This window comes from Phasianus colchicus, chromosome 9 (assembly GCF_987193195.1).
Source record: "Phasianus colchicus chromosome 9, bPhaCol1.hap1.1, whole genome shotgun sequence".
Taxonomy (NCBI): Eukaryota; Metazoa; Chordata; class Aves; order Galliformes; family Phasianidae; genus Phasianus; species Phasianus colchicus.
In genome coordinates this window covers 26,841,782-27,101,329 of record NC_143444.1, presented here as the reverse complement: position 1 = coordinate 27,101,329, position 259,548 = coordinate 26,841,782, and the positions used below count along the sequence as shown (strand labels likewise).

The window sequence follows — 259,548 nt, the reverse complement described above, 5'->3', positions numbered from 1 at the left end:
CCATATCTGTAGCCTCCCAATGCTTTTATATTCAGCATCCACTCTTGTAGCAAACACTATAACCACTAACTATACTAATTTTAGATACTAAATCACATATATCTAGTTTGTTGTTATTGTCTTCTACTCTAATACTAGTTACAATTACCAGTGGTATATTAATTCCAAATATAGTGCTTTATACATCTTCCTTTGTTTTACAGTCTTGTTTGTAGTATGGGGATTGGTTTGGTAATATAGTCTGATTTGTTATTCTTTCTTCCTCTAGATCAGCCAGTAAAAAATTCGTGCAATGTGGATTTGTAAAATTAAGACCACTTTGGAGAGGTGATTTCAGATGGGGATTTATGAACAGCATGATAGTAATGCATACATATGCTCATAATCATGAGTATAGTCGGAGTTCTCATCCTGTTAATGCAAAACTGAAACGTGGTGCTTTAAACATACCCTCGAGAGTTTTTCTTAGCAGCTGAAAGCCATCTGATAGAACAAAAGAAATGAGAACTCCACATTTGTACAGTACTGTCACCCAGAGCATTTTAGTGCACTTTAATCACCACAAACACAGAACTGCTTCTCAGGTCGTGGAGCCATTACATACCAGGCTGCAATAGGAAAGCCGCAGAATAAAACTGTTAATTGTTTGGCCACTGTGTAATTTCCTAACTTAAAGATGAGGCCATTGTGAACTTATGTGAAACATTCCTTATTCTGTAAGCTCTCTTTTGGCACTTAATAGCTTGGTCTGAGCATTTCATTATCTCAGGATAAACACTGGAAAGAAGTGAGCTGATTTCCTGCCAGCTCTCCTGTAACTGGAAGCACTCCATGTTCCTATGGAGTTTCCTGCCCAAGAAACTAGCTTTACAATAACCAGTGCTGCAAACTCCTGAGAAGAAAACCTGTATTTTCACTATTGTATTGAAATGAAAACAAGCATTGAGTGGTTATTGACTTAATTAAGGTTACACAGTATCACAGATGGCCCAAACTGACTATTCTCCAAACAAACAACATTTAGCATGGCAAGGATCTGTTAGTTCTTTACAAGCCAACAAACACTAAAATGGGAAACTTGCCTTTGAATGTCTTTCTGATAATATCTGTGGGATGCTATTCTGTAAAGATGCAATAGCCACCTCAGCATGAGTGTTTGTTATTAATAGCAGCTGAAAAGAAGATAAGAGGCTGTGAGACTGTCAACACTGCAAGCAGCTTTTTGTGGCTGTTATCTTTAGGGAAGTGGTGGGCCTTTCCTCTATGGCATTGTTTGCTCATTTGTTCTGCAACTGGGACAAAGGAAACACGTAGTATCTTACTTTAAAGGTAAGCTGAGATAGAGCAGAGCTAGCTGTCACAGTAATGCAAATGTCCCTTAAACTGGCAATTTCAATTAATATTTTGCCTCAGCATCTCACAGCACTGAGCCCAGAATACTTGCTCTCATCCCACATGTTGATACCTTGCAATACTGCAAGAGCTTGGTGCAAAACTGTAGAAAAGTTTTACATTTTAGAAGGATCTCAGAAACACTATCCTCTGGAGAACCAAAGGTGAAGTCCTCTGTCAGACTGCAATGACAGCATTGCACACAAGCTGGGAAAATGGCATTTAGAGGCAAGCAAAGACACCTGGTGCTCTGGAGCCTACTGCTAATGCTACAGAAGAGCAGTGACCTTCATGCTTCGCTTAGCACTCTTGAAAGGCATTAACATTGCCTGGGGACATAAAGGGACAGAAAAAAATTAGTGACATCTTTTCATGTTCAAGAATGAAAGAACAAAGGTCTTTGATTCAATTCTTATTCATTAGGGTGAATCAGAGATATTGTAAAACTGAGAAACAGATATAACCTTGAAATCTAATGATATTGACCCTTAATACCAACAGCTCTGGAAACATTGCTTTTAGAAAGGTCCTTGTGCAATCTGGGCTATAGAACATTTATTCTCTGCTTTTGCCTTGACACTACAAATTGATCAGATGACTGTGAGGAGAGGAATTGATTAAGCACTTTCTGTGCTTGGTGACTTGAGCTAATAAGTTACAAACAAATGCTGTTTCTTGTTGGAAATTATGCGCAATACTACTCAGACAGTGAAGAATACGGTTAAAACCAAGGGACTCTGTGCACTTTCTCCAGTATGTCAAACATCATCTTCTTCCAGCTAGACCCCATGTTGTTGTTTTAAAGGACTTGCTGAGTGTAACTTGGCCCAAACACTGGAAAAAAAAACAAAAAACAAAAAAAAAAAAAACAACCACTAGTTTAACAGAGAAATAGAATAAGAGAAAGGGTGGCCTGCAGTGAGTTTAAATCCCTGAATGGCAGAGGATTGGGACAGAAATACAGCTCTTCATCATAGTCATCTTCACCTTCTGCCTGCAGCCAAGGCTGAACCAGTGCACAAACACAAGTTTGGTACTGGAGACCAAACCAGCTTTTTTTGTTCTGGACTAGCTGTGCATTATATTTGATGGGATTGCAGTAGCTCTTTGAAGCTCTCCTACACCCATTAAAGGCTGAAGAGTGCCTCAGCACTTTAAGCTGCAGGTGGTCCAAACGCTCAGAATGGAGAAAAGATTAGAGCTATCCATCTATATTAAAATAAACAAAACAAAACACCTAGCCCGACAACAAAACCCAAATGTTCTCATGGTCTGGTGAACCTTTTGTGGTGCAGTCCTCTCTATGTGCTGTTCAGCTGTACTTTTTTTTTTTTTGCTGCAGGAGGGCTGTTCCCTTGGCTACCGGTGCTGGCCTCTAATAGTCGGCATTTGGGCATTCAGAGCTAATAGGATGAAAATATTTTCCTGTTTTTCCTTCATTCCAGTAGGGATGCAGGGACATAACTGGAAATGTTTCTGGAAGGCAGCAGCTCCACGGAAAACCACTGCATCTACTTGGGTGCTTTAGCCCCAGTGCCTGATAGATCTGTGGGGTCTTTACCTGCTGGCCTGTACCTTGAGAGAGAAGTGCTCATGGGAGGTGAGGCTGGGGTCTTGTTTCTCTGCCCTCCTGCACACGAGATCACATATGCTACCTTAGCTGCTCCAATCAGATATATTTCATTTTAGCCACAGGCACCACCAGCAGTACAGCATCAGACATAACAGACACAGCCAGTCTCGTACAAACAGGAGGGGCAGGTGACAGCAGACACAGCTACCATCTAGGAGCTATAATCAATGTCTCTTAGTATTGGCTCTCTGTGTTAAGGATACCGTTGCTTTTGCACTAGAGGAATGGAAATAGTCATCTCCACTGGAGACATTCTGCCTCATTGTTCTGCCTTCACTTGTCATCAAGTGCTCCATGAACTTCCATTTCATTAAAGCCTTTGCAAAGTAACTTTTGCACAATAACCTGCTCTCCATAGACCCTTCATAGACTGAATCTGTTCTAATTTAAATTACTGTTAAGTGAGGGACTCAAATACATCTTTTTCTTTAGTTAAGTGCCTGGAGGAAACTAGTCCTTTCACAGTCAAGCAACACCACAAAGGGACAGTAATTCAAAAGCCAAGGTGAGGCTTGCAGTATCTATGGAAACTGGAGACCAGTCTAAAGAGAAAGCAGAAGAGAAAGCAAGAACACAGGTCTATCAGGTGAACAGAAAATGTCAGTTCCCAGACAGAAGTTGAGAAAATGAGGCAGTAAACAAGGCAAGTCGGCAAAGAGTTTTACACTGGATAGCTGGGAAGCTAGTAAACACTCATGGCACTCTGTAAGTACACAACCAAATTCCATGACATAGCAGAATCAAACAATGACCACTAACCTATACCAGGAGAAAAGGAGAGTTACAAATACACAATGCCTTTACTGCTTTTTACTTTTTTCAGTGTTCTCCTACTTTGGCTATACCAGATGGAAATATGAGTGAAGCTGTTTATTTAGGGATGCACATGATGAATAATTTTGCATGCAGGGCTGCTGGCTCTGAAAGCCTGCAAGAAAAGCTTACAGGAAAGAGAAGGCAGCTCGGGGCAGCCCTCACAAAGGGTTGAGGAGAAACATGGGAAAAGTTCATAGGGAACTGCATTCAGGGTTTACCTATTTTTCAGGAATTTGTGACATTTGTGTGTAGTTCAAGAACAGAGGGAAGGTGATCAGCAGAACTGCTTGCTGAATTTGCATGCCCTGCTTTACACTGATTATTGGGAAGATGTGAGGGCAGACACCTGTCTTTTCAGGGACCAAAGAAGTCAAGTCATAGCATCTTGCCACGCAAAAAGTGTCACAGTTCTCCTTCACTTTGACATCAAGAAACCATAACTAAAGAACTACTGCAAATCAAAAAAGCACGGAAGTGCTGGGGGCCCATGAGCAGATCAATGGAATTAAGCAACCCGCCCAGACTGTTACAGCTCCTACCTCTCTGGTAACCCAACTGAACTCTCCATTTTATTTCCACAAAGCCATTCTCTGTTCTGAGGTTTCCAAAGGATACTATTTCCCCAAAAGTGCTTTATGATCCACCCATGACTCAGGGCTCCGCAATTCCTACTTTGTTGAAGAGGCAGCACTTTAAAGCACATCAGTGTCTTATCTAGTTCAAGGCACAGTAGTGCACATGTATCAGATACTGCTTGTCAGCATCCTGATCACTGCTGACCAATTTGCCATCATGAAAACATCATTGTATTTAGACACAGAAGTCATACTCTTTTCATTCTTGCTGATGACACAAGGTAATTCTGCATGAATGTTCTCTAGGGGAAATAAAATTTTATTGCAGTAGAAGTGATATTAAAACACATCACACTGGGACACTAATATGCATATTAATAAAGCATGTGCTACATAGAAACCTAGAAAAATTGAGCTAGCAGAGACCCGGAGGTTATGTAGTCTATCCCTCTGCTCCAAGCCAGAATTATCTGTATTTATCACACCTGACAGTTATCTGCCCTGTCCAACCTCTTCTACTGGCTTCACAATCCCTGCAACCAGTCTTTTCCTGTGTTCATTGGTCTTCCAAGCAAAGCACAGGGTGAATACAGTAAAAGCACAGGGTGAATACAGTAAAAGCACAACATGCACACAAGAAAGAACAACCCCATACCAACAGCAGCATGGACTCAGGTGTCCTGGCAGTCTAAGGGAAGTCCCACTCAGTTCAAGTGTTTGTTTAAAGTTGATTGCAGTAGAACATTATTTATAACCAGATGAAAAAAGTCTTTTCAGTGTGATGGGAAGCATAGGCAAGATACAATTCATCAGCATCAGAGCAGAGAACTAGCAATGAGTCAGTGTAAAACAGCAGTTCATGGCAAGGCAGGAGAGGCAGAAGAAAGGAGTAGTCACTTGCACTACTGATGAGGATTGTCCCAGATTTATTTTTTGCTGTATCAAAGTAACTGCTCTTTATTTTTGTTGGTGGTGCAGCTGTTACAACAGCATGTTAGAAATTAGCTGCTTTGTTTTATTTACTTCTTGGTAAGAAAAGAGATTTACCTGCCACATGATGTGCTGCTGTTTTCGTATGGATAAAAAGATCACATCTCCAACTCAGGCAGCCTGCAAAAACCTGGGATTAGAGCAAAGGCAAACAGTGGAAACCTACAGCTCCCAGCACCTGTTATAGAAAGGGTGTTTTAATGTGCAGTACATCTTGATTTTATTTCAAATACTTTTAAATAAAAATGAATGCTCTCCAATGGTTGTGGTTCAGTTCCCCAGAAAAGAGAGCCATTGGCACAGAGTCCATTGCTGGCACAGACAGCCCTGCTCTGTCACATCCTAGGAAGCACAGCCAAGAGGCCAAAGCTGTTGATCTGACTAAGAAGCCCAAGTTGTTTTTCCAGCCCTAATGTGGTAAATGTGCCTCTAAGGGTTTATTTCACATTGATGGAAGAGGAAAAATACATTGTCCTCTGCAGAAATGGCTTAATCAATCATTTTTCATTGTAAAAAAATTCCCATTTCAGACAAAGTCCAGTAAGGATCATATAATGACGGAACTGAAGCACTACAGCTAAAATATGGAAACTGGCAAATTCTAAGGAAAACATATTCACAAAACTAAATAATTTTGCAGGCTCTTCAGTATCTGTTCTTCAGGTGCAGGAAAACAGAAACTGCCCCTTCCTATGCAAAGCCTACTCCTCCTGCCTGCAAAAGCTCTGATGTACCTCTCCCATTTGCTTGGTTAGCTGTTATTCCACGTGTTTGTGCCCCAGCCAAGTCCCCCACATATTACCTCATCTCTCAAATCTCAGAGGTTGCAGTTTAAAATCCCAAGCTTGGTAGCTCAGCAGACACAAGGAAGAACTGTCAGACCTTACAACTCTTAAGCTCCTTGCTTCAGGCTTCCTGGGTATAGCAGTGCTCCTAGGGAGCATCTCAGCTGTGGGGGCAGCTGACTGACAGCCCCAGATGCAGTGTGTGGGTAAGGCCCAGTTTTCATTTAGCTCAACACCAGGATTTATTGACACAAACAACAAACATCACCTAATGAAAAGAGACTGCAGAGACACATTATATCCTTGACTCGAAAGAGAAATCCACACATTAGAGAGGGCAATCTCCATTATAAAGCAGAGGGATGGGACAACTACATTCTTCACACTTGTTAGGATCCCTGTTATAGTTTATAACACATTTTAGTCTTTCTCTCCAAGCTGATCTTTCTCTCCAAGCTGATACAGAAGAGGCACAACTACACCAGTGCCTGAACTTTCAGATCAGATGTCCCTTTAAAAACGTGCATACAAACATAGTTTTCAGTATATGCTTTTTCTATACAAACATTGTGTCCAATTGTCTACCTGAAATCAATTTATATTTACACTCTGCAAACTTAACAGAAGTCAAGTTAGGCTGATCTGATTTAAGAGCTGAAACTCCTACCCTAAGATGAGTTCTTCCTGCTCTCCCTTGAAGAGGAAACACATTAGACGTGAAGTTTCATTATCTGTAATCAGAAAACATCTACATCTGTAGTTGAGCAGTGGGAGGCTTTTCAGTTAAAATGGATTTCAAGAATACACGTCTGTTTTAGAAGGACAAATGCATCTTTTGAGGAATTTGAGCTATAAAATTCATTTGTAGATAGTTTTTCTTCAATCATACTAACAGTATCAGAGAATGAGTTATCTTGACTGCAGAAGGGATTCATTTCTGCTCTTTGGAACTAAACATAACAATGTCACTAAAGATGTGCTGGAGAGTTTCTCAGGGGAAGAGTAGTAGAACAGTCAGTATCTTGTACCAGTTGCACAAGAACAGGTCCCTTTTTTTCTTGCTAACATGCCCCAAAAGCATCACTGAATTGGTAGGTTCAAGTAAGCCTGAAGTATGCTGAACAGTCTTCAATTATGCTTTGTTCCTGGTAATGGTGTTTTCTAACACGAGATAGGGAAATCTACCCTGAGGGCAAACTTGGACAGTAAACTAAAGATACACATTCATACCTCAGGCCCACTTATTCATGTCAGCACTAAGCCCATAGAATAACACAGCCCCTCCCAACACATTGCTTCCCCAGGACACCAACAAAATGCTCATGGTGTAGGAGTACATGAAACAAGAATCCACCTGCCTCAGGGCACGCCTGCAGAGAGCCACTAGTGGAAGGGAGCCTGCAGCTCTGAAATGCCTGTTCTGTCCTTTGGTATATTCTGACTCTGGTCAGAATAGAACCCAAAAGACCACTCTGGAAGGGCAGCTCCAGTGAGGATAAACCCATGGTGAATGCTGAGGAAGCTGCACTGTGGCTCAGCTCAGTTCAGATTTAGAACACAACTCCAGGAGCTGTAAGTGTGGGGATGTGCACCTGGCACAAAAGCAGCTCAGGAAACAATGAAACAGGAGAATGCATGGAGGAGAGAACAGTTATTTTCAAGGGAAGCACTGCCTAACTGAAGCAAGTGATCTTTATCCATTCTGTCTTCCAAGTTTTTGCTATCTTTAATGTTTCTTGATGTATCACTGCAAGAAGAAAAGTCCTACATAGTAGTTTAACTTTCTCACCTTCTGGTAAAATTCTAAGGATGTTCCTACCCCTGGTTTGTCAAGTTCACAGTAAAGTCAGGGGAAGGCAAGATTAAATGTAAACTGTAAACCAAATTATAAACAGCATCTACAAGCCTCATTCATATGCTATAAAAAGATTAGAAGAGTGCACTTCTGTGCACTCTTGTCCTGTGCTCTTCTGTGTCCTTTTCATGCTGTCACCTCACTGTTTATACTTTTCTAAAGAGAAAGATAATAGTATTAATCTATTCCTTGGGGCTGCTGTGAGGATTCATCAGTTAATATTTATGCAGCAAACTGGAATAAGAGCTTTTCAAGTGCTAAACATCATTATTGTTCTCTTCCTCTTCATTAGTACATTATGTACATCCCAAGTAGACCAGATAAATACTGACATTAACTGTCTTCCATATAAGGGAAGTGGAAAAAGGTAATGACCAGTTGAGAGCCACTACTTATAAGTAATGTGAGTGACATCTGTGTGTAACAAAATAATCCACTGCATTTTGCAGAATTACATATATATAATTTTTGCACTCACTGAAGCAAGATCTCCCTGAGCAAAGATCTGATAAATGTCTAAATTAAATACATCAAATGTTTCCATGTGCCTTGCAAACTAAACATATAATAAAACATACAGGAAATAAGATTTGCAAAGAATCAGTGAGGAGGTTTCCAGATTTTAGAGTGCAAAACCTACCTGCTGCTTCAGTTTGCTTCCTTCTTTAGAAGTGATCTCTATGGGAAGGGGCAGCCACGGAGAAGCAGAGCCAGTCCAGAGCTGGGAAACACCCCTTGCTGGAAGAGGGGGAAAAAAAAAAAATCAAAACAAATACAAATTCCAGAAAAGACAACTCAGCAGGTGGCATCACTGGTGATGGAGGAGCAGATGTGAGCAACAGCACACCAGTATAGAGCCATAGTGTTCAGGACCCATGCATGCAGTCATGCACCTTCCCTTGCCCCCAACCCCTGCCCAGTGCAGTGGCAGGCAATCTGCTGTCCCATCTTCACCCAAACATCCCATACTATTATTTCTTTTTTCTTATTTCAATGATATAGGAATGATACAGTATGTTTATCAAAGTGCAAATGGATTGGAATTAGATATTTTCCATAAACATTTGTGGGAACTGTGAGAGATGGGCAAAATCTTAAGGCATCTCTTTGCTTTTCAATATTTGCCTGTTGTTAATGATAAAGTACATCGCAGCCTTGCAATCTGAAATTCATCTAACCAACGTATAAATGCACAAAAGGCAGGTTCCTGTTTCAAGACAGCCATGGGGGTCTCTTCCAACAGCAAATGACAGGAACACATGTTGCTAGAGGGTAGAATCTCTCCTGAGCCCAGATGAATTGCTGTGTTACTGTATTTTTCCCTTGGCTGGGGGAAAACTGTGGCTGTATAGCTGAAACCAGGTAATTAATTTTTATGTAGTTAAAATAAGGTGAGACAAATCTAATCTTTGCAGCTCTATTTTGCTTTGCTTTTAAAAGTTCTGCTTGGTTTTACAAAACCTGAGCAAGTTTTCATCGCTTCAGGACAAAGCCACGAAGATTAAAAACATTCAATTAAAAATAATCAAACATGCTCCTCTAGTACCAGGGAGGAACACAGTGGTATATGGTGGAAGGAAAGAAGTACACTGCCTGAGTACCGTCACTAGTGCATGTCTGAGGTAGGAAGGTGCTTAGAGGAGGGTTCTCAGAAGGGACTGTTAGCAGGACTGTAACAAAGTTAACATATGGACATTAAAGACACTGAGATCATGCTAAAGGAACAAGAATAGGAAACTCCCCTCTTAAGCCTCTTGATGAGTTCCTAACTACCCTGGTAGCACTGATGCTCGCATGCATAAAAGAACACTTTTATTTTATAACAATAAATGATTTGTTAGTCAGCCTCTTCTTCTGCTCCCTGATAATTTAAATTAATGACATTTATGTTTTTTCCTTAAAGAAATGGTTATTGCAACCTTCTTGTGGTGCCAAAAAAAAAAAAAAGGCTATCTATTGTTCTTCATTCTATTACTATATATTTTTTTTTAAAGTCTAAGCTGCTTTTTTATTCATCTGAACAAGGAATATGAACAGAAAAAGCAAATGACATTTGCACACTGCATAAAATAAAGGCAAAATAAATTTTTGGGCTTCTTTATATACACAAGCATCTTGAAAATTCCCATATTCCCAAAACACACATATATACATACATTGATGTTCAGAAGCTTGTTCAAAGAATGATTTGCTTCATTATTATTTATACTGTTTGGCCAATGAAATGATATGCTTTCTCCTCCTTCCGAAGGATTCTGGGTAATCTGAAGGGATCACAGTAACACATTAGTTGTGGGTATAATTGACTAATTATTGGCTATTACAAGCTTTCTTTTGCTTTTTCCACAGAAGGGTTTTTTTTCCTATTGTTTTCATTTTGGCATTATGGGTGGATTTACTTGTAGCATAAGTTGCAGCAGCTCAGTCTTTGTCTTTGAAGGGTTGAGGGTCATTCCTATAGGAAGACTGTGCATGATCCTTAACATAATCTGTCAGATGTATTAAAATCTTATGAATTATTGCAAAATTTTTTTAATTAGTTCTAAAGAGAAAGTAGTCTACTGCTTGATCAGCCTTCATAGGTAGATAGGTACAGTATCTTACCCATCATCTGTACTTCACGTTCTTTATTTTGATCTGATTATGGAGTCCACAACAATGACTGGAAATCACAGAAAACCTGGAGGATGTAGGAGCCAAGAGCCAGTGGTGGATTCAGGGAGGCAACTGGAGAGCAGTTGACAGTGACGTGCACAAGGCAACTGCAGCATCCAGACTTGGGTAGGCCTTTTCTTGTGATACCTTGACACATCAAAATGGGATTTTCTCAGCTTTCTCTCAGAGAGATGATCTGAATTGTTAATGGTCTGGGAAAAGGGAAAAAAATTACTGCTACACTTTTGTTGAACAGATTGGTTTCTGTGATCTACATATCTGCACTAATTAATTTACATCCCCAGCTGTCCTTCACACAGTACTTACCTCACACTAGTAATTCGGTATCTTTTAAAATTTGACTGGAATGAAGCAATTTTTTTCTCTCATTAATTCCAGTTGTTTCTAATTTGAGAGTCAGAACTGATTGAGCATGTCACTAATATCCTTCAGCAATCTTCAGCTGTCATCTCACCACTGGGGAATACTTTAGTGGTTGAGTGTCATTTTTTAGTTAGATGGCTTTGTTGGAAAAGCTGCTTTGTGTCAGTATTGCACCCTTTAGAGCCACATAAAACCAGAAAACTGAACTGCTATTTGAAAAAAAATTGGTATTGTAAGATGATGTGTATAATGGGAGTTCACACAGTTTTTTAGCACTTAAAAATCACATGGTGTCCAGACATGCAACATCGAACTGCCCCAAATGCTAAGCGTTAGGGTCATATTCTGGAATTATCCTGAGGGAGTTGCAATACAGTTTCTCTGATCCTTGATATGCATAATCAGATAATATTTCATTTGAAGAAAGCACCTAGCAGGATGAATCCTCCCTCCAATTGCATCAATTCACATTAAGCAAGCTCTTTAATTACATTCAGCTATCTGGAGATGCAATCAAGTGCCTAACTTGCAGGGTTTGAAGGAGAAATAGGCTATGATGTGTCTTATAACTCTTTATTCAATTTTGCTAAAACTGGCTCATCTTTTTTCTTTTCTCCAGTTCTTTTCCCTCATCTTTCTCCCAGTGTTTCAGGCTGGCTACAAGCCATAGCAGCAACAATAGCACAGTTCTGAAGCTGAACAAATGAACAAATCAGAGCAGAGGCAGGGCTTTGCTAACCCATTGTTTGGAGAGGCACTTTCCTAACAAGCAAAGAGCGAGGTCATGTCTGCTCATAAAAACGTGTAGGCAGACCACTAGATATCAAGTTAGCATCAGTTATTCCTGCAGATTGTTTGCATGTGGAATGAAAAAGAGGCTAACAAAATCTGGCCTTAAAATTCTGTTTCTGTGCAGTGCTGTTCAGGACTCTGCAAACGTTCTCAGCCAGCAAACCCACAGAGAATCCCATTATTCTGGTTATCGTGCCCAGGAAAATAAACCATTGTAGTAGAAATAACTAGAAGTGAAAAACATCTGCATTATTTAGCATTGTAGCACTCTTTCTACAGAGAAAATACAGTCGCTAGAAGATTGAAACCCATTTTGTTGGATTTTAGATTCAAACTGTGACAAACAAAACCTGGGCCACCAAATACACACTGAAGACTTTAGAGAAGATAGTTTTCTGTTGAACTGCTGTGCTGACACCAGCCTCCAGCTATGGATGGTACTTCTCTGGAACCCCTGAAGAACACTGCTGAACCTTGGAGCTCAGTGTGAAACATCAGTTCTCTCTACACCTTCAGATGAAAGCATCCTTGCTAGTAGTACCCCTCAGTATTATCCAGTACTGGTCTTGCACTGGAAAGCACAAGAGTGGAAGATATCCATCTTTCCTAATACCAAATAAAATGTTTCCCAGTTTACTTATGTGAAAAGCACAGCGCCTTAGTGATTAGCAGTTTGGGGATTTATCATTCTGCCAGGTCTGATGAACATTAGCAGCTGAGGAATACTGCTGTGAATAGCCAAACACTGCTGTTGTTTATGAAAGGGAATTTTCAATCTAGGTCAGACATAGCGGATTACAAAAACAGTTTATCAAGCAGTATTGGATAAAATAAAAGACTTACTACAGAAAGAAAATGGGAAAGCTGTTATGCATAGTTTTAACTTAAATAACTTGATTTTTAAATGTCATTTAATGTCTTTGTGAGGCATGCTATTTTGGTACTCTTATGCCACAGAATTTCATCAGTCAGTATAATAACAATTACATGTTAAAATGGAAGTTTAGTCTTGTAAATTTTTATCCTAAATCTGTATTCATACAGGTGTCTTCTTTAAAGTCCTTAGGTAGGAGAGTAACAGCAATAGCTGGTTTCACTCGAGTGAAACCAGTCTGGTCCTGTTTTCACATGGATCCAAGCCTTTTCACAGATCCTGGTATTTCTTATTTTTATCTACGCTAAGCTACAATCACAAATAAAAAGCAGTCCTAAAACAGCCATGTCAATGTGATCAGATTGTTTAGAAATATCATAAGATTTTTAAGTAACTGTTTATGAAGGAGGACGACTCCAGCTTGCTGATAAACAATCCCTCCCCACCAAAGACCATAATATCTGTTCTTTTCTTGTTTTCAGAAAAATGTTCATTATAAAGCTGGAATTAAGGCCAGGTGATGTCACAAACAAGTTTAGGAAGGTGAAATAATTTATTGAAAATAATTGCTACCTATTACCATAACAATTAGTGTAATTCCCTAAAAAGCTCTGAGTAATAACTAATTTACCGGAGGAAAACTGCAAATAAATAACTTTGCCTGCTCTAGAAGACACATTAGTACCAAATCTGATTTACTATATAGACAGCAGGAGAGCTTCATTGTCCTTAACACTTCGCTCCTGCTTTTGAATGTTTGGCTTAGTCAAAGTTATGAGTCAATTAGGCTGTTGTCACTTAGCAACCACAACTGGGTTCAGGAGCAAAGCACTTGGGAGCAGACTGCACTTGACTACTAAATATTGCCACTCCAGCACATCAGCACCACTCTCTCTCTTACTCACAAAAAATGGGGAGGGAGCACAGAAAAAAAGTGGCTTCTAGAAGTATTCACATCCCCTTTTTCAAGCTACCATAGGAGCTTTATCCTCCCCTGATTTCCCATCATCCATATAGAATGTTTTTTGATGAAGTGTTTGAGACAGTAAGGACAGAGATAAGCCTCTCTGCTTAATATTATTGGATTTCAATCCCACCAGTCTTTCACCTGTCTTGTACCTTCACTTAATACTATGGAAAATAATAAGCATGCGAGTGTGCCACCTACTGCAACATGGGGCTGCCTTTATACTAATCAAGTTACAGTTGGATCTTTATCACAAAGGTATTTGCTTCTGCTGTGAAAGTTGGCTGGGAGCTTTGTCATTAAGCACAATGATGGAATATTCCTGAGATTAAATCCCATCTTGTTCTGATTATTTCAACAAACCTTTTTTTGTCTGTCAGAATTTGAGTCTAAACATACAGAGAGAATCCTGCAGATACCACAGTTTATCATTGACTGATGCTGGAATACTTTAAAATATGCACATAGGATGTCCCTGAATCAATAGCAAGTTTTGAATAAAAATATTATTACTATAATTTCACATTTCCTGTAAATCATGAGACTTAAGTACTACCAAAGTAGTAGATACTGCATACGTTGGTCACAAGAAAAAAAAAAAATTATTATTCCTTTATATAAAAAGTACTACAAGTAACTCCTTTTTCCCTCACCCCAAAGTATCCTAAGTAGGTTTATAAAACTTAAATGATCCCCTCTGCCTGCTCTTGCAGCAGGCAGGAAGGCTTGGAGAAAGCAGTGGGAACTCATAGCACCCAGAACAAGAATGCAGACATTCTGGTCCAGATCTTGATGCATCCCTACAGTGCAAATAAATAAGTGCTAAGAGTTATTTGTGAAAATAAAATGCAGATGACAGATAACCGATCAATTTAGAAAGATCACAATGCACCAGTTGAGATTCAGGGCTATTTGGAGCCATTTAAACCAGGGACTCTGAAGGAACCAAGACTGGTTCCTTCCATACACTGGTGCATAGAAAGGCAACCTAAGGTGCATTCTATTTACAGCTGTGACCTGACAAAAGCTCTCTGGAATCAAAAATGCACAGCTGAAGGCTCAAGGCCACTATCCAAGATGTGTCAAGTGTTTTCCTAGGAGTTTAAACGTAGGCTTGAAAACTGTTAGACAGATATTAAAGGAACTCCCAACGCAAGCTGAAGCCCAGTGCAGCTGGTCTCAGAGCAGTGACTGGTAAGCATAATTTTGCTCAGATACTCTAGCATCCAGTTAAACCATTCTACAGTTTTCAGATCTAGCTGAAAATACCAGTAGCCAACAATCTGTCATTATATTTTGCCTCTGACAGACACTGGAAAACAAAGGTAATTAATTTGGCTGCTGCATACAATGCTTGCAGAGTAGCCCCTAAGTATTTTGTTCAGCCCCAGTACATCTGAAGGAAAAAAAGTCTCAATGTATTCAGGGAGGATCCAATTTTCTGCTTGTCACACATAGCAGAAAAGCCTCGGTTGGAAGGAGAGTGCTGCTGCCCAGGGAAGAGCAGTTCTCTCTTGCTGCACCACTCACCTCATCTATCACTTGAGTGACTTGCTCACTGATCATTCCCTGGAGGTCCAGCTCTACAAACAGCATCTGCCAGGGATGCAGATATGCAGTAAAATGGAGTCAACAGATATGAAGTAGAACCTGCTGCTACAGGGCTTTGGCAGCTTAAGAGTTGTTGCCTCCCTACACAACTCAGAGCAGCAATCCACAGGAAAAGCCCGTTTACTTTCCTCACAATGGCAGTATGGTCTGTATGTATCTGAATCCCTAAGGGCACCATCTCTAAGCCTTTGCCCAGCCAAGTTCCAGGCTGCATACCAGCTGTATACATGTGTGTGTGTTTTTCTTCTCTGCTACCAATCCACAGCTGTCATACCAAGCTGCCCCATGCTGCTGCAGATCCTTTTCCATAGCCTGTGCATTCCCATTAGTCACGAAGCTTAGCATCTTCCTAGGAGCAAAGAACTTTGAAGACATGGGCACAGGACCAACGTAAACAGCAGAAGAAACATTTAGAGTCCTGTCTGATAGCACTCTTAAGCTTTAGAATATGATGTTCAGAGCTCCTAAAAACAGCATCCCAGCAGTAGCAGTGAGGTAAGAAGTGATCATTTCAATACAAACAAGGAATATTTCATAAAACTGCTAACACAAAGAGCTCCTAGCTACTTAGAACATTCAAGATTTCTATGTCTAAAGTTCTCATGTTTTGAAAATGAAATTAGTGTAAGATCCAACAACATTCTTGGTAATTAGAAGCATATTAAGTATGTTCTACAGAACAATGTGATTACATTTAAATTGCTTCTAATAACATAAATCGCACCATGAAACAACTATATTTCCATATGCTAAAGTAAGGAAACAATGTTTAAAGCAAAAATATTGTTATAATAGGAGATATATATATTTTAGACAGCATAAAATTATTCTCCTAACTAGCACAAAATAATAGACAAGCATTGATCCAATTCTCAAGTTTAATTTATGCTCAACAATACTGCAAATCTCCTCCTTAACTGGCAGAGAAACACGTGCTCCTAAGTGTTTCCCTCTAGTTCCCTTAAGGGCATACAGCACCCCTAGCTCCTAAAAACTAGTTCTGTAAAAGGCTATTATATGTGTTTGATACTATGGGATCCAATTTGTCCTAGTCATTAGACTGGAAAGCCTATGAGCGTTACAATCAGAAAGGTCAACATGCTGGAATGGTGATATAGGTAGTAACAAAGAGACTAGCACAAATGGAACGGTGTTACAAAGGAAAAGCACTCACCTATCTCTGAATATCAAGGCTCACAGAGAAAACTCCACAAGGGAGAGATCTCCAACCAGAGATCCTTCCCCAGTGGTAATCAGCCCTTAAATGGGTCTAAGAGAGGTGCAGCAAGGCTCCACCCCTTCTGGTCACACAATTGAATTGCCTTCACCTGTGCTTCCAAGGCTGAGCCAGTCCTTTCCCCAGGTGCTCAATCAGTGGTTCAGGCTGTGACTCAGCAGTTCCCATACAATGTGTTACCCAAATATTTGTTAAAACTCTCAAATCTCAAACTGGTTTCAAGACTGACCTTAAATAAACTCAGATTCTGAAACTTACCTAGAATTAGTATAATGTAGTATAAACCCACAGTTTTGAGTACTGAACTGAACATGGTGTTCCTGAAAGGGAAAGACAAAATTGAGAAGTGTAAGTGTTAGGGGAGATGAACCAGAAGACAAAATACTAAGCACTTTTCCTGAATCAACTTCCATTGTGGGACTGGAAATTTGCACAACTGCTGTCCTCTCTTGAAGTAGAAACAATGGAGAAAAAAAAATGAAAAATGCAAGATTGGAAATAACTTCACCTAAATTTTCTCACATTTCTGTTGCCAAGTTAGAAACCAGAAAAAGTACAGAAGTGGGTGAATGTTTGGGTGCAAACACTTGTCATGCTGTCATGATCTATTGTTAGACAAAAGTCACAAGAGTGACTCTAGCAAGCTTTACTGACAACGATAGCATGAGCTTTGGCAGTTGCATAGGGATAAGAAAGCAATCTGTACTGCCCCATGATCTCTCAGCGCAGAACCATTTTGTCTCCCATCTGGTCTTTCTTTTCCTCTTTCTTTATGTGCTTTTCAAATATTTCAGAAAAACAGTTGGTGTGCCACTGGCACTGCACCTCACAGCTTTATCCCAGCAACCTGAACCATAGCGATAAAGCTGAACTGAGGTGCCTATTACCCGGTTTCTTGACAGGACATATCAACACAGTTCTACAGAATATATCACCGGTGTAAACAACCAAACAAACCAATGTGTAATGCCTTCAACAGGCCTTCTGTTATCTTGTATCTGCTTTAGAAGCAGTCCTTCTGAACACTGCACTTTTCTAATACATATACTTTTTGCTCCTTTATTTCCATTTTCCTGTACGTTACTATGTGGGATTAGTGGTAGATACAGAACATCATTCAAATGCGACTCAACAGTTTGCCAGGAAATTCTTTCCACAAGTGTTTGAATACCTCAAGCGCAACTTCAAGATTTAATTTAGTCCCACTGTAACACTGAAACAGAGTTCTGCACTTTCATTATTCTAAGTCCTGGAACATTTTATGCTTCCTCATGCTTTCCAGAAGAGATACGTATGCAGATACACAAAATGTAACATTCTATGACGTTTTTTGTTTTAGCTGGCTCATATTTAGCGATTACTTGGTGAGTAAAAGCATAATTCCACACATCCCATGACTAACACTGCAAAGTGACTGCTCAGTGCAACCACTTTTGTAGCTTTGTTTTTAAGATACTGTAATCTTCTGAGTAAATTAGAAAATTACTTTACTGAAATGCTACTACTACCAAGAACCCTTCAGCTCCTCATATCACTTACTGTTGCCAACCTGATAAATATGAAACAGTACCAGTAGATAACCTGCAAGGAATATTATTTTCTTCAAGTGGAGCAAGCTCTACAGCTATGATGTACTGGAGGGATCTTCACAACTGCCACCCAGCAGCAACAAAGTGAAGTCAGATCCAAGACTTCAAACTCCAAAACCCATCAGAACTTGAGAGAAAACACTTGCATGTCACTCACAGGCTGTCTCTTCCAGTAGCCGTATAGAGATTCTGAGTTAGTTGCATCCCTCATAAATAAATGTATTTAACTTACTGGAAATACTTAGCTTTTCATTCAGTATGAAACAATGAGATCTGACCTCATGCAATATTAAAGTTACCGCACCTTATCTCTCAGCATCAGTAAAATAAGGCATTTTTATCTTCTCAAAAAAACACAAAGAAAAATGCTTCACTTGCAATACTGTCTCCACTGTGGATTTTGGGATGATTGATTTTTTTTTTTTTTTTTAAGGATGGCAATGTATAGAACAAAAGGACACTGAAAAAATAACAAGTTCCTCTACCTGTTTTAAAACCCGAATATGTGAGTTCTGACTTTCTCTCCTCCCCCTCACTTCTCAATTAAAATATTTTCTAGTAAGAACAGTAACAGACCAAAGGGAGCAACTGATCTGTAAAGCTCAGGAGGAGTGAAAATTTGAATTCTATAACTTTGCAGACAAGTTGCTCTGAGTCAGTTTACCCACATCCAAATCTATGCTCTTGTCTATTCTCATTTCCCACAGGTAGTTATGGCAGTAGCAATTTGAAGTATTTCGTAAATAACTTACTGGTATGCAGCCTGTTGCTTTATTTCCTCTTGTATAATTGAGTTGTGGTGGTTTGACATTTTGATTCAGTGTTGTAGAAAGAGCAGGCTCAATTTACTGAAATTTCTGTGGTTGATGCATTTAGGGAAAAATAATGATTCCATTTTGCAATGCATTCATTAAGGGAAAGGTACTTACATTTGTTTGCAGAATCAAGTACTCATCAGGAACAAGAAGAACATAGCACTTTCCTCCTTGGGCTGAGCAACAACTTTGGGCAGGATGGTTCTGACCTATGGCCTGACTTCCACAGTGGTTTGAAAACTACTTGCAAAGCCATTTTGGTACTCTTCAGTCTTCACCTGTATACATGAAGGGTATTTGCTACACGCCACATGAAAGCAGAAGCAGAGACACAAAATGGCAAAGGGCCAAGTCATTTTAAGGGGTCATCTCTGGAATTATCATATAAAACATGAGAACTGACAACATAAATCAGCTTCCTCTCCCCTGCCCCTTCCCCTCTGTTCCTGGGGGCAAGCTGACTTCTGAACACCCATTTGGAACAATAGAGATTTTACCTTAATCAGAGCTGAGGAAGCCAATTCCCACCATCAAAACTATTTGCATCAGATTTAGCTAGACTAGGGCCTGCTCAGATTGAGTGGGTTGGAAAAGAGGAATTGAAAGAAGAAACAAACAAGACACTCTCATTGCAGAGGAGTAATAATGGAACTTCCCTTTCACCAAGTCCTTTGAGGTCACTCTTTTTGAAGTACAGCATATACCTGGCCCATCACCGCCTCCATACCTCTGTGCAGAGGTTCATCCATAGCCAACAAATGCCTGAGCTTCCTTTGGCCCATTTTCTCTCAGAGTCCTCAAGTTGATGCTGCTTGGACTGGCTCAGTAACAGCTCAAAGTTGACAGAACATGATAATATTAGAAATAGCCCTGTGACTCTCCCATCGACACCAGATTCTTTTCTAGCAAGGGGGAAAATGAAGCTATTGTTTTCTACAAGTTATGTCTCTTCAGCTAGAGAATCCTAAAACATCAGCTGTAAAAAATGGTATTTTTACACAGCTATTTGCGCTTACATTGTTTCCACTAATAAATTTCAACTTTGTGTTGCTGTTGCTATCAAAATGTACTCTTCTGTATATAAAGCAAGGTTCTTCAACAGTTTTTTTGTAAAAGATGCATATTGGAGAAAAGCACAGGAACACAGGAGAAGGCTATAAAGAAGTGACTATAAGTTAACTAAAATGTAAATTTTAGTATATTGTAGAGAGAGACTTATGGCCTAGGAGATGCATGGATAGGTTCTTTCTCTACAGAGATTTTATACACATGTGCTATATGGACAAGTATAGTCATATGAACTAGTTATCTGTAGACAGCACTCTTGTGGTCACTAAGGACTTTGATCACGTCTGCAACATTCCAAATCTTACTACTTTATAACTTAAAAATCACAAGACCTATAGTTCAAGTTTGTATAAAATTTAAACAATTTCTATCACATTTGTTTTAAAAGAATTTGACTTCCGATTTAAAATTAAGAATATATTTATGTGAATGTCAAGGTTGGAATCCTCAAAGAAAACCAGACAGCAAAACTGGCAAAACTCAATTTTTTTTCCCTTCTGATCTTTGACAGACTTTCTTTTAATTTCATTTTGTTAGGGAATTTCCTCACCACAATAATTTTAAGATTTATGATAACTTTGAGGAAACTAAATTGGGGAAAATGATGAGTTAAGAAAAGCAACACAAGTGAATGCCAGATTTTATTGAGGAACTGCATTCACATGTTTGTGAACCAAACCATCACACTTGATTAAAGATCATACTAATAATGCAAAGACATCACATTTAGATGGCACACAAGGAAAATTTCAAACAAAGCTTGGTCAACAGGATGTACCAAATTACACTCTGCCTGACAACTGTTATATCACTGAAATTGCACAGCATAAGACAACAATTTGCATGAAAGAAATTAGCAGCAGTAGCTGGTGCAAATTAAAATATACTTCCCAGTACAGTAACCATACAGAAATGCATATCCTCAGCTCAGATTGACATCTTGATATCAGCTGCAATTATAGCAGCCAGGAAAAAACTCTGGAAAAGTTGGTGAGGTTCTTGTGGGTGACAGTCTATCCTTGTGGCTGAGGAAATATCTCTTGAAGCCACTTGGTTCTGTCAACAGCTTGTTTTGGTAGCCGCCATGTGAAGGATGCAGTTCCGTACCTGCAAAACAACAAGCACAGGTAAGAATTAGTCTGAACAGGGGAAGATTTTCTTCAGCTGAAAACCAGAGTTAAGGAATTCCTACAAACAAATTCAGAACAAACTACACAGCTTGTACCACTAATACTTACATTCAACCGCATTTCTTTTTTTTTAGCTAGGCATACAATGTGCACACCTCTATTCCTGTAGGATAACAAAGTATTTCAAATTATATTTTTAAAATGTATATGCAAAAAATAACTACTGCACATGAAAACAAGATTGCTTCCAAAGTGAAAGAACAGCTGTTGGCACAGCTAGGTTGAAAATAAGATGCTTGTCTGGATAGGCAAAAATAATGGGTATGTACTGAAGTCTGGACAGAAAATCACAGCCAATTCAGCTACTGACAGAAGTCCTGAAGTCTAAAATCTTGATTTCAAGATAGGTGAATACTAGTAGGTTTAAAAAAAAGTCTGCAACAAATACAGCACTTTGCTTTTATCTACTGCATTGCACCTTTTTGATTTCAGAGCATTTCTCCAAGAGAAATCCACTGAGATAATGCCGGATGGTAGCTTTATCCCCCAAAGTCTTGCAGTCCCTCTATGGTGGTATCATCCATGAACTTTATACAATGCTCTTTGATTCCTTGATAGTATTACAATATATTTCCCTATAAAATTATTTAAGAATGAGCATTAAGAACTTTTGCCTAATTTTCATGAAGATGTGTATTCACAGCCATTTGTTCACACCTCTCTGACAGGCAAAATTGTCTTGACAAAGAAATTAGTCTGGCTTATTACCATTTGTCTTCGTGAAATCTGTGTAGTTATCATAACAGGTTCAAAGGAATGCCTTCAGCTCCCTGGCCCCTCTCCTTTCCCTTACGGTAAGCTACATAAGCAGCAATAGTGTAGGTGTCCTGTCATTAACATCAATATGGAATTTGGCAGAAGTATGCATGTCACATTTAGCTGCCATGTGTGGCTTTCTCACAACAGTTGAAGGTTTGCAGCTATTGATGGATGATCACTGAATAGTGAAGACATGAAATCTGCAGCAAACAGACAACATGAAAACAGGATCAAGAAAAAAGCAATCAGACAAAATTTTCCACCTATCCTTAACTCAGTTGTTCACTAAAATTCAAAAAAGATCTTGCCCTCTTCTCACTTTCACTGAAAGTTCCCAGCTGCTCTATTCTAGTTCTGGAAGCAAAAAGGCTGAGAACATGGTTTTCTTTGTTTTAGCCCAGGAAAGATATCTCAAGCATTTTGAATCTTTATGATGAAATCAGTCTCAATCTGCCAACAAAATAGAATTGTACAAAATCATCCACAATAAAAGCTTCCAAGGTTTTTAGTCTTCATATTATATAGACATTCAAACCATATAATGAAACCCTTTGCAGCCGGCCTTTTAATTTTGTCCCATTCCTCCCCTCCTGTAAGGAACAGTGTGTAAGCAGGCTACATTTCATGACACTCTGTAAACACTGGTCTCCATAACATGGTAGGAAGCTGACAAACTGAGGCACAATGGAATGAGAGACTCATTACAGAAAACAATGCCACTTTCACAGACTTGAACTGTGATCTCATCTCATTATTCAGCACCCATGTCAGATATTTTTGCATGCTCTCTCTACAAATGGTTGCAGGATCATTTTAAGTCTTCCCATGGCTTTTTTTCTTTTTCCTGATTTTGCAAAGGAAGCATGTAGAAGGATTAGAAGTTTCAAAAATCAGTTTTGTTACTCTTAAATATTTGCAGGAGGACAAGCAACTTGTTCTTCTGATAGGAGTGCTAAGAAGGATGCAATGGCACTTACAATGCTCAGGGTAGCTTTTTTTTTTTTTTGAAGGGTATAAGAGAAAAACAGAACAAGGAACTGACACATCTACTTTCCTGCTGATCTAAGAGCAATTGCTGAGCAAACAGGCTTGCTTAGTTTTCTGTGAAAGATAATGCTGATCTATGGCATGTATTCTTACATTCCATGCGTGCTTAGCTGTGAGTTTTCACCCTCCCTGCAGAAAGGGAAATGGACATTTCATGCTATCTGAAGTCATCTGCATTATTCATGAATTTCTCTCAAGTCTGTAGTACAATTTTTCTGTATTGCAGTACATTTCAAATACTATTTTCTATGATCTGTGCCATAGGCAGTTTGACCTTTAAACATGATTTTAGCATAGAAATCAAGTTAGTATATGAGGCTTCATCTTTTTGCATGGTAACCGTATTCGTTTCTATATCAGACTGGACTCAGCAATCATGTTCCTTATGATTGCTGAGTCCAGTCTGATATAGAAATGAAGAAGCAGAACATGACTAAACTACCAAGTATTTCACTGCTCTTCCCTTTGGTCACACAGGAGTCCTTCTACCAGTTAATGCCTGAAGAATTTCTTTTGAATGGTAACTTAAAATGGCTGTTTTCTTATTAAGGCCAGGGGCAGCTCAGACAGCATGATGGAAATGACAGACAGCATCAGGGGAACATGGTCGTCTTTAGCATGCAATCATGAATTGGTGTTTGTGCTTAAGTAAATCAAGAAAAGATTTCTTTGCAAATACTCTTCTAGTCTCTCTGTAGATACTTTCTGTGCAAGAGGAGCATCAAGGCAATGTAATCTTCTCTGGCACATCTCCGCAAATGAGTATGCACATATATAGAATAGAGACAGTTATAAGGTCTGTGAGGATGCAACTCAAGGTCTCCCACTCTTCTGTTAGCACTTTTCCGAAAGCTAAAAGCTCATGTGAGGGATCACAGCATTTGACAAACACTATACTGCACCAACCAATACAGAACAGAGGGTATATATAAATACAATGAAGTAAAAAGGAATGTTCTTACTGTACCTTTTTCCTTACAGCATTAGTAGAATTCATCCAGTACCACTTTTTTTTTTTTTTTAACATATAGAGCCTCCTCTAGTTTCACTATCTGAAAAAACAAAAGCATTTTCAGTAAAATAAAAAGTATTATTCTTCCTTTAGTTACAAGTAGTAATACATATATTACTGCACTAGAAAAAAAAACAATTCCTGGAATATTCCTTCACAACCATTAGAGGATGAGATGAACCACAGTATTCCACTTTCTATTCCTGAGCCTCTGAGAGGCTGCAGTTACTAGCATACTTGTGTTAGAAAAATAAGCATGAAGATGATGAGGAGTTACTTAAGGTAGCTCTGCTGAGGTGTAAGTAGGACTCATATCAAGTAGTCAGACTCCTAAACGAAACTGTAAGAAAAACTTCCAATTCATGAAAGTAGATCAGAACTCAGACCCTCCCTCACTCCTTTCCAAAAATGATCAGTCACTTTTACCTTCACAGTACCTTCCATCTAGTCATGCCAAAGCATTGTGCGGTACAAAGCTCACAATACTTCTCTGCAGCAAAGAAATACCACCCTTGCTTTTCAGAAAGATTCCTACTTCCTGTTTAACTTACTGGCCCCACTTCTCTCCCAAAACTATTAAATCTTTACTCAGTTCTTCTCATCTTCCCTGAATGTTTCAGCCTTAAAACACTTGCAATATGGGGGATGTAGGGATAGTTTACACAAAGAAAAGCTTATGGTAAAAAGGAAAGCAAAACCACCTAAAGGCAAGATCACTCTAGTTCAGAAAAAGCAAGACTGAGTTCACAAGTAAAACTCTCATTCCAAGGCTCATTCTGAAGTTTCTAAAATTTGTTTTTATTGCCTACAGAAGATTACGCTAAAAATCAAAGAACTGAAAGAGCAGGAGAGCTTTTACTCTTCCTTACACCTGAAAGCAGCTAACCAGCCATTCTGGAAGGGACTCAGATTTTGCATGACTTCCGTGCCAAAGAAACCCAAGTGATGAAGATAAGCATTCAGGCTTGTCAGCGAAATCCTTCAAGTTTTTCACAGACCTCTCATCCCTGGCAAAGCAGTAGGCTTTCGATTTCAGCAGCCCACCTCATCAACAGCTAAAACCATCAGGACTTGGATGTGAAATAATCAGCATTCAGAACAGTGACAAAAGAATAATAGGTGAAAGCAGGACAAGCACTGCAATCTGAATAAAGCTCAAAAAAACACCAGAGGTACTTAGGCAAAAGCAGAGATTTCAACATTCTGAGTCCTAACAGCTGAAACTAAGACAGAATGTGAACACTGGATCATCACTGAGGAAAAAAGGAAGGATCTGTAATGCCACAGCAGGATGTGGTTTTACAACAGAGGTCAAGTCTGTAAAAGAAAAATGGCAGCAGCAATGTAATAGCACTTGTCTCCTTCCCAGCCTACCATATGTGAAATATGTCTGTCACAAAAATATAGACCTGGAGAAAAACAGCACTGCTGTCCTGACAGTGGCTTAGAAGTTGATGCTGCAAAAGGAAAACTTGAGAGAAAATGTTGAATAGTAAGGCATTCAAAAGTATAAAGTCAGTTTATAATTAGAATACAGTCATCTTATAAGAGTTGACTAGACAATTTGTTCATCCCACCTAGGAGTTTATTTAAGCTTCTCTATGTAGCAGAACCTACTTCTGCTGCCTTTCTCCAGAATAAGTGTTAAGTTTCCAATTCTCAGATTAGTAGCAGTTTGCTGAATGTGTGACTCTCATTTTGGATGTCTGCTCAGCTTATGTAGCTTCAAGAGACTCTACATATCCTGAGAGCCCTATGAAGGGCTCTTAGACCAAAACCCTCATTCTCTGGAAAACAAAATAAGGTAAAGGAAGTTTATTATAAAGTGAACTGAGTTAGACACTCATCTGTGTGCTTACTATCGTATAATAGCTTATAATTACAATAACTCATTGATCATGTATTGCCATTCAGGTATGGAAGCACATTAAAAGCTAGCAAAAGCTTTGAATTAGAAGTGATGTTTGTTGATGGTAGATCTGTATTGTACTGGCTAATCTGCATACGTATTAGTTCTTTTACAAAAAAAAAAAAGTGTTAATTCAACTGACCACCAAGAAGGTCCTCTTTGGGAAGAGTGGAAAAAACAAACCTTTTAGTCACCTTTCAAGTCTAAGCCACAAATACAGGCTGAAACATTCAGAAGCAGTCACTGGCCTCTCCTATGTCAGTAAGTTACAATGCACTGTTTCTGCAGGTGCCTGCTCACACACAGTTACAGAGCAAAGTTATGGAACAAAAAAGAATGATCCCTCCCTGTCAAGAAAATGCATTTAAAATTTCTTTTGAGCTTCTTATCAAGAAAATGAAAATGTTATTATATATGCATGCATTTAAACAAGAAATTAAAGTTCAGCCTCTTGCTGGTAATGGGATTTATTTGTTGTATCCTTAATAGATATTGTCAAGTTTTACACACTTCCTACTAATAAAGAGGAAGCTTATGCTAAATATTTCCATTTGAGTTCACTATAGATTTCATTCAGTATATAAAACAGCAAGATAATTGTATAATCAATGAATATTAAGATGTTATAATTATGAAATAAACAAGAGAGTTAGGTAAAGCAGGTTATAATAACACAAAGAGAATAGATAGAGAATAGATACTTACCTGTATCCTGGGCTCGCTTATGAAACTCCAGCAGAGGGGGGATCTCCAGAAGTGATCCATCCCCACTGGTAGTCAGCTCTTAAATGGGTCTAGGAGAGGTGCAGCCAGGCTCCACCGCTTCTGGCAGCATAGGTGAATTGCTTTCACCTGTGCTCCTGTGGCTGACTCATTGCTCACCTCAGGTGATCAGTCAGAGGTTCAGACCATGACTCAGCAGTTCCCATACAATAATGCAACATCATTTTAAGATATGTCAGAGAGAAAATGTGTAGCTGCATTCTTCCACACGTGATGGCAAAATAAAGCTTTTACTATGGAGGAGATAATGTATGTCAGTAACTGGCCTTACCTGCCATTTGTAGGCTTAAACCAGTATCCAATTTACTGCGTGGCTTTGTGCTGATAAACAAATAACAGAGAACACACACAGTGATGATAAAAGCAAACAGGACCACCGCTGCTATTGACAGGCCCACAAGCGCTCCAATGCTAAGAGAGAAAACAAACAAATTAAGTGTACAAACATGCTGGAATACCCATTAAAATAGACATCACAATTACGCCTGGAGGCTACATGTACTAAGTTTTAGAAATGCCTGTTTTTACTATACACAAGTTTAAAGCTCAGTACTTAGTGTATGTATAGACATGTATATTTATATAGAGGCATTATTTCAACATCCCCAAAAGGGCCAATGTCATTACACAGTGGTTCAGCACCAGGCCCTTTGACATTTCATGTTGTTTAAGTGTAGTACTCCTTACTGTGATTTAAATGTTTATGAAAATCAGCAATAACTTCATACAGCAACTTGTATCAGTGAAATCGAACTCTTCCAATGCAGTGCACACTCCCAGATAAACCACTGGAAAATTCAAGAATGTGTGCTTTGTGTTTCCTAATTAAAAGTATAGCTTAAAGCATGCACAGCCTTTGTGCAGTGGTCTCATCTATGCAGAAACTGAAAAAATTAGCAATAGTCTTCACAAATATAAAGTAAAAGAAGTCAAGGCATTTCAACAAGAAAATTAACGCCAATTTTTTTCTTCCTTTTTTACATTAACTTCTCCCAGTTTTTGCAATTCTTGAACAGGATTTTGACCAATGTAGAAGCTCCTAATATCACACACACATACACACAGGGATTCCAGAGCTCCAGGCAACTAGCATAAGTTCTTCTTTCTCAACCATGACTATTAAAGTAGTATTTTCAGTCTGAACTGCCACTTCCATCGCAAGAAAGGCTAACTAGAGAACGTCAAGTGAAGCACACCTTTGTAACAGACTTCTCCAAGGCTGACATGTTCATAAAAAAAAAAACAGGGTAACAAATGAAAGCCACATTCAGTTCTGCCAGCAGCAGCTATGCAGAACAGGGAGAAGTACTGCAATCATTGTTGCTCTTCTTTGTAACATTTATCAACAGATTTTATCAGAATACTACATCTGCAGGATAAAAGCTCCTTTATACTACTTCCATGGTCACTCAGCAAGAAAGTATGTGTACATATATTTTTTAGCAGCTTTCTTATTTCTAATCCTTCTGTTCAAGTCTTTTCCTAATAAAAAAAGTCTTCCATGCCAAAATAAAGGGTCGATTGCAATACAGCATACAATTTGTTTTTCTGAGCACTAGTCTAAGGTTCCTTTCAAAAACAGCAGCACAGTTGTGCATCACACAGCACAACACACTAGCATTATCATTACAGAACTTGTGCAAGTTACTTTTTATAGCACACAAAACATTGGAAAGAAAAGCAGTTCTTGGAGAACTCTCCCATATTACCTACTACAAGTCAAAGACTTGTAGGTTGCATAACAGGTTACATACCGGTGAAAATATTTGACATGCAGCAACAATGTGAGAAGATCTTACCCAAAACATGGAAACTGTCACCACAAAATTCTAGATTTCACTTCCTAAACCAACCCAAATTAAGACACAGTTTGTATGTACTGCTTTTAAACATACTTTTAAAATACCAGATTGTTCTCAGTGTACGGAAGCTAAGAGCCCTCTTAGAATGCATTATTCATTTCTTAAATGTTAGTTCTGGGTTAAAGTTCCAGAGTAGGGGTTGCTTTTTCAAAGACTGAATTAACTCAGGATTTTATAATGCCTTCCACAGCTCTGAGCACTGAAACATCTTAAGACAGTGGTACTTTATTAAGGTAGCTCTCAAAATATCAAAAAAAAGCCATCATCTTAATGATTACCTTTCCCAGAAAATACAGCCCCTCAGTAAGTCCCCTAGCTTATACAGGAATTACTATGGTGCTGCACAGCCATCTAGAAATGCTTTGTTAAAAGCATTTCACCATCCCCACATCTTTAAGCCATGGGTGTCTAAAGTTCACCCAGCAGTCCACAGGTGGTCAGGTTGCATCTTCAAGATCAGTCTTCTGGTAGCACAGACATTTAGCTGGAAACTAAGAAGCTGCTCTTGTCCAAAGCTGTGGACTCAGTAGCACTAATAACCTACCCACCCACCCTCAAAACAATAATCTAGCATAAGAACAGCTACAAAGTCCTGGGGGGAATCCTGATGGCACTTACACAACTTAGAATGTGAGCAATGGTAAGCTTGACAGAAGAAAACTCCTAAGACTACATACAACAGTGCAGGCATGCCACAAATGTCACTGACTGCTCTGACTGCTGTTACACAGTGGCAGGTGCACACATGCAGCACTGCCACACACCTTACACAACCAGAGGCTGTATGAGCTGAAGCTGCACTGCCTGCAGGCTCCCAGGGCTCCCTCTTCTGCTGTCCTGGTTGCTGCTGTGTAGGTCATCAACACTTCTTTCCGTGGGGGCTCAGACACCTATTGCTATTTTTAGTCCTTAAAACTAATCCATCCACTCCAACAGCAGCCAGAAACAATTTAAATACTGGCTAAGCAGATGCAGTACGTCCACTGAAAGATTAAAAGGAAGCTCATGAGTCATCTGGATCTGAGTGAAACAAATGTTCGCAGCTCCTGTTCTCACAGGCTGATCACCAAGCCTGAAGGTTTGTTCCTCCTTCGCTCGCGGTGGTGAATGAGCCATAAGCAAGGTCTGCAAACCTTGCTTTCAGTTGCTGAGCTCCGATAGCTTCCATTCCAGCGCCTTTTGTTGTGCAAATTGTGATAGGACAAGGGGGAATGGTCTTAAACTGAGACAGGGGAGGTTTAGGTTAGATACTAGGAGAAAGTTTTTCACACAGGGGGTGGTTACTCCCTGGAACAGGTTGCCCAAGGAGGTTGTGGATGCCCCATCCGTGGAGGCATCCAAGGCCAGGCTGGATGTGGCTCTGGGCAGCCTAGTCTAGTAGTTGGCAACCCTGCACAGAGCAGGAGGGTTGAAACAAGATGATCATTGCGGTCCTTTTCAACCAGGCCATTCTATGTTTCTATGATAATACCATTGCTGCAGTGATGTGCTGTATGTTATACTTGCAAAGCCAACACATTAACAACAGACCAGCAAACAGAAACAAAAGACTTGCTTTTTTTGGAAAGTAAAAACAAACTCCCAAATATCTACTCAACTAAGCAAAGCCTGCCAAGAGCAAAGGGGCACTGTGGTTCTACAAGTGATAATTAAGCATCTTGAACAGCAGCTCCACTCAGCCTGTTAGTAAAATAAATAATACTATATAAAACTTACAAGATATAAGGACTTGGAATGGATATTGTAATGCTGTTTGATCATGAAAGAAGCCATACCATTTGCAAAAACAACTTAACTGAGCAGTAACACAATAATTCTAAGACTTTAAAACAAAACGTACTGATTGAAGCCATCAGCATCACAGATCAGTACAAGTTTTATCTGCCCAGCTCTTCTCCCTTTCCACCCAGTTTCAGAGGTAAAGCAGATGTCACAATGACTGCAGGTAAAACACAGAGGAAGGGTAAGCTGTTCAGTGCTTTGCTCACTGGTGTTCTGTAGCATTGTTGGATGTGGGGTTTTTTTGTGGTTTCAGAAGCTATATAACCTTCTGATGAATTCTACACACCCATCTTTTTGCTGATGTTCCCTTTCCTGCTCCATGCATGTTTGGCTTGATTCAAAAAGAATCCTTCGCTTTTCTTCACCAAGATCAGCCTATCCAGAAAGGTGGAAAGGGAACCTAGGTCACTAGCCAAAAAAAAAGTTATTTGATCTAAGTGCCAGCAAACGAAAGGGTAGCCAAGAAATGACTAACATTGTAGATAAAAACGTTTAAAAGTATGAGATGTCAGTGTTGCTTGAAGATCAATTTCTGATTGTGCTGCAGCTCCTAGTACAAGTGTTAGGAAACAATTTTCAAGGATCAGTTTTTGCAGGAGTGGCCAGGGAAAAGACGACTCATTTTCACAAAGTGCAGTATATAGTTCTAGACATCATCCAGACAGTATTGATTTGGAGAAAACAACAAAAAAACCCTAAAGGCCCGTAAGAGACAATTGCTTCAGTTTGCCCAGGCTGAAGGTTTCTTCGGGAACTGCTTCCATCAGGGCCAGCTGCCAAGTGGTCTGGCAATGTCTCCCACAACAGGAAAAACACAAGTACACAATAGCTGCCAGAAACAGAAACTCGTGTGTCAAACAGAAGTAATCCTGAGATAGCACCAACCACTTGGTGATGCCTTCAGCCGTTGCTTTCAAATTAATGGGCAAAGTCAAACAGGGGAAGAGATGCAGAATGAGAAATTGCAAGCTCTGGAGTAAAAAAAAAAAAACTTGCAACAGTTACTCCAGAGGATCTTGCAGCTTCCTTCCCATTCTCAGTAGTTTCAGCCTAAAGGCTTATCTTAGCTGGCTTTGGCTTATTCCTGAAGTTTTAAGTCTGTGCCCTCATAAGCTGTAAGAATCATTTGAGGATTTATTTAGAACTATTTTAAAGAGTTAATTATGTAGTTGTTACATTCTGATGTAGGCAACAGTCTGAAGTGAAGACAAGCAAGGTAGTGATCACCAAAACACTGAAAAAAACATTACTTATATTTTCTTTAAGCACCTAATGGAACCACTATGTGCAAATACTTAGTTTTCAAGGTCCTGATAGACTGTACAGCTCCAGTGTAGCATCTAAGTAAAAACCGTCATTTGATTTGTTACTGGGAAAGCATTTATGACATCAGCTTTCAGCACTAACCACTCAGTGGCTTTGCTTAGAGAGGTAAATTGCATTTATTCACTTCAATTCACACAAGACAGTTACGGCAGGATTTAGCTACAGTAACTTAAGACCACCATACTGAAAAAAAAGGAATGAATACTGAAGTATCAAAACCATAGTCCAAAGTTCTGACCCAGATAAAGGCTTAGCAGTCTCTTCTCAGAACCTAAAAGATCTCTATGAGATCTTCAAAGAGGTACATCATTAAAGCCTTTCCTAGGATTTTGTTCTTTGAGGTATTTTCTGAAAATCATGATTTATCTGCCTTCAATGCACTATCCAATCCTAGTGCAGGAGCATAATTTTTTAAATTTCATTTTTCTGTTGTTCTCTACTCTTAAAAAGGGTCCCTGTGGCCAAAATGTTCAGACTATCCAAAAATTATACCATCTGAAGTTAAAACAACATGGCTATTTGATGAGAAAAGTGTAAAAAGCACATTTAGGGATGTCAGTCACACAGCAGGGAAGCTGAACAATTCTGTATCATTCTTCACAGATGAGGATACTTGGGAGACTCGAATTCAGTGTCAGACAAAACAAAGCACTGGATAGCAAAGCACTGAAGGAATTCTTATATGAATTTGCAGGACTGCAGGCCAGGGCATGCACCATGAGGCCACTGCCAGAGGACTGGTGGACTGAGAATGCAACTTCAGCCTAATGTAGGGCTCAAGAGGGGAACCCAAGAATGACAGACTAGTACACCTGACTTCCACATGGGCAGCACAAAGATCTATGAAAAGACTAGTTAAGACCATTAAGCCAAGAGATAAACACAGCATCAAGGCCTTGGGTGCTCAAGCTCAGGGCCAAGCTTGCACAGCTGGATCTCTTTTGGAGAGCTCTAAGGGCTGCTCCTTCTTCCCTAATGAGCTACTTTAAAGTGAGGCTCTTATCCTGCACCTGGCCACAGATCCGTTCATCCAGACACCCGCTCACAAATTTACCTCCTAATTTGACCATGGACAGGTTCAGTGGGTTGTGTCTGTCTGGTCACCATCTCCAAACCTGCCCTTGAACTGCTCACTTGACTTTCCAGCTTGCCCTCAGGCATGCACCATAGCTGTGGTCTTGTCCAGCAGTTGCAGGGTTGTGTCTGACCTTGGCTACTGTTCCTAGCCCACCACAGCCAGACCTGCCCTGCTCATTCCATCTGGAATCAAGGGCCAGATCCCTTGCTGGTGAGGCTGCCATCCCCAGCAACCTTCTTACATTTTCTGCCCTCAAGAAGCTGCTTTGAGTCACAAACTCATGTAAAGCAGCCAGCATCGCTGTAAGGCGATAGTACCACCTCACCAACCTGATGGAGTCCAGGCATGTCAACAGGCAGATGTGAGTGATCCTGAGCTGTTTTCCAAGCAATTAAACACTATGAGGACAAGGAGTGTCAGGCTACTCTCAGAAAACCAAGCGAGTGGTCTAAAGCAATGCGGATGAGCTTCAACATACACAGCGTAGCTAAAAATAAACAACGCCAAGCCTACATCAACTCAGAACTGCCAGTTCTAAACTGGAGAGAAAAGTTTGAGTGACAGTTCAATAAAATCAGTGTCAACCTGCAGCAAGAACCGCAGATATCTGCAGACATCTGATGCTGGCCGTCAAACTGAAGGATTTTGAGCCCAAGACTGAAGGCATCGTTTTGCCACTGTGTAAAATATCGCCCTGCACTGCACCTTGAGCACCCAGCTCTAGGCTGCACACCTCCAGAGCAGCACAGTGGAGATGAGCTGACTAAAAGGATTGCAGCAGCTCCAGGACAGCCCAACCCCACCATCCCACCGACCACATCCCTCCATGCAGACCACGGTCCTTGAACACCTCCAGGGACGGTGACCCCAGCGCCTCCCTGGGCGAAAGCAAGCTAGGAAGAAGAAAACTCCCAGGAAGTAGCATGAAACAAATAGAACGATCTGCCCTCAAAAACCCACCGCGGTGTAAGGAGAACTCTCTCGGCGGCAGCTCTACCAGTGCCTTCGAGGGCACGAAGTCTCAAAGTGCCTCAGACACAACCCACAGACAAGTCCCGGCCAACGTCGCTCTCCCGCCCCCGCAGCAGCCCTCCCTACCTGAGCCACCACATGTAGCTGTGCTCGTAGGGGAAGAAGCTGTGGGGGTCATCGCAGCAGTACTTGACGTCCTGGAAGCCGCAGCAGTACAGGGCGCGGGCATCGCCTCCCACCCGCGGGCAGCTGAAGCCGCTCACCAGCACCCTGTCGGCGTTGAGGTAGCTGCTGCACTCGGAGCTCATCGCGCTGTGGCGGGGCTGCCCGCCGCCTCGGCTCCGGCGGCACACGGGAGGGAGGGAGGTGGGGAGGCGGCGGGCGGAGCTCGGGCGGAGCAGGCGGCGGCCGGCGGCCCCTCAGCGCTCCTCAGGTACCGCCGCAAGGCGGGAAACGCGTCCTGAAGCGAAGAGCCCGGCGCCGTCCGTTCCTCCGAGGCAGAGACGGCCTGACGGGCAGCGCCTCTCACAAGGGCTCGGTTCTCCTCAGCGCTCGGTCCCAAATCGAGGAGGGAGTTCAGGGAGCTCCATACGCCTGTAAGCTCAGAGCCCCTTGGTTTGATGAGGGTAACATTATGCTTTGTCTCTCTCAGAGGCCAGCCTCACAGAGGTTTTCATTTCAGTGGTTTTATACCACTTTTTTTGTTGTCTGTTTTTTAAGAAGCAGTGCCCAGGCAGCCAGCCTTCCCTGTTAAGAAAGAGCCATCAGTGAGAGAGAGGTGGGGAGATCTCCGTTGGAGATGCACCTGTGTGTCCTTCAGGTGTGCCTCAGGGTGCACTTTGGTCCACAGAAAGAATAAGTCTTCTAGAGAGCAGCAGGTATACACAGCCCCTCCAAAGAGCCAGTCCTCAGCACTGCTGAGGTTGGTCTTTTCAAGCTGGAAAAAAAGGCTAGAGCAAGTAGATGATGGGTGCCCCATCCCAGAAGCCATTTAAGGTCAAGCTAGACCTGATAGAGCTGTAGGAGTCCATATTCACTGCAGGGGAGCTAGACTACATATTCTTCAGCTAGTTGGTTGTTTCTTTTTTTTTTTTTCTTTTTTAGTATGTGATCTCAAGAAAGAAAATGGTCAGATTACTATGAAATTATAGTTGTAATCTAGTCACCTGTGTTGTTCAGATGAACTGAGAATCAGATCAGTTGTTTTATGATTAAATTGAGGATTGATTTATTCAGAACTCATACAGCAAAATGATCTACTGAAGACCAGAAGGTAACCTTTTCAGTTATGTTGATAGTGTTACTACATGTAGTGATTGAATCATGGCTCTTATGGTACTTCATTCACAACTTTTGTGGGATTTGTTTCTGCTAACTGAACTTCTAAAAAAAACAGAAAATCAATTGTGGATTACTATAAGAGGTGTTGCTGGCTAGATCAACTTCAACCCTCACTCTCAGATCTACGTAGAAAGTTATTCCTTAACCATTACCAGTAGGCAGACAGCTGTATAAATTACTTCCAGAAATAATCTTGTGGCAATTTTTGTAATTAAACAAAATTGGTGTGTCATGATAGAGTAACTGGTCCTGATTAGGAGATAGGTATGAAGCTTGGATCTGAATGCAAGTTTCTTCCTTGTCCTCATTCCTTTTCTCTCAGTGAATACATTTAAATCCAGGGGGTGAAATACATGTTTCATTTAGTTCTCTTTCACAAATGTAATGACAAGCAGTAACACTTAATTAATAGACGTAACAAAATTCTGTATGCTAGTTTGAAATATGCCAGATGACTCATACAATTGACAATATGAAATTTCACTATTTTTTCTATTTGTTTTCAAATGTAAGAAATTACACTTAAAAAAAATTACATTCAAATAGAATTTAGAAATGCCAGACTTACAATTGATAACATGATCACACACTATTTCTTAAGAGCTTGACATTGAGGTTCTAAATATTTTATTTTCTCACTCTTTTCTAATGTATGATGAAAAGTTGATCTGCTGAGTGTTTACCACACGTACTGTGAACGCAGTTATTTCAGCTGTGTTTTTGTTCTAATAGTTTTGGGTGCTTCACGGGTATTAATTCATTTTTCTGTGTTCTGTGAGATGAAGGGTTGGGCTATTTATCTATTTTGCAAATACCAAAATATGTCATTACCTACTTGTCTCTCATACCTGAGTCTGGAAGCAGAGATGTCTATTGGAAGTCTCAATTATTTTTCTTCTGATAGGAAAGCTGAGGATACTTACTTGTTATTCATAAAATGTGTGAGACCTTTGAACAGAGAATTACAAAAAGTTCAAAGTATTGCTTCCAATTACTATGATAGCATTTCATGAAAATGCAAAAATACTGATAATAACCCTGGAGGGGGAACTTTTCTGTCTGTACTTGGCTGACATCTGAAATGTATGTCTCCCCTGCATTTAAAAATGGATTTAAAATGGATTTGGATTTTAAAAAATATACTGCAATATTCCATAAGCAATTAGAATAATAGCGTAAGTGTTGGTTCTCATTGTGGATGACAGTGCTTTAAGTTTGTTGGAGAAGTCGTCACGTGGTGTATTCCTTCTTGGTACATGTATTGTATATAACTACAGGAAGATGGGAACGTGGACTTTTCACTCCTGATACTGTTAGTCACAAGCAATGATATGCTTTCTTCTTTTCTTGACAGTTCCATTTTATTTCCTAGCTGCTAAAGCTCTTTTTTTCCCCTTTCTTCTGGTGCTGAAAGATAGTTTGTTTTCCACATTGGGAATGCTACTTAATTTTGCAATGATGTAAAGAGAATCAATTTCCATAGCCCTTGTACCTTTGGCTGACACTAGAAAGCTGTATTCAGTTTCAAATTCCTTTTCACTTCAGCAATGAAGATAAGGAGCATAAGCTGTCAGTTTGAAGGAATGATAAAAAAGAAGTATGTTCTTTTTGGTTTTGTATGTTTTCAAGACACTTTATGGGTCTTTCAAACCAGTTACATTTGTGCAGCCATTATTAACCACAGAATGGATGAGGTGAGAGGAGACCTCTAGAGGTCATCTGGTCCAACCCCCCCCCCCCCGCTCTAGTAGGGCTACCTGGAGCTGGTTGACCACAACGAGGTACAGACAACTTAAGATCTCCAGATGGGAGACTGCACAACCTCTCTGGACAATGTATGTACCTGTTCAGTAAAAAAAGGAAGTATTTCCTGGTGGGCATAAACTAGGACACATGAGGTTCTGTCTGAATATATTGTCTTGTCTTGTCACTGGGTACCACTGAATATAATAATAATATTCAATTAAGTCATGTGATTGTTATCTCTTAATTTTTGTGTCCCTCCTTATCAAAGCACGTGATTACTATGAAGCTGCAATGGGTGGAATTGCTCTGAGTGACAGACTAGACATTTTGAAATACTAGATGTTGTTTTAAATCAGAATTCTTCAGGGGGATTTTCAATAGATAATAGAGTGCTTAGAAATGATGTTTTGAAGTATATAAAAGAAACATAGGGAAAAAATTTACCATAAAATAAAGTCATTTTTACTTGTTGATACTGTCATCTGTAGCAGTTATGGAGCTCAGATATCTGGTATGGAACTTAAGGAAGAACGTGTCTTAGGACAGATTCATGAGAAATTGTTTTGCTTTGATGTTGGTCAACTGAATTTTGGCTACATCAGTGGAATGTTTTTTTTCTAACAGAAGTGGAGGGTGGCACAAAAGTATGGTGAGAGCATTTTTGAGAGCTAAATCAGAATGATTCCACCGAGTGATAGTAGTCTGCTGTGCTAAAATGCAATTACCACTACATTGTTTTCCATCCTGTATGAAGACATAAATTCTTGTTCAAAACATTGCCAACAGAAGCATCATAAACACCTTTTTTATAGTCTTTTGCCCTACTTTTATTAGAGAAAGGAAAAAAATGAATACTGATATGAACAAAAGCACAAAAAAGACAAAATAGGAATGTCTTCAAATTATTACACTTTCCATTGGACCCCTTTTTCTCCTTTGATCTGTTGTGTTTCACCTATGAAATGGCATTTGAAGAATAGACTTTAATAGGCATAATACTTTCATACTTCGTTAATTGAGGCATTGAACTTAAATTAGGTCAGAAAGAGGCATCAGGGGAAGAATTAAAAGAAATGGTCAGAGGTAAAAGACTGGAAAAGCATTGAACTTTTATCTTCACAGGTAGAATTGACAGAGAACCCAACCAGAGCAGATTAAGTAATCAAAAGGAGAGGTATTTCCAGGCTGATGTGGGAATTCACAAGCTTATTTCTAACAAATGGATGATTATACATCCACTTTTATACTTGCAGTAATTACTGCTTTTTTGTTATTATTATTTTTAATATAAATTAATTACTTGCTCTTTAGTAGTGACTGATAACAAAAGAATGTCTCTGCTCTCTCATCTTCCTTAAGTACTGAAATAATTTTCTCAGAACTTTCTATCTGCAGACGCAATTATACCTTTTTGTTGCAAACAGTTTCACATCTGAAACTGTGGAAAGATTCATCCATATCAGCTGGCCATCCATAAATAAAAAAAAAATCTATATTATAAGAATTATAGTGTTACATGTTTATGGCATGGATTATTCATATTACAATAATTTTTAAGTGAGTTCTCTGAAATATTTTTGTTTTCTAGAACTATATGAACTTTTGGTCCCGGGTTTCTTAATCTCATTTTTGACAAACTACATCTCCCATGCGTGCAGTTAACAACTACAATTGGTGTCTTGCAATTTCCAGTATTCAATAAGATTAAATGATTCATACAATTCAGTGGTTTGATCTTGCAATTTTACTCAATGATTTATTCCTGCTCACTTCAGCACAGCTATTTGCTGAATAGATTGGCCATCTCTAAGGTTAGCAGGAGTTTTTTTTTAAAGAAAATTTTGTTATGAGAAATGAGCAGTTCTTTTATAACCAAGCTGTTCCCCAGTCTGAAATATGTGGGGAAAAATATCTGTTCTGACAAAATTCACCATATCTACTTTTAAGTTTTAAAGTCATCAAAGCTCTCTTTATTGGCATCTAGATTCTATTTCTTGAAATAATTTTTTCTCTTACATTATCTGTATATTTTTAAACACTTGAATATTTGAACATCAACTTTGAAACATTTCTCATTGATTTTATCCAAGCAAAAATTTTCACCTTTACCAAATTGATTGTTTGGGGGTTACTTCTGCTTCAGAACTCAAGATATGCATATTCTGTTCTCATCTGAAAGAGGAGACTTCAAATTTAAAATGCTTATATGACAGGAAAACATTTTACTGTGTATCTCTACTGCCTAGTGGTGCGCCTTTGAGAGAACAGTATACTAGCACTAATAAAATAACTAATGTTTTCAGTATAGAAAAAGTAAAATAAATAAATAAATCTGAGTGGTTTTACTCTACTAAAAGGTTAGAAAAACTGATTTGTAATATAGGCACTTTAATTATGAGAATAATTTGACTCTTCTGCCCTTTTTTAGAAGATGGAGAAACAATTTGTGGATTATGGACATTTTCCTCTACAGCTTTTCTTCATTTATCACTGTTGGATTTATGTGTTTACTCGATAAAAATACAGTGATACAATTCAGATGAACACAATTATGATGAAACAGCTGTACTTTTAGAGAAAGGGGAAAAAAGACATAGGACTATTTTATCTAATCTAGTAATAGCTTTCTCACTGTCTTTAATTTAAGAAAACTAAAACTGCAGCTCCATTAAGGTAATATTTCTCTAATTTCTGTCTGTTGTATTCCATTTATATAGCAGATCTTACAGAAGTTAATTCTCTTTAAAATTGTACTTTCCTATCACTATAGAACATTTTTTACTATTCTATTTCCATCAATTTGTGCTTAGGAAAGAATCTGACCCTGGTTCTGTTGATGCTGCTATTTCTGAACAGGGAGAAAAGAATCTGTGTAGGCAGCTTCATCTCAGAACTCTCATGCTATCCCTACCTTTCAGAATACAAGTCTGCTTACTTAAAATACAATAATCCTGAACTGCTTTCATTTTCTGGCATTAGTTTAGAAGTTCTTCTTGTCAAACACGGTATCTTGCAGTGCTCTGAGATAAAACAGCATGCCTTTCCTCCTAGGTCTGTAGATTGACAGTTTTGGTCAGGTTTTCTAGGCTAAGAAAAGAAAGTTACTTGGTGCTAGCTTCAGCTCGTGGGTAGCCATTATCACCAGGCAGGTCCCCACTGTTGCCTCTACCTTTCTGCTGCAAAGCTGGCATAAATGATGTAAAAGATGAAAAGTGGAGTTGAATTTTGTCATTTCTGATCCTACGCTATAGGCAGTACCATGTTTGTGAGCTGGCTAGATGGATGAGTCAGCTATGTGGTATTAGTTCACATTGACTCCACTGAATGGTAAACTTTAAGATGCAGTTCAAGGATTTCCTTCTACTCCGCATGTGTCTCTGCTGTTTAGCTTTAATGTGGTTCAGAATTAGTTTTTAGATGTCTGTGTTTTTAGTGCCCCTTCCATCAGTGTGTTTGCAAACTCTTTCCTGTTTTGCAATGATGTTTTTACTCCAGAGTCAATTAATACTGTGTCACAGAGAACACCTGATTTGTCTGCTAACTCAACTCCTTCTATGAATGAGTTGGAGATAAGCTTGTTAAGTTTCATTTGGCTCTATGAATAGCTGCAGTATACATTTACATGCATATTTGGTTGTGTATGGGAATTGTTGAGTCACAGCCTGAACCCCTGATTGAACACCTGGGGAATGGACCCGGTCAGGCTTGGAAGTACAGGTGAAGACAATTCAGCAGTGAGACCAGAAGGGCTGGAGCCTGGCTGCACCTCTCTTAGACCTCATTTAAGGGCTGAATGCCACTGTGGAAGGATCTCTGGTGGAGAGTTTTTCTTCCAAACCTGCAATCTTGTGATACAGGTGAGCAATCTTCTTCCCTTCCCTTATAGCACCTTTCTATTGTGCTAGTCCTTCTGACAATTCCCCTCTGGTGAAACACTTTTTTCCTATTGTACCGATTTGTCCAATTGCCATAGGTTGATTCAAGAATTAAAGATAAAATAAAATTTGGTTTTGCTTAATCATATGGCTTTCTAGTCTTTGAAAAGTACTATGTTCAGCTAGTTATTGAACTGGATGTTAATTTGTTTATAACAATGAACTTGGTACCATTCAAGAGAGATAAATTGTTTGGTTTGCTAATGGTATTTCAGACAAGAATAACTTGAGTGAAACATCACTAGTGTATAACAAAAATACCAGAGGTAGATACAAGGGTAAGTAGACTGTTTAGCGTTGATCTCATAATAATGCTCTGTTCCATTGTTTTATTTCAGTGTAATATATTCCATTTCAGAACTGTTTGAAATATATGTAGGCCTGATTTTTCCATGCTTTGTGAGACAAAATTCTGGGACTTTGAAATGGTCTTGTCTGATTTTAATATCATACTTAAGCCTTTAAGTGACTTCTTTCTTCTCTGGCATGCCCTAGGGGATACATGACTGAGCACACTCATGTGTCTAGGTGGTTAGTTTAACATTTAAACTGGCTTGCAAAGTTTACACCTTCAGATTTGCAAGCTGGAGGAGATCAAGTCTTAAGTGATCAACATAATCACACTCTATGCATAAATGCTCATCTGTTAAGGTAAACTCCTATTTTCCCTGTAAAGCAGATAGGCTGCAAAGCAGCTAGTCTCATGCTATAAATTCAGTGCTGTTTTACAGTTTTCAGGACCTGCTGGGGGGAAAAAGTAATTTCAGATCTCTGCATGATGAAAAGTAGTTTCAACACGCCAGCACAATTTTGTTTGCAATTTTTTTTTGGAACAGGTAGTCATGAAGAACTAGATGTAAACTAATCTGCAGCCAAGAATATTTACTTTTCCTCTGTAACTTTCATTAAAAGACCAAAACACTTGTTCTGCAGGCTAGAATTCCGATGTGACAAAAGGTGGAATATAAACCACATGCTCAATCATAAAAATGTTTCTGTAAACTTCAGAGAGAGTATTCATGTGCTTAAAGCCATGTACCTGTTCACATTTCAAAGCCTGCATTTGTAATACTAAATTCTCTTTAAATTGGCAATTTGTTAAGAACAGCACCAACCCCATATTATTCATAACACTCAGGTGTCTGCTCAGACTTCACACTGCAGAACTTCTTAGCTCCTACCAAAATAATAACATTAACAATTACAGCCTCACTGTTTTTTGACAGCAATCCTTTGAAAATCTTGTCAGCAAAAATTATTTTTACCTCAGTAAAAACACAATGTACAGGTCCCCTGCTCTTAACCGTAGGATGCTTTAATAAGAATCTAGTCCTGTCCAATTGCAGTATTATTGATGAGTGAAAGCTTTTTTTTTTTCCTTGCTTTGTAATGACTTTAAAGCAGCCCAGAGATTATTTGTCCATGTAGAATGAACTCTTTTCAACTGGACATTGACATGACATCTTTTTAGACTTTCAGTATTTATCTAATAGGGAATGCAAGACCACATTTATGTAAATCCAGATTTCTGTTTGAAGTTAGACATCCTAAATTGAAGTAAAGAGAGCTTAAAATGTCTTGCAAAACATGACCTGGGCTCATCAGATCTTCAGCTAATAGAAACATCTTTTCTATGGAAAATACCCTTGGCTCTCTCTTTCTGCTAACAGCAAGTTAGATTACTATATTGGCATCAGTGGACAGAAAGGATAAATAACTATAGTCATAAAAGAGCTCCTTTCCTAGTAGTTGGGTTCTTTGTTCCAGCACATGCTGGCCTAGTCTGATTCTGCTTTCTTTGTCACTTTACTTTGTAACAGCTGTCCTGAGTGATTGATGTAAGCATAGACCAAAGGACTGAATGGATGGTAGCATCCACTTTTCTCTCCATCAGAGGAAAATATAGACATGTTCACTGCCACTTGCACCAATTTCTTGTACTCTGAAGCTATGCTCCAAGAGAGAATTAGCTGATATAGCTTGGAGTATGCTCATTAGTTTCAATATAACAGAACATTTCCATCCTCTGTTTATTCCAAAGAGTCTTTGATTGCAAACTGTCTCTTCATTTCCTTCCCATTTCTTCCTTTTTACCTGATCTCCTTTTTTTTTTTTTTTTTTTTTTGCTTTTATACTTCTCTTACTACTTCCTTTTATTTTCTACCACCCCCAACTAAAAATTAAAAAAAACCCTCCAACACCTAGCCCTTGCTTTCTTTCAGGGAAATTCAGCTTGCTTTATACAGAACAATCTCTGCCCCTCAGAGCCATTCTTCAAGCCCCAGAACATCTCCAGCTCTTTACTTCCTTAAGCCAGACTATGTAATGTGTCCAAGACCTCAGAAGTGAGCAGCTGTTAAAGCATGGGATCTGTAATGGACTCTAAGATCAATTCCTTTATTTCCAATAGTTATTCAGTACTACTCTTTCCCTTTTTTTTCTGCAAGCCAGTGCATCCATAATGCTTGCCTTTGATTTCAGCTGAAGACTGTTTAGATGCTGAAGAGCTATTCCAGCTCATCACTGCCATTATAAGTTCATACTGTGGCCAGAGCAATTAAGGCTTATTTATGTGCTCAAACCCTGACAACTGCATGGACAAATACTGTTTTTGCTATTTTAAAAAGCATTACAATGCACCAAAAAAGCTTTCACTTGTCCAATGGCAGTGTTATTGACAAGACTGGCTTCTTCCTGGGTTTAAAAGCAAAGGACCTGTACATCGTGTTTTTATTGATAAAAAGAGTTCTTGCAGACAAATCTTCAGTGGATTTCTGTCAAAGAACAATGGGGCTGTTATTGTTATTATTTTAGTATACACTAATAACCTCTGCAGTGTGAAGTTTGAATAGGTGCCTGAGTGGTACCTTTGAAACAAGGGTACAACTAAACAATTGCAACATTAAATAATGTAGCATTATGCAACAGTCAAATGTTTGAAAAAATGTGCTCCATAGGAAAACATTAATTCTCTAATGTTTTGCTGCATGTACAATCAGATGGTGTTATAAATTGAAAAATAAACTTAGAATCAATTCTAGGAGGTGAGAGTAAGTCTTCTAAGCCCCACTGCTGCTAAAAGAAAGCAACAGCCATTCCAGATAGCCATCAGAACATCTGAAGGATGAGAGCCTATTTGTTATTTGATAATCCTTATTGGATGAAAAAATGGAGAGAGATTATAGCTTTCAGAGTTCTTACAGAGACTTTGTATTCTGTTTATTTAAGTTTTATGGATATGTTTTTCCTCAGGCCCTTAACAACTGACTTTCCAGGTAGATGAAATTAAATGTTTGACCTTCATAACTAGAAAAACATACAATGAAGTTGGTTTTGACTGGACATATGTTTTTGCCCTCTTCCTAGTACATGCCTTAAATCAATCACAGTTTTTATTCTTTACTTTTTCATTTAGATTGTAATCAAAATATGACAACAGAATTTTACATGTCAGAAATATCCCAACTGGGAAATTCTTGTTACTCTGAGCCTCTTTGCTAGAGGTACATTAACTGGCTTTCTGTAGTGCTACAAACCAACAGTAATTTGAATTGGGAATTGAAAAGTTGCTGATGCAACCTTCTTTCTTGGAAGGGCCAAATAGAATATATTTCGGGATAGCAAAAATTAAATTAAAAAGTAATTAAAACTTAAATTTATCTGTTTTCTGCATTCTGAAGGTGGTGAATATCAATTCCACTGGTCATGTTTTCCCTTCTGCATATTCTCTCTTTTGGAATGTGAGAAGACAGAGCCCATTCCTAATTCTCAATAAAGATGTAATCGACCTGCTACGATTTCTGAAAGTCATAATTCATCTTTTTTCTTCAGGATGATTTTCCTCACAAGTTCTGTAACATGAGGTCTTATTTCTTCAACAGAGACAGTAGAGTCCCAGGCCTTTACTACTTTTCCATTGGGGTCTACCAAGTATTTCCAGAAGTTCCAGGTTGGTTCTTCTCCTGTAGAATCTACAGGGAGGGGGAGAAAAAAGGAAAAATGAAGGAAAGTCATGTTAACCAGTTCTTCAGTTCTTATTTGTACCAATCTGATGATTATCAAAAAAAGAAGGAATGTCAAATCTAGAGGGTGTTCAGAGTGGATGTTAAGATGAGCTGTCTGACAAGGTGATTTAACTAGACATTAGTCCCCTGGAGAATGATGGAAGCACAGTCAAGCTTGAGACAGACAGAAGAAAGGACTGTAGTCATAAGAGACGTGTATGTACTCTACAGATGATTTGAAGCAGTTGAACACTGATAAGGAAATGGAATTTGGGATATAAAAAAACCTAACTGCACTGGGAATGACAATTTGTTTACTTATCCAGAATTTTTCCTCCATGAACACCTGGTATCATACACTTCAGAAGAATGTTTCAAGAAATGCTATGTGAAGAAGTAACAAGGTAAGTTATTCTACGAGGTTTCCTCCTAATTCTCATATACTACTCTCTCTCTCCAGGACTACGTATTCATTTCACTACAGTGGTATTTTTAGCCTTTACTATCTTTTACATAGCTAACAAAATGTTCAGGATTTTGAGTAAGACGAGGAGTCTCATTACACTAATGGCACAAGTACAGACCCTACAGACAAATTAGCATCTTTTTTCACTGATTATACAATAGACAAAATCTCATGGGATCCAAATATATTTCAGAGTATTCTCAGAATACAGACAGACCTACATAGTTGATTGGTTGTTAAGCTGCAGTAAATATACTGTCTCCAGCAGCTTCCCTTTGTGGGCAAACAAGGAAGGAAGAGGTATGCAAGTTTCATGTGCCATGTCCGTGGTGACAACCTCAAAAGGGAAAAACAGAAATGGAAGAGCATGAAGAGAATTAAAGGGGATTTTGATTAGCAGAAAGATCCACCTGGGGGGAGGATTGCTTTAGGTAGCCAAAAATAATAGTGGAACTCCTTTAAGTAATGTGTGGGTGAACATTATGGTGTTGGAGAGAATAAGAAGTGGCATGGTTCTTGCAGAGTGCAGCTTGTGATACCATGTCATCTTGGTCTTTATTATAGATAATTCCTGGCAGATATTTCTTTTGCATTAGATAAAGGCTGTCATTTAAGTCTGGCATTTAAATGGTATTTTAGAGTGTTCATTCAGTGAATGAAAAAGCGTCTTGATAGGGAATATTCTGCTTTACCATGTATTTTTGTTAGCTGTCTGCTGAGAATGAACAAAACCTCTTCAAGTAGCATTTAGCTATAATGCAGATCAAAACTGGAAAAACAGTACAGTATGGCTATTGCAATGTTTGGTAAGGAATGAGGAAGGAAGTATTCAAGATTAACTCTTAGTGTCCGGTTTCACTTTTGGTGAAGAAGTAAATCGTGTAGGCACTTTGTTTCCTCTTATTCTAAAGATCATTAGATGAATCTTTAAATCCAACCTGCAGCAGTCGTATCGCAGGAGAACCACCTACAAGATTACAAAGTGGAAAAAAATGAAGATCAGGTGTTGTATGCGTGTAGGAGAATATTTCAAGGCAGAAGTGACTAGCTCTTACTGGACATTTGTTCTTGTAGAGTTCTTCATCCCTTGGAATATTTTTTTAAAGGCTAGACAAGCCTGTTGTAGCGACATAGAAGTCCTGCCTTGTGCAGGAGAATGGGTCAATGACTTAACTTCTGAAAATTCTGTGCTGTGGTCCTGTGTGCACAGTCATAGGCACTCTTTTTAATCAGACAGTATCCTGTGTCAGGAATTCTACCCTGGAGAAAAAACCCATTACTGTTCCAGATTACTCACCAATTAAGTACTTGAAGGCAGGAATTGCACCAGCTCCACTGACTGCAACTTTGCTGAACATAGGAAAGGAGGCACCGTAAGTCTTTCGTGCAAAACTCTCTATTTCTTTGTTGGTGTCTGGTTCTTGCTGCCCAAACTGATTGCATGGGAATGCCAGCACATTGAAATGATATGGGCCAAGGTCTTTCTGTAACTGTTGCAAGGCCTTGTAGTGACTATCTGTAAACCCACATTCGCTTGCAACGTTGACAACTAATGACACCTGAAGAAGAGGATGAGAGAGATTAAAAAATGCTGCACATGTCAGTTTTCCAACAGTAGGCTGGGATGCAGCTCAGTTTCAAAAAATGACATTTTCTGCAGAACTGAGACTGCTCATGTTTGAAATTGCATTAAGTTTTGTTCACTACAGAAAGATTAAAAATATGTATTTCTTCTATGAATTACCATTGGGAAACTGTGAAGACAATCAAACTAGTAAATTATCTTAATTCCCAGTTATGGAGAGCCTACCCTATGGAGAGCTTCTCTGTTTTGCATTTTGGATAGTTTCTAAGCGTTCTTAAGAAGTGACCATTCAGCTGAGCAATACTCAGTTGCCTGAAAGAAATCTGCACATTAATGGTTGTTTTTGATTGTCCATTTATGTTGTACAGCATCTGTTGTGCAACATCTTTTCTTGTAAAGAATTTAGTACTCAGAACTGGCTGATCCATTTATCACTGCCAGTGTAGATGTGCTGGCAATGATAAATGGATGCACACAATTTCTAGATTGTCTACTCATAACAGAATGGCAACATACAAAATATGAAGGTTTACTGCCCCAATTACAGATCTAAAGTAGTGAAGAATGTGCCCGTTTTAAAGTCTTCTTGAGAGTAGAATAAAGCTGAATATTGCAGACCTTTTAGATACAGCATGATTTTATTAATAAAAGTAGTATTATGCAGCTTATGGTGAGGTTTCTTTGCATATAACTACATTATATTCTTTTTTCAAACCATTCTTTAAGAGTAACAAGCCAGTGCATCTAGTGTACACTGAATCCAGTGGGTTTCTACAGATTATACATCAGTCCAGAAGTTGGTGCTTCATTTTAAATTGCAAAGAAAAAACTCAAATTCAGTCATTATCACCAGTATATTCCCCAGTATATATTCCCAGAATAGCTACAATGACAGCAGCTATTCATATCGATCTTTCTGCAATAGCTAGGAATAGTTGGCTTCATTATTGTCAGTGTGAGACAACGATGCTGAAAGGCCCAGTGCAGCAAGAGGGAAACCTGACGCCTGGACATATTAATTGGCCTGATCAAAGTTACACAGCAAATACACAGCAAAAAAGTAAAAAAAAAATCCTAACACCCTCCATACTGATGTCTGTGACTGCTGCCTTTGCTCAGTGCAAACTCTGGATTCTAATGTTACCATATGATTCTATGCAAAATAAGATTATGTAGGAAATATGAATAGAGTACATAATATATATGAAAAATACAGGACTAAGAATAACATTAAGTCTCAAATCCAAACTCTCAGATAAAAGCTCATAATCTGGGTAAGGTATGGAGTAATAGGGTGAAGTTCCTGTAGGTGCAGGAAGCAGTAAAGAGAAAGCTCAGGTGAAGTTGGTGTTTATAATTTATGTTAAATATTAACACATTGTGCATTTTGTGCCTTGTATAGGTATGTGACTATATTTTAAGTGTTTTCTGAGCAGCCCTATTTGTTTTCCCTGGCAAGCAGAAAGGTAACTTCTAAAGCAGAAGCTGATGTAATCTTTGTATTGTGCCAAATACAGTCTAAGCAATCCCTATAAACTTGCATATGAAATATTATCTGGAGCCATCTAGCTAACTTCCAAAGCACCAGTCATTCAAACTACATTTAGGATCTCTACTTGAAATTTTAAATACGTGCTGTATAATTAGGGTTTAGGATTCTCTCCTCTGTTTTCCATTCCCTCTCCTCCCCTATCCTTTTTTGTTTTTATGAGAAGACAAAATGATTCTATGATGCATCCTTGTCACAAACTGTTAGCATCACAAATTAAACTTGTATTCTGAATAGAATGATTATTTAAAAGCCTTTATCAAGCTATCTCATAAGCATCTGTCTGGTACTGCAAGTGATAAAATGTGGTAATTCGTATTTTATTTACTTTTAATAAATAATAGCTTTTCTTCTTGTCCTCATAAGAGATTGTACTTCGACAACTATTAATGATTGAAATTAAGCTCAGTACTCCCTTTGACTTTTCTCCCACCTTAGGCTCTGAGAGTGCAAGTCAACCACACCACCTAGTGTGCAATGCCAACAATTCAACCTGAACTTTTCAAAACCAATTTAATCTGAATTCTATATAAACTGTTGTCTTTTAATACCTTAGAAAACCTATGCGTTCTAGTACTGAACTCATCTACTCAACACTGCAAATTCAGTTCTTGTTTTACTTGATGTTTACACAGTGTATGTGTATCCTAGAGATTTAAGAATCTGTCACCTTTAAAGTAAGTCTTCATCGATCTTTTATCAGAAATGATAGATGCTCATGTTCTTAACTGTCCCCATCTGGCTGATGAAAAGATCAGCTACAAATGCCAGATTAAACTGACTCAATTGTTACCTTCATGGATTAAAATAGTAGTTATTATAGCAATTATTTGTACAGTAATTAAGTATCAATATCCTGTATTTATACACATTCAATAATACTACATTCTCAGACTGCAGAGAGCGATGATACAAGGTGCCTAGCATTGCTTTCCACAATAAAATAATGCTGTACATCGTAGCAGTGCCTAGTGCTTTAGAAGATTATAGTTCCTTTGCTTCAGAATTCCCAAAAAACTGTCCTAGCAGTGCTATATTACACCCCAGCACACTGTACATATTGTGTGGTAGGCAGGAAGGCAGACAGGTTGATAGTTTATCTAGATGAGTATAAACACAGCAGGGTTGTGAGATTCCTGACTCCCAGACAGATATATTTTGGGAAAGAATAGTGCTTTATACTTAGAGCATATCTGATAGAGATAAGATAAGATATAAACTTGGATTTAGACAGGTGTTCTGGTAAAACAAATCTTATCTGCATCCTATTGATTCTTTTCAACCAATCATCGCTACTCATGTTTAAAGTAGATGGATCAACATCAGTATGGTAGCCTGGATAAAGCAGGTCACCTCATGAAATGAAGTAAAACAGCCAGCTTTTTGATCTACTGCACTTGTGGTATTTTTTTTCAGTTTTAGTATTCTTCTCCTTCTCTGCTTTCAGGTAGATTTAGTACCAGATTACATTTGTAGCACACGTATAAACTTCTAGCATTCTGGAAATGGTATTTCTTATACCCCCACAAGAAGAAAGATCTTCCTTATTTCTTTTTAATATTTTTATTAAAGTGGAGGACAGGTTATATCTGTGCATACTTACATCAGGAAAAAAGGGTATTTCAGAATTGTAAGTAGTGCTTTTCTTATTTACTATATGAAAAATGGTAATTCTGATTTGTATCAAGATGCACTTGAATGGAACGGAAGTTGAATTAATATCTATTAGTCTTGCTTTTTTCTTAGTAAGAACAATTATCCCTATGATCTGAATACATAATAATTTAAATTAATAATGAGTTATTGAAGAACCTGTGAGTCATGAATTGCACTGTTTATTTCTACTCAGCATGGCTCTTGTGCTTTTAGGATTTACAGGCTTCTTTTGTCTCCTCTGGAAACCTGATTTTTTTCAATTCTTGATGAGTGTATGATCAAAGAATATTAAGATGCTATAATTATGAAATAAACAAGAGAGTTAGGTAAAGCAGGTTATAATAACACAAGGAGAATAGATAGGATGCTTACCTGTATCCTGGGCTCACTTATGAAACTCCAGCAGAGTGGATCTCCAGAAGAGATCCTTCCCTACTGGTAGTTAGTCTTATATAGGTCTAGGAGAGGTGGAGCCAGACTCCACCCCTTCTGGCAGCACAGGTGAATTGCCTTCACCTGTGCTCCTGTGGCACATTAATTAATTAATTAGCTGAATGACTGAGCTGAAGAAATGTTTCCTCTACATCTGCCAGAAAGCTTAATGCTGTTAAAAGCTGGTTCAGCAATTAGCAGACTTGTTCCAAGGGCTAACTAGTGCCACATTCACTTTAAATCACCAGCAGCACATACATAGCACTGATACGTTACTTGTGTTCTTTTAATTGCTTCAAAATATTATGATAAACCTGCATCTTGACATTACTTATCTAGATTTAAGAAGGTTTATTATAAGAAATGAATGTTTAATTAACCTCTGTTTCCTTGATACTGAACTCTGATGACAATGGCAGAAAGTGCAATGGCTTATTATAAAGTAGTTTAAAATTCTGCATATGCATTCACAAAGAGCAGCTGGAGTGAATGTTGATTGCATCTCTGAATGCAAATCCTTTTGCTCCGTATAGAAGCTGATCATCACCTGTTTTAGAATACATTCTTCCATATGGCTTAGCAGAGATCAAGGAGGAACATCCACTGATGGCGTTAACCTTTTCCAAGGTATGGCTCTAGATCTCTCCCTTAGGAAACTAGTTACTCCTTGAGGATGGTGTGCTGTCATAGCACCAGTGGAGATAGAGATGCATGCTCCTAATCCTAATGCAGTCATGAGATACTAGAGCAGGCTCAGCAACTTGTTAGGTTGGGGGCAAACAGCCACAGAACTCTGCAGGGTGGCTGAAAAGAGTGCCTCCAATTTCACCCCTGTACTCCTTTCTATGTGGTTTCTGGCTCTGAAGTAAAGCTACAGGTGGTATTTGCTTATTCAGATAGATTTGTAGATGATGTGTAGAAAAACATGCCCTTGTGACAGGTTTTATTGACAGAGACTTTGGAAGGAACTCTTTAAAAATAAAGCAAATATTGCATAGATTGCATGTTGGTTTTTTTTTTCAAGATAGATATTTGAGTCTGTATTTGACCAGTTCTGGTCTGTCTTCTAACCAAATTGTGAATGGAGGAGGACTTTGACCAGACAAAGTTTAATGCCTCTTATTTGGTTTAAATCCACCAGAATTTCTCTTTACTCAGCTGTTCAGGAAAATATATCCCTCCTTCTACGGGCCCTCTCTTCCTGCAAATGTTTTAGTGACTCACCACTGTGGACCAGTGGGCTCAATAACCTGAGTGAAGTAACTGAGGAGGGTGAAAAGGATGGTGGAAACACAAAGCTGAAGCTAAGAGTGAAAGTGAAACCAGTGCCTGCCTTTTTTGGTAGCATCACATAAGATGCACCTCTTGAGTGCTAAGGGTGGAGGTTGTGGGCTTTACGTTGTTTTATTTTCTCTAATGTCTAAATCTATCTGCAAGAACTTTATGCCCCTTTTCTTATTCTAACCTCTCTTCACTACTTACAGGGACTAAGTATCTTAGATTGTCAAATTGCTGAAAAACAATCAGATTACATTCAGGGCAATTGTTTTTAAACTGGTAAGCTCTGTCTAGAACTCCTTAAAGTAACATTTAAATGACATTTAAAGACATAAAAAATGTTTTCTTGCTCATCTTGTTATACTAAAATCAACAAGTAGAATGTAGCGTGATGCACTACACTTTCACAATGCACTTACACAAATAACTGTCAATAAACCATTCATCTTTTACCTCTGTATTACTAATTATGGTGAAATTTGTTAACTCCATTAACCACTGATTATTATATATATATTTTTTTGATGCAGAACTTTAAAAGGAATGAAATCCAGGAAAAAAAAAAAAAAATTAAAACTCATGCAGTTAAAAGGCAGAAATAAGTTCCAAATGTAATATGTACAAAGGTAACGTGCTTTAAGTTTAATAGCTGCCATCCAGTGCAATTCATCCTGCTGCACAAAGGACAGGCGCACAGGCAGTCCCTGCCTGCCACGTATACAGGGAGCAGCCTGCAGAAGGAACGCTGTGACACACGGAGGTGAAACCTGCAAACGCTTTATTTAAAGAGTGCAAAGACCTACGGAGCAATATCAAAGCAAGCACAGGCAACGCTCCAGATCAGTTCAAGAGTCGCAAATGCAAATCTATCTGCATGCATCCAATCTCTCCACCCCCCTTGGTTTCCAGAGACATGCGAGGAGCGTGCACTTACCGAGCCCCTGTATTTCTCCAGAGATACTAGTTTGCCCCTGATATTTACAACTTTAAAAGTGTAAAAATCAGTCTCTTTCTGCTGAGTGGCGGAAAATGCTAAGAGCAGGAGTGCTGTAATTGCAAGGAGCATGGCTAGAGGAATGAGAAAAACTTTAGGGAAGGAAGAGGAAGGCTTGTGCTCCACACTGCCCTCAGGATCTAGCATGCTGCACAACCGAGCTGCAGACACTTGCCACAAAAGCAAAGCCCTGCCGGAAAGAAGAGACTGCTGCAAACGAAACTTTTGCAACAGTCTGGATCTTGCATAGAGCACAGAATCATAAAATCCTTAAGGTTGGAAAGCACCACTAGGATCATCTAATTCAACCATAATTTAGCAGAGTCTGTGTCTATGCAAGACCTCATTGGCAGGTATTCATGGAGCAGCCAAATATGAAAACAGTGTTTCCTTGCAGTAGTGATGTGTCAAGCGAGGCCCTTTATGAGTACAGCCTGAATTGAAGTGCTAGTTCTTTGGCCCAAGAATAGCAAGATGGTATGCCAGATGTACAGATTCGCTTTAACTATGTCCTAGGAAAATAAGGGAGTTCTGTGATTTTTGGTGGATTTGCAAGTGCATTTATTTTTTTTTTTTTAGTATACTAACTATAAGCATCTAGTAACTGTGGTGTAATGTCAGAGGATATCGGTGGCTTGGTTGCTAGTGGTTACTGATACAAGTGCTCAGAGTAAGAGTCATGGCATACAGTCAGCAAAACCTGAGAATTACAAATATGCCATGCATAATACCATGTGAAATGGAGCACTGCTCATGAGACCTTCAGGAACTTCTCTGTGAGGACTTGGTTTGCAGAAAATGACAGGGAGATGTAGGAGATAGAACCAAGGAGCTTTCAGGTTTTTAGAGCCACGCCAGTGCCTAAGGATTAATGTACAGATGCCATTCTTGGGTTGTCTACAAGAAAAAATACCAATTTCTAACATTTTCTGTGATGTCTGCTGAGGGAAAAGAATTTGTATATGTAAAGTAACAACCATAGAAAGCATTTGATGGTCATTGATTTCTTCTTGGACCAAGAAACTGTTCCTCCGTGCCTGACTCTGGTATTTCTTGGCAAAGAAAAGCAAAATGTAATTTACAGAAAACAATTTAGTACATCCAACGCATATTGGAAATATATCTTTTGAAGAGCAAATCACATTTTGTAATCTGTGTTGATTTTGTTGTTGTTTTTTTTTCAACTGAGTATTTTTGTAGATCTTTGACAGCTTGATTAAATTTGGTGAGGTGGTCCAAGCATAAGTGGCATTAGTGTAAGGGAAAAAAATCTTGGTTAGATGAAAGATTTAATGGTAGTTTTTAAGCATTTCAAATTTTGTATGCTTTTCTGTATTTCAGCTTAAGCAGACATCCAACATCAAGAAATCATGTAATGTCCTACGTGGATGAAAAGTCTTTCATCATGCTAGAGGGAAAATACATTGTGCTGAGAATCTGAAGTTCTCATCTCATCTTCACAGGTAAGTTCTGTATTTCTGTGCACTTCCCTACCTGTAGCACTAACCATGAACCAAGTGCAATTTCCTCACTTTAGAAACAAATCACCTCAGAAGCTTTAGAGAATCTCTGAGAGAGCTGAAGGTGCAGATTAGGGCTTTAAAATGCTTTATGCTTTTAAATAAAGAAATTAAAACTAATTAATTCTAAAAACAGTTTAAAAATCATTCCAACAATGAAAATAATTTAAGCTTTTTTTTTGCTGGAAAAACAAAAATAAACTTTCAGTACACTTTTCCATTATTTTTATGTTTAACTATATAGTAGCTTAGGTATGGGACAACAAATAAGGCATCATGGTACAAGCAAGGTTTTGCTCTAGAAAGGGACTCCTATAAAAATCTGCTTCCTACAGCCTCATCTTTATTGTCTCTGTTTTCTATGCAAGATTCACTTGTTTTCAAAATTACATTTTCTCCTACAATCTCAGCCCAGAATCTGAAGGGTTTTGATCAGTGGCACTGAATTGCAATTTCTTTAAATGATGGCCAGCTGGCAGTGAAATTCAACTTCCTCTTTTACTGCCACGTATCTTTACTATTCTCTGCAATAAAATGTTCAACGTAGCAGAGAATGCAGAATTGTTTCCGAATACACACAGTGACTTGGTTTTGTAATGATCAAGTCTTCATGCCACAAATTTGCACTAACATTTTCTATTCAAGTCTATCCAGCTATTTGAACTAAATTGTTGAAAGGATCTGATATATTCTAATAAAGTTTAGCTTGTAGGAAAAATGCCAGGCAGTTTTGCAAACTGGTGCCTGTTTGCTCAGTAGCATGTCTAAATATTGATTTAGGAGCACTGTATCCAGAAGCAAGTTAAATTTAGTTATTTCTACAATTTACTTTTTGACTTACCAAACCTAATCAATATCTTTGTCTAATAGGGCTAATCTGAAGCCACCACCCAGCTGACCTCAGCTGCCCATCGGACAGCACTGCAGCACTGCAATTTTTGTCACTGCTGACTGGATTAGGCCCATGTTCCTAAAGGTCTGTTCTGCGCAACTTCCCAGAAGCAAAATATTGAGGTACCCATTCTTCATTTTGCAAAGTTTGAGCTTGAAGTGAACTAGGAGAAAGCAGATTAGCTCTAAGGATTGCAATGAATTAACAATACATTTCAAAGGTACATCTTGCAAGTATTCACAGCATCCAGAATTACACATTTTGCAACTTTAATTTGCCTACAGACTTAGATAAGCTAGTGTTTTCAACACTATTATTTATTTTTAATAATTTCCTTTTAACCTCTTCCATAGTTCAACAACACTCTCATACCCCTTGTTTTTCTGGACAGGCTTCCTTACCCAGGGCTAGGCAGCGCCAACAAGGCATTTCACTGCCAAGAGAGGTAGCACTGCACTGGTTCCTTGAAATATTTGCCTTATTCAAACACTTGCCAATTCCTTTAGGTCACCCTGCAGCACTGCCAAGAGCCCAGCAGGCCAGCCCTTCTCTCTTGAGACCTGCCCAAGTGCCAGCAGACATGCTGGCCAAGGTACTGTCCCTTGCTGTGGCCCTTGCTGTGACAGCTTTGTAGCCAAGCCAGGGAGCCAGGGTCCCCTTTTCCTCAGCATCCCAGGGATGGGAAAGGCCTGCAGAGGTTGAGCTTTATGTGGAACACTCTTGCATTCCTCCACCAAATATCAGCGAGCAGAGCAGGGGAAGGGGGAAGGACAGCTTTGAGGCCCAGGCTGTGGAGAGGAGCAGATCCTCAAAGGGCCACGATGCATCATAGAATCAGCAAGGTTGGAAAAGACCTCTGAGATCACCTAGTCACCTACAAGACCGCCTACCACCGCTATCTCCCCACTAAAACACGTCCCTCAGCACCACATCTAAACGTTTCTCGAACACCTCTACCAGCTGTTAAACCCCACCGGTCTGCCCGGCTGCACGGGGAGGGGGCGGGCATTCCCTCCTGGCACGGGGAAAAAAAGAGAAAATGGAAAAAAAAAATGGGGGTAGGTTAGCGGAAAAAATGGAGCGCTTGCTTCCCTCACTCCCGTCTGCTGCTGTAGCGTAGGGGAGCAGCCCGGGAGGTGGGAAGCGAGGCTCTAACCCCGCACGAGCGATCCCGAGCAGGGCTGGCACGCACCGGCCCGTGCCCACCGCCCGCCCGCGCCCCACAATGCACCGCGCGGCTGACATGGCGGCCGGGCCGGACTGAGCCGCTGGCATCGGGGCCTCCAGCAGCCGGAGCCGGGCATGGCGGGGGCGCAGCCCCGACACCCCTAGGGCCGCAGCCAGGTACCGGGCTCTGGGGGCAGCCGCCGGCTCTGGGGACGTCCCTCCGAGGGGGAGCTGGGCGCGCTCTGCCCGTTCCCCCCGTGCGCGGCGGGGGGAGGCGGGCCTGGGGGGGCTCGGTGGGGCCTCGGCACCCGGCTCGGCCCGCAGCGCCCAGCTCCGGGCGGCCCGCCGGGCGCTGATGGCGGGGTCGGGGTCGCCGGGCACGGCGTCGGGGTTGTCGCGGGGAGCGGCTCCGAGGGCAGCGGGGAGCTGGGGCCGCATCCCGCCTGGAGCCGGGTGCGTGCAGGTTGTTGTTCTTCTCGGCTGGGATTAAAGAAATGCTGGGGGGGGGGGAGGCAGGCCGTGCTCGCCAGCTGTGCCCCTGCCTGCAGTTACTCGCCTAAACCAGAGGTTCTGCTTTCTGTGCGCGGTGGTGTGCCTGTAACGACGCACAGCGATCCCTCCACCTCTGTTAGGGCTCTTTTGTTGGCTTAGCTCGTGTACAAATACATAAGCGACTCTCGGGCTTTTGCAGAAGGTTGCAGTTTGCCAGTTGACTGAATGTGTCACGTTACCTGAGGCCTTCTGGCTTTTAAGGTTGTTTCTGGGTCTGGCAAAGGAGGACGAGCTGGTTACACACAGAGAAACAATATAATCAGATCCAGGCTTCGGTTCTAGGGAGAGACTGGGGCGCTAAGGCAATAGCAGCATCATAAGAATCTATTAATTGTTTTTGTTTTTCATGCTATCTGCATGTTACTTTGTTTCCTGAACGATGGCCTGGGTTTAAGAGTTGTTGCGTTTGTTTGAAAATAGGGGATACGTGTTCTGTTTTTGTTTGATTCGTGCTCCCAGTTTGAGTAGGTGCTTATGCATCGTCTGACCCCTGATGGTTATGACATAATTATTTCCGTGACAAGAAAAGTAACTCGGCCATGGAAATGTGACTTAATTACAGCATCTGGCAGAAGAAGCTATATTAGGAGTGAGAGGTCTGCTTTTCAAACGTTGGTAGTGTAGTGAGCTTCTTTATCTTTTTCTATTTCACTTCTGTGATAATTGCTTCCTAATTTTTTTATTTATTTTTTAGGATGAAATTAAAGTTTCCCATCAGATCTGTGTGGGAATATATTCCCCGAAGATATGTAGGGAGAGATAGGAAAGTTCATTCTGTTCTCTCTTCTTGCATAAAAGACAGCTGGGGCTTTTGTCTTATACTTGGTGAGCACAGGAAGAAAAACAGCCGGATGCCACAGGGCACCTGCACAATGGAGGGCATTTACCTGGCACTTGCTCTGGAGGAAAGTGCTGCTATGGGGAGAATGGGGAAAAGGATTTCCCTGTGTTCTGTCTGAAAGCAAGGAGTCCCAAGAGAGCTCTTCTTATGTTTCTGGTGGATCTGCTTGTCACAGTAACAGTTTTAGTTGTGTGTTCACACCGATGCCATAAGGCTGTGCAAAATTTTTCCCACCTGAGAGTATATCTAGTCGTAATGCTTGCTCCTAAATTTCACAAAGTGTTTCTTCTTAATTAGCTTTATTTCATTATTGTCTCCACCTTAATAATGTATTATTGATACTGACTTGTTCCAAAAGCTCGTAGAAAGGAAGGTCCTGCATTTTGCTTATCAGGTTGATTACAGAATGGAAGCCATCCAGGGGAATCAATGCTTCTGGTGCTTTTGGAACATTATCAAACAACATACGATATAATCATAAGTTGTTTAATTGTGTGTAAGTGATAGATCAATAATTCTTTTAGCTTTGAAGTACTAAAAACCTATTAACTGAATTTAATAACAAAGCTTATGGAATTCATTTTTACTTTTGAGTAGTGATGCATACATAAATGTATACGTAGCTGCATGGATTGGATCTTGGTTCTGATATTTTAGTAAATCTTTGGAAAAAACAATGTGTCAGATGTTACTAGATTACTTATATAGTTTTTATTTCTGTTGTATAATGGCAATGCTGCTGGCAAGATGTAACTCTCAGGTTTCAGTTTTTGGTGTCTGCAAAACTTGATGGGATTCTGGAATTGATTTTGTGTTAGAAACAGTTACTACTCAGTCTGTGTGCCCGCTATATGAATGTATACCTGGCAGCTTTTCTCAAGTCATGGTTTTCAGCATATTTCTTTTAGGAGTGAAAGCACAGGTTACCAGGAAAGCAGTCAAAGGGATACGGGTAGCAGATCCATTTGCATTAGTTAATTAGTTTGTGAACCAGTTTGCAACTGGTGTGAAGCAGTTCAAGGGATGTCCTAAAGGATTAGAAGTTGGGTGAAAGGATCAGTGTCATTAAATACAAGAACCAGATAAACTTCTATGCTGAAAATACATAAGGTTGTATTTTTATTTAGCACAAATGGCAGGGACAAATGTAGTTTTAAGAATAAGATGGATAGACTGGATTTAAACATGTAGCTACAGTCTAAGCCAGCTTCGTTCAGGCCTCTACAACCTATTTGAGCCTCTGAAAGGCTTTACACGTATGTAGTGCTGTACTGTTTTGTTTTTTTTCCAGCCTCCTACCCAGTGTTGGTACAAATGTGTTTGTTTTTAAAAGTGAGAGCTGAATTGGTTCAGTTTCCTGATCTGGTTACAGAATGTACCTTACAGCACAGAGCAATGTTTGAAGCAGGTGGCACCCCTCTTTTGGCTTCGGTTCTTCAGTTGATTGTGGAGCTCTGGTGTTTTTCAAAAGTTAAAACGATCATTACAGTAAAATTGAAGTCAGAATCAAAGCATATTGAGGCATTCAAAGTCCTTATGTGAAATATAAAAGGAAGGAGAGAGAGAGAGTCCAGCTCAACTGCACGGCTAGTGGGACCAAGAGGAGGGCTTTCCTGAGCTTGGGATGGGAGTTGCTGGCAGTGATAGGTTCAGAAAGAAGTATTTGGCATCTGCTGTTGTTGGCATGCCTCTTTCTTACCTTTGCAGTGAGCCACCTCTTGCTGTAGGAAAGACAGTGGGTGTCAATGTGAATAGGAGCTGGCCGGTAACAGGCACATCATATATGGATTTCCTGTCATGCATATTCTGCTTGTTTAATGATTTAGTTGTGGGGTATTTATACCTACATACATCAGCACTGTTTTGTATAAAGCAAAGCATTTCCCGTTAGTTCAGTTATTCATTGATACTTGTCTAATTCAGACACAAGCTCACTACAATTCTATATGTAAACTTGCTTATCTAAGGAGTCCTTCTTAGAAGTTTCTAATCCTTCATGGCTGTATTTAACATCAGAGTTTCGTGCTCATCTTCCCTAGGCCTAGTGCTAAAGTATTGCTGTGTCTGTGTTGTGTTTAATATTATGTGTACTGCCCTGCCTTCCTTCTGGATAGATTTTGGAAGTACTATGCTTACCAGCTTGAATCCTGCAGCTTCTAGAGACAGGAGGATCTGAGACTGTGCGTAGATAGCACTTACATGTTTGTTACTAAGAATACCTGTGGGTTTATTGCTGGTGGAGCCTGAGACGCTTTAGTGGCCAGTAATCTTCTGATAGTTTTAGTTCTAAGTAGTTTGGAAAAACACCAGGGATTGATAACAGTTATGTCTACTTTATCGCAAAACAAATATAAACATGTGATTTTTCTTCTTAACTATTGGCAAAGAACAAGGGAATGATATGTGCGAGTTTTCAGGTGCAAAAAGGGGCCTGAAACTGTAACCAGTGTAGAAAAGAGTCATTCCCCACTTCCCTTCTCACTAGGGCATTGGCACTGTCTGCAGGAGGAGACATCACCTGTGCTGCAATATGAGCAGAGCGCATGAGACAGCCTGTCCTTTTGTTTCTGTCCATGGCTGCAGCCTTTGTTTGTTGAATTTCACTTTATTTGTGTTGGAGGTTCAGCTGGACTGTGTTGGGAGGCTGAGGTTAATTGGCTGGGAAGATTTCAGCTCATGGACAATCATAATGGGGCAGATAAAGGCAGCTTTCAGATAAAAATGTCAGGGCTTTCTATCTCAAGGAGAGAATACTTTACAGAATGAAGGTGATAACAGTTATGTTTGTAGTACTTTCTCTACATATGTTTAATCTAGTTGTCCCTGAGGAAAAAAAAACAAAACCACAAGAGACTGTTCATTTTCCCTTTAGATGCTCTTCTACACTCCTGTAGACATTCTGGACATTTGAGCCAGTTGGGAGCAAATTTTAGAACACATTTAACATAATGTCAAAAGGTTGCTGAATTTCTGCATGTTATCTTAGAAAAATGATGTCTCAGTAGAGGAGCAGTCTCAACTGAGGGGAAGGCAAGAGAAAGTTTTGTTTCCTCATAGGGGATAGCTAGGAACCATCAGCGTGTGTGTTCCTTGAGCTGCAGCACCTCCACCTGCTAACCAGGCTGCAGCTTAGACTGTGACAGTGAAGCACAGAATGAATGCGTAAGGAACTGAGAGTCTTTAGTTTGACTGCTAACAAAATGGTTCAAACAGAAATGCTTTGCAAAAAGAGCATTCTGTCTCAACTCAGAGTAGAAAAACTCACAATTCCACTTGGCCTTTGTATAAGCCATGGTGAAATCTGACCCAAGATGGGTGATTTTAAAAGTAGTTGACTACAGCTGAAAAGCTTAAGAAGAAACAAAAGGGCAGATGGGTAGAAACATCTTCTTGAAACTTGTATTTTTTTTCCTTTTTTTTTTTCCTTTCCTGTTTGGAAGTGTTACCCTGAATTTTTGCAATTCAAATGCAGAATTTTCTATTGCTAATCTGAGAGAACAAGGAAACAGAAGAAATGAAAGTGAAACAATCTTGTTCCTTCATTTTCTCTGCCTAGAATGAATTCTACACTAGAAAAATCTAAGCTGATTTTCAACATTTTAAAATTTTGTTGTGTTAGGTGTGTGTAGACTTAACCACTTTCTAGAATTTGAGGTCAGGCAATACATTCCCTTACCTCAAGCTATTGTATTTCAGCCAGATTATTTTTCAATGAGTGCCAAGCATTGAGGTGGGTTTAGAGGAGTAAAATGGGCACTGTCCATTTGGGGGGATGGGAGGGGGACAGGGAAGGGATACTGAGTCCCTAACACCAAAATATTAAATAAATTGAATATGCTGAAATGTTTTCAACAGGTGAATCTACCTCACTTTGCAGATGCAGGTGAAAAACTGTTTTTGTTGCCAGCCTGCCTGGGAGAAAATTCTGTTTTCATTCCAGGTCGGGCAATTGGTATGAGCCTGAGCTTGTGAATAAGAGATGCCTTCCAGGTTTCTGCAGAGATGCCACCTCAGCACTGATTCACTCTGTTCCAGTGTTTTGTTTCCAAACGTGTTATTCTTTTTGGAGGCACTCCTTTCCCTCCCCCCATTTCCCTCTCTGCTGTATGCCCAGTGGCTGGCAGAGGACAAAGGATTTTTTTAGGCTGTCATGTTTGAGTTGGGCTCTTTTTCCTTTTAAACGATAAAGTTTTGTGAGTTGGTTTACTTGGCAGTTTGTTGAGATGGATAATGTGGTTGATACTGAATACATGACGGCAGTTCAGGTTAATATTAATTTGCTACATCATTTCATTGTTAAAGAACAAAATTTATCCCTAAACACAACACAACATTATTGCTCTGGCTCTTAAGAGTTGAAATTTTATGTGAAACTCTTAACATTTCTTTTTACAAAATATTCAAGCCTCAGGAAATTGCATGAGTTATCTTTATTCTTATTTCTTTGGGATAAAATCTCTCTCTGCTTTTTAACCTTACCTACTTTCATTTGCTTACACTTCCTCTTAATCTGTAGTGGTATTACAGTTTTCAGTTTCCTAACTGGGTTACAGATATAGTTTTAAATGAGACAGGAAAAACACCTAAGGAAGCTGCTAATAAAAGATATGTAATGTTTGTGCATTTGTGTAAAGCACAACACTTTGAGTTCTCTTTGAATGTGTAACTGTGTTTTTTATTGAACAGCTGAGATCTAGTTTGAACTTGCAGTAGAATGTTTGTGGATTTGTATTAAACTTTCTTGTAAAATGTGACTGTAACAATTTGACACTTAGAAAAGCAGAGCAGAAACCAAGCCTTCCTTTTGCTCCAATGCCGCATTTTCACAGTAACCTCAGGCTGGCCTTGGTGCCAAGGGATGTTATTCCACCACACTTCTGGCTGTTTGCTGGCAGCCCTCCTGCTGCTCCTGCCTCCTGCCAGCTGCTTTGGCTATCCAGTTTTAGTCCCTGCAGAAGTGCACAAGGGTGGGAGCAGCCCGTGTGGCAGGGACTGGAGGAAGGCGTTTGTGCTGTCAGGGCTGGTGCTGGCTTCCATTTCTTCACAATGAACACAGGAGCGTGCCCTGGGCTTGTCAGAGTCCAGCTTCCATCAGTGGCATGGTGTGGTTGTCCCAAGTGTCCGAGAAATGAAAGTGGAAGTGAGGACTTATCTTGTTTATGTGTGACCCCACCCAGGGCAAACAAATAAAGTGTATAGAAGGGTTTAGAATTTTGAGTCTTTCCTTACAATTTGTTTCCTTTAAAAATATATATACATATATACATACCTCTGTAGGAGAACACAGTGTTGTTTAGAGATAACAGGGTGCTGTATGGAACTTAATACCAGTAGTGTTACAGGCAGTTCTTTGGGCAGAGTGTCACACACCAGAGCCAGTTTTTGCAGCCCAGGCCCTTCTCACTGCAGTCTGGCTGGAGCAGCCCTGATGCATGTGAGTGGTCATTCCTGCTGTGGGGCTGGTAAGAATTGCTGTGGGAAAGATGGACTGCAAGCCAAAGGCAAATGCTGCTTGTTCTTCTGGGATTTTGGTCTTTGACTTCTGATCTAGAAGTGTGAGTCAGATGTAATGGCGTTTGATAGGAATACATGACTTTTGGAGGTAAGATGCATGGCTATTTGAATATGTTTAGTAGCATCGTTATTTTTTTCTGAGTTTGTTATTTTTTAAGGACTCTGACATTAACTTCATAAAAGCTCTTGGTTTTGCTTTGTTTTTTAAACAATTTTGTTTTTTAAGGTAATATACATTTCAGTGGTGTTAACAGAGGTTTAAGCTATCCATTTTTAGTATGTGGTTTGTATCCTGAAGTGTATCCTGGAGTATGTGTCTCCTCAAAGTGACAGATAGTAGGTAGTTATGTAACCTGAAAATATACTATCCTTTATACTGATGATATTCAAAAAGATGTATTTTTTATCTGGCATTTTAATATGATCCCTCTGTTCTTTCTCTTTTGCAGTACAGAAGTGCTTTATGCTACCCTAGTAGTTGTAATTCATTATTTATTTTTATTATTATTATTAATTTTTCTTTTCAATGCTATTCCTTCGCTAAAGATAAGATACTTATTTTAATGGGTTCTCTAAAACCCAGAAATTTCCATATATGATGCTTCTAACTACCAAGTATGTAGGTGGACTGGAAGGAGAGAAACTCTGTTCCAGAATTCCAAATCTTGCTATAGCTGTATACAATTGATTTTCTTCTGTGTCTAACACTTTATTCTCATAATTTCTTACTGCCAACTCAAGGTTGTTTTAAAAGAAAAAACCCTGGTTCTTGTTACAGATTCTTCTTTTTCATTGTCTACATTGCAAAGATTAATTCCTTAATAACAGGTTCCATTCTTTATGCTTAGCTTCCCATTGGTGCTGTGGTCTTTGAGAAGTCTCAGTAAAGTTCAGATGATACACTACTTAAAGGACGGAGGTTTAGATAAGTAAGGATAATCTCCAGCTAAATAAAACATTTACTACTTCTGTTTTTTACTGATGAAAATCTGAATTAATCAATGGTAATTACTATATGAGAATTGTATGTGTGAAATGTTGTGCTTATGTGTCTATGGATGTAGTCGATAGGTCAGCTTTGTTCTTACTGGTTTGAGTTATATCCCAATTTTTTTTTTTTTCAGTAGCTAACTCAATCAGTATGTTTTATTGCTGATATTTTTTAGATTTCTTCAGTTTTCTTTTTCAGTGTAGTTACAGACATCCTGGCTTGTAGATTTTTTTTTCCATAAAGCCAAAAATAGGGAGGACAGAAAAAAGCAAGCTGTTGGCAGATTTATTATTGAGTATTTTTTTACCACGTTCTGCCATTTTTTGTCGCTTCATATCCCTTCCTTTTTAAAACAGAAGTTAAGATTAACAACGTTTTCATGATTTTTATTTGTCATATAGAATACGTTATGAAAATTCACTTGTGCCTCTGGGGAGTGGGAAACATGCTTTCATTACTCATTAGTAATTTGACTTTTCTTTATAGAGCTTTATTTTAGTATATTGCCTCTGCAGAGCACTGATATTTTCCTCTCGGTTTACAAATATCTATCATTATCTTTTTCAGCAGACAATCAGCCACGATCCTTGCACGGGGATTTAAAATCAACTTCAAATTATTGGAGAATTGCACTTCAAGAGGACTCGAGATAGGAGAAGCAGGTCTTCACTATAATGGAAGAGGCCAAGAGCTCAAAGAATGGAAATCATGACCCAAGGAAGGCTGTCCGTCTCGTCAGTGAGGAAGGCAAAGCAGTTAAAGTTACAAATAATCAAAATTATAAGCATAATAGAAATGACAAATCTGTGAAAGATATTGGGAGAAGTTCTCCAAGTGGAAATAGCAGCAAAAAAAGTAAACAAAATGATGTTTTTTCTGAAAAACAAGGAGAAAATAAATCATGCAAAGTAAATAGTTGTATTCCTGGGACTAAAGACACTGGGTCAAATGTTCAGGAGCGAAATCATGGAAAAGTAAAAAAAAATTCTAATTTATCATCAGCAGCGGAAAACCTGAAGCAGACAAAAGCTCAACAAATAGGAGAAAACTTTCTGGGCTCTCATGTTTCAGGGAATGGGGTCAATATGGAAACTTTAACAGCTACTCAGAAAGGGAAACTGGTATTAGAAAATCCACTTGGAGTTCATGCATCGAAGACTAATGTTGATCAGACTGGTGATCCTGGTAGGACTGCTTCAGATCAGAGAAAACTGGAACATAAGCCTGATGACTTCAGTGAGTATTACTCAACGTTGCACCCTTCATTTTATTTTTCTGATGAAATGGTTAACAGTGGGCTTTGAAATGTTTCTGTTGTGTATTTTTTCACATGTAATAAGTTGCTGCTTGCATTTACAAGGTAATATGTTAATATATTACTCAGAGAATAAGAGATTATGATAATGACTTTTTTTTTAATGCCTTAAATCTAAACATCTTTGCAAGAGACTTGAAGTGCGTGGGTTTTAGGCAATTTTGTGAATATAATGTCTTGGGCTGGAGGAGAACCCTTCATAATATCATTGCCATTTATGGAAATGCCAGGTGTTACTGCTTTTCAGAAAGATCAGGAGAAAAAAAAATCTGTAAGAAAACATTTTTTATAGATATGAAGGAAGTATTTACCTTTTTTTTTTTTTTTTTTTTTTGTATTATGCTCTGTTTCTTACTAAAAATGTTTAAAAGATGATTTGGCAGATGGCTTTTCAGTTTAGGGAGCTGTGGAATACTTTCCATCCATCAGTAGTAGTTACCTTTAGGAGTGTTTAATTTTTGTCTTTTTCAGTTTCAGAATTGAACATATGGGTCAGGATTTATCTCATTTCAGAATAGCTCTTATCATAGACTTTGTCTTGCCTTTTCAGAACACAGTATTCTCTAATAAAATGTTTTTTGAAGGCTGTAATATCAGAGTGCAGAGCTTCCATTTGAAATATTTCCTACCACTGCAGCAGAAATGTGAAAATAAAAGGGAAATTATGAAAAATAAATATTTTTAGGTATCTTTATAAAATTTATCAGGAAAAAAAAAAGTTGAAATGGTAGCATCCCCTTACTGGCTAGCTCTTTGTAGACCACCATCAGTACTGTTCTGAGGGGACCATCTGTCACTGGCAAAATAGGACTTGAAAATTTGCTCACATTTTGTTTCCAGGTTTGTCTCAGGGAAAAAGATCACGTTTAGTGATGTAAAAACTACTGGAGTAATTTAAGATGTAGGTGTTTGTAGAGGTTAATGAACTATGAACAATTCATAGGCATCTGGAGGAACTGGACTGGAACTGAGCTGTGTGTTTGAGTAGCAGCATTCCAGAGCTCTGTGGTTGCTAGCCCTGGTATCATGGCAATGTGTCATAGTCTGTTCAACTACAACTCCCAGCTGTCATCTAACATGGGTGGTTGAAATGTCTGGCAGCTGACTTTTTGAGGTCGTTTGTTTGGGTTAATGTATTTAAAGTTGTTTTAGATTGTTTCCATAGCAAAATATGTTATTTAAAAGAATAATGATTAAGCCTAGTACTTTTATTTCTGTTAAGCAGAGCATCAGGACCTCATGTACTCTGTTCTTTTTTGAAGAAGGCCTTACTGGAGTTAGCAATATGAACCTTACTTGTTCTGGTGTTTAGCCTGCAATATAACTCAGTTTGTGCCTTGCCTCTTAGTGAGGTGCTCTTATTTGCAGTGACCTCTGTACTCTTACTTTTCCTGAGTTATTCTGAAGAAAATAACTGTTTCTTTCTCTAGGTAAAATAAAGAATTCTGAATCAACTAAAGAACATACCTTGGAAGCTGATTATTTAGAAAACACCGTTGTTATTGATGAGTCTAATCTGACAGCTGAACAGCAGCTGGGATTGAAACAAGCTGAAGAGCGTCTGGAAAGAGATTATATCTCCCGACTTGAAAAAGTAGGTTGAGTTATTTTTCAGATAAAGAAGAAGATGAATATCTTCCTTTGGTGTCATCACCATATTTTGGGTTGAATAATATCTCTACTCTAGCCTGTTGTCTCTATTCCTTCTTTATAGTGAATCAGTTCAGTCATTTAAGATACTAACCATTAATAGATAAAAATAGATTAAAAGATACTGTCATTAATTGTGACAAGGTAGGAATTGAAAACTTAGTCTTCCTTTTGTGGGACGTGTAGCATTCATAGAACAGTATTTATTTTTTTTTTTAATTCTGCACATGTAAAGGTTTACATTTCCATTACTGATGTCAAGTTTTCTAGAAAGTCCTATACCTGAAAATTCAGGGTATAAGGTCAGAACGGAACCTCAGTGTACCTTCAGTATGTTAACCTTCTACCAGACCAAGTCACCTGTATTAAAGATGACTCCTTAAAAATGTTTGTTTAAGCTGTTGTAGTACTCTCCAATGAAATATGTTTTGCAATCATTATAGGTATCTCAGAAGTTAATACCTAATGTAAGTGTCTCTTGGAGCATTTTAATCTCTCATGTGTTAGCCTAGGAAAATAAACATAATGGCTTATAACCTTCATCAGCAACTCTCCACGCATTTGAAGATCATTACCATTTCTCCCTGCAGACTTGTCTTCTCCAGATACACTCTTTGTTCTTTAGTCAGAAGGATTTTTTTCAATTAATGGTTCATTCTTGTTGCTTTTCTCTGGGATTCCACCACCTGGCCCATTTAACTGTGGTATCCTAAAGTGAATGCTGCCTTTTAGCTGAAGCCTTACATGTAAAGAAGAAAGCTGGCTTATCTATCCGAAGTAAAGCATTTGTGTTTAGGATTTTTTTTTCTTTCCTCTGCGGTGGGTTTTATTGTTGGTTGTTGTTATTTGCTTGTTTGTTTTTTATCAGCAGTAAGATATTAGCTTGTAGCTTGGTCCACGTATCCTGTTCTTAAGAAATGTCCAACTGGGTGTCCTCAGCCCTGTATTTCTTTTAGTTGACAATATCTAAAGAGGAGTGATACGGTACTTTGATAGGATTTGGTTGCAAGTTTCTTGTTCCATTTCTCTGATTTCCTGTGATCAGTGAACTGTCATCTTAACACAAAGTGCATAATCACTTCCAGCATCTTTCTCATCTGTAGTCAGCACACTCTCTTTTGCACTTTATAAATCTCTAACAAAAATATGAATGATTCTCAGCCCAGAAGGACCCCAGTTGAAACCTACTTGGCACGTGCTTTTAGACCTGTGATGAGCCAGTGTAGGTATGTGTGCTCTGAGGACAATTTTTTGAGCAGCTTTACTCTAACCTTACTGTTCTTTATTTAGGTAGCATTCACTGTCTTCTTTTTAAAAGATACTATGACAAGTGACAAAAACTTTGTAGAATTCAATATGCAACATCTGCTGCTGCATCAAGCTTTATGATTTTCTTTTAAAAAAACAACTCTAAGATTGGTTTAGTACAGTTTGGATTATAGCAAATCACGTTGTCACCTATGGCCTAGTTCTTTTCTGAGTGGTTATTAATAACTTACTTATTACAGGATTTTTCTGGACGCTAATTCTAACTGGTCTCTAACTGACTCATGCTCTCTAGCCTTTTAAAGATATTCTTGAGTTTTTCTTTCCTAATGATCTGGAATTTTTCCATTGTGTGAGTTCTTTAAAATACAGCTACCTCTGAGATGTGTTTGCCAAACACAGATTTCACTAGTTTTGGCTTCTCCTGAAGTTACTAATTTACTCTGATAATAGTATGAAGCTATTTATTTATTTATTTATAAAACTATTTCCTCTTTCATTGGTGCTAAGCATATCTACGTGATGGAAATAGGCTTTACAATAGAGGCAAAATAAAAGGCATTATGTGATTCAACCTTTCTGGGAACTATTGGCATAATACTGCAGATCAGTATTGTAAAGGAGTATCCAATTATTGTTAATGCTGATAGCCATTTAATTTTAGAAGAGTGTTAGAGTATTACTTCTGATCTGCTTCAGTCATCTGGGATCGAATATGTGAATCTTCTGAACTAGCCAGTGTAGCTGTAAATTGTGTTTCAAATGGGTGTTTAATTTCATTTTATTAGCTAACAATCTCAAAGAAAATAAGGAGGAAGAGAATTAGTAAGAAAAGTGTAATTACCATTGTGCTTTACGTTTATATTTAATCTACAGTTGGAGACTATTAGACCTTTCTTCCTCAGTTGTTTTTCTTTTTTTCTGAAAAGCAGAGGATTAAATAAAAAAACTTACCCAAATGAATTATAGCTTAGGTCTTCAATATGACAAGTGAAATCTTAAGAAGCTGTAATATCTTAAAATGGTGTTCTCTGTTCATTCACTGTTATGTCATTGGTAGAACAGCTGGTGTTTTCAGAATGCTTTTTGGCTTTAGCAAATATAGATATATTAGAATTAGGATGACATTTTTAAGTAGTTCTTTCTCAGTTGTAACTAATAGCTGTTAGAAGTTTTCCAGTAAGTCTGCAGGCAAACTGAGGCATTTCTTTGAGGCCCTTTCAAGAGGGACTTGAGGAACAGCTCTCCCATTTGAAATGAATGTGTCAAAGTGCCTCCTACATTGACAGCACTGTTTAATTAGAGCAAGAAGAACAACTGCAAGATGAGATAGGTTAAAGTGGAATACTTTAGAACAGCACCCCATCTTTACAGAGAGGATCATTTCTGACTTTCTTCCTCCTGTGATTTCCAGAGGCTTGGCAGCTCAGATGCTTCTTACAGACTCTCGCCTGTCCATCTAAAATGCTAAGCACTTCAAAATTATTCATCAAAATAGACTCTTATTCTTTGTTAGACAGTCCCACCTTATTCAGAATTTAGTCATCAGGAAGTCAGTAACTGGCTATTGTCCTCCTTGTTGGCCAGCTACACCCTTCTAAATAGAACAAAAAAATGCAGTACTTGCAGAGTCTGCTGTGAATATGGCAGCCAAACAACACCACCATTTATCATTACGTATACAATAGATAATGTGTTGAAGACTTCCCATTTTCTCGTCAGAGGTGGGTAGATAAATGCAGAGATTTAATAAATCTGTAGTTATTAAAAGCTTGAGCTGACAAGGGAATGGCTTACTGGCCTTTAGTTCAGTTTTAAGAGGGAGAAACTCTTTGGTCTTAATCTTGCTTCACAAAAGTGTAATGAGAAGTGTAATATTCGACTCATCTCACTTCCTTTCTTTACATTCCCCTCTAGTCATATAGGTAAAAATCCACTTGCACCATGTTTTTTGAAGATTGCACAATGTTTACAAAGCACCCTTATATTGCAAATGTTAAATAATTGGTAAATAGAATTTGTTATTGAAACAGTTGAGTTTTTCAGACAGTATTGGCAGCAACATTTTCTTTTAATCTGTGGCCCTTTTTCCCCAGCGCTCCCCAGAATATACCAACTGTCAGTATCTATGCAAGCTCTGCTTAGTTCACATTGAAAATATCCAGGGAGCTCACAAGCATATTAAAGAAAAACGTCATAAGAAAAATATAATGGTAAGTTAACCACATTTTCAAACGCCTTTTTTTTGTCTTCCTGTTTTTTCTTTTTTAAGAGCGTTGGTTTGTTGGTTTGTTTGTTTTTGGTTATGTTTTCTTTAATCACTTTCATTTACATGAAAGTTTACATCTGCTGAGCAGAGGTCCACAAATGTCTTTTGTTCCTGTCCTGTTTGGGAGGACTGCTTGATATCTGTCCTGCCAGAGAGGGAAGAAAATTTTTTGGTCATTGTTTCTGAATTATCATCTCTGAGTAGCAGGCAGTTCATCACTCTTGTAGTAACAGAAGGCAGGGTAACTTGGATGAGAAACATAGTTAGTCTTCAGTTTCTTTCAAAATTAGTGTCATTGGTAGCAAGGCCTCCAGGCATGGAAATGGGATCGGTACTCTTTTGTTGTGGTTTTGTTGTTGTCATTTTTTTTTTTCTTTCTTTATATCCCTGCTAGGATGGGGAAAGAGAGGAGGTAGGATGTCTAGACTTAAAATAAATAAATAAATAAATAAAAATAGTGTTAAAGTAGGGAGGGATTCTGTTCCTGAGATGTCATTCATCATCTCCCTGCAGTTGTGTGTGTTTAATATGAAAAACAGGTGTACATTTCTAAGATTTTCAGTAAAAAAGCCAAGTGGTTTCCTTATTAGATACACTAGTGTTTGTGTTGTTTTGAGAAACATTACATACATGAAAGCAGTAAAGGCCACATGCATTTTCTTGCAAAGCTATTTTTGTAAATGTTATAAAGAGCTACAAATTCACAAATATGTGGAGTTCTGTTGTTTCAGATGGTTGTTGGAGGAATAATTTAAACTATTTCCCAAAATTCAATCTGTTTTTCCTGTTTCTGTGTGTTTCATACCAAACTTATGTTTGTAATGAGTGCTCTAATTCTCATAAATATGCAAGTCATCACCTGGGAAACTGAACACCACAAATCCATAACATTTCATAAAGTAACATTTTGGTTTATGTTCACGTATTTGTTGTAAGAGATTCTAGTTCACTTTGATCGAATTTGCATGATGGGGGAGGGGGAAAAAAGAATAAAATAGCAACAAACCAGTCTCACTTTTAATATGGAAACTCCTGTATCATGCTTTGCATGTGGGCATGGAGATAAGAATTCAGAAATGTGGTTCCTTTACCACTGAATGGAAACAATAGAAGACAGGACGTGGTTTCAGTTTTTAATAGTTGTCCTCAGAGAGTTTTATGTAGGACACCACATGACAGTGGTGTGTAACTGTCCAAACGTTACTTCATAGAGTACCTGTTTGCAGCTCTAGTTAATGATGTATGGCTTCGAATGAGCTTTGCAGCAGCTGTGGGCCCTCACTCAAAAAAAAATCCTTTAAAAAAAAATACACGCAAAAAGCAGCCCTTCAAAATGTGTTGTATTTGCTCAAGTGAGAAAAGAGCAGTTAATAGATGAAGACTAGTACTAATGAAACATTATTTTCATACCATACTGATGTGCTTAGTGTGTAACTATTTTCAGGTTATTATTTATTTCTGTTGTCAGTCACATTTCATTTAGTAGATGAATTTGTGAAACTAATTATTGTTTCATTTAGCCCCAAATGGCTTGATGCATCTGACATAGTTAATACTGTTGGATAAGCTGATTATAGTATGGTGCATTAAAAGTTCTTTCTTGTGCTAGCTGTTTAAGCAGCAGCAAGAGGAGACTGTACTTTTTAAAACTTCCTGGGAGCCAGGAATATCTCTTCTGCTACTGATGTCCTTCGTTCCAGTACAGCCTACTCTGAAAAATCTGTGTGATTCTTGTGTGAAAAAGTAGCTTTTTCCACTCACATACATCTATTATGTAGGAACAGATAGAGCTTTTGATTTCTTTGGATGATTTCTGTTTCAGAGCTGTCAGAAAATGTGGTTCAAGAATACAACGCACCAGATTTCTTCCCCAGTTGCCAGCTGTGAAATAACATGTTCTCTTTTAAACACAGCATCTACTATCATTTCTGTAGGGTGGAGTTACCACCTTTGGAAATGTTTGATCAGGACACTTGTAACTTGAGCATAATTAGCTGAGCATAATTAGCAAACAGTACATTTTTTACATATTATGCAATACTGTGAGATACATCCATTGATACATATCATGCAATACTAGAAGATATCCTTTTCTCTTAAAATACAAGTTTTTACTTTTATCATCCAACAATTATTCAGGAAAAACAAGAAGAAAATGAGCTGCGTGCCCTCCCACCCCCTTCTTCTGCACAGTTGGCTGCCCTGAGTTTTACACTCATTGAGGCAGCAAATGAACAAGGCATATCTGATGATGACTTCAGAATTCGTCAAGAAATTGTAAACGAGATGGAGAAAATTATTCAACAGCCCTTACCAGGTATCCATAGCATCCTCCATTTTCTCTACTTGAAAATTGTTCTTTTTATTAACGGAGAATTAATACATTTCAGGTTAAAGTATCTTTGTATTATACAATGTTAATGTATACAGGCATTTTAATACTGGCAGTTGATTTAAAAGCAGCTAACAAATCTACAAAAAGAGAGGAAATATGATTGTCCTTACCTTTATTTCTTTTTGTATGTGTTTATTGAAGTTCTTGGTCCTCTTTAAAGTGGTAATTTCTAATAAAGACTGGAAGTAACCAGAGCATCAAATATTTCCTACCTAGTTATGATTAAAGCTGCAACCTCTGAGTATCTCCTTCAGGCTCCAATCCTACAAACCCTTCCACCTGTACATTACCTCACAGTACTGAGTGTCTGTGTCTTTTACAGTAGAGAGATTTATTTTTCAAGTGTACTTAGCTATGCTTGTGTAATTGTCACAGGGGTTGGGGTAGAAAGGAGAATATGAGAAGGTACTTGAAGTAGAAGAAAAAAAAAAATCCTACCGGTCCTTCAGGTGTTTTTGATGTCTTTAGGGGCAAGTAAAAGTCACATGACTCAATTTTCTTTAAAGCAAAGATTAGGAAAAAGAGTGTTAGACCCCAGTGGTTTCTGTAGCCATATGAGACATTTTTAGTACTTAATTGTGAGCTGAAATATCTATGGATGTTAATCAGCAAATATTTGTTAAAACAAGAAGTGTTACTGTTTAGCAAGTATTTCTTCTCATGTGTATTTATAACTAGTGGGTATTAAATGAAGGAGTTACCTTAAGTAGGTAAAAATATTGCATTCACCTAACGATGCATAAATATTATACCTTACCTTTGTGAGTGCTTTATGTTGATAAAAATGTGAAACATAGTCAGGGCAGGTATAATGCTTGGTCACATGTATTGCTTTGATGGATCATCGAAGTTCAGTGGATTTCTAAAGTTTTTAGAAATGGTCTAGGTAAGTTCATAAAATCATAGAATCACCAAGTTTGGAAAAGGCCTCTAAGATCACCTAGTCCAACCATCCACATAGCACCAATATTTCCCCACTAAACCATGTCCCTCAGTACAACATCTGAACGCTTCTTGATCACATCCAGGAATGGAGGCTCAACCACCTCCCTGCCCATTCCAGCACCTGACCACTCTTTCAAAGAAATGTTTTCTAATATTCAACCTGAACTTCCCCTGAAGTGACTGGAAGCCATTCCCGCTTGTTCTATTGCTAGTTACTCAGAAGAGGCTGACCAACATCTCATTTCTAGTTGTAGAGAGCTAGAGAGTCTCCCCTGGGCCTTCTTTTCTCTGGACAATCCCAGTTGGTTTTTTTCTTTCTCAGATGTGCAGCATGTTACTTTACTAGAACATGCAAAACAGTCAAGTCTAACAAAATATTAAAGTCATTAGCAGAAAAAAGTTTTTAAATGCCTTATTTCATCCATGTTAAAAATGGGTTGATCTTCTGGCTGTTTTAGAAATACCTTTTTTTTCCCCCCTTTGCTCTACAAAAATGCTGTATTGAGAAGGATATTTCTTTGTTTCTTTGTTTGCTGTAGGATGATCAGTCTTATTTTTAGGAGCTGCATTTAATATGTGCTTAAATGTAAGATGCTGTGTAGAAGTTAGGCTTGCAGTGTGCAACTGTGCTAATATGTTTACTTTGTGATATTGCCACGTGTGGCTCCCAGTGCAGTCTGACACACTGTTGAGTTTTCCACTGATAGTATTTTGACAAAAGAGAAAGTGAAGGAAGTGGTCAGTGTTCTTGTAAATATTCATTAAAGTTACTGTACTGGTGTCATTCAGCTGCCTGAAATGGTTAGTGTGGTGAGCTGATGTGGAGCTGTTTGTCTGTAGCAGTAAGTGGCAATGTGTTATTCTCCATTTCAAAGCCTATTATGTTTTAGTGAGTCTATTTTCAAAAGTTGTAAATTAGGAGGAAATTCACTTTATGCATAGTGTAGTAAACACTGAACGTCCTGGCATGGTTTGAAATTGTGCATGAGTAAGATTGATTTTCTCATAAAAATTACTTTGTGATAGTTCTGTTTGAAAGTATTTGATCAGGATGCAAAAAGAACACAAAAAACACAGTAAAAATCCTCTTCACAGTGAGACTGTTTAAACACTGGAACAGGTTGTAAAGTCTCAGTTCCTGGAGATATTCAGGACCCAACTGGATGCAGTCCTGGGTGTTCTGTGCCAAGTGACCCTATGTGAAGAGAGTTGAACTAAAGAGTCTCCAGAGTTTCCTTCCAACCTCAGCCATTCTGCAGCTCTATAACGAAGATCCCTCCTTACTGCCCCAAATGATCAATAATTTGGAAAGAGTTGAGGATAGTCTCAATTTGCACCTGACATGCATACACCAGAGCCTTAATATATGTTGCAGGAAAGGTTTAGCTTACATAAATTTCTTCATGGTGTGATAGAAATTACTGCTCATGGAGTGGAATGGCATTTCACATGATATCATTACTAAATGGTTACTTTCTAATTAACTTAGACTAGATGTGTTGTACGTCCTTGCAGGTAAGGAACTGTGTTAACTGCAAAAGCCCATTAAATAGGTACTATACTTTGTGGCTTTAGTTCTATTGAACTTGTTTTATATGCATAGTTATTAATGAATTGTGCATAAGAACTTGCAGATGTCACCTACTGAGATTGTAGTACGTATTAAAAAAAAATTGATAGAATTGTGTGTGACAGTTAAATAATGCATAGTTGGGTAACTGCTTCTGTAAGATGAAGTTATTAACAGCAAAACCTGTTAATTAAAATCCTGCAGTGGGATGGCAATGCTTATTATTACTTAATAGTTTTATTAAAAACAAACAAAACTAAACTTGCTCCCTGCATTGTAAATATTCCAAAGTAGCTTGAAAAACTTTGGATTCTTAGTACAGTTTGAATTACTAGTTTTGCTGTGATGATGTGTTGTAGAAATGATTAAATGTCACAGGTGTGAAAAAGTGGTTCAATATTTATTAATCTGGGAGTACCACTTGGGAGCTAGAGTATCTAGAGCAAAGTAAGGCACTTTTCACCATTAAAGAATATTTTCTTCTTAGCTGATAATTATAAATAATTATGTTTATCTCTCTTCCAGACTGTTCGCTGAGGATGTATGGCTCCTGCTTAACTCGATTTGCTTTTAAAACCAGTGATATTAACATTGATATAAAATTCCCACCTAAGGTGAGTAGATATTGTCTTGATTTATCTTAGAGTGTATGTGTGAAGTATATAATCTTTGATCTGGTGTCACATGTGCTATGAAATATATGGATAAAATTTTTATTATTTAGTAGATAACTTAAATTCTGTTTTTTGCACAATCTTATGCTACCTTTTTCAAATTTATTGAGAGAGCACTGAGGGAATATGAAAATAGCTGGCTCCAGGTGAGTGGGCTTTTATGTGCTCAGGATTCTGACAGCAGAATCTCACAGATCTTCATCTCCCAGCCCTTTCTGGTTTTGTTTTTGTTTTTAAAAAAGTTTACTTTAAATAATGACAACTTTCCTTTCACATTTTAGTCAATTACAAGTAGATCTCATATTCCAAATTACAATATACAAAATTCCTGTAGAGTGGTATAACTTGCCTTTAAATGTTGAAATTGTTGGTTCATGTTTAGTACGTGATTTTAGCAACATGTCCTTGCTAGAGACACAGCTGCTGATCTTGCTTTCTTGGCCTGTGCTACTGTGGAATTCAAGATACCTGTTTTGGGTACATGTTTACATGTAATATTTTTAAGTGATACTGCAGTTAAGTGGAAAAATGAGGTATTTTTCTAACAAGTGCACTTGGAATGTATCATGTCATTTCTCAGAAGCTCGAAAATGGTGCTAATGTTTAGGGTTTTTTTTAATAATTTGCAGCCACTTGAGTAATTACAGCTGATTTCTGGGAGGAAACGTTTTAAAAAGTTAATCTTTAAAAACCCTTGGGAAAGAAAGTTTTTGTTGTGCATTTCTGTTGGCATCTTTTGACATTGGAATTGCTGAATATACAGTGTATAAAAAAACATCGTCACTGATTGCACACCTTAACTAATTTGAAATGAGACGTGAAGTAAAATCATCTGAATAATGTAAACTGTTCGAATGTTGTCATTTTAGATGAGTCAACCAGATGTTCTGATACAGGTGCTTGAAATCTTGAAGAACAGTGGTGAGTCTTAGTTGCTTCTCATTTCTATTTAATTAAAAATCAAATTACTGTTCACTTGTTTTTATATGGAATTCTTCAGTAAACTTAAATAATAATTTTCAACCAAGTTATGAGTTGTTTTTTTGAGTACCGGTGATTGTACAGAGGTAGAATGGCCACTCAGGTGGACCAGCCTTTTCAGACTGTCAGAATTAATGGTAATTTTTTTTGACCTGATAGCTCAGACTATTTCACTTAGTAGGAAAAATTCCAAGCAGTAAACTTAGCAAACACTTTCCACTTCCATATGAACGTCAGTGGGAACTATTACAAAACTGCTGAAACTTGTAACCTCCTTGTTCTCTCGGGAACTCATCTAACCCCATAAAATACACGTGTTGAACCAGATGACAGGAGTAGCATTGTATTCTTGATCCTTCGGACGGTTTTTGATCGATCAGCTCCACAAGCAGTTTGCAAACCAGCCCACGTTGTTCAAAATTCTACCTTGTGTCATTCAAATCTTATAAAGATGAAAAATGTTCTAAAAGAAATGCCAACTGAGTTTCCCAGTGGGAACTTTTCTTCTTTTTTTCCTACTGACTGTGTTATACTTGTTGTGAGAAGCGAAAGTAACCAGAATACGCAACTTAGTGATTAGAAATGCAGCACTTAGTGTTTTTCTGTAAATGCCTGGTATAGAAGACACAGCTGGGAAAATTGTGAAAGACTTTTACATGTGACATTTTTTCTCCTTGCATAGCTGTCTACTCCGACGTAGAGTCAGATTTCCATGCCAAAGTTCCTGTTGTCTTTTGCAAAGATATTAAAAGGTACGTGCTATTGAAAAAGATTTTTAAGGAGATTCTCATTTCTATTATGCATGTTTATGGCAGCTTCTAGCATGCGTTCCTGACAAGAAGTATTAGCTAATGTTCATGTCAAAGGGGAAATCCTCATACTGAAAATGAAATATAGAAAGAAATGTTAGTTTTGTTCTTGTGCTTGGACTAGAGGAGATGCACATAGCTTATCAGCTGCAGGACTCTGAAAATAGCAGTTTTGCTTGCAGTTATGTAAAGGAAATACAGAGTGGTTCTTAGTCTATACTTAAAATTTCTGCCAGCAGTTTAATCTGAGTGATTTGTGAGTTTAAGAACATTTTGTAAGATTCACATTGCCAGTAAGGAAACATCAACTGGCAGTTTCAGTAAATTCCTAATACATAGCAACTTCCAAAATGAAATGTCTTTGCTGTATGATGTCCATGTGGTTTTGACTGACTAAGAAGTATGTAACTGAAACTCTGAGGAAGCAAATATAGAAAGATGGACATATGTTTTTCTCATGCCTTGTTAAGTACTAGGAGAATAGAAGTAACTATTTTGAGAAGCAAAAAAACCAAAAAGTGTTCAGACAAGCTGTTTTGTGGGCTTACCAACTCTTATGTGAAGTAGACCTGTTCTTATTTATTTAGTATGTGAAAGATATACATGGTGCTTGTGAGTTATGTAAGACTGCACAATCGGGAAAAGGGAGAACTTAGAGCAAATTCTTTTGCATTTTTAGCTGTGCTGTAATGACAGTTTGTATATTTAGCTGTAGTGAATTTCAGTGAGTCACAGATTCAAGTGATGAATTAATAGTAAAGAATACTGTGTTATATTCTGTTGCTTTTGTTAAAAAGTTTCTTTCATAGGGAGGATGCATATTTTTAGTGTTGTGGAAATGATTTCACTGTCTCACACCTCCAATCATTGTTTGTGTACTTGAGGAGAAGATAATTTCTTTTCTTGTCTTACATTTTTAATTACAGTGGTTTGACATGTAAAGTTAGTGCTAGAAATGATGTGGCTTGCCTTACAACTGATCTGCTGGCTGCACTTGGTAAACTGGAGCCTGTCCTCATTCCTTTGGTTTTGGCTTTCCGCTACTGGGCTAAAGTAAGTGTATAAATACAGAGGATATTGAAGTATGTTTATTTCTTCTTCTTAAGTACTGTGTACAGTGTAATATGTGTTATGCCATGAGAAAAAAAACTTGATGCTATTATTTCACCTAGAATGGGACTGAAGATTTTGGTGTGGAAACTATATATGTTTTTGAAACTTCCCTTGTTCTGTTGGCAAGCTATTATACTAGTTTCTTAAGTTAATTGTTCCTTGAAAACCAGCTCAACAGAGCAAACAGGTCTTACAAACTCCCTGCTATTGAGATAGCATTGGAAAAATTTGCATTTGCTCTAAACAGAGTCCATTGCCCTATCCTGCTGTTCTTCTTGTAGGTATCAGTGGCGATCACAGGAATCAAGTTAAAATGTTCACAGCCAGCATTTAACTGTCATGTAATTGAACACTGAAATTGCTGTCAGACCATGTTTAGGATGTCTTGGCCTCATCAGAAAGTTAGGTTTTGATGCTGTTTTTCTATAATTTAGCAGTGCTTTTATAAAAATACCTGTTCTGCAACATAGAGAGAAACAGGAATAGAAACTACAGAGAACTGTTTGAAGTCTGACATGTTACATCTCTCATTAGTTCTCATGAGAGAGATCAGTATCGATTACAACCAGATGTATGGAATCTCCATACGTGAGACGTTGCACAAAACAAATACCTGACATATTTAGAACATAAATATGTCCCACGATCACAAAATGTGAAGCTAGTGAAAAGAATAAGAGAAAATAAAATAGTATAACTGAGACACTGTGTGAATTATTATAACTTGCATTTTCCCTGTGCATGGCATGACTGATGTGTGCTTATAAATGTGCCTAATGCTACAAGAAAATAAGTGTGTTGTGTAACGATCTGAGTTACAAATGAGCAGTAGATGACTGAGAATTGCTTATATTACTTTGCCATTTCCTGTCTGCACTTATAAAGCAAAATGCATTACATTGTTTACTGCAGTTTTTGAGATAAACAGTTTTGTGTTTGATTTTGTCACATTACTTCTTAAATATTTATCCCTTTATGATATATTTTAAATTAAAATGCTGGTGTTGTATCAGAAAATTAATGATATGTTCTGTTATAGCTCTGCCACATTGACTGTCAGGCTGAAGGTGGAATTCCCTCGTATTCCTTTGCCTTAATGGTGATATTTTTTCTTCAGCAAAGAAAACCACCTATTTTACCATCCTATTTGGGCAATTGGGTAAGTGTTTTGATAATACAGTACTCCTACTATTAAGTTATTATAAGGTTATTTCAGTATACTAAAAGGTCATAATATGCACAGAATTTGTTTGCCTTATAAATTTGTAAATAGAACATGTGGGTATCTAATCCTCGTGCAGCTGACAGCTGCTGTAGCCTGTGCAACTGTACCATGCTGTATTTTGGAGGAAGGAGAAATCCTTCTTCTTTAATTTAGTTATCTGTCATCAGTTATTCTTGAGAGGGATAAATATGATAGTTGTCCTTGTTACTTTTGGTGAAGTCTTTGTCTGTACGTATTATATGCAGTCTTTGTTCAGAGCTACTCTAATTGTTATTAGATTGAAGGCTTTGATTCAAAGAAGCCAGACGACCACCAGCTGAAAGGTATAGAAGAAGATGAGTTTGTACGGTGGGAGTACAAACCGTCAACAAATGGTTCAGCAAAAAACTCAGTTGGAGCAGAAGGTAAAAGTAAAGTTGAACAGCAAAAAGGTGGTGGTAAGAAGGTAACAAGCTCAGAAGTGGACAACCAAAGTAATGCGAAGGAGAAGCACGGCAATGTAAGTCAGCGGTTTTATTTCACTGAAATTCACATTCCATATCTTAGCTCTGTTGTGGATCTTTAAACATTAATGTTGGATGCAACCAAGAAAAAAACTGGAATTTGCGTATCTTATAGCATCTGAGCACTCTTGTCTATTTCAGTCTCTCTTAGCATTCAAAACCCCTCACCAAGTTTCACTGGGGCAACTGTGGTTAGAACTGTTGAAGTTTTACACACTGGAATTTGCTTTGGAGGAGTATGTCATCAGCATACGGGTACAAGAACTCTTAACCAGAGAGAACAAGAACTGGCCTAAAAGGCGAATAGCCATTGAAGGTAGGATGATACCTTTTTCTCATTCTGTAGTCTGTGCATTATCATCTTTTATTTACCCAATACAAGTCTGTTACAACATGTCTAGACAACAAACTAAATAATATTAGTAGGAATAGTAATTCAATGGGAAAGTAGATTGTTTTTGTGGTGTATTTTGTCTGCTGTTTAAACTGTTTGAAGACCAGTTTTCTGTATAGCACAACGATTTCTGGTCCTTTACAAACAAAGTGCAGATTTCACTGTTTCTTACCATTCTGTTGTTGCCTTCATTTCTTTCATTCATTTCTATAAACATTATTATTGTAAACCATCATTTTTTTCCTTTTTGATAATACAGATATTTATGAATTCTCAGCACGTCTGTCTGCATTTCCAAAGCCACATGTTGAGTGTTAACAGCTATTAACTTATTTCCTCTGATATAATGCAGGCTGAGTAGAGAGGTTAACTCTTATCTTGGTGAACTGGAGCAGCTGGTGCTTGATCCTTGGGGTCTCTTCCAACCCAAGCCATTCTATGAGTAAACCCACTAAAGTAACCCCTCCACCCCTTTCCCTGTTGACAGTATTTCCATACTGTGAAACTGAATAACATGTCATAGACTGTGCTTCATGGCCTAAATAATGTGTCTAAGGGGAGTGCTTTTATGGGGAGGATTGAGTGATATATAACCTTAGTTATGTATGGTGGGGGGAAAAATGCAAAGAAAGGAAATTGTTTTGTCTATTGCTTCTTTATAGCTGGAAGGCATGTTTATTTCTGTTCCTCAGAAAAATGTGTAAATGATACTTTACAGGGAAAGTAACAGCACTGCATAGCATTCTGAATTGGTCTTAAGAATAAGAGAACTGGGAGGTGAGGAATGCTAAGAAACCACTTTAAGTTCTATTTTTATAAAAGAATAAGTAATGAATTTTGGAGATCTATTGATAAATTCTGTTTTTTGAAACATACATCAGGTGATAGAGGGAATAAGGAGAATTACGTCATGGTGGCAAGGAATCGGTTGCTAAAGGAACATTAATGGACCAGTCAGTGAGGTACAAGGAGGAAAAAAAGTAGTGAATTGCTGAGGCAGATGGGTCTCAAGATCACTCCTGTGACTTCAATTTCTTCTTTAATCAGGTTCAATGAGAAAGTTTTAAAACTTTATATACATTTATCATTTGTATACAGTTATCATCTGAGAAACTAAAACCTGCAGGATGAAAGAACAAATTCTTGAGAAAGAAATAGCAAGCTCTTTTCAAAAAGATACTGCATTCTGTTGTTGATGCCTGCTACTTTTCAGTGGTTTTGTTGTTCATTGTTGTTGTTGTCATCTTGTTTTGCTTTGTTTCTGATGTTAAACTTGTAACTGAAATTGTGAAGTGACTGACAGAATCTCAGTTTGATAGAATCTTCAGAGGCAAACTTACAACAGCTATGCAAGTGCTCATTTATTTGGAGAAAAGTATTTGCTCTAGAAATTGCTAGTAAGGACTAAGAGTGAAACTGGCGAGACTGGTTCATGTAGTGCTTATAACCTTAATGTTAGGACAATTCTTTTAGAGAAATTAATTCAGTGAAATTGAAATCCTTCTCTAATGAGGAAAAAAGTGCAGGCAGGACTACAAAGGTGCAAAATAAATGTAGGTTTATTTTCATTTCTAGATTAGAAATTGACCATAATACAATGGTCTATAATACTTGTGTTGTTGTTGATTTTTGTTTTTTATAAAATAACACTATTTAGGATAGCTCGTGATTGCTCGCCATTCATGTCCACGTGTTGATTTATATGGAGGAAATCCAAGAGTTGTGGGCCGTACATTGTCTCCAAATCTTCTGGATTTTGTTATAAGAATCTCTCATTTTTAACTGTTGTATCATAACTTAGGTATTTCAACTACTTTAGTCTGGAATAGCTATTTGAAATTGAGCAATTAAATATTAATAAAGAAATTGCAATTTTTCTTCCTAGATCCCTTTGCACTAAAGAGGAATGTTGCACGAAGTCTAAATAGCCAGATGGTCTTTGAGTACATCCTGGAGCGATTTAGGACAGCATATAAATATTTTGCATGTCCACAAAGTAAAGATGGGATTAAATCCAAGCCAGATACCAGAAAGAAAGAGAAAGGGAAAATTAATAACAAGAAATCCATGAGATCTGAAGAGTCTGTAACCAACTGTTGCCTTCCACAAGGGGATAAAATTGTAGATAAACAAAACATAGGAAGTGCATGTACCATACCAGAGAATGAACTTGAATGTAATGAAATGGAAGAAGCCAAAAGATACACTTTGAAGAACAGAGACTCTTTGCTACTTTCGACATTGGACTCTAGTTATGAGGAAGACAAAGAAGAAGTGTTATCCCTTATTTCTAATGAGTGCTGTGAATTAAAGCAAAAATCACTTAAAGAGAGAGATGATCTAGATATTTCAGAAGTTTGTCTGACTGAAGGTGAGCTGAGCCACCATTGTAACTGCAGTGAACATCAGTCCTATGACACAAATTCTAGTAATGAATTCTCTGATGCTGAAAGTAGACAGAGTTTGGTAACGGAGTCTTCTCAGAACAAGTGCACTGGCACACCAGCTACCTCGCACAACTGCAAAGCAATGGTGGAAGCTCACGATCTCAAAGATGAAGGCAGACTCTCTACAGAAGAAATGCATTATGTGTTTGATAAGTTTATTTTGACTTCAGGAAAGGTAAGTGGTGTATTTAAGCAGTCGTGTATTTAAGCTGGTCACGTATGAGTGGGCTGTTACTTTCAGATAACTAAAATTTAGAATGGGTGGGCAACAAGGTTGTCCACTTGTTGTTCCAGTCTCTGTTACGAATGGTAGCTCTGGTATTTTCAGAGTACCTCTTACTCAGGACTGAAAAATTCTGAAAACATGTGCTGCTTGGACTAGACAGTGTGGTGTACCACTCTTAAGCAAAGCTTTCTGATTTTTCACTTCTTCTACCTTATTGTAGAATTCCTAGGTGCTTATGTTCTTTGTAAAGACTGTGTAACTGTCGAGATATTAAATATTTTTGCCTGCGTAAGATAAATTAAATTGTTGGATCTACTGAATAATCTTAATAGTATAATTATTATATTTCTTTTGTTGCTTTTTTTTTTTTAAAAGCCTCCAACTATAGTATGCAGCATCTGCAAACGGGATGGACATTCCAAAAATGACTGCCCTGAGGATTTTAAGAAAATTGATCTTAAACCACTACCACCAATGACAGACCGATTTCGGGAAATACTTGATATAGTGTGTAAGAGATGTTTTGGTAAGTTGGAAAAGCATTTGCACTCCACTGTGAACTGTAATGTGTAATCTGGAGGGGAGAAAAAAAAAAGGACAGAAGGGTTAAATGACTAAATCCAGTAGATTCATCGAGAATTTGTTCTTCTAGGTACCTTAGGCTACAAACTGGCCAGTATTTTTATTCTCTCATACGTGATGGTTGTGTTATCAGTTTCTCATTTTGAGGAACTAATACTGTACAAGAATTTTATTGGGTTGGTAAGAAGTTGGTGGTGTCCTCAGAAATTAGGCTCTGGGCAAAACTGGTTTTTGTGTTTATTAATTTCTGTCACTTTCAAGGAAAAGCTGCTTCTGGGTGCCTATATGTGAGTAACTCCAGAAAAATTAGACATCGGAAATAAAATCCTAGCAACTCTAATAACAACATAAAAAGAAATAAAAACATTTTAATTGATAATCAAAGAAAATGTTTTGTTGATGAAAGTTAAGAAAAAGTAAAATATATCCAATCTGATGCTTGTAATTAGCTGAAAAAGGATTTTTAAGGTAGCAGAATGTCATGTCTGATTGTGTTTTAACTTGTTTTTACTTAGATGAATTATCTCCTCCTTTATCTGAGCAACAAAACAGAGAACAAATTCTGGCAAGTTTGGAAAGATTTATTCGTAAAGAGTATAATGGTATGTATATAGCAGTAGGTAGTGATTCTTGATAATATTTCTTCACTGAAGTTCTCCAGAACATGATAAATTAATCTATATCATTAATGCTAATTTTCCTTGTTGAAGGAGTGGCATCTCTTTTCCTCTGCATGTGAACCTGTCTTGTAGGCTTCTAAACTTAACAAATGCCCTGTGGTATTCCATGGGAAAGTCCTGTTATTGTCAGAAAAGCATCAAGAGAGAGAATGCAGATACAGTCCTTTCACAGTCAAGTCAAGAAAAAAAAAAAAAGGGCCTGGGCCAGTTGGGTTTAGGATTATCTGGATTGCTATCCAAGTACTTTTGTTGCCTAGTCACCAATGTTTGAGTGTTTTGGAAATCTTACTCAGCTTGTATCTTAACATCCCTTTTATAAAGTAGGAAGAAGTATCTTACTACAGAAATGGCATTCAAGGCACAGAGATGAGAAGTGACTTTTTGGAGAAGTTATAAAGCAGTGCTAGAGCACTGTTTTTCTTTCTGATTTAGTTCCTGTAGTTACTGAAAATTATTATGCTTTGTCCTTCATCAACAATGAAATGTTAGAAATGATGTTGTAGGTTCCCTCTAAAGCTCATTTTTATGTACACTTGTGCATCTCAGTTGAGAGATATTCCATAGTAAAGATTTATTGTTAAACTGTAGCAGAGTTTTATTTTTATTTTTGTTCTACATTTTTGATTAGATAAAGCTAGACTTTGCTTGTTTGGCTCTTCAAAGAATGGATTTGGGTTTCGGGACAGTGATCTAGATATCTGCATGACATTAGAAGGCCATGAAAATGCAGAGGTAAGAGTTCTGAACTTGATAAAGTTTACTATTTGAAATTCAAGACTTCCTGATGTGTTTAATGCAGTTAGGGCTTCTGTAAGCAGAGCAGGTGGGATTCTGCTTGTAGCATATAAACTTGTACTCTACACCATTAAAGCAAAATATAATTTATTTTAGTTCTGACACCCTATAACACTTAGTGCATTGTAAAAGTACACACTTCTGTGTATGAGACTCCATTTTACATAAATACACGTGTTATTTTATAGATTGTTTCTTTCTGTACATATCAGATGTATGTATGAGATGTACTTTGTACTTATGAGATGTGTGATTGATGGTAAGTAAATATGCTTATTGAGATAGAACCCATGTTTAAACATCTTAAGCTGTGGCATTTATTTTTCCTAGAAACTGAACTGTAAAGAAATAATAGAAGGTTTGGCAAAAGTTCTTAAGAAGCATCCAGGTAAGTGTTTAAAAGTATTGTTTGTTTTATATTTACTTTTAACATATGTGTAGTTAATAGAAATGTTTTATGTACTAAAGTGTTGCCTCTCCAGGTCTGAGAAACATCTTGCCTATAACAACAGCCAAAGTGCCTATAGTAAAATTTGAACACAGACGAAGTGGCTTAGAAGGAGATATCAGTTTATACAATACACTGGTAAGTATCTGTTTGTTTGTCTGACTTCAAAAAAAGCTTTTTAGTTTGTTATAATTCATTCGAGTAATCATATGAAGGAAGAATTTTGAGACCAAAATTAAAATTTTTGTTCCTTTTTTTTTTTTTTCTCCATCATTGTCTTTACCTCAAGCCCAGCTGTATAACAGGATGGCACAGCAGCAGCATGGAGTGCAGAACATCTTTGCAAATGCTTCTGAATTCATCTCTCCCGATTTCATATTTCAGATTTGTGACAGAAAAGTTGTGTGAATGTTAGGGAATAGCTGTGTGGGTTTTTAGTCCTCCAACTGTGTTATGCATTTCCTGTACTTGAACTGCGGACTGTGCTATAATAGACCATAAATTACATTGAAACACTTGTTTAATTTTTTTCAGGCCCAACATAATACAAGAATGCTGGCTACATATGCAGCTATTGATCCTAGAGTGCAATATCTGGGTTATACAATGAAAGTTTTTGCAAAGGTAATATGCAAAGAAAATACTTATTTGTACAGCGTGATGTCCATGCCACTGAGTTTACCTTTTGCTTAACGCCAACAAGAAAGGAGATGGCAGAATGCTATTAATATGAAGAAACACTCTTTCTTAAGCTGACTGTGGTCCATCTGATTGTGTCTGTCTGAATCAAGTTCTAATGGGATTTTTCAGCTTTGGAACGTTATAAACAAACAAACAAGATTGCTTATTGACAAGTTTTCTGGTTTTATGTTAGGCAAAAATGGATGCTGAGTTTTCCAGATGGTACTTGATTTTGAAGGTGTTTATTTTTCATACTTTGTAAACCTGTTTTTATTTAAAAGATGACTGTGTTTTCTGTTAGTGGTGGGGTTATGTTTGCTAACTGGCATAGTTAGTAGTCTTGAAATTGAATGTAAATTCAGTATTTTGTTTAAAATGTATTTTTTTCAGCGCTGCGACATTGGTGATGCCTCCCGTGGTAGTCTGTCTTCATATGCCTATATTCTTATGGTTTTGTACTTTCTACAACAGAGAAATCCACCAGTTATTCCAGTTCTTCAGGAGGTATGTTTATGTAAAAAAAAAAAAAAAAAAAGAGGCTGCATAAATTCACGTATGAGAAATCTGTGCTTTAACGTAGCAGCTGAGACTCTGGCTTTCTTGCTAATATTTTAGTAGTGATTGAGAGTTGTTATTTTATTGCTATTCCTGAGAGTATATTAAAATAAAATTGGAATTTCCCCTTTGACTTTGCTTAAGTCTCCTTAGAGATTTTGTGGGCAAGAGGGATGTTGGAATTTCAATGACGTAATTCAGTCATGTTCCTTACAAATAAGAAAACAAGTCAAAATAAAATATCCAAGTACTTTGCAAGAGGCATAGCAATAATACAGAATGACTTTCAAGCATTTTACCAATGGGAAATTCTGCCTGTGTATAAAATAATAGCTAAAATTGAAAAATTTCTACTTTGGTGTTGTTCTTAACAACTGCAGATATATTTATGGTGACTTTTAAATTTTAGTGGTAACTGTGTCGCTCTCTGTTTTGGCAGATATTTGATGGAAAACAGATTCCACAGAGAATGGTAGATGGGTGGAATGCCTTTTTCTTCGATGACATGGAAGAACTGGTAATATTCTGATTTCAAAAGAGTCACTAAACCTTAGGGCTCGTTTTTATGAGAAAATGATTGATTTATAACAGTGTCATACACAAAGGAGAACTTCCATATCTATATGATTACAACTTTGCACTTTAAACCTGTTTTGCTGAAATGAGTGTCTACTTCCTTATGTAAATGTATAAAATATATACATAGAGATAATTAGTAAAGGTAGCCCTGAGTTGCCCTAATGTCTTCAATTGCATGTAGAAGAAGCGTCTGCCTTCTCTTGGAAAGAACACTGAGTCACTTGGAGAACTCTGGCTGGGGTTGCTGCGATTTTACACTGAAGAATTTGACTTCAAGGAATATGTGATCAGCATCCGACAGAAGAAGCTGTTAACTACATTTGAGAAACAGTGGACATCGAAATGTATTGCTATTGAAGGTACTCACATGCTCACGTGCGATGAATGCTGTTGCTTCAGGATCTGTTCTCATAGTTGCACAGGATCTTTATGTAAGCAAAATACCATGTTTAAAAAACCTATTGTTTGCAAGTCCTACACCTTACAAAGTGAGATTAGACTCGTAACTTGTAGTCTACCTCTGTAAAGTTCTGTTACTTTATTATAGTTAGTCCTGTTTTTGCAGTTGTGAGCATCGCTTTGCTGTGTACTTCTCTGTGCTCTATGAGTGCGTTTGAAATGGAATTCTCTGTATTAGAATTCACGTTGCCGCATGTTTTTTCCAACTTTGCTTTGTTTTTTCCCCTGTCTTTACACAGATCCTTTTGACTTGAATCATAATCTTGGTGCTGGAGTCTCTAGGAAAAGTAAGCTGTCAATGTCTCCTAATGATTAATGTTCACTGTTTTCTAAAGTGTTGTGCATTTTCTGTTCTTTCCTAATAATTTTGTCTTTCTTCATTAGTGACCAATTTCATAATGAAGGCATTTATCAATGGGAGGAAATTATTTGGTACCCCATTCTACCCAACTGTTGGAAGGGAAGCTGTAAGTTTTCAAAATTTTAGTTTGGTTTTTAAAAACTTTTCATAATATTGCTGAAGACTACAAAATCAATTTAAAGCCCAGGAACATCTTCAGGAGCTTTTGCTCCTGAGGTATTTGTGTAGCAAAGAAAACAGAGTTGCAAGACATTACAAGTGTGTGATTTTACTTATTTTTTCTAGTGGGTGGAAAAGAAAGAGCTGTCCCTTAAGGAGGGTGATCAACTTTTTGTTAGCAGCTGACCTTCAGAATTTGTATTCTGAGTCTCTGTTGGGAGTTCATATGACATGTTATGAAGAATGTACTCCTCTCTGGTACAGGCTCCAATCATTTATGTGTAATAGAGAACTATTTTTGTGTATAAGTAAATCATCTGGAATGAACATTACTAATATCTGCTTGTTAAGGTGCTTTCTAACACAATTTAGGACTGTTATCACAAATAGCTGTGAATAGGGTTTGTGTTCTCAAGTAACTTTTAAAATCTTACACATTTAAAAAAAAAAAAAAACAAAAAAACCCCAGGTTTTTCCTGGAAAACCTGTTAGAATGTGAGCTGGCAACTTAGATAGGCAGGAAGACCGATCTATTGTTATTTCCCTCCATCCCTACCTGGATGGTAAGGATCTCCCTCCATCCCTACCTGGATGGTAAGGATCTCCCTCCATCCCTACCTGGATGGTAAGGATCTCCCTCCATCCCTACCTGGATGGTAAGGATCTCCCTCCATCCCTACCTGGATGGTAAGGATCTCCCTCCATCCCTACCTGGATGGTAAGGATCTCCCTCCATCCCTACCTGGATGGTAAGGATCTCCCTCCATCCCTACCTGGATGGTAAGGATCTCCCTCCATCCCTACCTGGATGGTAAGGATCTCCCTCCATCCCTACCTGGATGGTAAGGATCGTTTATTTTATTTTTTTGCTTTCTCTATCTGCAGTTTTTGTGAATTTGTATTATTGGTGCAGTTACTGTGTTCTGTTTTGTGCTGTGCCTAATAAAATATGATGTTTTTATTGGAGCATTTGAGTACTGTTGTGATACAAATAATAAGAATGCTTCATCAATTTCCCACCTGAACTTTGTTCAGTCTAGGGGGATTTAGTCACAATATTTGGGACAGAACATAGACTGCTTTAGAAAGCATACAAGCAGTGACTCAGATACCAAAATGTATTGCATGCAAAAAATTACATTTATGCTGTAAGGAACCTTGGGGAAGGTGTAAGGTAGGCAGAAAGCGTGAGCCTGGATAGGCTGTTCTGGAAATTTGGCCTTCAGCCTTAGAACAAACTCTTTTCTACTGCTCCACTTCTCTGAAAAAGCTGCAGTTATCCAGGGAAAGGTATTGTCTAAGGGGCAATAAAATTTAGTGAACTAAAGATAAGGCAAGTCTATTTTTTTTTTTTTTTCATTTTTTAGTCTTTTAAAATGAGTGGTTTATACATTGTATCTGTCTGATGTTTTTTGATAGGAATACTTTTTTGACTCAAAAGTGCTGACAGATGGAGAATTGGCACCCAATGACAGATGTTGTCGTGTCTGTGGAAAAATTGGTCACTACATGAAAGATTGTCCAAAGAGGAGGAGGTAAGTAATACACAAAGCTAACTTCTTAAAAGTTACAGTCTTTGAGATTAAACCATGAGAGAGTTGGAGATTTGCAGTTTAAATAGAAATGAAGAAAATGCTCTGAATTGCATAGAAAATCAGAGCTTCATATTTTTGTTTTTCTTAAGCTATTTATCATCATCCGTTCAAGTCTTTCAAGTGTTCACTCAAGCACACGTATGGTAAAATCAGTCCATATGTTAACATTTTTGCTATGTTTACCTTAAAATTTAAATCACTCAGTTACCCTTTATAGCGTAAACTTTCAATTGTGGACCATGTATTGTTACCTGATTGTACAATTTGTGATATATTAAAATGGATTTCCTGTACTGGTGATGTTTGGAAGGCAATTCAAATTGTTCTATATAGTAACATACCTTTGTAGGCCAGCTAAAGTCTTATTTATTAAAATCTAGATGCGGATTATATCATACTAGTGTAGTCACTTAAAGATCATACATCAATTGCAATTACGTCATTTGTTCCAAAACTCTTGGAGAAAAGAATTCCTATTGCATGGTAGGCTTATGTCTCCAAAGAAAGTCCATCAAGGATTGACAGATAATTCACACTTTGTGTATTTTTTACATCTTTACATTTTCTGTGAGCCATCCAGTGTAGGTTGTGTGACTCCTCTAACAACCTGCGAAAGCCCTTAGAATCAGTGTTTTATTGTTACAGACTGAAGTCTGGGCTTTTTCATTTAGTCCTTGTGTTCAATTGTGTACTCTATAATTCTTCCAAAGATTCTGTTTCTTTTCTTGCTACTAAGTCCTTTACTAATTACAGCCATTTATTTAGTCTTCAGACTTCAAGATACATGAAACTGGACTGGGTCCCCAAAGTCGCAGGTTGACCATTTCTTTCAGCGACTCTCAGTAATACATTCCTCACAAACACTAGCACATTGAATTGCATCACCTCTTTCCTTCTATCTACCTCAGGAGGAGTTGTGATCTGTTCTTTCCAGAAACTGCTGCTGCAGTGCAGCCACCTGGAATCTCTCATGAATAGTACATACAGCTCACAAAATAATACTCAATGCTACAGACATCATGTGGAAGAAGACTTGTTTCTTGTCTTGGTTCCTGATCACTGATAGTTCTCCAGTGTTTTTGCATTAGTTCTGAGTGTTTGAAAGAGCTTCAGTGCTCTCTTTCACATCCTGTCTAGGTTCAGGGTGCTAAAATACACTCTTATAAATAAATACTCTGTGTCCAGTCAGGAGCCTTTACCTACAAAATATAGTTAACTTGTTTTTCTAGTATTCTGACTCCGTTGGATTGTTGCATAAAATTAACTCCCAAACTAATTGGCAAGCTAAGCCTGCTTAAGTGTGGGTATAGTTTTGAACCAGCAGTCAGGTAGCTTCTGGATGATACTGGGAAGTTTCTGAATTTGTTAAGTTTGTACAAACAGGTTATTAACCAGATTAGATTCTGAAAGTTCCTTTTCTGGTATTCCTAAATTATTTATATGCTGGTACAGGTGTTGGTTATGTAACCATTTCCTTTGCATATGCCATTGTAATAACAGAGTTTTTTTCTCTGTGGTTTTTGTATTTGTGCTCATAAAAACTTGCCATTTAGGTTAAAGAAAAAAGAGAATGAGAAAGATGATGAAAAAGAAGTGAAAGAAGATGATAGAGAAACAAGAGAGAAGAGGTGTTTCATCTGTGGAGATGTGGGTCATGTTAGAAGAGATTGTCCTGAATTCAAACAGGCCCGTCAGAGAAATAATAGTGTGCCAAGTAAGTAAAGCTTCTGTGTTCTTAATATCATTTTGAAGTCCTGAGATCCATTCTTTCTAGCTTTCTATACAGACTTAGTAATTATCTTCAAAATTTTTGCAGCTGATGATGGTTTCAGTGATTGCAAAAAGAACCCTTTTAGTCTAAGTGTTGTTTTTTCTGCAAGGGCAGTAGAATCTATTGAAATTCAGGCTTTGCATGGGTGGTTAAAAAAAAAAAAAAGGTACTTAGCACTAAGTATAGTGTACTTCAGTGCCTTGCATTTATTTGTCTTCCACTCACACTGGGTACGTTTAGTGTGGTAATCAAATTAATAATTGAATGCATTTCTTCTTCCAAGTGTTTGTTAAATGTTAGCTAACCCTCCATCATGTGTGAGAGGTAGGTAAGTGTATTTTCACAAAAAATCAGTGGTTTTAAGTAACACTCTAAAATACATTAGGAAGCTGTTGAATCGCTGTTATATAATCTAATTGCAAACCCATTTAAATTAGGCTCTTACAGGTCTACAGTACTTGAGCAAGTAAGGAAAGAGATGATAAATGAACTTCAGAGAGAACCTTGCTGCTTTCTGTATTCCATTATCCCTTTTTTACCCATTTGTCCAGAAAGTTTTTGCTGTTACTAATGCGATTTGAAATCCCACAACTCACAGCAATTGTGTGGAAATCTCTGAAAGTAGCCTTTCTTACCTGTTCATACTAGAACTTGTATTGCACAGAATTAAAAGTTGTCTTTAGCTGCTGTAAATATTACTATCAGCTGTTACCAATAGATGGAAGGCTTTCCACTTAAAGGCAGAAGTTAAATTGATTTACCTATGCTGTGTCACACAGTGCTTACAGTGTCACTGATTCCTGGTTCCATGTTCATTATTCTGTAACCCATAACCTTGTGCTTTTTATTTAATCTTTTGTTCTTTGATTAGGCAACCAGTTGGTCCGAAGCATGGTAAATTCACAGCTAGTGGCTGTAAGCCAGCAGCAAGTGGAAGGACCCTTGCGCACTAGACAGTCCTCAGAATGTGTAAGTTCCATTTGGCTACAGTATCAAAGTAAGTAGCTTTAGCAAACCAGGAATCTTGGGCTGTTCTAGAATAGGTTTGACCAAACTTGTTTAGCAGATTCTGGATTTCAGAATGACAACATTGCACTCTACCTAGCCAGGTAATACATCTGTGATTTCTAATGCAGTGTCTGTTTGAGATTGTTCATGATGTTTCAATATGGAAACTGTATAGTCATATTTCATATGAGAACTCACAGTTCTGAAAGGTCAACTTCAGTATCTGTCAAATTCAGGTTAGGGTGTCTTGTGAAATTGTGCGCTTAGTTATTTCTGGCAATATTCTGGAGTAACTAAAGGAGGTAAAACTGAGCTTATTGTTAACGTACTGTACACATGGGTTTGTGACTACTGTGATTTTCTTTGGTATAAGAGGGGACTGCAAGAAACAGATAGGAAGCATGGTAAATCATACTTTAGTTCAGATGTGATAACAGGAGAGTCTGCCAGCATGAACTACAAGAACAAGCAAAACAGTGGGGTTCCCTAGAGCACATTACCCAGGATTGTGGCCAGATGGCTTTTGAATATCTCTAGGGGGAGATTTCAGTCTCACTGGGCAACCAGTGCTCAGTCACTGTCACAGTAAAGAAATTTTTCCTCTTGTTCAGAGAGAAATAAAAAATAAAATAAGTTTTTATAGCAAATGCTGCAATACTGTCTGTTTCTGTGCCTTCAGCAATGACCTGATATCAGTATGTGGAGGATCTGGAAAGTTCAATTTCTTGTTTAATAGATTAAATAACAATTAAATAAATAATAAGAGCTTATTTTGGAATCACTAAAGTATCTGTGGCAATAAGAACTACTCAATTTAGAAATAAGCTAAGTCTTTAATGAGATTCTGGGCTATAAATAAGCAGGATGGGAAAGACTGATTAAAAATGAGAAACAGATGTGTAAAAAGTCTAATGAAGAGCTTGTGGTTAATATTTGCTCAGAATCATGTTCTTGGTGGGATGGGCCATGTTAGCAGGCTGATGGGGGAAAACAAATGTCAGTTGAACTGCGCTGGTTTAAACCAGCAGGAACTTGGGCTTAGTAGTTGGGATATTGCTGGGGAGTGCTCTGCATTTTTTTTAATGAATAGACTAATGAATGCATTGTGTACTTATTAGAGAAAACACTATTAAATTGCTAGTGGACTAATCAGAAACACATACTTTTTTTTCCCTCCAGTCTGATTCGCATCAGTCATCTTATTCTCCACAACCTCAACAATTTACACAGAATTCCTCTCAGCCAGCCTCCATTAACCAGACCCAGCCACAACCAATATCCCAGTCTAAGCACGTTCCACAACCACAGCAGGGTGCACAGCCACCCCATCAGGTCCAGCTGTCTTTGTTTAACTTTCCCCAATCTCCCCCAGGTCAGTATTCTACCTTGCATAACCTGGGACTGCTTCAGATGCACCATCACCACCAAATTCAGCTTCCCAACACTTCGTGGCCTATTCATGGGCCTGTTATTCACTCTGCACCGGGTAACCCTCCTCATTCTACAAATGTTCCATTTTCTATGAGATCTGGCAGCAGCAGCACCACAAATAACCAGAGCAGTGTAAGCTTGAATGATCCCAGTATCATCTTTGCACAGCCTGCTGCCAGGCCCATGGGAATCCCCAGCACTTCTCATGAGGGACACTGGCACAATCCTGTGACTCCAAACTCACTGGTGAACAATGGCACTGTGGGGAATTCAGGTAATTCTTCTCTGTTGTATCAAACCTCTCACACTTTGTGTACAAATGTTAAATGTTACAGAAACAGCTAACTCATCCAATTTGTTTCGTATTAAAAATACAGTGCTTAAGAAACCAAGTTATTACTTTCATTGTCTTAATGTTTTTCTAGGAAAAAATTATGCAGCTTGGATCTTTGTTAACTTTTAATCGTTGATCCTATTTGCCGTTAATGGCTGTGCAACACATGAGAAAACATGCATTCAACTGAGAAATGTTCTAATAATTGTTTGAGTCTAAAGTATATTTCTGTGAACACGCTTACAAAAGCAGTTTCTGTATATGATGCTGTATAAATTATTAGATGAATGCTGAGACTGCACCTATGAATTTGAGAGACTGGCAAAATTACAGTTGTGCAGACACATTGTCCTCTTGTATGTAGTGCAATATAGGCATAATGACATGGTTTTTATACAGTCTTTTCTCCCATAGTTTATTCTGCTTCATTTAACTCCTTTAGTATTGACCTTATTTTCTGAGAATACATCATAAATGTTTTACCTGCAACAACTGGGCAACAGCCTTTTGCCTCATACCAAAGCCAAGTACATCTGTACGTTTGAGGCTGAGAAAAATAGTATGTAGGAGTCAGAGCCCATATAGTTTTTTAAGCAACATAAAAAATGGCAGCCCCTGAACTTGCATGTAATGGTCTTTTAAGTGTGTAACTCTTCCAGTATTTAAATATATATATCTTCATAATGCAACATGATGAGGCAGTTGTTCATCACAAGGGGTGGAAGTTGGGAATCTCTTGCACAGCTTTTCTCTGCACTAACAGAATAATTGACAATAACAGTAGGTTTTCATCTGAGTCAACAGTGTTGGCTGAGGTGTACTCCACCAGTGAGTTTTTAATGCATTTGTTGAAGTGCAGGGGTTGCATGTTTTTGTATTTAAAGCTTAATGGAGAAAATATTCTTGAGGATACAGGAGCTGTTACAAACGTGCTGAATTTTCAGTGTGCTTTGTCCCTGAGTCTCCATCATTTCTGATCTTAATTGTTTGTCCAGGCTCATCTGCCCTCTCCTCCATGCCCAGCCGGCCCTGACTTATCCTCAAGCACCTTCTTCCAATCTGACTCTTCTCACCTGAGTAGCTGTCTTCTTGCAGGCTAACTGCTGAATCCTAGTTTCTCCTTCATTCTCCTTCCTCAAGTAGTCCCATTTTTCGTCATGTAGTCCAGTCAGTCTCTGTCTTCGGTCTGTTTCCTTCTGCTCTGTTTCATTATGTTGGTGGCCCTTCCTGCAGCAGGGGGGTTGGGGCTTGGTGATCTTGAGGTCCCTTCTGAGCCAAGCCATTCTATGATTCTGCAATTATATTTGCTTCTACTACCATCTTGCCTTCACAGTAGTCCCAGGTTTCTTGTGCAGTCTCAGTATTTTTTCCCCCTCAAACTATTTTCAAACTTACTGCACACCTTTTCCTAGTTTTCAGCCTTGGAGTTTTTCCTTTTTTTATTTTAATCAGCTTTGTTTTCCTTATGGCTTAGATGGTATTTTAGGTGACGTCACTGGATAGGTCCATCATAGAAATGGACAAAAAAGCTGTCTGCTTTGTTGGGAGCCTACTTTATACTTGCATGGGACAACTTGGGAAGACTAAGTTCATGGAAAACTTTGTCTTGACTTGCATGAACTTAGGAACAGATGTGCTTTCTTTTCAGTAGACAATCTGATCAGAAGTAGGATCGTTAGAATTTTCAGACATAACTTTTTTTATGCCTACTCCAGAGCCGTGCTTCATTACTATTTTTAAACCTATAGCTTACTTCAGTTTAATGAAAGTCTGCCTAAAAGTTTTGACTAAACTGAAGGGGAGCTGACATACTGAGAAAGCACTAGTCACTTAAATGTATTTATTTATTTTTAAATGTACATTGTCTACATTTTTAAATTAGCGGGCATTATTGTGTCTTAAAAAACTGGAAGCTACAAGCAAAAAGAACAGAAGTAATACAGCATTTTGCATAAGCTGTTGTGTGCCATGCCTCCTTGGATGCTTGATTTCTCATGCTTAATTCACCAGTAATACTAGATTTGTGAATGGAATAGCTCATAATTTGCGTACTTATTTTGAAAGTTTTTAATCTTTCTCTCTAGAAATCAATTTTAAATTGGTCTCTTGACCAACTATGTATTGAGTTTCTTAAGCATAGAAGTATTAGTGGATTTTCAGTGTATAGTTTTTGAGAGTTCTTTCTTGCAAGACAATACTTTTCATGTCTCACGTTAGCAATAGTGAAGATCTGTTTGGGCTCAGATGTTAGTGAAGTTGTTCAGAACTTGTATTTCTTGTCATGAGAATGACATAAAGTCTAATCTTTATTAATTTGTGTGTGGAATTTGTGAAATTGTAGGTCTTGATTCTAAGTACTGATTCATAGTCTGTCTTCCCCACCAATCAATTCTATTATAGTGAATAATGAAGTAATTTAGGTGGTAATTTTTATTGATGTACTCTCAAAAAATAAAATGGTAGCACATCAGACTAGACACATTAAGTGCCCTGCAAACTGTTATTTGAGATGTAAATTGTATTTGTGACTTACTGTTTAATTATTTCAACTTGCAATGTGCTTTTCCCTTTCAATTGAAAAATAGATCAGGGTTTCCAAGGACAGTTTGGTAAAATGAACCCTCCTTCTGTCCCTTGGGACCATGGGACCCCTACCCATTTTCCTCTCTTCCGAGGAGCGTGGCCTTACAATATGCCTCAGAACTACATGCAGCAGGGAAATGCCAGCTATCCACCGAACAAACCTTTCTACCCTCAAGGTACTAGAACCAGTATGTGAATCAACAGCTCATGCAACATGTCTCTTTACTGTCTTAAAGGCTTTACAAGCCAAGGAATCATGTTTCACTTGCCTAGTCTCCCTCGAACCATAATGAATTCAAGAGTCAAATCCACACTTATTGGCTTCCTGTATGGATTAAAATCTTTGGGGGAGGGAAGGGGTTAAATCAAATTCTGAACTCTGCATCAGCTTGCACTCTTGCACTTCCAGCCTTTTTCCTCTACTGCTGGTCTCGCTGTAGAGCCACCTCTGCTTTGCTAGGGTTAAGATGATTTGCCCATGAGTTTGTTAAGAATTTGAAGAAAATCTTGTGCTGATTCATTTTATTTGTCTTTTGTACATTGCTTGTGGAATGCCTTACGTACATGAAAGCTTACAGGACTGTAGAATAATTCAAGTTGGAAGGAGCCACTGGAGGTTATGTAGTCCAGCTGCAATCAAAGCAGTGCTGTCATCAAAGTTGTATCAGCTTCAGGACTGACTTTATCTCAACTCTTCCTAATGCTAGTGAGGTAAAGATGTTCAGCATCTTCCAGGATTGAGAAGGACAGTAAGAAAAATACCCTTGGCTCCAGTAAGAGAAAAACTATGCCCGAATTTTACTTGGAAGCTGCGATTCCTGTGTTGCTGTATAAAATGAGAGATATGGCACCAAATCTTCTTCTCTGTTGGCTGTAGTGAGGTTTCCAAGTGAGACTCTCATTTTAATATTGTGACATTATTCTTGTTGAAGAGCTAAGATTGAAGTAATAAATTCATGTATTAAACTTTCTGAGGGAATTTTGGACATAGCATTAAAGTAATACTGCGTTGTCCCACTAAGTGGGATAGTCGTACAGATAGCATTTGTGTCAATCTAGAAAATTACTTTATTTCTAAGTAAGATTAATAAATTTAATATAGCCAAGCACCATTAGAAATGTTTAACTTGCTGAAGTAATTGTAATCCATTTTCTTTTAGCTGGTCCACTGATGCAGAGTAACCAGCGGTTCTCGCTTCTGTCTCAAGGACACCCACACTTGAATCTGAATTACATTCAACAGAAAAAGTGAAGTTTAATGGGATTGTGGGTGGGTGGAGGGAGGGGAGGAAAAAATTCAGGTTCTGATTTAAAATCGTAATGCAACATGTTTAGATACAAGATTATTTAAGACTGTTTTTAAACTGTATCATTTGTACATAGATACGAACTATAGTTTTTACTAGTATCACAAAATGAAGTGATACAAATTTCATCTATTTTATTACCCTATTTTTAAGGGGAATTGTGTTTTGTTTTATCTTGATAAACTGTAAAGAGAGAGAATTTTTAAAATTAAGTTCTTTATTTTCTATTAGCTGTATTCATACTTCGGTTGCTTCAGACTTTATATATATTGTTCTAAAAAATAAAATTAGAAAGGGATTTCATGTGTTTAAAAATTTGTCACTTCTATTCTTTACAGAACTATGTAGTGCCAAAAAACTTTTTAAAAGAAAAATAAAACTGCAAAAAAAAGGATATAAGACTTTTTCCTCTTTCCTGTTTGTATATTTAATTAGTAAAGTACAGTAACAAAAGCAGTTTTGAGATATTTTAAAGGAGAAAGTTGACTTGCTTGAATGAGCCATGTTGTTCACAGGCAATACCTTGTACAATACTTGATCTAAGCATACACTTTATTTTCTGTTTAACACCTTTCTAATGAGTATGAAAATCTAGAAAAAACAGGCTGTACTCTAAAGTTAGTTTGGCATATTTACCTTCTGTGGTATCAGCACCCATTGGTCAGTATGAAGATATTTTGGCAGAATCTAAATTTCATGTATGCAGTGTTCAAGAGACAAAACTGTCAGTCTAAGGTAGAGTAGAAAATGAGTTAAATACAACTACATTCCTGTGATATTAATTTAATTATATTAAATGTACTAAGGTAAGAATTGTGATTTGAGTAAAAACTTTGAATATTCTTAATTTGAAAAACAGGGTCTTGCCGAATGCTAACTCCGTTAAGAGATGCTAGAGATGAGCTAATGTTTCATTTTCTTCCCAGTCACAGGTAGGCCATAAGTGATCTATCTTCAAAGTAGTGGTTTACTGTTCCTAAATTTACTAAATAACAATGTGTTTCAGGCAAAAAGGGGTATTTTACTCTACTTGAATCTTTTGACCCTAGCTAGTACTAGACTTAAGGATGATCCCTTAAAAAAGAACAAGTGCTGGCTATATATTGGAGATTACTTAATGAAATTGGAAACTAACTTAAACCCATGCTAGATTTTTGTGGTGTTGCTTCCTTTCCTGTACTGGAGGCTTATTGACAAAGTTTAGGCTTGTAGTTCTTCACTGTTTTTGACTTAAGCATATTCACATTTTAGCAATAGAATGCAGCATGTTAGTCAAAACAAAGCTTTGAGAATAAAGCCAGTTTTAATTAGAAGTCCCAGTGAAAAATTACAAAAGAAACAGGAAAGAGACTTTGAAGACAAAACCCTATTTTATTGCTCTTCACTGTTTTTTACAGGCCTCAAAAAAAACAATTTATAAACTACCTTCAGATTTTATCATAAGGATTAGAAAGTAAAAGCAACTTCAGCTTTCTTTTAACTAAAAAAAAAAACCACAAAAACAACACTTGTACAAGAGGAAAAGTATTAAAAATGACTGCTAAAGCAGCCAGTGCATATTCAGCTGTCCCATAAAGCAAATAGGACAGTATTTAGACTGAACTGCGTGCTGAAATTAGTTCATTACTCATTCCCTCGACGACTCTTCTTGTGACTTTTCTTAGATCTGAAAAAGAAAACAGTTATGTGTCACAGTTCTAGTAACTGTTTTAAACAAACAACATGAATTATAGCAATAAGTGGTGTTTTACACAGCCACATAACTAGAAAACACTGAATGAGGAACCATATCAAATACTTCATTTACTACATAGTAAGAAGACCTTCAATCCCCAAGATGCAATGACAAGCACAAGCTCCTACAACCAAACAGACATCCTTAAGAAATGTGCCGTGAAATATTACCTTTCAGGTGATTTGGAATGACTTCTGTGTCTGTGACTACGATGATGCCCTATAAGACAAAAAAAAAACAACCCAAAATTACGTCCATAGACCCTGGAGGTCTTTTTTGTTTTGCTTTTGCAATCTGCTTCTGGTGACTAACTGTCCTAGCTAATGGGAGAATTCCAAGCCTAATTAGGCACTCAAATTAACCTCCTGCCAAGTATCTGAAGAGTGTAGGTGGGCAGTTTTCTATGTATTGGAGCAGTTCTCAACACTCATACAATTAACCACTTCATAAACCAGATTAAACATGTAAACTACCTTTTGATACTATGACACTGATTTTTTTCTTTCAGTAGATGTCGTCTGGTTAAAAAAAAAAAAAAGCCAGATTAATTTAAAAACTACAGAAATACCTGGAGATTTAGATCTTGATCTGTGGCGCCTCTCTCTGGATCTGCTCCGGTGTCGTCTTGGGCTTTTGCTGCGATGCCTCTCCCGGCGTGGTGATGGACTGAGAGGAAAGAAGCTTTTACAACAGCCATGCTACAAACATACATTTTAACATAAAGTAATAGAATAAAAGATTACCTTCTTCTCTTTGGAGAGCGGCTTCGCCTGTAATTGGGGGAGAAAAGAAGCATTAAAAATAATAACAGAACCACCAGTTTCATTCCCTATACACTCTAGCAATTGCACCTGACACTCTCCTGTAGCCTGCAGTAGCAGCTGCTGGGCTTGATGCACAAGAAGCAGTACATGCTTTGGTCTGGCCCACGCATTGAGCAGAAGGGTTAAGTGATGATTCTTTTCTGGCTTGCTACCAGTAAGAACAGTAATTGGATTTTCTCTCAAAATTTTGGCTTACATGAAAACAAGCACTTTGTTCCACTTAGTATGTTCATTCTATTATCATATTTAGCTAACGCTGGCCAGCAAGTTCAACAGTTACTGAAGATCATGGGAAATGGACAGTCAGATGTCAACTGCGACTGCACTGCTCCTCACTTTAGGAAGAGTGGCTAAAGAACGTGGAATGTGTAAGAGATTCTGGGGCTAAATTGTCATCATCTCCTTCATGCTTCACTGCAGCCCTCTGCAGCACAACAGGTAAAAATATTGCTGAAAAGGAGCCACGTCTCACCTTCGTGGAGACCTGCTTCGGCTCCGCCTGTATCGTATAGCTGGAGATCTGCGAGGTTTGTCAAGGTCCCTGTAGCCTCTTCTGCGGTGATCAGGAGAGGGTACTCGCTCCAGCTGGGAACAATGGGGGAAAAAGATTCTTTCATCAAGGTTTTATTTATAATAAGGATTTCTGAATGATAAATCTAAGTGAAAAAAGAAGAAATATGTCATCCAATCATGCCTTTTCTTCCTCAAATATTTAATATTCATGTATGAGTGATAATGCCCAAATAATTTGCTAAATGGAAATTAAAATGGCCGCTGTCATGCTGTTGATTCTTAAATAGCACAGCAGAATTGACTACAATTGTCATCATAACCTTCACCATCTTTACTTTTTTAGCTATGTAAAATAATAGATAAAATATCTAAAACATGTTTAAGTAGCACAAAAGAGATTCAGAGCTGTGATTTTCAGCAGGCAGGAAAGCTTGACAAACAACACTTCAGAGTTGCTTCAGGATCTAAAGTGTTCTCACAGGCAGCTTACATAAAAATCCATTAAGGGAGGAGCTGATCACTGTAAGCAGCTGAGATCTCTCAAATATTTCTCACAAACCCATACAGTTTGTGGCAGTTCCAGCACTAGCTTTATCTATTCCTCTGTAAAACATGTCACTAACCTTTTCATCTTCCTCTTCTTCCTCCTCACTAGATTCTACATCATCCATATCTTCTTCCAGAGCACTAACACGAGGTTCAAGTTGCTCAGCTTCTTCCAGAACATATCGTTTCTAGGAGAAATTACAACTTTATTCTTGGGCTATATATAAGATAAGCACCAAAGAGGCATCTGACACGCCCAAAGAGTCTTAATAGTTTCATGCAACATGCCAGTAGCCTACAACTACTGAATATGATGCAGTTAAGACCATTCACTTCTCCAAACCTGCAATCGAGGCAGAATTATATCGCACACACGTTCCTCATGGAGCAGTTCATCGATAAACTCATCCACATGCATCAGTTCAAATTCTAGAGGGAAAAAAATAGCATCTTAAATACATGGTTAACACTATATAAATAAGATGAGACACTCTGGACTTCGCTGAAGGAGCTGCACAAACAATAGCTTTAAAATTGTTCTTAATGATGAAGGAAATCCTTAGGCACGTCTTGTAGAAAGGAGTAATTACAGCACAGCTAAGAATAGCAGATGCCCAGTGCTTGAACTCACTCCAGTAGCATGCTTCTTTGATATGTATGGAACTGAGTTTCAGTGTCAAAAGAAAACGCAAGCACTTGGGGAAAGCAAAATAAGTAAGGCAGTTCTCATTTGTACAAGAGTCACAAAATGATATCACAAGGATAAGTTAGTAAAATTGGTGTTTCAAAAAGATAGTTGTGTCTCATTTTTTAACTTACACATTATTAAAAAAGAACATTTTTCTAAAAGAAACATCTGTTAATTAATGGCCATTAATGCATTGAGAAACCATAACTATGTAAGGTTGCTTACCCCCATTTCTGTTCTGACTTTTTATTTTTCGATAGTCGTTGTACAGTGGTTCAAGATACTTGTAGCAGTCAATAGCTGTGCCTGTCAATCTCATGTACAATGCACCAAGCATTCGGACATACCTGGAAAGTAAACCATTGCACATATCTAAGCTTTCTGCATAGATAGCAGTTTAGGTAAAGAAAAATCGTCCCCAAGATTTTATGAGAAAAACAGTACCCTACAATAAAGAGTGTGGATTTTTTCCTTCAAATACTCAAGCACGTGCATCATCCCAGTACAAGTTGTTTATACATGCAGAGCTGCATTATCATTCCCAGAGATTAAAAAAACACTGAAGAGAAAATAGTGATTATAGCTCCATTAATGCACCTCATTCCCAGTACTTCAGGCTATGTTACTGCAGAGAACATAAGCCATAAAGGTGAGTATTTTCAGCAGCTCAGCAATAAGAGGAACAAGCCTTCGGAAAGCAAGAGTAAGGCCAGGCTTTAGCAAGAAGAGCACGTTTACAAAGGTTTTGTGTACAAGAAGCTGAGTCCTGCCCTGGAGCTTCCCTAGCAGCTGGGGACATCCACATTTCGACAAACAAAAGAGCTAAAAGCAAGGAAACGTGCTACAGGCTTACTTGAAGTCCTCATTTTTTATGAACTCCACGATGATGTCCTTCTCGGGCTGGATCTGCAGCATCTTCAGCGTCAAGCACAAGAAAGGCGTGGGCTTGATGTTCCCGCCGTAGACGCCCCCCACGTACTTCAGCTCCATGGCCTTGTCCACCACCAGCTCAGCTGCGAGACGGACAGCCGTCAGTGCCGGCCTCCCCTGGAGCTCCCCGCCCGACCCAGCCCGCCATACCCGTGAGGCCGAAGCATTCCTCTTTCCAATACTTGGACTCGTAAATGCGGGTGCGGATGATCTTCTCCACGAGGTACTGCGGGTTGGTGCCGTGGATACTGTGCGCGTCCTTTACCGTCCGGTTCGCCATGGCGGTGGCCCCCGGCTCCCCTCAGCACGGCGGCAAACACACCCCACTTCCGCGAGGAACAGCAACAACTTCCGCTTCCTGTCCCCTCCCCCCCCATCCCGCCACGTTCTTTTTGGGCAGCGTATCGCTTCCGGTATCCCTTCCAGATTCAAATATGGCGGCACTGCCCAGCTACCTTCTCCCGCCTTCTCCGCCCTGTGCGCACGCGCGGCGGAGAGGGCGGGACTGCGGGTGGGCTTTGGCGCGAAATTCTATCGCGGGGGTTGCAGGAGCTCGCGGCGCTACCGTTGGTGCTGCTGCGCGCGGGGATCGCTGAGGCGTTGTGGTGAGCGGGGCCGCGGACGCTGAAGGGAGCGGGCGGGCTGGCGGGCAGGCGGCTGGGTTGCAGCAGTTCTGTGAGGGCGCTTCGAGGTCTCTGCAGATTCGACCCCGTCCGCCGCCATGGCCACGCGGGCTGTCCGGGGGTAGGAAGACACCATGGGGACGGCGGCTCTGAGGCCAAAAAAGGAAGAGGGGGGGGAGATGAAGCGTGTGAGACTATTTCACTCTCCGCATCTGTGGGAGATAGGCGAAAACCAGTGAGGAGATGCGCTCAAACGGCCCTCGGCGTGCGCGGGCATTGTGCAGGGAAAAGGGGGCCCTCAGGGCGGGTTCAACCCCGAGGGTTTAGCGCGAGCAGCGGGCGGGGGCTGAGGTTGGGAACTGGGGCTGTGTCTTAACCTGCACCGCTTGGGGGAATCGGGAACTGACGGCCATTCCCGCGGTCTGGAGATCTTGAGTGTTGTCCCCACTTATTTTTAAGCTGTAAACAACAATTGCTCGTTCATGTGCTTTCTCTTTTCCTCAGGAATCATGGACACCTGTCAGCAGAGCAAAATCATTTACTCCTGGTATGGAAAGCCCATGAGCTCAGACAGAAAGCTGAGGACTCTGCAGTACAAGTAAAAAAACGTTTATTTCTGTTTTTCTCAGGGGGATGTAGGCAGTGACGCTTGCTTTGCCTTTTTGACATCACCTAGGTTAATTTGTCTGTGAGAATATAACTAAATAGCAGTAGTTCTTGTCATATGTGTCATGGCATTATATATGTACCACAAAAAGTGTTGTCATAAAGCTCTTGAAATGTAAATTGTATGTTTGAGCAAAAGCATTTAATTATATCTGTGAATAGGTTAACTGCCTATTCAAAATGCAAGTGAAGGTTTTTAATCGGAAAGCCTGACTTCAGGCTTTGTTGGATGGGGCGTAAGTGGCTTTAAGTTGGCCAGAAGGTCAGATTTGATGTCATGTGAGTTATAAAGGATGCTGACCTGTCTGTGTCATTTTCTAGAGGAATCCTTATCAAATCAGAGAGAAGCAAAACAGAAAGATGTATACAGCTTGGTGACTTTGTTCTAATAGAAGGAGAAAACGCAGATCAACCTTTTGTGGCACAACTCCTGGATTTGTATGAAGATGGTAAGAAATAAAAACTCATCTCCTATGTGAGGAATCTTAAAATGCTTTAAAGATAATTATATCATGGGGGTGTGGTTAGCATTAACACTGTATTGCTGCTCTAACTTATTACAGAAACTGGACTGCGCTGATGACTGCTTCTGTATGCACGTTCTCCCAAAATATTTGGTGCTGGTTTCATCTAAATTAGATAGCTAAGTGCAATTGAAAGGCTTTAAAAGGCACAATGTTTTGCTTAGTTGTTTACTTCTAAAAGAAATAGTCCTTAAGGAAGGCAACGTGAGCTCTTGCTTCATTTAGATATTGGAGAATCCCACTGGAACAAGAGTACTGCAGCCCTGAGACTTGCATGTTATTAGACACCAAGGATTTCAGTGTAAGATACACTGCTGAATAATTGAGCTTGTCACTTCTGTCCCTTGTAGAACTACTTATTTGTAGGTAGAGGTAGATATGAAAGATAAATCGTGGCAGGACAGTGGCACAAAGGCTATGGTAGAGTCTGAATGAGAAACTATTCATTAGCTAAGTCTCATTTCTTTCAACAGCTGTTGTTTCTTTTGATCTGCATTGACAGTATTTTGTGGATTTTTCTCATTCAAAACAAAAATACATAGAGTGATGCATATTTGTAATGCACATTTATTGTAACATAACTGAATATTCTTTTCATGCTGGACTGAAATTTGTGAATTTTTCTTGAAAAGGTTTTCCATATCTTTGACAAAGTTGTTAAAGATGTTTGGTTTTGTTTTCATTTGAAGATGAACACCTTAAAATATGAATGGAGCATAAAAACTGTATTATGTTCTAAATGTCTTTTAACTCTATCCACAAGGAGCCTTCTCATGCTGTTTATTCAGACTTTCGTCTCTGGTATTTCACAGCAGGATTCTCTGGTTCATTAGTCAGTGAGCAAACACTTCTGGTTTATCTTTAAAATAACACCAAAATTAGCAGTAATGCTGTGAAATTTCTCAGTTCTTCTTTTATGTCGCTTCTTTCAGTTAGTAGAGTTCAGTTAGATCGCATGGATGCCAGTATGGAACTTCTTCATTTGTGACAGTGAAATGTTAGGTTATAGAATGGCCTGGGTTGAAAAGGACTGCAATGATCATCTCATTTCAATCCCCCTGCTATGTGCAGGGTTGCCAACCACCAGACCAGGCTGCCCAGAGCCACATCCAGCCTGGTCTTGGCATCCACAACCTCCCTGGGAAACCTGTTCCAGTGTATCACCATCCTTTGTGTGAAAAAGATTAGCTGATCTGAATGAATTCTGTTATTTGAGACTTGGCATAAGTATCACCTTAAGCTGTGACGGTCTCAATTCAGATATCAACTTGTCAATAACATCAATTAATCATCAACTCAGACTTACAATCTCATATCAGCTACTTCCTCACCTATGTCTGTGCAGAATTTATATCCTTGGTGGCTCATTTCTGTGCATTTTTGTTTTGAATTTCCCAGCGTGTGAGAAGGGAACAGATATGGGAGTTTTCTGGAACTCCTGGACAAAGAGCCTGCTTGCATGAGTTCTAAGAAAACAGACTGGCATTTTCTTAACATTTACATAGCTACATACATTTGTAAATTTACTTGTGTGCACACATGACTGACTCCCAGAGTAAAGTACTTAAGTACTTGTTATGTGACATATCAAAATAAAAGGCTCTTTAGAAACAGCTCTCTTTAGATCAGGCTTTAGTTGTTTGACTGAACTATACAGACTACTTGAGTAGTAGTTATTTTTTAAAGGATGCAAATTTAAATTCTCAGTGAAATTCCCCAGGATCAGGTGTAGCTAAAGAAGCACCAGGATGTTTAATTTTTCTCTAAATTAATCCAAGTCAGTCCCAGCGAGTGCTGCAGTGCCCAAAGTTTTCCCTGACTCCCACGTCTGTCTAGTGAGCACTGAACAATGTGGCTGTGGTATCCTCGTGGTTCACCAGAAGTGTGCAATTCTATCAAGTAACCAGTGGCACTGCTTCAGCTGCGGTGCCCTTAATGTGGTACTGCAGTAGGGATGAAATGGAGTGCTGAGCTTTGATATAGTTTAACGTCACTCTTCTAATGTAATTACATTGCAGTTGGTACAAAACTGTCTGTATACATACTTGTCAGAGCTATGAGAGCTAGAACTTCTGCATCATTTGTCAGTTTCTAGTTTTGGCCTTAGCTTTGTTTGCTTGAGTTACTTTATCTCCCTCCTTCATCTGGAAAATTTTTCATCCTCTTTTTCTAAATTTATAATTTTTTTCTAAATAAAAAGTTAAGGAAGAACACTGTCTTTCAGTACATATATGCAAAGTGTCTTGTGCAGTATGTTAGTTGAAGTCACCAAGATCTGCTAAGAACTATTTGTGATCTGAGAGAATTCTTAGTGTTCATTTTCTTTTCATTTGTAGGCGCTCAGCAGAAGCATGCAGTTGTGCAGTGGTTCACTCATATTACAGAGATACCTAAGAATAAGCAGAAACTGCTTAAAAGAAGAATTTCTTCCCAGGAAGTGTTTTTTGATCTAGTTTCTGGCTATGACACTGACATAGCTGTGGAGACTATCATTGAAAGTGTGCTGGTACGTACTGCAGCCCATCTACACGCAGAAGGAAAAAAACTGAATCAATTTGAAAAACAGAACAGTGCAGCTACTTTACTTCCTTCTGAACTGAACATGCAATGTGTATTTGATTGCTAATGAAGTTGTGCAGGATGGCTGAAAACTCGATACTCTTCCTTTCTTCCATCCCCAAGTGACTTTGGTTATGGGCAGCCAGCCCATTTAGAGGATTGCGTGGAAGGAAATAATGTGATGGAGGCCTGTCATGGTTCAAGAGGGCCTGTAGAAGGGTAACATTGTGCTAACTGTTTTGTAGACTGGATACATTGCCACCTGTAATGAAGTTCCATGAGTTCCAACCGTAAGATATGTGAATAGAAAACAGTTGAATGCTAAATTAGCAGTATGCATGTGTTGGTATTTTTTCTCCTTTTTCAGGTAATACCACTACGTCTAAAGGATGAACTGCCTACTAGATTAAAAAAGGAGAAAATTTTCTGCGTAAAACAGTCTTGGGATGGGAAATGCTTTAAGGTTTTGTCCCCACACACGTTCTCTATGCTGAATGAAGCTAACAAGAAAGGGGATGGCATCCCAAACTCTTCCAGCTCTTTTGTTCCTTCGGATATCATTTCCTCTGTGAAGAAAGAGACCAAGAAGGTTGCTTGGAGTGCCCCAAAAACAAAAAATGTTGAGATGGAAATAGAATCAAAACATTCTGCTTCCAAGTCTTCCCTTTATAAGAAGAGACATTCACTAAGAATGGATAATGGCACCAAAAATCCAACTGCAAGAAAGAAGTTAGATTTGAACAGTATGTATATGTCAGTATGTGTATTCTGTCCATTTGGCTGTTTTGAATGTAGTATTGTGACTCCATCTTGACCTCAGAATGTCTGCCTTTTTTTTCCTTATTTTTCTGGGTAATGGTATGCAAGTAGGTTTACATTGGATTGACTGAATGAACACATTTGGACCATATATTCAAACTGAAAGCTGAGTAAACTTAGAAGTGATAGTTACAGCCTGATTTTTTTCACTTTTCTACTATGTTGTCATATTCATAGAGGGAATGCATGCTTTCCATTAATTCAGTTTTCTGTCCACAAAGCGTAATGCCATCACGTTTCATTTAAATTACAACTCTGAGTCATACCATGTCTTCTGAAACTACTGACTTCTCTGAAACTTCTAACTCAAACCATCCATGTTAAAGCCTGACAAAAGCTTATTTTGCTTTTAATTCCTAGGTCCCACAAGATCTTCGAAAGGCAAGCTCCTGGAACAGGATGTTTTGGAACTTTCAGATGATGTCTACGATTCTCAACTCTTAAAACCAACAGCTATTAAAAGAAAAGTGAAATTCACTGAAGTTCTAAGCTCACCACCAAAAATAACTTGTGCCAATGATAAGCTGAAGTCAGTGTTTGGTACAGCAGAGCACCAGGAGATGTTTAGTGATACACTAAGATTGTCCCCTTATAGGAGGGTTGAAGACTCTAATGAAAAAGTCAAGAATCTTAATATGGAAGATGATGCTATAGTGTAAGTAATAGTATTTTCATAACTACTTTTGTATTTGCATTGAGTTTACAGGCTTAACAATTGAGTCTGAAGTTTAAAGGGCTTCCTCTCCATCTTTACAAGTGTGGTTCAAATAAAAGTAGCTCTGTGTTCTTTACAGCTTAACTGGACATAAGGAGCTGGGTAGTCAGAGCCCTGCTGTGACCCCTCGTTCTCGCAGAACGTGTTCACAGGAGACAAGCACTCGCATTGCAGAACAAATCAGGTGAACTTTTGCTTTCATGCCATCTTGTTGAAGTTTTTTTTGACAACTTGAAGCCTCAAGAGTTTGTATAGCTTAATAATAAGGTGCAAATATTGCAAAGTGAGTAAAAACTGTCTTATATTAAGAAAAATTAAGCTGACTTCCTTTAATACTCTGTCTGTTAAATAGCTATGGAAAATTAACAGCTGAAGTGGAGAATAAGTTGACTTGCTGATTATAGGCACCTTACAGGAAAAATTGAAAATGTATCAAATGACACTCTGTAATGAGCAGTCATATGTATTTTTTTAAAAGACTTCTGTCGCTTCTTTCTTATTAGCTTATTAAATATGCTAGAATCAAAGGAGGAAGAGGATTTCCTGTCTAGCTCAGATGGTTCTTACTCCTCAAGTAGTGAGGAAGAAGATAGTGATGTGGGCTGTACCCCAGAGAAGAAAACTAAATCAAGCAGAATGTTCAGCACCCCAAAATCTTCAAGGAAGCCTTCAGTTCACACTCCTGCCAAGACCCCAAGGAAAACAGTAAGGTTTCTTATTGCTCCTGACACTCTAAAAAGTTTTTATTGTTTCTAAACCTTTTTTTTTTTTTAAATGATCAATGCCTGTATGCCCAAGTTAAGTATCTGAGACCCCATGCTTTAGATGAAACATTTGCATAATCTTCAGTATGACTAAGTTATGAAAATGCAGTACTTGCTTATCCTCAATGTTACAACAGTGTTGATCAGAAAACTCTCTAGCCTAAACAGAGGAAATGTTGGATTAGGCTGGAGCTAGTGAATGCTGACTGTGCTGGGTTTGTTTGTTTGTTGTGTGGCTGTAATGTCTTTGCTTACTTTGAGGAAGAACAGGGGAAAGAATTAGGAAGGGAGGAAGAGCATTAGCACGTCCTGAATCAGTAGTTCTTAAGCTGTGGATTCAGGACATCTACTAGTGATACATAAGTGAAAGTCTTGTGTGAATCACTGGGCAGCTTAACAACAGAAGAGTCCCTAGGGGATAATTAGTTTGGTTTTTTTTTTTGAGATGATTTGAGGAAATGGTTTGAAACACCTGAATGGTGCTGCATTTCTCAACCACTATTCTCAAGACAAAAAATAAGCTCCATGCTGGTTTGGAGGAAGGCAAGAGGTAATGAAATAATAGATTTGTTTCTGCATGGGAAACTATTGAAAGAAGTACATGAATTGTGACTCTTAAAATGAGGCAATGTGACTTCACACACCTACCCTATCTCCTCCCACAAGTGGTAGAAGAGTGGAGCAGAAACTGTTTTTCTCTCCCAGTATAATCTACAGGCTCTCAAATAAACCTGGTAGGAATTATGATTAAACTGAAAGCAATTAGTCGATTATTTAATGAGTAGTTAGACTTGTGCAGTTCTTGGGCAAGCAATATTTTTACTGTACAAATATTATGTGGGTTCAGTGAACGACTGACTTAAATACCCAAGAATGATCTATTGAGAGTTACTAAAGAAAGAGGACACAGCAAGTTAACTTAACTCCTCTGAAGTGAAAATACTTAAGGCTGTTCTTGCCTTGTTCTTACTGTACTCTAAGCATCCATTTATGGCCAGCATTTTTTCTTTTATTGTGCACTGCACACTGAGACACTTTAGTTCTGCTGTTTCTGAATAATCTTAGGTCAATGGTCAATGCAATCTTCAAATATTGCAGAAAGCTGTAAGTTCAGCACTGTGCTGATGGCTACCAGCACAAAAGGAATCCTGGCCATGCTAAAGACAGTATGGCCAGCAGTTTCTCATAGTGTCACAGCCACTGGGCTTGGGATGGGGATCCTTGGAAGAGGCTAATTTTAATGTAAAGTGTAACACAGAAGTCCTAGCACAACTAGAGCTTGTAAGCACAATGAGGAAGAATATATAAGATACTGTGTGGCTTTTTTGTTTAGACAATGAAATGCAGATCAATAGTTCCTAGTTGTTTGCTGTTTCTTGAGAACCAGACCACTTTGGAACACAGAGTTACAGAACGTAAAGAACTTTAAAATATTTCAGCAAATCAATAGGTAAAGTTGTCTGTCACTATTTTGCCTGCTGGTTTCTTTGTCTGTTCAAGGAAGAAAAGATCATGAGACTTAATTTGGCAGTTCCTTCCTTTAAGGACCATGCCTCCTTTCTTCTTGTACTTTGATATCTCCAGGAAGTTATGTGTAATTAATGTTTTGGAGGCTTATATGACTGATTTGTTTCTGGTAGAAATTCCTGTATGTAGCAGATCTGTTTGAGATCCTAATTTTTTCTTCTCAGCCCTTACTAGGAACACCCAGGACACCCCGCAATGCAACTCCTGAAATTCCCAGGCGCAGCCATGCAGCACAGAAACCAACCAGTGTACTGGAAGAAGCCAGATTAAGGTAACGTTTACTGAAAGCAGGAAATACTAAAATAGGATAATGTCACCTTTACCAGATTGAATAAATTGAGTGAAAATTGATAATATTTTGATTCCAGAGGAACACTAATGAATTGACAATGAATACTGTAATTACAGGTGGCTATAGTACTACTTCTACAATTGCAAGTTATTGTAACTACTTAGTGCTAAATTCTTCAGAGTTAGGTATCTGTCTTTATTCTAACACTCAAAAAAAAAAAAAAAGCAAAGATCCTCTCTTGTAGATTATAATAGTACAGTGAGTACCATCCTACAAGCTATCACCTCTTCTTATCCCTACTATACCTCATTTAATACTATTTGATGATGATTGTTCAGCTGTCTTAAAGCTTAAAACCTCTAGAGAGACTAGACTGTTTCATTTGGATACTTTACACTGGTGTTCAAACCTAAAGTATCTAAGACAGATTTAAAAAACTACACAGAGCTGTGAAGGGAAGAGGTGGGAGGGGCTTGCTATTTGTTTTGCCCCTTAAGGCCTGTCAGGTAGATCTGTGAAAATGCAACTCTTTGGCCTCCAGTTTGTTTGACTCCTTTGTTTGTTTTAATCAAAAGGCTGCATGTTTCTGCTGTCCCAGAGTCTTTGCCCTGTCGTGAGGAAGAATTCCAGGATATCTATAACTTTGTGGAAAGCAAACTTATTGATGGTACAGGAGGGTGAGTTCATTGGTGAGGCTGTGTAACTGAGATCACGTATACCTATGGTGCAATGTCAGTCAATCAAGGCTGCTTTTATTTAAAAGGCTATCCTAGTTTGACTGAAGTAAAGATCCTAATTGAATTTTCCAGCATGCTTTTTTTTTCCTTGAGAGCTGTTGTGCATGTAAATACTGTGAATTCCTTTATTGTACAAATTCAAATTTAAGACAGAAATGCCTAGTCAATTTTAGATGTCTGACAAAATATTTTTTTAACAAAGCAAAATTAGAATTTCTAAAGTGTTTTAAATTGTTAGTTACTTTAATAATTAAAAAAACATAAACCTTATATTTTCATGTGTGACATGTCCTAATTTGCAATAAAGTAACTGAATGTGGGGAGTTACCTGAAGTGACAGAGAGTGAAGGGTATTCAAGGCAGTGTCAGAGCCCAGGAACTCCAATTTCTTGATACTAAGAGTGTTACTCTTTTGCTGAGACTACTAAAAAGGTATTTTATTTTGTAGGTGCATGTATATTTCCGGAGTGCCTGGAACAGGTAAAACTGCAACTGTTCATGAAGTGATTCGCTGTCTTCAGCGAGCTACAGAAGATGATGACCTACCATCATTCCAGTTCATAGAGATAAATGGCATGAAGCTTACTGATCCTCACCAAGCTTATGTGCAGATTCTAGAGGTGAGAAATGCCTCTTCAGCTGCTCTCCTTTAAAAGAAGAGGAAATTCAGATCCTCAATGTTTTATGGGGTTCAAGACTACTAACAATCAATAATTCTGAAAGTTTAACCCTGTGTAAGTTTTAACTACCTATTACTAGAGTCTTGGTGTGATTAACCTGCAGTATAATTTAATTTTTGTCCAGTTACTAACAGGTCAGAAAGTGACAGCAACTCATGCTGCAGTGCTGTTGGCAAAACTGTTCTGCACACCTGGACCAAAGAGGAAGACAACAGTGCTGGTAGTGGATGAGGTGAGACAAGGAATCCTTCATTCTCTATCCTAAATCTTTCCTAAAGTATAATTTAAAAAAAGTTTTTAGAGACTGGAAAAACAGTTTGTGTTTAGAGTATGTCATATATGATCTAAAGGAGAAGACTTTGGAATGAGGGCACTCAAATAGTTCCTCTTAGTCTCCTTAGGAAACTGAATGTAAATAGATGAGTCTCCTGTTGCCAAAATTCTTTGTCTTCGTTTTCATGTTGGCTTTATGTTGTACAGCATAATTAATGATGTCAGCTCCTAAATAGTATAGAAATGAACTGTAGAGTATGTATTGATACTGATACATGGAATTTTATCTGGAAGCTGCATCTTTTTGTGGAGAGAAAATTCACAGTGAAAAATCTAGTTTTGAAACTTTGGATATACTGTGTTCAGTAATGATTTTTTTTTTGCTATAAGATAATTCAGATCTTTGCATGGTTAGGCAGTTTAATTTTGTTGCTTGTAATATATCACATTAGTGTTTGAAATTGCAGCTTAAGTTTGTGATGAATACTTTTCAGAGAGAGATTAGAGAACTCTAATTCAAAAAATGCAGAACTATTAATAGATTAGCAAAGGAAATGCAGCAGAGACACCTTGTTCAGTATTATGTAAGAAGTGTTTTGTGGCAGAACTAACTCTCAAACCTCATTGTAAGTTGTATTGTTACAAGACATTCTTTTTCAGTCAGGTTCTTATCTTTTTCTTTAGCTTGATCTTCTATGGACCCGAAAGCAGAATGTGATGTACAACTTATTTGACTGGCCAACTCAAAAACACTCCAAGTTAATCATCCTGGCCATTGCTAACACCATGGACTTGCCAGAGAGAATAATGATGAACAGAGTATCTAGCAGGCTGGTATGTCCTCTAACAATTAGCTTGCTAAGCTTAAACCAAAAAAAAAAACCGAGTGCTGCATGCAATCAAAAGTAATCTGGGAGGGAAAGGTACGGTGGGGGCTGGGTTACATCAGAAGCTAAATAATTATAAGCAATTATAATTCCCTCTTGTCTCCATAGGGCAGATGATCATATAAATCTTAGCAAAATAAGTATAGGAGCCAGCTCACTAGTCAGATGTTATGCTACATAAGAACACTCTGATCTTATAAAAATGAATTAAGAAAAAGAATGCAGATGTCTTTTTAAACATATTAAGTTTTGTATAATTGAATTCTGTGCATCATGGTGAAGCTGCTTACTCAGTTCAGAGAAGTTTCCTTCTGTTTTCCCTTGCTATTTCCCCTTTCATTTCTGGCACATAATTATTTGTCTCTGTTTGCTCTAATCAGATGGTGGATTTTATTTGTTGAATACCTTTGGTCAGGAAATTGGATGTACTCTATACATGTGTATAATACATTGTCCTAGGTCATTGTTTCAATGCTTCCATAAGAAGTGATTTGCAAAAACAGTGCTCTGCCTTCTTCCTTCTGTGACTCAAAAATAGTTGCACAGTAACTGTGAATTGCTTTCTCCTACCCGCTGAACCTGCAGATTAGCTGAAGCTCTGAGAACCCATGTAGTTAAGGGAGAGGAATTGAGAGGAATTCATAAAGGATGTAAAGCTTTGACTCCTGTAGGATATGAAAGGCAGTATGTCATATATAGATCATAGGTTGGTCTTTTCATCTGAAATCAGTTGTTGTTAGCTTGAGCCAGAGGTGGATTTGTAGTTCTTTGCTGGTTGCTGACTTGCAGGCCTAATGTCAAGTCAGCAGTATGACTGTATACATGCACAGAGATATCTAGAGATGGATAGTTTTGGTAGGTTCTGTTGTTACTGTAGTTAAAAATTAAACAGTTGTAAATAAACTAGAGCCACTCAATAGAAATCTTTTGATTACAAGTTTTGTAAGAGAACTTGGATTCTAATAGCAGGCACCACTAGCTCTACCCTTCTGGGGTAGTGATCTGCACTCAATCTGTTTCATTTCTGGATGTGCATGCTTTTTTTTTTTCACAAATGCAAAGCAGAAAAAAAAAAGATTAAAGCTTATCAAAGCTTGGAGGGGAAGAATGTGAAACAGATGAAACAGATTGATCCAACCAGAGAAGTTATAACTGCTAACTATGCAGGTTATGCTCGAATAGTTTAAGTACTGCAAGCACTTCTCACTGTATTTTATTGTTTGCTACAGGGTCTCACCAGAATGTCCTTTCAGCCCTACACCTACAAACAGCTACAGCAAATTATTTCATCTAGACTAAACAGCGTGGAGGCATTTGAAGAGGATGCAATTCAGCTAGTTTCCAGAAAGGTAAATATAGTACAAATATTATCCTCTGTGTTGAGCTGGGTAAAAATTACGGGGGACATGGGAGAATTCTGTAACAATCTTAGTTCTGTGGGTACACATTCTGCACTGGGGACAAAATGAGGCACTAGCAGTGGATCATGCACTTTCTTTGAAGTATACATGGCATTTTTGCAGGAAACATGCTAAAGCAGTGTCCCTGTTTTTTTTTCCACCTGTTTTGAGAAGGTAGCTTAATGATAGTATCAGCTTTCTACAGTGTTTGGCGTAATGAATCATTGGGTGGATCTCTGGGGGGGAGAGCAAGGGGGAAGTCTAGTATGCCAGTAGCAGTGGAAATATCACTTTCTCTTTCTCCAGATGTTTAAGGTCTCAATGTAATCTATTTCCAGTCTGTATGCTCTGTAGTATAAAAAAAAAAAAAACAAAAAAACAAATAATGCCTTAGGGATTCGTAGCTTCTCAAATTAAGATGTATGCATGGCCTAATGAAAACGTCATTAAAACTGCAAGCTGCAAGTGGGGTTCTAAGAGGTATTTAGTTCTAGAAATTTTGTAAACCTGAAGTTCTTCAGACACTTGCAAGTGTAAATTCATTATCTCAAGTAGTTGTGTACTCCTAAAATAATATTACTTGGTGTATGAGAAAGAGAATTTTTGCTTTTTTTCCTGTGTGAATATGGACTGTGGTAAGGTACTCAAAATGTTTCTGAGAAGTTTTGAATTAAACTGTTCATGCTGAATTTCCTAGGTTTTTTTTAACCGTCTGTGGTTTTAAAGAAAAGTTCAGTGTCAAATTAGTGATTGCTAGATGAAGGTGGGTGTAAGGGAGTTGCTTTTGATCAATAAGATCAAAATTTTGACCAGTATTTCAACTCTGAATTTGCATAACATAGTCCACCTGTTGTTTGTTTTCTGGCCTATTGATTCTACAAGCTGATAAGTGTTTAGCAAAGAAATATTTCTACAAACCTGTCACATTTACTTTCAGGTAGCAGCGCTGTCTGGTGATGCAAGGCGTTGCCTTGATATCTGCAGGAGGGCCGCTGAGATTTGTGAGTTTTCTAGCCAAAAGAGTACTCAGGAGATAGTCAGGATGACCCACATAACACAAGCCATAGATGAAATGTTCTCATCACCATATATAAAGGCAATCAGGTAAAAACATTTTTTGGGCATTTATTTGCTTTTGTGTCACTTTCACTGTGCTATTTTTCAAAAACCTTCAGTCTATCCTTACATTCCTTTTAGAGTGCATGTGATGCATTATGTTTTGTTGAAATATGATTTTAAAAAACAATCTCACAGCACAGCCAGAAGAGAGATACAAAATAGAAATGAAAGATGGGAAAACAAGGTGCAGAAATTTCTTGTTTAAAGTTGTTTCCATACTAGCTTTCCCTTCAGGGATATTGAGATGTTCTGGTTGTCCCTGTTTACTGTATTTTGTCTGAAAAATGTTAATTTGTTAATTGTTAATTACTGACTGTAACACATTGCAAAGCATGTATGGAGTTTGATATGGATTCTGCCATTTTCAGCTTGGGTTGAGAATTATTAAAGGAGGTACAGACTTGTTCTGCCAGCACAGTACACTCACAGTATTATGGCATTACACGATTTTGCAATTCATAGATATTTACCATGTTAATTTTTGATCTCATGTCATTCCTCACATGAATGCTTGTAAGAAACAAGGATCTGTACAATTAGGAAACTGTGTGGCACTTTAACTGATCCATTAAGCTTTATATTCTGCATCAAATGTCTTGTTCAGATAGATAGTGAAAGGAATGGGATGCAGTGCTCTGTACTGTCAGGGTTGCAGGTTGTAATATGGGCTGTTTGACAAGATGTCTTGCAAATTTCCACTGTAGGTAGGAAAATACTCTGCATTTAAGTGTTGCTAGCAGGTGATTTTCCTCCCAGATTTCAGAACTTGTGAGTCCTTTGGAAGAAATTTGGAGACTAATTCTTGCCCATTTTGTTTTGATATTCAGGAATGCCTCATTGCATGAACAAATATTTTTTAAAGCAATTTTAGCAGAGTTTCGTAGGGCGGGAGTTGAGGAGGCAACAATTCAACAGGTATGTAAGTTTTGTGGTACTTTCATTTAAATGCACTGTAAAAAAAAAAAAAACAAAAAAAAAACTCTTAGGCAAAACTATAAATGTTTAAACTTTTGGGATTTGTATTCCTAGAACCTGGTGGAAAACAATATGATAATAAATTGGGTCCCAATGGTAGACTGGGACATGGCTGTCTAGCCCAGGTGTGAAGCATAATTGATGATACCACTTGGAAACACCTGCACTTATATTAACATTCCAACTGGTTTGGCTCACACAAGGTATTTTTTTCTCTGCATCTGATAATAACGTGCCTTCACCCAACATGTTTAATGACAAGAAATAAAACAACCTGGAAATACTGGGTAACACAGTTCAAAGATAAAAACTGAAAGCTAATTCCAATTTCTGTATCATCCTCTTTCATATTAGAGACAGATATCACCAATAGTAGCTTCAGGATTTTTTAGTGGACTCATAAAATACACCAGCAGAGCCACGTAGAGAGTCCATTTTGTGCTTGGAAGCTAAATGCAAATACTTAAAAATATTTAAAACTATATATTTTTATATAAAATGACATGCTAACTAAATCTGGTTCTACAGGTAAGAATTTTCTGTTACAGTTTCCTGACTATCTGTCAGTTGACTGCATAGGTACAGTGGGCAATCTCTTCTTGAACATCAAAGAATATCTTGTTTGGCTGATCTCATACTTTTTCCCCTAGTTTTTCCTCTAAGAACAAAAGCGTTTCTTTTGCTTTTCCTAAAATAGAAAATCAGAAAATCCCAACCAATGTCATCTTAGTCTGCATGATTTGTGATAGTTGTGTTCTCCTGTGCCTAAAGGTGTACTGTGCCTTTCTATGCTGTTTGTTGATGTTTGCAGTCAGCAACACTGCTTACTGGTCACTTGCCCTGCATGTCACTTCTGAGTGGACAGATGGGTGATGAGCTGTACATCAGCTCTTGGACTGCTGGATCATCTTCATTCCACACAGTCCAAGGAAGGTGTGGTAACAAATGATCGACTGAAATTGTGGACAGACTAGGTTGCTGATGACTTTGCTTTGGGGCTATATAAAAATAAAGGATAGCGGATTATGACAGAAGCTCCAAGTGTTTGGTGCTACAACAGCAAGATGTGTGCATTTCATCTGAATAGGCTGGAAGTAGTTCTTCCTTCTGAGAAGAAATGGAAATACTTTTCTGAAAGAGTGCTCAGGCACTGGAATGGGCTGCCTAGGGAGGTGGTGGAGTCACCGACCCTGGAGGTGTTCATGGAATGGCTGGATGTTGTGTTGAGGGATATGGTTTAGTGAGTACTATTGATTGTAGGTGGATGGTTGGACTGGATGATCTTGAAGGTCTTTTCCAATATGGTGATTCTGTGATTCAGAGATGAGGAGAGAAGGAAACTTCCCTTTTTTCACCTTGGCCTATGGATTGCAGCAGGAGGTCAACTTGAGCTACTTTTTTTACATCTTTTTCCTTCTTTAACAGGTCTATCATCAACACATATCACTGTGCAGAATGGAGGGCATGCAGAGCCCAACAGTGTCAGACATCTTGGCCATTTGTGCCAGGCTTGGTGCCTGCAGGCTGCTGCTGCTGGAGTCCAGCAATAAATACCTTCACATGCGTGTGCGCCTCAACATCAGCCAGGATGATGTCATGTATGCACTCAAGGATGACTAAGGCAATAGAGATTTTATTTTTATATATGTATAAATATTTTAAAGATGGTCTATTTTATTTTTTTTTAAGTACTGATAAAATAGTAGATTGTATTTTTAAATATTTTTGCGTGGTCTATCAAAGCACTTTGTACAATAAAGAACTTGCTTTGGAGCATTTTAAATACTTGAAATGAAACGATCTGTTTCAAAAGCACTGTTGGTAAGCAGTCCCCTTCCAGCTGAGGTGTGTGAGCTGGAATTGATTACTGGCATCAGTGCTGCTCAGCTTATCCCTGTGGAGCTGCTTTTGTTGTGGCATTGCAGTTTTCCTTTTTTTGTTGAGTAAAAAAGATGTGTTTGAGGAATGTGTAAACCTTTGTGCCTTGAAAGTGAACTTTACATCTGCTGAATTGGTTGCATGAAGGATTCTTTGCTACTACGGAGCTATGTGTGTGGCTGTTGTTACTTTTAATCAACTTTGGGTACATTTGAGAATTGCTTTAAGGAAATAACCTCAGCCATCTGCCTAAAACCTGCCTTTGAAATGAAATTGCTCCCAGCCCCGTACCCAAGGTTTGCAGATGGGGCCGTTTGAGAACCGTGTTCGTGTTGTGCGAATAAAACGTGCCCGTGGCTTAAGCTGCAGCTAGCACATCCCTCTGCCCGTCCTACACCTTGGTTGTTGGAAGTGAACGCGCCCAGCCCACGCGCAGCGGTACAGGTCAGGCCCGGCGCTGCCCCCCCCGCTCCCGGCGCTGCTCCCGGCCCCGCCCCCCGCGCAGGCGCACCGCCGTCCCGGAGCTGCGGCCCAGGCCTCCCCGGGCCGGGCGGGCCGCGTGCTGGGGGGCGGCGGAGCGAGGAGGAGGTGGGCCGGGCGCCGGGCCGGAAGGCGGCGGTCACTTATTAAGCGGCGCTCAGCCTATCGCCTCCGCCGGCTCCTCCCTGCGCCGAGGGGAGCGGGGCAGGGCCGCCGCCTCGCCCGCCTCGCGGCCGGGCTGAGCTAGAACGGGACGGGCGGGGCTCCCGCGGGGCGGGGCGGGGGACCGGCGGCCGTTGCTCGGGGTCGCGGCCTGCTCCGGCCCGCTGGCGCTGCCTCGAGGCGGCCGGGCGCGCTGACGCCGCGCTCCTCGTTTGCGCTCGGCCCTTACAGACGCGGCGCTGAGGTCCGCCGGCGGCATGCTGGGCAGGAGGCACAAGAAAAGCTCTCAGGCCAAGGGCCAGGGAGCCGCGGTGGCGAAGCAGGTGAGGGAGGCGAAGGGCCGGGGCGCCGCGGGTAGGGCGGCCCGCTCAGACTTGGCTGCTGTCCTGCGGGAGGCTCGGAACTACTTCGAGTTGCCTATCGGTTGTTTTGTGCTTCCTCCTTTAGTGCCTTCTTAAAGTAACGTGACGGGCAATATGGATGGAGTTAGGCCTTGCAAGGAAGCCACCGTGCTGTCACGCTGTAATCTTTGTAGCAGACCTTATGACTCACACTTAGGGTAGTTTCCTAATCACTCGTTTGGAGATTTAATCGTAAACTCAGTCGCTGTATTGAATTTCTTCTCATAGCTGTAAAAGCAGAGAAGTAAGGCTAGAATATTAAGTAACAAATTCGGAGGCAGAGATGGGAAAACAATAAAGCAACAGTTTATTTCCTTCTGTGAGGTTATTCTTCCTTTAACAGATGGACTGATTAGCTGCTGTCACTGCTCAGTAGCTATTGCTTAATCATTGAGAGCTTAGGTGTGCCTGCAAGTTGGTTCTGTTCGTACTCGTTTCATTTGGATGTAGTTTCTTGATGAGAGAGGCATGAATCTGGTAATGATAAGCAGGCTTGGGAAGTCCAGAAAAGCATAAAGAAAGAGATTTGACCAAGGCAAAATTGTGGATATGGAAATGGAAGTGGTGAAAGAGAGATAGAGAGTGCTCATTAAAGTTCCAAAATAAGTTAGATCCAGAATGGAAGCTGATTAAGCTTTAGAGGAATAGCTGATGCAAAAATAGGGAAATAAGAGATTGAAATGGGATCTTAGGTAAGTTATTCTGTTCTAGTGGAACCAGTGTCCTTATACCAGAGGCAGAATGGTTCTGTTAGAGATCTCTGAAGTCATTTTTGCTCTAATACAATCATTTTTATTTCTCAGTTAGAGGAGTAGTGTTTGATTACGTTTTTTTGAGGAAGGGAAAATGTAAGTGATGGAAGTGTTTTTCCTTCTCCTTAAAAAAGGGAAAAAATAAAAGATCTGACTAATGTATTTTACCAGTTTTTATTTCTGTCTAGTTACAGCTTACAGCTTGGATTATTTCTTGAATACACTAAGGGCTTGTTCACTTGCAAATGAATGTGACCTTAACTATTTCTAAACCATATGAGGGTATTAAAGAAATGCTTGAAAAAGTTGGAGAAAGCCAAAACCATGCACTTGATACAGTAACTTCATTGAAAAATACGTGCCTTTGCTGGTCAGATTGAGGACTCAGAGCTAGAACTGCTGGGTTCTGTTTTTGACTTCTTTGCTATGTTTGTGGCGCTGTAATCATCAGTTTTTCATAGTGATAACAGATATGTCTACTCTGTTGAATTTGAGTCTTTAGATCACTGTTATAGATATTTCCTGATTAAATCTTGTCCGGACCTTCTTTCTGGTCTATTCAAGGCTACAAATATGTTAGTTTTGTTTTACAGAAGATGGAAGGAGGCAGGGAATGGTTCATCTATCAGTTCAGTGCCTTACTAATTGTCAAGGGCAGGACCATGGCTAGCAAACATACAGCTGCTGCTTTATTCCTGATCCTTGCACTCTGTGTTTCTCAACTGTGTCTTACCTTCTTTGGGGTTATAAAAGAGCCACCAGTACCTTTGCTCCTACAGGGTTAAAAAATAGAAGTTGTTATTACTGAATAGCACTAGTTAAAAAACTGACAGCCAGTTTCAACCCTTGGCAACACTTCAGATCCTCCAAGCCAGGGGAAGATTGTTAATCCTTGTAATAATGGTAACTTTTTTTTTACTCTGATGCTAGAAAGGAGTTGAGCTGCTACCTGCTTGGCTTTGTGAAGATCAATACACCAAAAGGGCCTTGTGCTTTGAAAAAATCTCAGAAAAGCTGCTCTGTGTACCTCACATGATGAATGGAATTTGGCTAATTCGTATTTATTGGAAATAAATAATTAACATTCTTTGCATCAAGAATACTTTTATTCCTGGGTCAGTTAGATACTTCAGCAGTAAAACAGTTGTGTCAAAATGACATTTTAGAATAGCATCTTTCAGATTAAGATTTCAGAGATATCTCTGATATTTATGTTCTTTGGCATGTTTTGCAAAATTTAGAGACATTCTGTCATATTCTGAGTACTGTTAATAGTCTTCCCTGAGGTGCTGTCACTTAACTATAGTGATAATCTATTTTGAACACTTGATTGTTTTTCCCAGTGTAACTTAGACATTGGTGACGTTTCTGTGTGTGTGTTTCCTTTTTTTGATTGTTTATGTGCTGACTTAATGAGATAGAAGATAGTTCTGTATGTGTAAATGTAGCTTGTTCCAGAAGATAAGGGCTACCCTGAACTTCTAGATGATATCTGCTTAATGGGGTTCAGTGTAACAGGCATCATTTTGTCTGGTTGTGGCAAGCTATTAGATTTTATTTTTAGAAATCATTGATAATGTAGAGTTTCTAGAGGGAGTATTCATTGCTTATTAAGATTTGTATGCTGCATTTCAGTCACAAATGCCTTGTGTGCGTTATTTTGGTAATAGAAGTGATGTTACAGTTGGCTTAAAAAAAAAAAAAAAAAAAAGTTTAAATAATCTATGCAGAGTGATGTTTTTGAGTGTCATTTCTTTCTCACAGCACAACTTGTTTTCTTTCCCTTGGCTCCAGCTGGGGCTGTTTGTAGATTTCAATCCTGAAGAGATGCTGCTGGGTGCAGAGGAGGGTGGGGATGATGGTGACCTAGAAGCAGAACTTGCTGCTATCACAGGAGAAAAGGTGAAAGAAGGGAAAACCAAACCAAAAGGAAAAAGTAAGTCCAAATCTCAGGATTTTACCTACTGACAACCTGGATAATTTTTTTAAAGATATTTATTTACAAGTCATTGATTTATCTGAAAAGTTTTTGCACCACTTGTAAAAGCTGTATTCACTTTAAAAGGTTACAGTTGTTGGTACAAAAAAGTGTGAGAAATTTGTCTGTGTTTTTGTTAACATAGGGAAAACATATATGATGGCTAGCTAATTTTAATAATGACTAAATTAAGGCATGCTTGTTAATTTAGTGCATGGAGTCATAACATGTGATGGTAGGTGCTAGATGAGTTTAAAATAGAAATCATGTTTCTTGTGCAGGCTGGATTGATTGGTTGTTCTTTTGGTTTTGTTTAGAGTGAATTTACTGAATAAGCATTATATGTTTAGTTACTTGGATACTGTAACTAAAACAAAATATTCTTCTATGAGAGAGATTCTGGAAGCGTTGGTGTTACTGGGAGGATCTGGTAACTTGTATTATTCAGGAGGTTTAGTGTTTCTTGGAAAATATTATTGTTAATATTTTACAAATCTGCTGCTAATCTGTCAAATGGTGTTTACTTACAGCTATGCAATGTTTTATAGGTTTCCTGTAAGCTACTGTCAAGATTGTTGCAGAGTGGGGCAGTTCACAAGTGGACAAGCTCTACTGCCAACTTAGTATGTTTTTTGGAGGTGCAGGGTGAGCAGCTTCAGGAAACACAACTATAAAAACAAACTTCTCTTGTTTTGCTAGGTTTTCAGCTGAAACACTTCCTTGGTCTGGTCACCTGCCTGCATGAACACTGCTGTGTTTACAAGGGAGAGGATAGCTGAGCACGTGGTGCAGTAACTGACTCCCAGATTTATATTCTAGAGCTGTGATAGGTAGGGCAGAAGTGATCTGTCTGTACTTTGAGGACGCAGGCAGCAAAAGCTGTACTGTCGCAACATCTCAAGTACAGAAATCTCTGCTATCTGCAACCATAAATGTCAGTTGGTCAGCTACTGAGATGCTTGAAATTGTAGCTTCAACTTGCTGTACTGGGTTAGAGTTGAACCAGCTATCCAGGGAAGTTTGGTTGATATTTTCTCCGTAGAGAGGCTTCAGGTAAGGGATAATCTGACCCTTGAAGTGCAGCCACTTGCCTGCTGTCCTGATTGCAGAGTTTTGCTATATGTCACATATACTGTCAGTGTGTTTGATAGAGGAACTACAGCACTGGTAGAGTAACTTAAATCATTGAAGCAGAATGAACTTTGGGTTAATTTTCATCTGATTCAGCAAATTCAGGGGAGGGATGTGATCTCTTTTAGTTCCATTTACAAGGCCAGATTGGATGGGGCCCTGGGCGGCCTGGTCTAGTATTAAATGGGGAGGCTGGTGGCCCTGCATGTGGCAGGGGGTTGGAGATTCATGGTCCTTGAGGGTCCCTTCCAACCTTGGCCATTCTGTGATTCTGTGATGAAGTAAGAGACATGTCTGCATAGGGAGGTATCAGAGTCATTCGTGTGGACAGTTGGTATTTGTGTGCAATTATCTTCACTTTCGAGAATGTGTGGAGGAAGTGGATAGTTAAAGGAGATTTCAGTTAAGCGTGGTATGAAGTAAAGGTGAGAACTTGGCAAGGAAGAGTTCAGAAGAATTCTCAGGGCGAAGACCAGGAGCCCGAAGAAGAATGACAGCACAGGGTAACAGTATGGAAAGAGGGAAATCTCAGGGAATGAGATAACAATGCATAAAATGCAAAAGTGTAGTTAGGAAGGTGGAAGAAAGTATTTTTCCTGATTCGTATAGCAGATCTCTGCACCAGTGGCCTGCTTTTGCTTTTAGGCTGAAGAAGGGAATCAAGTTTCAACAACTTTATTGCCTTGATTCTGTGTCAGAAGAGGACCAGGCTTTAGAAAAAGTTTCTGCACCAGAGGACAGTGGGCATGGAATGGGCTCCCTGGGGCAGTGGGCATGGCTCTGAGCTGCTGGAGCTCAGGGAGTGTTTGAACAGTGCTCTCAAAGACTTTGTGTTTTGGGATGTTCTGAGTGGAGCCAGGGGTTGGATTCAGTAATTCTGGTGGGTCCCTTCTAACTCGGAATATTCTATGAAAATGTGAACAAAAAGTTTCAAGGCAAGAGTGCTGAGATTCAATGTCTGCATCTCATCCATCTAACTGTTCAAGCTGCCTCTGCTTTGTGAGCTAGCTTGATCAAATCCATGTGTGCAGGTCCTTGGAGCTGGAGTACTTTTACCTCAACTGAGTTCAATATCAGTGAGAGTAGAAATGGGAAAGAAGTGGGAAAAATAAATAGTTTGTTGGTACTTTGGATCAGCTATGGAATGTTTCTGTTCCATAGAGAATCAGAATTTAATCTTTCAACCAAAGGTTATACCAGGAATAAATTACATCTTGTTAAGGGTAAACTGACGTGAGGCAAAGGATGCAGAACAGAAAGATCTGACAAGGCTGCCAAGACGAGACTTTGTTAATATGCACAATCATGTCATAAAAACCTTTTATAAGTATCTATCATGAGCTTAAAACTAGTTCAGATGTTTATTCCTACTGGGAACAAAGGCTGCTTCAGTAATTTCCTTTCATGGATAGAAGCGTGTAATTGGATTTATTCATGGATGGTTTATATTAATTTGTTCTTGTGACACCATTGTATTTTATCTTAACCTGAGAAATACAGTTTTGACAAAACATCCAAGAATAGCCAGTATGATTTTCTGATTTTTCTGTGGAAAATTGAAATCTTAAATGATGACACAGTAATTATTGCTAGTTATTTCTGTAAATAATATCACAGAGATAAAATTTATCTTAAATCAACCTAGGAACTTCTAGTAATTTTTCCCTGAGCCACTTGTTTCATCTCGACCTACCTGTTTGTTTTTCTCAGTCTTAAATGTCATTACTGTGCAAACCTGGTATAGCATCTTTCTCTTCTGCAGCTGTGTTTTCTGAGCACTGTTGTGTTCCACCATATATACTTGTATATTGTGGTGCTCATCATTTTGCAGTTCTGACTCCTTGTTTTACTAAAGAGCTAGGTTATTGGATGCAGTCACTGTGTTATTGCCTACCTTGGCTGTCACTTTCAGAAACACTGTTATAGCTTTTCTTTTCCTGAGATGTTCATTTCCCCAGTGTTTGTCCTTTATCCATGAGTATACCCTCATTTACCTGCAACTCTTATCAAAGACACAGAGGAAGCAAAGTCACTGCTGTCTTTCAGCCAGTAGATATACCTTCAGAATTTGTATTCAATGACTGCATAGCTGTTGTCCAGGGCTTATATCTCTTTGTGGTTTCTTTTGCAGCTCCTCTGCCCATGGATCATATTGAAAAGATGGCTGCAGAGTGCATGAAGGACCTGAATGAAGATGAGGAGGAAGCAGAGGATGAAGACTTAGAGAAAGATACAGATCTGTTGGTATGTGTAACTTTGTTAGCAAGAAGTTTTAGTGTGCAAAATATTCCTTACAAGGATACAAGGTTTTGGGGGGTCTCATGCACTGCACAACACAGTGACAGAGTTTCCTAGCTAATGTTATGTCACTTCTTCTGCTCTTCTGTTTGAAGAGTTAATCACGTGACACCCCTCCCTCCCCTCAGGAGAAGGAAGAGGAAGAAAACCCGATTGAGATAGGAGAAAGTAATTTATTAAAAGGAATGTGAGATAATACAGAGAGTCAAAGCAAGTCTTTATTGGCAAACCTCACCAACTGGCTTCCCAGAAAAGATGACAGATTAACTCTTCAAACCATGACACATTCAAATTTGTGATAGTCTAAGAGGAGTTGGAAAACAGTGAGAATCCCTTTCTGTGTCAGATAGTGAAATAAAGGATCAAACGTTCTCCTTAGAGAATGCTGTATATGACTATTTTGCTATTGCTTGAAGTAGTGCTTGGCCTGAGAGGAAGATCCCAAATAATTCCTTTTTGACTAGCTTTTAGGGAAGGAGTGTTAGGCAGCATTTTTAGCATCCACTGTTAAAGGATGATTTTCTGAAGTTTCATAGGTTTTAATGATACTTTGGAAGTACTTCTTTAGCTTCAGAACTTTAACCACAGTCTTGCATGGTGATCCTTGAGCTGCAGTCTGGCTTTTTAGTATCTGGCTTTCCATTGTGGATACAAGTGGAATTAATGGAAGCAATATCTTTTAAATAAAGACAGAAGTGTCTAAGATATGAGATGTTAAGATTCTGTGTTTAAGGTCCATCCAAAGGAACTGGAGAGTTCATTTGTTTTGTATTTTGAGGCAGTAGAAAATTTTGAAGAACTGTTGACTTTTGCTTCAGGCAGAATTGCAAGAAGTTCTGGGAGTGGAAGATGAGACAGGAAGCTGTGAGGATGAAACAATAACAATGGAGCAGTCTGTAGCTGAAGCAGAAAATGAGCAACCTGAAATGCAACCACAGGTAGGAGAGAGCTTTATGTTTCTGACAGTTTTGCTGAATCATTTTCATGATAAACATTCATACAAGGGTAACAAATGAGAGAAGAGACCCTTTTGTCCTGGAGGGAAGGAAAAACTACACTGTTGCAGTCTTCTCTGCCAGAACCAGTGCTGTATTTATAGAGTTGAATGATTGTTTTTTGTTTTGTTCCAAGGATGCCTTTCAGTGTAAGCATAGAATCAAGGAGGTAAACAGAATCCAGCATGCCTTACACCTCATTTTGCATATGAGCATGTAAACAGCTGTTCACTTCTAAAGTTTGTGACTTCATCCTCTGACCATTAAGCTGTGAGCTGAGACTGTGAGACCTGTCAAAGATAACTCAGTATCTTTGACATCTTAGTGGATTTTATTTCTCAGTAGCCTCCTCAGTTTAACTTGTCAATCCTCATGCACTTAAATCCATTATTCAGTTACTGCCCTGTTTCTGTCGTGTGCTGCAGATTCCAGTGCCCTCGTGCATTGTGCCCATTAATGAGTCTGTCAGAGTTGCTGTAGAGATAATAGCAGTAATTACACATCAGTAGCCATCTGCAATGTCTCTGTAGCTGTGGAGTGTTTGTAAGTAGCTACTCAGAACTTTGCTTAGGCTGCTTTTGTCACTGACCTAATCTCAGGTTGTAGGAGGAAGAGTTCTTATAGTAAAACCAAGTAGAAGAGCCCCTGAGGGAAGTAAACCACCATGTTTAGAAAAGGAGAAAAGATTTGTGCCAAAATATTTATTCACACCCTTTGCTGTGTGGTGTTTGAAAGGCTTTACTGTTCTCGCTCACCTACTCTCTGACCACATGGCTCCCGTTACCCTGTTGATTGAATTTTCTAAATGTCTCCACCCATTCTTCTCTATTGCGCCTTTGAGAGAAAGCCCAGAGATGGATCCAAGAACTGTTAGTGTAGTACAAGTACTGCTCTGTTTTAGAGACTGCTCCATCCTTGTGTTTTTGCTAATGTGAGTGTGTTTGAAGAAGAGTGCTTGCTTTCCAGTGCTGTGCAGAAGCTCCTATAGTTTGGTGAAGTAAGTTTTCTTGATTTGTCTTGTTATTTCTTCTGAGACCACCTCACTTCCTGCTGTTACCAGTGAGCTGCAGCAGACAATAGAGAAGAGAATTGTTAACTATAGGACAGCAATTTCTAACGCAAAGGACTTGGGTGAGAGTGCCAAACTACGGCGGTATGAAAGAGGCCTTAAGGTAAGTTAGATTCATAAGTTATGTGAACAAGGAGGTGACAAAATCAGTTCTCAGAGGTGTAGTTCAGTCTTTTCAGATGTGTGAAATTGCTGAAATGGGAGAGAAATTCGAATACACTGCCTTGAATTAATTTAAAAACATTTACTAGTGTTCTGCATAGTAAATACACAGGTAAAGTGTACTTTTGTATGTCTGTGCATCAGCTACAGCTAGCATCATTTGGAGGCAGGGAATGTGGTAAATGGCAGGTGTTGAACCTGCCCATCTAGATCTGAATTTTACCTGTAATGATTGTTAATTGTTACCTGAACTCACAGTTTAGGAGCTTTCCTAATGCATACACCTGCCACGATCCCCCCTCCCACTTGGTTCTGTGAGACGAAGTCAGGATACCTTTCCATGAGTGTGCTTGAAAGTGAATCAAATGGGATTTTTTCATTAGGACCATTACAGATTGCAGCAAGAAGCAGTTTCTTTAGCTCTGCATGTTTTCAGCCAGGTGGCGTGCTTGCAGTTAGTTTGGTAGTGCTTGGTGATCGCTGCTGTGCAGTGTTTATTTCCCTGTTCTCTGATCTCCTGCACTGTCTCAGACAGCAGCAGACTGTCTTGTTAAGCAAAGCTTTATCTTTTAGTGAGGGAAGAGTGTAATGTCTGTTTGGCTATGAAGTGTGCAGAAGGAGTGACTGAAGCCAAACCCAGAAAAGGAAATGCACAAGAAGGGATATTTCTGTGTGTGTCCTCTGCCACTCTACTCTGAATTGAATGTACATGTAACCACCTGATGTTTAGGAGAGCAAGAGGGATAGCAAAACTGGCTTGCTCACCAAATAAGGAAACCTAGTGCTCTGTCTCTTCCTTTGCTTTGTTTTTCAAGGTGGGGAGTGCTTAAGTGGTGTAGCTAAGGTTAGTAGACTGGATCTTACTTCACTGCTCACAGTTCCTTAATTAGCTAGATGACACTAGCAAATGGTGTACAGTTATCTCATGTGCTTGATTCCTGGAACTGAACTTTAATCCCAGAGAGTCTAATTCCATTTTTCAAGTAACACGTGAGGAGGAGAGAGCTGCGTGTGGGTTGCTGGGCTGCTCTGAACCCCAGTCTCACATGCTCTTAGTCAAAGTATATATCCTACTGTTACTTAGTAGGTCCAACAGTGCTTCAGTTAACTGAGAGTAGCAGTGATTCTGGTGCTGATGAGATGTTTTCGTCTTTCTGTGCTTCAATTTCAGTTTCTGTGGAACACGAATGAAGTAAAAACTTCTGGTTGGCTTTAAGACCGTGATGCTTTTTTGTCTGAACTTTAAATTAAAAAAAAATAAAAAAAAAATAGTTTCTTTAAACCCTTTCTCTGCCACAAGCAGTAGCTGTGTGAGCAGCAGTTAACCCATGTTAATGATGGTGAGACCTTCTTGCCATAAGTCACCAGCTGTGCCATTTCATTTGCTAGTGTTTAATGGTTTTTCTCATCCCCACAAAACAAGTATGTGGATTCCTTCTTTCCCTAAATCCAATTTTGAAGTGACATTTCAGCAATAGCTTCCTTGGTGATTGTCTGTTAGAAAGCTGACTGTACCACATCAAGTGTCTGATACTTGTAGTGCTCTGCTACTTTCAATTACCTAGTTTGTGTAGCAGGTCTTTTGCACTGTGTTAATCTGATAATTGGGCACCTTTCACTAGTGCTGATGTTGCCCTTGCAGTAAAAGAGGGAATGCTAAAGGACATCCATCTCTAGTGATGGGATGTAATAGATCTCAGCATGACTAGCGAAATTAATTCATGTTTTAATGATTTTATGCTAGCATTGTATTTATTGAAAACACCTACCGACTTTGGTGTTCCATCTCTCCCAGACACTGGAAACCATGCTGGCTGCAGTGAAGAGAGGCAAAAAAATCAATGAGGAAGAAATGCCACCTCCTGTTGCAACAGGAAAAAGCTCTTCTCACATATCTCAAACCACAGGAGCAGAGCAGGAAAATTCAAGAGATTCAGTCAGTGTCCCATCAGAGAACAGAGCTGAGTCTTGTGCAGGTGGTGAGCAGAAGACGTCACATGAAGCAAAGCAGCACCTGGAATTGGAATCTCTACAGAGTCATGCTACTTCTAGTCCTACCCTGGAAACAGGTACCATAATCTGAGAGGATAAGCTATTGCAGTATGATACTAATGCTATATCTTTCTCCATTTTTCAGCTATGTTGAAAAGCATGTCTGTGTCTACACTTGCCTGATGAATGTTTCAGATAAAGTTGGCAGTGGGATAGTGCATCTCTGGCAGTGAAATCACATGTTATTATAGAGCTATGGTCTGCATTGTATCAATATGTTTAATCTTTACTGTGTCTCAGCTTCTCCAGTGTTGTAACATGTGGAATTAGATGCTTTAAAGATTTTTGGAGACTCTCTTCTTTTTTCTTTTTTTTCTTTTTTAACTGGGAAAAGTGGGATTGTCAAGCCTGGTAGGACTGGAAACTGAGAGGAAAAGCTGGATGTGTGATTCAAAGGTAGATGTGCAGGTAGATGAACGTAACAAGAAGTGCATCTATTCCATGCTCTGTGTAAGTCTTAGTATTATTTTATTTTCACAGATCTCCATAGTAGTGGTACACGAGAAATACTACTTAAGAGGCAGAAGGAGTATAAATTAGCAGCTCTGAAAGCCAAGCAGCAAGGGGACCTGGAAAAGGCAAAGGAATACATGAAAATAGGCAAGGTATGCACACAGAAAATCTTGAATGCCTAACATGCCCTGTGCTGTACCCATGTACCATGCTTCTGCATTCATTGATGTCACGTGTTCATTGTGACTGAAGCTAGCAAGTCTTGGCCATACTAGAATAAACTTTCTGTTTTGTTTCTGTGCATTAGAAATTTAATATGGTCTTGGAAGCTCTGGACAGTGGGCAGCCAATAGACCTCCAGAACATGCCTCCATCTCCTCAGGGTAAGGTGTACCTTACAGAAGCTTTTAGAAGTCTGCCTGTGCTGTAATGTGAAATGGTTCTGAATTTGATTGTGAAGCTTTAAGAATTAAAGATCACGTAGGTCTGAGACTTAGTGCACGTTCAAATTCTAATCAAAAGCATCCAAGAAAAATGAGGTATCATTATTTATATTAATCTCTGTGAATTACAAAGTTGGTGTACGTGTTGATGTCTAATTTTCCTACTGTTGTAACTTCAGATAACAGGAGACAATATTTCAGTGGCAGAGAGAGGGGATGAGGGCACATTCTCAAAGTTTACTGAAATACTTAATGTTGTTCTGTGTTTCAACTGAAGTTCATAAGGTTTCATATTAAAAGATCAGCAGATATGCTAACAGGGATACAAATGATGGTTAATTTCAGTGCATTGAAGTCTAAATCTTAGAAGGTAAAATATTAAAGATACTTGAATCGTTGTAAGAGACTTACTAAAATGGATCTAGCATCGTAACCAAAACTTAATCTCTGCAAGTCAGTGTTTTAGACAATTTACTGCAAGTATGGATTATTATATTAAAAGAAAATAGATGACAGATTATTCTATTTCAGTAAATCATGACTCTTACAACTCCTTAAGTTGTAAACTGATCACCAAATGGTGTTGGAGAGAATCCTCACCCATGACGTATTCCACTGTTAAACATGGATGTAGTGGCTATTTTTTTTTTAAGATTGTTAGATTGTTTTGAGTCTCCAGAATGAAACTAGAAACTAGATTGTTTTCTAGTTTTCTAAAAATAACCACTATTATTTGAAACTTGGATTTCTGAATAGATGGTGTTACTTCCTTCCCTTTTCAGCACATCTTTTGTTATTAGGATATTTTAGTCAAGTTAGTGATTTTTTTCATGCTTCCCATCTGCCAAGGTGGCAAGTTATGTTCTGTCAGAGAAGTGTTGGAATACCTGAAATGCTTTTGCTGCTTCTTCTTAGAAAGCAGCACAAACCTAAAGTAAATCAGTATTTCACGTTTTTCTCCTGTAAAGCACTTTCTCTGAATATTGGGAAATCTATACTTATTTAGTCACCCAAATATTCTTTTGAAGCCTAAAAGCTTTCTGACAGGAGATCTGATCAGTCCATGGTTTTCTTACTCATTGGCGTTTACTTGCTGCTTATGAAACGTGCTGTGAATCTTCCTGCTTTCCTTGCTTTGCAGATCTTGAAAGCTTAGGAAATGTACAAGATACATTCAAGCAAAAGGTACCAGCTTCAGTGGGAAGTTCTCAGGATCTTGCGACACTTGATTCCCAAACCCAAAAAGCTTCAGGTAGGACTTCTGGATTTCTGTAGGAAACCATAAAGATAGCAGGGCTGGAAGGCATTTTGAGGTCTGTATTCTCCAGTGAAGTACAGCAGGATTGAGTATAATCAGCTACATTCCTAAATTTTGTTTGCTGCTGATCCCATCTTGATTTTTGTTATAGACCAGTAATGAAAGTAAAAAATTCATAAACTTCCTTTAGAAGAGTTGTATATAAGAGTTTTCAACTTCAGCTTTATCTCTGCAGGAGGTAAGGAAGAGTAGGAAAAAGGCAGCTTATATGTTTTGAAGTCAGAATGACATGGCTTTTCATTGTCTTTCTTATTTCAAGCTTCCCTGCAAGAGCCAAAAACAGTGCTGGAAGCATTGCAGCAAAGGCTTGAAAAGTACAAGTCGGCAGCAGCACAAGCTAAAGCAAGTGGGGATGATCGGAAAGGCAGAATGCATGAGAGGATAGCCAAGGTAAAATGCAAATGTAGCAAGCTGTTGGAGGTAATTCTCTTGTTGAAGAATTTTTCAGGATGAAATCATTTGTGTATTGTCCTCTTTATTTGAAAAGAATTTCAGTGTAAAAGCTCTAAAACCTTCAGCGTAAGGAAAAACAAAATACAAGTGTTCAGCTCTACTGAAATAAAAACAATTCAGAGGCAGGGCACATACTGTAAATAAAAAGTAGGAAGAAGGTAAAGCTCCTCAGTCTTTCATGCCAGAAGAATTTAAAGAATGTGATGTCTGTTTCTGAGCTGCAGAAATTGTAGTGCTGAATTCCTATTCCAAGATTGCTGCTTATTAATGTGTCAATGAGGTAACTTAGAGATTTAAAATTTTAGAAAAGCTTGAGTTTCAGAGCAGTATTTTTACTTCCTTCTGACATTTTTTACTAACCAGAAAGAGGTGTAAATAATCATAGAAGCAACATTGTCTTCAGAATTAGAGGGTGGTGGTATGCATATACAACTTAATACCAAAATACTGTGTATTTTGCAATAGTTGGGGTAGTTAAATATAAATGATTGGTAATTTACAATTAACATAAAACTTCATTTTATGTCTAATTGAATGCCTTTGATTACAGCAATACCAGGATGCCATAAGAGCCCATAAAGCAGGGAGAAAAGTTAACTTTTCTGAGCTACCTGTTCCTCCTGGTAAGTGTGACCCTGTGTCCTAATTGCAACTTCTGTATGTGCTCTGGGCTCTGCAGGAGTTGTGCAGGTATTTCCTACTCATCCTGTGAAGTGTCTCCTCCTTTTTTCAGTTCAGTTGACTGGCCTTTCTTTTTGGTTAGCACTGAAGATTGCATTTTAAAACTGCTTATCAAAATGCTCCCAAGCTTTCACACTGGTAAATATTTTTTGACAGTGCCAGAACTTGAAAGCAACCCTGTTTGGGAGAGTTAAGCAACGTAATCATGAGCAGGTGATAGTGAATATAATTCTCAGCCAGTCGTGGAGGGAAGGGTAAACTTGGGATGTATGGTCTCTCTGGGGTAGGAAAAGAAGATTTTTTGAAACTGGAAAAATTTTACCTGATGTTTTCCATTCTGTTTTTTCCCAGTAACAGCCTCAGATCTCTGTGTTTAATTAAATATCTACTTGCAATGCTTGACAAGTCAGATGAATGCTGCCATTCTCAAGCCTAGTGAGTGTACAGAGATGAAACAAATCATGCCTGTGTCACACTGAGACAGTGACAGAGATGGAAACTGAAACTCCATGAGACATTGTCTCTTCTTTTATCTTCTTTAGAACTTATAGTGCTTTGTCTATAAAGGTTTGGGCAAGGTCATCTATGAATACTTCATCTCTGGCTTGCGTGATACTGTTTCTCTTCTTGGGAGCATCATTTCTTTTGCCTTGTGTGTAATGCGTTCTTGTGATAAGATGCACTGTGCAGCAAAATAGTGCTTAGAGTTTCTAGTTCGGGGGAAAAAAATCCTCACAAGGACACGAATCTGGTGGCTTTTTGTCACTGTCAAATGTGGCAATGGCAAAGTCTTCAGCAGGAGTGAAGTACATAGTAGTAAGGTAGGCAGTGCCAAGTCTGTCAGGTTGTGTTGTGCTTTGAACAGCTCCTGTTTTGAATCTGCCCCTGAAAAGCAGCAGTTCAGCAACTCGTACTCTAGAACACAGTGTAATTCGTGATGAACATCATTTGTGGTAAGAGTGAGGTACTCCAGGTTTAGCCTTCTGAAAATATGCATAACTCCTCAATTTCTTTACACAGCTGCATGTTTTCCAGTCAGGAGTTAGAAACTATGTGATTTACGTTGAAGACAGTTGTCAGGTAGTCACTGAAACCAGCTGTGAGATTATACAGGGCTGACAGTGCATTTCATTGCATCTGGGTGATAAGTAGCAGTCCTGACCTTTGTGGGGACAAAAATGATGCTTACTAATGAACCTTGTGTCACACAGGGGCATTGGCATAAGGTCCTGTGTTCTGCCTGCCTGTGTACATCAGATTAGTTATGTACCCACAGCAGCCATCTCCAAGCTCAAAAGCAGTTTAGTTATTATTTCTTAGCCCTTCTAATGAGACTGCCAACAAGAATGCTTCCTACATGTTAATGAGACAGATCTTACTAATTTAGAAAAATAGGAGCATCTCTGCTGTTTGAAGCTGACACTGAACTGATGGCATGGAAATCAAGATTTATCTTCCATCATCCAGCCTTCCTTCCATCCTTAAAAGGATAATAAAATGATCAAAAGAATTGTTCTCCTTATACTTCACATTTAACTACTGTATTTTTGCTTTACTTTGCAACCTCTCCATTGCAATAGAACTTTCAGCATATCCTTTGACACCTAGTGTTATAGTCCATTTTCTGGACTTCAACTATGTCTTTTTTTATAGGTGTATGGGGTAGCACTGCTTTTCTGATAGACTGTGTGCCAAATAAAGTGAGGCTGTAGTAAAAGAGGGAAAAAAAAAGCCAGAAACTGTTTGTACAATCTGCTGCACTTCTGTTTGTAAAGGAGAGAGGCTAAATTATTTACTGTTTCTGAGCATCTCCTACCAATTTTTTGAAGTTGTAAGGTTCCTTGGCTGGCTGCCAGTTGTTGAACTTAGAAAACCATGCTCTGCTACTACATCATTTTAGCATCATCCCTTAAGCTTGGTAATTGGTGAGAGGTCTATTATTAAGCCCACCTAGCAAAGATTTTTGGACTTGGCCTCAGTCTAGATATACTGACTTAAGAAATATGAGATAATTAATACTTGTATAGAAATAACTTCACAGCAAAAAGAAAAGAAACATGGAAGACAAAACATACATATTGCACAACTCATTGCTTCTTTCCTTCTTAGGATTTCCCCCCCTTCCTGGTGTTGCAGCATCAATTGGTGACAGAACTATAGCTGCTGTTCTGGAAAATGCCAGCAAGCTGGCAAGCATGGAGGATAACGATGAAGAAGATGAGGTTAGTGTTTCTTTATATGTTTAGTAGTCTAAATTTTGTTTCTTCTGGTATACTGAGATGACTTTTAGTTTCAAAGCAAACACCTTAGGTCCTGGCCATACCTTTACATTGTTCAGAAGTGCTTAAATCTATGCTGTATTCCTGCATCCCAATAGTTTCTATGTTTATGCTTCCCCAGGATGTTTAGTACTCACTGTGTCTTGTCACGCAGCATTTGCATTTAGTCTGGTTTAATTTCTTTCCTTAGCTAAATTTGGTTGCTGATTTTGCTTGTGCTTTCAACCGGCATAGCTTTTAATGGAGAGAATTCCTGGATGATGTTTTTGATGCATGCACTTGTTCTTTTTGAAACGACTGTGTTGTTGAACACTGCTTTTGTCCCTTTTATAGCAGAGGTTTGGAGCTTGCAATGGGTCAGCTGCCTCCTGACACAGCTCTCCTTATGAACTCCAGGAATTAGAATTCACAGTCTGGAATGTTATACTCCTCTCAAAAGTGGTATTAGGGGGCTGTTATAGTGATAACCAGGTTTACTGATGCTTGAGATACCATCCTCTGGGTTAGATTCTGTGCACTGAATATGAAATTACTTCTGTTATGGTAGAATGAACTTCTGACACAGGCCCCAGTTGCCAAGAAGCCTGCTCAGCTGCCTGGAAAGCCGACTCAGGTTGTTAAGCCCATTACAGTGCCATCTGCTGTAGCTGAGGAAGAAAGCTCTCCTGAGTGTGTGAAACAAGTTGCGTCGCCCTCCAGCCCGGACAAGGCAGAATCAATGGATCATCTTCCTCCAGCTGGTAAGGTGGTGGGATCAGCATTCCCTGTGGTCCATGTGCAAGTCATTTGCACTAATACTTTGATGAAGACTTCTTTTCGTTATGATTTAGATCTAAGCCTGTAAATGGATGATATAGATTTCTTCTGTCAGGAGCCTCAGTATATTTGCCTGCTGGAGGACAGATCCAGACCATCCGTACAGCCTTTATTTCACAGAGGCAGCATGTGTAATTATAAGGTTGATTGAGTTTTTAATTAATTTTGATGTAACAAATATATTGATTCATAATATTTAACTCTGCTCACAGTTGAACTCAACTCTCATTAGAGTGGATGGCTCGCCAGTTTGAATTATTCATTGACGTAATGCAGCCTCCTGTATGAAACAGTGGTTTCTGCTTCGTATTTCACCCAAGGATATCAAACCAGTGCATGGGCAGTAATTCATCAATCTCTATTCCTCCTATCCCTAAGGTCACTGAACAATTGTCTGTACAAGATTAATTGTACAGCCACCACCTCACTGAGTGATTTGGGCACGCACCAGCAGTGCCTGAGCTCTTACTGATACTGCTATCATGCCATGACCATAATCCCACCCTGCCCTGCGTAGTTCCTCAGAACAAAGCAAACTGCCTACTTACCTGATGAGAGTTCTTTTGCAGAATGCAAAGGTATTCAGTGTGCCTGATAATTCATCTCTTTAGAAAGTTCTATGGCTTGTTATTTAAAGAACACTGAAACACAGGAGTTGGACTCTTTGGCTTTGAAAATGCATAAATCCTCATGAAATTAGGTTTCTGCTATTTCAGCTGGCATATTAATCTCTTAAATGAATTGCTCTAGGCTTCTACTATGAAGAAAGTGGTATTATGTCATCTCTGGCGTTACCTGGTCAGTAATCTCTCCTGGGCATTTCAAATATCTTAAAATGAGACCAATAGGTGCAATAAGAACTGACACAGATTCATACAGACTTCATCTTCACAACAAAATGCCAGTACCTTGGTATCATAGAGCTATATTTCACTAGTTAAACTACTTTCTGTGAATCAAATCTAACCTCTTTCTCTCTCCCAGAATTATGAAGTACAGTTTAGTTGATAATCAGCTTTTTTTTTTTTTTTGGTCAGAGTATGTAAAGCATAAAGAGTTATGGGAATGCAGTGGAACACTTCAGTTCTACACCAGGAAAGGAGCCAAGATCAGTATGAATAATGGTTCTATTAAGTCCATCTTACACAGATTTTCTTTGAAAATACCTGTGTTCTGCATCTCAGCCTCACAGAGAACTCTGTGTCCTGGTTATGTTGTCTCAATGAAAACTAGGCTAGCTACCTTGTCTAATCACTTTGATTTTGGCTCATGGGACAAGTTGCTCACAGCAGTAGAGTAGCAACCTCTCTTGTGAGGATGGGATATTCATTTGACAGCAGTGAACATGGCATGAGAATCACTTGTGTATTTATTTGCAGAGACAGGCACCTCTTGCAAGTGTTGTTTAGCTTGTGTCATTACAAGTAGAATGCAGTGGTGAATACACTATAAGTATCTTTGGAAATGGCTGTACTTAGCTGATCCTTTCCTAAGTGAGGTAGACTAAGGGGCAAAATACACCAACCTGTTACATTGTAAAGCAATCTTTTCTAACTTGTGTGATTGTCCTTATTGCTCTGAGAAGGAAAGAGAAGACCCAAGACATGAGAAGACACTTAAGATGGCAAGGAATTACGAATAAGCAGAGATGGATGTGCCTGAGTGTGCCTGCATACACTGTCTTATCTGTTTTCTCTGACAGAGAGAGTGGGAGAAGGGAAATGAGTAAACAAAAGTGCTTTCAAGGTTCATGTGCTCATAATATTCGCTGTCTTTGAGAAGTTTAAATGTCTAGCTGAAAGTTTGAATTTGGCTTTTGCTATTTACCTGTCAGCTGTTGTGATTTGTTGTGCCACTTCAAAGTATCTTTGTGAAGTGCTGTGAGTTGGTTGGTTTGGTTTTTTTTTTGTTACGAAGGATGTCATGATATGAGGAAGTGTTTCTCATCCTGATAAATGAGATTGAAACTAGCCAAGAAACAACGAAGTGCAGTAAGGAAATGTCGTCAGTTGATGTCTGTACTTCTACTGATTTTCCTCTTGACTATAAACTGAACATAATAAATCTGTTTCAGGGCCATGTCAGTGTCAGATAAGTGAGGGTTTTTATACAACTGTTTTTCAGCTAGGGAACAGCTGGAACTTCTGGAGAACAGAAAGAAGCAATACATGAAGGCAGCCATCAAAGCAAAGAAGGAAAATAATCTTGAACAGGCTAAGATGTATCTCAGAACAGCTAAGACCTTTGACCTAAAGATTGAGGAAGCAAAATGTGGCAAACTTGTTGATATTTCCAAGGTTAGTAGGACTGCTAGTATTTTGCTTTGCATCGTATTCTCAGACATTTAATTGCATACTTAAAATGCTGAATGATTTAATAATATCTCTCAACACAAAACTAGCTAAAACCACACAAGTAGCAGATGTGGGTATTGAACCCTGAAATTGTGCCGGATTCTGAGAAAATCCAGTCTCTGTAAAGGGTTTGCTCCTGATGTACAAAGGCACACTTAAACCATGCAGCTTGAAAACGTTCCCTGGGTCTGTGATATGAGTACACCTCCTGGTTATGTCTTAACTCCATTTTGGGCTGAGGATCAGGTGAATGTGATCCAGTGATGTCCTGGCTCCTGCTGGTGTGTGGGTAGATGGGGAAATCACACTGTGCTGCAGTATCTCTCTCGACCTGCATAATCAGGGAGCTAGACCTGTAAGGCATTTTGCAGGGTCTTACAACTTGTTCTGCAGTGGTATAAGTAGTGGTTGGGTTGGAATTGCTTAAACAGCCTGTCCCGCTTTGCTGACCTTTCCATACATTCTCACTGCTTTTTGTCTACTTCATTGTTTCTTACAAGGGCTCTGAAATGTCTTGTTTTGCAGCTGCCATCACCCCCTACAGATGAAGAGGGTGGTTTTATCTTCATACACCATGAAGATGTCAGACTATCCCAGAAAGCAGATGAGGTATACACACAGCTCATAAAACTGCTGAAGGATCAACATGAGGTAACTATTTTATCCTTGCAAAAAATGTTTTTGTTTTATCTTTCTTACATTTCCAGGATTTTATTAATATTCCTGTAAATTATATTGTATTCTGTATGTCCTAGAGTGAAACATTTTCAGAGCTCAGTTCTCCACTAGTTGAAGTTAGAGGGTGTGCTTGGAGGCTTGAAACTATCAAATTATCACTTTTAGATTTGAGCACACACATTTGAAAATAGTACTCAACTGAGTAGCCTTTGGCTGAACCTCTAGAAATTAAGTCGTTTAAAAAGCAGTAGGATAGAGCAGCTTGAACAGATGAGTGCTCAACTTTGGGCTTAGAGGACTGGGGGATGGATCTTTTTGGGTGACTTGGGAAAAATCTGGATTCTTGGCTTAAATTAGGCTTTTATGAACCTCAGATCTTGCTGCCAAATTTGTGTGTAAAGATCATTAAAGTGCGTCTGTATTTGTTTGTTGCTGTTGACAGAAATGTTTGCAGTATTCCAAGCAGTTTATGCATCTGGGAAATGTAGCTGAAACGACTCGGTAAGACCTGCTGCTTGCCATTATTAATCATCCCAAAACTGATCATTTCAGACTTGAGTCTGCCTGACCTCCTTAAATGCGATTGGGTTGGTAAGATTCTTCTCATTATGTGAGACAGTAATGGTGAGGCCTGCAAGAGCCTCATTATGTTACAGGGGTAGTAATGGTGAGGCCTGCTTCACCAAGTTGCTCTCAGCTGTCTGATTTGAGGATTACTCTGTGGCCTGTGTCTGGCAGAACGCTTTGATGTTCCACACTGTGTGACTTTTCTGTTGTTTTTTCACAGGTTTGAGAAGCTGGCACAAGGGTGTAAAAAGGACTTGGATATCCTACAGCTTGCACGAGCACAAGGAATGGATCCCCCAAGCCATCACTTTGAGGAGAGAACATTTAAGATGATACGGTGTGTAAAAACGAAGGGATTTCTTAGACAGACTGGAATGAGTTTCTGATTTCTAGCTCTTAGGGTATTGTTGGCTTCAGTAAACTCAGATGGCACATAAGGTTTTAGCATTCATGAAAGGACACTCATAACCACTTAAAATACGAAGAAGGTGTTCTTCTGTGTCCTTTTGTTTTCAGACTATCTCCAGCTTTATCTGCTGTTTCCATCTTCATCTCTCATGTTTGGCTACATCAGTGACTCTTCCTTCCTCTGTCTGTCTCACTCACTGCTGGTGTCTTTGAGCTTTGTTCTTGGCATTTTTCACTGTGCCTCAGAGATGGTTTTGTTTTGGTTCACATTTTTCCTTACTCTTTTGTTATTTCTGAAGATCATCTTTGCAGGAGTATGCTGTTGAAAAAGTTCACGGCATCCTGGTCTGGCAGTGGATCAGTGGTGTTAGGATACTGAGGTGAACACTTTTTGTCTTTATTTTTTCACAGGATATTTTCTGAGCTCAACAGCACAGAAATGCACCTTCTTATTGTCAGGGGGATAAACCTACCAGCTCCACCAGGTATGAACTTAGAAGGATGTGTGTTCTTTGAGTAAGTAGGGGAAGGTAGTGAGCAATGATATTTTTCTATCCTAAAGACCACTTGAAGATCAGAACTTTGTAACCAGTGCTCTACAAAATAACTAGGTTTCAGACTCAGAGACCCACACAGAAAAAACTTAACAGCATAAGAATAAAGAGAATCTGGGTTCAGTCTGGATAGAGGAAATAACTTCAAATTGTCGTGGGTTCACTTACATAGATTGAATTTCATGTGTGTCTTGTATTTTGTTATGAGTGCCCTCTGTAGCTCTGCACCATCTGTACTGACCCTTCAGCAGACAGGAATTATCCCTGCCAACATCACTGCTTTTAGTACCTCATTTCTGGGGCTTGTAAACAATCTGTGCTGCATTGTCTCAGAACTAGCAAAAGCATTAAGAAAGTAGATGTTTACTTTTGGATGTCAGCTTTCTATGGATGTCAGAATAATGGATGGATTCTTCAGTTATTATTAAGAAACAGGTGACGAGTCTTTCTGAAAATCAGGTGCTTTTGAAAATCCTGCTTAACAACACAGATGCAGTAAAAATCCTTGTATTAGCTATTGGAGTTGGCTGACTCTTCTCTCCTTCAGGTGTGGCACCTAAAGATTTGGATGCATTTGTGAAGTTTGAATTTCATTACCCGAGCACGGTGAGTGTGTGTGTCCTCAGTCTTCTGTATCTCAGTTTGTTACCTTTGTCATTAGATTCACTTGTAGGGACTGCAGGGAGGGAGTGCAGGCTTTCTTCTAAGAAGGGAAACACTTCTAGTGTTTTTAGTCATATTGCTTCAGTGTATTTAAGGAAAACAGACAAACAAAAAAGCAGAACCCTTTTTTTCCCGAGAAACAGGACTTTTGAATCTTTTTTTCTGTAGCTTTGGGTTTTGCAATGTGTTTCTGTTGGTATTTATTTTACAAATTGATGCTTTTTGTGTGTACGTGTATAGATAGTAGCTCTCATTAGAACCAATATATACATTGCTACTCTGATTATCAGCAGAAGTGCTGCAACTTCTGCTACTCTCTCAATAGAGCAAAAACAATTTCTGCTCTTACAGTGCTAGTTCTTAGCTCAGCAAGAGTCCAGAGCCTACATTTTTCCCTTCTGATACATTTTTGCAGTAACTCTGATAAGATAAATTCAATTACTTGTGGGAAATTGGTGTGGACAGATTATGTTTGAGTTACACCAGACTTTAATGGAAGGGCACACCCCATTGGGGTGGCTGAAAACAGATTTGGTGTGTACAAGTCATGTTCTGGAGAGTGAGTAAGAATCAGCAAAGATGCTTTTAGTCTATTTTTCTTTGTTATTAAAAGAGAAAAGAAAAAAGCAGATCTCTATTGCTTAGCCAATGAGCAAATATACCACCTTTCTCCTTCATAGCTGAAATCGGTTTAGCAAAGTAGCTGCAATAATTAGGTCACATTGTCCTTGTTCAGCCTCCAGAGATTTGGTTTGTACTCTGCTTTAGGTTAAAAGTTAATTCATTTTGGTGACAGATTGATTGTCAGGCAAAATAATAGTAGGGCAATTCCCTGAGTGACTTGTGATGGATTCCTTGTGTAGCTTATTATTCCAGCTAATGCCAAAGGAGTAGAATTACCGTGCCATGGAACGAGCATAGTTTATCATGTGATTTAACAGCTTCTGTCAGTAACTTCATGATGACAGGACTGAATTGAGTGTGGCCACGTAGCTTATCTGTAGCACCCGTATTTAATTCAGTGTTTTGGCTTATTCTTTATCCAGGATTATATTTGCAACAACAATGATATCCAGATATTTTTGTATTGAATGTACCATGACTGACTTTATCATTCATTCAGATAATGCCTGCCCAAACCTCATGTTTCTTTTAGGGTACTAAAAAACTGGTAATAAAAATGCTTACTGTTCTGTATTTTGGAACAGTACCTGATATTTTTATGCACTGTCTCTCTCTTTTAAATAGGAGCAACCTCAAAAGAGTAAAACACCTGTAATTAACAATAACAACTGTCCAGGTTAGTACTGCTGTGTGTGTTGGGAAAAGGCGTAATAGAAGGTGAAGTCCAGATGAGACATTCCTTCACCTTCATCCCAGTATCAATGGTAGCAGTTGTGTCATGAAATAGCGAGCTGATCAAGTGACCTGTCGTGTTCCAGCTGTTGCTGCCAGCCCTCCTGGGAGGTGGGCCAGATAAGTGTTTTCTTTATTGAGTAAGTTAAATTATTAATTTCAGAATGTCCATGGATCAGATGTTTTTCAATTCCCTGTGAGATTGCCAATTCTATCATGATTTCTGCTAGTGTTTCTAAATCTTACAAAGTGTTGTTGTAGAAATAGGGTTTTTTAATTTATATTTAAGACTGCATCTTCAAACTAAAATACTGTTTTGTACCTTTGGAAGAAAATCCCTTTGTACCTAGCGAACACCAGTATTAGACTTGATTATGTGTAATCACCTTACACTCTGAGTTTGGTTTATTGCTGTATTATTCTTTCTAATTGTTTCAGTAAGCAGCCATCTAGTATCAAAATGACTTCAAATTAAATATCCAAATTGTTAGCTGTTAATTTAACTGTACATTCTCTTGAGAGTGGAAGTCTTAAAGCCCTCATACTGGGAGTTCTGCTCTGTGTCTTTCAATAACTGGGTCTGCACTTACTGAGAAGGAGGTTCATACAGAAGTGAGGTGTCTTTTTAAATGGGGCAGAGATTAACAGAGGTATGAGTACATGCACATAGTAGGGTGCTGAACTTCACTGGACTTTGACAGCTTTCTTTCATTTTTCTTGTCTGTAGAATACAACCAGCTGTTCAAGTTGAATATCAACCGAAATCACAGAGGTTTCCGACGAGCAATTCGGTCCAAAGGAATTAAATTTGAAGTATATCATAAAGGGTAAGTTTAGTGTGCTGTCTCATTGCTTCTGTTGTAAGAGTTGAAAAGAGTGCTGTAGCTGAAATTTATGAAGCACAAGTGTATGATTTATCTTTCAGTTAGCAATAAAAGCTGCCTAGTTCTTGTGTCTGAGAACTCCTTTCAAAGTATGTCTGAGCTCTGTATCTTCCCGAGGGGAAAAAAAAGCAGAAGTTAGGAGAAGTTGAATCCTAAGTGGGAGATCCACTGAGAATTAGTATGTTAAGATGACGGAGAAGGTAATGATTCAGCATTAAATTGTTTGATTCTTGTCCAGTTTGTTTTTAGTCATCTGGATTAGAAGGTTTAAATGTTGTATCAGATAATATTGTAATGAAATACGAGTGATAGCAAAACATGAACAGTAGTACCGCAGATGACAGACAATGGCAGAACTGGTGTTAAAGTTTTGTACTTACCTTCTGAGGATCATAAAATATTTACTGAGCAGTGCTGGCAAACTGTTCTGAGAGAGCCCAACTACCCTCATCTTGGAGACCAGCAGGATGAGATGGATGTTAGCAATTGGTAATGCTTACGGAAATCATCCTTCATCTGAGCTTATCACTGATTTTTTTCAAAATCCAAATGGCCTCTACTCACTCATCTCACTGTTAGCTGTGACCCATGACTTGGGTGAGATGTCAGATAACCTGGTTCTATTTCAATGGCTCCTCGTGCTGTTCTTTGTTTCTATTTTTGAAGCATGCAGAAAGGATCCAGTGTTTCTTTAAAATGCTTTTGATGTAGATTGTGTAATTTATGAGGTAAACTCCCATTGTTTTTCTTCCAGATCTTCCATTTAAAATCTCCACTGAAGCAGTAGCTGACTTCCTTTCCTCTTTCTCTGTCAATCCTGTCTGCTGTTTTTCAGGATTTCACTGCTGGAGATTCTGCCTGTTTGGCATAGATCTGTCAGATTTTAAAATGTAAACACATTTTTCCCTATTTTTTGCATACCATTGCACATATGGGGCATATTCTTTGCTCTTCACATCTGGAACCACACGTTCTTAGATTCTGAACTCAAGCTTAAGTTCACCCATTGGGAAACACTCTCCAGTGACTCATGAAATTGTGTGCCAACTCCAGATTGTCCTTTGAAGCCTTTCTGAAGGTCAGCAAATAAATCTGGGTGAATTTTCTCTTTTCTGGCATAGAGGGGGTTTTTTGTCCTTAGAACAGGAATCTAACAAGTTAAATACATACTTGTTTCTTTGTGGGGGTTGGGGCTGGCAGTACCCCATGGCAAACAGTGACAGGGAAAGGAATAAATAGGAAATGCCCACTGATTGTCTGCTCCCTAGCCATCTTCTTGGGGCACAACGGGGCAGCCAGGCCTCCTATAGGCTACATTTAGGCTAAGCAGAATTGCAGAATGTGCTTCCTGCCATGACATGAGATACCTAAGCTAACAAACAGACCCAGCTCCCTCCCCCTCACAGTGGACTTCCTACAGTCTTTGTTTTCTGCCTTGTGCAGTTCTTGATTTGCTGGCTTACCTGCAGCCAGTGGAGGAAGGAAAGGATTAAGTGTTCCAGACTCTTCTTTAAAGATTGTCTTGTTGTCTTTCTGGATAATACTTCCAGAAAAGCTTATAGATCTAACAGATTCAGGGTCTCTTAGTGAACAAAGGAAACTTGTTTCAGGTCATATGTTAAACTTTATTTTAGAAAACACTTTGAAGTGAAAACCCAGAAATGCATTTTTCCAAAGAAAAAGTCTTAACTTAAAACTCTTGTAAAATCTTCTGAAGATAAAAGGAAATTTCCCCAGAGCTTTCTGAAGCCATTGCCTACAGCAAGCTCATTCTTCCCTTCAGGCTCCCTGGAACTGATCAAGGGGAGCCAGTCTTTATTTCCTGGATTAGAATATGGAGAAACTTTTTTTTTTTTTTAAAAAAAAAAGCAGCTGTGAGGATTGCTACTTCTCTTTTAAAGTTTATGAACAAAGTGTCCAACCGACTGCAGTACAGTTATGTAATCCTTCATTTTAAGGTGCACATGGAGTAAAGGAAGTACTGCAGCATGTGAGGTAACCAGTTCTAACTTACCTGAATGACTTGGGCCTACCTTTAGTCGTATCAGTGGAGAATGGAAGGCTTTGTATCAACACAGTTCAGACTGACATACTCTGGAGTGTGGTCTGGGTCTGTTGCTGTCAGAATTTTTCATAGAGATTTCATAGAAATACTCCAAACTGTAATAGTAATTGACTTTTCACACTTGGTCTCAGAGGGGTTGTTCATTCATTGTGCTGCAAGTGGAGAGACATGGGCAGAAAGCAGTTTTGGTGTGATCTCCCTTGGTAATCCTCAGATGTCTTTTTAATGTAGTTGTTGCTTCGTCTCATGAAAAGCTCCTTGCTACAGAACTCGTGTCTGGTATCAGCCTGGAGCTGAAGAAGGGCACTGGTGATCATGGTGACGTTTTCAGGAGGGTGATGAATGTTCTTTCAACAGTTTAAAAGAAAAAATCAGTAACATCCATCCTCAAGGCTCTGATGCATAAAGTGCATCAAGATGAGGATGGTTAATGTCAAGAATGCTGTAAGGTTTGTAAATATTGCTGAGTCATCAGGTACAAAACAAGCAATTTAGAAGGATTCTTTCATACCAGTTACTTTGACTACAACTGACATGACTTCAAAGCTCTGTAAAATCAGCTTTAGAGATTTCAGTGAACGTCATGGTACCTTAATGTCTCTTAATGATAGCAGGAAGAAGGATGAATTATTTTGTTTTTCCTAACGTGAATGACTTAGAAGAGGAAACCAGAATTTCTGCCATTCCAAGTGCTAGTTGAGGATTCATCTGCTTTCACTATGCTTCTCTCTAACTTAGTTCTAAGAGAGTAATTGGAAAATTAGTACTTCAGTATCCTGTGGCCTAATTCATTACAGGTTTGTCTCTTTCACCCTGGTTTTATGGTTCTAGCAGCACACCTTGAGAACCTCCTGGTTGCACTGATGGTCCCAACAGCGATGATCTTACTTCTCTTTCTCCGTAATGTTCTGAGAAACCTCCTCCTTTCCATTAAGACAGGTTTCTTTGTAACAGGTCCTTTTTCAGAAGTGACAAGCATGTGGGAACAGCACACCTGAAACTGGACAAGCTAGAGTCAGAATGTGAAGTTAGAGAGATCATCGAGGTATGTTTTCTGGGTGAGGTGTACTCTACTAATAATATTTGAACATGCAGGGAAATGGAATGTTCACATCGCATAAATGATTCACATGCAGAGATTTGTATTGCATGAGTTTGCTAAACAATAGACTGTTGTTTGTCCTGAAGCTTGTCTTAGCTGTGACAGTTCTGGTACTTGGGAACTTCTTGAGCGCTCTGTTCTGCACATTTTCTACATCAAGACAGTTTTCTTGGTTAGGACCAGAAATTCAGATGATCCCACGTTAGTAGGCAACAGATCAAAGGCTAAGGAAAGACTGCCAGAGCAGATAGAGAGCTGCTGCACAATCCAGTATGAGTTCAGTAAGTGGAGCCTGAAGAACTCCCTCAGGCTGCATCACAGACTGCATCAGGATGCTGCTGCTCATCCTGTCTTTGGAGCTGCCTACTGGCACTTCAGGGCAGAATGCCTGCTGCTAGCAGACGGAACTAACACAGCCCATGGTAAAGCTGCCTAAGTGGCTCATGTGGAAGAAGAGCTCTGCTGAACCATGGGTTGTTGCATCTGGGGAAGCGTGTGGCTGTGACACCTCCCAGTGCTGCAGTCATCTGCAGTGGCTGCCTGAGGCACTGTAGTGTGACTGTGTGTGTTTGTGTGTGTGTTTGTGTGCTAACTGCCCTTCTTCCTGTGGTTCTTTCAGATATTTGATGGCAGAAAACCCACTGGAGGGAAACTGGAAGTAAAAGTGAGACTCAGGGAGCCCCTCAGCGGTCAGGATCTTCAAACAATTACAGAAAATTGGCTGGTCCTTGAACACTAGTTCCTATATGAGGTATGAATACAGCATCTGGTGATGGTCTGGCCATCAGATAAATTCAGAGCTACGTTCTGTGTGGAACAATGTCTTATGATGGCATTGACCTAATTACATGGCTTTGATAGCATTCATTTTTGTATTTTTGGGGTGAGTTGATGTAACTTCAGAAATGAGGTCATAGAATCTGTATCTGATGTCTGTATATCAAATATGCTATTGTAGTGTTACAGTGTGTACAGTCCTTTTGGACCATGACTGTGCTATGCAAGCATGCAACAAAACTCATGGACAATAGATGATGTATAAATAGAAACTTTCTAACGAGAAATCCCTTATCTTTCTCTTGGCTTCCTAAAGTCTTTGGGATCCCTGTTCCTTAGCATACCATTTAGCTCTGATTTCATAAATTAAACTAATACTCATGAGATTCACCTGTTTGCCACATCACTGCTTCCTAATTGTCAAAGATTTTACGAGGTCCTGTTTCAAAACAGCAGATTGAATCGGAAGCCCCAGACGAGCTGTTTTGGCAGGTGATTTTTTCCTTCCAGTGAAGGAGCTGCTCCCGAGCTTCAGGTTGGCTGAGGGATGTATTGGTGGTGGTACTTGAGGCAGTGCCTTGGCCTTGTGCACTGACTGGACACACAAGCATTTTCTGTCATTAGAGCTCAGCGATTTCACTCCGTTGACTTTCCTACTTGACCAGCCAGGAACTTCATGTCAGTGTTTTAAGTATATGACCTTGATTGTGAACATCTGTTGGTGCAGGGTCAAGTAATTTCATTTACTCTTCTTTCCCCAGCTCCACAAGAAGGCTGAGATGTGGGATGAACGTGTATGAAGAGAGATGCTGCTAGCTGCAAGCACCAAAGACGTTACACGAATGCACTACTGAACCTAATGTCTCTTTTGGTAACAGCCATAGTGCTTATTAATAATTTTAAGGCAAATGTAAGGCTTGGAAAATCTGCTGCTGCAGGGTGTTGTTATTTTGTCTACACAAAATAGACAGAATTGCCTTAATGTGGGACTACTAACGTAGCACCAGGATGAATGTTACATTAACTATGCAGAGTGGTGTGCGGAAGGTTTAGCCCTTTAAAACAAAATTCCCTGAGGCAGCACAGAAACTTTTCAGTCAAGGTACAAGTAAGGCCTTTCATAGACAGATATATTTTTTGTTAAGTGTACAACACTCAACGCGGTACAGGGAGCAATCTGCTACAGCTTTTTCTGCTCATCATCGACTCTTTGTTCCTCCCACCCTCTGCCCAGTGGCAGTTTCCGAAAATAGAGGGGAGAAAACTCAGGCAGAATTCTGGCAGCAGCATCCCCCCTCCTCTACGCATGCCCCTGCAGCAGGAAGTTCAGCTTCTTGGGATGCTGCCTTCCAGAAGAGAAGGCTGCATGCTTCTTAGCAGCAGGTGCTTACAGATCTGCATTTTTGTTCTGGCTATGCTGTCTGCCGTGCTTACTGCACTGCTTACTGCAGGGCAGCCGGGGTACTGTGCCTTTTTTTGTCTGTTTGTTTATTTAAAAAAGAAAAAAGAGATATGCTAGACTGCTGCTTCACAAATGGTCATTGTCTTTTTTTTACAGAAATAGGCTTTCACAGTTCTTCCAGGTGATGGGAAAATAGCCACTCTGTGTAGAAAACTGGATTAGGACTATTTTCAGGAATGCTTTGAATTAGCAGCATACAAAAAATGGTACCAAATACATTGGTGTGCTTAAATCTCTGTGAGCCAACAGCAATGAGTGACCTCAAAGGAGAGGATGTGCCCTCAGCAGGGCGGTGCAGTGCGGCTGTTGGGGGGCTGTGGGGAAGGCATGGCTGTAGGCAGGAAAGAGTCCAGAGCAGTTGGGCAGTGCTGCCTCTGTCTTCCTGAGCAGATGAAGACAATACAGTATTTAGTTTTTAATTTCAATAAATTTAATATACAAAACTACATGTTGAAAATAAAAATATAATATGCAGTTTTTTGCAGTGTTAACTAACTGAATTTTAAAAGTACAATTTTTTTTTCTAAAACAAGTACTCATTTCTTAACAACATGGTAATTAAGGTCATTTAAAAGGCTATGGTTGAAGCAAACATGTCAGTCACCAGTTGATAGTGTTTTGCACAAACGTAACCCAAACTTAAATGACTTCTGGGGCAAAGGAAGAGAAGATCAAGATTTTTCACCTCTTACTGCATTATTAAGCAGGACAATGCAACTGAGGTAACTGGGAAGCTGCTGCTGTGGCAAAGCTGGAGTGCAGGCTGTAGAAGGAAGATTTTTTTTTTTTTACTTTGTTTACGGAACTCTCTTCCAGATACCAAATCTTGCCTACACCACGTAGTGCTGTGCGCACATGGACAGAAGGGAGGCTGAAAGTAACCTTAGTCCTGCTCCACTGCACAAATACATAGGGAGGCTTTTCATTGCTTAAGGTTTGTTTGGCCACTGTGAAACATGAAGCCATCTTTTCCCTACTGCCAGAAGTAAGGCTGTACTTACTGGACACTTAGCAGGGTAAGTGTTGCTAATGCACTACCTCTTGCTGGCCAGCTGTTATTCCTGCATTGGGACCCCAGCAGTGTGGCCTTTCTTCTTGAAACACTGGGTGCTAACAGCTGTAATTTGCTATAAATCTGTAGAACTTTTTTTTCAAAAGCAGTAGCCATTTATTCACAAATGCACTCTGTACATATACGGTGCTGGCTTTACATAAAATACATCACTGTGTACAGTTACCTTTTCCTTTGCCCAGCTGATGCTGTATATTTGTTTTAAAAACATAGCATTGGTCTCACAGTAGCCTTGGACTTCTCTTTCTGGTTGAAAGGATGCCTGTATCGCTCATACACAGCAGAAACAAAATGATCCCCACTGCATCCAGCAGAACTGATTGCAAGTAGGGACAATGCAAGGTCTGAGATACTGTCTTGTATGTAGGTAAGTAGTCTCCCTTTCTCCACTAATTTTCCATACAGACAGCAGGGGGAAATGTTCACCCCCTTCTTGGGAGGGGTTCAGAGTTGCTTTGCCTGGCTCAACAAACAGCCCCCTGCTCGTTAGCAGTTTTCCACTAGAACAATTTAATTTGGGAAGACTGTGAAATCACATTTCTTCTAGCTGTGTCAATTCCAGCTCCACAATGCTGTGCCAGCTGTGAGCAGTTGCTTCCCTAGCACTCTCCCAGGTGAGACCAAGAGCACTGGGCCATGTGCAAGTTTCCAGAGCTGACCAGAAAGCCTTTTTCAGCAGAACATGCAGAAACAGACACTCTATACTTTTATCACAGGTAAGCTTTTACATGGTGCTGCTAATAAGTGCAAGCTGTCTTGTATTACATGACACTAGCATTACACTACAGCGTACAGCAGGGAGGAGACTTAAAGCTGCCCTGGGCGATACTCTTTTTTAAAAAGCAGGACCTACTGGGGGAAAGGGGTAATAACTGCACTTTAGGACTATTCCTCTGCTTGGGACAGGTATCTGAAATTCATACAGACTTGTAAACAAAGTAGAGAAGAACAGAGGTGTTCTAGAAGGTTACAGAAATCAGCTGAGGTGACAAGTTTGTTGGAGTTTTTTTGTTGGTTTTTTTGTTGTTTGTTTTTTACAGTAAATAGAGTGGGGGATAAAAGTAAACTAGCCTATTTCACACACAAAACTGCAGCGTACATAATACCGCTTTCTGAGAGATGCTTACCCTTCTCATTCAGACTCATATACAAACGTAGTTATGGCTAGGTAATCGTTCCACATCTCTCAAGGGCTACTCCAAACACATTTCAACCAATAACCTGGTCAAAATAATGTAAACGTTACTTTTTAATGTCTACAGAATTACCACAAACGGCATTATGATGAGGTCAGAATGGAGGTCTTGATTGTTGTTTCTTACTTGTCCATCTACAAACAGTACAAGATAGGAGTTTCACTTTTTATTTACGCCCCAGTGATCTTTGTACTCGTTTGAGCATTTACAGTCGTGTACTCTGTCTTTAAACATGAGCATTTTTCTAAACAGTAACAGAAGTTATTAGCTGCAAGGATAGCATAGCCATGTTGTAGTATAGAAGCTGCCCTGATCCTCTGTTTGTTGACAATGCATAGAAGATTTAGAATTATGGAACAACTGTCCCTCCCGCCACCCCCCACCCCCCACCTTCCCTTAATAGTGTTACCAAAAGCTTAATTTTTCCAGTTTTAAAGTGCAAATGATTCAGATACAACTGCTGCTGGAACAGGTCTGAACAGAAAATGAAGTCCTCTTATGAGATGTTTTCCAGAATATAAAAGATGAGCTCCATTATGACTGGCCCCTCACTCAACTGACATGCCCCTCCATGAATCACTGGAACTAAGGCACTGTCCAGGTCATTCATGTATTGAGAAGGCAGTGGCTGTCCATTACTCCCAGCTTGGTAACCAACCTAAAAAAATACAAAGTAACAGTGGGTTTTACAGAGAAGGAGATAGCAGGCTCAGGGTAGTGGGGGAGAGGTGCAGAAGGATGAGCTGTGTGCGACGCCCTGTCTCAGCTGGGGGAAGTCAGGCCCGTGAACAGCATGCAGCCAGCATGAGATCAGCCTACCCACTTGTGTTTAGTGTTCTCTGTGTTCCCAGTGACTGCCTGGACAAAAGCAGCTTTTTCTTTTCCCCACTGTTCTACCAAAGCAGAGTTTCCAGACCAGCAGGAACCATACCCTGCACTATCAGATTAAGGCATGCAGTATCTAAGACCTGGATGATGCTAAGCACACTTCACTCAAGGCAAGGCCAGCTGGCGTGCCAAAAGCCCCTTCTCTCTGCTTGTAATGTTTGCTGTAGAGCACACTAAGGGAAGCTTCTATCTGTTTCTCTGCCTCATATGCAATGTGATCTTTTATGAATAGGCATACTTCTTGTGTGAGCATAAAAGTGTTTAGAACACATTTATTCTACTCCCTTCTTCAGCTCCTGGTGGAAAGGCCAGCTTAGAGCATCTCTCAGCAGGTGGCTCCAGCCTGCAACTCCAAGGGCTGTTCCACGTCTGACTACAGAGCAGGTGCTGCTGCGGGCTCGCTGTTTATGCACACTGGCTCTCCCATGGTAACATTGCCCCAGACACCATGTAATAGCAGTACTTGATAAGCATCTTGATACTGGTCGTACTTGAGCCAACAGAATGGTTTGAAGCAGTGGGTGTTTTTTTTTGGGGGGGGGAAAGCAACCAACCACCCAGTCATTAAACTGGAACTATTCAAGACTTACCTGATCTGAGTCTAGAGTAACGCGCAGACCAAGCTTAGTCATGCCATCTTCTTTTAACAACTTAAGATGAGGACAAAGAGCTAAACAGAAGGCTTTTGCCACGTTCTCAGTCAGTCTGCTGTGATCAGCTGGGTCACTCAGACCATTGTGTTGCTCATCGTTTTCCAGGAAAAACACCTGAAGGTAAGAATTAAGATACAGAACACGAAGTTAATTAAATGCCATTCAAAACTTTTTATGGAAGAAGACTTCAAGAAAAGCTTCCTGAGGAACATTAGTTGAAGACCCTAAAGTATCCCTCAAACAACAGATATTTATACAAATGTTTTCCAAAACCTTTCAATTCCATCAAAAGCTTCATTACAGAAGGTCACTATATGTTGTACACTATTTGCTTTTAAATGGGTGTTCATTTCAGAAAATCCACGCTTTCAGAAAAAGTCAGAAGAAATGCGTGGTGTTGTCAGTAAACTTAACCTCCAGATAAATCTGGAAAAAGAAGGGTAAGGTAGCAAGCTGTAGAAAGATTTTACTTGGTTCCTCCTGGGCAGGTAAGTGAAACAATTCCAGAAATCCTTAACGTTAGCATTTGTTTGCTGGCAGAGTCAAAGCTAACAATACTTGTGCAAACAGTTTCTTAATGGAGTAAATGCTATAAGCAATTTGACTGAAATTTTACAAAAGAGGGCTCAGAATAGCATTTTCTTTTAAGTAAGTAAGAGGTATCCACCTTTTAAAAGGTAGCTTTTAATATAAAATATAGGTGAAACCAGCTGTTACCTTGGGTAACAGTGAGCAAGCATTTTTCTAGTTCTTCCTACTTTCAACAAAACAGCATGAGAAGAGACGGTTAGCAGAAAGCAGGCTGTAGGAAATGGCCACACAGCTGTGGCAGGACACTGTACTCTGGACTGTGCCTTGCAGAATCTTTCCGCACACTTAGAAAATCTGCTCCAGGTTTGTTCTGAAGAATTCACTGCTATAATTTTGGTAATGTAGGAAGAGCAGGATGAAGACAGACTGCTGCAGCTGCAGTCTTAAAATGCTCCATTTGCCTCACTTACCTCTGTCCATCGAATGACCTTTCCATTTGCCTTGTACTCTGAGCCATGAAATATCTTCACACTTGTTATAGACTCCATTGATTTGCCATCAATAGGGCTTACAACACTGCAGAAGTGGAGGGAAAAGGGTAAATTCCTACTTAGCAGGAGATATTAATAGAGGATATTGCAACGGAAAAGTATCTCATAGATCAAAGGACAGTGCCTCTGGTACACCTAAATCCTTTAACAGAATTGCTGTAGGTTGTTTTCATAACTGAGTGCTCAGCAATTTGAACCTCTACAACAAAGCAAATTAACCACATTAACTAAATGGGGCACAGACCAAAGGAGAAGGGAGCTCCTTGAACAAAGGGTGCCAAAATAAGTGACACTGCATACGACTGCTAATTGCGATACTGATGCTAAGCCTGGATGTTGCTGTCCACTGCAACCCCAGCCCTCTGATATGTGGAGTTCAGGATGGAACTTCCTGCATGTTTCCAGCTAAGCTCTGCACCAGGACTGAACTCTAATCAGGTGTTAGAAGAGCAACAGGAAACAATTTGCTTTTTATTCATTTATAATGTTGGTGGAGGCCTGCGATACCTTTAAACACTACTCACACACTATTACTATCTGAGTACAACATATACTGCTGGTGTTCAGCAATTTCTCTTCCAGCACTACTTAATGCACACAAAGCAACAAGAGTACGAAGTGACCATAATATGCAGAGTTCAGCATGGAGTGTTGGAGAGAGATTCCAGTAACTGGTTATTAGCAGTGGCAAAATAATCCATAGCACTGACAAGTTTAATTGATGCCCCAAAGCTCTGGTGTCTCAGCTCCACTTTCATTACATTTAATTGTATCTTATCACTCAAAATAGAGTGTAAGCTTATAATTCATACTGACTCGATGGTCCACCCACCTTATAAAATCCATTAAAATTTTTAACAAATTCAGTCAAATATGTCTTGCTTACCCTTTACTGAAGTTTTTATCATCTTCTACCCACTGAATGTGAACGTGTTCCTGAGGATCTTCAGCATCCACTTTGCCACAAGTGATGGTAAAGTCTTTCATCTCTCTCAAGGCCTGCCTCAGAGAGTCCATGTTCTCAGCAGTTATCTGGACCATTACTCCATCTAGGGAACCAAGAAAGAGAAAGCCAAGATAAGTCACCATGAGCAGACCCTATAAAAAAAGAAAAACATCTTTCTTCCTGTGAGCAACAGAAATACTGAAAATCCATTTTGACACTACAGAAGCCCATTCCTGAACTCTGATCCCTAAAAGATGGAACACTGACTAGAAAACACAATGATAACACATTCCCCTCATTAAAGGAAGCGAGGGGTTTTTTTGCTAAAAAGTAAGATGAAGCTGAATCTGCAGCTTCATTCAAACGCTCAGGACTTAGCTGGGCAGTGCTAAGGGGGAAGCAGTGCATTTTAAGCAAGCACTTCAGTTCTTACCTTCTACTATACTGGATTTGGCAAGGTAGCCTGAAGAGGATTTTAAAGCTCCACTGAACACAAAGAAGCTGGCACCAGTCACTGCAACAACAACAACAAGAGTGATTTATTGGGGCTTTCATCAAAACAATGCCTCACACAATAATCAGGTAGAACAGCTCTATCATCCAAAGAAGTGATTAATCTAAATCAGAACAAGTGTTGCTCAGAATTATAGTGACTTCAATGCATCTTACATGTTTGGACACAGAATGGCAAATCATCCAGTTATCTTCTGAGCTGGAGAGCAGTTTTGTCAGCCTAAATGCTTGTAATTCATCACTCCCTCCACTAACACCTTTAAGTTTCAGGATTGTTAATTTAGGGTAACCAATTACATAATTCTGAAAGTTCTCATACAGCCAGCAAAGGACTGTGTGTGAACTGCTAATGGCCCACACTGTAACACCAACACAGTGGAAAGTCAGCCAGCTGATTTAGAATAAAGTTCTCTTAAATGACCACCAAGCATCACCAAATACTTGCTGGAAGTCCCTCTATTCATCCTGTGTGTAAAACCAACCACACTCAGATAAGAACAGCAGTCCTGAAGTGACATCCCACATCACTACACTCACTGCATATAGGGATACTTGCCAAACAAAAGTTGGCCTGTATCTTGCTTTTCATTTGGAGATAGCGTAAATATATTTGCCAGGTAAAGCCTGGAAATAAGATGCTCTGACTGAGGTGAACACACTTTTGAAGTTACATTATTTAAACGCTGCTGCTGTTGCTTATTTCTGTTCACATCTCCCACCTCCTACTAAACCTATTCGTCCTCCTTTGACACAGACTACAGGACAAGCACAGGCAACCACTCTCCCACCTCTAGTCTCCAATAATGCCAAAGACTGCTGCCATTATTCATGTACAGAAGTTGTGTAAGGCAGTCAGAGCTTCTGTGACTTCTGGAAATGTGTATGTCCCAAGCTGTACTGTGCAAACAGTATTATCACATTTACAAGGCAGCAAGCTGTAATATGCTTAATTTTGTGTCTGCTTGGTCTACGAAGCTGCCAGAATGCCTCTCACACAAATTCAGAACAGCACTACTGACCTAGGAAGTGTGATGAGCCCTGTACACAGGACACAAACAGCAATGTGCCTCTGGATGTCTGAGATTTTGCATTCTGCAAGGGGAATAAAACACTGAGAGGGTAAAGGCAGACAGAGCAGCACAACACGCTGTTCTGTGCGTTCAAACCTAACTCACAAAGCTGCCCATTCAGGAAGTCCAACAGTCAGAATGATTTTCTCTGAACTAGAAGAAACAGTGAAATACAGACAAGTCCAATCTTGACAGATTCACCACACAGTGCACCATATCACTGTAAGAACAGCAAAACAAAGGTCATGCAGAGCACCAGGAGCCAACGGCCTCCAAGCGAGCCCCGTTCTCACCCTTCCTCGGCTGATTATGGATGCTGATGGCCTGTGTCTGGTAATTCCCATCATCGTTCTGAACACACACCAGATGCGAGTCTGCTTTCTCATTGAAGCAAGCTCCCCCTGCTAGAACGTGCTCGTTGGATTTGTTCATGGCTTTCATCATCTGCAAACAAAAAGGTTTATACCATTCTTACCCTGTTTGTCAAGCAGTACCATGTAAAGGTGGTTCTTGGAACAGTTCATTCGGACAGCGAAAATTAAGAGTGCTTGCAGTCTTGTGTCAGACAGACTTCAGTACTCAGAACCATCACCTGCACTTGAAAAGATGGTTCAGGCCTTATTTCACCTAGATGCTTTAGTGTCACCTTTCAAGTAATTAAGATAACTGGTAAGAAGGATAGATGATCTACAAAATAGCATGCAAAAGCTGCTTTCTCTAGCTGTTTTATAAAACATCCAAGGGAACAAATATTAGAAACCAGAAATATCTGGTTAGTTTACATTGCTAGAGCTAATGATGACATAAACCATAAATTGCAATCAGTGCAAGACTGGCACTCTGACTCGTGGCATTTAATCCTGGTTCTGCCATGAGCAGACACCAAAGCTTTGGTGCCTCTGTGCTTCACCAGCATGAATTGGTGAAATTGGGATTGGTTTTTCTCCTTCAAAGATTTTTCGAAGAGATTTGAATCACTAACATCCAGAAATCATTTTAATTCTCAGCAAAATACTATTATAAATCGTACTCCTTCTTTCGTTTTCTCCTCTGCATGTTGTCTTAGATGAGATGAGATTTTTTATCTAAAATAAACACTGAGGAGTCATCTATCTGGAATTTTTCGAAACTGAAAATGATGTATTTGATTTCAAGAAAAAAAGGGGGGAAAAGAGGTTCGAGAGTGATTCAATTACATTTCCCCCACCAAAACCCTTGGAGAGAAGGAAAATGCTGACATCTCCTAAGATTGCTCACACTCCAATCCTCTACCTCCTCTACCTGATAAGCAAGCACACCCTGCACATCGTATTTATCTTCCTCAATCTAACACAATACCTTAATTAGAGTGTCAGGAACATTAGCTGGTGCTCGCTGTTGACAAATGTGCACAGGTGTAATGTTTAGGGAGGAAACTTAATTAAGATTTTGCATCAGACAACAGTGTATTTCATTACCTATTTATCATGTCATGCTCCAGAAACAAGAATTTAGCTCAACAACAGGCACCTCTATGGAGCCCCCTGTAGCAGAAACAACAGGAATGGCCGCTGTATCTTGTAACAACTTAGTAACAGTGATACCTTCCTTGAGGAACTGAATAGTCTTACATTTGTAACTGAGTATCACTACAACAGTAGAAAAGTAAAATCATCTTGAAGAAAAGCTATAAATTTAATAGAGAAATATATATGAATATTTAATTTGTTAATTAGAGCCTGAATTTTCCACATTTAATCCATGCATGAGATTTAGGATGAGTTCTTCATTTTCAAGACAGTTTGAGTGACACTTTTTTCTAATGAAATACTGCTCTGCACAGGGAAAAAGTGAAGGCCTTGTCGCTGAATTCATCTTAAATCAAAGTACACTTGGATGAAAAATCTCTACTAATTCAACCTTTCAGCTGACTTGCAGGCAATAACGTTAAATAAATAACACTTTCTCCTTTTAAAAAGCCAAGTCCTTGCTTTACACTGCAAAGAGAACCTGAGCACAATGCAGAGCTTTTGCCATGCTGTTCAACATAGGAATCTTTCTCTGAGTCCAGCTTAGTGCAACATGCAATACAGAACTGTCCAGCACACCTGCAAACATCAGGCACAGCTGTTACAGAACTACTTCCAGTGTGCTCATCTGCATTTCATATATGCAAACTTTACAGACCTTTTCCACTTTCTCACAACAGCACCAAGATCCAGTTTATCTTTTAAACACATCCTTTATCTTCTTGCTTTATCAGTTTCTTCTTCTCAAACTTCACATAAAAACTGCTTTTCCTTTTCTTTTTTTTTTATTTCCTCAATCCTGCTATTATTTCACTTAAATGCTTCCAGTAGAACAGTGCCCTCACAAGATAAAGCTGTATTCTGCTCTGACTCTACAAGACCTTTTAAAAACACTGCTTTGCTCAGGAGGTTTGCTCTTCTGCCAGCTACTGACTGGTTTCAAAATACCAAGTTTACCCACTGCTGTCCATACAGACCATAAAATATATCACCTCCTTCACTGCTGTTCAAATATCCTGTGCCTCAGCTTTCGCAGCACTGCTACATGTTGAAGACACTGATTTTCTCACACCAGACATCAAGTATAAAATTGAGATGCAGAGGTTTCACATACTTAGCAATCCAACAATACTAAGACATGCTGCAAGTAAACATGTACAACATAGGTGTGGAAAGCTAATGCACTTTTACCACCTCGTTCACCTCAAGTATGAAGTTTGTCAACTTACCTGCTCAAGTCAAAATGGCATTTGCAATCCTCTAATACTTTCTATTATTTATAGTACTTAAAACTGAAATTAAAAAACTGAAGAAAAAGAAATAGTCTTTCCAGTTTTATTAACACTAAACTGAACTGCATTCTTCCTGTGGAGCCACCATCACTCGCTCTTAAAATATGCACTCATCATGAATTTATTGACTGATTTTGAGGCAGTTTTCCTTAATGACAGTGATAAGAATAAAAATCGTTTAGACCCCAGGTCTTCCAACCATAAAGAAACTGCAAACAAATCTGTTTCTTTTAAACATTACCTCATTATATCTGTTGCTGGGAATTTTGATGCTGGTTTTTCTGACTTCCATATCAACCACTAAGCCTTGGACCACCGGCAGCGTGTACTGATAATTTCTGAAATCCTGGTAATTAAAACAAATTTTTGTAAGTTATGTGTGGTAATCATCATTAACATAGCAGGTTTTTTAACTCTCCTAGTGACCAATCAGCAACCTCATTAAAATAATTGTAATCAGCAACTTGAAAAGCAGGGAAGGAGGGAAGCATCACAGCTTGTAACCTACATAATGACAATACACAAATGAAAAAACTTCATCGTGCCTGTTAGTCACTGTTATTCCACTCATTTTCTTACATCAAAATTAATATTCTCAAGTCTTGAATGACATCACTGTATATAAGAAAATTTGTTCTCTGTGTTCTGTTACATTACTGGATAATCAGCTTTTCTAGCAATGACATGAAGTCACACATTAAAGAATTTTTGATATTGAAAATATTAACAATGTTGGAAAAATCAGCAAGTTCATTTCACTTCAAGCTCGGTATGACCAGAGCACTGCAGATAAACACTGTGACAAGCCAGCACTGCTGAGGAAGTGATCCAAGCAACTGTTGCACTTACTGCCAGATCCAAACATCCTCCATTGGCCAAGATGGAGGTGCTGTTATGGGAACCTCTACAATCCACATGCTGTCACAAGTTAACACCCAATACCAGTAGTGGCAGGCAATTCACCCAAATGCCCACTATTCCCTTCTGTCATCCAGGCATGCCAACTACTAGGTGCAACAGGAACCCAGTTCTCCTCACACTGATTCATGCTTATCAATGGAACATGGAAACAGCCTCAGCACTTACTGCAAGGAGGTTCATAATGGTGTGTCCAGTCTCTCCAAACAGAGGTTTACGAAATCTGACACTGAAAAGTGGGCATGGATAAACTAGGATAAGATAAAACAGAAAAAGTCAAATTCAATTTACATACTGAGATTCTGAAAAAACAGACTTAAATACAATAGCCTCAGTTGAATGTGGTAACCAGCACCAAAAGAAAAGACTGGAAAGAAGACCAGAGTTTAAAAAGCAAAGAGAAGAAGGGTATAATCCGTTAACACACCTGACATCTCATGGCTCTTTGCCCACCACACACTAAGCAGGAAGAACAATCTCATGGACCACTACTAAGTGCCTCACTGCAACCCTGAACTTGATCTCAACACTGATTGCAAAGACAGCCTAAATGTTTTTCTCAACATACTTACTAGAAATGGCTTCTCCCTTTTTTTATGATCATCCTGTCTTCACTACAGCACCCTAAACCTTTAGCTTGTTGCTAACATATGTGACACTCAACAGACAACACTGAGATTATTTTATTTTCTGTTTTCATAATCCCATTGAAATGTGGCAAATTCTCTACGGAATCATGTCAGAAAGAATGAAAAGGAAATTTACAGTATGACAACAATGTGAAATATCTGCATTCCTTAGCTGACTCAGCCATGCTTGTACAACATCTATGATGCAATTCAATGTGCAGTGTATGGATCTGGCTCCATTACATTACGTTGCAGCAGAAGTGTGATAACTGAGCTTGAAACATGACTCATGCAGTCATATGTAACGTCAGTGTTTGCTAAACACAAATGTGAAGGAAGCTTCCTAAACTATCCTCAAGCAACCACTCACCCTGATTTTCCAAAGTGACACATCTTCATAGCTTCCACTGCAGTCACAAGGAGCTGCAAAATGCTCTACAGGTTTGAATAAAATCATCACGATTTCCTTATAAACTACAGTTTTTGTACACTGGTACATCTATAAAGTACCACAACTCCTGCACAAGCACTGCACAACTGACCTACTCAAGCACAGTGTCCTGACGCAACAAGAAGTGGAGTTGTGCCAATTAAAGCAGCAGACAACCAAGACCACAGACTTCTGGCCTGCCATGGTGGACAGACTTCCAGCAGTCTCCAGCAATCATCAATGTCTTTTGAAGATTTTATTCCATTCTAGATGCTAAGACTTTATTTAGCTGAAAACGTTCTCTCCAGCTTTTTATTAGTTGCAACAGAATTTTCCTAACAAGCTGCCACATCAGTTGCCCCTGTGCATATATGCTCTGGATAACAAGTACAGTTTGTTTGTTTTTGCGAAACTAAATGCAAACACTCTTCTTTTTCAGCTTGAAAAGAACTTAACAGGACAAATGAGAGCCTTTGACATAACTACACCAACTAACTTCGACTTGTTCTGCACACTGCTCCCTTTCAGGTCACCAAGTGAACGACAGATAATTGCTCAAAATTAGATTTGTTTCCATAAAAGCTCAACTATTATAGTTTTAAAAAGGCTGTAGGTAATAAGAAGACCCCAGGGCTGCTGTGCTGTTACCTGGATGCAATGTGGGTATGGAACATCAGAGACAATAATTTTTACCTGCCTGCTGAAGCTCACGCTGCTTTGGCAGGTAGCAATTCAGGACTGGGTGTGTGTGCTCTAAATCAGAATACATTATCCTGCAGGAATAATTGCAGCTAAAAGAACACACATTACTTACGTCTGTATTCAGCTCCAAGTCTGAGCATCAGCCGAATGGGGAACACTTTAGCCCAGGGTGTCTCCCATTTCTGAATGAGGATGCCAAACAAGTAGGGTGGGGTTGGGAGCACCAGGTCCTGCAGGGACTGATACGTAGCTGCAACGTACAAGAACCCTCCGTGTTCTTTGCTTCCCAGAAAGCTCTGGCTGAAAAAGGAGTGTCCCAGGTTGCCAACAACATTACCTATGAATAAAAATGCTCATTACATCACTAGATCGAGAGCTGTATCAAGAATTCAAAGAGTTCTTCAGGATGGAGGAAAAAAACCCCATATCTTTGCTTCCTAAAGCATTAATGCCCATTAATCACACAGGAAACAATGATTTGCTGCACACAGGGGCTCAGGTTCCCTTTGGGCAAAACTGTGAAATCTGTTACAGAATAATGCATAGACTAAAGAAACCCAAGCCATGGTATCTCTGCTTGATCCACCTCTGGTGGTGATGGAGATGCTCACTATCACTGATAGAAAGCCTGATTTGTAGGAAAATGTGCACAAATACCTTCATTTCTGCTCTGGACTGGCTGAGCCATGCTTGAAATGTTAACAGGACAGGACACACAGCATGTGTGTACCTCTCTCTCACCTCTCTCTCCTTTTTTCTCTTCCAAGGAGGAGAAATACACATGAAGAATTACATTGCAAAATATATACAATGCCTACCAGTTTTCCAAGGAAAACAGCAATATCTTGACACACATTTTATTTTAGAAAGGAGCATACATTCTATTTTGTAACCAACTGAGGTTGGTATGATTCAGCAACGTCTTCATGGCTCTTAAAAATGACTCAGTGGATTAAAATCAGCTTAAAAATAAAAAAATAAAAAATGGGTGGAAGGTGGGGGAAAGAATGGCAAACTGCCTTGACCATTTCAGTCATCTGCCTGTTTCAACTAGCCAAAGAGGTGAAACAGAGGGGATGATATATGCCAAGGACAGTTGAGGAGAAGAAGGGTAGTTAAGGACAGTATTGCTGCCTGCACCTTTCTGCTGGCACTACAAAAGTGCTCAGTGAAAGCCTGTGTTTGGTGCCTCCGAGGCACTCAAGAGATTTCCACTGCAGAAGCTGCTGATGACTGAACCAAATTTTCAGAGCCAGCTGAGATGAGAGGAAGTGCACACCTAGTGAGATGCTGAATGCCCACAGGGCTGTCCTTTCATTTAGGCAAACCACCAGAGTCTCTCTCTGTCATATTGAAGATCTGGGTCATTTTAAGAACTGCACATAAGAGTATTTATTTAATTAGTGTATTTTATGTAAAATGCAACCGAGACAAGCACAGGGGAGAAGAACCACTTATTTTCACTCCAATTTTTCTTCTTTGTTGCTCTTAAATTCCAAAAATGTTTATGCTGGAATAAAGTTTATTAGGTTATTATAGCATCCAATGCAATATTTAACATCATGGCATAGAACCACAGAGTAATTCCAACAACAGCATGCAAACAACCAGAAGAGCTGATTGCAATTCTCCATAGGAAGATGTGAACATTAATGGCGCTGATTTGCTCTCAAAGAAAAACAAAAGTAAGCTGAGGGAGTGTGGTGTGGTTGATCATTTGATCACACTATTCCTATGGAACCATGGGGATCTGTTGGCCTCTGCAGAAACCCTAGGCTTCCCATGCATGTAGGGCAGAGGGAGTGCTGGGTAGGAGGTTCTGCTCCTTCCTCCCTTACTTCATAATGGAGCATCTGTATTTGAATTTAAGGCAAAGGAAGAAGTGCTGTCCTGCTTTTTCAACACGCACATCAGCTGTGCAATTTCTCCCTCCAAAAACACAGGTCACAGAAATGCAACTATGACATCTTCAGAAGACAAAAATGATGATTAAGTTAAGCCTACTCAAATTCCATAACTCAGAACAGCTGAAAAATAACACACTGACATGTATAAATGCAATGAAATAAACACAGTAGGCAAAGGAAAGCTTAAGCAATGAGTCTTTCTAAGCCTGACCCTTACACTGATCCACCACTAAAGTCCCAACGCACAGCTCTGGCATGAGAATAGGACAGCTAATTCCTGCTTTCACTCCAGAGATGTGGGCCATGCTACTGTGCAGCCCTCCAGAACATAATCACCACTGGGTTTTCTTTCCTTCACATGACTCATGCTGCAGGGATCTCCTGCATTAACTACAGCTACTGGTAGATCACTAAACAAATGGCTTATTTTACACTCCAGTGAGCAAATGCACTCACAGGTGTCCCTGCTATTCAAAAATTGGGTAACCTTACTGGATTTTTATTTTGGTTGGTTTTTGTGGTAGTTTTTTTTTTTTGCTGTGTCCATAAGGTGCTGCACAAACTAAGCTCTCAAGTTCTCCGTTAAAGGCCATCAGGGTTCAGCAGCACAGGCACCTCTATGCCAGGGTCAGGCTCACTCATAGCTTGCTGCTACCCTGAGTAGCTGATTTTTAATTTTACAGATACACGCAAACCAGAGCTGACACCATCAACGTGGATTCCAAATTCCAAAACTCTGACAGTGGTTACAACTTCTGTAACACTCAGCTGAGCACATCTGATGTAAAGCAGTCATTCATTAATCTGAAAAATTAACATGATTAATAAAGTTACATCAAATGTTGTCAGCTCCTGAGAAGCACTGCCCCTGCTCATCTGCAAGTGCATTTCTGTCAGCCTGTGCTGTGACACTGCAGCCTGCACAGTGACCACACTGCTAATACTAGCAAGATGCTGCAGTTGGTACAAGTGAACCTAATGTATCAACTCATGTTCAGGAAAGATTTTCTCTGATCTAAAATAGCTTCTGGCACCTTTTTATCTCAACTCAATTCATTTGCTTTTGCAGTTCCCACCTACCCTCAGTAACTTCCTCTTCGTTTATATTTCCTTTTTTTATTTCCCATATGTTCTTATCAAAACAGAAGCTATAGACCTGATAGTAAAATTAGTTGCTGAGGTTCTTGGTTCCAAACAACATAACCAGAATAATCAGTACTTAAAAGGAACTTATGAACAGGACAGAGACAGCCCTTCAAAATGGACTGATAGCAATAACAGAACAAGAGGGAATGGGTTTAAACCAAAAAAGGGGAGATTCAGGTTAGATGCTAGGAGGGAATTCTTTATTCAAAGTGCAGGAAGGCACTGGCACAGACTGCCCAGAGAAACTGTGGGTGCTCCATCCCTGGAGGTGTACAAGGCCAGGTTGGATGGGGCTGTGGGCAGCCTGCTCTGCTGTGGTGCAGTCCTGCTCATGGCAGGAGGTTGGAACTGGCTGAGCTTTAAGGTCCCAACCCAAAGCACTTTGTGATTCCAGGAAAATAGCATATACTTCATGATGTGAGATATTGCCCACTGGGATGACAAAGCAATCAGAACTTCTAGTTGTGACTGATGCCAAGTGCTGCAGCAGAAGAGGACAACTACTTATTTTTCTGTTTCAGGAGATGGCGTTTCAATACATCCTTGAGCTGCCTTAACAACAAGTTTTTCAGCTAACAGCAATATGAAAAAACCCTCAGGGTGAAATCTGACTCTCTGCTGTTCAGCACTTTGCTACCACAAACAGCACTACCCGTTATTCCTCCTGATACAAGTGTCTCACAGTGTAAGCTCCAAGATGTTACAGCTATTAAGAGGACAAACTATTGCGATTAGGCAGTTGTGCTGCAAGTCATCATTTATGAGAACATGCAACAGCTTCCTTTGAGTAGAGCACAGGAAGAATCAAGAAAGTGCCCTTTCCACCCAGCAAATCCAAATGAAAAAGCCACTCTGGGCTTCTACAAATATTTCTACCCTGTCTGGGGGCCGTCTGCCTTTCCTGTCACGTCTCTGAAGGCAGCTCCAAGTCAAGGCCCCACTGATAAGTTAATATATACTTACATTTCTCAGTAAATTTCCATTCACTTTTTATTTATGTGGATACAAAGCACTTAAACCTGTCATACTGCTACCTTAAATAAAGGGGAGCTATTACCAGTGTGACAAGGTCAAACCAGCCCATTGCACCGATACACATTAGGAGCATAGAACTGTATTTCAGAAGCTTGTACAGAAAATGTAGCTGTCAGAAGAATCCTGAGAAAAAGCTACCCTTCTCAAAAACATACCTAATTTACAAAACATCACAACTTCCTGTCTAAAGAAGTAACTGTGAACAGAAAGTGAAAAGAAAGGTGCCTTTTCTTATATTAAGTTCCAGCACATTACATCAAACAATTAATATCATTTAGGAAGTGCCATAAATCTGCACAATGCACCTAAGGCAGCTCTGCAGGAGGTATTTATTCCTCTCCCAGCTATACTGGGTTACCCTGTATATATCCTTAATCCTAAGCAGCTCTACGAATTCCTTTAAAACAAACAAGCTTGTTTGATGTGGCTTTACCTTCAGTAACAATCCATACTGTGTTCTGAATTCTTTGCTTAAGTGCCTTCCTCTGATGAACTCTGCATATCAGCTTGACAATCCCTTCTGGGTTCAAATAAAATGGTTTATACCAGAAAAGGTAAAGAAGAAAGTATTCCTGTATTTCTTTATTGCACTCAGTGTATGATGAAGTCACCTCAGTGCTTTTACCAAAAACAGTTGAGGTTAAACTCCTGACATATATTCCCTATTGTTCAGTACTAACATCTAATCTCAGGGAAAGCACACTTGGAAGAGAGAAAGCTGCATCCATCTGACCTCATTCCACCATCACCAGTAACAGCCAAGTATCTAACACCAAGCCAACATCCTGAAAATTCAAACATCCTATTCCAGCAACAAAAAAATGCAAAGCAAGACTCACTTGGGATCAATTTTGCCAGACAGATTTTCTTCAAGAGCAAATGAGCACATAAACCAACACAAACTCAGTCACTGTTAACACAAAGGTCCACAAAGAGACAGGACTGTGGATTTAACTTAATCACACAACACAACTGTAACAGATGCCATTATTGAAAAGAAAATTCCAAGTTCTGATCATACTGAGTACCTTTGCATTGAAAAATATCAGCATGTAATTTGGAAAGAACTTATTCATATTGGCAACAGGTGTGAAGTCTCACTTACTATCATTGTGAGCAGTGGTTATCAGCATTCCAACCTTCCTCAGATCAAGATACAGCAGTCTTCCAATCACTCTCACCCCATGCTCAATTTTGTATCCAGTTTTCATACTACACTTGCAGAGCACAACAGTTAAGCTGTTCTCTGCTCAATGTACCCGTGGACTTCTCTGTGGATCTCATGTTTTAGCTACCAGCTTACTTAAATAAAACCAGGCTAAGTAAAAAAATACATAAAACTGTGCTTGGGATAGAACATCCAGAACTCCTTTCCAAGCAGTTACCACAGTTGCCTTCTCATTACAAAAGTAACAGTAGCATTCATCGTTTCCCACCAAAGAGTTCACAGACTAAGGGTGGATCTGGCAGCTCTGTATAAATTGCTTCAAAGTACTCATTCAGAGGAACCAGAAGTTCTCATTTTTCCATTCACCAGACCTCCTCGCAGGCTTATAGCCAACAGACAAAGATAATCATGGGATTACTACTGCAATAGTACTTCTCCTACAACAACAACAGAAATCATTAGATTTCAATTTCAAAACAAGAAAGGCAACGCAGCAGGGAGCTTGAAGGGGAGCAGGAAGCTTTGGAAGGGCCAAAGGGAAAGTAAAACAAGGGAAACAACAGCAGTTAATACTTGTCTTAATTAACAAATTTAGAATTTATACCTCACATACACACAACCCAAAGGGAAAAATACCATCTTAACTTCAACGTATCTCAACTGTTTTACAATTATGAAGTCCTAACACTAAAGCTCGTGGCTGAGCATTTCCTCCAGTTAAGGTTCAGAGCATCAGACTGACATCTTCTCCACACTGAGAGTTGAAGCAGAAGGACAAATCATGAAGCATTAAGCACACACACCAAATGCTCCTGCCAGCAGGTGGGAGGGCTGGGCTCTGCTGCAGCTATTGCACATGCAAAAACCACGTTCTGCATTTGACTGAGCATACAGAGCACGGGGCTTGAAGAAACAAACCAACCTCTGAGGACAGCAAAAACATCTCGGAGAGGACTTGGGACATGTTTGAGCTTCTGTGTTTGAATCCAGAACTCAAAATTGAGCAGGAAAAAAAAAAACTGAGCTAGTAAATAAATGTGACTCATGGAAAAAAAAAAAATCACTACAGAGATGTGCTTTAATTAAATAATCAAGGTGAGAAATGCTGTATGTTTTGGTTCAAAACAAAACCAGCAGCAAAACCCAACCATTTCCAAAACAAAATCATTATCACTGTATGCAATTCTTGTTTCTGTTCCATTAAAAATTACTCACTGTGCCTTTTTACTTTATGACTGTTTTTAAACATTTACTAGAGAAGAGGAATAAAAAACACCAGAGTTGATTTCAGTTTCCTCACAGCAAAATACATTTAAACCAATTTATTATATCATGAAAAATGAAACTGTAAGGTGGGGTTTCAAACAGTTCCTGATTTCTACTGGAGATTCTCATTTGCTCTAAACATCTGTCATTTAAACTCTAGGAGAGGTGCAATAGCTCTGAAATGAACAAAGCTGGAAGAATGGATGCATGTATAACAGCACACAAACTGCTAACCACTTCCAGGGGATTGCAATCACCCAAATGAAATCCCTTCAGCCTCTCTGATTAATGTTGAAAATGACCAGAGCTGCAAATATATACTTCTCCCTCTCCTGCACACATGACTTGAAAAGAAAAAAGGATGCAGATTGAAAGGGTGCATTACAGGAATTTACTGAGGGTGCTGCAGGAATTTACTGAGGTGCTATGATCTATGAAAGTTTTAGTGCTAGTTGGTACTACACCATATGGCAACTCTAGGTGTGTACCTATTTCTACTATGTCTGAAATACAACACAGAGGAAACACGATCAAAAGAACATAAGAGTGGAATTCTTAACCAGGGAAGTTTGGTTTCTAATGAAAAAACTGTACAATAGTAAGCAGCTCTTTACACAACTACAGTTGTAAGATATTAAATTATTGCCATGAGTGCACTAGAAAGAATTTCAAATAAGTTATGTAGGAACTATGAATTATCTATTTCAGTAAGGTAATTATACAAACATCATTGCAATACACACATCTAGTAGCACATGTACACACCAGTGTGTTTGCATACACACACACAGCATTTTCTAACCATCTCCCTCTGAGTAACATCATCATTAGAGGATAAAGCACTGTCAGTGAAGTGATGTTTGGAAAGTTATTTGTTTCCAGTGTATGTTAAATCCATTATGGCCTGCAATAACAGCACATTCTGAACCTGGTAACCTCTCTGGACAAGATGACCTTTGTTGAGTAAAGACATGTCAGGAGACAAAGATCTTTTTCATTATTTTGTTAAAGTGCTGGGCTCTGTCACTGCACAGGCATTTCAGTTAACACACAGAACCCTTCATAAATGTTCTGTCAGCATATGACCTAAATATGATGCAATTTCACCTCTGGAAAACTAGCTTTATTTTCTCATCAGAGAAACCAAATAAGAGTTTTTTCTCACCATGCAAAAGTTTTTGAATTATAAGGTTCAATCAACAGTTAAGAGCATAAGCCTATTTACTCAGCAAATATAAAATGTGTAAGGGTTTATATCATACAACCTTGTGACTGAGATACTAAAATGCAAAATTCAGGGGAAATTTCTGCAAGGTACAAATGTATATATAAAAATAGAAGAACCAAACTTTTAGATTATTTGATTTAAGATATTTAATACTCTACAACAATTCTCAAAATCTGACTAAGCTGAAATGAAAATTGTTAGAAGCTATGTTATCAGTGTAGCCATATCAGGAGCCCTGCTGGGTATCCTACTACACCTACCACTAAACAAAGCTGAGCAATAATTTAAGGAATGTTTTATTTTTCTTCAAGTTCTTAACCCAAGATTAGACAAAAATGCCAGAGCAGACAATAAGCAATGACTGCTAAACACAGCACTGAGACAGGGAGAGTCTTCCTGCTCCATTCCTGTAATAGCCTATGTAAAGCCTTTAGAGGCCAAACTTCCCACATGCTGGCTCCCAGAGGACAGCTGGATGATCTTCAGTGCAGTTCCCATGTCACCAGCACCCCACTCACACTTTTGTTTGATAAGATGAATGTAACAGTGGATGCTGTGGATTGACTAACCAATCATAAATCAGCACCCTATCAGCTTTGATCCTTATTTGTTTTTTATATTATCTCATACAAAAATAGACATTTTTCTAAGTGACAGAAATGTGAATTTCTGGTCTATTTAAATCGTTTTTAAGAGATAGATAGAATTCCTACCTGCTAAGGCATCCCGATAAAGTTGCACAAAATGGTTAAAGATATCCTTGGGCAAACACTTCTCATCAGGCAAACACTGCAAGAGAATGACTATCTCAGACTGTCCCACTGCATGCATTCCTTTTGTAGTGAAACACCAGCACTTCCTGTTCACATCTGCAGAAAGGAAAAATATATCAGAAAAGAAAATCAAAATTTTACAAAATGTGCCTAAATTGAAAGACTGTTCAATTGTCAGTTTTACAGCATATTTGGTTGTGATGTCTGTCACAGGAACAAATTAGCAAACACATCCATACCAAAACCAGCTCAATAACACGCAGTTTGAAATCTAAGGAACAGCCAGAGTACTAAGGAACCAGCCAGATGTTTGGGATTAGCACCCCAGAGCAGACTTTTAGCAGCTTCTGTGTCCAAATTTAAGGACAGGATACAAATGGGAATAAAGTAAGCTGAGAAAAGGCCAGGCTGTTTGCTGTGCATATTGTGATCCTGACAGCTAAACAAGTTTCGGAGAGCGATCTCTCTTTCGAGATGGATCACTGATTCACTGTGTTCTCCTGCTTTATATGAACATTAATCATGACACAAATAGCAAAAATTAGTTACTAGAATAACATTTTTCCATCTAAATATAAGCACATAAGTGTAATGTTAACTAGATGCTTAAAGATTTATAGACAACTCAGGAAGACTGAGTAATATAATATTTTGTCCTATCAAGTCAGAAAGGAGATACCTCAGCACAAAACTGAGAATGGTGGTTCTTATCAATCTAATTTATATTTTCAGGGGGGAAAAAAGAAATCTTCATCAATATTTAAAGCAATGGACAGAACCCTTATATAATTTTAATTAACGTGGTTAAGTACAAAGTTTTCTGTGCACACTGAGACTATCTCACCAAATAAAAATGCTGCTGTTGCTACAATAATACATGCAAAATATTCCCCCATATACTAGGCCTTATTTAATAGCAATTAAAAAAAAAAATCACAGAAAGCATAGACTTACAATTTACAATTTTTACCATGGACAACAAATTAGCATTTAAAACAAATACAAGAGGGTCAGGGCCACCATCCTCCAGCTGCTGCATGACAGAGATCTGAGAGGGTCTCTCTTCTACAGCATAATCTGTAAAAGAACAAGTGAACACAGTGAAATCCTTCACTTACTCATAAAGTGTATTACAATCACTTAACTCTGATCCTGATGCTTTTTTTCTTTTTTTTCTTTCTAACACTTACTTATTCTAATCTGACTGATTGTCTTCTAGGCTGCTATTTTCAAATTCAGTAACGTTTATATGCATCACCCCTGTGCACCCTTAAGAAAAGTACAGTTTGTTTCATAAATCAGGTTTTTTAGGGCTTTTTTTTTTTTTTTAATCAACCAGAGGAGAAAAGCGAAATCAAATGTGTCATGGTGCCAACTGATATCCCAAAGAAGATAGCAATTGTTATTTATGTCACAGCAAAGCACAGGAGCATCTGTCCTGGACTACAGACACAACACACAGTCTATCCCTATGTCACAGAACTTATATTTTCAGTGCATTAGCTAATGGGAAGACAACAATATATAACCATATAAAACAATGTTCTTCACAGACTGTAGATGGTCTAACTTCACTGTAAAACACATTCCAACATGCCATTTCAAAGATGCCTGTAGTTTCTCTCTCTGATGAGACTGTTAAGACTAGTAAATTAAAATTTCTCATCTGTGTGATTATAATCTTCTCTGTTCTTAAGCCAACAAAAAGCAGTTACAGAGAACTGTATTACCTTTCTTTCTAGATAATTCTAACAGGAAAGGTAATATTTATTTTATAATGAAAAAAAGATTTTTGCATGTTTTTGAATAAAAATAGAATACAGAAAGTAATATACTGCAAAAAAAAAAAAATCCTGTACATGACAGCATCTGAAACAAAATCAACTTAGCATACAAAATACAATTTACATGAGGTTATCCTTATAGAAATTGAAAGCCATTCTGTCGTTTCACTCTTCTTTGTGGAAGCAACTGAATAATCAAGTACCCACTTGAACAGCCAACACAGGATGGGACAGATTTGTTTTGAAATGAAACTCTCAGATTCTGGTTTTGACAATATCCTACAGTCATGGGTCACTTCTGGCTTAATATTAGAAATGACTATAGCAGCAAAACATTTAATAGGAATGTAAAAAAAAAGGAAATCAAAGATTAAAAAATAAATTAATATCAGAAACATATTTTAAAGGATATCATGAACTAGCAGAAAGCAACAGTCAGATAAACAAACATACATTTTTTTTAAACTTTTAGAAAATGGGTTTTTCTGAATCCTCCTGAGTTTGGCTGCTTCAGAATGGAATACCACACTTACTACAACTGTCACTGCAGGCCAAGATGGGCAATGGTGACATTGTATTCAGTGCTCTGTGATGCCTCAGACAAGCAGATGTCACAAGAGAATTACAGAGAAGGGAAGCATGAATATTCAGAAGGCTAATTAAAATGCATCTCTGTGCAAAATATTCCCAACAGCCCGATTAGTGAAGAAATGAACTCCAGAACAGAAATATGGGCTAATTTTCTTTTTGCTTTGTGTTTTACTTCTTACCATAATTTCATTGCAAGATGAGGTTCTTCTGGTTGGTAGTAGGGATCAATGGTGCAAATGAGTGTCAAGACATTTAGACAGAAATACTTGCTGTGCATTTCTTCAAATGCTCACCATATTGATAGCATCTTATTTTTAAAAGAAGTGTAGTAACAATTGAGTTAATTGAAACTGTTAAACATAAATGCTAACTGCCACCTTATCCCCTCACCTCCTTTTACTCCAGTGGAGATGAGAATCGGAGGAAGCCCATCTTCAGGAATTAGATTCATTGCACTGCCAACAGGACTGCCAACCTGAGTTATACTTCCCGAGAATACAGAAGCATTATCAGTCTATAAGAAGCAAACAATAAGAAAAGACAATATTACAGAAGAGAATTAAGAGCTACCTAATTAGATTACCTATATCTAGGTGAAGGACTTTATATCTGCAGCAGAAACAGAAGCATCAAGTAATCTGTCTCTTTAAAAACAGATTATGATGACAACTCTTATGTGTGAACTTTTATTAAAAAGCCTACTCAGAGACTGCATTTCCCTACTCCAGCACCACACATACCAATTTTCTTTGTAAAAATACATGCAAATGTACCCATGCCCATTTGAACTCGGTGAAAAGTCCCAATGCCGTTCACATGGAGCATGGTGCATTTAATATTGTTAGATCCCATCTGCATTTTCATGCATAAATCATTTTATGAGAAGTCTCACACAAAACATTTTTCCGTTTTGTGCTGTGACAATCTGATTGATACAAACCCTTACTGACAGTGACTCAGCTTTTTTAAAACATGCATTACATAAATGTGTTCCATACACAGCCTGCACAGCTCAAGCCTTGAAGGCCACTTAGCACATAAAATTTAAACAATGCTTTCAATACTCTATCTTACAAGAGTTCAATTTTAGGCCAAAATATACTTTTGCTTCAGCACTCTGCAAACAGCAAAGTGAGGACACTTGCTATAGAACACACTAAGACAAGCCTCAACAGATTTCCCACATTAGCCCTCCTGAAATCACAGAAACTAGTAACATATATGACCAAAGTAAGTCTGGTGTTTTGAATGGTTACTAATGTTTCCTTACTTCTGCTGATAAAGCATTGTTGGTTACGGGCTTTGTTGGATCGTGTGATACTGCTAAGGCTCCTGTAGAAGTTGTTCCAGCTACTGTCAGTTTTGCTGCATCAGCAACTTCTCCATTGGGTAATATCCCATCAGCAAACCAAACACGTCTCTGTTCTCTAGGTTGAGCCACTGGAGAGAAAAAAAAAGTGGTATTTAACATCTCACAGCAACTTTGACTCTCTATGGCAGCATCACACATAAACTAAACACTCATCTGCTGAGAGTGGTTTACATGTCCTTAAAAACCTCATGTCTCTAGAGAGGGCAGGAATGCCACATTGGCATTAGCTACAAAACTCAGAGCAGATGAAGCGCAGATACCGTCAACAACTTCTTAGTATAGCACAACTAAAAGGGAAAAAGAACAGAAGTACTCTTACCTTCTGCTCCAGGATGCTTTAGAACTCCCACAGGTACCATGACAGTGGGAGGTGGAGAGCTCAGGGCGCCCGATGCCTGAGCCTGCTGCAAAGGAGGGATAGTAGAACAGTATTCAGCAGGATTGTTAGGGTTAGGACTCTGGCTTGAGGCACTCATCATGTTCTCCCAGGCTTGAGCTAAAGCAAACAAAGAACAAGAAACATGAGCAGGGGAAAGTACCTAAGACTCCAAAAACACTGTGTCAAGATCTCAGCTAAGTAGCTCTGGACCCTTGACACCTTAGAAAGACAATCTCTCTTCAATTAAAAGCTGAAGAGACTGTAATTTAACAATGAAACACACAGCATTAGGAGAAAGATCACTGATCCTATGCAATGACAGTATCAGTCTGTACAGAAGTATCTTCTGAAAGCAGAAACAGTACACTTGATCTGACTGATGCTTAGTTCTTCATGCCTCGTTCTGCATTTCTGAATATATATTTATATATATATTTATATACCACATATATATATGACATATATATCTTCATCACACAGTATTTCATTAGACTTCAGTGGACATTCCTCATTCCTATTACAAACGTTTAATAAATCTACTGAGATGTCCTGTAGGTTATCTTCTGTATATGACAAAAAATCACCTTACATTTCTTTATTTCAAGGTCGATTATTTACAGATCAACTTATATTCTTCACTATAAAAAAAAAGCAAAACAAAACAAAAACCATATGCTAACAATTCTGAAGGAATTACCTGAACCTTAGTTTAACTGCCCAAACTATAATGCACCAAACTCCTGTTGAAAACATCAATCACAAGGAAATCTCTCCTCTGTCCAAAGAAGCAGACTAAGTAGATTATACCTCCAAATTACAACAATTTCTTCATCTGTAAGGGAGTCTTGTAGCTATGGAAGTTAGCAGAAAATTCAAATGTGTGTTTATAGCCTGTCCACGTTAGTTACAAATAAATGCAACTCTCCAGCCAGGCATAAATATCACACTACCTGAATTCTCAAAGCAGCTTATAAGTCTGAATAAATCACATACATCTTTGGGTTCCTTTGGCTATAAGCTGTCATAAAGCCAATGTGAAGGTAACGAGACTGAAAAGAGAAAAAAAACACAGAACACAAACCCTTCTACTTCTTCCCATTAATCTGCAAGACCAGTAGACTGAAATATTATCAATGGGAACATTTGTGATGGAAGTTTAATTATTTTTAAAAGCAATTCTGTATGCATTTAGCAAGTGTCCTGAAAGACATGTTAAAAATGCACCAAAAAGTTACTTCTCCAAGATCCCATAATTAGAAAATTCATACCAGAGTGAAAGAGCATTTTTAAAGCTTTCTCTTGATCTACCAAAGTGCCAACACTGCATATCTATCAACTGAAAAGTACAGCAACAGTGGCACTGGAAGCTTCTTAAGTATGTAGTCTGTCCATAAGAAAGTGTCAGAAAAAAGCCCACTATCCTCCATCAACATCTTACTAAAATACAAAGCAGGTACTGAGCAACCAAATGAATTTATGACTTTTAAAGTGCAATTCCTATTGCAAAAATCCAAAACTTTGCTAAGATGCTTAATCTGCTGCACTGAGAGGAAAAAAGACCCTTACTGGAAAACGAACTGCAAGAAATCTGGAGAGATCAGACACCATCACACAATGAGAAAATAATCAGTAACCAAAAGCATCACCACAAAGCACTGCAGCAGGGATAGCAACACAGAGGTAACTGAAAGGCAGCACACCTAAGTAGCTCTCTCTCTAAAATAAACCAAGCAGTGGTGTCATTCTTTGCTGCCATTAATGTGTTTCCATCCTGGCAACAGGACAGAAAGGCTTTTAAAAGGAAATCATTATAATATGATCAATTTTATTATGCCTTTTTACAAGAACACTTCTGGTTTCAACTGAAATATTTTCATATTCCTTCCTTCCCCCAGCTGAAAACAAATCCTACTCACCACTAAAAGGAGCTGGCTGTCTTATGCCAGGTGTTATGTTCTTGTTCTTGTACTCTTTGAAATGTGCTATTTTCTCCATTTCAAAATGTAAAATTGTCTTTGCTGGGGCTTGCTCTTAACTTCTTGATAGTACGGCCTACATTTCCTGTCACTTTAAATATCTGGCCTGCAAGTTAGTAAGGTTCCTTGGGAATCTGCTTTTGAAGAAACTGGGCACACATCAGTGCTGCTCACTTTTTAAGAGTCCTCTCTTAAGAGCACAGGAACAGATGATTCCAATGCAATAGAAGTCAAGCGAGCAGGCAAAAGGCCATATTGGCCGAGCACAGATTTTTTTCTAGTGCTTACATGGGAAAAGAAAGCATAAAGACAATCAACAGCAAGTTGAATACGAGACAGCAGCATGCCCTGGCAGCCAAAAGGGCCAAGAGTAGTCTGGGGTGCAGCAGGTCAGGCAGTGCCAGCTGGGCGAGGGAAGGGGTTGTCCTGCTCTGACCTGCACTGTGCAGTCCCACCTCCAGCACTGTGTGCAGGTTTGGGCACCATCACATCAGGACACAAAGCTATCTGAGAGCACCCAAAAGAGGGCTACAAAGATGCTCAAGGGCCTGGAAGGCAGGACTTATGAGGAACGGCTGACCCCAGACCCCTAAATCACTGCTTGTGGAATCCTGGTACAGCATCCACAAACAAGTTTTTGAACTCATGGCAACCTTTCTAGTTTTTGCCTTTTATTAACCATGTTTAACTGAGAAATTCCCACTTTCCTCAGAGATTACAAACTGATTTCTTAAGAGCCTTGACTTACTATAGTTACTATACTTACCCATACAAATAAATGTGGTTTTTTTTGTTTGTTTGTTTTGGTTTTTGTTGTTTTTTTGTGTTTTTTTTTTAATCATCACTGCAGCTCAGCACAAAACCAAAAAAGCTCTGCATTTTAGACTCTCTCCCCACTTACCATTCATTAGTACTGAGTGGCAGATTACACACACTCTGGCTTCCTTTCGATCCATGTACAGCAGCTTGCACTTCAGGCTACAGCATGCTGCACAAAAAACCTGGAACCCAAAAGGAAAAAACTTAAGTGCTGTTCAAAAACATACAATGAATTCATGTAATCAGAGAATACTGGTAAAGCTCTAGACATGCAAAATAAGGAGGCAAATTATCAGTATTTTCCCATTAAAGCCACAGGGACTACCATCTGCCCAAGACTCCCTTTCTACCAATCCCAATGAAGTAGCAGTATCTGCAGCACATAAATGCATGTTGTGCTGATACTTCATGGTGCTATTTTTTAAAACATGTTTTGCATAGATGACAACGGCTTATTAAATTCCTACCACATTACAATCCCTCACTGATTTAACAATTTGATAATGAACATCAGTTTTAAAGCATGATTACTTTCTAGAATCAACTCTTTATAAATACACCAGTTTTCTCTACGTAAGAGATTGCTGAGGCAGAGATTAATTCAAACAAGTCATTATTATTTGCAGCAGGATGGTTCATCTATATTAGTACCTCTATTTAATCTCTTCAGATGTATTCTTCAGTCAAGTGAGTACTGATGTATGAAAATGCTTTAAGCTTTCAATGGATAAAATAACATATTTTAAAAATTTGAATGACAGTGGTACTGCAGGAAAACATTGTTTCATTTATTAAGGACAAAAAAAAAAAAAAAGAAGAAGAGGAAAAAGCTCATATTTACTTAATTGCAGACACTACACCATCACATCACTGCATTTTACACACGCTGGCTGCTAAGAGGGACACAGTGCAAAGTGCCTGGAGGCACAACTGTCTGCAGAGCTGCAGTCCATTGCCAGCACATCTCACCTGAGCTGTACCTAACAGTTCCCAAGTCCTGGGCAGAAAACTGTGTTGAGGCTTCCTCCAAACAACTAAATCCATTTTGGAAACAAAATGGAAGCGTGCTTATACAAGCATTTTCATGCAGGAATAAAATGTCACCTTTCCACACATGATTAAAAGAAAAAAAGTACTTTTAAAAACTTTTTCCCTTTGTTAAGGGTTTTGATGATTTTTACACCAAAGTTGAAAATGCAGTTTTGAATGCCAGTAAAAAAATGAGATACAAATTTTATGCTTTTGCTATCATGGACGATTGCTTAATCTGACAATGGAAAATACATAAATATATAAGGCAAAATTTATGAACTTGTTCACCTACATTCTTCAGACTCTTAATTCAAAATTTACTCTAAGCATATTACTTCTTATCATTCCCCTGGGATTGGTATCTTCCATTAATCTTGCACTTATTATCCTGAAATTAAAAACAGAGGCAGACTCCCAGGTGCCACTCAACTATTTTTAAATGCCACTTTCATTTCCAAATCAAATGAACACATTCACCTCTATATTTTGTCTTTTTCCTTTGTCGTGCTAAAGCTTCAGTTCAAAAATCTTTATTCCCATGACCAGTCCCTTAGAAACAAGAGATTGTCAAACACGAAGATGTTATCTCCCCAACTCTTTAATGGAGATTTAAGCACTTCATAGAAGCAGTGTGTTGCCATGATGCAGCAGTTTCCCACACCACAGGCACACTGTCAACATGGCTTGCATTGGGCTGGCTGTACTAAGCAGCAGGCAGAGCTGACAGCTGAGCATGTCTCAAGCCACTCCAACTAGATTCATTAGAGCTTGCCTTTCAAAGCCTTTGGTCTTTCTCCTCCCAAAAACATTACAGGACTTGAATGTTGTGAAGCAATTAAGTGCTAGGTAGTATTTGACTTACAGCAATGTGAAGCATTTATAAATGTGTGTTTTCTTCAGAGAAAAAAAATAAAAGTGAAAAGGCATAAAAAGAAGCTTCACAGAATTATCTGCAGCGTTTTTTTGACTGCACATGTGCAAATTTGGCCCAGCAATATCAGCTATCACAAGCTTCTAGAAACAAGTCCTTCTGAGGATTATTCTAAGAACACTCTGAGAATATTAAATACCAATACATGTATTTTTCATAACTGAGAAATAGTTTTGTCTACAGAGCAGAGGGGCCCTTTACTTCACCTATTTCTTATGTATCATCCAAAACAAGGCTGGTTGTTCTTCTCAAGGTTTGTTGTGCTTCTTAAGTAGTTTAAAGGAAAAAAAAAAGAAAAAGGACACCACGTATTTTGGCCTTAAACTATTTATGTTCTGCCAATTTCACAGAAGGTTATTTTCAGTTTCTGTTTCCTCATTTGTGCAATTCAGAGCTTAATCATTACAGAGAAGTCATTAAATATCAACAATAAACTTATTTAAAACAAGCAAACAAAAAAAACTGGAAAATATTGCTGTAAATAAAAATTGTAATCATACCAAATTAAAAATGGGACCTAAATAACTGGCAGTGTAAGTTAGCACATCAAAGCTATGCAATTCCTTTAACTGATGATGCTCCCTAACTGCCACAAGAATGAGCCCTTTGATACTAACTGCAAGGTGCACAAAACGTAGGTGTGTACCTCTGATGATGCCTACTGATCTCCTGTGGTTACTAGCTTCCCCTCAGGACTTGCATTGCAAACAACCTGAAACAGGATGGCAGAAGCAAATGACTGGAAGTCTTTAACAAGTGTGTAATTAATGTCTGTGTAGCAGCCAAAAGTGTCCTGTTAACAACTTCTCAGCAGGTCCTAAAATCAGATTTGTTTAATATCTACTTACGTGATGATGCAGTGAAGAAACTGAGTGCTATGGCATTTGGTTTCTAAATAGAGAAATAGTACATATACATAGTCTAACATGGAGAAGTAAGCCTGCTTTCTGACAGGTTACTTCCAGAAACAAGTGACTGAAGGGTTTGAGCTTTCCAGATACATTTGCCTTCTTTGAAGTTCTTTGTTCAAGTTGTTCTGCCTCCCTGCACTCTTCTGGTAGCTAAAGATCATGCCCATAGCATCCTGGGGTCTTCTGGTCAACTTCAGGAACAGTAGAATAGAAGCCTAAGTAAACCAGTACTACTTTACTCTAATTTTTTGTCAATTTAAATACTTCTTTTTATGCATGAATAATTTTAAAATATCTACATGATCAGAGTGTTAAGTTATCTCTTTTGCATAATAATATTTTCCCCCAAGTTCCTATTTCCCTTGTGCCACTGATTCGTGTTTCAGTAACAAGATACTGAGAATCCTTCATAAACTCACCACATAAGAATTCGCATTGGCCTAGATGGCACTTTTCACATTGAAAAAAAAAAAAAGCCAGCAATGAAATACAGAAATTAAATTCTGGTTGTCTTCATTACAAAATTTCTTACCATCTATCCATCCATCAAATCATAGATAATTTGACTATTTTTTTTTTTCTGGAACAAAGATACATTCTTTATCAGAGAAGATGTAATATGAAAAATAAAAGGTAGTACAGAAAGCTTAGAAGGACAGAATTGAACAGACATCTGAAACACCAAGAATGCCAGCAACACTGCACTTCCAATCTCCATCAGTGTTTCTATACCTTTGATGGGATTATTGATGCAATAATTTCTGCAAACTACTTTCCTGCACTTCCCCATTTCATATCAGTTCTACATGAATTCAATGCTTGTTGATGATTGCAATCAACTAACACGCTGCTCGCACAGGATTATTCTCACACCTACAAATACAAATAGTTATTCCTCATTAGAACCATAAAGAGATTAGAATTTAGAAACTTCTGCTTTTCCATCACAAATCAAACACAGCTTTTCAGGAAGATGTCACAGTTAAGTACAAGCAGCTGTTCAAGAAGTTCCTTTTTTGATTTTATGCTGTATAAGCACTGAAAGCATGCTCTGAGCTTACTCAAAGATTCTGAACTCACCTTCCCACAAGCTCTGCAATGATGCCTTCTTTTCGTGAATGTAAATCTCGCCTCACATTTCATGCAGTTTGGTGCTTGAGAATCTGGAACCCAAACTGGTGCCACCTCACCCAAAGTAGTAAAAGGCTTTCTGGCTGGAGCTCCAAACTGACCAGCTCTGAGATCATTATCTGGACTATCTGGGGCTACTGCAAGGCACGGACTACTAGAGATTCCAGATTCATACTCTTCTAAGTGCTCTCCATTAGTGTCGGTAACAGGGGCATTTAACGATGCTTCACCAGGAAACACATCTGCTGTCAAGTTATCCCCTAATTGTGTCTTAACAAAAACGTTTTTGTTTTTACTATTACCTCCACAGTTTGGGGGAACAAGATCATTTTGTAAGTGGTCCGATAATGGCTTTGGGATCTGCAATTTAAGATTTGTAGGTTGTTTTGGTCTTGCACCACCAAAAGGAACGCTAACAGACTGCAGATTAGTCACTGGTTTTGGTGAAGTTTGCCCTTGCAGGGATGGCACCTGACTACAGAGATTATGTATATAGTTCTTCTTTACAGGATCACCAGCACTGTTTAAAATAAGACCACTCCCTTCTATGGTCTCATTTCCTCTCTGTTCATAAACATTCGCATAACATTCTGACTTGCTCTCCTCTATCTCCTTTTCCTCAGTTACCGAGTCTTCCTTGGAGGGTAAAGTCTTTGGAACATGAGGAACAACTGGGTTCTGCATTCCATAGGAATCACAACCATTAGACAGAGAGCTTGCTATCGATGTACCCGTCGCATCAGAGAGACTGGACCCTTCAGGCTCGTCTGCACCAGTCCCTTTTAAGTCTATGCCTGCCTCCATCTTCCCATCTCCACCTTCTTTGCTTCTACTACATGCCTCATCAGGCTGTTTTGTCTGCAAAAGTCTTTCATTCTCTTCCACAGTTTGCTTATTATTAATCTCATTCAATCTAGTCAATTCCCAATTAGTCATCTCCTGAGATTCAGGGTAACACTCTTCCATACTGAGCACGCCAGATGTGCCAAGATTTTTACCACATTCAATGACTTCACTTTCAATGGCACTACCATCCTCAGAGGTAAAATGTTCTGCAACACATTCCTTGTGGTTGCCACTTCCAGCCACATTAGATTGACAAGTTTCTTCAAGCCCAGATAGCCTAGAACATATCTGTTGGGTTGTTTCTTCTCCTAAGCTTCCATTACTTGAACCAGAAGAAAAGTTTTTAACTTCTAGATCTGTTCTCTGAGGAATGGCATTACTACTAAAATTTTCAACTGATACACAATTTTCTTGCATTTTAATGATACCATCAACAGGTCTCTTACAGAGAGTCACTGTATTAATCCCTGCAGCTGTAGATTCTGAAAGCCATGAATCTTTACTCATATTAAAATCATCCTTTAAGCAAGAGGAGGGGCATGCAACGGTCAAGGTTTCAGATGAAGCGTTAAACAAATTACTTCTAGAGTCATCTTCGGTACAGAGCCAATTTACTTGCTTTTCCGTATCTGTATCTTTTTCCATGGATCCATTTACAGTAACACTAAACTCATCACTCTGTTGGTTTTCATTATCCAGTGTAAAGCTAATAGTGTCCATTAAGGACTGACTGTTGTAATTTTTACAATCCAGCAAGTCACCACTTTGCAGTGTTCTTCCGTCACAGTTATGCATAACTGCCACCACTAGTACATTTTTCTCCTCTGGCAAGCAAGCTATACTTCCACATTTCTTTTCTCCAGATTCCAGAGCGTTACACTGATCATCCTGATTACTATTTCTTTTAATTAACTGATCGTCTGCTGCTGCCTGATCATCAATCCACATGACTGGAGTCTCTGGGCTTAAGCTAAAATCCTTTCCATTAGCACAGTGATCCTCTCCTCCTGTTGGTGTAGTCACTGAATGAGACAAGGAGAAAGACTTTAATCTCTGCTGACATTCATTAGGAGTTGCAGCTTCATTCACATCGGCCACAGTCGGGTTATATGACAGATGACGTGAAGGAGGATCTAGAATCTGATTCCACTTTGCACCCAACAGTGTAGGTGAAACAGCAGCATCTGAAAAAATTGTTTACATAATTAGTAAGAAAAATTACTGTCCTAGTAGATTCTATTAACTCTGTGGCATTAGAACATCCCAAACATAAGTGAAAAGATGTTCAAACATTGGTAGAATTGTAAAATTAATATCCTCGATCAACCATTAACATTTTTGATCAACCATTAATTGTCTTGTTGCAAGATGTTTCTGCAACTTAAGAATTTTAGATCTATGTGATTAGTATCGGGTTGAATCCAAGCACAGATACAGGGTGGAGAACTGCTTGCGAGCAGCCCTGAGGAGAAGAATTCAGTTGATGAAAGACTCAACGTGAGCTGGCAACGTGCACTTGCAGCCCAGAAGGGCAAGTGCATCCTGAGTTGCATCACGAGAAATGTGACCAGCAGGTCAAGGAAGGTGATTCTGCCCCTCTACTCTGCTCTCATTAGACCCCATCTGAAGTAATGCACCCAGTACTTGGGCCCCAGCACAAGAGGGACATCAAGCTGTTGGAGTGAGGCCAGAGGAGGGCCACAAAAATGATCAGAGGGCTGGAGGATCTCCCCTGCAGGGACAGTCTGAGTGAGTTGGGGCTCTTCAGCCTGGAGAAGGCTCTGGGGGGAGCAGCCCCCAGTACTAGCCACTGGCAGCCTTCCAGTACCTGAAGGGAGCCTACAGGAAAGCCACAGAGGGAATTCTTACATAAGGGCACGTAGCAACAGGATGAGGGGGATTAGTTTTAAACTGGAAGAGGGTAGATTTAGACTGAATATTAGGAGGAAATTTTTTACTTTGAGGGTGGTGAGACACTGGCACAGGTTGCACAGTGAGGCAGTGGGTGCCCCCTCCCTGGAGGCTTTCAAGGCCAGGCTGGATGAGGCTTTGAGCAGCTTGGTCTAATGGGAGGTGTCCCTGCCTATAACAGTGGGTTGGAACTAGATGATCTTCAAGGTCCCTTCCAATCCAAACCACTTTATGATTCTACTGTGAATTTGGACAAACAATTTTAAAAGTATCAATTAATATATTTTACATAGCTTGAAATGCCTAGAAAGACTCCCATTACGTTCAGCCTCTTTGACAGTACAGAAGTAGCAATTAGACAAAGCAAAACTTTAATACTTCAAATATGATAACTCTCATTATAAAATTTATGTGACATAATAAAACATTTCTATGCTTGAGTCTCACAAAACTACAAAAGCTGCTTAGAATAAAGACATTTGGTCTCATTTGTTTAAAATGAATCACAAAAAACATAGCTACTGAGACGAAGCTCCACAAAGCCTTTCTTTAAAATGTTTATTGAAGGCTTCCTGGCAAAAGAGAGAGGAACAAATTTTAAATGAATAAACAAGACGAATGGAAGCTGAAGAAAATGCTGTAAACAAGTTTTGAACACGCTCTATATCAAATCAACAGATATATTTTCCAAATTTTGAGATACATCTGTAACTCGAAAAACCAAAATTCTATCACAGACCACCCCCTTTCCATTGGTTTTCCCTGTGGAACACCATGCATCTATGATCTTGTTCAAAATTACTCACCTTCGTTTTGCTCAAATTCATCTAAAACCTTATCGAGGTTATATGCCTCTGCTTGGAAATAGTTCTCCATTTGTCAGGGAATGGCCACCAGATTCTTGTCTGAACCTGACAAACACAACAAAGTACAATCAAGTATCTACACTTCAGTTCCTCTGTTTTAAGAGGCAAAGAAGACATCTGCAAATCACGTTTTAAATACATTACACTCATAAAGCAAAAGTATGTAAATTATTTATGTGCTTAAATTTGCTTAATTCAGATTAACAACCTCCCCAAACTTGCTTTAAGATTTTAATATTATCTCCAAGTTTATAGAAGTATTTTTTTTAAAGTTAGCATGTAAGCAAAATCTTGATTTTTTTTTATAGCATTTACGAACATGTGCAGAAGAATATGTTTTTTAAAATCTTGCCACACACAAAGTAGAAGTGTTGATGTAAACCAGGTGTCTGCAGAAACAACATTTGAAGAATGCAGGTTCATTTTTACACGCTGGCTGTTAGAGGAACAGAAAATATCCTCATCAGATGAATAAAAAATAGTAACCAAACTGGGTTTGCAAATTTGTGTCAGTTCAAAGCAGAATGGATTCCACACCACAGAACTGCTCTGTGTGTGTGTGTGTCCCTACGTTACATTCTGTACATTTTCCAGTAAATGACAGGTCTTTCTCAGAGACCAAAATAAAGGGATTTTCTTTTTAGGACTTGGGAGGACAATATACACAGGAAGCACATCAAATTGATTTCTGCAATTTAGAAAATCTATGTTTAGAAAATTCTTTTTAGGATAGGATAGTAAAAGTGAAAATCATCCAGTTCTTTTGCAGCATTAACTGGGGATCAGCAAAATGCAACCTATGTACAAAAAACCATCATTTTTCTCATGTTTCAAGCTTTTCATTACATATCACTGCAATTTTCATCATTATTTAGACCACTGAGATTTTTTTTTCCACCACAATACACAAGGAAGGAGAGAAGGAATTTTGAAAGAACTGCTACCATAACTGCTGAGGCAAAAATACAATCAACAATACTGCCCTGAAAACATCAAAGCCAGTCACATGCTTTTACCCTCCCAGCTCACCATCAATGCTTACCTCAGCATCTGATAGCATTGTCTCAACTTTTTACATTCAAAGAAAACATTGACCTCGACCTGAGCATTTAAACAGAACAGCCAGAGCCAGCAATACTCTCTAAGCCATTTCAAAAGCCAAATGATGATGTCAGTGAAGCCTTCCTTGTATTGCCACATTAATGTCTAGCTGTAGAGATTACCATAATGATGAGAGCAAAGCTGCTCCAACATCAGTCAGAAAATAACACTGCCCAGAAAACCAGAAAGCCAACTATGCACCAATCTGAAGATCCAGCTTCATGCTACCACTGATTAGTTCACACAGCTTTGAACAAGTAGCCTGAACTCTGTTTCTGTTTTTGTAATGTCTCCTAGGCTAGCAGTATTCTGATTCACTCATTTCTCAGAGATGCTTTGAAGGTTCCTACTTGAAAAGTTTTGAGGGAATAAACGGGTGTTTACTACTCTTATGCTACTCTTAAAGTGCCTGCTTTAACAATCCTTGTTTCTGTGATAAGCAAGCACCAGAAATCTAGCAAAGGCCACAGAAGTAAGCAGTTCCATCAAGAGATAATACACTGAGGTTAAAAAGGAAGATGACAAGGGAAGAAAAAAAAAAAAAAAACCCTAAGTCATTAAATAACCTTCTACAACTTCATATAATAAATAACATTTTCACCTTTTCACCTTAACAGTGGGAAGATGGTCTATGTGCTACTGATGACTTAGAGCAACAAGACACTGTGATTCATTTCCTGAAAACACTACCAGTGAAGGCATTTTCACTGAGAAATGTATGTCATAACCTATATACCATAAAGAGAGACCTTGATTTGATCTGTTCCCTGAACACCATCCAAAATGTTCTCTTCAGAGCTGGCTTTCAAATGCTGTGAAATATAGAAATGGAGGAAGAAGGGGTGAGAACCTTGTTTTACAGTAAGAAACAGTGTTAGACCTGACAGCTAGACTCCAGCTCAACTAAAAACCAGCTCCTTTACACTAGAGATACAGACAAGAAACAAGTCAGAGGAATTTCCCCATTTAACACCAGACATTGTTTTAATGTTATCTGTGTATTTCTAAAATTTGAGGAAAGCATCAACAAGGTTTATTTCAATTACTACAACATTAATTTTTACATTATTTAACATATTTGCTTTCCTGAAGAAGGTAAAGCCAAGTTCTGACCTCTAGCTGTGGCAGTGTACTCTTTGATCCCTTAGGCATCTATTTTAAGGTCCTCCTGAGCTATCCTGCCTGCCCAGTCAAGGCACTATAAATCTTCCACAGTACTTTAACTAAAACAATTACATTTACTATACAATCAAACCAAAGCAAATACTTCTCCTTAGACATACAAACACTAAATTCATTTGAACAACAACCAGACTGCAAGAGTTTGTAGGTTCTCTTGTGCCTTTCCCTTCTTACTCCTTTCAATATCTTGATGAGAAGCATCTAGACCAGTTCTGTAAATATCAATACTGAAATTAATTAGAATCTGTTCCAATAAATGCTTTGCTTCATTTTTTTTTCCCACTCAGAGTTCTGATCATCTGCCTCATTTAATGCACTACAGTAAAATCCTTTTATACAAAATGCCATATAAATTTCACATCCATGTGTAACAGATTTAACTTATATTACAATGATAACATTCCAGTCTAGCAAAACCCCACCACTAGGGTCAATAATACAAATAATATTTGTCAGTGGAAGCACAGGAGGACTGAAAAGTAACACCCAGAATTCTTGTTTAACAGAGTTAAACTGACACTCTCTGAAACCACCACAATCAGATTTCAGAGCACTGCCATTGCCAAAAAGGACATCCAGTGAAGGCATTCGCTTGGACATAAACCACAGTATGGGTGGCCCCAAAATAGGCTACAAGATCTTTCTGTTTTGTTTATTTTAGGGAAGATAATGATTAATGACAAGCAAGTTGATGGGGAAGGAATGTGAGGCTGATTACACAGTTGCTGAAAACATGCTTTAAAGTAACTCTTTAAACCACTGCATTTTGACTTTGTGTATCTTTCAGACATTAAGAAGAAATCACAGCAGCTGACCGTTCACACAGCTTTGAAGTGTGACTGAAACACTGATAAAATTTAGAACTAACTCAAATCTATATGCACTACAGCAATAAGGCATTTTTGGCCCTAACATTTCCTAAATTCAGTATTTTTTGCAATCAAGATTGCTGAAACAGAACCACAGAATGGTTTGGGTTGGAAGGGCCTTAAAGACCACCCAGTCTTAACAGATCAGGCTGCCCAGGGCCCCACCCAGACTGGCCTCGAACACTTCTAGGGATGGGGCATCCACAGCTTCTCTGGGCAGCCTGTGAGAGTGCCTCACAACCCTCTGAATAAATAGTTTTCTCCTCCCCTCTAACTAAATGTCCTTTTAGTTTAAAACTGTTCCCCCTTGTCCTAATCAGACCATGTAAAAAGTTGCTCTTTGTCCTGTTTGTAAGCTCCTTTTAAGTACTGAAGGTCTCCCTGGAGCCTTCTCTTCCCCAAGCTGAACAAGCCTAGCTCCCTCAGCCTTTTGCTGTAGGAGAGGTGCTCCAGCTACTTAATCAAATTGCACCCAAGCAAAGAGAGCAATGTTAGATTCTCACAATAAATGTTACCATTTTTATCTACCTTAGTCAAAGTTTGGCTTTTAAATCTTATATCATGGTTCTATAACATCAAAAAATACAAGTATTCAGGCTTCAGAAACCACATGTCTAACAATAACAAGGGCATATAAACAAGACTTGGAATTTTGTCCCCATTCCCTTACAATCCCAATGGGTCAATACTTCATAACAATTCTATGAAATGATAATTTTATTAGAAGCAGTACTAACATTTAAACATCAAATATCTGTGAGTTGTAATTTTGGTCCAATGTGTAGAGAGATTTTTTTCTATATTTCTAAAACGTAAACAACTACATGTAACCACTGGAATTCTGAAGCTCAAATGCAAGTGCACAAGCATGCACTGAGACAAAATCCAGACTGATGGATGCTCATAATGCAAACTGAAGAGGGAAAACATTTTTTTAATAAACATTACTGTTATTTCACATATGACATACCAGCATATGCAGAGAACCTTTTATTTTTAAACTCACAGTCACTAAACTCTCAGCCACCCCAAATGAGATCTTATTGTCTATGCAAGTAGGTATTTCTCTGAAAAGGTCAGTTGTGAATCCTCAGGTCTAACATTTAAAATTATAATTCTTATATAAAAGAACACTTCAACCTCAACACTTTTCCTGGGGTTCTGCACAAGGAAAAAAAACAACTGTGAAATCCACAAAAGTTCTTACTGCTCTCTTCCTGACAGAAAAGAAGCGTAAGTACTTGTGTTCCTGACAATACAACCATAATGCCTCTTGATCAATACACTGTCAGCATCTCATATATCTACCAGTTTAAGATCTAATACTTCAACTGCACAGCCAATAACCCAAGATCAAAAGAGACAACAGAAAACGCTCTAAAACAGCACACTACAATAATCTGGTAGCTGTTGTCTCCACGGGTCAAAATTTATTTTAAATATTTATTTTGATGGTCCAACATAAATAAAACCATATATATTCCTTTATAAGCCTTTGGAAACTTTGATTGTAACTCACAAGTACCCCTAAGAAAGTTTGGGACAGCTTGGGGACTATTCTAGACCCAAACCTTCTCTTAATTTGAAAGAAGAAATGACATTTTTTAAGAGATCATTCATAGCTGGAAAACTCTTCAAGCCATGGGATGGAGAGATGCTGAGAAGTAAACACATAAATCAAACTCTGGAAAAGTAAGGATGAAGACATGAACAGATTAGGAAGAAATTTCAATGGTGATTTTAGCTATACACTGCCAAAAATGGGACACGTTTTAAACTAGTGCATATTGGAATGAACAATATGAGGATATCATGCTAGTGCAAGCAGAAGACATAAGCCTCCAATCCTGTGAAGAACATTAAAACAAAACAAAAAACCACAAAAGGAACATGCAATCTGACAATCAGATTATCTTCAGGCTCCTGTTGGATCACAGATCAGGTAAAGTTCATAAACTCTGCATTTTACTCATCAATTTCTTCACAAAACAGCATCTTTACCTCTAAAACCTAAAAACTTATGTTTTAGCAAGATTATATGCTTTACCCTCCCTTAGCATCTAAACATAAAGCTTCATATACCAGAATGTTTGTGTCAGATATAGAAGCAGAATTACCATCCTAGTCATGACAGCATCTAGACCTAAAACAAACTTCAGTAGGTTACTGGAAAGGGAGGGAACCAAGGAAAAGGACAGAAAGATCTTAATAGTTTTTGGTATTCTGAACAGGCTTAACCTTGGAGGCTGCCTCTCAAGATAGCTCAGTTGTCCTACATGTCTGCTTTTTCTTGGAAAAGGATGTGTACAAATAGATAGGCTTTGTGTTGTACCTGCAAAGCGGCAAGGCTTGTTTCGGTCTCTGCAATGAAGAATTACTAACCTATGATCTTCTTTCCAAGCTGGATGTCTTACCCTCAAGAATCCTTCACCACTGGAACTGACAGCATTTCAGTTTCTCCACTCTAACAGTAGATGACTAGCACATGATCATCCTAACACTATATAATAAAAAAAATGACCAAAATGAAATAATACCAGCATACAACTGTTAACGTCACAGAAAAGGCTTCCACATCAGGCAGTATGTAAACAGGCAGAATAAGATCTCAGGACTTTCTATCACACTGCCTTTTGTGCAGACTTCTCTATTTCAAAACAAAACTGTAAAAAAAACATTTCAGTAAACACGTACTAAACAAAATACTCAAGTAGTTTACTGTAGCCATCAATAAAAACACATATGAAAGGCTCCTAAGATGAAAGTCACAAGGGGCACAACCAGACTGAAAACAAGCATTGCTCATTCATCCTGAGTCTGAGTCCAGAAAATGTCATCTTCTCACTGCATGAGAACACAGAACTGACTAGCAACTGGACAAACTGATTTGTTAATTCTAATGCTCCATTGCATTAGACCATCTTCATCTCAGGAAAAAATGTCCACGTATTTTTGCAGCTCCCTTTAGTGACTTTTATATTATTTGCCTCGGGAATACAAAGTCAAGTATCTCTACTTTAATGAACAGCTTGTTTAGAGATTTCAGCATTAGTTGTACTTTTAAGTGATAAGGTCTGCCCACAGCACAGACTGAGGAAGAAAGACTTTGCCTGCTCCCAACCCCCAAAGAAAACATGACATCTCTGCTCTATAAAGACAATCACTCTCAATAAAGATCAAAATCACAAAATGCTAAAAATACTCCATTATCTTGGGTACAAGATAACATACATATGTATGGGTGCACATATAAATGTAAATCCATACACATACATAAGAACTCAAGCATTTCACATACATCCCTAAACCATTATATTCTAAAGAGAAGTTGCCTCTTACCTTTTTTCTTATACATTTGTTAAGAAACGAATGACCCTGTGCCTACTCATGATGACTGCAGCACAATCAGCCAGTTCTGCTGAATCAGTGTGTTCTTTTTGATCCTAAAAAGAAAATATAAATATGCATTTTGTAACTGGTAGTTCTGCCACAAAGGAGGTTTTTTCAACGCTGCTAACACAGATACATATGGCAAATGCTGCAAGCCTCTAAATGATTTAGATTACATATGCAGCTTTTAATTCAGGGGTCTATGCACTGTGTCACTATTGTACTCCAGTATTCTCGTGAAAAAGGCTTCTAATAAAAAGCACATTGCTACCTACTGACAATTATTCTTCATTTAATCATAAACTCGCAGAGTGAGACAGCAACTCTAATTGTTTTTGTATCCCTCGTGACCTTGACTGCAATGCTATATTTATAAAACTAGTCTCTACAGTTCATTATACTACATAACAGTAGGCCTTCCAAAAATAAAAAGCTAGTAGCTTTGATACTAGACAAAAATTCACGACCCTCTGAATTCTGTAAACTGCAGTTATCAGCTTCCCACTGATTTTGTTGTAGCTAAACTGTTTTTGTCTACAAATTATTCCTCCTACAACCCTAGGCTCCCTTCACTTCCAATCAGCTTATTCTCTCAAATACCACCATGGCATCAACACTTAATAGCAGAGAAGACCCAGGCAGAAAAGTCTTCAGAAGTACCTTGTTCTCCTAATTACAGCATTTTTCAAGGTCAGGTGATCATTTCCATGGTCTACATCCTGGCATACAACAGAGCTCAAGAACCCAATACAGCCACGAGAAAAGAAGAAAGGCTAGTAGTTTTAACAACCAAACAAGAACAAGGACTGAAATAAGTTAAGGTACTGGTATTCGACCTGTTAGGCAGCTGAAATATTTATTAGCACTCTGATGAAGCAGCTGCATGTATGTTAGGGAAAAAGATAATAATCTTAAAACTCCAACAAACAAACAGAGGAAAAACAAATAAACAGCAGCAGCAGCAACAACAAACAGTTTTCCACACATTAAAACAATATTCGGTGTTACACTACAAATTGCCCGAGGTTGTTTATTATTCTTTTTAGAAATAAGTAATAATTCCAGGAAACTAATGAACTGAACTGCAGCACTCTTAGTAGTACCGTTTCCAAATTCAGAATAAAATCACACAGCTTTGCCTGCCAACAGAACTGCTCCTATAGGCAAAACAAAAATTTCCATGCCATGTGTATGTCAACCTCTATAAGTTGAGTTGTAGATATCTGGGAAATATTAACAATTATTATATTACAAGGTTTTTCAGATGGGCTTCTTAAGGCACGCAAAAATGAAGATGTGCAAAAATTCAATTCTACTGAAAGTCTTCAGAATGATGAGATGTGAAGTAAAACAGCAGCTGAGCAAGATATCATCACCATGCTCCTTCCTGGTCTGTAGACAGAAGAAAATTATTTGGTTTCCATGACCCGTTTGCAAGACAATTATCTTTGCAATTTATGACTAGGCCTATCAAGTGCATCAGAAACATCAAACACATTTCACACTAAGCAGTCAGTCATACATTAACCACAAACTTCAATCTCTACCAATCAGAAATGGATCAGACCTAGCAACGTGCAGCTAAAATGCTGTGCTGTTACCAGTGCTCCAAGCCAGCAAGCCTACCACAAAGGCAATATTCAAAGCAATACTACAGTTTTACTATTCACTGCTTTTATTCTGATTCATTTTCCTTGTTCCATTCTTAACATGTAATACTTTTTTGCCCTTAACCCAGAGGAACACAGATTCAGACAATCATAACCAGCCTCTGAAGAAAGCTTTGAAGAGCTGTTACCTGGAGGTCCTACAGCTTTTTGTTTACAATTCAACAATTCATCACCACTTTCTCCTCTCAAAGATCAAAGCATACTTACAGATAAGGATGTATTTATTAACAAAGCAAGTTAGAAAGGAAAAAAAGTAAATTGTACCACTTGGATTTCATAAGAGAAATGAAACGCAAGTTGACAAAGTCAAGTTCTTTTTCCAAGAGTATATTAAAACAGAATCAAGATGAATAACTACAAAGGAAAGCAAAGAGTATTTACGGTGCAAAAACTTGTGATTATTAAGCTTTTCTTACTGCTAAAAAATGGTTCCATCACACCTAACCTAACATATATTTCCACCTAAAACCTCGGTATCTACTCAAACATAAGACCAAAAAGAAAGGAGGCCCTGTGTCTCTGCTGTTCCAGATTGCTTACTTGGTACATTTCACAGTTTCTTATCTCTTCTGCTGATGGTTGGCTGAACTTTTTGCCTCCTGCCCTCCAGTGATATCACTCAGGTGCTTCTTTGTTAAAATACTACATATATGATTTCCCTCAGGAGCTCCAAGAGGGTGTCTGCCAATTACTGCAAAAGCAAAACAGAAATTGAAGAGAAATTTGACAAGCAGAGACGTGCCCAGAATAAAGAAAGGATGAAGAACAGAAAGAGAGAGCTCTAAAAATACAAGGTTAAAAATATTTTCAACAAAAAGGAATGTAAAAAATGTTTACAAAACCAAATGGAAATAATCCGAACAGGAATTGGAATAGCTTACAATAAAAGAAGAGACTGAAAGAGCAGCAATTTTGACACTAAGTTAAAAAAATAAATAAATAAAAAAATGCAGAAAACTCAAAGCATGAAGAGATGCTAAAAAAGGCTTCCATCTACTGGCAAGGATCCAACTCATCACTACACTACAGATCCTCTGTAATGTGCTATCGGTGAGAAGATGTCTTTGAGTAGGCAGAAATACATCTGCAGCCATCTTAACGCACTTTGTTATTGCAAGATTAATTGAATAAGGTATTATCATAAATGCAAATCCAAATTTCAGTGCTGGTATCTTAAATTCCTACTTGTCTATTCACTGGAACCATCAGATGGGAGACTCAGAGAGATGACATGCAGTGAATGTACTCAGGTCTCAAACACTGCAAGAATAAAAACTGCAAAAAGAAAAATCCTTTAAGCAGGAGTGGAAACAGGTAACAAGCTTCAGGTCACACATCAATTAGACAAAACAAATTTTACAATTAATCTGAATATTAAGTCTTCACAAACGGAAAAGGTGGGGTTTTTCCTTCACTCAAGTGATGAAATGCTTTGAATAATGGTAAATTATCTTTTGCAGTTTATCACTGCAACAGTTCCTTACCGGCCTCTCACAGATGAAGCATCAAGTTTCACACATATGTGTTTGATTATTTTTTAAGAATTAATGTAAATAGAAAGACAGACTACTGCCTGGGACTGTTCCTCCCACAAACCAGTCCTCCACACCAGTCTCAGGATATGCTTTCACAACAGCACCCATATGGACAGCATACATCCCGACCAAGGAATGAATGGAAGCTTCATTCTGCAGTGCTGTTGTCTTTCCTGAACTTCATCAATTCTCAAACAGCTATTCATGTTATACAAAGACACTACTGGGCTGTTTTCATCTGGTGTATGCCAAACAGAAGGAAGGGAGGGCATGAGAGAACGTCTGTGGTGTAGCAGTAGCTGTATCTGAGTCACATGCATGAAAATGGCTGCAGTGGCAAGGGCTTCAGATAAGACCACAATTAAACATGAATTGTTCTCTTAGTAAGTTAAGCAAGTAGCATGCAATGTGACCCAAAAAAATTGTTTTCAAAATTCAGAGGTGTTTTTTTTTTTTCAAAAACACCATTAAAATGTGCCTTAAATCCACTCAATGAGAAATATTAAAAACAGAAGGAAGAGATGAAATTATAACAAATACAAACAAGAAAGTCCCTGCTAATCCTTTTCCTGCACCAAAAACTCAAGATGCCCAATTATCCTTCATTTTAATGACCATAATTCTCTGGCGCTCCTCCTAGTCAACATAAATTAATCAAGGAGTAGATTGGGGCATGGCAGGCTAATTCTGTGTAATACAACCCCAGCTCTCAATCCATGACTGCTGACAAAAGATAAACTATTTCAGTGTTGTGGTGGTTTGTCCTTTTTTACCCCGGATAATTCCACAAACAGAGACAGATGAAACCTGAAGCAGTGTACAGTTTCTCTAATTATTTCACTAATGTTTGCATTTTTTCCTTTTACTTTTCCCCATGCTATTTTGAAGCTATTATTCCCACTTCTGACTCCAGCCAAGTTTCCGAGAGCAGACATTCACGTGTTGCAGAGCAGCAGCAAGGCAGTCAAAAGAGCAAAAACTTCAAAGAAGTCATATAGAAAATATCACCATCAAAAGTAGCAGGGAGACAAGAAAAATTACAGCAACACTACCAACCTTTACCCTCCATTAAACGGGAGAAAGCGGCCCAACTGAGAAGGACACCTGCTTTATAACAGCTTAGAGTAGGATATAATCCCAAATTCCTACCTTTTTTGACTAATTTGATGAGAATTGATTTGCTCTCTTAGTGCAAACACCATCTTGCCAAAAGGCCCACCCTTTCCCAGCACACTGACAAGGCAGGCCTGTCAGCACCTGGAGACAAGAACCACATGTCCTTCTTATATAACTACTTTTGACTGGCTCCAGAAGTATCCTTCTGAAAGAACAGAGAGCCAGGTTTGCACTGCAGTGCTGCCTTCAATGCTGGTTTTCCCAGAAGAGCTCAGGAAAGAGAAAATCCTTTCCTGAACTTACTCACATGTTCATAAAGCTCACTTCAAAATTTAGTGTTTTATAAACCTATGTTGTATAAAATGAAGCATTAAAAACTCCAAGTTTAAAATGCTGTAAACTATAAGGAATCCAAGTACAGTGTATTAAACATTAATGTGAAGTCATGTTTCTTACTCTGTCCGTGGATTCTGTGTAGTGTTATCAATCTAACAGTGCACATTTTAAAAACATCTGAGGATTGTCATCTATCTTTTATTCATCTGAAAATTAAGTTAAAATGCAGAATAAGTGTTAAGCATCTCAGAGTAGACTAATCTTGCCTTTATAGAATCAAAGAATCATTAAGGTTGGAAGAGACCTCTAAGACCATCTAGTCCAACCCCAACCTGCTCCCAACACACCGTGCTCACTGACCACGTCCTCATGCCACAGCTCTGTGATTCTTCAGCACTTCTGGGGACAGTGACTCCACCACCTTGCTGGGCAGCCGGTGCCAGTGTGACCACTCCTCCTGAGAAGAATGTTTCCTTGATATCCAACCTGAACCTCCTTGGTGTAACTTTGGCCATCACCTCTCGTACATTCACTGTTACCTGGAAGAAAAGGCCAACCCCCCTCCTCATTACAGCCTCCTTTCAGGGGGTAGTAGGGAGTGATAAGCTCTCCTTTGCACAGACCATTGTTTCAGATATTTCTTAGATTTGGGCAATATAGGAAGAACTGACTAAGGTCCCCCAGAATCACTAATTAAATACCAAGGAACTGCCCTTTTTATAAAACCAGGGGGGCTGATACTTGCAGGTGCTGATAGCAAGATCCACATATGATAATAAAAGCCAGAACAGCCACACGATCAGAATGGGACAGATTAAAAGGACAACAGGCAAAGAGGGAAACCACTCTGCTACCATTTACCAGCCCATCAATTCTGAGTTGTACCCACTGGGGAGAGAAGCTGCTAGAACAGACACAATTTATGCACTCAGCTGCTCTTTAGAGAAAGGCCAATCCGTACAGAAAAGAAGTCTGCAGTCACCTCTTACAGAACATCAGCTAATTGTTTACTAAAGCCACCTCTATCAACACAGTTGGACACATCCTCTTTCAATGCTGCTCTGGTCACACGTTTATTCTTTCGATAGCTATGTAATGACAGGTATCTAAAATCTTTCCCACATACACTTTTAATAGGAAATATCATTTTAACAGACAGCAAACAGTTGTTATTTCTCCACTCCTTTGCAGAGCTAGATTCCCATCAGTCTGAAAACAAACTCAAAGATCACGAATGCTTCTTTCACACTCCCTTCAATGTGAAATCATCTCAAGGCAGTAACTTTTAATTTCTACTAACAATTTTATTTCTCCTATTGTATTGACCTATTTATACCACACCGAGATACACACACGAAATACTGACACATTATGAACTATTTTTGTCTTAAGAAATGCAGGAAAGTTCACTCCCTTGTTTGTGATCACAATTTAACTGATGCAGCTGATGCTCACTGTGGGTTAGGTCTCAAGGCATCTGTAACTGGTAACTCACTCCATACAACTCGATACAGCCATGGTAACACTGCTGCACTGCTGCTTCTGAGCATGATTCTCATTTACACCCAGCGCCATTAACATCCTTTTAACAGAGCTGAAGGGACTGAATGCTACCCAACAGAACCATTTCTGACACACACACACACACCATGTCCAGCTCCCAAGGTGTGCACAGACCCCTGCTTCCCTCAAGCATCCATGTGTTCAAAATCCCTAAGTTCAGACAAGCTTTGTTAACTACCAAAGTGCCACTTTCTGCATATTTTCTCAAGGAAAAAAGTACAATTGCACCTACAGGCCATCTGTGTAGAAATGACACATAATGGCATAAAATAAACAAGGACAAAACACAACCACAAAGGACATTACAGGAAAAGAATGAGGGAACAAAGACACTAAATATACACATATATATTACCTGCCAATCTCAACAAGGAAGTTCTAATTCCCATCATACTAAAATCCACTTCTGCAGAATAGAAATCCACTTCTGCAGTACAAAAAAAATGTATGTGCAAATCTATTATAGATTTACATGCATTTTACGTGTGACACATTAACTAAAAGTAAAGCAAATAAAATATAAAGGACATTATACCAGTGCACTAACACGATTTCTTGAAAACACAGAAGTATGTAGGTAGACAGATGCTTACAGTAATGATCTTTTAAAGTTACACTAACAAAAGAATCAAGAAAGAACAACACATGAAGTATACTGGGATATTATTCAGCTTTCATCATTTATATAAGGCCAGTGTGAATCAATGCAATTTGTTGTTTCAGTGAAGTGGCTATTCCAACACACAAGCTATTAAAAGGAATTTGTTAATAGCCCAGTAAGTGTGTTTTATGCATATACTTATTGTGAACTAACCAATATTCCACATGTGATGCAACTCAGAAATGCAGTAACTACTGATGTGCTCTGTTGAAGAACAGGGCAGCAAACAGTGATTGCCTATATGCCTGAGTACAGACCATAGAAAGGGCACAGATGGGACAGCTGCACCTTCTTCAACAAAACATAAGTCTGAGATGCAGGTAACAGCATGCATTCCAGCTGTAATACAGAAAAACAAGCGGTTTCAAAAAGACTGTCAGACAAATTTAAAAAACCCTAATAGGTAAGGAGGAAACTTGCCTGTCGTGCAATCTCAGTTCATATTAAAAGTTCATTTATCTGCATTACAGAGCAGATAAGGTATAAAAAATTATACTGACATGACTGGTTCACTAGGCATAGTTGTATACTTTAAACATGTAATTTCTGTGTCTTCTCCATTCTGCTAGGAAAACTCATCATTCACAATTTCAGTAACACACATTTGAAGAAAACTCACATGCTGAGTTCAGTACTATCACTTATCAAGTGTTGTAGTTTTCTATTTGATTTCCTATGGAAATGAAGATTATGAAATCACATTGTTCACTTACTATTTCTGTACTGGTTAAAAACAAAACAAAACAAAAACCTACATTCATGAAAATGAGTATCTGCACAGTAAAATCCAAATGACACTTCTCCAAAGAAAAGGCAAGCAGGATTCAGCTGCTTCATGTATTTTTGGGAGCAACCTGCTGGGCAATCAGTGCTCAGAATTAAGGTGTCATGTGAGAATGCTGCGGTTACTGCAGAGGGGGAAAGAAGGGAAGAGATGGTAAGAGGTAAAAACTATTTAAATCTACAGGATTTCAACCTAATTATGGTAGAACAACATGCTTACAAAGCACATCAAAGAACTTGGGTACATACAACATCATATTCAGTTTATACTGCAAAACTCACATCTCCTAATTTAAAATCAAACATAGTTCTCTTCATTACCAGGCCATTTAAGAATTTCCCTGCTACTTACAAAATCTCTCAAAAATTCTGAATACTTACGGGCAGAAAAAAAATTGGTCATCAGAAATGAACCTGGATTTAGATATTCTCTGCTTCAACTACAGTGATGTCCGTTCCTGTATCAGTCTGCAAGACTTGACCAACACACTGCACTGACTCAACCATTAAGCTTTTTTAAGCATCAGCTTAGCCAAGCCCAGTTCCCTGCCCACACTCTTGCATGACATCAAGCAGCTCTCTCCCCGAATCTGTGATGTCCTAAGAAGACAGGTAAGCATGACCCCTAATCAACAGCTGGTGGAGCTAACACACATGGAGCTCTAAGACACAAGTTCCTCTGTTTCATACCATGGTTATTTAAGAAATCACCAGCACCAGATATCCATGCCATTTTTGCAATAGAGAACAGAAGCCCACTTGCCTTTCTTGTTCCACCACACAAGCAGAAAAAGTGAACATCTGCCTCTTGCACTGAACTTCCCAATCCGTGTGGAAACAAACTCAAACGCAAAGGCCAGAACTGAACCACTTGAAGAGGGACTGTAAATTTCTTTCTGTCCTTTATCTTCAGCAGATGACTGGGGAAGGGATTACCCAAATCACCCCCACGCACATCACCAGAGTCACCTCCCAGAGGTGGCTGCTTGTGAGGCACAGCAGCTCAGCATGAGGTCTGAGCACAGCACGAAGGAATACACAACACTGCAACCACAGACCCACAGAGTGGGAGAAGCGATGGAAGAACAAAAACCAGAAGCAAAGCTGCTGAAGAAGAAAAAAAAACAAAACAGGGGAACAGTTTCACAGAGCAGGTTGAAAAGAAAAAAAAAAAATTAAGTACATCAGATGATAACTGAACTCCAGATCTGTAATTGTTTTGTTTCTATCTGCAATTTTTGTCCTGTAACCTCCCCCAGACTTCCAATAATCTGGCTAACATATCAAGTAATACGTTTTACACATTTTCATCTGATTTGCCAATTATTTTTGAATTTCTCATAGCTACATATTTCCTATACATTCAGACTCACACATGGCTTGTGCTTATCTCAGCAATCCCAAACCAACCATCTAGATCACATGCAGAGTGCAAACAGGCAAGTCAACATGTGCACTGAGTTCAAAGAAGAGTTTTGACACTACAAAACTGAATCTGGAAACAGAAAAGCTCCTCTAATAGTCAATGTCATTCACAAATGCAGAAGCCATTATGGGATTTGGAAGGCTCTTTGATGTGCTTCTTACACTGAACATCACCAACTCTTTTTAAGTTCATTGTACTACTTTTTAGAGAAATGTATCAGCATGTGTTTCTTCACTGGTAATCTATGAATTTTGTAATGTATTCCACTCTATTATTTCCACAGACAAAATATAAATGTTTACACTGAACTCACGTGTAACGACTGAGTTATAAATAAAAAAGTTTTAATATATCATAGAGATAAACTAAAATTTTCATATGACAGTAATGTAAAACATTACAAGAATCTAGAAGTAAGGCAAATGATTACTAGGGTAACTATGGCACTTCTGTAATTGAAAGAGCACACGTGAATCTCTGACATAAGCCTGCCTTAATTGCCAATCATCACCTGGTAGGAAATGACCTCTGATCTGAGTGCTGGGAAGACGGAAGGACAGGTTCCTTCCAGCTGCCACTTCAACAACAACAACAACAAAGGGAACACGAGACCAATACTGACCATTCTACATTTTTAGGCAGCCCCATCAATGTACTCTGGCAAAACTGAAGTCACAAGTCAGTAAGCAAGACTCACAATGAAACGTTACCAGTAAACACAGAAAATACAGTCCACCAAATTATGACTCTTAACAGGGCAAGAGATTTGTGCAATACATACAAAGGCTCAAAACATTTCCAGTATCTCCAATCATACCCAATTCCTCTGTCACTAATCACCAATTGCTGGGAAATGGTCCTAAAATAGTTACCAAAGTGAAATCTACAGTGAAGTATTTTCATATACAAATAACAGCAGAAAAAAAAATAGTTACAGCTTTGTCTACATTAGGCTTTAGCTCATTTTTTCTAACTACTGCAAATTGCATTCAGCTCCAGTCAGGCTAACAAACAGGAGAACATAGCATTGCATTATTTTATATAAAAAGCCATACCCTAAACAAGGCTCAGCATCACTGTGTAGAATATCAGTGGATGCCTCAAGCCTTCATTAGCAAACTTTCCACCTTTGTTAGTACATTGGAACTGAACCAGTAACAGAAATCCAAAACAATTTTAAGAAAAATTATTGCCTGGTAATACAACTTTCGATTATAAAGTCCTACTGCATTTCACTATGCAATTAATTCCTTAAAAATATTTTTTTAAATGCTTCTTGTTGATATTAAAAGGGAGAAAAGTACAGAAAACAGAAGGAAAAATATAAACTAGTAGCATGCAGTACAGTTCTTCATAGAAAAACAAAGATGATGCTGCATACCAGAATGCTTCTGTATCTTCAACACATTCCCTTAAACAAGTGATGTTAAAGTGACCCCACTGACTCACAAGGCAGATTCATCACTTTAGCTGCCACCAAAGTAGTAAGAATATAAGCAATGTTTACAGCAAACAAGACATTTATATATTCTACATGCAACACAGAGGTGGCATGCAGAGGGCGCGGAGTGCTATCTGAAAATGATTCCATACAAAGATTGGTAATTGCTACTCAAGGACATCTAGCAAAATGAAAAATTAAGGCAAGTGGAAGTCCAACCTGAAGTCCACGTACATTTGCCCAGTGCACATTGGACAGAATACTCAAAAACTCTGCATTTGGACACTGTCAGTTTAAGACACGAACAGTCAGACTGTCATACAATGACATCTCCACATTTTACACAGAAACAAAACAACATTAAAGTTTTGGCTTTTTTTAAACTCTTCTCACCAACCTTCATAACTTAATTAAACCAACACAAAACTACTGTCCCAGCTTGTACTTACACTGAAAGGATCAGGAAAGCTGTTCACAGGGCACTTTGGTTCCACACTTGCTCTAACACAGAAACATCTAGAGACTGTGACTCTTTTTTTCACATAGTTTACCACTTTTTTGTTTGCCTTTTTTATTCTACTCTAACAGAACTATGTGTAAAATTTGGTTGTCTGGACTTGCTTCTTTAATTTAACTCTCACTTGAGCTAGAGAAAGAACTGTGAAGGAACAGCCTATGCAGCAGTGTCACCCATAAGTTCCTGGCCACATACTATGGTGCCTTCAACAACTATATTTAAAAAAATGACTCTAGTAAAGCCCTTTATAATAGTTTAAGTGACCATTGTCAGATTTTCTTTGCCTTTCATCTTCAGTCAACTTCATGCTGACATGCTGTTATTCCTGAAGAATGAGCATCCATGTTGCACGCTTCTACTTATCTCTCATAGCATGATATATCACACTTATCCTTTGATAACAAAATAGCATGTTTTGCTCTCGTTGCTAGTCAAACTCATTGGAATGGGAAGATACTCTGAATTCTACTTCATTAGAAACTACTGTGGAAGTGAAGGATTCTCTGTATATCTTTTCAAACTTCCCATCCATGGATGTAATTTTTCCAAACATCCAAGATGTAATCAAAACAAAGTCAAGAGAAGTGAAAGCTGTTTCTGTCTCCTAAAACTCTTACCTGTTTCACCCATTTACATGTACTTATATATTTATTACCAATAAAAAAGCTTTGTGAACTTACACAGTTATTGTACTGAAATGTTTCTCAAGGTTCATACAAACAACAGGAGGGAAAACCCTGCGTGTCAGCTCACATTTCTGTTCATTTCAAAGTTCAAGTTTCATAAGACATCACGAGCAGAGCCCTAAAACAGGATTCTTGTAATCTCTTTCAGCAATCTAATCTCAATCACTTAAAAAACAGCAGCATTTGCATAAAGGTTTCAAAGTAGTCTATTAATATATTGGTATCTTCCAGCAATGTTCTGGATACAATTCCTGATTCATCAGCACGCACGCTAACCATGAAATTATCATCCTTCTTTTTTTTGTCAAGAAACTCAAAATTATTTGAAGATTCTTATCTTAGTGCATCAGGGAAATCGTTCTGATCAACAAAATATTAATACACAATTTATTCCAAAAGCCACTTATTTTTGGCCAACTTCTATTCTACAGCAAAACTTCATTCCAATCCTCTTGCAAAACAATCACATAAAGAGCCCATAAAAACACAAAACTAACAAGCTTTTTTCCACTGTGCTTTGCAGAGCTGGTGGACTGACAGCAACATACATTAAAAGCTTATCATTCCTTGACCACAAGTTTTAATACTGCCTCTTTGTTCAGTCCCTACCTTTGTTCCCTGAAACAGCCATAGTCAGACTTCCCTAACTGAAATAAACTGTATTTCATCTCAGCCTTAGCCCCAGGCCTCAGATCCTGAAACGTGCATTTCAAAGTATTTAATCTCCTGCCTAATAACTGACTCAAAGCTAGCACAGAATTAACACCTAAAATCAGGGCTCAGAATTGCAGCTTTGTGGTGTTTCTTCTTCTCTCTTCACAAACGAAAGAAGAAAATGGACACTTACAGAACCCACCTGAATGTCTATGTCTGAAGATGATAACTCATTAGGTTTGTATCAGAGCCTGAATTAGATGGAGGCATGGCTGAGATTTTAGGTCCTTTTTCAGCTTCCATTTCAGATTCCCCAAGCCTCTGTGGAGAGATTTCTAATTTTGTCTCTCTTGGGTCAAGGAGACAGTTCTTGTAGCTTTGTATGCCATAACTTAAAGAAGAAAGAAAGTGCATCACTGGCTACGTACAACAATGGATTTTGTTGTTTTGGTCACTGGAGGTATATCTAAAATCAGGATTCATTCCATGCAATCAAAAATGATTTGCTAATAAAAGCTAATTAAGCTTTAAAACATCATATGGTCAGTAAAATGCTGCCCAAAGAAAATCAAAGCTTTTATTCAAGCAGAATATCTTTATTTGCTTATTGAGACCCTTCCAGTTCTGTGTTCAGCCTGGACCAACATACTGAAGGCAGCATCGTTCCGGAATTCTAATCCAATCCAACCACACTTAATGTGAAGGTCGCCAGATTTTGAGATTCCCTATTCAGTCAACTTCTAATATCTGAATTGAATGAAAGCATGTGTAAGAATTAAACCCTCTGACAGATTTAAAAAAAAAAAAAAAGAAAAAAGAAAAAGAAACAACACAAGCTTTGTCACAAAACAATCAGTAATATCTCTATAAATAAACAAAATAACACCAAAACAGAAAGTCTATCAATTCCCATCTGCCACTCGATTCTCAGTGTGGTTAGGAGATAAAAGCAGTTCTCCAGCTGCCCTCCATCACACGCACCTCTTTAACCCTAACATTTAGGAGCAGGTCACTAACCCACCTCTGCACAAAGTCTGACATGCCCCAAGTGCCGGTTATTCCTGGACTGAGACACGACCACAGTTTCGCTTAATTAGAGATGTTATAAAACGCATCCCGCCCGCTGGCCCCATCCCCCCCCCCCACCACCACCATTGCAGGAGGGACTTGTTACACATCGCGATGAGCAAGTCACATTCGGCGCCCGGGGACAGAGCGCGGATCCGGCCATAAAAAGGGCACGATTCGCAAACGGGGATCCTCCCCCGCCTTCTGGGGCGCTGGGCCAGGCCCCGGGTCGCGGGGCAGAGCCTCGCAGCGGCACACGGAGGGGTCCCGGGGAGGCTGCGGAGCCCGCCGCGCGGTCCTCCTCCAGGGGCCGTGCCGGGGGAGCGGTAGGCCGGCGAGCAGCACCCAGGCACGGCGGAGATCGGCGGTTTGGGGCTGGCAGGGCTGAGAGCGGCTCGCCGCTTTCCCCTCGGCCGGGCGCCCGTCCCCGGGGCTGCACGCGGGGGACAAGGGCGGCGGGGCGAGGGGCACACGGGGCCTCCGCGTTATCCCCTCCACCCCTCCCCACGGTGCTCCCGCCTCGGCTCAGGCGTCGGAGCCCTTCGTGGCCGCCCGCGGGGCCTCGCTCCGGGTAGAGGGGCCCGGGGAGCGGGGTACCCCGGCCTCCCGGGCCTGGGGACGGAGGAGGGCTGGGCTCACTCACCTCGGCGGGCGGCAGGCGCCGCCGGGTCTGCATGGCGAGGGGGATCCCCCGGGGCCGCGCTCCTCCGGCCGCCGCCGCTCGCTCCCGGGCGGGCCCCGCAGGCCCCGCGAGCGCTGGAGAGACCGGCGCCCGCCCTCCCCGCCCGCCGGCCGGGCTCCGCTCGCTGGCTCCGCGGCCGAGGCAGGCGCAGCTCCCGGCAGGCAGCGCCCCCTGGCCGGGCCCGGCGGCAGCGCACGGCACTGCGGCACCGCCGGGGAGGCAGTGCGGAGCCTGACGCACCCCCGCCCCGCCACCTCCGGATCGCACGCCCATACGCGCGGCCGACGGGGAGTGAGGCGGCTCCTGGGAGCCGCCCGCAAATGGCAGCGCGTGGGAGCCGCGCGCGTCGCAACGGGCGCTCCGTGCTTCACGCCTCCGAACGGCGGCCGGGGACGCCGTACGCTGTGCGGACGCGGCGGTACCGGCACCCCCGCGGGGCACGCGGAGCGCAGACACGGGGCCGTGCGCCCAAAGGCAGCTCCAGAGAGAAAAAAACCGCACTGGTTCCTCACAAAAGCGGACTCTCGGACTCCGGCAGCAAAACCGTCTGTCCAACGCCTCGCCCGCGTGTGCGCGCCTTGCGCCCCGGGGTGAGGAGGGGGCGGACGACCCCGGGCTCCCGCGCCCGGCTCCGGCTTGAACTGCCGGCCGGAGCCTCGGGGCCCGCCTACGGGCCTCGCTCACCGCCTCAGCCGCGTGCCGCCGCGCCCCGCCCGCGCTCACGGCCAACGCCTCGGCAGCGCTGAGGGAACCGCCGGCGGGTTGCGCTTCCCCGCCTGCTTCCTACGCGGCCGCGAGCCCCAGTGAGCGAATCGGGGACTGCTCGCCCATCCCGCTGGAAATCAAAAGGAAGCGCTTAGTGTTTATTCATTGTTTCGGGTAGAACGATGCACTTTTCAGGGAGAAAACACGAGATACTCCCCATTAACTGAATCACCAATCTGTGGGCAAAGAGCTGAGGAGATAAAAAACGCTAATCGTGTCTGGTAGCAGCACGTTAAATGGAAGTGGAATTTGTCTTTGTCCTGTAAAGCATTCCTGGTTAACCCCAACGTGCCCTGTCTGGCAATTAGTGGTGTCACCCTTGTAAAGCACTGACGAGTTCTGATCCAGCACAGTGCACAGTCACTGCCCTCAGAACAGCCCTCACACAACAGCTCCCACAGCTGAACACACGGCCTGTCTGACAGCATCAGCAATCTGACACTTCATGCCCTCCAGCCAAGTGCACGCCTGTGGTTTCCCAACTACCTATGTCTCAAACTGCTACCAGAATTTAGTTGTTTTATACAGCTGTGCTGCCAGACACCTGGAATGAAGGCGTCCTTCTTGTCTCTACAGTGTGCACCCTCTGCTAGGAAGAATTTGCGTATGAGTAATGATAAACACTGTGTGCAAACAATAATTTCGGTCCCAAGTCCCAGCAATGCCATAAGGCATGGACCATTTACTTGGCACATTCAGTACAACCATCAAAAAAAAAAAACTTCGGCTCTTTATAGTGCATCAGCCTCATGTCAGTGAGCATCTAGTGCACTGTGACAAGAAAAATATGCCTAATAATACCCCAGGTGATAGCATGGACATTTGGCATTGAGTTAACCACCTCTCTCCCTAAGTCTTTCACCGTCTTTGCCCAGCTGTTTGTGAGGAGGTACCAAGGAAGAGGACAGCCTGGGGATGTGGAGAGTCTGGCTAACACAAAGGTGGGGAATCCCAGAATCACAGAATGGCCCGGGTTGGAAAGGACCTCAAGGATCATGAATCTCCAACCCCCCTGCCACAGAACTGCAAAGAGGATGAGGAGACCATGGTTAGAAAGGTGAGGGGAAGCCATGGGGTGCCATAGTTGAGGGGGGCAGCTGAGAGTTGCAGGGTCAGTACAAAGATAGGGATGTGTAGCAACGTACATACATTGAGAGCTGGGAGTTATGGGCAACTGATACAGCGATAGTTATAGAGAATTAAGGAGAATGTTTAAACGACCTGGCAAAACTTGCAGAAACTTGGGGGAAAAGGAAGCTTAGCAATGGTCTGAGTCTGTTACTGGATGGAAACAGGAGAAATGTGAACAATAATACATTGTGGATGGTGGAAGAGCTCAGTATTTCTGGTCTGCATTTGGGGAAGAGCCAGGTGATACACAAGTACAGTATGATGATGATGAGATACATTCCATTGCAACAGGCTCTGAGGGGGATGTTAAACAGAAGCTAATAGCTGGGCATCAGCAGGTCTAGGTAACTTGCATCCAAAAGTTTTATAAGCTCTGGCACAGAGTGTCTTTAGACAATTAATGTCGATTTTCAATAAATCTTGGAATGCTGTTCCAGAAGACTGGATGAAATATTGCACCAATATTTCAAGAGGGTAAACAAGGTGACCAGGGTAATTATGGCTTGCCAGACCGACAAGAATTCTGGGTAACATAATGGGACATGGGCTGCATTACATGATCAGAAAAGAATTAAAGGATGGAAACAAAATAAATACAAATTAATGTGGAAAACAAATCTTGCCAAAATAATTTGATTTTTTAATGGCATTACAAGTTTGGTTGATCAAGGTAAGTAGGTCTGTGAAATACTTGTTTGGTTAGCGTGAAACACTTTAATTAAGAAACCAGAATGATACAGACTCATTACAGCACATATTAAACTGTTTAAATTCTGTCTAACTGGCAGTTACAAATTAGGGAAATAAGAAGGCATCATCAAAGAATGTGTTTTTGTGTCACATAGTGATTGGTTCTATGCTATTATATCTCTAGTAATGGCTTCAAGGAGAACATAAAACCATCACCAAGTCTGTGAGTGATGTAAACAATAAGGATCAACAAAAAACAAGTCAGAATGTAGAGTATCTCGGACAGCTTGACAGCAAGTAATATGCATTTCTATACAGCCAGATGTAAAAACGTGCAACAAAGAATAGAGGTCATGATTACAGGATGAGAGAATTTATGCTATAACAAGTTAATGCTCAAAAACCTCAAGAGTCATCACAAATAATCAGGAGCAGATGAGCAGGTGGTGTGGTGCTGTGGCCAGCAGGATAATATAATCCTTGGTTATATAAACAGAAGAATATAGAATTATGTCTTTATTTTTATCTGGCACAAGTCCAACTGCTCCTGAAATCTGATATTCAGATTCCCTCGTAGAAGCTGGGAAAGAAGTGGTCCAGAGAAGAACAGCAAGAATGATTCAGACAGAAAGTCAAAACATCAAATGTGCTTCCATGTCTATAAGAAAGTGAAGGGATGACTCAATCAATCACACGTTTTAAATACTTCCAGAATTCAGTGACTATACTAAAGGCAGTCTCGTTCACCTTGCCAGTGAGGTCTTTTACCAAGTGAATTATTTATTGAGACACTTCAGGGAGGAACAAGTTAGATGAGGTGCTTGTCAGAGACAACTACAAGATCCTAGCTGTGTATTCTTGTTGCTTGTCTATGCAGAAGTTGATTTCCTTGGGCACTAAGAAGAAGCAACCTGTCATCCCCTTCAGCATCATCTGACACAGATCATGTGTCTCTGAGCACATGATGGGAGCAGCCATCTGGATGCTAATGTTTACATGAGCTGAAGGAATGAGTGTAGTTGTTCACAGAAGGCAAATTCTTTGAAGTGTATTACATACAAAGATAACACTTCTCACTCGAGAAGTCTGACACACATTGCTGGAAGCTGGGAACTCCTTACAAATTACACTATATTATTATCCTGCTACTAATTTCTTATTTGGCACCTGCTTCTGTTTGTTCTCACAGGCTACTAATCTATCTCATGGCAAGCAGAGAAAGATCAATTTGGGTTTAAACCAAGCCTGGCCCAGCCTTGATCCATGAAAAGTAGAGTGGGAGTTTTGATGGGAGCATGGAATAGATATTTAGTGGTAAAGTGGCATAGGTGCAGAACAGAGCCAGTGGAGAGAAGAGGAACATATAATACTGGAAAGCCAAAGACAGAATTGAGTAGGGGATTGAGATGAAGCTCTGAACATCTCCAGAATCTCACACTGATCAAAATAATCATAAGTTTCCTGACTGATCTTGTATCATCAAACAATTAGGAAACTCACAGCAGAATGCTCATCACTTTCCTAGTGTGGTTCCTGATCCACACATGCAGCCTCCTATTGATACTTGTGATCTCAAGTGGGAAGGGCCAGTGCTGTGAACCTAAGAGTCAAAATGCCTGGGATGACCATCACTTTTGTTCACAGTTCCGTGGAATAAAATGTAGGCTTTTTCCATATAGTTGATAGTAACTGTTTGCATACCAGAATCCTACAAAAAAAAACCGATACTTTAACTATTCATTACTACCACCTCTGCCGATGGAGTGCTTAATGATCTCTTATTACAGTTTCTACTGTAAAAACCAACTCTGATTACACCCTTCCAAAAACACTGAGACCTGCAGTGAAGATTACAATGTAATGATTTTGCCCTCTAGTGGCTGAATGACTTAGTCCAGCTCCTGTGGTGACTGTCTTCACACATCTTTACTACACCACCAGCCTTGAATATTTGATTTTTTTTTTTTAATTTATTTTATGCAGGCTCCATCTATTACACTCAAGTACAACCTGCAACAGAACAACCTGCATAAATAGAAATGCTTATCCAGACAACTTCAGGAAGGTATATTAAGGTTAACTCAGTATTTAATGAGTCATACAATAAAGCCACTAATACCTGGGCACTTAATTAACATATATGTATTTTCTGCCAGATATGATTTAATCTCTAGCAAAGAAAAAGACCTGCTAGGTCACCAATTCCATGCATGGGTCAGTTTAGAGTCATTCTATATAATACATATCCTCGTTTTGTCCAATTTAAATTTTAAACATCATATATTCTTAGGAATAATAAAGACGGTATTTTAAACCTTTCCAGCAGTGCACTCTCAAGGGTTATGCATTTAAAATCTGGTTTACTAGCTATACTGGCTACATTTTGAAATATCCATCAATTTTCTCTCCAGACACTAGCCCAGATGCTGTAAGAGATATGTGTCTGTATCTGTTTTAAATTTCTGTTGAGCGAGGCCTTTGGACCTTGTTTTTTTTCATTTTCTCTCCCTCTGTTGCCCATTTTAGTTTGGTAGTCCAAGCTTCTTATGAAAACAATACTTATTCAAATCGTTTGTCTAGAGTTCAAAAGATTAACTTCACCTTCCTAAAATGCTGCAAAATGTGCATTTTTCATTTGAATATCTAAAAGCACATTACAAATAGTTGAAACTCTTAAACAACTTGCTCCACATCACTCAAAAATACATTTAAGGTTTTGGACTAGAATCACAGAATTCTTGATTCTACTTCATATCCCGTATATCTCAACTATGGTATAATTTAATTTCCTCAATTGTAGGAAGCTTCCATCTTTCAAAGATGATGGAGTTCCAGGAATAATGCTGGAGCTGTGCCAGAGGATGGTGGTAAGTAGGAGAACTGTGACTCTCATTGTTTGGATAGAGGTTATAATTCATGCCAAGCTGGTCTAAAAATTCTGCATTAGGTGTGATATATTGATGGAGGAGGAGGGACTGGTTTATCTCACAGCTTCAGGAAGGAATTTTCTGAGTTGTTGTGATAGCCTGTTCTAAAAAGCCATGTACACTTTTCCATACATGCAACCAACATATCCGTGCTTCCTGGCCAATGGGAATAACAGTGGCAAACAGCAGGTGATTTTTTATCTTAGTCTCCAAAACAGGACCAGATGTGAGTCTGCAAGGGAGCTTACAAGATGTTAAAGTAGATCTACATAAACAACATTCCCAGGCATTTGTGTGGGCTTCAGTGAATGTGCTCCGGACTTGATGCGTTCACTCGTGGAGGCAAGGCTTACTCAATGTGCTGGCTGAGGACAAAATACATCAGACACTTCAGAAAGGAATTCCACCAGCAAAGCAGCAACACAGAGGGTGTTTTGTGGAGGATTTTCGAATGACTGTTTCTGTGAACAGAGACTCACTCCCTCAAATGTCAATGTTTTAGATGCAAGGAAAATTCTAAGGACAACTCAATTTTAAAGAAAATACTTCAATTTTAGTTGTAAGTACAAAATAAAAATATTTCAAAGTGAAAAATCATACCAACATAGGTATGATTAAATAATCCACTATTAAGAATGTTGAAGTGACACCTTTTGGCATATGTGTTTTCCTGTTTTTTCCAATGTAACTACCAACAAAAAAGTTGTCAGATATTTTTTACAAGTTTTGTGTACGAAACAAATCAATTAATCACTGTGCTGATCTAATACAAATGGACACATACATTCTATGCAGAAAAAAAGATCTAATCCTTTTAAAATCCTATTATAATCTGTGTAATATCTTGTAGCAACGAGTACCATGCACCAATTATACTCTGAAAGTACTTTCTTAAATCAACTGTACATGTTCTACCAGGCAGTTTAACTTACAGCACTTTGTTCTCCCACAGGAGCAATCAATTTTACTTTCTCCATATAATCCTCTATTCTGTTTACTACCAGTGTGTTCCTTCTGTCACATTTTTGTTTCTGCAAAAATGTTGACAATTTCAATTTTTCTTCAAATCACAGGTTTCTCTGCATCTTTATATAGTGTTATTTTCAGCATCTAGATGCTTAGTTTTATCCTAATTGGAAAGCTGAGGGCTATGGCCAGAGCTGAGCAGGCTGTGTCACCTACTTGGAGAAGCACTTTGACAGCCTCAGTGTTATTGCTTTCTATTTTGGGGAGAATAACAGTTATACAACAAAAAGCAGAGCTCTCTGCCTGCACACCAGCTCAACTGAAAAGTCTGGTTTTCTTCTTGGACAGACAAACCTGAAAGGTAATGCATGCTACTGTGGTCAGTTATGATCTTGCTTTTGTCAAAAGCACTCAACATTCAGTAAATTTACTTTGAACATAAAATAAAATATTTTTACTGCAGCTCTGTGAAAAAGAGGGAAGAGAGAGACTGCTACAGGACTTGGTAGGAGAAGGGAAGACATAGAAGGAATAAATCCAGTGGTCCTGGGGCATGAGAAGGCATAGGATTGAGGGACAGCAGTAGTGAGGACACACATCTTGCATGAAGTTTATAGCCTCTAATTGAAGTAGGAAATATATTTTAGAAATTGCCTTCAATCCAAGTGTAGAGTTCTCAATGTGTCTACATACATGTAGTTACTTATTTCCAGCATTATCAGTTTTGCTGTTTGACCTTTTGCTTGAAGGATGGAAGTTAAATAAAAACCTTAATCTATAAAATGAATATATTTTTTCTGTCAGTGTCTGCGTGCAGGGTTTAAACAGATACATACATATGAATTTATTCTTTAAATCTTTCTGGATTCAAATGAAAAGATGGGTTTTCTTCAGAAAGAAAAAGAACTGAAACTTACTTGAAAGGAAGTGGTAGATGTAGTTGGCTCATTGTTATCTGAAGCATTTCTCTTCCTTGTTGTGCTGGGGATAAATGAATGGCTGCTATATGCACAAACGTACATGACACTCAAGCTCTGCTTCATGATTTCTTATTATTAAATCTTTGAAGGCATGGTAAAGTCAAATTCCAACAGAAGGGATTTTATCCATGAAGGAATCTGGCAGACACTATTTTTGCAACTCTCTCTTAGATTATTTGTTGCTGGCATGCTTATCTTTTACACGCTACTCCACCTTATTGTCAGATTAATGAAAGAAGATGCAGCAGGCATTAATAGCCACCATCTTTGATGCTTTTTTTCCTAAGCTGAGTCTTCTAAGGAAGTCTGCTTACACAACTGTGCCGCAGGTGCATCAAACAACTTAGACATATGTTGCTCAGTTTCAGCTGCACTTGAAAGAGGCAACTGGTGACTGCTGTAGGAGAAAGTCAGAAACGACTGCCCCTGCTGAGTGCACAGCAGATACCTTACATTCCTTCAGCAGCAGGTGGCTTGTCAGTCAGCAGCATGCAGGTCCAGACTCCTTTGGATGGATATTCTCCTCCATCAGAACTGCCACAGCGAATAATGGTGCCCATATCTCAGAGGAATGGCATGATGGAGGGCAGGTAGTGAAGGAGATAGTTAAAAACATGGGCTCCTCCTGCTTTCATTAGTTCTTTGAGGAACGAGACTGTTCACATGCACAAAAATTTGTATAAGTACACCCCCAAGTATTCGAGGCATTAACAAAAATCCCAAGCATCTTGTTCATTCCAATTGCTTCTCCACCCACATTCTTCATTCAATTAAAGGATATCCTACATGTGCTTTTGTTTCACTTATTCCCTAAAGATCATTTCATCACACACACCAAGCAAAGATCTTCAGCATATTCATAGTAACATCTCAGTCAGAGCATTCAGCATTATGATGTTCCTGGCACAAGGGATGTTATTAAAGGATTTTAGAGATGAATAGACTGCAGATTTCCCCAGGGCAAGACATCAGAAAACGGACATCAAAAGAACGTGGCTCAAAATGCAGTGGGCATTACCAGCTTCTGGCAAATCCCACTAATTTCTGAACAGTAATGCTGTCAGGCTGCATTAGAGACACGTCCCTCCTGGAATATCTCTGTAAAGCTATGTTTGCTTATCCATAAAAGCACTTCAATTTCAATATCCAACCCTCTAGTTCATGTCAGCATAATCTTGACTAGTAGAAAATATATCAGGCCAAGTCCAGATACAATCTTACTCAAATCTTCCAGAGCAAACATGACACAGACTCTATAGCCACCAAAACTACATTTGTTTTCTCCAGCCATCATTCACAAACACAAAAAGACCACTGCAAGCCATGCAGATCTACAAACATGTGAATATTTCTTACAGGAAATGTAGTTTGTCACATATTACACATCATCGTCACAGATCCCAACAGGATGATGCTCAGTAACAGGAATTTTTCTTTTAAATCTGTTTCCTTTTTTCACCAAAAACTCATTGGAATTTATTGTCTTACAGCTATTTTGAACCACCAGTAACAACTCTTAAGTAGGCAGGGAGGAAGGAGAGGCACATATACTGACATGATGTCACTGCCTGACTTATGCTAGGACGTAAAAATAGTTTAAAAAGTAACATGACCAAAATTACAGTATCATTTAATTACAACCTACTTTCCTGACAGGCTGTCAGTTAATTAACAGTGTCAAAATGCTGAATCGCCTCCAGCTTCTACGTGCTTTGCAAATGACATGGAAGTCATCTTTTTAAATAGCAACAGCTTAACTGAATCTGTAAAACTCATACTGAAATGCTCTGAAAAATGAAGCAGCAGCTGAACTGATATGAAATTCCCCACACCAAAAATTCAGTAGGGAAGACAGTTAAAATCCATTTAATTTGTTCTCTGAAGATCATATTCACACAATGACATTCTTGTACTAAAAACTATTTTCTTTTTAAAAAGTTATTAAAAAGGAGCCTTAAGAGACAATGGTCTGTGCAGCTACACACATGGCCTGGGTCCAGCAATGGCACCTTCCCTCCAGCCTGCTACAATGCAGGCAAGCATTAAGCTGTTGCATGTAGGCCTACCTCCATTTCATACTGCTTTCTACTCCTGGGTGTCTGCTTTCCTCCTCCTCTAAACAGCAAACTCATTCCTAGCGCTAAATTCCTTGTTATCTTTATTGGACAGACTTTTAAATTATTTTATATAAGTTTTGCATAAATTGTAGCAAAGCTGAAGAATGCAGTGGTAAATGGACTGGATAGACAACTCACTCTGAACTAGGCAGCAAAAGATAAGAACATTGTCCAAACACAGAATTAGGCTGTCCTTTGAAGAGTAAGAAAAGGAAAAGTATCTTGAAACCAAAACAAAAACAGTGCAGCCTTTTTCGTACATTCTCATGTTTATAACAAGATGGTCCCTGTGATAGAAAGCCAGAAGAAAAAGTTTTTCTTTGTTTTCCAAAGGAAAATGAGTGTTTATCATCAAGAAAACTGCTGAGCAAACATCTCCCCCTGTAGTATGCGAAAAAGCTGAGCATCTTCATAATAAAGGAAATCTTGTCCTTTGGACAAATAAAGGAACCAAGCTAAAACAGAGCCAATGTCATAGAGCTTTATGTCATATAACAACAAGGGCATATATACATGAAGTAGAGTGATTGAATAATAAAGGATAAGGTTACAAGAAAGCAATCTGGTAATACAGGAGAAACCATGCTGGGTGGGTTCATAGCTTCATGAATGTGGCAGTGTCTAGGTGATTAACAAATTAGAGGTTGGAGAAGAAGATAGGAGAGTGGATTTCAAGATAATTTGGGCGTAGGACTGAGAGGAGCTCCTTAGCCCTTTAATTCATGCAATTGGTAAAAGACTTCAAATACTAAACAGAAAAGAGTGAGCTTCCTAAGCTGAGTTCAAAGTGTTCTTTGTAACTGAAGTCTTTGATCAAAAAACTATTTCTTTAGTAAAAATACCATTTAGTATAACAAGGTAAGAAAATGAAAGCTGACCAGTAAACAAGAATGATTCACTTTGCCAGGATGAAAAATACCTCAAAACAATTTTGGAAAAATTGTGATCATTCAACTATTTCACCTTTATTTCAAAGGTGTTGTGCTGTATAGATCCTGCTCTGTTTTCTTGTGCTAGGACACTATTGCTTCTGCTGCAGAGAGGAAGGCCAGAGCCCCACAGTGACATTTAGAGCTGCTGAGAACTTATTATTAATTTGAGCATGCATTAAATGATAAGCTCTTCAGGGAAATGGACCATTTTAATTCTGTGTTTTTACAGAAAACATCGTAAGGAGTTAGCATTGAATTTAGCCTATTATGCAATGTGATGATGCAGCGTTAATTGCATATTGTGTTCTCCCTGACCACTTCCTTCAATATTTAAAAGACTACCCTGGAGATAAACATTAGCTCAACAGTGGCTAGAATGTCACTGACTACACCAGTTTCCACCAATGGTGAAAAATACCCCATGAACTGCAGCTGACCCAGCCAAACCTACTCATCTAAGCATACCTAAAATTCCCACTTGCAAGGTGTGATATTGAACTTTACAAGGAGTCAGGAATCCAGCAAACATTGCCATTTGGACACTAAATAACAGAATAAATTAGTGAAAAGTAATAACGTCACTGGTGTCACTGCAAAGATCTCCAAGCTGAAAAGAAGCTACTAATTACTCCTGGAAAGTTGTGACCTTTTCCCCATTGGTTCACTTCTTTTCCTAGTAAACATGGAAACAAAAGCCAGACACATGCTAGTGTGTAGTATGTCATTTATTCGGTCAGCAGTGATGGCAAACAGGGAATCAGTCAGTCTTACCACCACAGACTAGCTCCACCACTACATCACATACATGTACACACAGAGAGAACAGTCATGACTGCACACACTCCTGCTATTCCAATGAACTTCATGGCTCTGCTTGAACCATCCTGTTCTCATAGCAATATTTTGACTTCACAACTATGTGGCAACCTCTTGCTCTAGCTAAAGGATATTTCTACATTAAGTGTAATTAAGCCTATAAAAAACAGGCTTATTTATGCCTTGCCAAATCGCATGATTAAGATTTTGTGGAGTGCTGTGAGTCAGAGCACTTTGGAAGCCCTGCCCAATTACTTCTTCAACATCTCAATGAGAAGACTCTAAAAGTTGTTCAAAGCTGTAACTCCAAATCAGTCAGCTGAATATTCTGAGTTTGCTTAAAAAAAAAAAAAAAAATCAAAAACAAGTGACTCTGGGGTTTTTGTTGTTTCTTGTCATGTAGGAGTTTGTTAGTAACCTATACATAGACACTGATGTATTTGGTCCTTGGATGGAAATTTAAAGGTCTAATGGGATCTACTGAATAAGAGTTATTGGGATAAGCAACTGTAGTACATTCTTATTTTTACCATGTGACTGTAAACTAGTTAGGAACGTTTGACAAAATTGGTATGTCCAAGGATATAAGATTAAACACTAACTTTGCCAATAAGTACAGCAAGAAGCTTCTGGGGAAGAGGAGCTGGAGGAAAAAAAAAGCAAAACTCTCAGTAAAATAAAGGGAAAACACCAAAACCAGAGAGATGTTCTGTTCTGATAAAGATCACATACTTTTGCTTTAACAGGATTACTGAACTATGATGGCAACAACTGTTAAGGCTTGTTTTTGTTGAGAAGTTAGACAATGCATCTCCTACAGCTATTTTCCACAGGAGGGGTAAGACTAATTACAGATAAGTATTTCATTATCTCCCTTATCTTGGCTTACCTAAGTTAAAATTGAAGGGCAAAAATTGAATCAAGGCACATCTCATACAGATCTTAACACAGATTAATGGCTCAGCAGAAAAACTAACATGCACAAAAAGTAGTTCTCATGTTTATTCAAGGAAAGTGAAGTCTTGTTTTGAATGGCTACTTTTCATTTACTCTTTCCTGACAAATTCTGGCTGTCCTGAGTCATTAAGAACAAAAGAACTCAAGCAGTTTTCAAGTGTTTACAAATCTTATGATGTGAGACAGCATAAACTCATGATTATAGTTCAAGGAAGAAAACAACGTGAGTGGTTACAAAGAAAGATGCACTTATTATATGTTCTTGATGAGGGTACTGTAAGCCACTGTGAAAGTGTTGGTGTAAGACATCTAAACCTTTTATTACAGCTTACTGCAAACTCAGAATATTGTGCAGATTAAAGCTAGAAAAAAGTACACATGGAAAAATGTCTATCAGTTAAGACACCAGTGACATTCCACTGCATGTTCCCACAGAACAAGCAATGCTGCTCAAAGTCACCAAGTTCTCAATGACAAGGACTGCACTATAAAAACTCTCTCTAACTTAAAATCATCAGGAAACAGCACGTATCACTAGGAGCAATAGATTACCCCATCAAATCTGACTTGTAGCCTTTAAAATAAAAGAATGGGTGGGATATTTTTTTATGGATACCCCATTTCAAGGTTTACAGAACTGAGTTGGAAAATCACCATGTAATGGGAAAAACTATTACAATTTCAGAGTTGGAAGTGGCTGACACAGTTTCTCAGTACAAACTGCCAATGAAAGCAATTCTGCAACTCAAAGGGCAACAGAACAAATAAGGGTTATAATATTGCTGTGTTCAAAAGTTAATAATTTACAACACAGAAACTATGAGGCTGAGAGAAAAGATGTAGCAAATACTAGAAAATGTAATGCGTTCCTTGCTTTTCAGAAAATTGACATTTCTTTCGAGTCAAAACAGAACCCTCAGCAAACTACTCAAATATCCAGTAGCAGGTTCTGAGAAATGCTGGTATCTGTCAATCAAGATGTGGAAAGCAGGCTGTGGGAAACCCTTGTTCAAAGTAAAAATTACTTTAAGCCCTGCTTTGTTTTAGAAACATAAAAAAAATGCAAACCATCAATCACTGCAACTGTCACTCACATAGAAATAGAGCTAATGCTTCAAAATGAGCAGGGAGAAACTTTGGTTCTATCATTACTCTCTGGAGACTGTAAAAACGCTGTAAGCAAGTTACAGCTATTTTCAATTAAACACAACATGTTAGAAAACCATTTGAAATAAGACTCCGTCATAGAAATGGCAATTTATTAAAGCTCAGATTGTAAGCTATTTACTGACTGAAGTTTTCAGTGAAAAGAAAAAAAATTCTCTCTCTGTCCCCCTCCCCCCCCATCACTTTTCACTTTCTAAAAAGAGGCATGCAAAACAAGCACTGGAGGAAGGCTGTGTTTGGGTGCTATGTAACTACAGAGCAGAGGATAGCTGGAGCAAAGGGTGGGTGCAATAAGAGCATGCTGAACTCATTCTGCATTCAGCTTTTTCAGCCCATGTTGTGGGCCCCAGCTTGCCAGTTATGATCCCCCTATTTCACAATTAAAAGACAGTTCAAAAATAAGCTTTGAGTTACAGAATCTGACCAGATTGGTCACCCAAGGCATCAATATGGCAAATCCTTCCTTTCTTCCAAACTCAGTATGTCTCTGGCAGTCGCACCGCAACCTCCCCTATACCACCTTGCCAAGAGAAGCCTCAGAGGCAGAAGCAGCAGAAATGGTAAAAAAAAAAAAAAAAAAAAAGAAAAAAAAAGCTGGTTCAGTATGTAGGGCCCATTGATGTGATGGTCACCTCTGCCAAGCTTGCCTAAAAGGACTGCAGTGCAAATGCTTCCCTCTAAAGGAAGGTTACCATTTATTTAGCAGAAAGTTAAAGCTAGTTTTCTGTCAGGTGGCAAGGCAAAGACAACCAGACGGGCCCTGAACATACAGCTTCCTCTGCAGGAATCTGAGACCTGCAAGTTCAAACACTGCTGCCAAGGCACAGGATGCAGTTTCACAAGCTGAGTGAACCAATGAAAGCAAGCTGTCAAGATAAGCAATGGTCAAGCTTTCAGCACGTGCAAGTACAACCACAACCAACCATGTGGTACAGCTTTCACAGTAGTGAAAAATAACAAAAAAATCAGGTGATTTACAACCAGCTGAGCAAGCTGATCCAGTTGGCCTCACAGGTTAGCTGCTAATTCTGGTGCTCAAGAAAGCAAAAAAAAAAGCAAGGCCTATTTATCTCTCTGAGGAAGCATTAGAGTGGCGCAGGCCTATCATCAAGCTTCACTCCTGGTGTGCAAAGGTGCTGAAAATTATGTTGAGATTTTAAGTTTTCACTTACCTATGTTTGGCAATAATTTGCATCATTTGGAAATTTCCAGCTTCACATCTGGACTCAGAGTCAGATCTGATGTTCTCAAAATGCAGTTTGCACAACACTTCTCAGTGTCTGGAGAAAGCTGGTCACATAGCACTGGCTCCTCTTTGTATGCTAAGTTGCATCAGACAATCTAAAAATACATTAAATACTTTCTAATATTACTTTTTGACATTAGCAGTTACTATAGCTGCCACGAGGATGTTGCAAGAAAGGGTGAGGGGTCACATAACTTACTCAGTTGGAATATATACACTGACAACTCAAAATACCAGGGAATATAATTCCTTTTTATTGTTTAAACCTTTGCCTTACTATTGATACTTTATCTGCTCACTGGAGTTTTAAATAATCTCTTTTTACTGTAAGGATGTGACAGATTCATGAAGTCCATTCACAGAGAATTCAATGAAATGCTGTATAGTATCTGAGAATCTGACAGATACCAGATTGCCAAAACGGTGTCTGAGCAAACCGTGGATCTGTTGTTTAATCTGTTGTATTTAATAGGACTATTGGCCCAACGAACAGGATGTGCTTACCACGTGGAAGTAGCCTTTCATAACATTTGCAGATGCAGCTCTTTTCTCTCAAGAGCCATCCAGACCGTTCATTCATTTACATATCACATACTTGTGTGAGGAAGGGCAGTGCTCCCAAAATGAAGGCAAGCTAAGGCACTCTAAGATGTATAGATTTGTTTCTTCTTGCCAAATATAGTGCCAGAGTCCAAATAAAAGCCCAGTTCCCAATTACTACACTCTATGCATAAACCCAAGCTTCTACCCAAACATACCAGCAAGACCGATATTAGAGTTAAGTCTCTTCACTTGCTCTGCTTGGCTACCTGAATTCTTGACTGGCACTGCAGCCCCCATGTTTCTGAATAAATCCATGAAGTTCTTCAGTGTCTGCAAAGTGGTCTTTGAAAAAGGGGAAAAATAAAAAATAAAAATTACTTTATGGAAAAATAAATAGCTGAATGTGAATAACCATTCCCCTTACTTCTGAAATCGCTTCCATAAAGTTGCTAAGACTGTTGTGATGTGCTTATTTGTGCATCATTTCATTTGTTCAATTACAAAACATGGATCATTTAACTAATTAGTATAATCTTGATCTGCAGAATAATCTGGTCACTTTGCTGAACAAAATACTACTGTCTTCAAATAACAAAAAGAAGCCGATCCTAAGGGCCAGTGGAGGAATTCACTCACCCACCTTCCACCTGCAGGACAGTTTGTTAAAACCTCAATAGGTCCCCACTGTCTGGAGCAGCAGTCCGATTCCAGGGAAGCCCCAGGAGAATCCTCACTAGGGGGCCCCTCAGGAGAGACATTACTTCAACTCTCACACAAAACAGCTTTATCTCACTGTGTTGTAGCTGCCTCAGTTCCTTCCCGTAAGAAGCAATACACTCATCATTCAATACAACACTCAGTAAAGAAACCATTAAGACCTCCAGACCTCATTTTGAATCCAGAACATTATTTGTTAAGATCCAGGCAGAAGGGATTTCATAGCAACTCCCAATTCCCACAGAATGTTGACAAACAGTGCATTCTCAAGATATTTAAGTAGTAGTTCTGATTTCACCCTTATCCTTCCTCAGGCATTCAAGTATTCCTAGACCAGTTAAAAAAAAAAAAAAAATCACCCAAGCCCTATTTTTTCACAGCTGTCAAATGTTCTTTTTACATCAACTCCTTCCACCCTACTAACATTCACGTGCAAACTCACTTATTAGCCAGTGCTGCTTAAGAAAACCCCTTACAATCACTTAGTTCCAAGTTTCCAGCACTGCTGACTGCAGGTAACTACTGCCACCCATCTTGCATGAGCCCTGCTCTCCTGTCTGAGGCCAGCCACCAAGTCACACATTTCCTGTTTGTAGCTTCCTAGGGAAATACACAAAGCTACTGGCAGCCTACTAAAGGAGACCAGTGTCTGCAGTCTCAAAAGTTTGCCAAGTTCTTGATTCTTTCTTCTTCTGTGATTCAGCTTTGATTCTTGTATACAGCCCAAGAAAAGTTTCAACCTACATTCCGCTCTTTCCAATACTATTTTAAGTCACTGCCAAGATTTTTAGTATGTCAGTAACTTTTATCAGTACCTTTTGTATGTCAACGCTCAGGTAGTGAGCAAACTACTACAGAACTGCAGTGGTTATGAAGCTTCAAGCCAAGCAAAGAATATTTTGATGCACCACCTGCCCACCTCATTGTGGAGTTTTCACCGTAACACCACAAACTGTTGTTAACTCTGCATTCCACCAGAATTTACAAACACTGTTTGAGTAATACCATGAATAAACATGAAGAAAAATAGCTTCTCCCACAAGAGCCTTGATGGTTACTTTTAATTAAAATCAGTTTAATGATTGATAAGCTCTAGTATTTCCAGCAGCAAATCATAAGTGGTTGACTGTTTTCAGGTACAGTGAGAAAACTGATAACGACATAAGCTAGCATATTTAGTTAGTTTACTGGTTGTCAAACACAGGAAAGAACGGTGGTTTAACGTGTAAGTTGTCATGACCAAGAACAAAAATTAAATGAGCATTCTGTAAGAATTAGGAAGTTAAACTATACAAGTTCACTGAATCCATCACTTACTCTTAATCTCTCACAAAATTACTTTCCGTAAACTTGCTACATCAGAAACTGTGGAGCAAAAAATTTCAGTATCTGATTAGTATTTGGAGCAAGAGGGATGTCTCATACATAAACTCAGTACAACTGCTGCTTTGAAATGTTCTCCACTCACACCCCTTAAGCAAATGGCAGAACACTATGTGTTTCCTAGTATCCTTCATTTGCTTTGAGCTTTCAAAAGCAGCAAAAGGCAACCCAGTGTGTCTGCGCATACATTATTGAAGAAATCTCTTCCTTATAAACAGAAGAATCTGCAGCTGATCAAGATTAGCCATACGACAAACCAAAGTTTCATTCAACACCACAGGAAAAACAGGAGTGTGGGTATATGAAGGTGTGAAATCCCAAAGCTCTAACACAATCTTCCCTAATCCTGCATGTATCTTCCTCAGTAGCTGTCACCAAGGGTGTATCACTGTGAAACAGTGGCTGCATCCACTCACTGCTCCCCAGCTACTGCTAGTGGGAATAGACAATGCACAAGAGGGAACTTCTCCTCTGCTGTACTGCTATTTTATTTTGTAGCAAGATCCATGTAGTATATAAAATATAACAAAAAAGAATGAACAAGATCTATAAAATGAGTTCAGATGACAAGCCACTTCAGCTCTGCTTTCATGGTTTTATCATGATGCCACCAGACTCATGTACTGTTTACTTTGTACTGTTACAGTTCTACAGCATATGAACCTACATAAAAAAGCTGATATGTTCCAATTAAGCTATAGTTAAATGACAAAAGTAGAGGAGAAAAAAAATGGCTTTCTTAAGCCACAGCTGCCCCTGACACAGGTTACAATGATGTCTAACTATACTGCAATGCACATAACATCAAGAACCTTGAAAGAGCTTCTGAGAAATCAGGTTCACATTAAGCATTTTAAAGGAAGGTCATAAATACTGCACTGTACCAGCGGTACCTCCCAATGTCCTCTTTATGCCTGAGGAGCATTTATGGGTTTTAGTAAGCTACTAAAATAGATGACACCAAACCTAGAGGTAGGTTATAGGCAAGGGTAAAATACAGGCAATAAAAAAAAAAAGTCCCTTTAGAGCTAGTCATTGCACAAACTACCCAGCAGGAGGCAAGGCAAAATGTCAACAACTTTTTCTCCCCACCTTAAACATCGCTCAGATGGTGCATTTAATTTCTAGTGCCATAAGAGTGACACGGGATCATCAGCTGCTAGTAAATGCAGTCATGCCAAGAGAACAGCCTGAAGGAATTCAAGCAAAAATTTACTGTGCAAAACTGGTGCACTGGACTATTACCAACTAGACCTCTAAGTTTTCCAAGTGACCTGACAGTAGAAAACCAAAGGGTTTGTTTTCATTTTGACCTAACATACCCTACATGTTCATAGGGAGAACATACTGCTAAGTCTATGTGAAAGGAGTCAAACATCAGCTTGTCTCAAAAAACTAAGGAAATGAGAAAGTAAGCTGAGAAAGAAAAAAAAAAAAGATCACTTTGCTGGGACCAAGATTCCTCTTTTAGAAAGTTACTGTACCAAACAAGCTGATAAAATATCTTGTCAAAGGTAACATGTGGGCATCAACACAAGGTTAATAACAAGTACTGTATACATTTCAACATGGATGAGAAATATCTTCAAGTACAAGAGTTAACGCAAACTAAACCCAAATTTCAAATGGTGTAATGCCTTCAGGTCACAAAACGTGGACAAAACTTTTAACTCTACTCTTTCTGTGTACTATTTGGTGATAATCAAAAGTAACAATGCTGAAGATTCATTTTATTTCTTCTTTTGAAAGAAAAGGGAAGTTGGTTAAATAGAAGTGTTCTCCAATTTGTTCTCCACTATATGTACACCCACACACATACACACACACACATGCACACACCCCTCAAACTGCACTGACATTTTTGTTTTGACCAAAAAGAGTAGATCCTGGGAGTAAGTGCAAAATGCAAAATCAACTGACAGAAAATGCTGAACAAACAGTATCATAAAAATACAAAATATTTATATTACTGAACTATTAACAGATGATGTTCTCTGTTTCTTTAAAACTTTGGAACCACATAGCTGATTTCTTAAATCTAGTCCATGCCAGCTTCCAGAACTATTAATGATTTAGTTAGCTTCATTCTTTGATGCTTCATCAAAGTTTTCTACGAGATCTGAAAGAGATGAAGATATTTAATACAGCGATGCCCAGAAACAACAACTTCAGTTTAATGAAACTGCATTTATTATATGAAATGTTCAGTAGTTTTAAACTAGATAGTCACATACATAGTTTTCATTTTATTTTTTTAAGTGGGATTTGAAATAGCTTTAAAAAAAATAGGATTTGTTTGAATATATGCAAAGCAGCAGATATACAGGAACACTCAGAGTGGAGGTTCTAACATGAAGACACTGATTTTCAGAGGTGCTCTCCTAGATGCAGTTGAGCCTTGAGCCACCAGCTTAACTACCTCTTGAGTGCAACAATAAGTGGTTGCTTAACTAGAAGCAGGTACCTTGGAAGAGGCCTGTGTATTTTTACGCAAACTCAAACCCACTGCCAGACCTGAAAATCTGGATCATCAATTCGTGGATTTTTTTGGCTAATACACTACACTGATGCCTATAAAATAATGTGATAATTTATACAGTTAACAACTAACAACTTGGAATGAAAGTTTCTCAACAAACTAAGACATTGACAAGTTTAATTTCATCTACTGCAGAAATAAAAATCCCACCCCAAAATGATTTTAAAACAACCCTCTGAACACTACGCCAAGTACATCTTTTTACAGATGTTTTATTTTCCAACCCTAAAATCTTAATCAGATATTTCACTCACACATTCAGCCTCCCTGTATTTTAAACTAACAATTAAGCAATTTCAGCAAGGCAAACTACTTTCAAAAGCTAGAATCCAGAATCATCACTATTTCAATGCTGCCCAGCATATTAAGCCTCTCTTAGCAATTGAGAGGAATAATTACATCAAGAGCCAGGTATTTAAATGCATGAATTAAGTATCTATACATTAAGTGAAAATATAATTGGATGTGCTTACCTGGGACATCATCATCTTCTTCATCAATATCTTCAGATTTTGGTGCTTTACTGTCCAACACTATAAAAAGAAATCTGGTGCTGAGTTCTCATCATACAAGATTAGAGACAACCACACAGCAAAATAAGACAGTATTCTGATGAAAACAGGAGGCATTCCCCTCCATACTGCTCACCCCATTAGAAACAGACATACAAGTGATTGGGATCAAGAGCATCAAGAGTAATCAGTATGACCAAAAGATCCATTTGTGAATATTAACACAGTCATTTTCAAATGCTTAGCCATATTAATGCAGAGCTAACAAAAGATCAAATGACAAAAATCAGCAGTGACTGTACCTTCCAACTGAAGCCACATATTTTAATGCAAAGATCATGTTATACCCATCTGGAACCAGCATACAGAATCAAAGAACCCTCAGAGCTTAAAGGGACTTTTAAAGGTCATCTACTCCAACTCCCCTGCAATGAACAGGGACACCACAGCTAGATCAGGCCTGACACAGCCTTGCCCTCAGTCTCCAGAGACAGGGCATCAACCAAATCACTGGGTAGCCCGTTCCAGTGCCTCACCATCCTTACTGCAGAAGACATTTTTATTATATCCAACCTAAATCTACCCTCTATAAGCTTGAAGCCATCTCCCCTTATTCTATCATCACAGACCCTGCTAAATAGTCTGTCCCCTTCTTTCCTGTAGCTCCCCTTTAGATACTGACAGGCCATTATCAGGTCACCCTGCAGCCTTCTCTTCTTCAGGCTGAATAGCCCCAGCTCTCTCAGCCTGCCCTCATAGGAGAGGTGCTCCATTTTGTGGATCATTTTTGTGGCCCTCCTCTGGATGTACTCTAACAGGTCTGTCTCTCTCCTGAACTGAGGACTCCACATCTGGATGCAGTACACCAAGTAAGGCCACACTAGTGCAGAGTAGAGGAGCAGGATCACTTGTTGCTTTCTGGGCTGCAAGGGCACACTGCTGGCTTGTATCCACCTTCCCATCCCTTGGTAGTCCCAGGTCTTTTTCAGCAGGGCCGCACTCAATCCTTTCATCCCCCAGCTTGTATCAGTAGCAAGGGTTGCCTCAGCCCAGGTGCAAGATCTGCTTTTAGATTTGTTGAACCCCATAAGGTTCACCTGGACCCACTGCTCAAGCCTGTCTGGGTCCCTCTGGATGGCATCCCCTCCCTCTGGCATGCTGACCACACCCCACAGCTTGGTGTGATCAGCAAACTTGCTGAAGGCACACTAAACCCAACTGTCAGTGCACTGATGAAGATAGAAAAAGAATCAGTTCCAGCACTAAGCTCTGAGGGACAACACTCATCACCCATCTTCATCCAGACATGGAGCTACTGACCACCACCCTATGGACTCAGTACTGCAGCCAGTTCTTCATCCACTGAACAGTATGCCCATCAAATCTGTATTTTTCCCATTTGGAGAGAAGGATGGTGTGGGGTACCATATCAAAAGCCTTCCTGAAGTCCAGATCGGTGACATCAGTGGCTCTTCCCTTGTCCATTGATGCAGTGACACCATCATAGAAATCATATCATATAATTCAATTACCAAGAGGCCACAAGTGTGGAATAAGCATCTCTGCATCAAGGGTCCTACATGGAACCTACTCTTCTGTAAGTCATGGACCTCAGACCATGCTAGAAGTCATCTGAAATGCAAGAAGTTTTTCTTCTCACTGGTCCACCTAATTTAAAGCTGCCTTTCTGTCATAGTAAAGAACTACCGGTACTGAGGTCATAATAAAATATGATCACGATGATCCATCTTTCTCAATTATCAAAGGCATTTTCTTTAACCTAATAATACCATCCAATACAGTATGCAACAAAAACATTTCATAAAAGAAAACAGAATCAGTACCTTAACAAAACCTGTTGAGATTTTCTAGGTAAAACCTTCTACTTGTTTTTCTCAACTATTCTGTCATACACAGCTGTGCACCTGGAGTTACTCCACACCTGACTTAGCAGATTTCTAAGTTTTATTTTTAAACCAAGGTCAGCCTATGTAGAATCTTGGGGGAAAAAAATAAATAGATGTTTCCTTCCATTATATTTCCACAACAGAGGCTAATACAAGTAAACATGTTTTTAAGTGACATGTGCTATTAAATTTGGGTCAACATTTTAAGACCGCATTTTCTTTTTTGATCATCAGTGAAAGACTCCACTAAGACCTACCTTGTCTTGGGAACTGTTCAGCTAACTTCCTGAGACTTGTTAAGCTGTCAGCACCAAGCTGGCTTAAGATGCCTGGAAGCATTTCTGTGATCGGTTTAGCCTCTGCATGACCAGTAATTGCAAAAGTGTTAGCAGAGAGGGATGCCTGAACCTTGGGGTTGTTGAAGTGAATAACTGTTCCATCATCTTTTATCATGTTCACCTGTTCAAATACATAAAGAGCAACATTTACCAAAGTGCTGTTGAAGAAAAGTGTGATAAATTATTATTTCAAAACTAGATTTAGATATTAAAACTAAAGAAACTACAAAAGCATAGGTAATAATATAACCATGAGTACTGTGCCAAGAATTAGCATCACCTGAATCAGAAGGAAAAAAAGCTAGAAGGGAGGGCAGAGGTGGCTCAGATATACAGTGTATGAAAAGGCTGAATTAACAGCTATGGCTGCCTTAGAGAAATACAGATATCTATATAATAGAGTGATAATATACAAAGTTTGTGTGTTATCATACAACCTAGGTATGTTTTTGATGAAAGTAAAATAAAGAGGCTATTAGCCTTTAAGGCATAAACTAGTTAAGAACAGTAATGTCTCAGAAGGAAAACCAGCTCTGTGGTAACTCTTTACAAACTAAAAGCAGTAACAGAAAAGCCTTGACACAGCAGTTTAAGACACTGCCATTCCCAGCTATTTATGTCACCTCTCAGGAAACCATTACTGTTTCTGCAGCAGAATTGGCAAAAGCCTAAGACTCACGATCTGGCCTACTTGCTGAAAATGCCCAATGCTAAGATTTTTCCCCTCACTTCTCTCTTACAGCACTGCAGATTTATAAATTAGCTGCACTCAAAGTGGCTTCTGTGCTCTCCTAGTAATTCCATGATGACCCTTTTGAGCCTAAGCACAATGTACAATGACTCTGCTCCCCTGCCCCGGCATTCTGAATCACCAGGGATTAAGTTTACAGCCAGCACAGCTGCCCACTTAGCCCCTACTATTGAAGCTCATACTGACACCTTTTAGCAGGTTTTATTTTTATTTTATATATATATATTTTTAAAGTTAACAGAGACAGAAGGCAAAGTTCCTTTTTTTTTTCCTGGGCATGACTGAGCTATGGTTATGGAGAAAATAATTTTATCTGCAAAAAAGAATAGAGTTTACTTATACAAGCAGATGTAATCTGTTAACAATACTTCTGAGTTTTGTGAGTTTATTAGAGTTACAGAGAAGAAATAAATTTGTCAACTGAAGAATATCTCTAAAACATGTAAGTTACCAATTTTCAAGGTTCAAAATATGTTTTGATCAGAATTTTTTTTTTTTTTTTTACACGGAAAAATATGCATCCCTTTCCTACATAACTAAGGGGAAGTGATGAATGCTTTAAGCCCAGTCATACTCAAAAGTCTCTTCAAAACAAATCACAAAAAATTCTCTGCCTATGTTTGACTCAACATTACAATCCTCCTCAGCTTCTATGTATTTATGTCAATTTGGGTCTACCTGAGTAATACAGCAATATACTGTAATTATGTACCCAGTTGTCAAGGTTAAAGAATTTTGAACAGTCTTCCTCCATGTCAACACATTTTAAGTCTTAACTGTGTCTGAATGAAGATTTTATGCTCTGTGGGGGGGCAAAAAGAACAAAGACTGTTTGTCTGGCACATCTTCTAACACACCATACTCCAGTAACAGACAAATTTAAAAGTTTTTGTATCAGTGGTATGAAGGCTTCCAGGCAAACCAGGCTTCTACTGAATCTGCATTTGCCTTTGGAGTGCACAGAGAGGCCTCTGGGTCATCTTGTAACCCTGCTTTAATTAATCACAGATTAAATATTATGCTTTTTCAACCAAGCAGTGCTGTAATATGGAGCTCGTGATGAAGGAACACCACCTCCTCCCACATATAAGCATCACAGTCTCTAAAGCATTTTGGAAAGAGTTTCTATTCCAGTTCATATTTTATCCTGAAAAATGAATACACACAAAAATGGTACATAATACCTGAAGCCTTCTATTCCAATACAGAAGATGTTTCTGTAGAGTTTTGCTAGTACTGTAAGAAATACCAGTCTCCTGACTCTACCAGAAACAATTCTGGTTTTACTTTGTGAAAGTAAAAGCATCCAGTTTCAATAACATGAACTTGTAAGTTTCTATTCCAGCGATTTTGATTCCCTCCTTTGTGTTCTGCACCACATAAGAACTGAATGTGCTTGTGCAATAAATACACACTCACTGCCCTACTATTAAAATTAGGTAATTTCAGTTCAAGAGGTTAAGAATCAAGAGCTCTTTTGTTCTGCAAGTAATGCAATAGACATGTACCACAAGCAGCTTACTACCTCCTGTGCTCGCTGTCTGGACAGTAGAACCTTTTCCCTTCTCTTTCTAGATATGTACACATTAATGTAAATGAGACAAATTAAAAAAACATCAAGTAGCTTCACCTACACATAATCAGACGTGAGTTTGAGAAAGAAAATGAAAGTAAAAGACAACACCAAATCACCACAGTGAATTTCACACAGGAAATACTATCACTATACCTCCTCAATGCCAGCAATGTTATTTACTGCCAGTTTTTTGAGTGAACTCTGAAGTTTTTTGTCATCAGCTGTTGCTGTTCTGTGCACCACCTTCTTCTTTCTGCGAGCTGTTCCCTGGAAAAGAATCAAGAGAACAGCCTGCAACACTCAAATTCTCACAACACTTTTGATTTAAAGTCACTTCACACTCAGAAACATCTCTTTTTTGAGCTGTAATAATGCTCTGTAGCAGAAAACACTTCTCAACTTTCTTTACTTATAGTTTTAGCTGCCAGTCCCTATCTTAAGATTTTTCATAAGTGTAAAAGATAGAAGAAGCACAGCAGAAATATTTCTTTTCCCCCCAAAGCTGTATTATAAAAATATTAACTTATAAGCAGTATATAAAAATGCTGTCTGAAAACTTCATTTCATCCAAGACGAATCAAATCTAAAAATCCACACTTCTCTAAGTAATCAGTTAACATTTTTTAACTGCTCCAAAGACAGCAATTCTAGAATTTCTAATTTGCAAGCTTTTATACAGCCCCCCAGACCTCTGTCTATGGTTAGGAAATGAATACTCGCATGGAATCATCCATATGCTTTCTTTGTCATATTACATACTGGCTGGCACAGATGAAAGAAAGAGCTCAGTGCACGGTCAGATAAACCCTGGAACTGATACCAGAGAAGAAACTCCACAACAGGCAGAAGAGAAAGAGCACAAACAGGCAACAGGTAAGCTTAAGCTGAGCATTCACAGGTCACAACAAGTCATCGATTTAGAATGAGCTTACACTCTGAAACTACTCATTCATAGCTGTGAACTGAAATAAAACTGCTTTTCAGGTAGTAGTAAGATGTAGACCATTTCAGGTCCACATCACATGAAGAAATCTTTTTTCAGGCCTCTAAATGCCCTCTCATGAGGAGTTTCTCTGAGCCCACAGATCCAATCACAGGAAGTACATCTCTGGTGGCTTTCTTACCTTTCCTCCTATTCGGACCTGAGCTTGAAGCTTGGCTAGTTTTTCTTGATTCATAGTGTTGTGTCTAAAGAATGAAGTACAAATACAAGTTAACTATCAAAATATTAAGAAAAAAAAAATCACGGAAATAACACAAATACAGAAATAAGAGCACACCGTGCAAGTAACACAAAGCAGCTCTGCAGAAGAAGCATCTGCACCACGATGACGCAAACCAACGCTACGTTTGATGTTGCCTCAGTTGGAGGCAGGAACTGTAGATCCCCAAGTCTGTCAGCTCGCTGCCGGACCCACCTCGCTCCTGACTCACCCCACAACCAGCACGGAGCGCCCAAGGAACGCGCCTTTGTGCTGAGCAGAGCCCAGGGGAGGCTCGCCCCTGAGCCACCCGATGCGCTGCTCCCAAACAACAAACCTACCGCAGATCCCTGCAGCTAACGAGCTGCTCCAAAGCGAAGGAGGTTCGCACACTGCCACACTACCAGCGCGGACCTCCGGCAGCCATTGCTCCAGCCCAAAGGCTAACAAGTAGATCGGCCGGGCCTTGCCGTGGGCCAAGCGCAACCTTTAAAGGCCAAAGACACGAAAGCTCGGCGCGGGCTGAACAACGCCTGTGCCGCAGGAGATCGGCCCCGGGAGGCGGAAGGCGCGCCGTGCCGGAGCGACAGAGGGCCGGAGGGCTGCAGCACGGCCGGGCCCGGCGCGGCGGGCGGGAGGACAAAGGCCGCGCATCCGAGCGGCCCGCGGGACGGCGCGGCCCCGCGGATACGGGACACGGCAGCTCCGAGCCCGGGCACGGCCTCACCGCCGCCCTCCGCCCCTCAAACAGCGCCCGGCTCACGGGAGCGGGACGGAGCCGAGCGCCGCACAGCCGGCCGGCCCGCTGCTTCACGGCCGTGCGCGGCGGAGGGGGGGGGGGGGGCGGGCGCGAGGCGCTCTCACCTGAATTCCGCGGCCCCTCCGCAGCCCAACACGCGGTGAGAACAAGATGGCGGCCGAGGAAGGAAAGAGCGCCGCACAGAGAAAGGAAGCTTCGCGCCACGTGACGGCGCTCAGCCGCCCGCCCCCAGCCACGGATTGGCGGCGGCGCCGACAGAATTTGCATAGCGGCGGGGGCGGGAGCGGCGCGCGCGCCAGGGGCGCGGTGCATGCTGGGAGTTGCAGTCCGCTCCGTAGCTGACATGGCGGCCCCCAGAGGGCCCGGCAGCACCGCCCACATCCGCCTTGCGTCACTTCTTGGGCTTTAAAAAAAAAAAAAAAAAAAAAAAAAAAGGAAAGGGAAAAAGATCCCTGGGGCTGCTCCGATCTCCTCTCTGAGCTTCAAGGCCCGTTCAGAAGACGTCGCTGACACCATGAGGGCTCAGCCCGCCGCAGCCTCCGTCCTCTGCCTGTGCCTGCTGATGGCCGCCGCCGCCGCCGAGGGGCTCGGAAAGGGTCAGCACACGTTTCCTTCGGGCTTTGCCCTCAGCTTCTGGCGTTGCCGTGAGGGCTCGCGGGGGTCACTCGGCGGGTTGGGGCTGTTGAGGCCGGGCCGGAGCCGCCCTGAGCCGCAGCCCCACGCGGCTGGGGGAGATTTGGCCCCTCGGAAGCAGCCCCGCCGCCGGCTCCTGGTCACCGTGGCGCGGTTCCCCTCTGCCCGGCCTGCCCTCCTCGTGGGCTGCCGTGGGCAGCAGCTCGGGGCTTCACTCGGGGTGATCGCGCAGAGTTGCCCTGAAGGCGGATGTTCGCTGCAGGGAGTGCCTTGAGCCTACGCTGCAGGGCTCTCTTAGAACAGAGAGCCTGTTCCGTCCCTGTTCCGTTGTGATGGCCTTTGAATGAAATGCCCGACGTGTCCGTATTCTGAGTAAATGCGACCTGTTAGCCTTACGACTTCCAGCTCCCCTCAGCCCATGCAAGCTTGGACGTCAATGCCTTGCTGGTAGCTGGACTAAATATTTGTTTTGTTGTGTCATATGTGTTCACGGTAGTTTGTACTGGGAGATAAGCTGAGGTCATAAAAATACTGTGCCAGCAGTTGTAGTTTCCCAGATGCTGAAGGAAGATACCACAAGGCTTTGCTCCACTCTCTGCAGTTTCTTTGCTACAGGTGTTTCCTGGAGGTACTGCCTGCCATGGTGCCAACACTGGGCAGCTCGTGGCTCCCGATCCTGTGCTGTAGCTCCCCAAATTGTCCCCTTGGTGAGGATACAGCCCGTGCCATGTCGCTAAGTTATCCCAGCCCTCAGTGATGGGAAGGGGAAAGCCATGGCTGAGATTTGCCTTTCAGCACCCCCATATCACTGCAGCGATGGGACCTTTGAGGAATTCTTCAAAGGCTCCCCTTATCTCAGATCTCTTCTATCTCAGCTCTTCATGTGATGGAGGTGGCCAAAATTGGCAGTCTCTGTTTTCCTATTGTTAGCACATTAGCTGACAGAACACTTGATACCTGCTTATTGGATACATGTTTCCCATGTTGTTTGGTCACTGCAACACTCAGAAACCTGCATAGCAGTGTTCTTTTTTAGTCTTTGATGTCAGTCATCAGCAGTGGTAGTATTTAGCATAATAGTTTTATAGCATATAATAATCGTTTATTGGTCTAGGTGTATTTGATGTTTGCTCCCATTCACTAAGATTTAGGAAGCCAGATGGTGACATGTTTAATTTGTCATCAATCAGTTAATGTTCATAGGTTGAGAAACAATAGGGAATAATCAATAGGCATTTCAGTTTTAAGCTTTGCTTGGGGAATTTTTTTTTGTCCTTTGCATAACTGTGAATATTCATGAGTGTGTGATTTGTTTTTGTTAATTAATTTCAGTGGGATTCCTCAATAAAACTGTGTAGGTTGTAAGTATTCACAGAAATCTTTCGAGGACTGCAATTATAATTTCCTTTTTAAAAAAGAATATATTATGAACTGAAAATATTTTGGAGGGTTGTTTTCTTCTGATGACATGTTAACTATGCAGCATTTCTAAAACCTCCTTTCTGGCAGGTTTTGGAGATCACATTCACTGGAGAACACTAGAAGATGGGAAGAAAGAAGCAGCAGCCAGGTATGTTACTTACTTATGAATACAGAAAAGAGGCGTTAAAAGTTCACCCAGATTCTGTACCAATGCTAACCAATCCTAAATTTAACCACAGGAAATACAAATTATTAACAAAGGTATAGGAGACCGCTCAGATCCCTACAGCTTACTAGAGAAATAAAAAAAAAAGGAAGTTTTTTTTAACGTTGCTGAGGAATCACCTGTGTTTAATCACTTCAGTTAAATGAGGTTCTGTCACGTCTCCAAAGTGGGAAGAAACCCACAAACTGAGGCTTAAGGGCTACTCAGTTTCCTTGAACTCATCAGTGCTCACTGCATCTTTTATGTTTCTCTCAGAATCTTATCTTTTTTGTGTTAAAACATGAGAAATGAAGCTGTCTGTGCATCAGTTCTTGTATTTGTAGCTACATGATTGACGTGAGTTCCTCTGGCTGCCCACAGTCCTGCCAGCTGAATGCAGGGCACTGCTTGGGGGTCTGCTGAGCATTTCTAAGCGGCTATTTTAACGCTTATTCCATATATCTGTACCAAAAAAAAACGGTCGCAGCTTTCGCAGGAATAATTCTGGCTCTGCTTTGCGGTGAAGCAGAGTTAGTAGCAGGCACGTTGGAAGCAGGCGTTATGCAGCATGAGAGGCTCTGCGCAGAACCCCCGGGGGGCCGGGCTGTGGCGCAGGCCCGGGGCGCTCCGCGTTGCCATGGCGACGGTCCGCCCGGAGCGGAAGCGGTGGCGGCCGCTTCCGGGTCAGCATGGCGGCGCCGGGGCGCTGAGCGCGCGATGCCGTTGGTGGTGCTGTGCGGGCCGCCGGGCAGCGGCAAGAGCCGGCGCGCGGCCGAGCTGCGGGACGCGCTGGGAGGAGCTGAGCGGCGGGCGCACGTCGTGGCCGAGGGGGAGGGCGGCCGGGCGGCTCTGCGGGCCGAGGTGGAGCGGCTGCTGAGCCGGCGCGACGTGGTGATCGTGGACGCGAGCAACGAGCTGCGGAGCATCCGCTACGAGCTGTACTGCGCGGCGCGGCAGGCGGGCACGGCGCGCTGCCTGCTGCACTGCGTCGGCGGCGGCCCCGCCGAGCCGCCCTTCGAGGCCCCGGACCCGCGCAACCGCTGGGACCGGCCGCTGTTCGCCGTGCGCGGCGAGGAGCCGCTGCCGCTGGCCGACATCCGCGCGGCTCTATTCGAGAGCGCCCCGCCGCCGCCGCACCGCGCCACGCGCAGCCAGCCCCTGCAGTCCGGAGGCTTCCTGCACCTCCTCGACCGCGCCACGCAGGACGTGGTGGCCGCTCTCGTGGCCGCTCAGAGGAGCGGGGCGCAGCCTGGAGAGCTGGTGCGCGTCCCCGGCGTGGAGGAGGGGCTGGTGCTGCCGCGGCCCGTCAGCCTGGCCGAGCTGAGCCGGCTCCGCAGGCAGTTCATCAGCTACACTAAGATGCAGCCCAGCGATGAGAACTTGGCGCAGCTGGCCGGCATGTTCCTGCAGTACCTGAGCCGCAGCATCCAGTGAGGAGCAGCTCCTTCCCGTCCCGAAGTGCTTGCAGCTGTAGGAACGTGCCCTCCTGCCGTGCACCTCAACACTGTGTGACCCGTGTGTCACATAGCACGGCCTGTGACAGTGCTGAGAAAGCCAGTACCGTGGTGCTGCAGCAGCTGTTCTCCTAGGAGGATCTGTAGGATCTCCTTGTCCTCTCTACTGCATTCTCCCCATGTCTTTCTTGTTTGCTTGTTGCATCCTCACACAGCTGAAGTCTCCTATGGAGACTCCACCTCAATACTAATGTAGCGACTGAGCATGAATGCTTCAAAGCGGTGAACATAAGGAGAACTCCTGCCCTCCTCATTGCCATGTCTGTGTCTTGAATAAGAAGACTGCTGTTCCAGGGCTGCCTCCAGATATATCAAACTGCAGTGGGGGACTTCAGTTCCTGGGCTGGAAGAGGCTGTATTTTTGGAACATAAAATGTTTTTCAAAATCCTATTGAAGCCAACAAGTAGATTTGCAAACTCTGCACAACAGCAGGAAACTTAAACCTCTCATTTCAAGTTTAACAATAAAACATGTGCCTTAGATGGAACAGTCTTAACCTTAAACTGTTTTATTGAAACAACTTGCTATGGCTTTTCTCTGCAAGGTCATCATTAAAAGCTTTTAAAAACACTAATTGTTTATGAGTGAGTGCTCTTGAGCTTGTTTAGAGATGATGAGCTGTGATGGCAGTGTGCTCTGGCCAGTGCTCTAAGTCTGCACTGGTTGTGACTGGGTAATAATTATTTTTGTCAGTCAAAAAGAATAAAACTGAGGAAGCACATGCAGTATCTCTAAAACTTGTGTGATTTCTTGCTGGCTAAGCGTTTATATTCTAAGACTGAGCAGTTGCATTTAAAATCTGCATAGAAAATCAATCAGTACATTTTAAAGTGCAGTGCAGTACCAATTGCAGCTGCTTCTGGTAACTCTTCTGACATGAAGATCCTTGATGATAAGAGTAATGTCAATTTTCCAGATTTAATTCAGCATTTAATTCCCAGAAACTGGGGAGGAAAAAAAAAAAGAAAAAGTATTGTTAGGGTGGGGACACGGATACACGGATATAAAAAGAGCTTTGCCAGGGAAATGTGTATTCTTGCTCCTTGCTGCAAACAAAGTCCTGTGTAAAGATGACAACGTATCGCTCAGTTACAAATGGCAGACTTGTGTTGGACTATTGTAAATGTTTATTGCTTCCTCTCTGCCCTTTCCTGGTTCTGAAGGCTGAAAGTTGATACTGGTAGGGATTTTCTTCCTTACCAATCTTCAGCTAAAAGAAGAACCTAATTTTAGGTTATTCTAAATGCTCTGGAAGCTATAGCACTATTACTAGTTTCCCTTGGATATTTTTCTATTGCTTAAGGGATTTAATGATAAGAGAAAAAGAGTCATCTTCCTATTTCCTTGTTCTTAGTCTTTTTGAACTTACTGTACTAGTTAGCTTTTGCCAGTGTGAAGTATTGTACTACTAGATGTGCTCAACAGCAATATATGTCACTTTTTTCTTGTTAAGAAGGTAAAAGATATAATAATCAAGATATTGAGAGCTGTAAAGATGGATTAATTGAATCACAAGTATTTACAGCAATAAATACGAGGAATTTTTTGTGTTTAAAGTCTCTGTCTAATCACATAAAGTAACCTGAGTACATTACCAAGGAGCTTAGAGAATTCAAACTTGTTAAGCTTGACTAGAAGGTGAAATGCTGAGGGGCTTTTCAGAACAAGGTTAAATAAAATATACATTAGGTGATGAAAACAACATCCAGATAGTAAAGGTAGTGACTGTCAAATGAATTAATTGGGAAGAGAAATGAATAACATTCCCATGGTGTACCTGAAACACTCAGTACTCTGAATAATCCTTCACAAATGACCTTTCTGTATTCATTGAAGTTAGGTTCCTAACTTTTGTCATTTTACATTGCGCTTTATTTAGGCTTCAGTTCCACACAGACTCCTTCCTTCTCGCTTCTCAAACTTGTCACAGGTTTATTTCAGCATACTAAGTTAAGGGCAATTAGCCTGGAAGCTGAAGGGTTTGCCAGTTTACTGTGTGTAATTATTGCTCAAAGGAGGATCTCGATCATGGGAGGCAGTAGCAGGAAGTGTCTGAACCATGCAGACAGCTGTGGGGAGAGGGGTTGATGGATGACTGTCATTCAGTGGATTATGTTAAGCAGCTGTGTATATCCCTTCTGAGATCTCTTCCATAGCTGGTGTGGCTAACCACTACTAATTTCCTAAGAAACACATGACCAGTTGTGCATCCATGCAAATCTGAACAAATGAGAGCAAACCTTCTGAAGAGAAAATCTCCTACTCTACTGGAGTGGTTGGTGATTGACATTTCTAATGAACTGTTCTAATGCATGTTTGAGATTGGAAAGCTTTTTGCAAGGCAGCAAAACCTTAGAATACATTAGAATCTCTCTGCATTTTCTATTATATTAAGCCTTTGTAGTGTCTTTGACTGTTAAAATGTACAAGCAATAGAACTTATAGTTGAGAGGCTTGCATGTAAGCTATCTGACATGTTTTCCTTTTTTTCCCCTTTTTTTGCAGTGGTTTGCCTCTTATGATTATCATCCACAAATCTTGGTGTGGAGCTTGCAAAGGTGAGTGAATTTAATACTAGAGCTTGATGAAATTCCCGGTGAACTTTTGCATACAAATTGTGTAACATGAGAAATGTGAACTTTGCGTTCAAAATGTGCGTAGCTGTATTTATATTTTGTTCAGAGCAATGTAGTATCGCACCACTTCAGCTATTAGCAATGCCAAAAGCCAGCCTTGTGTAAATGCCAGTGAAGTAACAGCTGCATGTCTACAGTGGCTGCAGTTTTTCCTGCACTTTGCTAGAAAAAAAATTGTAGAAAATGATTGATTTGAGAGTTAAGAGCAAATTACCTTACTTTCAGCCACTGGTTCTCAGAATGCTGGGCTTTGTCTATTTCAGTATTGCAAAAGAACATGTGACTAGGCTTAAGATGAACAGGCTGAGTGAGAAATGGTGGTTTACAGCAAGCTTTTGTTTCTGTTCCATTGGTTCAAAACTGATGACATATGGCTGATGGTTAAGCTTCACTGCGTGGCTGCTCAGCAGGGATCACTTCTCTGCTGTTCTGAGCCTGGCTTGAGCAACTTGATGCATACATTCAATTTCCCTATTGCTCACTGAAAAGTACCAGCTCTCTAGAGGGAGGAATAGAGATTTTTCTGCCTACCTGAAAACCTGAAATATTTTCCATTGTCTTTCAATATTTTCTCTATTTATTTTTTTCTTTTTTAATTAGCTTTGAAGCCAAAGTTTGCTGAGTCTAAGGAGATCTCTGAACTTGCTCATAATTTTGTAATGGTCAACCTTGAGGTAGGCCACACTCTTATTTGTACCTATATTACTGCTTAGTAATAAAGCGTTTTGAATCCTGCTTAACTGGTTGAATCTGTTTCTTTTCTATATCCTAAGTCTTGCACCCCTGAGTAGATATGCAAGACTGATTGATAAAGCTAATTGTTTTGAAAATAATTTTCTTCACTGTAGTTATTTTAATTGCATTTATAAACCTGACTCTCCACTGCTGTCTCTTTAACAGTTTAATCTTGTTTGTCCCTTGCCACAGGAAGGGGATTTATATTCATTGTCTCATAATGTATCAGACATTCCTACACCAAAGCAGTGTTTAATGCCCACTGATATTTCATAAATTCTACTTCTTTAGGGGAAATTACCTTATTTCATTTGAAAGTGGAAATAGTGCAATACCTGTTGTCTGTTCAAGATGTAAATTATTCAGGGTAACTGGAATCTGAAGGCTTCTTTCTTTAAAATGAGTGCTGTGTTTTATTACATCTTGCTAACACATTCCCTCTTTTCTGTCTTGCTTTTGTAGGATGATGAAGAGCCAAAGGATGAAGCCTTCAGTCCCGATGGAGGTTACATTCCCAGAATCCTTTTCATGGGTAAGACATGTGCAGCTGTTGAACCCACTCACAGGACTGCATTCTTACTGTTACCACCTATATTTCCTGTTTGATTTCTTTTTTTTTTTCCAAAGATCCCAGTGGAAAAGTCCACCCAGAAATCATAAATGAGAAAGGAAACCCCAGCTACAAGTATTTCTATACCAATGCTGATCAAGGTATGTGAGAAATAACTTGAAGTACATTTTTAGTCAGATGGATCTGTACATGTGTCTTGAGTTAAGGACAGCACCTTCATTTTTAAGTGGAGAAAAATTATACTTCACAGTGTAAGGGAGCTGTGAATTACAGCATGAGTGAGTGGCTCTTCATGCTTTGAGGAACCATATTTAGAGTTATGATTCACTTTAAAACCTACAAAATGTTTGTAGAACCTAAGCATTCTCCTTTTGTTACATGGAAAATCATGCAACTCACAAAGAATTGGGAGAAGAGCACAGGGCTTTTTCGTTTTGGTGTTATTTTTTGCCTTAGGTTGCTTTGCCTTAGGTTGCCTTAGGTTGCTTTTTGCCTTAGGTTACATTCTGTAACTCTGTTGGTTTAAAATACTTTCATTAGCATGGCACCTTGACATTTTTGTTTTGAGATTAACAGTTGATCTCTCTCTGATCTTTCAGTTATCCAAGGGATGAAGGAGGCCCAGGAGAAGCTAACAGGTGATGCTTTCAAACAAAAACACCTGGGAGATGAACTATAATGGAAAACACTCAGTTATGCTTTTCCATCACTTCAGTACTCTCAAAGGAAACAGTTAAACAGACCAAGAATGTAGATGCACTGAAGGGACATAATTCTCCTGTCAATAATGTTAGGTTAAACCCTATTTGGAGTTCACACACATGCATCAGCTACAGTGTTATCTCCTCCTCTGCCTGGCAGTGTGTACTATAATGGTTATTTGCAACCAGGTAAAGGCAAACACATCAATTAGTGTTTTTGATATTAAAAGGGAGGTTTGTAGGACAAAACATTCATTTGAAGACAAAAAGCATAATTGAAATAATTGGAAGCAGCCGGCATTTTGACACATAATCAGGGGTGGATCTCTCATTTCTCACTGGTATTATGTGATCCCATTGTTTTTACTGGGGTTCCTATGAATGGGGCATGTTCCTGGGCCAGGTGTTTTCTAGACCTCCCGAACCATGAATTCTGCCACTAAGCCAAGTAGAGTAAATTTCATCAATGTTCAAGTAGCATGTGAAGTCATGAGCTCTGCAAACATATTTTTATGTAAAATTCTGTGTGATTCATCTTTATTTGCCTCTGGGCAGAAATTGAACTTCTTTCATGTGCACTCACCTTTTGATTGTTTCATCAAGTGAAGGTGGGTTATGTTGAAGCATTATGGGGAATTCCCTTTTATTCTTTGAATGTTTTCTGGTGAATGCCTTGCCATCACATTGTACTGTATTTTTGTACCAGGATGAAGAATAAAAACTTTTTAAACATAAGCATGCTAAAAGTTTTTCTTTTTTCTTTTTTCTTTTTTTTTTTTTTTTCGAGGAACATAGCTTCCTGTTCTTAGGGACTGGCAAATGTATTTTTGTTTACATTGCAGTGGTTATTAGTGTTGAGTGTCACAGCTGAAGGTTTCTCCTTTGTGTAATTAAAAGACAAGAAATGCTTTTCATGTAATAACAATTCAGCCATTCCTATACTATATATACTGTTAAGGTTAAGGTAATATCACAGAATCATAGAATAGCCTGGGTTGAAAAGGACCACCACCAACCCCCCTGCTATGTGCAGGGTCACCAACCACCAGACCAGGCTGCCCAGAGCCACATCCAGCCTGGCCTTGGATGCCTCCAGGGATGGGGCAGCAGTAGTGGCAGCAGGCTTCCAAGTTGACGTCGCTGTGTCCTCCCCAGCTCTGCCAGTCTCCTTTGTGACATCACAGAGCCGGGCTTGACATCAGTCTCTGTAGAGTCACGTTGGCCGCCTCCCGCAGCACAGATACGCAGGGCACTCGCTCTGTACTGGTGGTTACCTCTGGAGCTCTGCTCAAGGTAGCAGCCACTTTGTGTGTTGGGATTGTTTCTTGGGAGAGAACAGGATGAAAATCACCCTGACTCTCTCCCTGACTGTGGCTCTGTCCATAGTATCATTTCTCAGAGATGGCCTTGGCCGTTTCAGCTCTCGTGGCCAGGTCTCTGACAGCGAGCAAAAGCTGGCCCTCCCTGAAAAGCAGCTGCCCACTGACACCCAGCATGAGGCCTCCAACTTGCCCTGTTGGCTTGGCCTGTCCGCTTGCCCAAGACGGGTCCGGTACAGGCTGAGCAGAGTTGTCAGTGCAGAGGTCCCAAATCAGCAGACCAAAGGCATGGAACAGGAGGCCTTCAAGGGGTCCTGGTGGTCTGGCCTTTCAGTGTACGCTACGAGGGTCTGGAAGAGTGTCAGCAAGATGGTCCTCCCTCAGGAGCAGCAGCCTGTCTACACTGAGCACGAGGCTTCAAACTGGCCCTGTCGGCTTGGCCTGTCCACTTGCCCCAGACGGGTCCGGTACAGGGTCAGCAGGGTCATCGTCACAGAGGGCCTGAAGCAGGAGCCCCTGGGTATGGGGAAGAAGTCCTTCAGCTTGCCCTACCCCCTGGACCACCTCTGGGGCTACATTGCCCAGGGGGCATTAGCTTCGCTCATTATGGAGGGGTTGTTAATCATCTTCATTCAATACCTACTGAGGATTGCTCATGGTTCGTGGAGTTAAGCAGAAAGACCTCTGGAACAGGTGAGAGATTGAGATGCATTGCAGAGGGAAGGGGGCTGCTGGTGGGGACAGGGAACCACAGAGACCTTGTCTGCGAAAGCTTTCAAGGAGAGCAGGTTCCCAGAGGTCCATTACCTCTCCCCAGGGACTCGCTCATTCACAGGGTGACACCCACTGGAAGCCCCCTGTGGAACATAGGGCCTGCTGGAGCTGGTGTGAGCCCCATGTGCTGCACTGAGCAATCCTGTGGGGGTAAACTACCTCCAAAGAAAGCTGAGCCCTGGAAGATAATTCTCTGTAAAACAAGCCTGCTTCCCTTTCACTGTGCCCATGTTCTGTCACTTCCAGGGATCAGGAGAAACAGTGTGAGCTTCCACGGGAGACTGTCGGAGAAAGGAGACTGCTGATGGTTACGACCTGGTTTGAGATGAATAAAAGGCACACTTACTGGAGGACGTGTCATTGTGGTGCCTGGGGTATGAGCAGCACAAAAGGCAGTGCTGCAAGAGACAGCTGCTGTGTGCGGGTTTGGGGGCACGGGCCTGGGGTGAAGGGAGGGAGCTGGGCTGGGAGAAAAGAGGCATCTATGACTGTGAGGAAGCACAGGCACAATGAGCCAGAAGAAGAGAGCACATCGTGATAGGATGCCCATGTTCCACGAGAGATCACCTAGAGTGACCTTGAGTACACTGGGAGGTCCAGTGTCCTAATAGGCACACTGGCTAGCCTTTAAGGCACCTTAGAGCACTTCGAGAAGCTCTGGAAACATTTTGGCATGCTGTAGACATGAACACTGGGCTGTTCTGAGAGGCCACTGGGGCACACTGGGATGATCCAGGGCACCACAGAACACACTGAGGAGCTCTGAGAGCACTCAGGTTTGCCCTTGGGTACACTGAGTATCACTTGAAGTCCTCCAGGACGCTCAGGGAAGTCTGTAAGTGATGTGTGTCCTCCCTAGCCCACCGGCATCTGGGAGCAGGTCTGCAGGGGGAATCCTTCCATGGAGCAGAGAAACGTCCCATGCTGTTCTTCCAGGCTGTGCTTTGGTCCACAAAACTGGGCTTTCAAGTTCATAGAATCATCATAGAATCATAGAATGGTCTGGGTTTGAAAAGGACTATCATATAAGGTCATCTAGTTTCAACCCCCCTGCTATGTACAGGGTTGCCAACCACCAGACCAGGCTGCCCAGAGCCACATCCAGCCTGGCCTTGGCTGCTTCCAGGGAGGGGGCATCCACAACCTCCTTGGGCAACCTGTTCCAGTGCGTCACCATCCTCTGTGTGAAAAACTTTCTCCTAGTATCTATCCTAAACCTCCCCTGTTACAGTTTAAGTTCATTCCCCCTTGTTCTATCACCATCCACCCATGTAAACAGTTGTTAATATCCAGTGGTTTTCAACTGGAGTTGAAAAGAAAAATAGAAGGGAAAAAGTAATCTAGCTTGACTTTCTGGTATCCGTGCATTGCTAGATCTTGTTCAACTTGTTTTTCATGTGGGCCCTAACTTCTTCTGCAAATCTGCCTTCCAACCTGCTGTACCCATGGGTTCTTTGTTTCCAGGTGAAGAACTCTGCATTTCTCTTTGTTGAACTTCCTGATAGCTCTCTGCCCATTTCTCTGCCCATTTTCTCTGTTGAGGTCCTTCTGAACGGCAGTACAAGTGTCTGATTATCATCTGCCAGCTTGCCTAAGGTGGCCACACCTTGGTTACTCCACAACTGACGAATCCCTTTGAGCCTAGCAGTTCTGCCAGTTTTCAGTTCACTTCACTGTCCATTTATTTAGCCTGTACTAAATCCATCTCTCTGAGAATGCTATGGGAGACAGCTGAAAGCCTTACTAAAGCCAATATAAACCACACATGCTGCTCTTCCCTCATCTACAGAAACCCTTCATCTAAAAGGAAAAAAATCCTGTCTGAAAGGCACTTGCACTGACTTCCAACAACAAATGGAGAGTGTTCAACAGATAATTTTTGAAAATCTACCCGAGGACATTTACTGGGGATACAGTAAACCCACCTGCCTACTGAATCCATTTTTACTGTTAGTAGTGTTAGGAATTTTACCTTCCAGAACATTCTGCCCTAAGGGGATTTTAGACAGTAAATCTCAATTGAACAAGAAAAGACAAGGAACGTGGTGGAGATAATGGGATTGTTGCAAACTGCAGTTACCCTGTTCAGCTACTAAAAGTTACTCCTCAGGTTTTATATTCTGCTTCTTCTGGAAATTATCTGATAAATAACCAACAAATTGAACTCAGCAACTGTTCTCAAGTTTTACCAGCCTTCAAAGTAAATAATTATCTGTAAGTCCAGAAAAAGGATCTGTGTTCAGCATATTTGTATTTTTTCCCTAGTTGGGTCAGTTGATCTAATAAAAAATAGGTCCTGTCTTGTTTCTTTTATAGCTTTTGATTAACACAGCTGTAGAAACTCATTGCTACATTTTTGTTTCTGCTTGCCACCAGGGGGAGGACTCTGCTCACTCATCTGAGATACGATTCAACAAATCATAATTAAAAAAAAAACCACAACAACTCTGATTCAGAATAGCAGAGTACAACTTTGTGATTTTTCTAGGCATACTTTCACAGCAGTTCTGCCCTTGTCTTATCTCTGCAGTGAAATCATAGCCTGCAATCCGTACGTAGTTTGTCCCAAAGCTTTGCTTTGCAACATGTTCTGATGTCAGAAGCAACACTGCCTCAAAGCAATATTTAGAAAGTACTCTGTCTGTGGAGATCTCCCTCTGATAACAGATGTGCATCCTTTACCTTTAAGACCATTTTTATTCAAAACTCACCTCCTTCGCTTCTTCTTTGATGTGTTCCCTCTCCTGTAGCATTTTCTGCACTCCATCCCTAGCTAATTCTGTCAGAGAAAATAATCAATAATCCTTTTTTCTTTGCTATTTGGCTGCCTCCTTTCTCTCTAATCCTTCCTGCCCTTTGTATGCTCAGACATGGTGAGCTGGTACAGTTTCCCCATCCTCCTTTGTATTTGCTCTTTTCTAGACCATGCTTTTGCCCTCCTTCTTTAACAAGGAGCTTGGCACTTGCTAGCTGACTTGGTATTTATTTGGGGTGATAGAATATGACATGAGTGCTGTCACTTGACGTGGCTTGATGTGAGGGGCAGCTAGTTAAAAAAATAAAAAAGCCTGTTTACGTACCTGGAGTGAAGGCTAAACTTACTTTTGGTCTGTTATTTACACACAAATATTTTTCTCTTGCTACCTGCCAGTTTTATACCTGGGTATTTTAGGTACTAATTCCTAATGCAGATTCTTGACGCCCTTCTGTTGTTTGATTCAGATCAAGTGACAAATCCTGGCTGGCGTTTTCTGCCATGCAGAGGCATACATCTTGAGCTTTTCATCTGAGAGCTGTTGTATGTATGTTGTGTAACTTTATGCTTCCTACACATCAGTGTTTGTTGTAGTTCAGTAAAAAATTAATTATACCCTGCAGCAGCTCAACAGTGTGCAGTAACCAAGGTCTCAGATTAGTTTGCCCTCATCAGCTTCATTTTGTGTGCATATCCATTTGCACATAACTTGCACTAAATCTCCGTATTTACATAACTTCTTTAGCTACATCCCAGAAATCTCCTCAGATTCTCCATTTATGGGGATAAAAAAACCCAAATATACTTCAAAATTCTTAGTATAGACCCAAAGAAGTGCCAGGCCAAATCAATCTCGTGTAAACAAACGTCGTCAGCTCCCTTCTTCCCAGAAACAACCCACAGAGGAAAAAATGCAAAGTTAATTAAAGAGTGACTAGATTGCAGCTAGCCATCTGGCTGCCTGGAAACAGAGGTTGCTTTGCACACCTGGGGCTGAACAGGCTTTAAGGAAGTGTCAGCTAGAGGCTCAGGAAACCTTTCTTTAGCCATGTTTTACAGCAGGGAACAAAAGTGCAATGGGCAAAAGCACCAGCACTGCCAGAGTATTCTGTACATCATTCTGGCATGCTGAGATTACCCAGTCAAATGCACTTTCATCCCCATGTCTGTCTGTCATCATATCTGCCTTGTATCAAACTGCTAACGAGCTTCATTCACTGTCCTCACATCCAGCTTGTGTATGAATAGCTCTGAAGACATATTAAACCTGTATGAATGCAAGGCCCTATATCCTTGAAGGAGGTGGAAGTTTCCACTGCCAATCCATGTGCATTTCATCTGAGAGGCTGCATCCCACTTCCAGAGAGCTGTGTGAGTTGTCTTAGGGGCTGTCTGGGCAAGGGAGCTCGCAGCCTGCAGCAGGAACCAAGGACCCACAACAACGGTCTTTCAAACTGGTGAAAGTCACTTTGTTTCAGAACTAGCTGGCATATTATTACTGTATTATTGAACCATTCCCCTCTTCTTTATTCAAGAAATAGGTGCTGATTTGCTAAGCAGTTTAGTCAAATAAACTCAGTTTGCTTTTCCTTTCAAAGTTTGCCCAGCATAAGGAGTGGCTGCATACAATTCCCAGGCCTGCCATTGTCCGGAGCACCACTCCTGACAGAGGTAGTGATTCATCCCACAGCACCAGCCTGCTGCCAACATGTCAGCATGCTGAGAAGGCATCCCCACTGACAGTTGCCAGCCAGTTCCTGTGGGCTGTCACCTCTCCAAGCAGTGGGGAATGGATCTGAGACTTGTGCGATCCTCTCCAGGTTGTGACAAACATGGCATAATTTTGTAATGGCTAACTCTGCTAGATTCCTTTGATTAGAGACAAAAGAGAGAGAGAAAGAACTCAGGGTTTTCCATAACTACTCTGGAAGCGGAAACTCACTGACCTGTGCTTCAAGGCTTCCAGGCTATGACTCAGAACAGCATGAAACGTGACACACTACTGCTGCTGGCACTTGTCCCTGGATGGGAGTAGAGCAGCCTGTCAAACAAGGTGCAGGAAGCAGGCTGTAGACACAATGGAGTGTTTCTGAGCTGCTCCCATGTTCTTCCTTCTACTGACCAACACATGCCCCTGCAATGATCTGGGGATGAATAGGAAACAGCCAAGTTCCACCTTCCCAAAAAGATGTGATAGCATTGCAGGGGAGCTGCAGGCAGAGCTGGGCAGGGCTGCAAGGCCGTCCAGGATGACTGGGTCTATTAAGGCTGGAGGTAACTGGTTGCTAGTTAGAAATCCTTTTCTGCCATGTAATTTTTGAACCGTTCTGCACAAGCAGAGTATGGGGCAGAAATAATGCTGCAGAAATATTAATTGGTAAGAACTACAGATGTTCTTGCTGCTTTCTGAGTGTTTCAGGACACCACAACATGCTCTGCGTAAGAGAAGCTCTTCTGGCAGCACAGGACAATTTGGATGTCACTTTATTGTGCAAATTCTGACATTACGATCAGTTTGCAAACCGTATTTTTAAGAATGTTGGTGCATTTAGCTCTGATAAAGAGAAAGAAATTTACACATTTCTTGGAGAGACAGCATGGGGCATGTAAGCAGTTTATTCCTCATTGAGGGAAGAAGCAACTGGTTATGTGCTACCTATTTACATAAAGACAGTTCTGTTTTCTTCCTGCAGTTTTCTTCTAGCTTCCCAACATCAATTGGTAAGGAGCTGGAGCAACTGCAAACTGTGCTTCTATGGGATACAGTTTTTTCTACATGCTCAGAGCTTGTCATGAGCTCAGACAATGAAGCTGTTAAATACAGGATCAATGGTGTTATTCCTGCTTACACCATCACACACAGCAGTCACCATCCTTGACGTATGCACTTTGGTGCTGCTCTTGCTGGAGAAATAAGTGAAGTACTGTGTTTAGGAAAGAGGGAACAGAAAGGTGGCAGCACCATGTGCTCTGGGGCCTTGCCCTGCACTGGTTGCTCCCAGCTGCAGGAAGGTGGCTCGCTGTTCCAGAGGGCTCAGAGCAGCAGCCACTGGGTAGGGAGCAGAACGCCTTCAAGGGGCCCTGCTGTCCTGGCCTTTCAACATACTCCATTAGGATCTGGGAAAAGGGTCAGCAAAATGGTCCTCCCTGAGGATCAGCTGCCTTTTGATAGCAAAAGCCATGCCTCCAGATGGCCCTGTAGACTTGGCTTTTCCCCTTACACTAAATGGTTCCAGTACAGGGTCGGGAGAGTTTTTGTTATAGAGGGCTGAAAGCAGCAGCCCTTGGGCAAGGAGCAGAAGGCCTTCAAGGAGCCCTGCTGGCCTGGCCTTTCAAGGTACCCCGTCAGAATCTGAGAGAAGGTCAGCAAGATGTTCTTCCCTGACAAGAAGCAGCCTGTCAATGCTGAGCACCAGGTTTCAAACTGCCCCTGTAGGCTTCACCTTTCCTCCTGCCCCAAATGGCTTCGGTACAGGGCCAGTGGTGCTGGTGTAACAGAAAGCAGCAGCTCCTGGGCACCAAGCAGAAGGCCCTAGTGGCCTGGCCTTTCAGCATACTTCATCAGGATCGGCGAAAAGGTCAGCAGGATGGCTCTGCCTGGGAGGATCAGCGTCGGACACTTTGTCCCATGGATCCTCTCTAGAGGCTGTTTGGCTTCCCGGCCACAGAGAGGCCAGAGCACAAACGAAGGCTCTGAATTTGAACATGCGTTCTGTCTGTAGGATTTTAGGGACGACGGGGTCTTTTGTAGCTGGTTCACCACACCTCCAGACAAGAGTTGCAGGGATCGCACCGCTGCCTCATCAGTTTTCCTTCCCAACAGTGCGGCGGCAGCAGCTCGCGCCGCACAGCCGCTTATGGTCGGGCTCGAGTTTGCTTTGCCACCTCACACGAGGGCACGGTGTGAGGGACCAGCTCTCCTCACCCGCAGCCTCCCGATGCGATCCCCGCCCCCGAAGCGCAGCGTGGATTGAGCGGCACCTGACGGGATCCCCGCGGGGCTCGGAGCTCCCATCCCGCCCTCAGCCCCAGAGCAGCGGGCCGGGACCGCGCCGCGGCTCCGTTCCCGCCCGGGCGTTGCCAGCGGCTCCGCCTCCGTAGCCGCCTCAGGTGCCGCCGGGGGGGCGGCTCCCGCCACGCGAGCACCGGCCTCGGGATCCGAGCTCTGCGCTGCAGCTCCGCTCCCGCCCGCCGGCTCAGGTAGGAGCCCCGTCGGGGCGCCGCTCACCCAGCGCCGCGGGCGGGAAAGCGCCGCGTCTCGTCTCACCTCGCTCCACCCCGCCTCTCCTCTCCTCAGAGGCCCTCGGGGCGGCTCGGGGTGCGGGGAGCTGAGCGGTGCCGTTCGGGTGGTACGTGGGACGGCGGTGCGCGCTCTCAATGCCCGCGGGGCGCGGAGGGCAGCGCTGTGTTTGTGCTGACGGATCTCTGCTGCGGCTGCACAGCAGCGGGTTCGCTTCTGGGCTCACGCAGCCGTCCTGTTTCCGTGCTACAGGCGTGCCCTGTGTGCGCACCGCGGTGCGATGGGGATGTGGCGGTGTTTCGGCTGTGAGGCTGCGGTGGCATTCGTAAAGTTGCATCTGCGTACTGCCGAGTGCGAGCTCAGAGCTGTTCTTTCCTGTTATTTGCAACTGGTGGTGGCGGTGCGCGCGTTTCCTGAGCCCTGGGTGCGAGCGCTGCCTCCAGGGCCGTGCTATCGGGAGGTCTGTGATGCAGCTCAGGAGGCAGGAGCACACACCGGCCTCTGAACCAAACTTCCTTGCAATTTTGACATAATTGTGCCGCTCTGATTTCAGATTGGATGCATTGTCAAGTCACAACTAAAGAGTACAGTGGCTTCCAGGTTTTACTAGCTCAGTTTCTTACTACATCTCAGGTGTAGCAAACGCAGCGTTCGTGAGCACGCCGGTTGTCATTATCCCATAATGTTGGTGTTTCAAGGAGCTTTTCCTGTGATCTGATGCAGGTCAAAAAGGGCAGATGACATGGCTGCGTGGCAGCACTGCGTGTTTTGGGGCTTTGCCTTGCGCTGCCTGGTCCCAGCCGCAGGAAGGGTCCTCCCCAGCACACCGATGCCTGGGATCTGTTCTGTAGGAGCTCTGTGAAGCAGAGAAACATCCCAAGGCAGTCGTTTCAGCTGTGCTTTAGGCCACAGAGTTGTGTCTGGGGCTCATAGTTCTGTAGTGCTTAGTGAACTGTTCAGATTCTGGCTTTCCTCTCAAGTGGTTTTTCCATACTGCCTCCAAAGGCTTTTGAGGTGAATTGTGTCACAGTTTCCCTAATGGAGCCAGCACTGAAAGGAGCTTGGATGTGGCTTTGGCCACAGCTCCTTCTTGCTGACAAGTACAGGGCAATGCCCAACACATGAGGGGTTCGGGCCTCCTATCCTGCTGGACAGACAATCCTGTGCTGGGGACTGCAATAGTGGCAGCAGGCTTCCAAGTCGACGTCACTACGTCCTCCCCAGCTCTGTCACAGTCTCCTTTGTGACATCACAGAGCTGGGCTTGACATCAGTCTCTGTAGAGTCACGTTGGCCGCCTCCCGCAGCACAGATACGCAGGGCACTCGCTCTGTATTGGTGGTTACCTCTGGAGCTCCGCTCAAGGTAGCAGCCACTTTGTGTGTTGGGATTGTTTCTTGAGAGAGAACAGGATGAAAGTCACCCTGTCTCTCTCCCTGACTGTGGCTCTGTCCATAGTATCATTACTCAGAGATGGCCTTGGCCCTTCCAGCTCTCGTGGCCAGGTCTCTGACAGCGAGCAAAAGCTGGCCCTCCCTGAAAAGCAGCTGCCCGCTGACACCCAGGGCCAGGCTTCCAACTGGCCCTGTTGGCTTGGCCTGTCCACTTGCCCAAGACGGGTCCGGTACAGGCTGAGCAGAGTTGTCGGTGCAGAGGTCCCAAATCAGCAGACCAAAGGCATGGAACAGGAGGCCTTCAAGGGGTCCTGGTGGTCTGGCCTTTCAGTGTACCCTATCAGGATGTGGAAGAGAGTCAGCAAGATGGTCCTTCCTCAGGAGCAGCAGCCTGTCTACACCGAGCACCAGGCTTCCAACTGGCCTTGTTGGCTTGGCCTTTCCACTTGCCCCAGACGGGTCCGGTACAGGGTCGGCAGAGTTCTCAGTGCAGAGGTCCCAAAGCAACAGACCAAAGGCACGGAACAGGAGGCCTTCAAGGGGTCCTGGTGGTCTGGCCTTTCAGCGTACGCTACCAGGAACCGGAAGAGTGTCAGCAAGATGGTCCTTCCTCAGGAGCAGCAGCCTGTCCACACTGAGCACCAGGCTTCAAACTGGCCCTGTTGGCTTGGCCTGTCCACTTGCCCCAGACGGGTCCGGTACAGGCTGAGCAGAGTTGTCGGTGCAGAGGTCCCAAAGCAGCAGACCAAAGGCATGGAACAGGTGGCCTTCAAGGGGTCCTGGTGGTCTGGCCTTTCAGTGTACCCTATCAGGATGTGGAAGAGAGTCAGCAAGATGGTCCATCCTCAGGAGCAGCAGCCTGTCTACACCGAGCACCAGGCTTCAAACTTGCCCTGTCGGCTTGGCCTGTCCACTTGCCCCAGACGGGTCCGGTACAGGGTCGGCAGGGTCATCGTCACAGAGGGCCTGAAGCAGGAGCCCCTGGGTATGGGGAAGAAGTCCTTCAGCTTGCCCTACCCCCTGGACCACCTCTGGGGCTACATTGCCCAGGGGGTATTAGCTTTGCTCATTATGGAGGGGTTGTTAATCATCTTCTTCAATGCCTATTGAGGATTGCTCATGGTTCCTGTTCTCTGGAACAGGTGAGAGATTGAGATGCATTGCAGAGGGAAGGGGGCTGCTGGTGGGGACAGAGACCTTGTCTGCGAAAGCTTTCAAGGAGAGCAGGTTCCCAGAGGTCCATTACCTCTCCCCAGGGACTCGCTCATTCGCAGGGTGACACCCACTGGAAGCCCCCTGTGGAACATAGGGCCTGCTGGAGCTGGTGTGAGCCCCATGTGCTGCACTTAGCAATCCTGTGGGGGTAAACTACCTCCAAAGAAAGCTGAGCCCTGGAAGATAATTCTCTGTAAAACAAGCCTGCTTCCCTTTCACTGTGCCCATGTTCTGTCACTTCCAGGGATCAGGAGAAACGGTGTGAGCTTCCACGGGAGACTGTCGGAGAAAGGAGACTGCTGATGGTTACGACCTGGTTTGAGATGAATAAAAGGCACACTTACTGGAGGACGTGTCATTGTGGTGCCTGGGGTATGAGCAGCACAAAAGGCGGTGCTGCAAGAGACAGCTGCTGTGTGCGGGTTTGGGGGCACGGGCCTGGGGTGAAGGGAGGGAGCTGGGCTGGGAGAAAAGAGGCATCTATGACTGTGAGGAAGCACAGGCACAATGAGCCAGAAGAAGAGAGCACATTGTGATAGGATGCCCATGTTCCACGAGAGATCACCTAGAGTGACCTTGAGTACACTGGGAGGTCCAGTGTCCTAATAGGCACACTGGCTAGCCTTTAAGGCACCTTAGAGCACTTCGAGAAGCTCTGGAAACATTTTGGCATGCTGTAGACATGAACACTGGGCTGTTCTGAGAGGTCACTGGGGCACACTGGGATGATCCAGGGCACCACAGAACACACTGAGGAGCTCTGAGAGCACTCAGGTTTGCCCTTGGGTACACTGAGTATCACTTGAAGTCCTCCAGGACGCTCAGGGAAGTCTGTAAGTGACGTGTGTCCTCCCTAGCCCACCGGCATCTGGGAGCAGGTCTGCAGGGGGAATCCTTCCATGGAGCAGAGAAACGTCCCATGCTGTTCTTTCAGGCTGTGCTTTGGTCCACAAAACTAGGCTTTCAAGTTCATAGAATCATCATAGAATCATAGAATGGCCTGGGTTTGAAAAGGACTATCATATAAGGTCATCTAGTTTCAACCCCCCTGCTATGTGCAGGGTTGCCAACCACCAGACCAGGCTGCCCAGAGCCACATCCAGCCTGGCCTTGGCTGCTTCCAGGGAGGGGGCATCCACCACCTCCTTGGGCAACCTGTTCCAGTGCGTCACCATCCTCTGTGTGAAAAACTTTCTCCTAGTATCTATCCTAAACCTCCCCTGTTTCAGTTTAAGTTCATTCCCCCTTGTTCTATCACCATCCACCCATGTAAACAGTTGTTAATATCCAGTGGTTTTCAACTGGAGTTGAAAAGAAAAATAGAAGGGAAAAAGTAATCTAGCTTGACTTTCTGGTATCCGTGCATTGCTAGATCTTGTTCAACTTGTTTTTCATGTGGGCCCTAACTTCTTCTGCAAATCTGCCTTCCAACCTGCTGTACCCATGGGTTCTTTGTTTCCAGGTGAAGAACTCTGCATTTCTCTTTGTTGAACTTCCTGATAGCTCTCTGCCCATTTCTCTGCCCATTTTCTCTGTTGAGGTCCTTCTGAACGGCAGTACAAGTGTCTGATTATCATCTGCCAGCTTGCCTAAGGTGGCCACACCTTGGTTACTCCACAACTGACGAATCCCTTTGAGCCTAGCAGTTCTGCCAGTTTTCAGTTCACTTCACTGTCCATTTATTTAGCCTGTACTAAATCCATCTCTCTGAGAATGCTATGGGAGACAGCTGAAAGCCTTACTAAAGCCAATATAAACCACACATGCTGCTCTTCCCTCATCTACAGAAACCCTTCATCTAAAAGGAAAAAAATCCTGTCTGAAAGGCACTTGCACTGACTTCCAACAACAAATGGAGAGTGTTCAACAGATAATTTTTGAAAATCTACCCGAGGACATTTACTGGGGATACAGTAAACCCACCTGCCTACTGAATCCATTTTTACTGTTAGTAGTGTTAGGAATTTTACCTTCCAGAACATTCTGCCCTAAGGGGATTTTAGACAGTAAATCTCAATTGAACAAGAAAAGACAAGGAACGTGGTGGAGATAATGGGATTGTTGCAAACTGCAGTTACCCTGTTCAACTACTAAAAGTTACTCCTCAGGTTTTATATTCTGCTTCTTCTGGAAATTATCTGATAAATAACCAACAAATTGAACTCAGCAACTGTTCTCAAGTTTTACCAGCCTTCAAAGTAAATAATTATCTGTAAGTCCAGAAAAAGGATCTGTGTTCGGCATATTTGTATTTTTTTCCCTAGTTGGGTCAGTTGATCTAATAAAAAATAGGTCCTGTCTTGTTTCTTTTATAGCTTTTGATTAACACAGCTGTAGAAACTCATTGCTACATTTTTGTTTCTGCTTGCCACCAGGGGGAGGACTCTGCTCACTCATCTGAGATACGATTCAACAAATCATAATTAAAAAAAAAAACACAACAACTCTGATTCAGAATAGCAGAGTACAACTTTGTGATTTTTATAGGCATACTTTCACAGCAGTTCTGCCCTTGTCTTATCTCTGCAGTGAAATCATAGCCTGCAATCCGTACGTGGTTTGTCCCAAAGCTTTGCTTTGCAACATGTTCTGATGTCAGAAGCAACACTGCCTCAAAGCAATATTTAGAAAGTACTCTGTCTGTGGAGATCTCCCTCTGATAACAGATGTGCATCCTTTACCTTTAAGACCATTTTTATTCAAAACTCACCTCCTTCGCTTCTTTGATGTGCTCCCTCTCCTGTAGCATTTTCTGCACTCCATCCCTAGCTAATTCTGTCAGAGAAAATAATCAATAATCCTTTTTTCTTTGCTATTTGGCTGCCTCCTTTCTCTCTAATCCTTCCTGCCCTTTGTATGCTCAGACATGGTGAGCTGGTACAGTTTCCCCATCCTCCTTTGTATTTGCTCTTTTCTAGACCATGCTTTTGCCCTCCTTCTTTAACAAGGAGCTTGGCACTTGCTAGCTGACTTGGTATTTATTTGGGGTGATAGAATATGACATGAGTGCTGTCACTTGACGTGGCTTGATGTGAGGGGCAGCTAGTTAAAAAAATAAAAAAGCCTGTTTACGTACCTGGAGTGAAGGCTAAACTTACTTTTGGTCTGTTATTTACACACAAATATTTTTCTCTTGCTACCTGCCAGTTTTATACCTGGGTATTTTAGGTACTAATTCCTAATGCAGATTCTTGACGCCCTTCTGTTGTTTGATTCAGATCAAGTGACAAATCCATCTTGAGCTTTTCATCTGAGAGCTGTTGTATGTATGTTGTGTAACTTTATGCTTCCTACACATCAGTGTTTGTTGTAGTTCAGTAAAAAATGAATTATACCCTGCAGCAGCTCAACAGTGTGCAGTAACCAAGGTCTCAGATTAGTTTGCCCTCATCAGCTTCATTTTGTGTGCATATCCATTTGCACATAACTTGCACTAAATCTCCGTATTTACATAACTTCTTTAGCTACATCCCAGAAATCCCCTCAGATTCTCCATTTATGGGGATAAAAAAACCCAAATACACTTCAAAATTCTTAGTATAGACCCAAAGAAGTGCCAGGCCAAATCAATCTTGTGTAAACAAACGTCGTCAGCTCCCTTCTTCCCAGAAACAACCCACAGAGGAAAAAATGCAAAGTTAATTAAAGAGTGACTAGATTGCAGCTAGCCATCTGGCTGCCTGGAAACAGAGGTTGCTTTGCACACCTGGGGCTGAACAGGCTTTAAGGAAGTGTCAGCTAGAGGCTCAGGAAACCTTTCTTTAGCCATGTTTTACAGCAGGGAACAAAAGTGCAATGGGCAAAAGCACCAGCACTGCCAGAGTATTCTGTACATCATTCTGGCATGCTGAGATTACCCAGTCAAATGCACTTTCATCCCCATGTCTGTCTGTCATCATATCTGCCTTGTATCAAACTGCTAACGAGCTTCATTCACTGTCCTCACATCCAGCTTGTGTATGAATAGCTCTGAAGACATATTAAACCTGTATGAATGCAAGGCCCTATATCCTTGAAGGAGGTGGAAGTTTCCACTGCCAATCCATGTGCATTTCATCTGAGA

General features: G+C 39.9%; 11 protein-coding genes across 23 annotated transcripts; 6 read left to right on the top strand and 5 right to left on the bottom strand.

Moving 5' to 3' along the window:
* Positions 1-21,032: 21,032 nt before the first annotated feature.
* SHISAL2A (shisa like 2A) lies at positions 21,033-34,193 on the bottom strand. Its single transcript, XM_031602558.2, has 4 exons — positions 33,885-34,193; positions 27,010-27,149; positions 24,002-24,086; positions 21,033-21,145 (listed from the first exon to the last, which is right to left on the bottom strand). The coding sequence occupies exons 1-3, from the start codon at positions 34,064-34,066 to the stop codon at positions 24,055-24,057; spliced, it is 354 nt and encodes a 117-aa protein (XP_031458418.1). The 5' UTR covers positions 34,067-34,193; the 3' UTR covers positions 21,033-21,145; positions 24,002-24,054.
* Positions 34,194-34,878: 685 nt separating this feature from the next.
* TUT4 (terminal uridylyl transferase 4) lies at positions 34,879-101,818 on the top strand. 8 transcript variants are annotated; one of them, XM_090146672.1, is made up of 35 exons: positions 34,879-35,031; positions 51,006-51,099; positions 54,086-54,207; positions 55,135-55,278; positions 64,789-65,457; positions 66,967-67,130; positions 70,549-70,665; positions 72,861-73,038; positions 76,157-76,245; positions 77,175-77,226; positions 77,969-78,038; positions 79,022-79,148; positions 80,248-80,367; positions 80,711-80,932; positions 81,078-81,252; positions 83,216-83,952; positions 84,379-84,529; positions 85,101-85,187; positions 85,894-85,997; positions 86,391-86,448; positions 86,543-86,646; positions 87,043-87,132; positions 87,580-87,693; positions 88,184-88,261; positions 88,505-88,682; positions 89,022-89,069; positions 89,167-89,249; positions 90,722-90,837; positions 92,451-92,611; positions 93,540-93,637; positions 94,856-95,381; positions 98,027-98,200; positions 99,185-99,272; positions 100,191-100,263; positions 101,578-101,818. In XM_090146672.1, the coding sequence occupies exons 5-34, from the start codon at positions 64,896-64,898 to the stop codon at positions 100,225-100,227; spliced, it is 4,908 nt and encodes a 1,635-aa protein (XP_090002798.1). In that variant the 5' UTR covers positions 34,879-35,031; positions 51,006-51,099; positions 54,086-54,207; positions 55,135-55,278; positions 64,789-64,895; the 3' UTR covers positions 100,228-100,263; positions 101,578-101,818. The 8 variants fall into 8 exon arrangements, 7 of the variants coding, with proteins under 7 accessions (XP_090002798.1, XP_090002799.1, XP_090002801.1 ...); XM_090146673.1 differs by lacking the exons at positions 34,879-35,031; positions 51,006-51,099 and adding an exon at positions 52,012-52,029; XM_090146671.1 differs by lacking the exons at positions 34,879-35,031; positions 51,006-51,099; positions 54,086-54,207; positions 55,135-55,278 and adding an exon at positions 56,248-56,500 and having other exon boundaries at positions 64,792-65,457.
* Positions 43,682-52,953, bottom strand: GPX7 (glutathione peroxidase 7). The gene is made up of 3 exons (XM_031602547.2): positions 52,685-52,953; positions 46,548-46,809; positions 43,682-44,751 (listed from the first exon to the last, which is right to left on the bottom strand). Exons 1-3 carry the CDS (start codon positions 52,889-52,891, stop codon positions 44,588-44,590), a joined length of 633 nt encoding a protein of 210 aa, XP_031458407.1. The 5' UTR covers positions 52,892-52,953; the 3' UTR covers positions 43,682-44,587.
* Positions 100,671-104,943, bottom strand: PRPF38A (pre-mRNA processing factor 38A). The gene is made up of 10 exons (XM_031602534.2): positions 104,718-104,943; positions 104,491-104,650; positions 103,863-103,984; positions 103,293-103,378; positions 103,027-103,137; positions 102,363-102,475; positions 101,810-101,836; positions 101,635-101,732; positions 101,237-101,285; positions 100,671-100,997 (listed from the first exon to the last, which is right to left on the bottom strand). The coding sequence occupies exons 1-10, from the start codon at positions 104,845-104,847 to the stop codon at positions 100,955-100,957; spliced, it is 939 nt and encodes a 312-aa protein (XP_031458394.1). The 5' UTR covers positions 104,848-104,943; the 3' UTR covers positions 100,671-100,954.
* An 86-nt stretch (positions 104,944-105,029) lies between these two features.
* ORC1 (origin recognition complex subunit 1) lies at positions 105,030-121,101 on the top strand. Of its 2 annotated transcripts, none has more exons than XM_031602527.2 (17): positions 105,030-105,172; positions 105,695-105,788; positions 106,178-106,305; positions 108,717-108,886; positions 109,307-109,682; positions 110,119-110,413; positions 110,553-110,657; positions 110,977-111,178; positions 112,929-113,035; positions 113,632-113,733; positions 114,242-114,413; positions 114,598-114,705; positions 115,431-115,580; positions 116,863-116,982; positions 117,971-118,137; positions 118,980-119,067; positions 120,553-121,101. In XM_031602527.2, exons 2-17 carry the CDS (start codon positions 105,700-105,702, stop codon positions 120,745-120,747), a joined length of 2,574 nt encoding a protein of 857 aa, XP_031458387.2. In that variant the 5' UTR covers positions 105,030-105,172; positions 105,695-105,699; the 3' UTR covers positions 120,748-121,101. The 2 variants fall into 2 exon arrangements, with proteins under 2 accessions (XP_031458387.2, XP_090002803.1); XM_090146677.1 differs by lacking the exon at positions 105,030-105,172 and adding an exon at positions 105,201-105,311.
* A 431-nt stretch (positions 121,102-121,532) lies between these two features.
* On the top strand, positions 121,533-152,272 carry CC2D1B (coiled-coil and C2 domain containing 1B). Of its 2 annotated transcripts, XM_031602473.2 has the most exons (24): positions 121,533-121,970; positions 124,595-124,736; positions 128,041-128,153; positions 129,026-129,145; positions 130,237-130,374; positions 132,229-132,502; positions 132,966-133,090; positions 133,246-133,321; positions 134,523-134,633; positions 134,959-135,089; positions 135,703-135,775; positions 137,943-138,055; positions 138,660-138,852; positions 141,053-141,225; positions 141,808-141,933; positions 142,403-142,461; positions 142,748-142,864; positions 143,347-143,420; positions 144,037-144,095; positions 145,401-145,452; positions 146,236-146,335; positions 149,412-149,502; positions 150,179-150,310; positions 151,098-152,272. In XM_031602473.2, the coding sequence occupies exons 1-23, from the start codon at positions 121,905-121,907 to the stop codon at positions 150,296-150,298; spliced, it is 2,646 nt and encodes an 881-aa protein (XP_031458333.2). In that variant the 5' UTR covers positions 121,533-121,904; the 3' UTR covers positions 150,299-150,310; positions 151,098-152,272. The 2 variants fall into 2 exon arrangements, with proteins under 2 accessions (XP_031458333.2, XP_031458342.2); XM_031602482.2 differs by lacking the exons at positions 121,533-121,970; positions 124,595-124,736 and adding an exon at positions 125,151-125,208.
* Positions 152,273-152,582: 310 nt separating this feature from the next.
* On the bottom strand, positions 152,583-208,579 carry ZFYVE9 (zinc finger FYVE-type containing 9). Of its 3 annotated transcripts, XM_090146663.1 has the most exons (20): positions 208,411-208,579; positions 194,261-194,364; positions 193,304-193,421; positions 187,710-187,814; positions 184,096-186,176; positions 180,224-180,323; positions 177,287-177,463; positions 176,866-177,035; positions 175,986-176,109; positions 174,175-174,297; positions 173,161-173,316; positions 164,810-165,034; positions 163,105-163,187; positions 162,260-162,364; positions 159,512-159,662; positions 158,069-158,149; positions 157,576-157,738; positions 156,609-156,714; positions 155,545-155,721; positions 152,583-154,724 (listed from the first exon to the last, which is right to left on the bottom strand). In XM_090146663.1, the coding sequence occupies exons 4-20, from the start codon at positions 187,777-187,779 to the stop codon at positions 154,563-154,565; spliced, it is 4,254 nt and encodes a 1,417-aa protein (XP_090002789.1). In that variant the 5' UTR covers positions 187,780-187,814; positions 193,304-193,421; positions 194,261-194,364; positions 208,411-208,579; the 3' UTR covers positions 152,583-154,562. The 3 variants fall into 3 exon arrangements, with proteins under 3 accessions (XP_090002789.1, XP_031458321.2, XP_090002790.1); XM_031602461.2 differs by lacking the exon at positions 193,304-193,421; XM_090146664.1 differs by lacking the exons at positions 193,304-193,421; positions 194,261-194,364.
* A 16,878-nt stretch (positions 208,580-225,457) lies between these two features.
* BTF3L4 (basic transcription factor 3 like 4) lies at positions 225,458-235,629 on the bottom strand. The gene is made up of 6 exons (XM_031602446.2): positions 235,476-235,629; positions 234,534-234,597; positions 233,563-233,676; positions 231,002-231,203; positions 228,799-228,858; positions 225,458-227,905 (listed from the first exon to the last, which is right to left on the bottom strand). Exons 2-6 carry the CDS (start codon positions 234,585-234,587, stop codon positions 227,859-227,861), a joined length of 477 nt encoding a protein of 158 aa, XP_031458306.1. The 5' UTR covers positions 234,588-234,597; positions 235,476-235,629; the 3' UTR covers positions 225,458-227,858.
* A 146-nt stretch (positions 235,630-235,775) lies between these two features.
* On the top strand, positions 235,776-244,524 carry TXNDC12 (thioredoxin domain containing 12). Its single transcript, XM_031602439.2, has 7 exons — positions 235,776-235,967; positions 237,514-237,574; positions 241,652-241,704; positions 242,383-242,456; positions 242,980-243,049; positions 243,145-243,228; positions 243,688-244,524. Exons 1-7 carry the CDS (start codon positions 235,886-235,888, stop codon positions 243,765-243,767), a joined length of 504 nt encoding a protein of 167 aa, XP_031458299.1. The 5' UTR covers positions 235,776-235,885; the 3' UTR covers positions 243,768-244,524.
* KTI12 (KTI12 chromatin associated homolog) lies at positions 237,586-241,645 on the top strand. Its single transcript, XM_031602413.2, has one exon. The coding sequence runs from the start codon at positions 238,193-238,195 to the stop codon at positions 239,063-239,065; it is 873 nt and encodes a 290-aa protein (XP_031458273.2). The 5' UTR covers positions 237,586-238,192; the 3' UTR covers positions 239,066-241,645.
* Positions 244,525-252,765: 8,241 nt separating the features above from the next.
* Positions 252,766-255,909, top strand: LOC116234676 (uncharacterized). 2 transcript variants are annotated; one of them, XR_016469311.1, is made up of 2 exons: positions 252,766-252,837; positions 255,730-255,909. XR_016469311.1 is itself a non-coding variant. In XM_031602426.2 (2 exons), the coding sequence occupies exon 1, from the start codon at positions 254,289-254,291 to the stop codon at positions 255,378-255,380; it is 1,092 nt and encodes a 363-aa protein (XP_031458286.2). In that variant the 5' UTR covers positions 254,278-254,288; the 3' UTR covers positions 255,381-255,412; positions 255,730-255,909. The 2 variants fall into 2 exon arrangements, 1 of the variants encoding a protein (XP_031458286.2); XM_031602426.2 differs by lacking the exon at positions 252,766-252,837 and adding an exon at positions 254,278-255,412.
* The last annotated feature ends 3,639 nt before the right edge of the window (positions 255,910-259,548 follow it).

What these genes read in the sequence shown, in the direction of transcription:
- TXNDC12 (XM_031602439.2), top strand. Translation starts at nt 235,886, where the DNA reads ATGAGGGCTCAGCCCGCCGCAGCCTCCGTCCTCTGCCTGTGCCTGCTG. An exon ending in AAGAAAGAAGCAGCAGCCAG is followed by an intron (nt 237,575 to 241,651) that starts GTATGTTACTTA and finishes CTTTTTTTGCAG; the next exon opens with TGGTTTGCCTCTTATGATTA. An exon ending in TTGGTGTGGAGCTTGCAAAG is followed by an intron (nt 241,705 to 242,382) that starts GTGAGTGAATTT and finishes TTTTTTAATTAG; the next exon opens with CTTTGAAGCCAAAGTTTGCT.
- CC2D1B (XM_031602473.2), top strand. Translation starts at nt 121,905, where the DNA reads ATGCTGGGCAGGAGGCACAAGAAAAGCTCTCAGGCCAAGGGCCAGGGA. An exon ending in TAGTCCTACCCTGGAAACAG is followed by an intron (nt 132,503 to 132,965) that starts GTACCATAATCT and finishes TTATTTTCACAG; the next exon opens with ATCTCCATAGTAGTGGTACA. An exon ending in CCAAACCCAAAAAGCTTCAG is followed by an intron (nt 134,634 to 134,958) that starts GTAGGACTTCTG and finishes TCTTATTTCAAG; the next exon opens with CTTCCCTGCAAGAGCCAAAA.
- ORC1 (XM_031602527.2), top strand. Translation starts at nt 105,700, where the DNA reads ATGGACACCTGTCAGCAGAGCAAAATCATTTACTCCTGGTATGGAAAG. An exon ending in CTGAGGACTCTGCAGTACAA is followed by an intron (nt 105,789 to 106,177) that starts GTAAAAAAACGT and finishes GTCATTTTCTAG; the next exon opens with AGGAATCCTTATCAAATCAG. An exon ending in ACAGAGTATCTAGCAGGCTG is followed by an intron (nt 115,581 to 116,862) that starts GTATGTCCTCTA and finishes TGTTTGCTACAG; the next exon opens with GGTCTCACCAGAATGTCCTT.
- TUT4 (XM_090146672.1), top strand. Translation starts at nt 64,896, where the DNA reads ATGGAAGAGGCCAAGAGCTCAAAGAATGGAAATCATGACCCAAGGAAG. An exon ending in TATTCAACAGCCCTTACCAG is followed by an intron (nt 73,039 to 76,156) that starts GTATCCATAGCA and finishes TCTCTCTTCCAG; the next exon opens with ACTGTTCGCTGAGGATGTAT. An exon ending in TCAGTTTATACAATACACTG is followed by an intron (nt 86,647 to 87,042) that starts GTAAGTATCTGT and finishes AATTTTTTTCAG; the next exon opens with GCCCAACATAATACAAGAAT.
- GPX7 (XM_031602547.2), bottom strand. Translation starts at nt 52,891, where the DNA reads ATGCTAGATCCTGAGGGCAGTGTGGAGCACAAGCCTTCCTCTTCCTTC. An exon ending in TGGAGAAATACAGGGGCTCG is followed by an intron (nt 46,810 to 52,684) that starts GTAAGTGCACGC and finishes CCTCTTCTTCAG; the next exon opens with GTGTCATTAGTTGTCAACGT. An exon ending in TGCCTTCAAGTACTTAATTG is followed by an intron (nt 44,752 to 46,547) that starts GTGAGTAATCTG and finishes CCCTCCCTGTAG; the next exon opens with ATTCTACAGGAGAAGAACCA.
- KTI12 (XM_031602413.2), top strand. Translation starts at nt 238,193, where the DNA reads ATGCAGCATGAGAGGCTCTGCGCAGAACCCCCGGGGGGCCGGGCTGTG.
- SHISAL2A (XM_031602558.2), bottom strand. Translation starts at nt 34,066, where the DNA reads ATGAGCTCCGAGTGCAGCAGCTACCTCAACGCCGACAGGGTGCTGGTG. An exon ending in AGCTACATGTGGTGGCTCAG is followed by an intron (nt 27,150 to 33,884) that starts GTAGGGAGGGCT and finishes TTTCTCTCTTAG; the next exon opens with CATTGGAGCGCTTGTGGGCC. An exon ending in TTTAAGCCTACAAATGGCAG is followed by an intron (nt 24,087 to 27,009) that starts GTAAGGCCAGTT and finishes TTGTTTTTTCAG; the next exon opens with ATAGTGAAACTAGAGGAGGC.
- PRPF38A (XM_031602534.2), bottom strand. Translation starts at nt 104,847, where the DNA reads ATGGCGAACCGGACGGTAAAGGACGCGCACAGTATCCACGGCACCAAC. An exon ending in TAATTCTGCCTCGATTGCAG is followed by an intron (nt 103,138 to 103,292) that starts GTTTGGAGAAGT and finishes AATTTCTCCTAG; the next exon opens with AAACGATATGTTCTGGAAGA. An exon ending in CATTCCAAATCACCTGAAAG is followed by an intron (nt 100,998 to 101,236) that starts GTAATATTTCAC and finishes TTTCTTTTTCAG; the next exon opens with ATCTAAGAAAAGTCACAAGA.
- BTF3L4 (XM_031602446.2), bottom strand. Translation starts at nt 234,587, where the DNA reads ATGAATCAAGAAAAACTAGCCAAGCTTCAAGCTCAGGTCCGAATAGGA. An exon ending in AGGTCCGAATAGGAGGAAAG is followed by an intron (nt 233,677 to 234,533) that starts GTAAGAAAGCCA and finishes ATTCTTTTCCAG; the next exon opens with GGAACAGCTCGCAGAAAGAA. An exon ending in ACATTGCTGGCATTGAGGAG is followed by an intron (nt 231,204 to 233,562) that starts GTATAGTGATAG and finishes GTATTTGAACAG; the next exon opens with GTGAACATGATAAAAGATGA.
- LOC116234676 (XM_031602426.2), top strand. Translation starts at nt 254,289, where the DNA reads ATGAAAGTCACCCTGTCTCTCTCCCTGACTGTGGCTCTGTCCATAGTA.
- ZFYVE9 (XM_090146663.1), bottom strand. Translation starts at nt 187,779, where the DNA reads ATGGAGAACTATTTCCAAGCAGAGGCATATAACCTCGATAAGGTTTTA. An exon ending in ATTGCAGAGCTTGTGGGAAG is followed by an intron (nt 180,324 to 184,095) that starts GTGAGTTCAGAA and finishes TTTGGGTTCCAG; the next exon opens with GTTTTTTGTGCAGCATGCTG. An exon ending in CCACTCAGTACTAATGAATG is followed by an intron (nt 177,464 to 180,223) that starts GTAAGTGGGGAG and finishes TGTTTGCTTTAG; the next exon opens with CTCAAGCCTGGGAGAACATG.